Source organism: Pseudopodoces humilis, chromosome 7 (assembly GCF_049639895.1).
Source record: "Pseudopodoces humilis isolate 2021_Gansu_Grassland_sample_001 chromosome 7, ASM4963989v1, whole genome shotgun sequence".
Taxonomy (NCBI): Eukaryota; Metazoa; Chordata; class Aves; order Passeriformes; family Paridae; genus Pseudopodoces; species Pseudopodoces humilis.
The window spans coordinates 128,290-416,647 of record NC_142206.1 but is presented as its reverse complement, the minus strand read 5'-3'; the positions used below and the strand labels follow the sequence as shown (position 1 = coordinate 416,647).

The window sequence follows — 288,358 nt, the reverse complement described above, 5'->3', positions numbered from 1 at the left end:
CACGGAGGAAAGGATTTATTAGACTCACTCCTTGGGCCAGATTCCACTTTCCCTTTCTGCTGTAACAGATGTGGAATAAACTGAAAGGTGAAAAATACCAGAAAAACACCAGCTATTGTCTGTAAAGCTTTTGGCATGTTTGAGATTAGTGCTTGTCCCACTGGCTGTATATGAATTTTTAAGTGGTAATAACATGTGGTACAATACTCATTACTTAATCCTGAGCACCGTCTTTTATATTGGCTTGCCTGGAAAGTAGCACAAAATTATAATAAAAATTAATAAATTAAATTAAAATAAATGTTATGCTTTACACATTATTGCTAAGAAGAAATCTGGTAATATTCTGCCATTTGTAGATGGGGCAGAGTTAAATAAAGGCCAAAAGCAGTGCAATTAATTAACACTGCTAATGGAGGAGAATATGTAAGGTAATTCTCTTTGTAACTCCTCAGATCTTCGGGGGACTTATTCAGGAATAATTCATAACAGATTTAGCAGAACAGAGGTTTGTGGGCTATGGAAGGGTTTTTTGGGAATTGTGAGCTGTTACTTGACAGCAGCTCCAAGCCTTGCTGCCAGACCAACTTCTTTATAAACAGACATCATTTAAGGTCACAAGTGAGAGCTTTTCTATAAAACAATATACTAATATTTATTCAGAGTTCAGCAGGCCTGACAGGTGAAAGGTGCACACACTCCACTGCAGAGCTGAAGATGTAGGAGAGAGAAAATAAAGAACAGATTATGAACTGCGGTAAATTGGGAGATCTCGGAGAAGAAGCAGAGGGGTTTAGAATAAAAAAGGAAGGTAAGTTAGAAGTGGTGAAGGGGTTTGCAGATAAAAATGAAGCCAGGAGAAAGGCTGGGTGAAGACAGGAGCGCCTGCAGGAATCCCCAGGAACGGAAAGAGCGGACAATATACAGGAATATGGAGCTGGGAGTTTAGGGAGGTGCCGCTATTTAAAATGCAGCCACAGCTGGGAGAAGTGTTAATGTCCCCAAATCCATCCGGGCTGGGCAGGACCTCACAGCCCTGGAACAGCAGCCTAGGGTGCCCTGCGAGAGAGCTGAAAGGCAGAACTGGCTGGGGGTGTTCGCAGCAGAGGGAGCAGAGAGAAGGGTGTTTGTGTTTGTGTTTGTGTCCTGCCCTGGGGGGGAAGGCTGGGTGGGTCCCACCACAGCCAGCAGGCTCCTGAGGTGGCCAGGAGTCACTGGAGCTCCTGAGACACAAAGCAGGAGTGGGCTCTGAGAACTGCAGTGCAGGACAGAGCTGAGCTCCACCTGCAGGAAAAGCTTTTGGGATCAGGGGAGGAGAGAGGTGTGTAGGAGCCAGGTACACTGGTGGCCCTGCAGCAGCTTGCCTGGGGAGGGTTTGAGGGAAGCTTGCAGGAACTATCAGCTGAGAAACAGAAACCTTGACCGAGTTTGAAAAGCGAGCACTAACGCCTTTAATTGTGTTAAATTGTTTAATTGTGTAAAAACCCCCAAAGCAGCTGAAGGAGCTTCCAGTGCAGCAGCCCGGGGTAGGCAGACACCTCTCACTTCAGATTGCCTTCAGGGTTTTGAGAGCTGCAGCAGAGCTTTGGGTGCTGGCACAGCTCGGGCTCTAACAATCTTTGTGAGATGCCAGAGATGCAATCCCCTGGTGAAAAGTGAGGGGCTGTAAGAAGACTGCAGCACGATTGTGATTCCCCTGGAGTGAGGGACGTGCAGTGGTGGAAGGAATGGGTGGCATCAGCTCAGATTGCTCGAGGAAACCCCCGAGACCTTTTGCAATACAACAGCCTGAAATTGTCTCTTGGTGCTGACAGAGTTAAGAGTTACCAGCAGGGTCCTGACAAAAGGCATTTGATATTTGTATGGAATACAAAGTGGTGGGTTTTAGCTGTTCAGTGCTTCTGAAGACAGCTGCCATGTGTTTTCCACGTTAGCTCAGCTGGGACATGTGCTGCTCAATGGCATTGAATTACGTTCTGATTTATTCCTGGGCAGGTGAATACACCTTCAACCAAAACACAAAACAAAAAACTCATCTGCAGTTCTTTTCAATTTGTTTCAAAGACTTTGCATACTGCATTCTGCCTTCATGGCAAACCTTTGCAAATCTGGCTGTGCAACTCTAGCTGAGCAAGACAGTATTTGTTAAGCATTTGAAATGAGCAGGGAAGGGGCTTCGAAGGAAATGCCACGTGTGTTACAGAGTTTATGTTTCCAGCTGTGGAGACAGTAGCTTAACAAAGGCTGTGTGAGTATTTCTGGTTTGGTTCAGAGCAGCTGCAGATGGGACACCATCAAATATATTGTTTAAACAGGCTATAAAAACAGCCTGGCTCCATCCGAGCACAGTGACGATTGCAGCGAGCTCGCTGAAATGAGTTATTTTTGGCAGGGAAGAAAGAAGATAGGGCTGGGGATGTGCACTGAGAACCTAATTTTCTCTTTATTTAGGGAACAGGAAATGAGAAGCAAACGACAGCTGAGTAAAGCCAGCATAAAACAATGGGGATGTAACAAGATAAACTGAGCTCTGGAGGGGCTGAAAGCTGTGGCTGGCTGGCAGAGGAGACACGATGGGAGAGTCTGGGGTGATGAGGGTTGCACTGAGGTCTGAAAAAGGCAACCAGGGAGGAAGAAGGGGGGAGTGTTCTTTGACTCTTGTATTTCCTACATAACATTTTGTGCTTCCTGAGGTGCCTTTTTAGAGTATTTTTGCAGTTAACAGTTTTAGTCCTGTCACCTTGTGTTTGGAAGCCACGTGTGGAATCCTGATAGTAATGAAATGCCTCCTGTTAATTTGAAAAACGATGATAATAAAGTTTATAGATTTGCACTTTTCTCTGCTATTGAGTGTTTCAAACTGAGCCATCAGTAAGGATGACAGAGCTGGGGTTCTGTGCTCTGCCCAGTGTTTCCTGGCTACTTCACCAACCAGAGTTAGGAAATTAACCTTGAAGTGGAGCAAAAGGTTAGAGAGCACAGGACTTGAAACCAGATCTTGACAAATTCAAGGAAGGAGTTATATGACTCCCAAAGAGGTTCTTGAATATTTAAATGGATTAGGAAGTGCTGTTAAACTTTTGTTTGTAATCAGTTATCTTAAACTGAGATTGTCACTGATTACCTGAAGGATTGAATAATAATTTTTCCCCCCTGTCTTTCCACTATGGATTCCTTTGATTTTTTCCATCATTACATTTGTTGGGTTGGTTTGTTTGTTTCTTTGCTGGGAACTAAGGATGGGAGCCTGACCATGCCATGCTGTTCCTCCCATGGGAAATCTTAATGCTCCTGTTTGTGTTTCCCACCCATGCTTGGCAATGCCATCTGGAGTGCACTTGCCAACTTTGGGGGGAGTCAGGAATTCTCTCCCACCCTCTCATCCCTGTTTACACTGGCAGAGGCTGTTGGGATCTTTATTTTTCCGTGCTCTTCTGTTTTATGGAGTAAAGCTGACTTCCTGGGCTTAGTGCAGCTGCTCTCCTGTGGCTCCCTGGCAGTGTGAGGCTCCAGTGCTGCTAAATGTATTTGCTCTTTATTTCTGTGGGGTGTCTGAAGGGGTTCTCATGTTTTGTATTAAAGAGTTACCTTACAGGCTCGGAGGGTATTTCAGCTGCTGTGTGTGTATGAATGGGCAGAATGGGTGCTGGTCTCTATTTCAATTTAACAAATCAAGGTAGTCCCCTCCCATCATTTACACCCCTGTTCTGCAAGGAAATGTCTCTGCCACAGTCACACAAGCAGCAAAATCAATATTGTGCTTTAACCCTGAGTTAATTTTAAATCTTGCTTTGAAAACTTGATTATTTTAGACTATTTCTTTGCTATGCAACACTCTAGGCTGCACACCCTCAATCTGCATTGATTGCAGCAGGAATAAAATCAAACTCTTTAAGCTCCTATTTCTCAGTGAAGAACCTAGACTTTTCAGGGGGAAAAAAAAACCGATCTGTGATCTTAGAATCTTTGCCCACAAGGTGTTGAACAATTTACTAATTCTAACACTTTTATTTTTCAACAAAACAGAGCACTCCTACCCTTTCAATACCTTTCCATGTGACTTAGAAAGCAAAGATTGTTATGCAAATGTGAAGGCTTTGAGCTACTTGAGTATCAATTACTTTTGAAATCTGCTTCTATTGAGAAGTTTGAACATTAAGGACAGTGAACATTACATAATTGGTAAGAATGGCTCATTAGTTAAAACAGAGTTTGTGTGACTGTTGATGAGTGGCTTGAAGTCCTGTTAATTTGTTAATGGTCTGTGTCAGTACAGAGTTCATTTCTGAGGTGTGAGGTGGTATTTGAGTGCTGGATGGAGACTGCAGAGCACTGCAGGGCAGTACCAGCTCTGCCAGCATTGCTGCCTTCAAGCACTGTGTAATTTAGGTAGAGATGGGGGAAAGCAATGATTGTTTTGTGCTCTCCACTCAGCAGTTCTGTTTCTGTTTCTGTACTTTGCATTCTCTTTATAAAAGTCACAAATGGCATGGTGTGAGGAGCTGCCAGGTGAGCTGTGCCTGCCCTGGGAGCACAAGGCTGGGTTTGCTCACACCTGCCATGGAATCCTGCTGCTGCCCTGGCTCCCTGCAGCCTGGGGAGATCCTGAGCAGCAGCAGCAGCACAAGGGTCTCAGCTCCACAGCTTCAGGGAGGGCATGAAGCTCAGCTGACCCTGTGAGCTGCTGCTCAGGAAAATGGGGACCTTGGTGACAAAACCTATAAACGCTGATCTATGGTGAGCTGGGCACACGGGACAGAATGAGTGGGAAGAATCTGTGTTGCACATCAGGTATAACTGATTTCTCTGTAATTAAGAGTGATTGCTGCTGAAGGGGTGCCTGGAATGTGAGGACTAGCAAGCCCCTCTCCAAAGATCTGTCAGATGTGGGGGGAACCAAAACCGTGGCTGATGGCAGAGTGAGGAGAAAGCTGCTGTCACTGGTGAGCTGGGAAAGGCCCAGAGGGGCCATCTCCATGTGAAATATGTGTACAGGGTACTTCAGAGCATCAGTGCACTCACAGGAGAAAGCTGCTAATCACAAATCCATTAGGTGGGTCAGGTCCATGGGAGGGTCCATTCCAGTGGGGAATAAAGGAGCTGGGGATAGCCAGGAGCTGAAGAGCAGCCACAGGGGCAGAGCCCAGTTACACGAGAAGCAGTTGCATGAGCCAAAGCCTGCAGATTGGGATCAAATTCCTGGTGCCCAGGTGAGGGGTGTGGGAGTGCCCAGGTGAGGGAGTGCCCAGGTGAGGGGTGTGGGAGTGCCCAGGTGAGGGAGTGCCCAGGTGAGGGGTGTGGGAGCACACACAGCAGAGATCAGTGTGGGTACCTGCTGAGGGCTGGGAGGGTAAAGCAGCAGCACAGCCCACCTGTGAGACAGCACAGGGGGACAGAAGGTGCCTCCTCCAGTGCCATCACAAGACTTGGATTATAGGCAGGAAAGAAACAAATGCTTCTCAGCCATTCCCCTGGCAAAACAGAGAAGCTGTTTTGTTTGACCAACCTACCAAACCCCCATAGCTGAGAATGAATAGATTGTTACTCTGAACATGTTTGAACTGCATCACTGCAATTCATTTTGAAGGTGCAGCTTGCAGCAATCTCTCTATTGATGCAGAAAAGGATTCAATTCTTGAGGCTGTTTATTGCTTTTATCTGTGATGCTACATTAGAAAGAAATGGGATGGTGTAGAATGCTTTTGTAATAAATGACTGCATCAAAAGTATAAGGTAAAGCTGGGAGATAACATGAGGATTCAGAGCAGGAAGACTCAGAAAAATGCATAGCAGATGTGTAGTGCACACTGTGATGGAACACAGATGTTTTCCTTGCCTCCTGATTCAAACTAAATGAGCTAAAAGTGCTCCTGTGACTCAGGTGAGGATAAAGTGCTGGTGCTGTGCAGCTGTCCTTGCTGCAGGATGGCCTTTGACTCACACAGCTGCACTCAGGGCTGTGTGCCAGTGGGCAAAAACAGCTCCCAAAAGCAGGAGCCATAAACCCATAGGCACAAAAGTGCCAGTCCTGGGGCCACTGGAATGCTGAGGGTGTCCTGTGAGAGCCTCCCCTCCTGGGCAGGAGGGCAGCTGGAGACAAAGCCCCTTGTGGGGTGGGATGGGAGCCTGGAGGTGACGCTGCCGTGTGGAACGTGTCTGGATTTCTGCTCACGGGAGAACCAAGGCTGATGCTCTGTGTGTGCAGAACCCTGTGAGAGGAACAGACACCACTGCCCAGAAATACAAACCTTTAAGGGGTTGGGATGGGTGAAGGTGAAACAAATGTTACTGTACTTAACAAACTGCTCTTCCCCCTGCAAGTCAGTTGTGAGGCTTCTGTTGGCACTCCTGATGCCAGCATACAGATCACTCCTGATCTGTAGAGGGGCTGCACAAAGAGCTCCTCAGTGTTTGGTTAGGTTCAGAAATAAAAATTTAAAAATAGAGAAAAAAAATTAAAAACCCAAACCAACAAACGAAAAAACCCCAAATAACAAACAACCCACAAGACCAAATCCAAAACCAACTAAACAAAAACCCACCATCCCCCCAAAAAACCAAACAAAAACCCAACAACAAAATACAACAAAAACGACGGTGGGTTTGAGCATTTGCTGAAGTTAACACTCTTACAGAGGGAATTCCTGAGTTCAGAATTCCTGGCTTACACTTTGTTGGCAGCAGAATTCTGGGACTGAAGTCTCAGTCTCTGAATGGTTGGCTCCTGATAAAGCAGTTTGAGGTGATGTCTTCTGCTGAAATGAGCATCCTCTGGAAGGTGTGAAATGTACCAAACACAGGAAATGGAAAAGAGCCTCTGGCATTCCATGAGGCTTTTGAGTGCTCCTGACTGTTTGCCAAGGCTCATGCAAAGAAAATCCCAAGGGTTACTCCCTAATAGCTCATGGGCAGTGACCCACGAAAGAAAAACTTCTGCAACTTCACTTGCTTTGCTTTTGCAAAAGAATGTTTGGAGAAGAGCCTGCAAGAAACAGACCATGCACATCATATTTATATTTGCTGCCTCCTTGCTATCAGATAACTCTTATGTGGCAGAGACTCACCAGAGAGAGGAGCCAGGATTTGAGCTGGGGAGCATTAATCCACAAAGAGGCAATGAAAGGTGGAAAACAGGAGCTGTCCGTGCAAGGGAAGGAAATAAAATGGAAGCAATGAACTGGAGTTGGGCTGACAGACAAAACTCCAATCTGGAAAACAGCTGGGCACATCTCAGGTTCTGGGTTAAGGCTCAGACTTTAATCCCTGAGAGAAATCTGGAAGTCAGTGCTGAAGGCAGCTGTCCAGCCTGGGGATGCAGAGGGGCTGCAAATAACAGTGAATTTCAGAGACCTGTTCACTTGGGTTTCTCATGGGTGGATTTTCTGCTGTCCTTACAGATGCAGGAACATTTCATGCTCCTTGTGCTCCTGCCACAGGGTATTGTGTCCCTTGGACTGGGAGAAGCACTGAATTTAAGACAGATCCATGGAAGGATGTGCTGTGCTCCTGCTTCCTGCTCATTCCATGGCAATGTGGAAATATGAATTCAGACGTTTGTTGAACAGGTTGGAAATGAATTAACAACATCCTGCAGTAATTGGCTCTTTAGGGCTTGAAAGGGGGAAGAAAAGAGCAGCTTTTGGCTGGGTATGCTCTTGATATGGAGAAATAACAGCTCCTTGCTGTGTAGAGCTTTGGACACACTGCTCTTTAATTGTACATTCTACGTGACTGTAGGCAAGGAAGTCCTGAATTCAGCTTTTCATCTCTTCTCATAATACAGAATGGTGTTGGGTTTTTCCTTACCTTTCTTCCTAGGCAAAAGGGCACATTTCTTTCATAGTAAAATATTTAGGATATTGTGAATAACTTTTCAGCAATGCATAGATGTCTGCATTAAAATGGAACTATGTCAGTAATGAATGTTGACTTGGAATTACAGCCGGTATGGTAATGAAATAAAGCCCCATTAGATTTAAGTAATTTGCAAATTGAGGTTGTTGTCAGTTAATAATGATATCCCTGGCTGATGTGAGGACAGGGTCGTGCTCCTCAATCAAATAGGAAGCAGGACTTGTAAGCAGATGTAAACTAGTGTAAATGTTAAATTATGGATTAATTCCAGGCATACATTACAGTAAATCCCCACCAGCAGACAGATGTCAAGGCTGCCTAGAAAACTTGGCCCTGTGTGTTTTCAATGTGACCATTCTCCTGCTCTTGCTCTACTTCTAGGAAAGCTCTAAGTGATTATTTTTTGTGTGAATTCCAGCAGCACACCAGTTTATCACAGTGCTCGTGTTAGTCACATGTATTTGTAGTTAACCATGAGTTATTCAGGTGCTAAACAGGTTCATCAGCTTTGGGTCACTTCTGACAGCCTTAACTAGAGCCTTACAAAGGAGTAGGCATAACAAATCATGTTTGAGAGGAGATCCAGCCAGGGTGCCCCTGGAGCTTTTAGTCAATGTCTATTTTTGCCCAAAGGAGCGGCAGGAGAATCAAAGTGCATCTCACACCCCTGTGAGCCCCGAGGGCTCCTCTCCCTCTGGGTGACTCTGTGTGCTGCCCAGCCAAGGCCTTGCTGCCACCGGGGTCCTCTGACACAAGGCTTGACCAGGGAGCTGTGTGACCACACAGCATCTGTTTCTGCACCTCCCCTCATTAAAATCAGCTTTGTTTGGAAACACCGTGGGAAAGAGAGTCACCAAAAGGGAGCCTCCAGCAGAGAAACTCACTGCAGCCCTCTGCAAACCTGGAAGCTCAGAACAGGGGAAATCTCTGCAGCTGTGGCAAAGCAGGGCACCAAAGAACAGCAAAGTCACCCTGACTCGACAGTAATTTGCAAGTAGCTACAAATAAAACCTGAATTCTCTTATTGTGTCAGCTGGGCTCCAGTGAAGCATTTTATTTTCCAGGTAGAAATTTATCCTATAGAATCACTGATTAAACATACCAGTCAAATAGCTTCTCAAATGAGAAATACTCAACTCTTTATCTCTTCCAGGAGCTGTGACTTTTGAAAAGTTGTTTTTTTTTTGTTCTGTCTACAGTTTCCCGCAGGGATGGTTTGATATTAATGGTGAAAGGTTTGGCTGGGTGAGAGCACTGCAGGGCTGTCTGAGGGTACAGAATGGGTGACACAAAGGCTCCTGTGCTGTGCCAGTCCCTGGAGCTGCAGGGATTGCTGCCCTTGGCTTCTCACCTCGCTCTTTGGGGGCTCACTTAGGCCTCCAAGCAGGGTGGTTAAAACTAAAGAGTGGTTTAGTTCATTGCTAAAGCAGAGCAGCTCTTTCTGAGCAGCTTTCCAGCTGTGCCAATGTGCTGCAGCCCTTCTGTTCAGTCATGCCCTGGTGGGATTGCCCACGAGTTACTGCAATGTGGTTCATTACAATAGTCAAGGATGACTGCTGCTAACCATTTCCTTATGCTTCCTTTCACACAGTGTGAGAAAAACTTGCCAAAACTCTGTTTTAAATTGTTAATATGAGATTTGATGGCCAAGCAGTTCCTCCTTTTCTCTCACGCCTGAGCTTCCCAACCTGACAGCAAGACAGGTGGCCTAGAACTACTGTGATGAAGGAAGCTTGATCAGGATCAAGAGGTCAAAACCAGACAAATAACCAGGCTTCAAGGACATGCTGAAATGGGCAGCACAGTTTGCACTATCTGTTGGCAGTTATTTTAAGATGCATAAGGCACAGAGCCCACAATGTCCTAATTTTGCAGGGATAGGCTGCAAAGATCATGAATTCTGTGAAAGGGGTCAGACTCCAATTTACAGGTCTGATTCAAATCTTGCTGAGGTCAATGAAAACCTCTTCTATTCAGTTTTGTAGGGTCTGAATAATATCTTAAGGAAAAAAAAGTGTATTGAGAGAGTGCTAAGATTAAATGAGAGTAGTAAAAATTTTCCCAGGATAAATGCACTTTTCATCTACCTGAAATAGGGAATTCACTGAAATAGGGAATTCAATGAAAAGATCACTGAAATAGGGAAAAAACCTGTTTATAAGACTGATAGTTTCTCACAGTTGCATTTTAATTTATTTCCAAATACAGTGAGCCTAATGAACCAAGAGGGAGATTATTCATTGCCTGTTGTCACACAGGACATGGAAATGCACCTTTCCCTCAGGGATCCAAGTGAGCAGTGGGAAGGGCTCTCCTGCCAGAATTTGCAGTACAGAAATGACCAGCAGTACTGCTGGAATGATTTGGTCCATTGAACACACGGTGCTGGAGCTCTCCTCTGGCTACATCCCAGGATTGCATTTCCTGCTGAAGGAAATGAGAGCTGCTCCACGGGCACTTGGAGCCACATCACAGACCTTGGGCTGCTTTCCTCTGCTGCTGCTGCTCGGGACTGGGCTGTTTGTCAGGCAGAACCAGAGGTGAGCTGGCTGTCAGGAAAGGCCCTGTACCAGTCATTACTGCTGCTCTGCATCAGCTGCCTTACAGAAGAGAAGTGCCCCTTAAACCAAGCACTGAGATCCTTTTCAAAGAAGGAAAAATAGTTCAGTTTTGAGTTTGCTCTTTTGCAGCAAAATAGAAATTTCAGTGCTCCTACAATCTTAGGCCAGGCCAGGCTTTGGTGGGGATAATGGGACATAAGTGCCTTTTGTTTTGGTGGTAGGGAGAGTAAATTGTACGGCTGTCAAGCTGTGGCATGTCCCAAGTGCCGAGCGAAACCTTTGCTGGGGGTGATGAAATGAGAGGGACGGATGCTCATCCATCAAGGGAACCTGCTGCAATCCTGAAGCAGCTTTAAACAAGTACAGATGCTGAGGATATGTGTGGACATAACTGACAGAACAGCCCCCATTTCATTTTTTATGGAAACACCTTGGTGTGTGGGATGTTTGCAGCCGAAGGGAGCAGCTGCTCGCTCCCTCCAAAGGAGCAGCTTCATCCCTCCAAAGGAGCAGCTTCATCCCTCCAAAGGCCATGTTCTTCAAAAGCTCTGTGTTCTTTGTTGATGCTCAGATTCAAAGAATCTGGTTTATTTGAGGCTCTCCCTTTGTGTGTAAGAAGCCCAGCCTGTCCTGCAGAGGAAGATGGAACCCCTTGCAGCTCAGCGTTGCTGATGTCCCTGAGTTTACCACACGGGTACCAAGACCCTCTGAGCTGTGAGGATGTTCCCAGAGCTTTGTGCTTGTGGTTTGTATCACTGGAAGCTCTGGCAGGATAATACCTGCATTTTCTGGCTGCCTGGCCATTATTTTTATTACAGAAAAAGGGAGTGGGAGCTTTAATCACGGGAGTGTTGCTCCCCTTCCAGAGCACGGCAGGGCTGCAGAAGCCACAGCGATGCATTTGCAAATAGATAAGATTTAATAGAACCTGAGGAAGGCTGTGCACATTTTTGTGTGCTCAAATATACCTTAATGCACAATTTAAAGTATTTAAATTCACAAGTGGCAGCAGTAAATTTCATTCACCATTTGAAAGCAGGGGTCTCTTCACTCCAGCCTCCTAAGCACAGATGCAGTTTTAGGTAGAAGCTCAGTTTCACCTGGTAGGAATAAAAAGTAAATATCCTGTGCCTGGAGCCTGTCAGGTGAATGTCTGTTTCTGAGCATGGAGTATTTGGAAATTGTCCCTGGTTGCTGGCATTGTCACAGTGTCTTTGCTTGTTTGTGATCTGTATAATGAGAAAACAAACCAGAGATGGGGGTAAACAAGTGCAAGAGTATTGTTTGTCTCACACATTTTGCATCTACATTTCACATTTCTGTTTCTTGGGTGACGAGCTTTGCTCTCCGTTTTTCTTTCTTTTGGAGTAGAATATGTATTTGCAGAGGCTGAGGTTTTTTAAAGGCAGATCCATTGTAAGCACAGGAAATCCATAAAAATGTCTATAGAACAAAAATATATGGCTGGGGAAAATGTCTGGGATCCCTCTGAGATAAATGTTCAGGGATTTTCTATTTTACTGTCCTAGCAGGTTTTGCTAGTGTCACTTTAAGCCATATGATTATATCAATTTAGCTTGCTAAAATGGTAATAATATGTATAGACAGATACATAAATTCTAAAATCACCAAACAGTTTCTCCCAAGATTCAAAAGTGAGTCAAGAAGGCAATGACCTAAGACTCCCCTTTTTTTCCATAGCTTTCTTTTTCTGTTTTCCTGACATTTTTGTTTGAAATTTCACTAGAAGCAGCTCTCCCAGTTCTTGAAGAACTCCAATTTGTACTTCACAACATAGCTGGGTTATAGGGAAATGTGTTTTGTGCTTGCCATGCTCTTTGTCAGCACGTGCAGAGCCAGCTGGGGTCCCTGTCTGAATGGGAAAACAGGTCCCCAGCTCTGGGTCCTCTGCTGTGAGCACAGGCTGTGCTCCATGGGAGGGAGAGGGAGGAAAGTTTGCCTGGAACTCCCTTTGGTCAGACCCTGCCTGCTTGTGTTGCTCAGTCATGGCCAGGCTGGAGACACATTTCTGATTTCCACACTGCATCTCGTTTTTTAAACACAGGCAGTTCATATTTAACAGCTTTTCTTGTTCATTAACTCCTTCTGGAAACCCTTCCCCATACCAAAACAAACCAAATCCTGCTCCTGTCCTATTCTCCAGCTTCCCAGGATATCACTTTATTAAAATCCAGAAAATACACTTGGGAAAGGTTTGCCCTGATTCCTAGGGGCAAAGATCTATTTTGCAGGCTGATTGGCAGCTGCTCAGTAAGGACCTTTTCATCACCCCCAGAACATTGTTTGCTGTTTGCCCTTGGAGATGCTGCACCACTTGACTGAAATTCAAGTGCTGTACACACACAGGTTTCTCATCCTAGGACACACTGCTAATTCTTCTGGTCTTGGTACAGAAATGAGGAGGAAGCCTTTCAGCCTGATCCAACCTGACTTAGGTATAAAAATAAGTCTTTCACTAGTCACTGTCAAGAATTGTTTCAGTTTTCTTTGCCCTGCTGGTGGTGACCAAAATCTTTGTCAAGACTTGCCTTTCTTTTCCATTCTGGCTAAAGCTATATTTAAAAGCCATGTTTAATACACCAGCATGTTCTGTATTTATAGCTATTAACTATGGCACCATTCCAAGCTCTATTTTAAGATCACTTTTGTTCAGTGTTTGTGTGATGCTCTGATTCCCCTGTCCTCCCAGTGCAATGGGTGCTTCTGTTCCCCTGCTGTGTTGCAAGTCCTGTTTTAAGCTCCCTGGAAAAGCTCAGCAGATGTGTATTTATCATCTGGGTGATTATCTAACATTGTTGAATAATTGCATCTTTTAATGTTTAGGAGCTAAAGCTGCTCATCAGGCTTTTTGGTATTACCCTTCCTCTTGTTGCTCCTTTCAGAGGTGGAGCCTTGCTTCTCCAATTGTTTCCAGTGCTTTGGCATTTGGGTTCTTTTATTTTTCATCTCAGGTTTCCCAGGGGATAAAGATGGCACCTTTTTATCTGAAATACATTCCAGAAACTCACTGCTGAGGCTGGTGTGTATGTCTGTGCCTTAGCACAGGGACTATTTTTGAGCTAGAGGTTTCCAGATCAATTTACAGGGCAGACTCCAGATGGTCTGGAATCCTTCTTTAGCAATCTGCAGCTAATCAAACATTCAGCACAAATGGCTCTGTCTTTGAGGCTGAGCACAGTCTTTCAGAAAAGCAGCCTATTGATCTTTAGCTTTGCTTTCCATAATTTCTTTTGTTTCATTCCTTAGTGTTTTTCATTGCACTTATTTTGTTGTGTGGCGCCTTGTGGCTAACGTTTCGGTCAATAAAGGAAATTAATAAGGCCTTTGTGGGCCACAGCTTTTTGTTTTTCTGAGTCACTGTGAAGGGGAGAAAATCAGGTTGTGCTGTGGCCCACAAAGGAGAACAGCTTCCTTTGTCCTCAGGGGCTGATTTGAGGTAAAGGAGGAGAGAGCTGTGTTATAAATGAAATAAAGGAGGAGAGAGCTGTGTTATAAATGAAATAGAGGTAAAGGAGGAGAGAGCTGTGTTATAAATGAAATAAAGGAGGAGAGAGCTGTGTTATAAATGAAATAGAGGTAAAGGAGGAGAGAGCTGTGTTATAAATGAAATAAAGGAGGAGAGAGCTGTGTTATAAATGAAATAGAGGTAAAGGAGGAGAGAGCTGTGTTATAAATGAAATAAAGGAGGAGAGAGCTGTGCTATAAATGAAATAGAGGTAAAGGAGGAGAGAGCTGTGTTATAAATGAGATAAAGGAGGAGAGAGCTGTGTTATAAATGAAATAGAGGTAAAGGAGGAGAGAGCTGTGCTATAAATGAAATAAAGGAGGAGAGAGCTGTGTTATAGATGAAATAAAGCCCAGCCATATATTACAGCTGCATGCTGCCTTGGCCTGAGCAGGGTTATCTCAGAGTCAGAGCACTCAGCACAGCTCAGCTGGTGCACAGACTGCTCCTGGCTGCCTGGGACACACCCAGGGACAAACCCACCCAAAAGGAGCAGGATTGAGCTGGGGCTGCCCTGAGGATTCCCTGCCATTCTAATCTGGATTTGTTTATGAAATGGTGGCAGTTATTAAATGCTGAGCATGATTCCTCCCATTCTGGAACCATTGTTACAGGAATGTTTCTCACTGTTCTAGGACACTGCGAGGATATTTTTACAGAGCAAAACCAGGCAAATATCAGTTACATGTAACAGAAACTTTTTCTGATTCTTATATACCCAAAGATTATCATTATTGTAAATCCTTGAATAAAGTTTGGCTCAGATTAACTCTAGATTTGATTCATTAAAACAGGTTCAGGCTTCTTGGACAAAGTTAGGACCGTGCTCATTAAATATTTTGCTGACCAAAAGCCAGTGCATGTTATTGTTACATGCATATTTCCTCAGTATTCAAATAAACTGGATTTTAAAAATACATACAAATTATCTTTTAAAGGCCATAATATATGAAAAGATTTATCCCTTATGAATGTGAGAATTAAATTGTGGGGTTTTTTTGTTAGTTTAATAGAGCTTTGGTTCTAGAGGTCTATGGGTCACTCTGTGACACATGAAGTTATCTACCAACACAGGTTCTTCCAGGATCTGCTGCAAAAGGAATTAAGGGTAGTGGGAGGCCTCTGGCCCTGGGAGTTCAGAGGCTGCATCTGCTCTGCACCTCTTTCAGGTTTCAGTGTGACAGTGAATTTACTTAACTGGAAGAGAAGAGAAGCCTGGGAGTAACAGGAGGCAAATTCAGACAAATACAGAAATATGTAGTGCTCTGTTTTCAGTGTAAGAGAATGCAAGCTGGACTTCTTAAGGTTTCTGGACTTTTCAAGTTATGACATTGCAGTTGAGTTACTTTTCAATTAAAAATTTAATGTACTTAACATCTTAAAACTTATTGGATAAGATCTGAAAATTTATGACCTTAGCCTACAGCATATATTAGTCACTAGTCTCAGGAACAAATTCTGCTGTAAATAAAACATTACAGTGATATATTATGAAGGCAGAAAAACTTTTTGCTCTGGCACTGCACTGCTGAAACTTAAATAATCTTTCTTCTTTTTTTTAACTGAAATGGGTTTTCTCTCTGCTCAGGAAAGGTGTGAAGAACTTCCCATTGGATCACAGAGAACAGGCAGTGAAGGATTCTCTGGGGTATCAAGTGCTGGGAAAAACATTCTGTGTACAGGCAAGCAAGGGAGGCTTCTCAGTGAACCTGTGTGGGTGCCAGGAGCCAGTGCCCAGGATTTACTGCATCAAATCCATGGAAAACACAGAGGAACAGCAGCACAAGTGTAATTGTCCAACTGCTTTGTGTTTAGGAACCAGACAGGGGATTTGAGGGAAGGCAGAAGGGGGACATCTCTCTTCTGTAATCTATCTTCTTTCCATCATGTCTACACATGTTGAGAAGGACACAGCATTTTCTGGGATGGCAAAAAAAAAATCCCAGAAACTGAAGCATGTCTCCATCTCCAGGTCCCAGGAAGGCCAGAGATGAAGCTGGGAGAGCTAGAACAACAGCTTTTAAAATGAAATGGGGACAGATACACTTCTCAAACTGACTCAGAGAAGTCTGGTTCAATGTGCTGCATTGCTTTTCCAGCTCACACCTAAGTTATTGTTCATACTGACTGCAGGAGTCAATCAGCATCCTGGATGTCTATGTGCAGGTAATGACTAATTCCTGAATGCTTTTCTGTGTACACCTGCAGCTACACAATTGTGCTTTAGGTGTATGGTGAAAGCTCAACTCACAAATGGGATGAATCCAGGATTTATTTTTCACTTTTTAGAGGAAAGGAGAATTACAAGAGATGTGGACAGGTTAGTTAAGCAAACACCTTCAAAAGGAAAGCAGCAAAAAATCAAGTTCTTGCATTAGTGCTTAAATTAATTTTGCTTTCCAGAAGTCTGTAATTGCCCTGGACTTTAGTCAGGTGGTCCACTTCTGCCTTATGTTCACATTTCTTCTGTGTTTGTGTGCAAGGAAAAAGCCTTAGCATCAGATTTGCAATGTGGAATGCTAATGAGTCCCAGGAGGGAAAATATCACAATTTTGCATCATACTGGTCAACATGATGGGTCCCAGGAATGACTGGTAAAAACTGCAGGCTGGGACATTTGTTAGTAAAAGTCCCCTTCCTGTGGGTGCTGGAATATGGGTGGATGGGCTCCAGTAAACCTCAGTGAGCCTGGAAATCAGCAGCTCAGCGTGGTGTGATGTCCTGCAATGAATATCACCTCTCCTAAAGGTCACAACTGCCAGGAATCACTGGAGCACCCCGTATTCAGTTTCATTATTTCCATTGCCATTGAAAGGGGATACAAACCATGAAGAGTTTCCAAAATTAGACAGAGCATTGCAGCCCCTCCCAGGTGCTGGAGTCTCTCCTGTGAGTGTTTCCTCCGGGTGTTTCAGTTTGGTTAGCACACACACAGCCAGGGCCTGTGTCCCCTTCCTGAGGAGGTGTAGAAATGGAATTGGGCACAAAGGGTGCATTTCCAGCCTGGGCACCCCCTGCCCTGGGCCCTGGGGGAGCAGGGCTCTGCACAGCTCTGCCAGACCATCAGGGCTGAGCTGCCCTGGCTGAGCTCTGACTCCATCCCAGGCCTTGGAATCCCCTCACTCAGCAGAAAAAGGCTCAGCCACCAGAAAACTCCACTCTCACGAATGAAGCTGGGTTGCCACTGAAAATCCTCACTTCCTCCCTACTTCAGCAGCCTTCAGCTTTTAACATCCCTTCTGTAACTCCTGAAGGCCCACAAAGTTGTGTTCCTGGAGTAAATCCTCTGTGCCTGCTGTGGCACAGAGCACTCGGGAGAGCATCGCTGCTGTCACCCCTGTGTGACAGCAAACAACAAATGCATTGTTCTACTTGGTGTGTTCATTTCAATAATTACCCACTCAAGGCTCGGTGATCACGTAAAAAGCAAAATGAGCATCACCAGTGCTGTTTTGCAGTTAATATAACATGCTTCTACAGAAAGTTTCTAAAGAGTTTTTTTCCTTTGCACACCACCCACGGGATTTTGTGGTATATTCTGGTTTGATTGTGGGATTTTTGGAGTGTACTGGGCAAAACAAGATGTACACAAGGGTGTCCATAATCTCTCTGATCTGGGGAGGCATAAGCACCCTGTCACTGGTGCATGGAAACATATTGCTGTTGGGTACCTTTAGTTAACACTTGAATGATCACAGAATTGTTTCATAGAAAGGCTTGGGTTGGAAGGGACTTTAGAGGGCTCCAGTTCCAGCACACTGCCACCTTTCCAACCTGGACACTGCCAGGGCTGGGGCATCCACAGCTCCTCTGGACAGCCTGTGCCAGGGCCTCCCCACCCTCACAGGGACGAATTTCCTCCTAATATCCAGTGATTCCTGCTGTTCCCCAGGCATTGTTTGGCTTTTATGAGCCAAATAATTGAACATAAAACAGAGCTCAAGTTGCTGAACTTTGCTTGCCCTGGACCTGACTTCACTGATGATCTTTAGGCTGAATGTTTTCTGCTTCTGGGAAAGTTGAATAGTTCTGAGCTTGCCCAAGTGGCGCTCACTGGGACGACCCCGAGACTGTGTTGGATGAAATGAACACACCAAACAGCTTTAGCTGGTTCTTTTCCAGCTCTTGTGGACCCCAAACTTTCAACAGTGCCGAGGTGCATTGGTGGAGCACGCTGTTACACATGCCCCAGTCTGAAATAATTAATAAATGAATACATTAATCACCCTACATCCTTTTGTATGGTCTGAGGTGCACCCTAAGTCACAGCTTTTTCAAGAAGGTGTTCCAGCACACTACCCTAAAAATCTAAAACCCTGACCATGTAAATCCTCACAGCTCCAGCGTTTTTGGGGTGTTTGTTTGTTGATGGCTTTGTGGTGTTTTTTCTAAATCTGGGTTACCTTTCCCTACCCTCCAGTTTAGAGCATAAATCAGCCCCCAGTACTGGTGATAATCCTACAGTGAAAGGGGAGTTTTTGGAGGCAGCTCTAATCTTAAAATCTAAACAAAGTAGGAAAAAGTTGTAATGAAAAGAATTGCCCTTTAGCTGAGACCTTTTTACACTGAGCTTTAGCCTGGAGCACATTTTTATAGGCAAGTTATAAACCTGTAAAACAATGTTTCTTGTAAAGCAGAGCCAATGATCTATGATAGTTGGAAGCAGACTTTATGGCCTAAAACATCCTAGAAATTGTTTGAAATACTTAATGCAGCCTTCAAACACATAAATTCTGGAGCTGTGTGAAGTTCTGCTGGCTGTTTGATTCTCTGGGGGACATGTTTTGGGTGACTGATGGCTACTTGTTAAGGTCAGCACAAATTAATTCAGCTCATAAGAAACACATTTCTGGTGGAATCACCTTTAAAGAAGCATTGTTCTTTAAAACAAAAGGGTACTTTTAGTTAAAATACAAGCTAGTCACAAACCACTGTCTTACTATCACACGACAGAAATTTTTGACTTGGAGAGGTCCATGTCTGCCATGCAGCTCATATTCCTCCTTGTTCATCTGTCAGCTACATTTATTAGTGCTAATATAATCATATTTATTAATGCTAATGTAATCATATTTATTAAGGCTAATATAATCATATTATATTATCATATTTTATCATGATAATATTGATAATATTGATCTATTGATATGATAAAATATTTTATCATATTTTATCATTATCATATTATATATCATATCATATATATAATCATATATTTTTTCTTTAACCCTAATTAAAAAGTAGCTTCAAACAAGTTGAATGTGTAAACCAAGGATTCCTTCTACTTGAGATAAACAGCTTCTTCCCTGGGGCAGATCTCCCACCAAAATCAGCTGAGCTGAGCCGTGCCCAGCTCAAATCAGACTGAGCAGAGAGGGCAAAGCCACGTCCTGCCTGAGGAGCTGCTCTCCTGCTCCAAAATGACCTTCACTGCCAAAGACTGTGCAGCCAAAATCCTGTTTGGCTTTTAGCTGGGAGCAAAGAAGGGCCAGGGAACCTTTCCTCCTGCTTCCCAAGACAGGAACATCCAGGACATTCTTCTGCACTGAATTCCTTGGGGCTGTGAACGATGGGGACAGGAGGAGAAAGGTCAGGCACAGAGGGATGGGGCTCAGGGGGTGTCACTGTGTGTGACACACAGATTGGGGCTCAGGGGGTGTCACTGTGTGTGTGTGACACAGATTGGGGCTCAGGGGGTGTCACTGTGTGTGTGTGACACAGATTGGGGCTCAGGGGGTGTCACTGTGTGTGTGTGACACACAGATTGGGGCTCAGGGGGTGTCACTGTGTGTGTGTGTGACACAGATTGGGGCTCAGGGGGTGTCACTGTGTGTGTGTGACACACAGATTGGGGCTCAGGGGGTGTCACTGTGTGTGTGTGTGACACAGATTGGGGCTCAGGGGGTGTCACTGTGTGTGACACACAGATTGGGGCTCAGGGGGTGTCACTGTGTGTGACACACAGATTGGGGCTCAGGGGGTGTCACTGTGTGTGTGTGACACAGATTGGGGCTCAGGGGGTGTCACTGTGTGTGTGTGACACAGATTGGGGCTCAGGGAGTGTCACTGTGTGTGTGACACACAGATTGGGGCTCAGGGGGTGTCACTGTGTGTGTGACACACAGATTGGGGCTCAGGGGGTGTCACTGTGTGTGTGACACACAGATTGGGGCTCAGGGGGTGTCACTGTGTGTGTGTGACACACAGATTGGGGCTCAGGGGGTGTCACTGTGTGTGTGTGACACACAGATTGGGGCTCAGGGGGTGTCACTGTGTGTGTGTGACACACAGATTGGGGCTCAGGGAGTGTCACTGTGTGTGTGTGACACAGGGATGGGGCTCAGGGGGTGTCACTGTGTGTGTGTGACACAGGGATGGGGCTCAGGGGGTGTCAGTGTGTGTGTGACACACAGATTGGGGCTCAGGGGGTGTCACTGTGTGTGTGTGACACACAGATTGGGGCTCAGGGGGTGTCACTGTGTGTGTGACACACAGATTGGGGCTCAGGGGGTGTCACTGTGTGTGTGTGACACACAGATTGGGGCTCAGGGGGTGTCACTGTGTGTGTGTGACACACAGATTGGGGCTCAGGGGGTGTCACTGTGTGTGTGTGACACAGGGATGGGGCTCAGGGGGTGTCACTGTGTGTGTGACACACAGATTGGGGCTCAGGGGGTGTCAGTGTGTGTGTGACACACAGATTGGGGCTCAGGGGGTGTCACTGTGTGTGTGACACACAGATTGGGGCTCAGGGGGTGTCAGTGTGTGTGTGTGACACACAGATTGGGGCTCAGGGGGTGTCACTGTGTGTGTGTGACACAGGGATGGGGCTCAGGGGGTGTCACTGTGTGTGACACACAGATTGGGGCTCAGGGGGTGTCACTGTGTGTGTGTGACACAGGGATGGGGCTCAGGGGGTGTCACTGTGTGTGTGACACACAGATTGGTGCTCAGGGGGTGTCACTGTGTGTGTGACACACAGATTGGGGCTCAGGGGGTGTCAGTGTGTGTGTGTGACACACAGATTGGGGCTCAGGGGGTGTCACTGTGTGTGACACACAGATTGGGGCTCAGGGGGTGTCAGTGTGTGTGTGACACACAGATTGGGGCTCAGGGAGTGTCACTGTGTGTGTGTGACACAGATTGGGGCTCAGGGGGTGTCACTGTGTGTGTGTGACACACAGATTGGGGCTCAGGGGGTGTCACTGTGTGTGTGTGACACAGATTGGGGCTCAGGGGGTGTCACTGTGTGTGTGTGACACACAGATTGGGGCTCAGGGGGTGTCACTGTGTGTGACACACAGATTGGGGCTCAGGGGGTGTCAGTGTGTGTGTGTGACACACAGATTGGGGCTCAGGGAGTGTCACTGTGTGTGTGTGACACAGGGATGGGGCTCAGGGGGTGTCACTGTGTGTGTGACACACAGATTGGGGCTCAGGGGGTGTCACTGTGTGTGTGACACACAGATTGGGGCTCAGGGGGTGTCACTGTGTGTGTGTGACACACAGATTGGGGCTCAGGGGGTGTCAGTGTGTGTGTGACACACAGATTGGGGCTCAGGGGGTGTCACTGTGTGTGTGACACACAGATTGGGGCTCAGGGGGTGTCAGTGTGTGTGTGTGACACACAGATTGGGGCTCAGGGGGTGTCACTGTGTGTGTGTGACACACAGATTGGGGCTCAGGGGGTGTCACTGTGTGTGTGTGACACACAGATTGGGGCTCAGGGGGTGTCAGTGTGTGTGTGTGACACACAGATTGGGGCTCAGGGGGTGTCAGTGTGTGTGTGTGGCACACAGATTGGGGCTCAGGGGGTGTCACTGTGTGTGTGTGACACAGGGATGGGGCTCAGGGGGTGTCACTGTGTGTGTGTGGCACACAGGGATTCAGGCTCAGGTGTGACAGGTTAGGGAGGGATGCTGCCAGTTATTTTTAATAAAGCTTTTCTTCAGTGTTGGATTAGAGCTATGCAGCCATAAGTGAGGCTGCCACTGACAGGGCTTTGTTATTAAGGTGAGATTTCAGCGCCTTTCCCTACCCCAGGCTGCTGGCAGATTAAGCAAGCCATCTCTATTGCTGTTGGCACTGATGCAGTTTTGCTTCTTCCTCATATCTTCACTGTGCCTTGTCAGTAAAAACTGTGATAATTCCCTGCACAGACACCAGAGGCGGTTCAGGAGGCATCTGAGGATGCTGAGTCCCTTTTCCTGCTCTCAGGGACCAGGCAGTCCCTCACATGCTGCTCTGGTGCTGTGGGGGGCTCTCACAGGCTCTGCCTGGGCTCACACCACCGAAACTGCAGAGGATGTCAGGCAAAAATCCATCTTCCCATCTGTATTCTTTACACTCAACAGATCAGCCAAATGCACACCAGCCTGTGAATTTTGTTCTTAAAGTGATCTTTATTCCACTTTGTGATAAATGAAGAGAAGCCTAACTGGGGAGGATTTTGGAGCATTTTTTAAGAAGTTTCAGTGAGCAGTAGGGGGAAGATGAGATTTTGACAGAATCCATACCAAGGAACATTCTCTAGAAATTAAGCAGAAAGGAGTTTGATGAGAAGTCCCCAGCTCTGGCAGTATGAAAGGGACCTCAGGGAGAGGAAACAGCTCAAGATCCATCCTTGCCCATGGCTGTTTTTCAAAGACTTTAGAGGATAGCTCATGCAGTGGCTCATACCAGCCCTTATTCTAGCCCTGACATGAGGAACATACAGCAGTGCAGGAAGAATAAAAGTTAAGGGTGAGATGGGGTGGTGGCTGGAACACTCTGTTCCACAGCTGTTTCCCAGGGCCTGGAAAGCAAAATATGAGCTGGGGCTAAGGAAGCCTGTGCCAGGGTCTGGGGGGAAGCACGGCCCGAGGAGCACAAAGGGAGTTCCAGCATCTCTTGTCTCCTGCTTGGCACTGGGATACAGCCCATTTCCCACCCAGCTGTAACTGCAAACTGAGCTGCTGTCATTGACAGCTGAGAGCTAATTTAGCACATTTCTAGAGGCACAAAGGGTTTCCAAGATGGATAGCATGGATGGATAGAAATGCTGGTTTTGTGCAGGTTTAAAGGTTTCCAGTTTCCTCCGTGTCCCATCCTGCTGCAGTCCCTGCACTCTCCAGACAGAACCTGGGAGAATGGATCTGTCATAACGTGACGTGACAGGCCCTGGCATCTGTGTGTGAGCATTATTCCCCAGGAAAAGGAGAATGCCTTAAAGAAACCTCGCTCCTGGGGTGTGCCAGCCTCCCTGACAGCCTCCCTCTTGCTTCACAGAGAGGCCATTAGGGATGGTGATGGACCATGCTCCTCCATTTACCAGCATAACAGGAATTATTAGCTCTAATAAATATGTTATTATGTGGCCATTAGGTATCAGTTGTAAAACTGCCTAATGTCTGTATGATTACTTGTAAATTGATTTGGAAAGCAGCTAAATTGGTTATTTATTGCCCATGCTGAACAGCATTATTTATTAGCTTGGCTCCGTAAGTTTGATTTTTCAAGCTGAAATGAGACTTTGTGATGAGCTAGCCAGGGTGTGAGTCAATTCAGGAAAATTATATTTTTCTGAAAAAATGCTAAATTTAATGGCAAATATGACTCTAGAATTACCTGGGTTTCCCTTTCCTTTCAAGTTCATTAACTAATTACTTTTAAATGTGCTCCTGAGACGAAAGTCTGAGAAACTGGGGAATGTAATACAAGTAACATCGAGATGCTTATTCCAAGTGGCCCTGTGAGTCAGCAGCTCCCTGCCTGGCAGATCATTTGCTGTACCAACGCTTCAAAATTTGCTGCTACAATGCTTTAGAAGACTGAAGCAAGTAAATAAGTTTTATTTCATGGGATGTAGTCTTCTCACTGAAGTTGATCCTATTTATCTCCCCTGTGTAAAAACTAATTTTTGGCCAATTATTTTCTGACAAAGAAAGGCTGGGGCCACAGCCTGCTGATTGAATTCTGACAAAGAAAGGAAAGGCAAGAAAAAGCTGAGGCAAAGTCAGCAAGTGCCAGGGCACGGTGTTTGCTCCTCCAGTAATGATTAATGCATGTTAAAGGCTCAATCCAACAGACAGACATTGCCCATGGGTAAGTTCCTAGACCATCAGGAGAAAGAAGAAAGAAAGAAAGAAGCACTTTAGCAGTCCTGAAATACATTGGATTGCTTTGAAATCCAGAAAGCTGCTGAGTTCTGTGGGTGGAACAGGGACTTGGGAAGCTCTTGCGTTTGTCCGTTCAAACAGTGGAAAGAAATTCCTGTGAAGCAGATGGGTATTATGTGACTTGTGGAAATTCCTGTGAAGCAGATCAGTATTATCTGACTTGAGGAAATTCCTGTGAAGCAGATCAGTATTATGTGATTTGTGTTTCTGTGAGCACGGAGCTCAGACTTGTGATTAAATGTGGCCTAAAGCCAGGCTGGGGCTGCAGCGGCCACGGCCGAGCCACTGAAGGGCTCCAAGGGGCTCGGGAGATGCCGAAGCTCCGAAGGCCGAGCTGGACGAGGCACTGCGGGATTCCGAGGGGCTGCTGGATGGGCTGTGCTGGCAGGGGGAAGCCCCTGTGCCCTCACCACAAAGGGGAGAGGGTTTTTCCCCGGGGTTTTGTGTCCCTGCTCCTGCCGTGCAGCAGGGGACGGGGCCGAGGCCGCGCTGCAGCGAGCTCGTGGTGCTCCACCAGGACAATGGTGCTGTTAGCACACAGCAGCCAGGGGAAACAAGGAACAAAGCCAGGAGGCCATTATCCCCATGGGATTGGTGTCTCTGTTTCCCCCGGGCTGAGGGCAAGGTCACGGGTGTTCCTGACTCGTTCGCAAAGGCTCAGCTCCCTGGGAAGGCCTCGAGGCCTCCGGAGACATGGCTGAGCCTCCAAGGGCGTTCGGCCTTTTGCTGGCTGTGTTTGCCAGCATTTAGTGAAAGATGGAATAGAGCTCCGCTCCTCCAGTTGTGCCAGACTTAGAACAATTAGCTTTTTACACAACAGAATTAGTTACAACCACAAAAAAAGAAATCTTTATTTTTAACAGGCTTCGTGTTGAAATCCACCCCCTACCTTCTGGAACAAAAACCTACCGTTATTTGCAATAAAAAGCCCATATTTGTCTCAGCGTTGAGGCAAAGCTGGAGGAAAAAAACTGCATCAAAACCGTATTTTCAGGTAATTGGAACAGAATACTTGTCTAAGACTGAACTCTTCCCACCTCTCTTCAAAACTCTTGAATTATCCAGTTTTACCAGCCGCTCCAAGCAGAGTCTGAGATGTCAGGCCGTGGCTGAGGGCTGAGGCTGTTCCTGGGGAGGTTTGGGGTTCAGACTCGGGTTCTGGGGAGCAGAGCCGGGTTCTGATGGAGGTTCCCTCGGCTCAGCAGCTCCGGCCAGCAAACAGCCCCCAGAGCTGCAGACCAGGGAAGGAGGAACTGGAGACAGAAATGGCAGAATGTGCCAGAAACGCTGCTCTGCAAAGGGGGAGAACAGCAGGGGCTGTGACACTGATGCATTCAGATGGAGTGGGAGCAGCGCTTCAGGAATCTCTGGGGAATTATTGCCAGCACTTTATGTCTTGAACAGGCAATCACAGACATTAGAAACTTTCTTCATTCTGTAAACATAGAAGCACTAAGTGATTTGCAGAGAAGGTTGGTTTTGCTTTATGGCTGGAGGTTCAGTGTACTGTAGTGCTGTATTTTAGCTCCTTTGTGCTATCTTCTTTCTGTTTTAAATTGACCAAAGTGCAATAAAGCCCACGCGGCTGCTGCCTACAGATGAAAGCAAGGGCATCCAACATTAACGTTAATGGTGTAAGGCTTTGCCACCAGAATTCAAGGGCAGTCACCATAGCTGGAAATCAGAGTGCTCAGATTTTCTGTGGGCTCCTGACAGGAAAATGCAGCATATGCTGTATTTCACAAGTACTTACATTTTCAATTCTGCATCGCAGCTTGTTGCCTATTATTTCCTTGTGGTTCACTGTTCAGGCTTGAGGAACATTTTTCTCGATTTACAGCTCTATTAAACTGATAAATCAATCACTTGTGCGAGGGGAGGCAGTTTGCTGACATTTGCTTTGCCAACACACTGCCACCCACAACAGCATTCACAGGTCCTCAAGGATATGGTAACAGGGAGGAAGCTTTCCCTGTAACTTAATTTTTAAAGTATGAAATTTGATTCTGGTGCTCTGAGCAACTTCAATGAGAATATTTTTGAAGAGCTGTCACTCGCTAATCCAATATTCAACTTGTTTGTTATTTTTTTTTCTACGTTGCTGTATAACAAAATAGTTGCAGTATTGTTCAAGATGTAACAGACTATTTTTTTTTAAAAAGTGACCACTTTAAAACAGCTTTTAAAATTTTAGTTACCAAAAGGAAAAGAAACAGAAAACAAATATTCTGGGGAGCTACACAGAGTATTTTTACCAGTGTCTAAATTGTCTGACAGCCATACTCTGGGATGTGCTCGTCTTTCCTTGAGTGCATGCTTGCTTCTGAAACAAAAGTGTCAGGGCAATTCTTTCCAGAATTGTCTTGATACTTCTGTGTGTGGTGCAGAAGTTCCCTGTTGTGTGACCATTGGTTTAAGCAGTCACAGACCCTTTTTTTCCTCAAGCAGACAGAAGTGAGGTTACCTGAGCGCTGGAGTAGAGTTCACTGCACCACACAGGGGTTCCAGCCTTTAGTTAGGAGCTGCAGAACAGTGCCAGGGTCTGACAAACGGGGTGGGAAAGCAAAGCTCTTGTTGGAGCTTGGTTTCAAACAGGGGACAGCCCAGATACAGCAGAACAAAGACCTTTTCTTGTTGTCTTCAACTGGACAAACACAGCCAGACTCCTCCTGTTAACACAAGTGGTTCTGCACAGACAAGCAGAAAGAATCATACACACTGTGCTGTTTGTCTGAAGACTAGGAGTCTTCTTCGGCAATATAGATACATTTGGGGTTAAATTTTATTATTCTGAGCTAGTGGTTTTGTCAAAATCAGCTTATTAATACATATTGCCTCTTTGTTAGGATGATGAATTTATACAAGCTTTATTGAAGTTATTCTTCTTTTGTATGGCTGTAATTGATGGGAGAACTGGCTGAGTGTCTTGGAAAGAGGTAACGTGAAAAAAATGAAATGAAGAAGCATGTACTCTGTCAGCAGCATTCCTCATATAAATAAGTTTATGCTAATTTTATATTTCATCATTTATCATAATGCCAGGATGAATCCTTTTGTGCCTACATAGGATTTAAATAAAATTAGTGAGAACTTTTGTGTAACTTCTGCAGTAGCACTGAAGGGAACAAGTGAATAAAATGTGCATAATTATTTTCCTGGTTTTGCAGTGAGAGACTTAGTTGTTGGTCTTTCACTTGCATTTGCCATACAGTTCTCTTCCCTAGTATTTTCCTGTGCCATTCCTCTGGTGCTCAGCCTTAGAGAAATCTGCATCCCCAGGAGAGGGCTGTTTCCAGCAGTGCAGCTGGGATGTTGCAGAGGGCAGGCAGGAGCATCTCCTGGTGCCCAGGCACGCTGGGCTCCTTGTCCAGGCAGCCCTTCAGGACACTGGGATTGTGCCTGTTTGCTTCTTGCACCGTGAAAGCAGATTCTGATAAAAATGTAGCTGCTTCAAGATGCATTCTGTGTGTACACACTGATGAATGGGGAAGATGGAAAAGAAGAAAAGCACCTCGAGGAGGAAAATTCAGGTCTGGGTGCAATAAAGTGATGTTTTGTACTGCTATACTTGTTAGCAAGCCTTGCTTGGCTTTCAGATCCAGTTCAGCCTTGTCCTCATTTTTAGAGAAACTCTTTTGGGGATAGCAGTAAAATTCCCAGCACGTCTGAAAATCAGGAACATGAATTAAACTTTGTCTAAGTTCAGGTAGCTAGCTATGAACCACAGAGCAATGTGTGCCAGGGTGTTTGACAGCCCCACCAAGGACACAGCACTGGGCTCCAGGGCAGGACTGGAGACAGCAGCAAGCTGAGCAGGAGCTGGAGCACCCGAGGGAAGGATGATGCCACCCCCAGGGACCTGGAGCAGCTCCTCAGCACGGAAACACCGGCACACAGGAGGGCAACAGAAACCATCAGAGGTTGGAGCAGCTCTTCTGTGAGGAAAGGCTGAGAGGGTTGGGGTTGTTCATCTGGAGGAGGAGAAGGCTCTTGGGAGACCCCACTGCAGCCTCCAGTACTTACAGGGAGCTTGTAAGGACGATGGGGACAGGCTTTTACTCAGGGCCTGTAGCAACGGGACACGGGAAATGCCGTACAAGGAGCATGCTGAAACACTGCCACGGGTGGCACAGAGAGCTGGGGGATAACCAGCCCTGGAAACACTCCAGGCCAGCTTGGAAGGGGCTCTGAGCAGCCTGAGCTAACTGAGGATGGCCCTGCTCGTCACAGGGGTGTGGGCTAGATGAGCTGTAAAGGTCCCTTCAAAAAGTGTTCTGTGATTCAATGGTTATGAATTCTGAATGTGTCTCATTTCACTACATCAAAAATGCATCTTTAGAGGGAGTTGTTTTTAAACCCTCTTCTGTTCTGCCTCTTCACTCAGCAGCAGCTCTGTCTGTCCTAAGCTGACTCTCTGTACACTGTGAATTATATAATTGTTCCTTTTCACTGAATATCAAGCATAAGAAGCCCTATTCTACTATACTTCAAAAACCTGCCAGGTCCTCCTGTGCCTTTGCAACCATCACCAGTGAAACTGTCAGAAGACCATGGTGTGTGAAGAGCTGCATCTTTTCCATCAACTCTACTACAAAAACAAAATCTTTTACTTTCCTAGCATTACTGGAGATACCATTTCCACAGGTGAGAACATTGTCCAATCACAAGACCTCAATTTATATATTATTTGCTCTCATTAAATATTTAGGCCAAGATGTTCGACCTCTTTGTTGTGATTTCTCTGGGCTGAAAGAATTAACCTCAACTACTTCATCTCTGCTGTTTTCTTTGTGCTGGCCTCAGCTTATGTGCTATAAATGCTGTGCAGAGTAATGAAAAATTTGAAAAATCAGTTGAGATATTTGGATGTTCAATTGGCTTGTGCTCACCTCCCAGCTGTGGGAATGCTGTAGCCTACATGGAGGAGGTGATGGGACTCAGGCAAGGGGCAAGTGATGGGATCCTGCTGCTGGAAATTGTGTACTGTGGATAAAAAATTATAGTGTTAGTCTGGGTGAAGAAAGATGTTGTGAAGAAACACATGAAAAAGCTCAGGGTAGTGAATATCAGTGGTTCTTCGTGCCACTAGCACTTTCAGGTCAGACAGCATGCAAACCATGCCTGGATTTTGAGGGATATGCAAGAGCTCTAAATCTGGGCAGACAGACCTAATTTTGAGAGAGTGAGAGTCGCTTATTGAGGATAAAATAGATGTTGCAGAAGGACAGAAAACTGCACTGAAACATTCAGCTCATTAAAGTCCAAGACATTAATTGAATTCTTTGAATCAATATGTGCACATCCAAGGAAATCCTTCCTTTCTGATGTGTGGGTGTGATGCTAAAGTCAGAGCACACCAGCTGTGTGCAGGCTGCACAGAACTGAGGAAAGGCAGCCCCACCAAGCTCCTTTTTTATGAAATGTGTGGTGCTGGAAGGGAAGGGGCTGAGGCTGGGAGTGTTTCCACAGTCTGGGTCAGTGTGTCCCTGGTGCACAGCGAGCACAGGTTTCACAGCCAGCCCTGCTCGGTGTGCACTGCTGGCAGGCACAGCCTGGAAAAGGCCATTTTCCACAGACACAGTCCCACTGCAGCTCACACACGAATCCAAGCACACCTGATCCCTGAAACACCTCAGGCACCTCCCTGCAAAACCTCCTGAAATTGTCCTTGGCCTGTCAATGCAAACTGTGGCGTTAAGACAGAGGCTTGTTTCCGAAGTTCTAAATATCTTAGTTCTTATTGCTGTCATGGACTCTGAGGCACAATCCTGTGAGGAGTAATGTGCTTGTCACACCAGGCAGAGCAATCAGTGCTTTGTTTACCCTTTCCCCATTCTGAGTCTCAGTTTACAGCAGTGCCAGCTGCAGGTGTGATGGAGGCTTTATGACATTTCTCTGACATGAAGCTGAGACCATTAACTCTGACCTCCCTTTCACAACACTTTCTGCAGCTCTGCTGTGTTTTCATTGACTGTATCTGGCTGCTATGAAAATCCTTTTTATTTCTCAAACTCGATATGAACATACTCGAAACCACAAATGGTGCAGGTCTGGATCATGAATTTATTCATTGCTGTTGTTCCTCCAGCCCAGTTCAGGTGACTGAGCAGCTCTGGGAAGTGCCTGGGCATTTCAGAATGCTCTACTTTCTGTTCAGTAGGTGATGTTTGCCAGATACCTTTCACATCGTAAACATGCCACTCCACACGGGTTGGTGAGCAACTCCACAAAACAAAATAAAGATAGGCAAAATCGCTTGCTAGCCATAGGAGGGGTCATTCTTTCAAGAGGTACACAGATAGGATTTTTGTTTTAAAGTCAAAGTGCTGTAGACTGCATGCCATTACTGTTTGTGGCCTGCCTTTGTGTAGGTGCTATACCTTAACAGGTTAAGGTAGCAGAGGTCAACATTTGCCAGCCTTCCCTCTGCTGAGCATGCCTGTGAGCTCAGAATTTGGGCTCCAAATAAGAATGGGAGTGTACAGCAGGTTAAAATGGATCTGCTCTGCTCTTAACAGATCGTTTCTGGGATATGATGCTCTTCTTTTCCTTCCCCTTCAGGCCATTTCCTCAAGTCCTGTCCCTGGTGAAGAGGTCAGGGCCTGCCCCTCCTCTTCCCCTCATGAGGATATTGAAGAGCACCATGAGGTCTCCCCTCAGTCTTCTCTTCTCCAGGCTGAACAAAGCCAGAGACCTCAGCTTTTCCTCACAAGGCTTCCCCTCCAGACCCTTCTCCACCCCCGTGGCCTCCTTTGGACATTCTCTGATAGATTAAAGCCTTTTCTACACCGTGGCACCCAAAAGTGCCCTGGGAGTGGAGGTGAGGCCAGCCCAGTGCAGAGCAGAGCTGAGCTCCCCCTGCACACACACTCTGGGCTGTGTTTGGCACAAATGTGGGTTTTGCCTGGTTTTTATCTGAACTTTGCAAACAGGCACCGGTGGTTTAACACCTCGTATTCCCCAGCTTCTGGATCTGCCCCATTATCCTTTTCTCCCTCTCTGAATCATTATCTGTAACAGCTTGGCATGAATGAGGCTTCATGAAACTCATTACAATCCCCTTTCCCTACTGGAATTCCTCCTGGGCTTGATGGAAATAAATAAATAGGACTGCATGAGAGAAGCTTGTGCTACAGTGATGATGCTGTTATTGTCTGGATAAATATAATACTTGAGCTGCCTGCTAATAATCTGGCAGCTGCCTGTTAATAACCTTTCATAAAATAAAAACATTTCAGAGATTCTGTGCTCTGGTAGCAGTCTAATCTGTAAATAGAAGGGGGAGTTCTTAAGAAGATGATGATCAGTTGCTGTTCATGAACAGAAATTAACATAGCATTCAGATAGAAATTATTTCGTTTAGATGCTGGCATAAGAGATACATTAAGAAATGGGGAATATTTCTGAAGAGGGGAAGCAGGAAGGAAGGGTTAAAACCTTGGCTAGAAGAGAGCCAGGCTGATGGCCCTGGAAATATAAAAAGTGCTATAAAATGTGAGGAAGCTAACAGGTGTGGAGGAGCACAGAGGATGTCAGAGGGCTGTGATCTCCAAAATGCCCATGGATAACGTTCAGTGCATGCCCAGAAAGCTGCAAAGAAAGCACCACGAATGCAGTGAGGAGGGAAGGCAGATCAGGCTCCTTTCTGTGGCAGCTGACAGTGTCCAGTGTGGGGGAACAGCCCAAGGCAGAGCTGGAAGCGTGGAAAATGAAACGGGAGAAGCGGGGTGCTTGGCTTCATGTGATGGGAGAGGCACCTCAGAGGCCTTGCAGGAAAGGAGTAACTGGGGATGTTCCCAGGCTATCAGCTTTATACAGATTGACAGAGGAGGATGAGCAGTAGTTTTGGAGTCTAAAATACAGTGTAACCAAATGAAATTATTGTTGTTGGAAAAGAGAAACCAGTCTGAAATCCCTCTGGTTGGAAGCATCCCACTGTAATAATAAAAATGTAATGACTGTACAATTACCCCCATTCTCAGTCAGGATTCAGACAGAGGATAGAGTTTGGAGCACCTGCAGAGTCAGGGCAGGTATTAATAAGGGGATGTATCAGCTACCACCAGAATAAATGCCTCATCACCAATAACAGGACATAGAAATACAGTTTTTGGAGCTGCTCTCCTGAACTGCTGGTCTGCAATCCCAGAAAATCTCAGCCCTGGCTTTGGTCCTGAGTGGTGCACAGGGCCAGCTGGAGCAGCACGTGGGAGAGCTGATCTAGTAGCAATTGCAGGATGATCAGGCTTAACCCTGCAGCAGGAGAGACTAAACAAACAAATCCAGAACACAAGTGTTCAATTTAAAGCAAGGGAACTGCATACTAATATAGCAAGTGGTTAAAAGGAAGGAAAAAGGATTAAGGAAGGAGCAGACTAAGAAGGAAGGTAGCCAGGATCTTTTTGAGAAATCCTGTACTAGCATTCAAGACAAACTCTGTGCTGAAATTTGAAAAGAAATCAGAGCGGTCCAGCAAAAGCCCTATAGGACTAAATAGAAAATGAAGGTGATTTTCACATGGGAAGTGCTGGCATTTGTAACAGGAATTTTGTCCTTCAGAATAGAGCAGGAAACTCCATATGGCAGATCAAATGTAACCAGGACATTAGGAGGGTTAACAGAGAGTTTGAGGAGCAACTCACACAGGAAGGGGAAGAAAAATAATTTTAAAAGGTAAAAATTATTTCAGTATGACAAAAGCAGGAATATTCCTGTCCACAGAAATGGCTGCAGAAAGGATGCTGGAAACGATGGACCACGAGTCTGAGCGCCATCCTTCAAGAGATGACAAAGCTGCCAGTGAAGATTAAGATCACTGAACATGCAGATAAAGCGTTGGAGATGAGGATCTCCATCAGAACTGGAGAAACATGAGAAATCTGAGAAATCCGAGTTTGGCAGCCACCCTTTCAGTTTCCTGAGCTGGCCCAGGTGCCTGGGCTGCTGCAGCAGGGGCTCGCAGGGGTGCTGAGGAAGGGACGGCACACAGAGCCAGCAGAGGGGTCTCAGGGACTGTCCCCACACCGATGAAGGTGGCAGCAGACAGGACAGGCAGGGAGTGTGTGCAGCACAGGAGGGGACAGTTCCTCTGTCCTTCCCACACACAGCTCCCACCCAACCTCCCAGGACGTGAGCCCCTTCTCTCCACTGAACCCCAAATCTCTGTACTGCACACGTACGGGAAGCACAGAGCATGGGCAAAGGGCATGGGCAGCATGAAACAGAGATTGGAGCTGACTTCACATAAATGGACAGTAAGAGCTCTGTTCTGAGGGCTTGGCTGTTTCCTGCTTCGGACTCAGGAAGTTTCCCAAAACTGAGAGAGAAGCTCTTTAAGAGAGAACATTTTTACTTTTGCAGCTGTAGAGTCTGCAATGGTGACTAAATATACAATGAGGTCATAAGGTCTAAACAGAGCTCAGAACCTCAGTAAAGATGATAAATTTAAAGGGAGCATAATTGTGCAGTGTTTGAACAAACAAGCCAAATATTACACTGCAGTTATTAGGGAACCATCAAAGCTAGCAGCTCTGGTATTCCAAAATGTGCTCTTCCAACAGCACGGTTATTCCTCAGGGGAGGGCTGAGCACAGAATTCATTTGTGACTGTGACCACAAGCCTTCCAGGAAGCCTGGATGTTTTTCAATTGTCTGCATTATTGTTCTTATCTAAACGGATCTATTGATCATTAATGATCTCAAAATGCTTAAGGTGTGGCAGGTGACTGAGGAAAATCCAATAAGCTCTCCACCAGCTCAGAATACCAAGAAGTGAGAATATTCCTGTTGTGTCCTTCTGGCACGCTGTGAAACACTCCATGAATTAGTGAACAGGATCTCTGGATGCTCCAGGCTGACCCTCAGTTCTGAGAGTACACAGAGATCTACTGAGCACAGCCTTCTGTGCAAACAGAACCCACTTCCAAACAGCAGCTTATAAATTAAAAATAGATTTTTGAATACAGTGGAGTGTGCAACACCTACAAACATGCTGATTGTTATTTAGGGCTTACAAATATATTTAACATGGACACAACACACCCAACACAACATTATTGTTGTTATTATTATTATTATTATTATTATTATTATTATTATTATTATTATTATTATTATTATTATCCAACTCAAACATTTTTACCAAATGGGTGTGTACACTTTTGCCAGTGAAGACAGAGCCAAATGCCAGAGTTATTTTCCTCATCCAGGTAAAAATCCTGGGGTGTGACCCCTAGTAGGTGACAAGGATGAGAAGAACCTGATTTGATTTTTTTCACCACATGTCGCCAAAGATGGCCACTTTCTGTTGGCTTTCAGACATTTAAGTGTGTTTGTTTATTTAGAAGTAAGAAGTTCCTGGTTTCAGAAATCACATGAATAAAGGACCCCATAGATTTCCCAGTGAACCAGGCTGCTATTGTACCACTGGCTGTAATATCAAGAGGAGTTGCTGTCAAGGGTATCTAGTGCCATCACTCAAGGCCTGATTCACACAAAGAGCCTTAGCTGCTCTCTAGTGTCTACCCAGTAATTTTTAATGTGTTTGAGACCAATGAACAGCCTGGTTCTAGAGCTCTTTTGGCAAGAAGCACCTCTGTGGCATCACTTCCACCAGAAATGTTCGTGCACTAAAGCCATTTCAATTCAAGCACACAATTTTGAAACCCTCCTTAAAGAATGCTTTTTGTTTTCCTGGAAGATTTTTCTGTGTAGGCATCAGTGGCATCAACTCAGCCACAGAGTTTTAGGGATAAAGTACTCTGTAGATGTCACAGTCCTTGTCAGAAGCAGGCGTGGGGCAGAGCAGCCCAGCAGACATTGCCCAGCCTCCCTGGCACTGCAGGCAGTGCAGATGCCAGCTCTGATTGTCCCAGGAGCCAGGGGACAGAGCACAGAGCTGATCCCAGCTGCTCTCCCTGCAGCATCCTCTGCTGTGGCTGCATTGTCCCAGGAGCCAGGGGACAGAGCACAGAGCTGATCTGCGCTGCTCTCCCTGCAGCATCCTCTGCTGTGGCTGCATTGTCCCAGGAGCCAGGGGACAGAGCACAGAGCTGATCTGCGCTGCTCTCCCTGCAGCATCCTCTGCTGTGGCTGCATTGTCCCAGGAGCCAGGGGACAGAGCACAGAGCTGATCTGCGCTGCTCTCCCTGCAGCATCCTCTGCTGTGGCTGCAGGGCAGTGTTTGCAGGGTAACCCTGCCCCACTGCCCGGCCAGGCTGCCCTCCCTGCTGGGAAATGAGCTGCATGTGGAGGGCAGGCAGCAGGATTCACACACACACAGGATTCACAGCACCCGTGTCCAGCACTGCTCCTTGACAGCAGGAAGGGAACACTGAGTACAGGGCTGGCTTCTGCCCAGTGAACGCGTAAGAACAAAATCAAATCGCGGAGAGCAGGTCAATAAGAGAGAGATCAATCTGTCTTAAACCTGAATAAAGCATGGCTCACGTGGAAGAAATAGTACCTGTGCATGCAGCAAAGCTGTAGATCATAATGAACTTGTGCAGTTTCAATCCTGGTATCTCCTAATTCATTAATTCTTGGTTGTAGCTTTCATATCCTTGTAAATTGCTCTTACAAGTAATATATAAATGTACTTAAGAAATCTTAGCTTAATGGAACTATTCGTCATAGTAGTTTAGCCTTTTAAAAATTTTAAATAGTAATTTGCATGTTTTTCCTTATCCTCAGGTGCTTATATGTTTTTATAGTATATGAAATAGCAGATCAAATAAAGCTTGCAGTGCAGTTCTTGCATAGAGCTATGTTTGGCTTGGGTTACTTATTAATTTATCCAACATAAACAATGCTTTTCAGGATCATATGCCCCAAATAAACTTGCCAGATACCTTTTAGACATCAGATTAGAAAGAAGACCTCATCCTGTGACCACAAGTCAAGTGTGTTTTGTCAAGCTAACCTAATGTTAAGTATAGTATAGAATAAAGGAGTTTAAAAATCTGCCAGCAGTTTAAAAATGAAACAAACCAGAGAAAGGAACAGGTCATATGGCACAAGGAGCAAGAAATAAGGCTTGGTGCTAAGGGGGATATGGCAGAATTCCTGACTGGAGAGAGGAAACAGGTTGTGTGCTGTAATGTGGGGAGTGAACAGTGATGAGAGAGTGGAGGAGAAAGTGGGGGAAGAAGATCCTGATGGAACAGCACCGGGAAGCAGCACAGATCCCAGGCTCCCTGCCAGCCCCTGTGCCTGGTCAGTGATGGTGGTGCAAGCCATGCTTTTGATAATTGTCATTCCCTGTGTGTTCTGCTGCCTTTCTCATCTCAGGGGCTCCAGCTAAGCCAGGCCAGTGGCTCACCCTGCTGCGAGAACTCCTTTCCATGCTGCAAGAACCAGCTGGTGACTGGACCAGAATGTTCCCTCCACTGGTTGTTCTGGCTGGTGAATACTCCTTTCTTCAGCTGGCCAAGTTGGTGGGTGGCTGTGCTAACTACTTGGCATGCCACACAGGTCTGAAGAGATCGTTTGTTTTATTTTGGGCAATAATGAAACATTCTCTTTGATTAATGCAGATTACTAGTTAATTAATGCTCATCCATTGTTGTATTTTATTAAAAGTGTGTGATACATCAAGATTTCTGCTTCTTGGGAAAAAAACAACCAAATAACCTTTCTTTACTATTTCCTGATAAATTAATAATGAGCATTTTGCTACCTCTTTGATGTTGTTGGGATCACAGTCTATGTGTGGCTTTCATTGGGACCACTATGTTTCAGGTCAGTTCATATTGTTTTGTCTGATTCTTATACAACACAAATGTTTTCCCTTTTAGTCCTCCAGTAAGTTGTTATTTTCCTAGGCCATCATCTTTTTCCTGCTTGCATCAGGATAGAAATTCTGCATTTTAAGAAATCTACATCTTTCTGCAAGTCTGGCTCATTATAACCTTACAATGCATTATTAATTCAGTGCTTAGCAGATTAAGATAAATCACACACTGGATATTATGAGGAAGCTTTGGGATTCAAGGATGGAAGTTGAGGCTGGTACCTCCTCAGGAGGAGTTATGAGGCTGGAGGGGGTTTGACTACTGGAGATTTTCAAGGAACCTGCCCGGGGCCAGACACGTGAGGCTTTCGTTAATGACCGCTCTGAAATAATGAAGAGTTTGCTAATGAGACCCCGGTTGGAATACAGCTGGGAAACATTGTTACTGTGCAAGAGAGCTGCAGGATGATAAAGAGGAGCTGAATAACCTTGAGGACAGCAAGAGATAAAACAGAAGAAATTCAGCAGCGGAGGGAACAGGTTCATGCACTTTGAGGTTTTCAGGAGAGTTTTCTCCTGTGAGACTGCAGCTGCCACCCAAGCCAGCCACAGCCAGGAGCCACTGCAGCCTCAGTCACTGTCATGTGAAAAACTGCTCGGAGCTGCAACATCAGGGCACACTTAGCTAATCAAAGCTGATCAAAGCTTCACAAGTTATACATTCTCCTGGCTTTCCCACTGGCTTCTCCCTCCAGAAGCACAAGGGAGGTGGGCAGCACCAAAAAGACCCTGAGGAGCACAGGCTTGTTTCACTCTTAATTCACCTGTCCATCCAATTTGAAGGCAGATCCTGAGTCTGGATCTGGAGAGTGCATTAGCAAGCAGGATTAAGAATATTCAGTTTCAAGTTTTCTGCATTCTCCAGTTGAAATATTTACTATCCCAGTAATCTCCTGTAAGCTACCATTTACACTGACTGCATTGTGGTGAAACTTGACCAGATACAAAGCTCCTGCCAGCTCAGCTGACAGATGTTGATAGCAGAGCCAGAGCAGGGGTGGCAATGCCTTGCAGGCAGAGTGGCCCTGCCTCTTGGGCCAGCACTGGCCTCAAGGACGGGATGGAGCTGCCCCAAAACCCCTGCTCATCATTAATGTGTTGACAGTGCTGTGCTGCTTGTGTTCCTCTTGGATTTGGACCACAGCCTTTGCACACCAACATTAATTTAGAAGGAAAGCCTGATGAAAATGCCTTTGAGGTGTCACAGCATCAGCGGTAACTCACAATCACTGCCAACAATAAATACTCTATTGAACCACAAGGATGGGACCCTGGGAACAAAATGCTTCCCAAAAGCTGAGCACTCACTCTTTGGATGCTCTCTTAAATGTCTTCCAGCAGTGGTATCTCTCATTATTTGTCACAGTTGAAAGGCTGCTTCTGCTTCTCATTAAATGTTTCGCGCTGCACAACAGGTCCCAGGTTTGCTGTTGCTTGAATTTCCCTTGTGGATTGTTTTTCTTTTCAAAGACTTTCAAAGTAGTCCTTCTTTACTGATCTTTCACAATCACTAAAGCATTGGAAGAGCATACACACTGTGACAGAAAACAATAAAGTTCAGGCGATTCCCAGCTGAGGGTGATGTGGCACCATACATCCATCACATGGATTCAGGCATTAGAGAGAAAATGAAGCAGCTTGTTGAAGTTGTGGCACCGTGCCTGAGTGTTGGAAGGAAACACAACACTTTCCTTCATTAAATGAGGATTTAATGTCCAGGGTGCTCAAATGTTTCTCATTTTTTCTAAAGCAAACCCTCATTAGCATGTTTGTTTAAGCAGTACAAACTGTCCTGTCCTGGTGGCCACGAGGCTCTGGCTGCAGCTGCCAGCCCCTTCTCATGGGCTCTTGGACATATCTGCATGTGTCTACTTTGTTCTGCACTGAGAAAATATGATCATTAAAGGGTCAGATTGCTGACTGGTGAAAAGTGGAAATAGGCTCATAAAACCAGTAGTAGTAGGTGCAAAACCATGTCACTGTTCAAATTCTTCAATCTTTTTTAGTTCTTCTAATCTTTTTATTCCACAGAGCTTTATTTCTGCTTGCAGGACATTTTTATTCAAGGGTGGTAAGATTCCAGAAATCAGTGTTTGCAATGTAAATTGTGACCTGACTTTAATGTTAGCCTTGATCACCGCCTGCTGAAACAGCTGTGCCTTAAGAAATACTGACTATGATAAATCCACCACTACAGTAAAACATAAAAAATGAAAAAATACACATACAAATAATTATTTACAGAGTCTGGGATGGGACTAGAACAGCAGGAGACTGGAGGAGGAAAGGCTGAAAACTCTGCTGGGCCAGCTCCTGGGTGTCAGGAGCACATTGCTGTGTTATTGAGGCTCTGTGGTCCCCCCAGGACCATTTGTGGGGCACTCCCAGCTCTGGCCTCAGCAGCTGCCCATGGGAAAAAACAATCACCTTATTAAACAATTGATATTTGCTTTGCCTTCCCTTGCAGCTGGTTAAATGCAAGCTCAATTACAGCTAAGTGCCAACACCTGTGCCAGGGAGCGCCGGCAGCTGGGCCAAGGCTGGGCCCACCTGGGCAGAACCTTCTGGAAGGAGGGCTGGGCTCAGCTGCCCCTGGCTCCTGCTGCTGAAGGCAGGTGGCCTAGGAAGGTTGGCTGGTGGAGGTGCTGCTTGGAGGGATGCTCTGGGGTCAGGATGATGGAGGTGCTGCTTGGAGGGATGCTCTGAGGTCAGGATGATGGAGCCACGCTGGTTTCCCAGGGAGGTTGCAGGTAGGTGATGAGGATGAGCGATGTGGGCTGGGAGATCAGACCCTCCAGGGGAGCGATTTGCTTTTTAATTTTGTTCCTGTGTTTGTAGCCAGCCCTTTTCCATGGGTGAGGGGCCAGGGGCGAGGCTCTGTGCTCCTGCCTCTCACTCCCCTGGAGCTGTAAGTAGGCTGCTTTGGGAGGCATTGGCTGTGCCAGAGCTCCGTTTGCTCAGAGCCATGGAAAGCCCTGGCTCACAGCTTCAAAGCAAGGCTTTCCTGTGTTCTTTGTCCTTCCACAAGGACAAGGGAACAGCAGCGTGCCCAGGGTGGCTTCTGGAGTGTCCTGGATTTGTCTGGGGAAAGCATTTACTGGAGGACAAAAGAACATCTATCCTGTTAGCTTTTGATTCTTGGGTAGGCTTAGGAGAGAAGAAAGGTGTGGCAGGGGAGGTTCTTGCCCTCACTCCCAAAACTGGCTTTTTTCTCCCAGGAAAAGCGAAGAAACTGGGGGCACAGTGTCATTCAGTGGTTCAGCATTAGCAGGAAGCCTACAGGGAATTTGGCTTCATTCAGTCAGCCAAGGACACTAAACCCAAGGATTTCAGTCCTTTTCATTAATGTAGCTATGACCCAAAAGGCAAAATAATGTGTCTTAGTCTCTGTGGGAGTTTTCTCCCCGTGCAGGGGCCCACAGCAGAGCAGCAGCGAGGTTATGAGGTTACTGCATCTGAAGCACAACCAGCTCCAGGCTGAATGCTGGGGCTGAGGAGCTCTTTCAAGCCTGGCAGGAGTGACTGGTCTGAAGTGGGAATAGCTTAAAAATAAAATGGAAGTTCTCAGTTATGACTGCCAGAGGAACACCTAAAACAGCCCTCTGATGTGAGGAGAAGGTAGAAAACTGCAGCAGGCTAATAATGTCCAGTCAGTTTTTGAACACTATCTCAGTTCCTGTGTCTGAACCAAGTTTCCTGGATTTCTAGAGAATCTCATTTCAACTCTAAAGCCTTATTTTAAGAATTAACTTAACATTTCAAAACAAGCTGTTGAAATTTCAGTGGTGCTGCAATTTCCCATCTGCTATTTTTCTAATTCTAGCTTATGCTCAGATAAATTTGGCTCACTTTCACAAAAGTATGTTCTAGGACTTGCATGTTCTGGCACTGCATGATCCTCTTGGGTTTATTTGTGGATTGTGTGGGTACCTGGGGATGGGGTCTCGCAGCTGAAAAGGTTTCTGATGCCTGTTCTTTGCCTTCCCTTTTTTCAAATTTAAGGAATGGTTCTAAACTGCTCAGGTTTATTATTCTGAAAGAGAAGGGAGAGGAGGATCAGTCATTGTAGTCTCTGCTTGATTTGGTGTGTTTTTTGGTGATTTGACTTCCAGAAAGAGTGCTCTGCTGTTGCTAACACTTATTCTGCTCTAAATAAAAGATGTGCTGGGGGTTTGCTTTCCCTCTCTTTTTTCAGATGTTGTTGCTGTTGTGAAAGCTCCAGCTCCATAACTGATGGGCAGATTTCCAAACTGTGTGGGGGCTGAGCAAGGTTAACGTTCCAGAGGAATAACAATACAGAGCATGTCTTGATTCTGGTTAACCTAGCAGTTGTGGAGGGCTGGGCCTTCCCTACATTCCAGGCTACTGTAATAATTTCCTGTAATAATTTCCTGTGTTTCTGGGACATTGGCACATACCATTTTTTAAGTTTGTTTTCCACTTACTGTATCCAATTGTATATAGGCTTATGTTCTAATAGTGTCACTGCAGTTTCACACCAAGGACAGAGAGGTTTGGATCAGAATTCTTCCCTGGTGTGTTGTGGGCACTCCTTTGGCTTCGTGTTCCAGGTGATTCCTGTCCCTGACTTTTGGATCCCCTGCTCTCAGTGTAACTAAATTCTATCACAGTGCCACCTGCACTTTTCCAGAGACAGCTTCATGAAATTCTGCATGAAGGACAGGCTTTTTTTCTTTTATGGGCAGAACACCTAATCCTGTTTCCAGTCACACAGCTAATGTGCTTTGGGCTGCCTGGGAAGTGAATCACAGCCAGCAGAGAGCCAGGAAAGGAGCTCTAGCTCTGCTCTTGTACTGTTAAACACTAGGTGCATTATATGGGAATGCCACTGATAGCTTAAAAGCAATTTAAGAGTAAACTTTGTTGTACAACAAAGTAAAACAAACTTATTTTCTTCCTCCCCTTCACAAAACCAAAGCTGGCTATCTGGAGACTTCTGAAATGAGATGGTATTAGCAAGTTTCTTGAAGAAAAATTAAATGTGGGGTAACTAATAGAATTTATTGAAACTTGGGAAATTATATTGCCTGTTTCCAAGCACAGTAAGCTGTAATATTCCATAAGAGAGCACTAAAATCACTTGACTGTTACAGGCTGGTGTGATAGATGAACATGATGAGTGTGCTTCTTGTCTTGCTGCAAAGCCCTCGCTGACTCTGTACCTGCAAGCCCAGACCTTTCTGCACCCAGAGGTCAATATCAGCTCTACTTGTAGGGCAGCACCTGAGATCAGCTGTGATTTGCAGCCAGCCACGGATGGGGTGAGCTTGTTTTCCAGGTTCCAGAGCAGTCCTGTCAGCCCAGCTCCACGCAAGCTGAGCTTTTCACTGCTGTGCCTTTTGCTGCTGCTCAGCACAGCACGGTCCCACGCTCTCCTGTGCCCTGGCTCCCGTGCATGGTCAGCTCAGAGCTGAGCTGTGTGCCAGGAGCCCTCCTGAGCTCACTCCCCATCAGTCACACAGGTGCCAGCTCTGCAGAGAGCTGCACACACAGCCTGAAGCCAGCAGCTCCTGCACTCAGCCACACTGGCTGCCCTAGACCTTGTCCTCTCAACAAGGGATGTTCACATCATCTAAATGGAAGAGAGGTGACTGAGGTCAGTCAGAGATTGCTTCTGATTGTCCCCTAATAGAGTCAGAGGCATCAAATGGTGGGAGGCTGGGAGAAAGGAACAGAAGTAAGGAGGAAAACCACTCTGTGCATGTTCCTTGGCTCCTCTGTCAAGGTTTGGGGCACATCTGCCTTCCAGGGTGCTTTAACAATTCCCTGTATTTCTGGAGGTTCAGTCAGGGCTGTAGGACACCAGAGCACTGCCTTGGACTTGGGAACTCAGCTGACCTAAACCTCTGTTGGCTGGGAGAGTCTTTTGGAGAAAGAAAACCTTTGTGGTGTGCTCTGTACTTGTTCTGTCTGGGTTATTTGCTGCTGGCTGCTGCAGGGACGGGTATGGAGCCAAACAAGCTCAGCCCCAGTGTGTTAAACCCTCAGTGGGCTCAGGAAGGAGCCAGACCACCAGGAGCTGCTCCCCAGCCTCCTGCAGGGGTGATGCCAGGCTCCTTTTGTACCCTGCTGCAGTTATCAGCTGCTGGGCTCCAATCCTCCTCAGTGCTGGGTGTGCTTTATCCCGGGGCAGGTAACCCCAGGGCATCCCCAATAAAGCAGCTGCAGGTGCCACAGAGGCAGCAAACCTCGGCTGCCAGGAGGAAATGGATTCAGCATGTACCTTTCTCACCTCCAGCACTACATCCCTCGTTTTTCTGAGGTTCATATGGAACTCAGTGCCTGTGCTTTATATATGGATGTACAAACAGGCATGGATGTGACCCCTGTGGGGTCAGGGAAAACATCATTTTGAAATGTACGTCTCAGTAATTCTCAGTGCCCAAACAGAATGGAGGAAAACCTAAAAAAAATTAAGAGAAATGAGGACGGCAGCCTGCCAAATGCTGCTCAATTGTGCTCTTTGTCAGGGTGATTTCTTTAGATGTTGACCTGTCAGCAGCTATTTTGAAAGTAGCCAGGATTTTGGTTAGCAAATGCAAGGACACCTATTGCTGGCAGTCAGCAGAAGGTTTCAGTGTCAGGCTACTGAGGAGCAAAGATTTCAGTGCTATTTATATTCCTTTTCAACTATGAATATTCAAGCACTTTGCATCCTTTAACTCTCAGTATTGACAGATGTTAAATATGTTCAACTAGCAGTGAGGTCAAATCCCATATAATGAGCTGAGCTCATGAGGTCAGCCCTATCCCAGTTATTTGAGGAAATTTTACTGAAACACAGTCATGTTAGTTTAGTCCTCATCTTCTCCCATATTTATTAAAAAGACTACTACCTAGGCAGAGAAAAATCTCTACATGTGTTAGGCAAGGGAGAATGGTTATTAAAGAGTGGTTATTGTAGTGTTGTCTTGCACACCAGCATGGTCTGGATCAGTGTAGTTGTGTTTTGATTAATGGCCTTATCAAAACTGAGAAAAATTACAAAACTTACACAAAGGAATGCAATATCCGTTACCAGCACAGAACTTAATAACCAGGCAAAGCATGAAACTGTTTGATGTCATTAATAAAATCTATCATGGGATGCAGGAAAGTATTTGCAATTGCATCAGTCCTTGAGAAAAAGGCAGACAAGACAGCTGTGCTGATGGAAAAGATAACACATTAAAGAAAAATTAACATATCTTTGGGGATCTTTTTAGCAGGAGGTGAAGGGAAGCTTTTCTTCATTAAAGGAAACTGCAGAAAGCAGGGAGAACATCATGGATAGAAATCTTCATTATTAGAGCAAGCATTCTTAAAGTGGAGCCCCTCATGGGTGCCTGGGTGTTTCGTGCAACCAGAGCTGTCTCCTCAAGAGGAAGTTTCAGCTGCAGTTGTGTTTTACCTTTGTGCCAGCTAATGACTCCTGGAGAATGCACCCACTGTTCCTCCCATCTATTTCAGCTAATGGCAGCAATGAGAATGCAGTGAGTGTTAAGGTCCTTAGTTTTAGCTAAGTCATACCATAAAACTTCAGAACCTGGAGTTATTGTATTCTTTGCTTGCTTTAAATTTGCCTTATCTTTGCTTGTCTGGCTCTGCCTTTCCTTGAGCACTGAAAGCAGCAAGCCTTGTGGCCTGTTTGTTCTGTGTTAGTTTCATCCCCTTGAAAGATGGGGATGTTTTATTGTTGCACCCCCCTGTGAATAGGAGGCACTAGGGATCACCAGATCAAGTCTTGAGGCACAAGGTGCAAACACTGCACCTGGGAATGGCCCAAGAGCCTCTCTGGAATACTGAAACACAGCTGACTGTGTATCCTGCTCCTTTACAACTCGGAGCAGCAGCTGGGGGAGCTGGGCTGCTTTGGTCAGGAGGAAAGGAGGCTCAGGGGAGACCTTATCTCCCTCTGCAGGAGGATGGAGCCGGCTGGGTCGGTCTCTTCTCCCGGGTAACGAGTGATGGGATGAGAGGAAATGACCTCGAGTTGTGCCAGGGAAAGTTCAGGTTGGATATCAGGGAAAATGTCTTCAACAAAAGGGTTGTCAGGCATTGCAACAGGCTGCCCAGGGAAGTGGTGGAACCACCATCCCTGGAAGTTCTTAAAAACCATGGGAATGTGTACCTGGTGAACGTGGTGATGTGGATTAGCAGCTGGACCTGATCCAACCTGAACTGTTCTGTGATGCTACACAATCACTTGCCAAATAAACTGTGCCCAAACCTGAGGAGAAGCAATCCCATGCTGCCACTGGCATTTGGTCACTTGAAGTCAGGCCCAAAGCAGAGAGGCAGAGCTGAGAGAAGCAGGAAGATCTGCAATATGCAAGATATCTACAGATTTTTAACCACCTAACACCAAGCATGAACAAAATTCTGTGATTCCCTGTGAGAGGTTCCTGCTCTTGCCCAAGTTCTCTGTGAGCTGCTCCCCATCTGTGTTAGTTCTGCTGACAGTGATGGACAGGCAGTGGAGGAAGGCTCAGTCTCAGTTCTGGGTATTGATGAGATATTCTTGATTGTGCTCAGAGGAGGACCAAAGGCCAGACTCCAGGTATTTCTTCTGTCAGCAAACTGGAGATATTCTGTCCTTCCTAGCACTCTAAACTGCTGCTTAAACACCTAGATCTTATTAATGAGAAGATATTTTCATTGCTGTGGCTGAATGACTTAAAATAATTGAGAGCTCACTGGGCACGTGGCCAAAGCTCTGAGCTAGAAAAATCAAATAATTTATGGATTTTTCTCCTTTTTCAGGCTACTTGAACCACCCACTGGTGCAAGGCCTGGAGGTTACAGGTTGTCATAAAGTTGAATGTGAGATTATTTTAAAGAAGTCTCATTGAGTTAGCTTAGATTCACAGAAGACTGAGGTATATTCATTTACCCCAGCTAAGCTCATCTTTTTACAGCGCTTTCTCAGCTCACCTTTTTTATTCTGCTTTCAAATCTTTGTCCATCTGAACCATCCAGCTGCAGAGGACTTGCAAAAGAGCCACTCAATGAGTTGGATTTTGAACAAGAAGCCTCCAAACTTGGTAGGGGTCAAGGATGCTCTCTCAGGGTGTTGGCTACGTCTGCTCCTTGCTTCCTGAAACGTTTCTTCAGCTGCAGCCTGTTCTCTGGCTTCCAAGGTGCTTGCCAGAAGAAAACCTGCCAGGTTGTCCTAAGATGCTGAAGAATGCCTGTGCCAGGGTTTATTTCACTGTGTGCCTGAAGGAGGAAGATCTGTCTGATGGTGACTGTGGTCCTCAGGCACTGGAGCCTTGCACCTGCCTTGCTCCAGCGCTCTCTCAGCCAGGAGCTGGTTCTGCCTGGGGTGCTGGGGGATACCGAGGTCACCCCAACCCTTACACTGCTGCCATTGGTGCAAGGAGGAGCAGAGGGTGGGAGCTGTGTGCTGACCTGCAGAGGGAACTCGTGGATGTTCTCGCTCCATGCACTTGCTCTGCCATAAGTGTGGGTTCAGGGCTTTTTTTAGCACGGCACCGTTCTTGGGCATGTGCCTGTCAGCAGAATCCTAGTTTGTTCCCTTTCAATCCTCCTGATTATTTTTCAGGAGGTTATTAAAAAAAAATCTGAAAGGAAAACACACCTGCTAGGTGAAGACAGATTATTCAAGTGTCAGGAGAAAACCTCCTCCATATGCACTGTAATAAAAGCAAAGACTCTTAAAATAGAGTTCCGTGGCTTGCATAATAATTGGAACACAATTTTCTGTGGAGACAGCATCAGTGTAACTAAGGAAACTTTCCTGTCTGATGGTGGAGGACGAGGAAATGGTGTATCAAAGTGCTTCAATCACTGCTTTAAAACTATAATCTGTGTCAGTCAGATTGAGAACACATTATGTGTTCTTTCGCACCATCTGCCCAACAATCACTTGAACTTAGTCTGCAAGTGATGGAAAAGCAGCCCTCAGTAACTTGAGAATATGACATTTATCACATTTAATACCTACTGAAGAAAATGTCTGTTAATAAAAGGGTGCACAAAAATAATAATGGAGAATTTCTTTGGGTTTCTGTCTTCATTTTTGTATAAAAGTGGAGATGAAATGCTACCATCTTGCTTGTCAATGTGTAATTGTCTTTCAATGGTTGGCTGCTAAGTAGTAATTTTTTTCCATTTACTGGTTTCAAAGGCAAAATCTTTTGATAAGACTTTGCCAGGCTGGAGGAGATGAAACTGTTTCACTGTCTTTAATTGCAGATGTATCTTGGATGCATCCTGTGCTTTGTGAACCTCTCCTGTCCCATCACCTCTGCCCTCTCCTACCCCAGGGGCTTTTGTTGCAGTTCCCCACGTGAAGGAATTGTGTGCTGCCCCATGATGAGTGTGCACAGACCTTGGCCATTGCCACATCCTAATGCCAAACCCCAAATAATTCAGAGTGTGAGGGAGCAGCCTGTGGTGGTTTTCATCTGCCAGCTGTGGCTGCCTTGCCAGGAGTTCAGCTTGCCTGGAACCTTCCTTGTGAAGCTGTAGCACAACACAGAGATGGTTCTTGTGGCTGGAAGCCTTTGGGAAAGCAGGGACATGTCCTGGCTCGTGCCTTTCCAAAGGCTGTGTGGTGACATTGTGTGGTGACATCCTCTGTGTGACAAAAGGCAGATGTGTGCATTGCTCTGGACTCTGAATGCCAGTCAGGAATCAAGGGAGGCATTGACATTGGATATTTGTTAATGCCATCCTGTGCTTATCTGAGTGGTTGGTTGGTTTGGTTTTTGGGGTTTCTTTTTTCCCATTTTATTTCAGAGGATAAATTCCAAATATTTTCTGTAAGCTGGTTTTCCTTTGGAGGCTCAGAGGGGAAACTGAATCTTGGTGGCTGCTATCAGATCCCCTTACATGCATAAACACCAAATAACATTCTAGAGGGCAGAGAAGTTGTTCTGCTTTATCCCATTATTGTCTGCAAGGAAGATGTCTCAAAGACTTTTTGGATTAACAATTACAGAAGAGAAATTATTTTTTTCCCCCTAAAATCTTAATCTTAAAATCCTAACCAGTCAAATCCTGAGATTACTCTAATGAGGCTGTGGGCAGATGTTCCATGTGGTGATCAGTGCATTTATAAATCCCCCACCAAGACCAGCAGAGTGCAAGTCCCAGAAGCCTGTCCCTGAGCACACTGATGTTAACTGGAGCCACTGAGGTCTTCCCTCTGCACAATGGCATTTTGTCTTTGAGAAAAGTCTCTCTGCAATTTCTGCTTGTGTTACAGGTCATCTCCATATCACAGTGACTTCACAATACTGAAAAAAAAACCAGTATTTTTTTTTCTTGTCTTGTAAACCTGACATTCTTCTCTGCCTTTTTTGCCTGTGATGCCTGTCAAAAATGAACTGTAAAGGAAGGGATGGGGGGAGTATTAAATATTGAGAGAAATCTAACTTGAGTGAAATCTAATCTGAGTGACATGTTCATCTTCCTATTTCTTTTAAATAAGGAGGGTAAAGGCTCTCTTGCAAGTGAAGAGAAGTGAGTAAAGCTGTGCTGGTTTGTCAGCCAGGGTCAGTCCTTGCTGAGTGTCTGAAGCTGGTTCAGAAGAGCTGGATATTCTGGATCCTTTGGCCCTGTTTGGCAGCGTGGCTGCTCAAAGGACAGGTATTCTCTGGGGCAGACAAAGGTAAAAATGACTGAATTGTTGCCTGAATGTGTAGAATACCAAATTCAATAAGAGACAGGAGCAGCTCCTTTTCATTTTGCACCTTAAACTTCTGAAGTTCTGTAAGTTCTCATTTTTGCACTTGAGGGGGAGTAATAGCTGTGGAAGGTGTAAGCTCATGTCACAAAAGGAAGATGGAAATCGTGACTCTCTTACCTTTTTATGTACAATCTGTGACGTGAAAGGCTTGCTCTGAAACTATAATTGGTTCTTGGTGTTTCTGAGCAACAATATTTAACAATATTGCAGTTCTCCAACTAGCAGACAATCTTACTGGTCTGCAGTCAGAAAACTTTCTGGTTCCAGCTGTAGCTAGGAGAGAAAAGCAGCAGTGTTTCCATCCAGTGCTCGTGGATCTCATGTTTACACGTGGTTAGTGGAACCTGCCCCCTGGGAAAGATAAACCTTCACCTTTTTGCTCTGTTCATAACCCCTGAGGACAAACCTGTCCTCAGTAGTGCTTCTCCAGCTCAGTGACTGCACAACTCACTTCTTCATGCTTGAGTTTCTGTTTCTTTAACTGATGCAAGAAAATTTACTGTCCATTAAGTTTCTTTATGAATGAGCTCTGCTTCCTTCAAAGGAAAATGTATAAATATACACCCCCTAATTTACAGTTTTGCCAAATGTTTCGTGTTCCAGCCCAGCCAGCTTTGGGCAGTTAATGGAATTGTTGGTCTCTGATGCAGATTCTTTCCAAGAAAGCAGTCCAGTGAAATGCAAAGGCAAAGCCCAGCAGCACTGATGCATGAATTAGTGGTGTTAGGCCTCCTTTAGCCTCCATCTGTGCTCTCTCCCAGCTCTGCTAGATATTTATTTAGCAGGAAGGGGGAAAAACAAATAAATCAGCTTTTGGCAATGGCATCTAGCAAGGTTTCAGTCAGGGTTCTGGATTTCTGCTGCCAGTGACTGAGGTTACGATGTGACATCTGTGGCAAACTCAGTGCTTCTCCCACCTTAGGAATTAAAATAGAGAGATCATTGTGGTTGCAGGGTTTGAGAGGTTTTCCCTGGTTTTGTTATTATCTTCACTTGGCATAGTGTTTTATTACAGCTAGGTTTAATCTGATTTAGCTGCCTAATGAACTCGTTAAAACTTGTAAAACATTGCAGGAATTCTTAATGGTGATGGTGTGGAAAGTGGGCAATGGGAATGAGAGAAAGGAGAAATTTAAGGGGAAATTCCCCCTTTTGAAGGACAGCTAAAAACAGAATCTCTAAGCACAATTTATTTTTTATTTTTGGCAATTCTGAAACTTTAGAATTTTGGTGTCAGAACTCTCTTTTCTATAAAAATTACCTAACATTTAATAACACTACTGTAGCATATATTAATCTGGGCTATCATTTCTATAACAAGTAGAATACAAAGATTTATTTCTGCAGGAAATAGTCACATTTGTGGTCTCCTATATACATGAGACTATAAAGCCTTCTATGGAAGGTAACAGAAACCTTTGTTTTCATCTTCTATTTTCGTTAGAAATGTCACAGGTTGTACTTAATGTTAACATTAGAACTAAAAAAAGTAAAATCAAGAAGAAAAGGAAAATACAAGATGTGTTCAATTTGGCCATGTTCTCCAACAGGGTGAGAACTTTTTATCTGACCTGGTATGAAAGAGTCTCTCCTTCTGGTTCATGAAGATGGGTATGAATTATGTGATGTCTCATGTCTTGATTTAGGTATTTATTAAATCTGGCTTAAAGGTTGAAAGTAAATGTTTCAGTTCTTTTCTAAAAGCCTTCTTTTTTCTGAGCCACAGGAAAATGTGGGAGTTTTTCCCCTTTCTGACCATGTTGCTTAGTTTTATTTTTGAAAGCATGACAGATTTATTACGGCTTCAAAAAGTCTCGTTAATATCCTGCAGGGTTGTGAACAGACCCTTGGATTTTCTTTTTTCTAAATTAGTCCACAGATTCTTTTTTTTTACTGGAAGCAAGTAGGTTTTTTGACTTTTTGTTTCACTCTAAGAATGTCAAGAATTTAGAGGTAACACAGCATTAGAAGTGCCACATCATTAGAATGAATTCTAAGTTACAACAGTAATCAAATAATATGTTGGTTTTTTTCTTTAAATAAAAATGATTTTTTCCACAGGAAAAAAAGCCTTTCTGTGCAACAGCTTGGAGGGGAGGGGGAACATACTTAGTTTTTAGACAAAGGCTTTAAAGTCAGATTAGAGACTGATGCTTTTCATCTTTGTTGGAAGGAAAGAAATTAATATTTCTCAACAGGTTATTAGTTCTATTTGTGCTGCTGTTGCCCAAAGGTAATGGTTTTTAAGGAAATAATTACATTATTTTATTCACATTTGTGTCTCTACATTTTTTTAAAAAGCATGATTTGTATAAATAGGTATCTTCTTTATGGTAGACATGAATTAGTTTGAACATTTTCTGCTCCCTATTGTACAAATATTCCCTAGGCTTTGACCAGCAATTGATGTTTTGTCTCTGTGGCAGTGCTGGAGGTGAAATGTGGATCTGTGAGCCAGTGGAAGCTGTTTGCTGCACATACCCTCAGTGCAGAAAGAAAGAATCTTTCTTGCTGCTGGATTGGTGTGTGCTGCCTCATTTAAAGAGAGGAAAATAATGAAGAGTTGTAGATTGCAGAGCTGTTCCTGGGCTCTTTTACCAGACACAGTGAAGTGGAAAACGTGCTCTAATGAAGGAAGCTTTACTTTTACTCCTCCTTTTGTGTTTGTCACAGCCATTAATTTAGTTTGCTTTAAGAAAATAAGAAAAACAACAAATGCCCCCCCCTACCCCACCCCCCCAACCAGGGAAAGTTATTTCCTATAACTCTCAATAACAAAAAATAACAAAGAAGGAAAAAAAATGATAAAAATGAGTCCTGGAGGACTGGCTCACTTTTTGGAACAATTTTCTTAGGGGCTTGGTATTTATTTTGCCCTTGAAGGATTAAGGACATTGAACTTTTCTGTTCAGGCCTTGTAAAAAGGACCTTGCAATGGAATTTTCAAGACAGTACATGATACCAGTTTGACTTTTCTGAAATATAGAGAAGAAATCTAAGTTGCTGGGACAGTATGAGAATCATTGCCTGTTTCACAAGTTCTTCTGTTTGCCACAAACTGGCCACAAGACGTGTTCCCAAACAGATGTGCTATTTCAAATCACCAAACTCACCTTATTGCTGTGTGCTGAGTGCTTCCAATGCCATTTGATTATCAGGATGTGTCAGAGTGCACTTAGAAGCATGAAAGCTGCTACTGATAGAACAGTAAATGATGAGCTTGTTCAGAGCTGGGAGGGCAAACAGGAGCTCCTGGTTAATGAAAATCCCAGTGGAAATAACTCCCAAATTACACCTACCTGTTTTTCCTATAATCAAAACTTGCAGCTGGAGTTAGTATGGCTCTTAGAGCCAGCAGAGTGTTCTGCAGCCTGGCACCACGCAGTCCTGCAGATATTTCACAGAACTGTTATTTGACTGATGAGTCACCCTCAGAACACAGCACTGTAATGAAATAATGCTTGGCATGGGATAGATAGATCTAAGTTAAAACTGGTGGAAATTGCTTGAGCTGGGGGAAGAATTACATTGAAACGTGTTTGGGGATCTTTTCTTTCCCCCAGTCTTTTACAGCAAGAGGCAAAGTAAATGAATATTACCAGGAAACAAACATCAGGTTAGGTGTTGCTCTTTAATCCTACCAATGGTCCTTCCTTCCCCTTAGAGCAAGAACCAAAGCATGGAGTTGTATCTTGTGCCACAGGTGAATATTTAATACAAAATGTATATTTTTTATTGTGCCTTGCTTTTCCCTTTTGCTTACAGGCTGTTTTCCTATCTTTTCCCAAAAACCTCCACCTGCAATCTACCTTTTACTCTTCCAATTTCACTGCAAGAGGTTACAGTGTTGTTTTTATGGGTTGCTTACCAAGGGAGTATGTGAATCCTGGTTCTGCGTCATTGTTTCCTGAGAGACTTCTGCTGAGAAGTCCAGATGCAGGGGGAGGACCTGCTGAAAACTGACATCAGTTCTCAGAGTTAAATACTTTGTTTCTGAAATATTTGCAGCAGAACCTTTCTAATGCCCTGGTGAAAGGAAAAACAGGAGCTTGTTGAGGTGGGCCCTGCAGGGGAAAGCGTGAGGTTGCTGTAAATAACACAAACAAAAATAATGAGCCTTGGGCAGAATTTCTGTTGCTAAAATAACTGTATTATTTACAATCTACAGAGAAACAGTGTCTGCTGCGATTTCCACTCTTCACAGCCTATATTGCATGTTTTGATGAGCAGCTAGGTAGAAGCAGCCTGTGTGTGCTGGTCAGTGGGATGTGTTTAGCACGGCGCTGTCCGGAGGTGTCAGACTGCTGCAGGTGTTCCTCAGCTCCGCTGCTCTGCTGATGGCTGAAGATTTCAGCTCTTTAGTCCAAAAGCTTCTGGCAAGAGGCCAGTGGAATGTAATCCTATAGAGGAAATTCTCTAACAAAACCAAGGCCATAAAACCGGGTAGGTGAACATGTGCAGCTGAGATCTTTGAGGGAGGAAGAGGCGCGGTACAATTTAAACAGATTGCGCCTTGCCCTTAAACCCACGTGGTCCTGTGATGTTTTTGAACTGTGTAGGTTCAGAGGGGTAAATGAACTTCTGAATATCTTTTATTGATGACATTTCCATAGTAAAGCCGCCCTGCAATTGACTTTATAATTTAAACATGTGGTGTTTAGTATTTCAATAGCAGCAAGAATTCCAAAAGTTTTCTTGAGCTCACACATTCTGTTCCAGACTCCAGGACCCAGTCATGTTTTTAAGGAAGTTTTCTGTGGGACAGAAGAGTCTGTTCCAGCAATTATAAAGCAAATAGCATAAAGAACAGGAAGGTAAACTGGAACACCAACATAGGGAAATTCAGCTGCTTGTTTCTTTAGATGATCTTGAAGAATTGCTGCCTGGTGCTTATCGTTCTGTGAGTGAACATGCTGTGTGCTGAACCTGGAGAGGCAAATAGAAATTCATGCCCTTCCCCGTCTTGAGCTGTATAAAAGTAGGTAATTTTATAAAAAATAAGTATTTTTCTTCTTGTGCAGACTACTTGAGACCAAAAAAGGAATAAACAATTTGGTATTTTTCTGGCATCCAGTGTTGAAATTAGCAATGAACAAACCATTAGCAATAATGACCATGTGAGTCCCGTTTATTCTTGGACTTGGCCAGAAAAGACAATACAAGGAAGGGTGAAACCATTTCAGCACATGAAAAAAAAAAGTTCTCCCTTGCAGTCCTCCTGTCAAAGAAAGCCTTGGCATTTCTGTAATCCTGTCCTGTGATTGTCAGAGTGAAAGCTGTGGGTTAGTGAACCGCTGGGAGCCTGTTACAAAATGCATTTTGTAGCATTTCTTTGGCCTAGAGAAGGTGTGGATGGTGTGTGTTTGTGTGGTGCTGATAAAAATTCAGGCTGTAAATTAAGCTGTAAATAATGTTACAGCTGGAGGCCTGGACCTGGCTGTATGTGAATCTTCCAAATTATGTAACAGCATCTCCTTCTTTAATGCTTGATTGGTTCTGCTGAACACCATAAAGGCAGTGCAGCCCATGTTAAAAAATGGAAGGATTATGGGAGTTTGACAGCAGCAGAGTATGTGCATGTGACTCCCATGTGCACCACAGGGAATATTGTTCTTTAGTCAGGAAGGGGTTTGGTTGGAACTGTATGGGAGATTTTAAAAACTTCTAATATTTTAAATTTTTATTTTTTGGTGATTACAATACTTTTGTTAAAAATTAACTCAGTAAGTTGTTTGAAGCTTATGCTTGGAAATGTTCTCCTCAGAAATTCTAAAATCTGTAGTTCTACTGAACTCAAGGCATTCCTAGAAATTTGTGAATCCTGTATGGGGTGACCTCTACTTGCTGGTACCTTACTGGTTGTTGAAAAAACTCTTGGCTCTTGTCCAGGGTTTCCTCTGAGGGCTTCCTTTTCTATTCCTGTGATGACTTCTGTAAGCATTTCTCGTGACTTTCTGAACAAGAGGAAAGTTTTGGAAGCAGAAGTGATGTGTTGCTGCATGAGTGCTGGTGAGGAGCTCCACAGCCCAGCTGTCACTGCCACACGAGCTCAGCCTGTGCTCTGGCCATGGGCTGGGGACAGTTCCAGCCGCCACGCTGGCCCCAGGGGCTGTGGGGTCACAAAATCCCCTTCCACTGGCTTGGAAGAGCCCTCTGAGCTCAGAGTCCAGCCTGGGACCCATCCCCAGCACCTGGAGCAGAGCACTGAGCATCTCGCCCAGGCTTTCCTTGAACACCTCTCCCCCTGACACAGGTAGCTTGTTCCAGAACCCCATCACCCTTTCTGGGGAAAAGAATTCCTATTGTCCAACCAAAACCTGTCCTGGCACACCTTAAACCCCCTTAGTTGTGCATCTGCTCTCCCTTGTCCCTGCCCAGCTGGCAGAAGTCTGGCGCTGACGTGCTGGCAGCAGAACAGGCTGTGAGGCTGTGACCATGAGTGCTGCTCAGCTTCCAGGACACTTGGAGGGGCTCCTCTCCTGATTCTTTCTATCTGCCCACTAAAGAAGAAAGCAGCAGCTCAGGAAAGACCTGCTGGTTCATGTCACAGACAGCTGGCATGAGAGCAAAGGTGAAGAAATAGAGGGGGGAAAAGGCTGAGGCTGGAAAGTGGAGGATGATTTATTCTGGAAGAGCTTTTCAGGAAGCACAGCCCGCCCTTTGGAGAAGCTCTCGGAGCAGCACGTGCAAGGCACTTCTAGCATGGGGCTGCTGTGGCAGCAGGACAATCTCCAGGCCCCCTCCAGTCCGAGAGCCCTCAAAGCAGAGAGAATGGAACTCCACAGTAACAGGAATTGGGTCTGAACGCCACGATGTGACCCGGGCATAGAGAACAATTGCAGAGAGAGAATGAGCACAGGCAGTCAGCTGACACACTTCTGAAGAAATCTTTCAGGCAAGCAATGCACACTTAGACACAGCTCCACATTCTCTAGCCCCTTGAGAGAAATTATTGACACAGGGGTGCAACAAGCAGAGTACAAGAGATCCCAGTGATGCTGGGATCTGGAGCTGGGATGTGGAGAGCAGTAGCTTTGGGCCAGGATCTTGGGATGGTGCTCAGTGAAGTGTGGCCCTGTTGAGGCTGCCCAGCAGCAGCCAGAACACGGGGCTGTTCCCAACACCCATCCAGCAGCAGCCAGAACACGGGGCTGTTCCCAACACCCATCCAGCAGCCAGAGCACGGGGCTGTTCCCAACACCCATCCAGCAGCAGCCAGAACACGGGGCTGTTCCCAACACCCATCCAGCAGCCAGAACACGGGGCTGTTCCCAACACCCATCCAGCAGCCAGAACACGGGGCTGTTCCCAACACCCATCCAGCAGCAGCCAGAGCACGGGGCTGTTCCCAACACCCATCCAGCAGCAGCCAGAACATGGGGCTGGTCCCAACACCCAGCCAGCAGCCAGAACACGGGGCTGTCCCCAACACCTGTCCAGCAGCCAGAACACGGGGCTGTCCCCAACACCCACCCAGCAGCCAGAACACGGGGCTGTTCCCAACACCCATCCAGCAGCAGCCAGAACACGGGGCTGTTCCCAACACCCATCCAGCAGCCAGAACACGGGGCTGTTCCCAACACCCATCCAGCAGCAGCCAGAGCACGGGGCTGTTCCCAACACCCATCCAGCAGCAGCCAGAACACGGGGCTGTTCCCAACACCCATCCAGCAGCCAGAACACGGGGCTGTTCCCAACACCCATCCAGCAGCCAGAACACGGGGCTGTTCCCAACACCCATCCAGCAGCAGCCAGAACACGGGGCTGTTCCCAACACCCATCCAGCAGCAGCCAGAACACGGGGCTGTTCCCAACACCCATCCAGCAGCCAGAACACGGGGCTGTTCCCAACACCTGTCCAGCTGCCAGTGCAGGGCTGGGAACTTGGGGAGGGCTGGGGGCTTTACCTCAGCCAGACCCAGAAGGAGGGCTTAGACAAATCTGAACTGTCAGCTTTGCAAACCATTCCCTCTGCAGCTCATCACGGCAGCTCTGCAGCAGGGCACAGGTGTTTGGTGGAGCAGGGTGGTATAAATAAACCCTTCCCTTTCCTCTCAGACTGTGAGACCTGTTATAACACCAAGCTGGGCTGAAAGCTTTCTTGCTCTGGAGTCAGTTTTGTTTAAAAATGGCACAAGGGCTTTCTTTTGTGTTTCAGGTTGTGGTTTTTATGCAGTGAACAGATCAGAGAAAAGATAATTTCTTGAGGTCACCAAATCCTTTAAAAACCAAAGCAGAAGACCTTTCTATCTATCTAAGAAAGAGAATTTATTACTAATGTACTCCAGGTATTTTAAGATGAATTGTTTGTTTGCTCAAGCTGTGGCTGCAGTGTCTGATGAAAGAAGGTGTCACACAGAAAATTGTTCCAGCAAACTGTAGAAACTCATGCTTCAGCTAAATTACATATTTGGATGTAAATCTGACACAAAAGCATGAACGGAGGCATTTGTGCATTTACTCTAACCACTGGCTGAAGGACAGCTGGCCAGTCTCATCTTTAAAATTATTTGGATAATGTTGATTGGGAAATGGAAGAGTTAACCCAGTTGATTTCACCAGCACTGTCCTTCAGTGGTGTCTGTCCTACCTTACATTAAACCAGTAAAGCAGAATCATACGAGTTTTCATAATTTCTGGTGGAACAAGAAACGGAACCTACAGAAGTAATGAATTCTTTCTAATCATCAATTTGAATTAAAAAGGACAATTATTTTTATGTTCTGTTTTCTTTGATCTCTGTTCTAAGTTTAGTCACTTCTGAGGTTCTACCCTTCTAATCCTCAGCAGTGGTTTCATTAACTCTCTTTACTCTGGCATAATGCTCTTGAATGCTTCAGTGTCAATTCCAAGCCTTCAGAAAAGAAAGAATTTGGAAGAAGTAATCACCCCCTGTCCTGCAGGAATGGGAGGAAGAGGAGTAGTGCAGATTTTTAGGCTTCTTTTGAGGAATTTCTGTCTAGAAAACTAATTCTCTAATGAGCAATTTTAGGAAGTCACTTTCCACCGATTTATGGATTTTATTTTTGTTTTTGAGACATCAGAGAATGTGGATAATGATGACAGTTGATGCTGGACTTAATTGGTACTTGGGCTGCAAAGCCTTCCTTAGGAGTTTGTTCTCCATTATGCTTAAGGAGAAGCTCCATTCATGCATTAAAAACTGATTAAGACAGAAAGGACAAAGAATAGGAAGAAATCATCAGTTTCCAAAGAGAAGGCAGTCACGAGCAGGGGAGGTATTGCTGCACTGTTCAGCATACGTAGATGTGATCAGACAAGCATGTAAGCAGTGAGGGTACCACAGCCTCAGTAACTCCTAAAGCCAGCTGCAAAAGGTGGGAGAAGCCATGACCCTGAAGGACAAGCTGCTGAAACAGCAAAACTACAGAACTTAATTGCAGTGTGGAGTTCCTGTCGTGTGAGAAGGGGCTGCATGTGTGACACTCACATGGGCCAAGAGCCTTCTGAGGAGGGGCTCTGTGACAGACCTGCACAATACGTTTGTGTTTCTGTGGAGGATGAGAAAGCACTGGTTCAGAACCTGGAGAGTTTGTGACTGCTTGCACAGCTAGAAAAAGCAGTCACTTGCAACCACTGACACAGCCTTTAAGCCATTAAATTTGTTGAAGCTTTTCCAGGCAAAGCCTGGCAAGAGGGCTATTCTTGTCCCTCAATATTCAGAGCTAGACAGTACTTGGAAATAGGATATTTGGCTGCCTCAGTTCTTGTTTGATGTAGTACAATGATCTGTATTACTATAGTTAAAGATAGAAAGAAACAGCATTGTGGAATTGTTTGAGAAAGCCAAGATTTCTAGATGTCAGAAATGATTTTGCTTTTATTCTTTTTTTTTTTTATTATTATTATTTTGCACCTGAATATAAAAAGATTCAGAGATTGAGTGGGCTGCAGTCTCTGGGAATCTGTTTCAAATGTTTCCAAGGTTTAACACCCCAAAATGAAGAGACTTGAAGTTGCTTAGGGACAAGGTTGTCACTGGAGGTGCAGGGTGTAGACATATGACAGCTTTGAGGAGAACAGAACATAATGCTGCTCTGAGAAACTGTAGACATGCCACTCACAAAGGACCATATGCTGCATCTTTTTACTCCTGCTGGTGAATTGCTGGTCACACATGAGTCACTCAAGATGGATTAACTGAGAGTTTTGTGGCAAAAAAATGGTGCAGTGTAATGCTGCCAGAAAAAAAATAAATCATGCCAGCGCATAAAAGTAACAGGGATCAATTACAGTATGAAGTGATTTTTGATGGTTTTGATAGAAAAACATTTTGGAATGACAAATGGACAAGATAAGCCTGGCAAACACTGAGAATGGAAAATGCCATCTGGAAACAGAAGATACAGACATAAATTTTATAGCAGCTGTATCAGGGAGATGGGAAGGCCGTGAATCTGGTGATGGAGAAGACAACACGCACCCGTGTGCACCGAGCTCTTGGAGGTTGCTTTTTAACCTGTGTCTAGCAGATGTTTCCATGTTCTTTGTGGCTCTGCTCTGTCCCTTTGCATGAGATGTTTTCTACCTGTTTCAAGTGCAGTGAGAGCTCAGTCCAGAAGTCAGGATACAGTTCAGTTTTCCCCTTGAAACGGTGTCAGCACTCTGTTGTTTCTGTATCTTCTGTTATGTTAGATTTCTTCCCTTCAGTGCTCTGTGAATGGATTTGAAATGATGGAGCCCATGGCTTGGACAGGTGTGCTCTTGTCAGGGTGAAGGTGTGTCTGGACAGGCAGGTGGTGCCAACCCAGCTGGGGACAGTCCCCAGTGAGGTTCCCAGGGCTCTGTGTTGAGGCTGGTCCTGTTTAACATCTACTGATGGTCTGGGGACGGGCACTGAGGGATCCCTCAGTGGGGAGGACACTAAGCTGGGTGGGAACGTTGATCTGCTGGAGGGAGGAAGGCTCTGCAGAGGGATCGGGATGGGCTGGAGGGAGGAAGGCTCTGCAGAGGGATCGGGATGGGCTGGAGGGAGGAAGGCTCTGCAGAGGGATCTGGGCAGGCTGGAGGGAGGAAGGCTCTGCAGAGGGATCGGGATGGGCTGGAGGGAGGAAGGCTCTGCAGAGGGATCGGGATGGGCTGAGGCCGATGGTGTGAGGGTCAGCAAGGCCGGGTGCTGTGTCCTGCACTCGGGCCACAGGAGCCCCGTGCTGTGCTGGAGGCTGGGGGAGAGGGGCTGGAGTGGAAAAGGAGCTGGGGCTGGGGGCTGCCAGCAGCTGAAAGTGGCCAAGGAGGCCCATGGCAGCCTGGCCTGTGGCAGCAGCAGCAGGGACAGGGCAGGGACTGTCCCCTGTCCTGGGCACTGCCGAGGCCGCGCCTCGAGTGCCGCGTCCGGCTCTGGGCCCTCGGCTCAGGAGGCCATCGGGGGCTGGAGCGAGTCCAGGGAAGGGCAGCGGAGCTGGGAGGGGCTGGAGGGTGAAAGCCCCGTGAGGAGCAGCTGAGGGAGCTGGGGGTGTTGAGGCTGGAGAAAAGGAGGCTCAGGGGGGACCTTGTCACCCTCTAGAATGGGCTGACAGGAGCGGGGAGCCAGGTGGGGATCGGCCTCTCCTCCCAGACAGTGGCTCAGGATGACAGGACATGATTATCACATCTTTTGTTTGGAAAGGTGATAAAAAAACACAAAGGCATCTCTGCAGTTCCTGCATATGTCTTTTTATGGTTTGATAGAAGTTTAAGGTCAGTTTAAAATTAGTGCTAGTGATGGCTAGGGACAATGGACCCCAAAGATCACTTCCCTGGGGACTGAACACCTGAGCTTTACCTTCAAAACAGAGAAAGCTGTCTCTTTTGAGCAGCTAAAACCCCACTTTTAGATTTTGAACTGTTGGGAAGATCTCATCTGCAGAAGGGGTAATCTCTGCCTGAGATGTACAGGTCTTGATTTGTGTGTGCAGGCTCAGACATCGCAGCTTCCAAAAAGATTACCTTCTCAGAGTAATTCAGGCTTTCCTAAATTTATTTAGTCGTCTCTCTCCACAATGTAAAATGCTGTGTTGCTTAGTGAGTGCCTTTGCAATTTTTTTATCACCTTTCCAAACAAAAGATGGGATAATCATGGGTGAGAGAGAAGAAATAATAGAAGAGAATCTTCTCAGACTAGATAATAATGATTATATCTCCACAAACTAATAGGATTTCAGCTAAGAATCTGAATAGAATGTGATAAAAATAAAGGTTAAAAGTTAAGCTTTTCCACTGATTTCTAACGAGGTGTAAGAAACATGTTCTTATAAAATGGGGTAAGTATTTTTGGTTTTGATGTTTCAAGCACCATCTTACACATAAAAGGTTTTAACCTGTATCAAAATGCAGCAATAAAAATACAGTTCTTAAACATTTCCCTTCCATGAACTGCAATGATAAGTAAGAAATACTAACTGAATTACTTCCAGGTCACTTTACAGCTGCCACTTACCTTGCATTATTTACTAGGTTGTGAGGTTAATATTTCCCCAGCACCATTTGAAATGGTGCCCTATTACAGCTGGGGGAAATCCACATTAAAGCCTGGAATACATACGTGTTTTAAGAATGTGAAATAATTTGCGTAGCATGACATAGCACAGCAGTATCAGGACAAGGATAAAATCAAGACACACATTTTAATAACCTGCAGAGTAGATTGTACTGCCTCAAGCTTAAACACCTGAAGCAGAAAACACCACTTTGATTTAAGAGAAAATATTTCATAGACCTTGTGCTCCCCTATAATTTAAATGTTCAAAAATGAAACATTTAAGGGTTTAACCACCTAATTTTCTCCCTGACTATAGAAATACTGCCAGCATCACATTATTCTCCTGTTGTTCCTTTTCCTGTTTTTGTTCCCATTAAATTATTAAAGTGGACTGCTTATGTATTTATGTAATCCGTTGCACAAAGGGGTCTCATCTGGATTGCAATGCTAAACAATAAATCAAAATGACAAAACCAACCAATTTCTACATGGCATACACTTGGATACCTCCAACTTTGTATAAACCCATAAAAGAAGACTTTTAAAGAGACTTGTCTAGAATATTATTACCAGAGGCATGAAAGCAAGCACTTTTTTGTGTGTGTATCAAAGCATCTGGAGGTTTTGCTGTGAAGTCAATTTTAAGAGTAGCTTCAGTAAAATCAAGGCTCAAGTTTGGAGGCAGGAGTGCAGCTTTGGCAGAATGCGGTTATAAATGAAAATGTATTTTAAACATGATCAGAGAGCTGATGGGAACACAAGGCTAAAGAATTAATAGTTACTGTAGGTTAATTAATATTATAATTAATGTTATAAGCAACCTATTAAGGCTGTGAGACACATTATGTGTATTTTTCCAAATGCTTGTGTCACTTCTGGATGTGCTTACAGTCATTAGTAACAACTGCTGTTCATATTTGTTTATAAAAGCACTTTGTGCTCAGTATTTGATACATTTCTATGGAAATTATGACTGATTAATGCTTGTTATTCATCCCTTAGCTGGACTGATTTCAGATAAGTTGTGCTGTAAATTGAGAAGTCCCAGGCCAAGTCCTGGATTCTGCCTAAATTGCTGAAGAATTCGTATTTTGTGACTGCAGGCAGGGTTTAGAAAGATTAAAGGAAGTCTAGGTAAGTCTATTATTAAAGGCTCCAGCCACAGCATTTCCTGCTCTCGGTTTTACCAGAAGCAAAGCTGTAACACTGAAGTGTCACACAAAGATAGGAAATAGGGAAATAAATGATGGTGTAGACAAACATTCATTGCAGACCAAGTGGATTAACTGGCTTACAGGTGGAACTGTTCTAATGTATTCTGTCACTGTTCTGTCTTTTACAAAGCTTGACCTTGTTCACTGACAGCTCTGTCCAGCAAACTTCCCTGTATCATGGAAAATATTTAGTCTTAAAATGTAAATATTGTTTTCACATTCAAATGCCTTGTGTTATATGTTTTCATTTCCAAGGGAGTTCTCTTGGGCTCACCTCTTCTAGAGTTACCACAGGGGAAGTATTTTAAACTGGCCAAAATTTCAGTTAGTTTTCAGAGAGAAGACGGAGGGGGCAGTTTGTTTTTCCAGCTTTGCTGGCAGAGCTGACTGCAGCTTCTGTTGCTGCTGGTTTGTATGTGTCTGAGTACTTGTCATTTTTACTGTTTCTATGGAGCACCAGCCGATGGAAAGGAAGAAGTCATTCTGCCTTTTGGCAGGTCAGTTCCCTGCCTTCTCTCTTGAATACTGGGTCTTGCTCACAATTAATTTAAAAATAACAACCCCAAGACCTAGGACAAATCAGCTGCTTTTACTTCTCTTAAGCTGTTGCAGTGTACCCTGGAGCTGTTGAAGGGTTTGAACACTCACATATTTATGCTTCAGAGTAGTAAGTGCCGGTACCCTGCTGGGCTTTCTGCACGCTGGCAAACGCTGGTGGCACAGTCAGCTCCGGAGCGTGACTACAGAGTGCAGTCCATCCACAACGTTTGATGTTCTTGCTTTCATTGGATAAGTATTTAAAATAATTTTAGAATGTTAATTAACACGTGCCTCATTGTTTCTAATACTGGATATGCTGGTGACGTCTTTGTCTCGAGACTATCAAAAGAAAATGATCTCATATAGTACAAAAGTCCCTATTTAATAGGAATGGAAAAGATTCATCATGTGCCTTTCTCTCAAATCAGCGAGATTTCATATTGAGGGGAATTTGCCTTTTTAACGCGTTTTCAAAAGGAATGTAAAATGTGAGGTGAAGGGAGGAGAGCAGCACGGCTATGCCGAACTAATGGTGAGTTACCGATCCCTGACACCGAAACTAATTCGGGATGCTCCGGGACGGAACGTGTTCCTGCGGGGTGGGGGAGCGATGACCAGGTGGATCCGGGGCTCTCCGGGGTGGCTGCGAGCAGGCACCCGGTGCTGCCGGTCCCGGTGCTGCCGGTCCCGCCCGGGGCTCAGAGCCAAGCCGAGAGCTCCGGGCACACCTCGGGCACACGGGCAGAGCCTCCGCAGGCTGGGCTGCCTGGCAGCCGGCCACGGCCCCGGGCACCCACCGGGACACGCACGGAGGGAGGCGGGCAGGGAGGGAAACAGGCAGGGAGACAGACAGGCAGGGAAGCAGGGAGGCAGAGAGGGAAACAGGCAAGCAGGGAAGCAGGGAGGGAAGCAGGCAGGGAGTGAAGCAGGCAGGCAGGGAAGCAGGGAGGGAAGCAGGCAGGGAGGGAAGCAGGCAGGCAGGGAAGCAGGGAGGGAAGCAGGCAGGCAGGGAAGCAGGGAGGCAGAGAGGGAAGCAGGCAGAGAGGGAAACAGGCAAGCAGGGAAGCAGGGAGGGAAGCAGGCAGGGAGTGAAGCAGGCAGGCAGGGAAGCAGGCAGGGAAGCAGGCAGGCAGAGAGGGAGGGCGGCTGGGCTCGGAGCAGGTGTGTCCCGCCGCATCCCCGCCCCGCCTGCGCCGCTGCCATTGGAGCCGGGGCCCGTCAGTCCGGGCTGGCTCCGCTCCCCGGCGCTGCTCGGCCCGGGGCTCGGCCGCGATGGCCAGCGGCACTGGCAGTGGGAGCGGGGCCGGGGAGCGGGGATGGTGATGGTGATGATGGGGATGGTGATGATGGGGATGATGGCCATGGCCGGGCCGGGGGGAGGCTCCTGAGCCCCGCTGCCTGCTGGCCGCGCTGCTCCCCGTGCCCTCCCCGCCCCCGCCGCTCCCTCTCGGTAGGCGGCGAGTCCTTTTTATTCCCTGGACCGGAGAACTTTTTGCGTGGAAATTTCCTGACTTCGGAGCGCTCTCCGTGTCGGGGAAAGAGGGGAAAGGATTTCTTGTCGTCGCGGCTTATTTTTCTTTTCTGGATCGCAGGATTTTTGGAGCTATATGGAGGGATCGCAGGATGGTGTGCACCAGGAAAACCAAAACTTTAGTGTCCACTTGCGTGATTTTGAGTGGAATGACTAACATCGTCTGCCTGCTGTACGTGGGCTGGGTCACCAACTACATTGCCAGTGTTTATGTGAAAGTGCAGGAGCCGATCTCAGAAAAAAAGTTAGAGGAAGACAAAGGGGACACTTTAAGGATTATAGAAAGGCTGGACCATTTGGAAAATGTCATCAAGCAGCACATCCAAGGTACCACCTCGTCCCCGCTTGCTCGCCCTGCTCTCCCCTCTCCGCCCGCCGTGCTCGGCTCCATCCCCTCCGCCGAGTGTCGGCTGCGAGTGTCGCGTCTGTCGCGATCGGCAGAGCCACCGGCAGCCCGGGGGAGCCGGGCAGCCCTCCCGGAGCCCTCCCGGAGCCCTCCCGGAGCTGGAAGGAGCCCCAGCTCCCGCCTGCCTGTGCCTTCCCCGGGCAGGGTCCCGCTCCCCATCCTGCATCTTGCTGCTTTCGTCTTTTTTATTGTTATTTTCTTTCCTGTTTCTGTTTGTTGTTTTTTTTCAAAGCCGTCTGCTGCTAGTGGAATTCTTGTTGTCCCCCTTTAATCCCGGCTCCGCTAATCCGCGCTGAGTCTCTGCGTGCCTTGGGATGATGAAGGTTTTCCCCCGGTGCCGCTGGAGTGCCGGGAGTTGGAATCCCTCTGGGGTTGTAACTGGGGCACTCTCCCTTTGTGTGATGCCTTTTTATGGGTGCCCTGGGAGTGGTGAGGCACCGGGAGAGAATGTAGTTATTTCCTGTGAGTTTGAGATTTCACATGACTTTTGCTTTACCAGGGGATCTTTATGGTATTCCTTTATATTTTCATCATCTGCGTGGCGTCACAGCGTCACTCTCTCAGCCTGCCAAGTGAGTTGGATGGTAAAGGAGGCTTGGGGGTAGGTGAGAACCTGTACAAAATCTAGAGGAACCATCTTCCTCTATTTCTGCATAACCTCCACTGAATGGCCAAACCCCAGTTCTGGTCTCTGCTAAACCTGGAAAAGGAGAATACACCATGTGGTGAAGGATTCCTGTCAGCAGTGCAGCAAATCCCACTCACTTCCAGGCAGCTTTGACTGCTCTGGGAATACGAAGCAAATGGAGTGAGCGGGGTGGGAAATCCCTGGCCTTCCCCGCTTGTCAGTGTGCAGAACTTTGTGGTGCTGTTAAAGCCCAGCTGCTTTGCTTTGCCTTGTGCTAATAGCTCTCTAAACATGGCATGTCATCATTCATTTTGTGTCTGCACTCATTTCTCAGACAGTCTTGTCGTCTTGCTCAAAGGAGTAAAATGCTGCTGCTTACAATTTTTTCCCACCTTTCTTCCCTGGAGAGTGGGTCATAGCAGCTTCTTCAAGTTTTAAGTTTTATCATGCAGCCCTTAAGTTTTTCTTGATTCCCGAAATGGATTTTTAAAAGGAAATGTATTCTTGTCTGTGTGCCAGTGGAGTGCACTGTGGAAGCATACATGAAGGCAGGGATTTTCACTAAGTTAATTGACTTCCCTGATGAGGCTGGAGCATAACTCCTTCAGGTTTGTTGGTGTCAAACTCAAATAGTGTTTATTTTCAAGGAAACTAACAACTGTTTTCAAGGAAACAAAACTGTTTTCAAGGAAACTAACCATATTGGTGCCTTTGGTCACTAGTTCTTAGAGCAGCACAGAAAATGTGCACCTAAATCAGGGGACAGTGTAGCATGGGTTAGAACATAAGTTTTTGGGTTTTTTTTGGTGACTATCCATAAGCCATAGACTAGATTTTCTTTTCCTCAAATAATGCTTCTTTTAAAGTTGAAGAGGGTCTTTCAGAATTAACTAAGTGAACAGTTTGGTGATAAGTACTGAAATATTAGGGGGGTTAAAAAAAGCTTTACAAGCTTCTCCTGCCTTATTGAAACTACTTTGTGTTTAAGAGAAATAAATGAGTAAAATAAAAATCACAGGTCCTTAGCTCAAAGTGGGTTTTCCGTACTTTTATTTGCCAAATATTTATAACTGGGGTTCTCACAGGAACTCCTGTGGCAAATACTGCAGAATAGGGTGTTAATTTAATCAGATTTTGCTTAGAACTGCAAGATGCTGTGAATTCTGGCTCATGGTGCAAAACTCACTGAAGTTATTGAAGGAAATATCCCAAGCTTGGCTGGGTTTGATTTGAAGGTTAGCTTTAAGAAATTCTGTGTTTGAGAGTTGTTGCCAGAAATTGAGTAAACCAGCTGCTGCAATGGTTCTAGACATGGTTACAAGGCTTATCTGTAGTTTGCTACTAAACTTTTCCTTGGATCACTTCTTTTTTGTGTTGGAGAGAGGTCTCGGTAGCTCAGATGTTCTGCAGTGCTGAGCAGGCATGAAATTTGCACGGGTAATAGAAGTACATTCCATAGGATACCCTGCAAATGCCAGAGAGCTTTAGCTGCTGCATTTCACACACAGGGTTGTGCTAATATTTCATTTTAATTTGCTTTCTGATTGAATTGTTTGGTTAGATGCCATCTGGGAATTCCTTAAGCATATAAATTGCAATCTTGTAATATTTTATAAAGTGTCCTGGAAATGAGAAGAAATAAAATGTGCCTTCATACAAAGCCCTTTTTAAAGTATGTATTTTTAAAAATCTGTTTTCATGGCAAGAAAAGTGTCAGACTGAAAAGAGATTTCCAGGTAAGAGAGGTTCAGAGGGGATCAAGGCTGGTCCGTGTTGTGTTTGGGAAGAAGTGTATGGACAGGGAAATCCAGGCCACAGAGAGAATCTTGTGGAGCTAAAGCTCGATGCTGAAACTTGAGCTGGCTGAAACCTGGGAATCCCGAGTTCCTGGCTTGTGGCCAGACACCGCTCACAGGATGGTTTTGGCTGAGTGACTTTACCTTTTTGCAGGATTTTCTGTGGCAGTGTGGTGGGATTGTGGAGTGAATTACATCCAAAAGCTCCCCCCAGCCCAAATCCCAGCAGCAGGCACGTGCTCCGTGCTAGCAGGCAGCCCACCGAGAGAAACTCCTGGTTCCCACCTCTGCTGGAGTTTGCAGACAGGATGGTGTCTCCCTGGAGGTTAATTGTGTGTCTGTGTTTATGTGGATGACAGAAACTGAGGAGAGGACCAGATGGGTAGCTTGATGCTAAATGCAGCCCTTTCCACGCCTGGCAGAGGTGTGTGGCGCATGCCCTGTGTGGTAGCACTGAGCTTTATTCCCAGAAAGTGTGCTTTACAGGGCTGAGGTTAACAGGTGTTAAATGGGATAAAAAAGCCGTGTTCTGTTGAGTTCCCAAACACCAAACTGGCTCAAAAACCCCAAACACTCTCACATTATTAAAATCAATATGAGAGTGCTTCAGAGAGATCACAACATATCCTTCATCTTAATAATGCATCATGCATTGGCTCTGACACCAAAACCTTGAACTGAGTTGTATGTGCAGTTGGAAGATCAAGGGAATGGACAGGCTGCTCTTAGTCTGATCCTGAGTTTGTATCAGCAACAAAGTGAAAAACACCAGCCAAAAGGGAGAAATGTGTTTTCTGCAGCCTCACTTTAGGCCTTCATAGTTCATGGTTTAATTTTCCTTGCAAAGCTAAGCTGTGATTAAAGCCACATCACTCAAAACACTGCTGCACATCATCCTGTCTTACTCCACAATGTCATTTTCCAGCCTTCCTAGTTTGAACCAGATGATGTTTCTGTTGTGGAATTATCTCAAAAGATTATAGACAGTGAAGGATATGACATGAACTTGCTTCCTTGCCCCCACCCCATCCTTCCTCCCAGCCCCTTGGACCTAAACAGAATTACTGAGCAGTTAAGACAGGCTAGATCTGAATGGGAGTTGTAACACACAGTTCATTTCTGTGAATTAGCTGAATTTTTAGTTAAGGTTGATGGATGGTTACTGAGACATCTGTGTCCTGCTAGGACTTTGCTCCTCCATCCTGGCAAGCTGCTGCATCTGTTCCTGTCAGAGGAATATCAGGACTTGTGTGGACTTGGGGAGAATTGAAAGAGAAGAGTTGTTTACATTATCTTTCATTCTGCTGCTTAGAATGATTTGCTGTGTGGATTTGCTTGAGCTAATATTAGCTATCCCAGAGCTGGATATCTGATCACTCTCTGTGGTCAGCTGGGCGAGGGAGAGGTCCCCAGTGTGTGATTCCCTCAGTCCCTGTGTCAGGCTGAAATTATTTGCTCTCAGAAACTGTGTTTTGAGCTTGGGAGCACATTCTTAATTTTAGCCTGGGAAAGATTTGAGTAGGTAAATGTGTTTCTTACCTACCCTTTATTTCTTGATCCCACACACAGAGAGGAATGTTGTGTGTCTTTTGCAGCCTGGCTCACCAACCCTGGCTGGGTTCCATAAAGTCAGCTCACCAGGACTCACACTGCTGCTCCACCATGTCTCTTACTCCTGAGGTACTTCCCTTTTGGGAATAACCCATGGCCAAATCCCCCCAGCTTGTTTCCCTCAAGCCCAAAAGCAATTAGGCATGTTTCTTTACTCTGCTGAGCAAGGCTTGAGCAGCAGGCAGCAGCCCCAGAGCAGCCAGCTCTCGCTCCAGTGCAGAGGGCTCTGTGTTCCCTGTCTGTACCAGACCTGCTGTCCCAGGGCACCTGGCTGCAAGGGAAGCACTGCTTGCATATGTGAGACAGGCAGCATTAATCCCATTATTTGTCCTCTTCAGACTGTGACTTCTCAAGTCATTCTGGATGGCTGCAGATTAATTGGAATTTAACTTTCATGTTCTTCCATGCTTAGGGATGAGCACACTAAAGAAACCTTAATATAGTTACTTCAACTGGAGGACTTCATTTGCTGTAGATTTTCAAGCAGCACTGGAGGTGTAGGTATTTCAAGGACAATCTACTGAAGACTTAATGTTGTTGATTATGTTGACTACACCTTGATAGTATATTATTACTATTCTTAAAATTAACATTTTAGTGCTTTTAATATCTTTATCTCCCTTTTAATTATTTTGTTGCTGGTTCTTCCACTGAGGATTTATGTCACTGGGGTTAGGATGCAGTGGGCAAAACTGAGGAGTGGTAGCTTGGCCTTGTTAAGGTAACAGGGTTTCATTGCTGGATATTCAATGATTCCTTTCACGATTAAAGCTGTTTCCTTCAGAATGAGGTTTCTCTTTTTATTTTGTTGTCCATTCTCCTGATTCTCTCCTGATTGCCATCTAGATTTCTCTGCTTCTTCAGAGAATGGCATGGCAGATTTATTTGAGATTGTTTCTTTTGACAGAAACAAGAGAAGTTTTATTTGGCCACAGAGTGAGGGTGAATGATGGCTTTGTAGTTGGGAAGGGAATTGACCTGGATTCCTTTTCCTTCAATCATGACAATTTCTGTAGTTCACAGGAAAGAAGTCTTCAACAGAAGGTTAAGAAAATTAATCAGGAGCAGAGCTGTGACTTCCATGCCCTCCACAAATTCCCTCATTGCTAGGCTAGAGAAGTTTGCCTTTTTCTCTGAAAAAGTTCATTTTTGTTGACATTTGTTATCTCTGCATAGTGGCAGAGCCTCGGTGGAAGGAGGGGGTTTCAGTGCAGTGTTTGAGCAGGGTGCCCGGGCTGAGCAGGCGTGGGAGGAGCTGTTCTGCTCCAGGTTCCTCACTCAGTGCTCCACTGGTGCCACTGGTGCCACTGGTGTCACTGGTGTCACTGGTGCCACTGGTGTCACTGGGCTGTCACTGGTGTCACTGGTGTCACTGGGGTGTCACTGGGGTGTCACTGGTGCCACTGGGGTGTCACTGGTGTCACTGGGCTGTCACTGGTGTCACTGGGGTGTCACTGGTGTGTCACTGGTGTCACTGGTGTCTCTGGGGTGTCACTGGTGCCACTGGTGTCACTGGGCTGTCACTGGTGTCACTGGTGTCACTGGTGTCACTGGTGTGTCACTGGTGTGTCACTGGTGTGTCACTGGTGTCACTGGTGTCACTGGGGTGTCACTGGGGTGTCACTGGGCTGTCACTGGTGTCACTGGGCTGTCACTGGTGCCACTGGTGCCACTGGTGTCACTGGGCTGTCACTGGTGCCACTGGTGTCACTGGGGTGTCACTGGGGTGTCACTGGGGTGTCACTGGGCTGTCACTGGTGTCACTGGGTGTCACTGGTGTCACTGGGCTGTCACTGGGGTGTCACTGGTGTGTCACGGGTGTCACTGGTGTGTCACTGGTGTCACTGGTGTCACTGGTGCCACTGGGCTGTCACTGGTGTCACTGGTGTCACTGGTGTCACTGGTGCCACTGGGCTGTCACTGGTGTCACTGGTGTCACTGGTGTCACTGGTGTCACTGGTGTCACTGGGGTGTCACTGGTGTCACTGGTGTCACTGGTGTCACTGGTGTCACTGGGCTGTCACTGGTGTCACTGGTGTCACTGGTGTCACTGGTGTCACTGGGCTGTCACTGGTGTCACTGGTGTCACTGGTGTCACTGGTGTCACTGGGCTGTCACTGGTGTCACTGGTGTCACTGGTGTCACTGGGCTGTCACTGGTGTGTCACTGGTGTCACTGGTGTCACTGGTGTCACTGGTGTCACTGGTGTCACTGGGCTGTCACTGGTGTCACTGGGTGTCACTGGTGTCACTGGGGTGTCACTGGGGTGTCACTGGTGTCACTGGGCTGTCACTGGTGTCACTGGGCTGTCACTGGGGTGTCACTGGGCTGTCACTGGTGTCACTGGGCTGTCACTGGTGTCACTGGTGTCACTGGTGTGTCACTGGTGTGTCACTGGTGTCACTGGTGTCACTGGGTGTCACTGGTGTCACTGGGGTGTCACTGGTGTCACTGGGGTGTCACTGGTGTCACTGGGCTGTCACTGGTGTCACTGGTGCCACTGGTGTCACTGGGCTGTCACTGGTGCCACTGGTGTCACTGGGGTGTCACTGGGGTGTCACTGGGTTGTCACTGGTGTCACTGGTGTCACTGGTGTCACTGGGGTGTCACTGGTGCCACTGGTGTCACTGGGCTGTCACTGGTGCCACTGGTGTCACTGGGGTGTCACTGGGCTGTCACTGGTGTCACTGGTGTCACTGGTGTCACTGGGCTGTCACTGGTGCCACTGGTGTCACTGGGGTGTCACTGGGCTGTCACTGGTGTCACTGGGCTGTCACTGGTGTCACTGGTGCCACTGGGCTGTCACTGGTGTGTCACTGGTGTCACTGGTGTCACGGGGTGTCACTGGTGTCACTGGGGTGTCACTGGTGTCACTGGGCTGTCACTGGTGTCACTGGTGCCACTGGGCTGTCACTGGTGTCACTGGTGCCACTGGTGTCACTGGGCTGTCACTGGTGTCACTGGTGCCACTGGTGTCACTGGGGTGTCACTGGGGTGTCACTGGGTTGTCACTGGTGTCACTGGTGTCACTGGTGTCACTGGGGTGTCACTGGTGTCACTGGTGTGTCACTGGTGTCACTGGTGTCACTGGTGTCACTGGGGTGTCACTGGTGTGTCACTGGTGTCACTGGTGTCACTGGGGTGTCACTGGTGTCACTGGGGTGTCACTGGTGTCACTGGGGTGTCACTGGGGTGTCACTGGTGTCACTGGTGTCACTGGTGCCACTGGTGTCACTGGGCTGTCACTGGTGTCACTGGGCTGTCACTGGGCTGTCACCTTGGGGCTGCAGCTGTGCAGGGTTCCCAGCCGAGGTCCTTCCTGCCAGCCTTACACCACTTCAGTACTGACAAGTGATTTCTGTCTGTGTGACCAGAAGAGAGGTACATGAATCCATCTGAAGTGGAACACAGAGCCAGACTCACAGCCAGCTGCTGGGAATTGTGTGCAGTGTGGGAGATCAGCTTGTCCCCAACTCGCTCTCTCCTGGCATCCCCTAAGGCAGGTCTTGCCTCTCTCCACCCCAGAGCTCCCTGGGCTGTGATGAGCCACAGAAGCAGTTTACTTTAATTCTATATTCAACAGAAAGGTCTCCAGTGTCACACTGTGAGAGTGCCCAAGCTGTGGAGTGCTGGGGTGGGTGGATAGCATCCACCTGAATGTTAGGGACGTGGTGTGTAAAGAAAATCCGTGGTGATTTTAAAAAGCAGACATTGGGCTCAGCTCACAGATGAGATGGCTTAGCTGCCTCCTGAGGGTGATGGAGGATCCTGTTTGTCTTTGGAACAGCCCAGGAACTCGGTTATCAGCTATTAATGGATGGGATGGGGACACACAGGGACAGGAATCCTCTGTAGCTGGTTAATGGCTGTCCTCGTTTCTTACAGCCATGGGATTGTGGTGTCAGCCACACCTGGAGATGTGAGACTGGGCTCTGTGGTGTCTTGGGATTGTCCCTGAGTCCAGAGCAGTGAGGTGATTTACTGGCCCCAAATTAGCAAAATTAATGAAGTTTAATTTCTGTCTAATACAAAAGTGAAAGCTGCCTTCATATTGTGAAAACCAGCTTCATTCTTCTGAGGCAAAGCCCTTTTCGTTCATCTGCTGTGTTATTTCCCTTCTAATTGTCTCTGGAGGTTCCTTTCCATGCTGCCCTTGGCCTCTGCCCCCCTTGAGGAACCTCTGGGCTCCTTTTCTCACCCTGACCAGAGCTCAGGAGCTGTGCTGGCTCAGCGTGGGCAAACACTGCAGGGACACCTGCGAGGAGCTGAATCCTCCGTGCTGCTGCTGTCTGCTCCTGGATGTGTCCTGCAGCTGTGCAGTGCACGTGTTCTCTGTCAGCAGCACTGTATTCTGTGCTCTCCATGGCTTTTCTCTGCTCAGCTGCTGTTTTGTAGCTAAGGTGCTGTTTTTAACATGATGTCCTCAGTTTTCTGAGGGAAAGGCAGAGGTGTTCAGGAGCTGAAACCATGATGACATGAACTGTTCTTACAGTTCTCCAGCATCTCCTTTGCTTGGCTTTGAAAACTCACAAACGAGAATATTCTGATTTCTGGTTTAGAATATGGAGGTGGAAGGTCCAAGCTGCTACCTTGTAACGCTCTGCCTCTGAAATGCCAGCGTGCCTTCCCAAGTCTGTGAGGGATTCTTGCTGTAGTCGCTGCTTCAATTGTGTTTTAAACACAGGAGATTTTTAAAATGCATTATTTCTATGGCAACAAGGCCGTGGCAGCTGGCAGAACCCCAGTGTGCTGTGATCAGAGCCATGGATGTGCACTGGAAGCCCTGGTCCCTGTGGGTGAGGAGTGCAGGGCAGGGGGGAGAGAGCTGCAGTGGCCCCACCTTTGGGGGCTGTGGCTGCTGGCTTTGGCTGCTGGGGCTGCTCAGGAGGAGAATCGAGGTTCCCCTCAGCAATAACCCAGTGTGTGAGTGCTGCTGGGGCTGCTCAGGAGGAGAATCGAGGTTCCCCTCAGCAATAACCCAGTGTGTGAGTGCTGCTGGGGCTGCTCAGGAGGAGAATCGAGGTTCCTCTCAGGAATAACCCAGTGTGTGAGTGCTGCTGGAGCTGCTCAGGAGAATCGAGGTTCCCCTCAGGAATAACCCAGTGTGTGAGTGCTGCTGGAGCTGCTCAGGAGGAGAATCGAGGTTCCCCTCAGCAATAACCCAGTGTGTGAGTGCTGCTGGAGCTGCTCAGGAGGAGAATCGAGGTTCCCCTCAGCAATAACCCAGTGTGTGAGTGCTGCTGGAGCTGCTCAGGAGAATCGAGGTTCCCCTCAGGAATAACCCAGTGTGTGAGTGCTGCTGGGGCTGCTCAGGAGGAGAATCGAGGTTCCCCTCAGGAATAACCCAGTGTGTGAGTGCTGCTGGAGCTGCTCAGGAGGAGAATTGAGGTTCCTCTCCTCTCAGGAATAACCCAGGGAATGTGTGAGTGCTGCTGGAGCTGCTCAGGAGGAGAATCGAGGTTCCCCTCAGCAATAACCCAGTGTGTGAGTGCTGCTGGGGCTGCTCAGGAGGAGAATCGAGGTTCCCCTCAGCAATAACCCAGTGTGTGAGTGCTGCTGGGGCTGCTCAGGAGGAGAATCGAGGTTCCTCTCAGCAATAACCCAGTGTGTGAGTGCTGCTGGGGCTGCTCAGGAGGAGAATCGAGGTTCCCCTCAGCAATAACCCAGTGTGTGAGTGCTGCTGGGGCTGCTCAGGAGGAGAATCGAGGTTCCCCTCAGCAATAACCCAGTGTGTGAGTGCTGCTGGGGCTGCTCAGGAGGAAAATCGAGGTTCCTCTCAACAATAACCCAGTGTGTGAGTGCTGCTGGAGCTGCTCAGGAGGAAAATCGAGGTTCCTCTCAACAATAACCCAGGGACTGTGTGAGTCCTGCAGGGCCAGATGTTGAGGTGCAGCCACATCTGTTGATTTGAGGCTGACATGAGCCCTGAAGTGTGAGCTTAGCTAGCTCTCCCAACACTTTTAATTAGCACAATTAAATTAATTAATTTAATCTTAAATACCACACGACTGCCTCACTCTCTGCTGGTATGCTGGAAATTCAGGAGCCCCGTGACCTTGTGTTAGTAATGTCAGAAGAGGTGTGGAAATCCTGTTGTAGTTTTGGTTCTGACATTTCCTATCTCCTAAATCAAGCCCCATATTTTAAATGTGGATGTTTGAATTTTCCTTTTATTAGAGCTGTCACAGGTGATCTCTGAGAAAATAGGATTTCTATAAGCAGCTTTCCAAAGAGTGTAAGAAAAAGATAGTATTTCTGGGTTTTTTCCTTCATAGATAAATGATCATTCTAGTCTTCATTTTAGGGAGATAATACAGATTTTTAGACTGTGTTACTTGCTCATATGTAATGTGAATCCAGCTAAAGATCTCTTTCATGAATCATCCAACTAATGCAGAGAATTACCTGGCCCTGCTTTCATGGTGGATTCAAATTGCTTTGAAGCTTTTCTTTCTGCATCAAGTCATGACTTGCCAGAGGCTTTGCAAGAAGATTTGGCATGCTGGAGGTAACTTCTACCTTTGAAACTGTCAGATAAACTTTTCAAGCACTGCAGACTCGGTGAGTCTGTACTCATCCATTACAGGATTATCATTGCATTGAAATGATGGTTGGAGGAAACGTCTTCTGGGATTTCTCTGTGCACAGAATAAAAAGGGCTTGCAGAACTCAGCACAGAATCATTTTTAAAACAACTTAGTTCTGTGTATTTGTCTTTCTCTGAGGTATTTATAATGTTACCAGCTGTATATGGAATGATCATATCATGCCAGCCTTTCCCTCTTCTACTTGTGCTAACAGGAATATTTTTTTAAGTTGCTCAAGTGAGGGGTGTGGGAGTAGTATGCTGTAACTTCTGTGGAATTTCTGATTAGAAGATGTGTTCACATTTCACAGTTTGGAGGACAGGGAGGGTCAAGGAGGAGAAAAACAAAAGCTACAGGCTGCACAGGAGTACCTGAACGCTTTATCCTTTTTGAGTTGTTATGAAATTGCAGGTATTGAGTGGAAACTCAGGATTCTCCACTGGTTTTATTGAAACTGGTGCAAATGAGTTTCCATGGAGTGGAAGGAGGCGATGCACCGTTTTTGATTCTCTTCTGCTTTTTGCTTTCCTGTTGCTCTCAAAACCAATTTCACATCTAGCAGACTGCTACAAATATTTGATTGTTAATTAACCCCAAATCTAGCATTCAAAAATTGGAGATTTAAATCTATTTGGTTTAATTGATATGGATCTTATAGAACATGTGTAGCACCTTTAATGAAGTAAGAAATTTTTTTTTGCATGCAGCCAGACTATCATAAGCAAACTACTTGGCCTGGAACCAAAATTGTGATGCTGTTGGTTTCCAGTATTATAATTGTGTGTTGTTGTTTTGATCCTGTGTTTTCAGAGTTAGAACCCTGTGACTTTACAACGTGATGTCAGCCATAAAGGATTATGACATCATTAAACAGAGATGTAACAGAATGAGGTATTTCAAGCTTCTGTTCAGCTGATGTTTTCATGTGGCTGTAAAGCTGTACAAGTTTAAAATGAATGTAAAACTGTGAGACATAAACCAAACAAACCAGCAATAGGCAGGCCCAAACACAAGTTCCAAAGGGATGTGTAAACTTGTATGCAATGCCAAGAAGATTGGCAAATTTAGGCACTAAAAGCAGCAAGAGCAGAAAAAGCTGTAGCAAAATGCCAACAGAAGAATTATGTTTGGATAATCATCCCCACTCATTGTAACAGGAAAGCTTTTGGCATAGAAACATTTAAATCTCATTGGTTCATTGTTATACTTCCTATAAGTGCAGTTCTATCAACACACACAAGTTTTCAGCACAGCTTTGCCTTTCTTACATAAAAGGACGTGATATTTGTTAAAAGCACCTTCACTGCTGATTCTGCTTCTCTCATTTAAAACAGAATTCTGCATGCAAATGAATACAGAAACATTAATTATATCTAGAACATTTTCTGTATGATATCTCTCTCTAAAAACAGGGTTAAGCTAAGGATCCCTGTGTCTTGTCTGGAAGGCAGGAAGGGGCCTCAGCCTTCACTGGAAGGGTTTGGACATGGTACCAAAGGCAGAGCACGTGGAGCGTGTCTGCATCGCATCTCAGCATCATCTCCTGCAGCCTGCCAGGGCACAGGAGGGAAACACAGCCTGGAGAGGGCTGCAGCCAGCCTTGCAGCCTGCCAGTGCACAGGAGGGAAACACAGCCTGGAGAGGGCTGCAGCCAGCCTTGCAGCCTGCCAGGGCACAGGAGGGAAATGCCTGGAGAGGGCTGCAGCCAGCCTTGCTGCCAGTGCTCCCTGCCCAGCTGAGTGCTGGCTGGTGGCAGGGCTCATCCCTGCCCGTTCCTGGCTCTCTTTTCCTGGCTGGCTGCAGGTGGAACACGGAGCCCCAGTGGGGAGCCACAGCACTGATGTCCTGTTTGGAGGAGTAAGCAGAGGGAAAGCCTCTTGTGTGGGTATCCAGCCCTGGGTCCTTTTTTTCTTAATTAAGCTGCTCTTGGAGAAGTTCTGAACTTATGACAGGGTAAAATTCCTTGTTATGAGGAAACCTGGAGACTTGAAAACACGTAAAAGGAAATTCAGTGTTGTGATGTGGGAAACATTCCTCAGCTCCTTGCAGTAACAACATGTCAATATATTTTTGTTGGCTTGACAATATGAAGGAAATGCCTTTGATTTTGTAAAATTGCATGTAATTTCCCAACATTTCTTTTGATTCTATTGATTAAAGCTGTTCTGCCTGCCTAGAGACATTAAATAGCAAACCATCTGCTAAAAGTGGATTGGCAACATGCCTGAAAATTACCATTTAAAAAAAAAAAAGTTTAGCCTAAATATATTTCAAAGACTGTTTCTATTTGTGTTCTGAGATGAAGGGGAAGACAAAAGCTTCTGTTATGGTCTGGCAGAAGGTTGCCATACCTGGTGAAACAGCAGTTTTGTGTTCCCACTGTGGGGAGAGAGGTGTTTTCTGTGGCAGGACACTCGTGGTGTGTGTTCAGCACCTGGGTCCCTTTGGCAGGGACAGGGATGGGCAGCACCAGCCCAAAGCATCCCCTGGGTGTGCAGAGCTGCCCTGCCTGCAGTCACTTGTCCCAGGGGCCAAGGGTGGCTTACACAGGAATCCCTGAGCCCCAAGGGCTGCTGGAACAGTGAGCTGGTAAATACTAAACTGGGGTGACTGTGGAGAGTGGGGTTTTTGGGGTTTTTTTTTTGCTATGCTTAGTTCTACTCACCAGTGACTTTCTGCTTGCTGTTTTTCACAAAGACCTTTGTGTGAGCAAAGGCTGTCAGTGGCTGTCCTGAAGCTGGAGCAGAATGCTTCCAGGAACAAGAACTCTCAGAATGTTGAAGTGTTGGGTCAGCCACAGGGAATGTTTCTTGGCAGGTTAAGGCAAAAACCTTGTGCGTTTTTGTGTGGCTGTTTTTGCCAGGTAAGAATGCCATGTACCTTCCATAAGAAATGTGTTTCTCTGTCTTAGGGGAAGAAGGAACAGAGAGAAAGAGTTACTCAATGCTCTGTGTGTCAGCACAGATTCAGTGGAAGATAATTCTGGGTATTTGCTTCTTCAGCAACCGGATTATCATTTCTGACCGTCCAGTTAAAAATAACTTCTAAGTAGTAAAGTAACCTCTGAAGGCACTCCCACCCTCTCTGTTACTGAAATAAAGATGGGTTTTACAAGGGTTTTATTTGAAAGTGAGAGCAAGGAAGACTTGGGAGTGACTGTTCTGTCATAAGAATTTTTTCTCACCTTAAGATACTGATAGATACTAAATAAATAATGTTTTTAGGCTGCATTCTGCCCACAGAAGGAGTGGAGCAGAGAGCCCCTGGGCTGAGTTCTGGCAGTGTGGGAGGGAGCAGAGCAGGGGCTCGCTCTCTGTCCCCTCTGCTGGCCCACAGCCCTGCCCTGAGGTCCCACCAGGGATGGGGAGGGGGCTCCTGGGCAGCTCCTGTCTGCACAGCACATCACTGAGGTGCGAGGATGGGCAGGGGAGGCAGCAGCACAGCACTCAGCAGTGCAGAAGTGACATTAGGAGTGACATGACACAGAGTGCCCGAGTGCAGGCAGTGACACTCATCAGCCATGTGCTCCCTGTGCTGCTGGTTCAGGCTCGGGCTGGGCTGGCTCTCAGCTCTGTTCTGCCTGTTCCACACTGGGGACACAGCCTGGGGACACAGCCTGGGGACATGGGGACACAGCCTGGGGACACAGCCTGGGGACATGGGGACACAGCCTGGGGACACAGCCTGGGGACACAGCCAGGGTGCCAGCCCCAGACAGGGACAGCCAGGACAGCAAAGAAATGGTGCAGCAGCAATGTGGGATGGAGCAGGTTAGGTCTGCTACATTCTGCTAAGGAGAAAGCATCATTTTACTTTAAAAAAACAATTATCTCTTCTGCTCTCTGTTCAGTGTTTATGCTACACATTTATTAAGAGTGACTTTGGATTTGCCTTTGTGCTATTCGATGAGAACAGATGTTATTTTCTCCCAACTTCTTGACACCTGGAACTGTCAAAATTCCCCATGCTCATTCAATTATCATCCAACAAGAAGGATTTATTCAAGCAATTTGCCTAGAAGGGCCAATTCAAAACAAGGTACCCTTTTCACTGCTATTAAAATAAACTCAAGAAGTCCTGTTTATTTCACTGGAATGGATAGCTCTGTCTTTTAGATTAAAAAAAAAATAAAAAATGCAGTTTTATCATGTCACCTCAGCAGGAATAACACTGGGAGTAGAAGGCCCCAGCTGCAGGAATTTTCACATTTACATTTCCCATCTTTCAGTTCCAGTATTTTAAGGGGAAGTCTTGCACCCCCTTAAGTGGTCAAACATTACCCTAAGGGTACCCATTGTTATTGATAGCTGAGGCCTGAGCACGGTGTTTTGCCCCCTTGCTTTTCCCAGCCCTGAGCATGATGTGTTCTCAAGTCATCTCATGTCTAGCAGTGTTCTTGTTTTAGCTTGCCTTGGCAGCTCCAGAGCCAAAATGTGAACTAAAATGGATTGACTAGAGATTCAAAGGAGGTTGCAGTCAAGCAATTAGAATTTGGTTGAAAATTTAAATAGTTTAAACCACTGCAGCCATGCCATGTGGCAGAACATGCTCGAGGCCCAGTGAAGAGCATGATGACCTTTTCCTTTTTCCCCTTTACCACTTTTCCCCTTTTTATTTTTTCCCATTAGTTAACTTAATTAATATCTCGTGTTTCCTAGGAATGGTTCCTCCCCCCACCATTAATCTCATTATTTAAGCCTTGTGGAGCTGTGTTGTAGTAAGTCTGTTTTCAGCTGGTGGACTTTGGGAACTGGCAGATAAAAGCAGTGAGGAAAAGGTAAATTGGCCATGGCATGTCTGTTACAAACGTGCAGCAGTTCCCATGCTGCCTATCTCCTTGAAAGAGATTTTTGGTAACTAAGTGACTGCTAAAATGTCTTTGCTGAACTCTGTAAGCAGCCAAATTTCAGTGGGTACTTATAATCCAAAATAGCATAAGGGGGAATGAAATTTCATTTCTCTCTAGCAACTTGATCCACTTCACTAAAAAGCCCCAAGGGTAGGGTCAGTCTCCTTGTGTTCTTGTTGTAACTGGATTTCCAGGCAGGTGGAGCAGCCCCTTGTTCCTTCCTCAGGAATGCCATTCTCGGGATGCCTCAGCCTTGAGCTGAGAGTGGTGAGAAAGGCTCCAGGGGCTGAGTGCAAGCTGATTCCAGTTCAGTGTGGGCACCTTCTTGAATGACTTTGTTTGTTGATTCACACATTTTAAATTGGCTCTTGATTGCCCTGACACCTTCAGCCACTGCCTCTTACCTGGCACAGAAAGTGCAGTGGAATCATTAGTGTGAGTGAAATCTTTCAGATTAGAAATGATGACAAAACACCAGCTCTCAGAGGAGCAGAATTTCAGTGAAGTGGTTTTGAAAAACTTGGAAGCCCCATTTCTACAGGTCTCTCAGATATGTTTTGATTTTTTTTCCTGTAAATTACTTTGGAGCCTTCACTGCTTTATCTCCTTTAGTGTGTGTTACCTTTCCAAGAAAAAAAATTTAATTGCTCAAGGCATACCTCAGGATTTTCCCACAGGGAGCTGGGGGTAAAACACCAGCTAATGGAAATTCTGAGGCATTCACACAATACATTTTAGTTATTATGTAATTGGTTGAAATTATTACCAGTAATGTTGGCATTAAAAGGAGGAATCAGATACCTACTGGGTTATCTCATAACCTTTCTGTTTTTACTTCTGAATCTGAATTATTAAGAAAGCAATCTGTCTACCTTTCTAGTAGCTTTGGAACCTAGCCATCAAACTGATGGAATCTGAGGATTAATATCTTGGAAATAACTATATCCATGTATGTCTCCTCCAGCTAATGGAGGGAGACACTGCTGGTACTCTCTCGTGCCAGTTGAAAAACTGCATTTATTAACATTCAGTCAGACAGGGTGCCTGGGAAAGAACACTCACCTGCTCCCACTAATTCCCTGAACATTGCAAAATTTTCAAAAGCGCTTGCATTAACCCCAGAATTAAGTCCAAAGGAAAACTGGCATTATCTGCTCATGTGCTCAGTGACCTGGTTTATTTCATCATGTCCCAGGTCCCTCCTGTGCTTTTGGGAAGAGTTTCTGAGCAGAAATGGGACTGTTCATTGTGCTGAGCTGCCTGATGCTGGTCTGTGCTGTGGTGTTTCCATCAGCTGAACTGAGCTCTCACTGCACATGGACCAGAAACTGGGACACAGCAAAATCAGCAGCACGATCAGCAAATGAGACAGAAAGTGTACTTTGCTATTTCCAGATACTTGCAGAAGATCATCTGAGCTGGCTGTCCTCTTGCTCAGCTTGATGGGGTGACCTGGGCTTTCAGAGTAGGTGAAATCGTGAGTAGGAAATGGAGCAGCTGCTGGAATTCAGCATCTCTGGGAATGGGACAGTGAAACTTCTGGATGGGTGTTCACCACTCCAGTCTTCATTTCAGGAGCCAACTGTCCCATTTGCAAGGATCAGAGGATGGAAAAGTCAGTGAAGCCTGGATGGAACATTGCACACTTGCAGAGCTCGGGAGCCTCAGTCAGTGGGAAGGGCTGAGCTTTTACACGTTTGTACACGTTACACATTATTTATTACAAGGCTGGGAATCTCAAACCACACCATCCCAATGGGACAGAGCAAGTGTTCAGTGTCAGAATTCCTGGGGATCGTTTCTATCACTGTCTGAAGGCTGTTCCTGGTTGCTCAGCACGTGTGGCAATCTCCATTAGCAATTAGCATTTCACAGCTGTGGGTGGCATTTGGCATTCTTCAGAGCACTGATTTCATCACTGCAGTTAGCCAGCTGATTTTTACATGATCATTTGCCCTTCTGCAGGAACCTGAACTTGAAAACCAATTGTCAGTAAAGTTCTTTGCCACTGAGCAGCAGGAAGTAAGGATGTCAGCAAGACCTGCTGATGGCCAAGCTGTGGCTCAGAATTTTGGTGTACTATTCCCTGACATCTGTTTTCTAATCATTCTTAAATTAAAGTCAGCTTTCCAAGACATAAAATATTCTCAGTGTAGTGAGCACTGTCTTCACCCTGTATTGAGGTGCAGACAGGCCTCTGAGCCAGTGTGTAGGGAATTACAACATCTCTCTGGATTTGCAGTTCCCAGTTGGCAGAAAGCTCTCCCAGATTTCCATCTGGACCTCCACAGCCACTGGAGCAGGATCATTATTGCTAATGGGATGATGAGTTACAGGAAAGATGAGTGCTGGTGGAAACCTGCCTGTTGGAATGCTGGGATCCAGAGTAATTCTTTCACTGAATGGTCCTTTGGACCATCAGTATCCTCTGGACATCACTGCTGGCTGTTCTGCCAGCAGGTGGGGGTGATTTTTCTTCCATCCTGGCACAGGTGACAGGTTGAGCTTGCTGAGCTGATTAATATCCCTAAACAAAAGCTTCAGTGTTTACTGTTCTAGGAGGAGGCTTGTCAAATTCAATCAGTCATTTTATTTACATGGCAAATTGTTTTTGGGATGTATCATAATCAGCCTGGATATGAATATTTTTGTGCAGCAAAGCACAGAAGCTTGACACTGTTTGAGGCCTTCTGCAATAAACAGAATGGCTAAAAGAATGCTTGCAGCAGGAAAATAAATGTTGTTACATTTTTAATAAGTGCATTTTTTTTCCTGCCATAATGGAAATTCTTTTGCTGTTTTTGTTGGGAAAATTCTTTGTCAGAGGACACACTTATCTCCTCCTGTTGAGGCTCAGTTTGTATGCTGGCTGCTTTGGGAAAGTGCCAGCTGACCTTGTGACAGTTCTGTACACAGTGGCACTGGGGCCCTGGTGCTGTTTGTTTCTGTCACTGGTGTGGATGCATTTCCTTTTCTTGCTTTGCACTGCACAGGGAATACTCCCCTATATAAATACTCCCTTTTAAATTCATAAGGAAGAAATAAAGATGTGCAAGGAAGGCTCCTGTTTCTTTCTGGGAACAGGTTTTTATGGTGCAGATGTAGTTTCAAGCTCCCTTTTGCAATTGTGTGCTGTTTCAAGGTGGCAGAGCAGGCACACTTGCAGGGTTTCCATGTCCAGGAAAAAACCAGAAATGGTGAAGTTTGGCCTGGCAAGGGAAACTCTTGACAGTCCATCAGGTTTTGGTGCTGTCAGCTCTGCACTTTGTAGCACCTTGGCAAAACTTCAGCTTTTGTAGAGCTCTGGATTGTCCCGACAGTGGCTGAAACTTGTAAAAAAATCTCATTTCATTTGATGACTACAGCCTGCTTGCTGTGTAAAGCATATATTTTCTGTGGCTGTCTGTAATGTAATTTAGTGCTGTAGCAAATGTTTTATTCCTTGTTAGGGGAACTGCCCCAAATGAAGTCTGAAAATTTTCTGTGGAGGCAACAAAGCCATTAAGAAATGTAACAGTGCTGTGGCTGAACGAGGATTCCTGTCCATTGTGGTGAGCTGATACTTTCACAGTAAAACCCATTTCAATTCATGCTTTGTAAGAGCTGCCCAGCAGTTATTGACAGAAGGCAATTGGTTTTCTTTTAAAATTTCACTTTCATGAAATTCTTTACACACAGATTACAAAAAAACCCTCAAACAACAAAATGAAACCACAACCCTCACACCAAGGTAATCACATAAATCTTTCTGTGGAAGAACAATGAAGACAATTCTGCTAGGTAAGCAGGAGACGTGGTTACAACTCCTTTGTGAATTATTACAAGTTTTAAATACAACACTGTAAGGACCCGCAGTTTAAAAATTCTGGAGTTTAGCATTAATTTGATAGCGTAATGACAGATAAGAGGGATATAAATAGAAATTCTTATGTGTGAATACAAAACCTCTGAAACTCCACATCTGTCAGTTTCTTAAGGAATATCTGATTTTAATGTATGCTATTGATTGGTTTTTCAACCCAGAAGCTCTGTTCAATTATTAATACATCTCTCTCCAGGAATCTCCAGTTTCTAATGTGTGTTTAAAAGCAAAACCTCTTCCCTTCCTCCCTGAAAGCCCTGAAAGCCTGGCCCTTGTGCCTTTGCCTGCCGTTTACTCAGAGCTGCAGTGCAACCTCTGGAAGAGCTGGGTTGCCATTTACTCTGCTCATATCTTAATTTCATTAAGCCTGTGCTGATGGCCTCAGTGCTGGGATGTTTGGAGCTGTCGATTCCTGGGCTGCCTTTATTGCCTGCCTGAGGTACAAACAACGTCAGGGGGCAGCTCTGTGTCCTGCAGCTTTATTCACTCCACCAGTGCCTCTGCACAGGTCACAGAAAGCATCCCAAGGCACGTTGCCTGCCCCTGAGTTTCTCTGAGTTACAGCTCTCAGGAATTTTAATAAAGGGAGTTATAAAAGTTAGATATTTTCTTATAAAAAATAAAGTTACTGCAACAGGAGTTTAATTAATGGAAATGCACATTCTGGACATCCATCATTTCCTCTTCCACACACAGATTTTCCCATAATGACTCTTGAGAATAGAAGCATCCAAGATTTGCATGTTTGATTTTTCTGATCTTGGGAATATATGCTGCCTTAGATTAACCTCCCAATTGCCTTCTAAAGCTACTTAATTATTTTCCTTTCCTTGTCTTGGAGCTGGAAGTTCTCCAGACAAATCATTATCTTTTCTGAATTGCACAGAGCTTTACTCTTAATCCCAATGACTCCTGCAATCCTGCTGGCCTGGTCAGTAAAGCCACATTCAGCATGAGTGACACTGATAATCTGCTTCACCATGCATTCTGATAGGAATTAATTCCACCCTGACCCTGTTGTTTTTCCAGAACAATCTCTAGCCTGTCCCTTGACCAATTTTTGATAACTGTGGCTGGAGCAATTACTGCTGAGTTTTAGAGTACAGAAAAGCCCAAGTGGTTTATTCTGTATATTCCACCAGATTGTTATGAACATATAGTATTCTCTTTTTACAAGTTTTTTCTTGGTTTTTGCTTGTTTTTTTTTTGTTTGTTTGTTTCTTTTTGTTGTTGTTCTTTTGCTCAGTCATATAAGAGTAAGAAAATGTGTGTGCAGAACATTAAAATTTATTATGGCAGTCAAATTGATGAGTTCAGCTCATCCCTGTGTGCCAGTTAAGATGGAGAGGGCAAATGTTAGTTATTCACCTTGGGAAAAACGCCTTTATTCCCTTGCAAAGAAAAGTCCAAGGTAAACTTTGAAAAACATTTTCACAAAATAACCATCCTGAGAGAGAATTTCAGTGCAGCTTTTCTATATCTTTATTTACTTGTGCAGCTGAGAGGAAGAAGGGGGAACAAAACCCCCTCACAAATGTATTTGTAGAACAAAACAGAGAAAAACACATACTAGAGGCTTGCTTTCTTCCTAGTACATCTGCTGATTCAAGAGTTCTACTGTGATAACTTTTGGAATTTTGCCTGAGGTTTTTCAGTTGATCACAACTTAAGGGAAAAAATAAACCCACACCCATTCCACAGAGCTGGCCAAGAGTGTGCTCTCGCTGCCTTGACAAAGGGCAGGGTTTATTTTATTTTTATTTGAGGTGTGCTGGGGCTGGAGCTGAGCTGTGGATGGAATTCCTGCCTGGAGTGGGTGGCAGGGTCACGTTTGCAGCTGTGCTCTGGGTGTGATGTGCCTGGAACATTTCCCTTTATCACTGCTGGGGCTGAGGCTCTCCAGGATCTGCTCTGGCCGGCAAGTGTGGAATTAAAATCGTCAGGAGTTATTAATCTGAGTGATTCTGCCATCATACAGTTCTGTATCTTAGGCTGTTGTCCAGAAAGAGGGAGGACAAGGAAGTCCCAGTGTTGCAGAGGATCTCCTGTTCCCCTGCAGCCTCTTGCATTTGTTCCTGGAAGTTGCTGTGAGACTGAAACCTGCCAGGTTTTGTAATAATACTCCAGTGACAGTTCAGTGGGCTTGGGTCTCTGGCTAATTCCTGGTGCAGTCTGCTGAATGCTACCCTAAATGGTTGGATTTTGCGTGAAGCTGCAGAAGATGGGGAAAAGGTTGTGGGAAAAAAATCATTTATTGTTTTCAAATAAACACAAAAAGCAAAACCAAGAGCTTAATTTTTACAGGAAATGTGTTCTTAAACTAAACTGTTTCAAATTCATTCTGGCATCATTTTGATTGGCAGTTTGGATGACTTTGTGCCTCACTAACATTTGAATATTTTGCTTCATTTGCTATCTTGCATGATAATTTTAAAATTGCTCATTTTAAATTGGTGCTCTACAGGAACTCTTCTGAGGCAGCAACATTATTTCTTCTGCAGAAGGACAAAGAGCAGGAGCATGCACAACGTGGATCCTTTCAGTGCAGATGTTCCTAGGTCTGGTGTGAGCTCTGCTTCCCTTTCTCCCTGCTCAGAGATGCCCTTGTTCATAATGAAAAAGGACTCTGCACCTGATTTAATTGTTTTGCCCTAAACCTTGAGCAGCACTCTGGGTTTCACTTCCTTTCCCTGTGGTGACCACTGCAGAGGGTGGGAAGGGATTCAGCTGATGGAAAGTTTGTGTCAGCCCAGGCTGGAACATTTCTCATTTCTCCATGGAAGCCCCTGCTTCTCTCCACAAACAGCAGAGGGATTGAGGCTTGACAACCCACATGCTGCAAAAGGAGCTTAAACTGAGCCAGCCACGTGCAGACATCACCCTGTAAGTGCTTACAGTCAGATGAGATCAACCCCACTTTAGAGGTTTGTCAGTCTGAATCTCTTGAAATCAATAGAGTTAATTGAGTGAGTGAGGTTGGACAGTTTTAAGCTGTGTCTTTGAGCCAGCAAAAAAGCCCTTGTTTTTTCTTCTCTCCTAAACTAATATTTTGTTGTGTGTCATGTTAGGCATGGGCTCCTCTTACCAGGTGCTGTAGCCCTTTGAGGCTGCCTGTATCAACCATACCTGAGGTTAAAATACACTGTTAAACCTCTTGGGACTGCATTTATTTTATCTCAGTGTTTTAGCACGAGTATCATTGTCTGTTGTATTTGTGAGTACATACATAAATACACTGACATGCTTGCTGGCTCTTTGTTCTGGCTGCATCTGTAATAATCCCCTGTTTCACTGGTAGGTAAATCTTCATTGTCCTGAGCCTTTGCTCAGGATGCTCAGGCTCCTTTAAACAAAACACACTCAGGATGTATTGTGCACAGCTGCAGCAGTGCTGCAGAATCTCAGAAAATAATGGTTAAGGCAGGAGGCCAGTAAGCAAAGAAGGTATTTCTGTGCAGACAGGAGATATTAATTTATATATACGGACTCAGGAAATTATTTCTGCTGCCGGTTGGGAATTTTGAGCGACAAGCCATTATGAGTACTAAAAACCAATTTATAGCAGTGCTTCCTTTCTAGCTTTTCCTTTAGGCTGCTGCTTCCACTGGGGACTGGGAACATGAGGCTGGGTTCTTTTGTTTTGTGCAGATTTCAGTGCAGCATCACAGAGACAACACATGACATGTAAGGCACCACTTGTGACTTTGCTCCTCTTCATCCTCACCAGGGTCACCTGGGCAGAGGCTGCTGCAGGCTTGCAGTTGGGTTACCCTAAAAACAATCCCAGTGTTGTGAAGCAGCAGTCATGGACAGGAAGGATTTGTTGTGTTCTGTTCTTTACTGTGGAAGTTACAGGAACAGGAAGGGTTTTGCCTGTGGTGCAGCAGGACCTGCTGCACTCTGTGGCACTTCCCAAACCGAGGGGATAAATTCTCCTGGTGAGGAGGTTCCCTTCTCTGAGAGTGGGAAAAGGGAAAATGGAAAGCACAAGGGACTGAGCCCCTTGGCTCCAGTGGGCAGTGGATGTTGGCTGTTACTTGGGTGGCTGCCAGCCTCTGTTTATGTAAGGGGAAAAGGAAGCCACACGCTCTGAAAACAATTTAATTAGCCCTGTTTCTCCTGGGCTACTGATTGGGTGGCTTTCACAAACACTGAAGGATTTCTTCATTTCATTAAAAAGCAAAAGCAGGGAAAATAACAGAAATAGGAGCAAAAAGAATACTTTCAAACGTTGCCAGTTAGAAGGAATTTGTAATGTAAAGATTATGGGATGTTTTGATTTTTTAAAGGCTTTATCTAAAGTCCAAGGTTTGTAAAAAATATACTGAAGTATGAACTGTTTCACAGGTAACCTGAACCTCTCTTAAGGTTTTTTAATATTTTGTGTGTCATCTCTTACCCACTGGAGACCCAAGAGGGCATCTGTTCTTCAAGCCAGTGCCATAGGCCAGCGTTTTAATGTGTATGTTGGTTTTTAGGGAGGATAAACCCCCACAAAACAAAGATGAACCAGGAGCAGCTGTGCTAGGGTAGTTTAAAGTTCTTTAAATAGTCTCCATCTCTCTTGAGCTCAAGTGAAGGGTGAGTGTGAGTCTCCACAGCTGAGCAGATGCTGTGCTCAGTGTCTGCTCCCAGAGCTGTGCTGCTCTGTGCTGGACCCACAGTGCCAGCCCCTCCACAGCCTCCCTGGGCTGCTCTGCTGCCTGGGAACCCGGGAAAAGCTGGTGGGAATCCGGGAAAACCTGCTGGGAATGCAGGAAAACCTGCTGGGAACCCGGGAAAAGCTGCTGGGAATGCAGGAAAACCTGCTGGGAACCCGGGAAAACCTGCTGGGAACTCGGGAAAACCTGCTGGGAACTCGGGAAAACCTGCTGGGAACCTGGGAAAACCTGCTGGGAACTCGGGAAAACCTGCTGGGAACGCGGGAAAACCTGCTGGGAACCCGGGAAAACCTGCTGGGAACCCGGGAAAAGCTGCTGGGAACCCGGGAAAAGCTGCTGGGAACCCGGGAAAAGCTGCTGGGAACTCGGGAAAAGCTGCTGGGAACCCGGGAAAAGCTGCTGGGAACTCGGGAAAACCTGCTGGGAACGCAGGAAAACCTGCTGGGAACGCAGGAAAACCTGCTGGGAACCTGGGAAAACCTGCTGGGAACCTGGGAAAACCTGCTGGGAGCTCGGGAAAACCTGCTGGGAGCTCGGGAAAACCTGCTGGGAACCTGGGAAAAGCTGCTGGGAACTCGGGAAAAGCTGCTGGGAACCCGGGAAAAGCTGCTGGGAACCCGGGAAAACCTGCTGGGAACCCGGGAAAACCTGCTGGGAGCTCGGGAAAACCTGCTGGGAACTCGGGAAAACCTGCTGGGAACTCGGGAAAAGCTGCTGGGAGCTCGGGAAAACCTGCTGGGAACTCAGGAAAAGCTGCTGGGAACCCGGGAAAAGCTGCTGGGAACTCGGGAAAAGCTGCTGGGAATGCAGGAAAACCTGCTGGGAGCTCGGGAAAACCTGCTGGGAACTCGGGAAAACCTGCTGGGAGCTCAGGAAAACCTGCTGGGAACTGCAGTGCCAGGCTGGACAGCCTGGGCTTGGTGCAGTTCCGTGTGTTCTCCATCTGCAGACAGAACAACCTCCTGAGCTGGACTGGCTGATGAAGGAGAATATAAATAGCTTTAGAACAGCACCACGTTATGCTGGGTGGCACAACTTGTCACCTGCCTTGGCACCTTACAGCTTTTGATGTGCTTGTGACAGCAGAGAGCCTGAAGGTCGAGCAGGTCTCACCTCAGTGCTTTCTTATGAAATATTTACCTTTCATGTTTTTCTTATTTCCCTGAGGATGCCTTTTAAAGGTTTTTCTGTGTCAAATTAATTTTATTCCGTTTATTTATTTACTTCTAGAATGGCTCAGCATAAAAAGGGAAGATTCAAGGCAAACCAAAGACAAAGCAAGCAAGCAGCAGAGCCCTGCAGGTTGTGCACCTTGAAGTTAAATGGACACCTAATTTGAGGCATCAGGCAAATTAAAGCTGATTGGTTCCATCCACTTAAACGTGGTTGTGCACAAAGAGTTAAACAGTTGCTGCTCATTATATGTAAGATACTGATTAGGATGCTTAAACTGTGTGAGAAACAACATCTCATGAAGGAGTTTTTTCTGGTCATAGGATTTATTCATTTTTTAATAAGAAAATTTAATCCATAGACATCACAGAATGAATTAATTAAAATTAATTTTAGGGCTCTTCTGTGAGCTTTTTGTGTGTGGCCACAGAGCAGGTGATTGTCCAGTGGTTGCCATCAAAAGTTCAGTCTAAAATCTTGTGAGTTTGCAGCCTTTGACATTTTTTTCCATCAGTACAGAATTAGTTCAGTTCATGTTTTCCAAACTCTGAATACCATTGGAGCAGTCGTGGTGCTTAGGAGTGAATATTGTTTAATTCCACTTCTGATAAGGAGCATTTGTTGGATTTCTTGGTTTGGAGGGGCTGGAGGAGCAAAGGCTCTTTCTGAGCTCTGGGTGGAAGAAAGTGGCAGTAAAAGGTTTTTGTCCAGAAATGTATTCTGCCCTTTGCACGTGGCATTGAGGAGGAATAGCTGCTCTTCACCTGTGTGGCCATACATGACAGAATAAAATCATCCAAAAACGTGACAGGGACTCCTGAGAATGTTGGGATACAAGTGAACAGTTTGTGCTAAAAAGTTAATCTGCACAGTTGGGGCTTTTCTAGGAAAATCCTGTTGAATTGCCAAATTCTGGTAGGCATTTCAAGGCAACAGCTATTTCTGGTTTTTCTGAGGCTGGCAACTGCAGTTGGCTGGGACTTCCCAAGAGCTGCTTATCACAAAGTGTTTTTTACCTTCTGCCAGCCATAGAAGTTGTTATTGAAATGAAAGATGTTCCTGAGGTTGATGAGGAGGTTTTCAGGGCTCTGACTTTATTGAATTTCTCACCTCAGACAGGTGGGCTGACCTTGTCTCGTGGGGTTTGCTGCAGATTAATGTCTCTGCACTTTTCCTCCTCTTTTGTTCCTCGCCCTTCCGTGAGTCCTGCTGGCTGCCAGTGCCTGGAGATATTCATGGATGACAAGCCCTTGGAATTTTATCCCAGCAACACCTGAAAAGCAGCTACAAATTCTGAGTTTGCAACTGATGTTCAAATATAATGAATGCCCCATGGCCAAAGTAAAAGCAGAGCCAGCTCACAGCCCCTGCCCTTTCCAGACCCCTCACTTAATTAAACAAGGAACCTGCTTGTACCTGCAAGAAGCTGTGAGCTGAGAAAATCAGCTTTATTTTAATGCCACAGTTTTGGCAAACTGTACAATCAAATCCTTCCCATCTGCAGAATGGGCTTGGGAAGGATGTGGCTTCTCTAAGGAAATAATTCAAAGCCTGAGAGATGTGAGTATTTTTCTGGTATTGATTATTAATGAAGCCAAGGGGAAGAAAGGTATGACTGCTTATTTTCTTTAAAGGAAATTTGATTGCAAAACATCACCACTGTTCTTACTAACTGAATTGGCACTCCTCTTCTGGCAGCTGAGACTGCACAAAAATAAAACCTGGGTCCTAATCTTGCTTGCAATAAAACAAATGTCCCCAGTTAGTGTCTGCCAATATTTGGTATTGCTGGAGTGCAAATCAGTTCAGTCTCTACGTGCTGCAATATCCAGATTATATCCAGGGCTCCAGGCTCTTACTTTAATAAACTGCAGAGGCACTTTGCTTTGAACCCTGCATTCTCCTGGCTTTGTGCATGGTCTTCTTAGAGCCTGGTCTTGCAATTAAAGTATTGCTGTCAGATCCCCAAAGGCTGATCCTTTAATTTGTAGTTTTAAAGCAGGAAGTAAAAGGAAATTGCACATAAATATGAGTACCTTTCTGTATAACTGGGACATTGTACATCACTAAACCCAACAAATGCTTCCTGTCGTACAGACTACATGAATATTTTACTTATGAACATTCAAAACAGAATGATCTTGAATTTATTAAGCAGTGAACAATTAAAAGAAATAATTGCAGATTAAATGTAGGTGAAATGATTTGAATTGTAAAGTAGAAGAAAGAAATTGAAGGTACTGTAATGTTTGAGTTGAGGATCCCTTCCTCTCACATGCATACATGGAATTTGAGAGCATAAGTTCATGTTAAATCACATGTTAATTAAGGCTGACATTATACTTTCCTGTCTGGCATCTCTGAATGATTAACAGGGGGAAAAAGAGAATTGCACAGTAGCCCTTTGGTTTGGAATTCTCTAAGTTTAAATATCTATTTCTGAATATAGCACTGAATGTTCCTCTCAGTCTCCTTACAAATCCCTCTTACATCTGGGCACCAGCACATGAAATTGTATTTTATAGATATATATAGAACCCCATTCTACAGGGAATAGAGTGGAAGTCTCTTACATTTAAATGCTCAGCAAATAGATTTGTTTCAACTGGGAGCCGTGGAGTAAATTGGAGGGGTAAATAAAAAATTAATTATTTTTAATAATTAATAAATTATTAAAATAATTTTAATATTAAAATTAAATATTTTGATATTAAAATATTTAATTTTATCATTGTATTGTGCAACATCAGTCCCTGGACTCGTTGTAGGTTTCCCTGTGGGTGCTGAGCTGGTTCTTGCCCATGTGTTCAGGTGTACAGATAACATTTTCCACTGTGGTGGCATCAGGGGAACCTTTCTGGAAGCAGCCCAGCCTGGTGGGGAGATGGGGCTGGGATGTGAGAGCACCAAGGATGCTCCTCCTGCTCTGGGCAGCTGGGATTGAAACCTGCAGGACAAACCCACCCAGCCCAGCTCCCAGCCCTGCTGCATCCCCAGGAAACTGCGAAGGGGAGCATCCTCCTGATCCCCAGGGACACATCTGCAGTGGCACTTTGTGGAAAAGCTGCAGGGAACAGAAACACAACACATGGCTCTTACTGCATCTGCTCCCCAGAATTTTTATGTGAAATATTATTTGGTTCTAAAATTTCCCTTTCATTTGGCCAGAACATTGTTTTTTACAATAAGGACAGTTAAAGAATTGGGACTAGACAAACTTTTGTGCTGCAGTGCCAGGAGCTGCTGACAGCTGTAGTGTCAAACATTTCAGTCGTTCTTCATCCAAATTTATTAGGATTTTTTATTCAGTGAAAAAGACTATTTCAGCTTAACAGTCAGTCTGGGGTGAAAACAAATTATATTTGTGAGTATAAACAGTGCTTACAAAATAAACAATATATATATTATATATATATATATATATTATATATATAATATAGTTATTAGTACCAACTTCATTATATGAAAGAGAGCTTAGATGAGAAAGCTGCTCAGTATCTGAAAGAAATTTAACTTGCCAAACTCTTAGTTTTGGGATTTGGTTTCTTTTTGTCAGACACAAAAGACCTGCAGGTTTTGCCCCTGAAAGATGTGGAAAGTTTTATGACAAAAATCTTCTGTAGGAATTAGCACAGAACAAAAATTTAAAGCAGAGATGACTGGGTTAAAAGTGATGCCTTTGGCTGCTCTTGGTTTGCTGCAAAAGAGAGAGTGTTTTGGAGTTTGCCAGTGCTAGGAAGATGTATTTCATTTGTTTCCACCAGCCATCAGTTTCAAGACAGGAATGGATAAGGGACATGTTAATACAGTGTTATTTGTCAAAAATGGGTACTGTGCCATATTTTTATCAGGCCTGTCTTTGATTTTACTGAGATATCAGGCACACATCTCGAGGGAAAGTCATAAACTTGAGAGGACTTAGTGGTTCATTTCGTCTAATTGGAATTTGTTTAAGGCTCTTCATTTTTTCTGCTAGCTCTGGTAGGGATGAAGCATTTGGAGGGTATAATGCCTGTTATATCAGCAATCCTTAAAAATAAACACATTGGAGCTTTAAAAAGACAACTGCTCTTTGTAACTGCTGAATAGTCTCATGCTCAGATTCTTCTGCTGCATGATCACTGAACTCTGCTTAAATTACCTTTAAAAAGTTTCTAACTTACCTTGAATTTCAGTCATCAAGGATTTCTATCCAAGAATGAAAAGAATTCTGTGTAGTTCAACAAGTGCTGGATCAGACCTTAGACATGCCAGTTCTGCCACTGACTTCTGGCTTTGCTGGTTAATAGCAAGAAAAACTTTCAAGTACCTTGTAGGAAAGTGCTAATTGGTGGGGGAAAATGGTGTGGAACAATCCTGTTTTTCTAAATCACATCTGTAACACCAATATCAATATCCTCTGATACCTTTTCACGTGCAAATTTGAAGCTGGTGCTTGTCTGCAGTAATTTGGAAAAAAAAAAAAAAGGTCAGTATTTGACTTTTCCAAAGTCATCACCTCCTTCTCTTAATCTGTGTTGAAATTTGATGCAGTTGTTCTCTCAGTGCAGGTTTTAAATTTCTAATGAAGAAAGGTAGGTGGAAAAGGTGTTTAATGTAGTAGGCTCCATAGCAGCTATATCATCAGATACCTGAGTGGCTTTGGAAATGTCCCTAAGTTCCAGAAGTGTATGAATGGGGTGTTTTTCTTGGTTGTTTTTTTGCTTCCCATTGAAATCTTGGTATTTTTCCATTTATATAATCATTCCACACCACCAGTGAGAGTAAATTTAGGCTGGGAAGGAGTCATCAAAGCAAAATACCTTTCCCTAGCGGGTAAGACAGGATCCTTGAGAAGCATTTTGACCTCGTTCCTGTTGGGTAACTCCTAGAGAGCCTCTAACAGGTGTTAAACAAGCAGTGCCACAGGCTGGCAGGCTGGAGGGACAGCTCTGAGGATCCCTGTCATTCTGGGTGTCATTCTGAGCTCTCCTGGCACCTGTCAGCAGCTGGGCAGCTCTGTCAGGCTCAGGGCAGCTGGGAGCAGACAGGGCTGAGTTCAGCTGGGAGCAGACAGGGCTGAGTTCAGCTGGGAGCAGACAGGGCTGAGTTCAGGGGGCAGATCTGGGGGCAGCAGCTGAAGCAGGAATGGTCCCTGGTGTGGCTGTGCCTTCAGCAGGGACAGGGACAGGGACAGGAGATGTCCCCAGTGCTGGCTGCTGGCAGGGGAGGGTGCCAGGCTGCTGCCTCCCTCACAGTGTGAGTTTGGTTCTGTTCTGCACTGGAACTGCCCAGGTGAGCTCAGCTGGGTGATGCTGGGAGCCTGGAGCAGGTGGAGCTGTGCCCTGATTCTGTTGGTGTTGCTCTGTGCTTGGGGGAGCAGGAAGGAAAGGAGCAGGGTGTGCCTGGGCTCTGCAGGGTCAGGGGTGTGTTTGCTCCCACTGTCAGGATGCTTGGGTGACTCCTGGGTGTGCTGATCCTCAGGGCTCATCCCTGGAGCAGGAGGTGTCCTGAGGGAGCAGGAGATGTCCTGAGGGAGCAGGAGATGTCCTGGGGGAGCAGGAGGTGTCCTGGGGGAGCAGGAGGTGTCCTGGGGGTGCAGGGTGTGCCTGGGGGAGCAGGAGATGTCCTGGGGGAGCAGGAGATGTCCTGGGGGAGCAGGAGGTGTCCTGGGGGAGCAGGAGGTGTCCTGGGGGAGCAGGAGGTGTCCTGGGGGGAGCAGGGTGTGCCTGGGGGAGCAGGGTGTGCCTGGGGGTGCCTGTGGAAGTGCTGCACCTGGAATCTGGGGCTCTGCCCTCTGGGTTTGGAACATTTAATTTCTGCCCCCTGTGAGCCCTCCTGTGCTGTGGAACCCTGCCCAAGAGCGTTTGTTTTGCCATTGCTTTCTACATCTCCTGCATGGAGCTGGAGCACTCTCAGTCAAAGAAATGATTCAAGCCAGAGTGAATTCTCTGATTTTCCACTCTTTTGTGGAGAACCTAACCTTGAAATGCACATTTTGTGCTGAGCTGAGCAATTCTTTTTTGAGAACTTCATAGATTCCTACCAGACTGCAGAACTTCCCTGACTGATGAAATTCCATTTTTTCTGGGATGTAACTTATGTCCTCACCTCCTTCACTTTCCCAGTTGTCAATTTAGACTTGTATCTGTTTACACTAACTTACAAGAGGTTTTTGGGGAGTTTTTTTAAAATGAGGGGTTTAGCCTATTACCATCCTTTAAATGGAGGAAGCTTCTCAAACTAATGTCTGAGCAACCAATCTTCTGCTTGGGTGTGTGAGGCTGCTTCAATACTAAAAAAGGAAAACTATTTCCATAGCAACCTATTAGAAGCACAGAATGTTTTTGCTGTGCTGGGCTTTTGTAGTTGATGTTGTTACACCCTTACATTGGAGATTTTTGAGTGCTGTACCCGAGCCATAAAAAGTAGCCAGTAATAGCACAGCAACATTTGTTTTTCTATTTAAGACTTTGTTCTGCAGATATACTTTTATAAATAAATGTAAGCTGTTATTAATGAAATTCCCACAGGTTTCTAAAGCAGCTCTGTGTTTTGCCCACGTTATCCAGCATTTCTTTTGAGCCCTGATACAGCAGAACCAGCAAAGCTGCAGAGCAGAAGCTGAGCAAGCAGAAGTTAACACACGTACCTGAGGGGTGTGTCAGCAGCTGATGAGCTGCTCTCTGTCTCCCCAGAGAAGAACATTGGCATTTATTTTCACAAAGGGGTGAATGTGCACCCCTGTCCCTGTGCTGGAGCTCCTCAGGATAATGCAGTGAGCCCAGATATTCAGCTCCTTCTTTGTTTGGGTGAGGAAGCTGCTCGTTCCTCCCAGGGCAGCCCTGTCCAGGTCCTGTCATTGAGGGTGGGCAGGAACACAAGGAAGGCTCTGCACTTTCCCAGTCGTGCTTTTCCACATTGCCAGGTTAAATAAAGCCAGCAGCAAGATTGCACTTGGCTTCATGAGCAGTGCCAAAACACTGCTGCCTGTGAGCAGCTCCTTCTCTCCCCACTGTGCAGGTCAGGATTCCTGGTGCACCATCAGGAATTGCCTTTGCCACTGGGGGCTGAAGGCTGGCAGGGAGGGAGGGCTTCAGTCTTTCTTTTTGATTTCTGTTATTATCATTATCATCCATTTCTCTGTGTTTAAATGGCTGTGTCATAGGGGAACCCAAGGAAAGTATTTTGGGTTTTTCAAACATCTCTCCCAAGAAGTTCCATATCTGCTCTGCATTGTCTCTTGCTTGTTTTCACAGTAAGAAATCCTTTTTTCCTGTCTTGCACCTGTGTACAGGGTCCAGTGTCACTGCACTGACTGGATTTGCATCTCTGCATCCATGGGTTACTGTGGGCTTGGCAGAGTTAGGATGGTTTTTTACAATCTAAATGATATGAGGGAATAATGAAGAAACAGAGGAGGCAGTATGTAATTTAAAAGATGGACAGACAAAATGGCATTTATTTATTTGGCTTAAGGAAATTATTTCTTCCTACATTCATCTTACTTTGGTAATAATTTCTGGAATACTTGAATTTTGCCCCAGGACCTTGCAGTTGAGTTCTCTGCTGCCCTCTGACACTTTTACCACTGTAAAGCTTAAAGGGTTTGAGTAAATACTTAAGTAGGTAGTGAGTGGTCTCTCAGAAAAGAGTTGATTGATGAAGTGGGGCCTCATTTTACCTGTGGTGAAGGAGCTGATTAACAAAGAGGATTAGGGTGTAGGGAGTGGTGCCCTAATCCTGTCACTTCCATGTTAGGATTGTTAGAAGACTTGCTCATTTAGTTCAAAATTATTATTTTTTTTTTTAATTTGCTGTCACTGTTTATTTAATTAAAAATGCTAAGGAGAAGTTCAGAGCAGCTGGATTCACGGCATGGGAATGGGACTGGTCTGCACCAATTTACTCAGCGCTGCTGAAAGGTCATTAATTTGGGTTTTGCCCTTCTGTGTGGGTTCACAGGCTGGAATATTTTGAGATTGCTACAGGAAATCCATCCTTGTCACTGCTTGGCTTGGCTGTAGTGTCACAGCACGGGGATCCAGCAGTGGCAGGACATTTGTGGCTCAGTTTGGCGTAGGAAAGCCGTGCTGATGGTGGGGGCTGCTGATGGAGCAGTCACATCGTGCTGCCTGCTGCTCTTTGATCCTGGCACAGCTGACAAGATGCATGCATTAATCAAATGTAGGATGTGATTTGGAGATTTTTACTGAGTTTATGTGAAAGATTACTTGCAAACTGCAAGAGTTTGGCCATCTATAATTTGCTTTCCTGAGCCTTGCTGACAGTGAGCGTTCAGGCTGAGAGGGGGAACTCCTCACTTGGTCATTTGTGAACGTCCAGCTTAACTCAGCTGCTGCTGTTTGCTGTGGGATTGGTGTCCAGAGGCCTCTCTGAAGAGCTGGCAGGTGTTCATTCTGCAGTGCTGTTACCTCTGGCACTGCTGAGCCCCATTTCAAAGCAGCTGTGACACCAGAGGATAACATTCCTGAGAGGAAATTCCAGCAGCTGGATCCAAGGGCTGCTCTCCATCACAGGAAAGCTGACTCCATCACCCAGAGTTCAGGGATCATCTCCCACTCACTTGGAAGGCTTCTTCCACCAGAAATCCTAAAACTTCCATTAACACTGGGTGAGTTTAATTTCTCACCTGTTTAATCTGAAGATTTGTGGTTTTTCTTACCAACTCTGCTCTCGTGGTTACTTGCTCCTAACAGATTTCTTCTATTATCCTTTTTCCCACTGGAGTAGTTTGCTACCAGTGAGCTTCATTCTATACCTGGACTGTGTCTGTGTGGCTGAAAAGGTCATAGAGGAATATTGAAATTAAAATGGAGTCAAAGCTTTGTTCATTTTACTCCTGTTTTGAGCACATGCATTTTCCAAGGTGTTACTCTCCTTTTGTGCCACCTCTCAAGGCGGTGAAGATGTGTTAAAACTGAGTAGACAATGTGCAGACATAATGTCAAGAAATGGCACTGCTTTGTAGATGAAGCACCTGAACTCCATCCCATGGTGAAATGCACATTTAGTGTGGTTTGGTGTGAACAAAACCAGTTTTCATGGTTTGCAGTGCAGTTAGTGTAGCATTTCATTACAGTGACAAGGAACCTGCTGCTTTAACTCTTTCCTCTGAGTTAAATCCAGACTCTTCTAAGGCTCAGAGTAATGTGTACTTTTGCTTGTTTTATCTTTACTCTCAGGATTTGCCAGTACTCCCACAGCTGCCTTACATGTCACTCAGTTTTTCTCAGAGGTATCCAGGCATTTCCCATTTTCTTTCCTCTGAAGAATTTCAAAGGTCCAAAAACAGAAGCCCAAAGATTGGTTCACGAGATGGAGAAAGAGTGTTGAGGTTTGTGTCTGTGTTCTGCCACGGACTCTTAAAGTCTGCCATGGATTTTAAAGTCCTCGATCACTCTGCCTGAGAACCCTACCTGCACAATTTTGTCTTGTTTCATGAGAGAATGCTCAGTTCTTTTGTGATCTGCTGAGGGGACTCACTGGTGTGCCATTACTCTGGTTCTCAGTCCTGTGTTTTCGTGCTGCCACTCACACCCCTGGCTGTTAAATCTGCTAAAAGAGCAGGAAAGGTGCAATGACTGAACAGGATTTTGCTGCATGCTACAGCCAAACCTCTTTGTGGTCACCAGGAGCTGTGTTATGACCAGCACTGGAGACTGAGAGAGTTTATTTATAATTACAAAGTCTACTGTGTGAATATGGATTCCCCTACAATTAAAAAATCCACGTGTCTTTTACATGTTGAGAGAATCCTCCAGAGCCCCACGGTGAATGTTTGAATGCATTTTGTCAGGGAGTTCCTGCAGCACATCCCACCCCAAAGGAGAGGCCAGGCTGGTTTTCACAGCTCCTGTCAGCTCCTGGGATGCAGCAGATGTGAAACCCAGGGCAAACTGCTGTGGGCAGCTCCTGTCCTGTCCTGAGCTCTGTGCTGGCTCCTCAGCCCTGCCTCTGCCACAGGTGTGGGAAAACACAGCACCAGCAGCACTGGCAAGTGTCCAGAAATAGAGTGCTGTGTGTTTCAGATGAGCCAAGGGCTGGAGATATTTGAATGCTGATTCAGCCCCTGTAGTTGGAATTGATATAAATTGTATTTTCAGATATAATTTTTTTACTTTTGCTTTACAAAACTGTGCTCCAGATGTCTCTTCCATCAAGCAAATCCTGTGAGTCAGTTGTGTGTTTCCATAAAACAGTACAAGATCTCCTCTCCTACTCAAAACAGCTTTTGAACAACCTGTGTGAGAGAGAGCAGAACTGGGGATCTGAATATTTATATATATTGAGTGTCAGTTATTTGGCTTGATACTACATCTCAGCTAATTCTGAAGGGTCTATCCAAAGCTCTTGCCTGTTTTCTCGTGCGTGTAACTCGGGACAGGCAGGATCCAGCTTCTGGAATAAACAGCTCCTGGAACAAGTGGGAGATGGAGAACTTGGGATGTTGATTTTCGTCACACAAAGTCCAGTAGAGTTGAGTTGCTCCTTTTCCCAGTCAGTGGTGTGGGACAGCCTTTCTGTGGGGCTGTGGGTGTTGAGGAGGGTGAGCTGCCCAGCAGGCTGCAGTGTCGGGGTGCAGAGCTGTTCCTCGGGTGCTGCTGGCTTGGCTGTGCAAACCAACACAGGCTCGGGCTGTCGTGGGTTCCTCTGCTCCTCACGGGTTTTAATCAGTTGCTTGAAACGCTTCTGTGGGTTCAGGTGAATGGCCAGCTACTGTAGAATTGGATAGCAGCTTTAACTAAAAACTTCACAATGTTTCATAAGCTCTTCAGTCAACAGAGCAATTGCTGACATCTCCTGGGGAAGCAGCAGGGTTTTTTCTTTTCCCCACGGTGAGTTTGGGTGGGTTCACTTCCTCACCACCCGACCCCAAACTCCTCCCTGTTGTTTCTCTCCTTTGCCTGCCCAGTGGGCATCGTTTGTCTCGTCCCAGTTCTGACAGTAAACACAGCAGGAACGTTTGCAAAGAATAAACCTTTCCAGGTATTGCCAAAGCTGCTTGTGTGATTGTGTTAGCTGAGGCAGAGGGTGAGCTGGAATCCTTTCTGGACTGGGTTTATGTGCTAGATAAAGATATTTAATAAGAGGCAAAAAGAAAAAAAAAATAGTTTTACAAAGACAATCCTGACAAGCTGTGCTCTTCTGCATTTTATAGACTTCGACATGTGTAATTAAAATAAAACAAATTTAAATGATCAGGCCATTTTTTAGCTTCCAACACCTGTAAAGGAGCAGTAGTTAGGATGCTGGATTCTTCTAACTGTATTTATTTGGCAATATTACATGATGGGCTTTGAAGTTAGTGCAGAAAAGGAACTTTGTGCAAAACAGGTGATGTTTTTCTTGCCAGACTTTACTATTTAACTTCTTCCAGTTCTGGAACATGAAAATTTCATTGACCATTCAGCTTCTATATAAATTTTAGTGGACATCCAGTGGCATTAGGTTCTGGACAAAATTTCTGGTAAGCAATTAGTAAGATGGAAATCAGCTCATTTTTTCTCTCAAATAATATTTGACTCTTGGTTAAAGGTTGGAGAGCTCCACAGGCTGCATCTGAAGACTCGTAGTAAACTCCCTGCTGGATCATGTCTGGTGGATTTGCAGCTTCTGAGGAAAGAGGGGATTAATTGGAAATGTCAGGTTGGGTTTGCTGGAGTTGTGAGGGGTGGTGGGAAGGGTGTCAGAGCCTTTTTTTTCCTTCCACAGTTTCAGAGATGAGAGTCTCCCCAGATACAAGTGTAAATTTGGAGCTGTGTTCAAACTGTTCCTTGAGATTTCCATGCATAAAAGATTTTCCCAGCAGTAACTAAGAAGTCTTTGGAACTGGTGGGATTCTCATGAGGATTAAACTGGCCGTGCCAGGCAGCACCTCCTGTCAAGATGCTGCTCAGGGAGAAAATGGAATGGAAAACTCCACCTGGTTTAATCATGTGGTGACTGAATCTGTGCTTTGAGCTTTAGGCTGATGCTGTTTTGTGATAAATATTAGGAAAAATATTTGTAAATTCACACAGAAGGCTTAAAGAAGGGATGTGAGGTTTATTTTTTTAGTATTTTTTTTATTTATTTATGAGATGTTCTGATGAATTACTCTGTAAGATCCTTTTGACTTGCTGAGAAGCTGTCTCAGACCCTGAGCTGCCAAGGGAGGTGCTGTAAGGATGTTTCCCAAAGGTTTCCAGTGGGGCTGGATAAAACACAGCCTGTCTTGGGCAGTCAGTTCCTGTGTCCAGTGTCACTGGACACTGAGCAGAGTCTGAGCTCACACCTGCAGCTCTGCTCCAGAAGCCTGCCAGTCTCTGCTTATTGCTTTGACAGAGATTATCAATTTCCATATTCAACCTTTTCTCTGCAGTTTTTCACACTGCTGACCTCATGTGAGGGTGTGAAGAAATGTACAGGTTCTTCTTTTGAGACTTCTTGGGCTTTGGTACCTGTTACCTGCTGGGCTTCTGCCCAGAAAACAACTGTTTGTTGCACGACAATTTCACATCAATTTTCATCACGTTGCACACAGATTTTCTTTATGTTTAATATTTAATATATAATACACCTATATATTGTGCATCTCTAAATATTTTAGAGATGTTTTATAAATATTTTTAATACATATATTGCATTATTGTTGTAATATACAGATATTAGATTACATTCATATAAACATATAAGTTTTTTTCCAACAATATGCACATTTATTTTATGTATTTCCTTGCATTTCTTTTCATCTGTGAAGATGTATACATAATTTCTATGAATAATGACAACTTTCATGCATCTCTACTCTTGAGTTGTTCTGTAGAATATCCAGAAAAATCATCATCTATATGGAGTATTTCCCACTAGCAATTTACTCTGTAGTGTGCAGCCTGCTGGGACTTACTATGTAAATGCTCTATTTGTTGGCTCAACCCCATCTTTTTCTGAAAGAATGGCTTTTTTCATTGCTTTGGGAAAAAAAGCAACAGATCCCCCATTTGATCCTTCCCAAGGAACAGATCCCTCATTTGATCCTCCCCAGGAACAGATCCCTCATTTGATCCCTCCCCAGGAACAGATCCCTCATTTGATCCTCCCCAGGAACAGATCCCTCATTTGATCCTCCCCAGGAACAGATCCCTCATTTGATCCTTCCCAAGGAACAGATCCCTCATTTGATCCTTCCCCAGGAACAGATCCCTGCCCCATTTGATCCTTCCCCAGGAACAGATCCCCCATTTGATCCTCCCCAGGAACAGATCCCTCATTTGATCCTTCCCAAGGAACAGATCCCTCATTTGATCCTTCCCCAGGAACAGATCCCTCATTTGATCCTTCCCAAGGAACAGATCCCTCGTTTGATCCTCCCCAGGAACAGATCCCTCATTTGATCCTTCCCCAGGAACAGATCCCTGCCCCATTTGATCCTTCCCCAGGAACAGATCCCTGCCTCATTTGATCCTTCCCAAGGAACAGATCCCTGCCCCATTTGATCCTCCCCAGGAACAGATCCCTGCCCCATTTGATCCTCCCCAGGAACAGATCCCTCATTTGATCCTTCCCCAGGAACAGATCCCCCATTTGATCCTTCCCCAGGAACAGATCCCTCATTTGATCCTTCCCAAGGAACAGATCCCTCGTTTGATCCTTCCCAAGGAACAGATCCCTGCCTCATTTGATCCTTCCCCAGGAACAGATCCCCCATTTGATCCTTCCCAAGGAACAGATCCCTGCCCCATTTGATCCTCCCCAGGAACAGATCCCTCATTTGATCCTTCCCCAGGAACAGATCCCCCATTTGATCCTTCCCAAGGAACAGATCCCTCATTTGATCCTTCCCCAGGAACAGATCCCCCATTTGATCCTTCCCCAGGAACAGATCCCCCATTTGATCCTTCCCAAGGAACAGATCCCTGCCTCATTTGATCCTCCCCAGGAACAGATCCCTCATTTGATCCCTCCCCAAGGAACAGATCCCTCATTTGATCCTTCCCCAGGAACAGATCCCTCATTTGATCCTTCCCCAGGAACAGATCCCTCATTTGATCCTCCCCAGGAACAGATCCCTGCCCCAGGGGTGCTCTGGCTCAGTGTCAGTGGCTCCCCTGGGCTCTGCCTTTGTGAGAAGGGAAGGGTGAGGGAGGGAGGATGAAAGCTCCCTGCAGAGTTCATTTCTTCCTGCAGGGTTTGGTTTATTTCTTACTGCTTTTGGTCATGGCTGGCAGTAAATGGGGTGAGATGAGCAGTTTTCTTTTGGAAATCCTGATAACCTTCAAGTTGTCAGTGTTACCTGTAATCCACTCACCTTCTCCTGGTTTTTAGCCTCTTGTTGTCCTGCCCCTTCCCCTCAGGAATCCTGGGACTGCTTTTAAAGCCTTGTGTCTCATTTTCCTCATGTGGCTAACAAGTCTTCTCATTGTATCAGCCAGCTTTTCATAAATGAATATTGCTAAGTTTCACCACGTGGGTAATTCTTGCTTTCCAGCAGCAGACAACATCTCCTCTTACTTTTAAAATGCTTTTTTTTTTTAAGGTTTTATAAAATGACTGTATAGCAGAGGATGGACTTGAGATTTGAAGAGGAATAAGTTTTTCCTTCTGTGGTTTCCTGCACTTCAGGCAGGTGTGTGGAGGATATTCAGAACAGCAAGAGCAAGTTAAAAACTGGCAATAATGAACAGGCTGTGCAATATTCCCCTTTCTGCTCAATTACTTAAAAGTATGCTAAAAATTCCATGTATGACAGAAGAAGATGTACTCACTTTTATGCTGCTGGAAAGAAAAAGTTTTGTGTGGAACTGGAGTGGGAGTGAATTAAAACAAGAGCACATTGTGTTTGGGAGGCAAATCAGACCAGTTCTCTTTAGCCATGTTATTTTTCAGACCTTGTGTGCTGGAGGGTTGGAGAATGGTTTCTGAGGGGTCTGCTCCAAAGATTGCTTGTACACACATCTCAGAGTTAGAAAGACAAAGGGAATATGGAATTTTTTGTTGTTGTTGCACTGGGATTGAGAGCCTGATTCCCCTCTGCTGTGCAGCTCTGGTTTGGTTTTACCTGGAGAACAGGGTCAGTAACACCAGTTCTGGGAACATTGTGTGATGTTACATTAATGTAAAGCTGTTGGAATCTAATTCTGCTTGATGATATTTAATACCCAAGTGATAGAGCACAGATGAAACATGAGGAATAGGCCCAGAAACTGAATGAAAATTTGAAAATACTGGTAAGACAATCTCAGAAATCAGAGAGTTAAGAAATCTGAGAGTTACATGAGGGAGCAGTATTGAGTTGTCAGATTTAGCCAGTGGGACCTGATGTAGCATTGCAAAGACAGATGAGGTTAAAGGAGTCCTTAACTTTTGCCTAATTAGAAATTAGGCAAATTGGCAACATCTCTAACTTTCTAAGACTATGACCAAAGCAAGGACAGATGTGGCATCAACACATGTGGCATTATGTTGTCAAAATAACCAAATTTTAACGTTGTTACTGTGGGTCTTGGGTGTGCCATGCCCAAAACCAAGACATGCAGCAAGAAGATTTCCTTTCCTCAGCCCCTGCAAACAGAGTTTTCCTGTGATGTGCTCTAGGGGAGACTGCCACAGTGCTTCTACTGTAAATTGGCTTTTAACATTCTGATCAGAGACAGAACAATGTTGTTCCCTGGCTAATATTTGCACCTGTTTCTCAGGATAGAAAAATGCTAAGCCAGAGTGAGATCTGAGGGAGCACTAAACCTGGACTTTGCTGTGAGCAGTAAAGCAAACTGCAGAGTATTGAAGGTGGAAGTGTTTGTGAGCACAAAGCTACCAAAAGGAAAAGAATCCTCATTTGAAGCCAGGGGCAGCCAAGCTCCCCATGTGTTACAGTGATGCCCTGTTACCGTGCCACTCTCACTGCCTTCTGCACATTAACAGGGATAAAATGAATGAACAGTGGCTCAGGTCTGCAGTTTCCTTTACAGACAGAAACAGGAGAGCCCTTTTGATGGATCTGCTGCGTTCAGCTGGGCTGAAGCCAAAGCAGATCAGCAGGAGACACGGCAGAGAGAAGCAAACAGGAGGAAAATGGGAATGTTGCTGGAGATGAAGAGCATTCAGTTGAAAATAGGAGCTAAACTTGGACTTTATTGTGCAGCTGATATTTATTGTTATATATTGATATATATTATATATTACATATTATATATTATATATTGATATATATAAATAAAATAAAATAGAATAAGGGGAGCTGCAGAGCATGAACAAACTGCCTTTAGGGGAAGGTGAATTTGAGGAGGGTCTGGAAGATGAGTCATGTCAGAGGTAAAATGCCTCCTGCATCGCTGGTCCTTCTGGCAGAGCTGGTGCTGCTCCCAGAGGATCAGCATTGCTGGGTGCCCTTTCCCTCAGCTGCTCTCCTCTCTGCTCTCCTCTCTGCTCTCCTCTCTGCCCTCCTCTCTGCCCTCCTCTCTGCCCTCCTCTCTGCCCTCCTCTCTGCCCTCCTCTCTGCTCTCCTCTCTGCTCTCCTCTCTGCTCTCCTCTCTGCTCTCCTCTCTGCTCTCCTCTCTGCTCTCCTCTCTGCCCTCCTCTCTGCCCTCCTCTCTGCTCTCCTCTCTGCCCTCCTCTCTGCCCTCCTCTCTGCTCTCCTCTCTGCTCTCCTCTCTGCTCTCCTCTCTGCTCTCCTCTCTGCTCTCCTCTCTGCTCTCCTCTCTGCTCTCCTCTCTGCTCTCCTCTCTGCTCTCCTCTCTGCTCTCCTCTGCTCTCCTCTCTGCTCTCCTCTCTGCTCTCCTCTCTGCTCTCCTCTCTGCTCTCCTCTCTGCTCTCCTCTCTGCTCTCCTCTCTGCTCTCCTCTCTGCTCTCCTCTCTGCTCTCCTCTCTGCTCTCCTCTCTGCTCTCCTCTCTGCTCTCCTCTCTGCTCTCCTCTCTGCTCTCCTCTCTGCCCTCCTCTCTGCTCTCCTCTCTGCTCTCCTCTCTGCCCTCCCAGCTCTGTTTGGCAGGGCCAGGGGCTCACACCCAGTGCAGACCTGGGCCAGGTTCGTGCCCTGAGCCATCTGCACTGCAGCCAGCAGCCACAGAGTGCAGGTGGAACAGGCTGGTGGCTGGGCTGGAGGACACCAAAGGTGCAGCCAGAATTAGGGGCTGCTTTATTGATGGTGTGGCTGTTTGCATGACTCCTTTCTCCCATCCCTTCAGCCCCCAGAACACCATAACCTTCAGACAGTGACACACTGAGCAGATGAGGTTTATGTTGTGACCGAGTTTCATTAGATGTGAAAGTGAATTGGAATAAATGCTGTTTCCACCTGGGCTGCTCCTTTGGTGGTGTGGTGCTCTGGGCAGTGTCTCTCCAGCCTGCTTCCCTGTTACACCACCTTTTGTTACCCAGCAGGACGGGACCAAGTGAAAGATGTCCTGTCCTGAGCAGCAGCTGTGAACAGGAGCAGGGCAAGCATGTATGATAACATTTCCATTCCCTTCTGAAATTCAACCATTTTCACCCCTTGGATTTACTGAGTTAGGTGTGGTGTCAGTGTTTAATGCTGCCTGTGGTTTTCCATGCCCATTCCCTCCATTTCCCCTTCCATCAGCATGATCTCCTGCTCCTTCCCCTGCTGGACAAACACTTCCAAAGCTACAAGTTCCTTCTGCCAGGTGGGTGTTTTTGGAATCAGTGATGTATTGTGCAAATTTGATAGCCTGGCTAACACACAGTAAAAATGCACATCACTGATCTAATTCACAATAACTGGTGAAAGTAGCTAAGGTAGAAACAATTTTGTCTGGCCTTGTCTGGTCACTGTTCCATCCCTGTGTCACGTGTATCTGACCTGCACTGATCCCCATTTTGCTCAGAGACACTAATTTAAGTGAATTTCCTCACATTTATTTATATATAGCCTTTATTTATATAGCCAATGGTAGCACTGACAGCTAAAGGTGGCATACAAAAGAGGGTGACTCACTCGTTGGTGTGACATTTTGACAATGCTTTATTTTACATAAAAATGATATTCTTGTTTCAGTGGCTCCTGAATGCACACCAGGTACTCTGAATTTTGTTAGCCTGAGAGGAAAGGATGGCACAGTTCTTTCATTCCATGACTGTCACCTGCTATCCCAGGTGAGGTCAGTGAGATGCTGGAAACCTTCAGGCTCAGGTATTGAACAGCTTCAAACCTCTCCCAGAATGGGCTGGGTCACCCCTGGGAGCAGCTCTGCAGAAAGGAACTTGTTAGAGATGATTGAAATAAAGGTGTTGGAGTAATTAGCTCTGATCTAGGCCTGCCTTGATCTTGTAAAATATCTAATGATTTTCATTTTGAGATAGAGCTGAGCACTTTTGCTGACTTTAACTGTGTGAGCAGCTTATGAAATGAGGCTGCAATTGAAGAGCTTTTTGGGCAGGCCTAGAAGACAATGAATAAATAGCATTAATTCATTTACTGTGTAACTTCCACTCTCTGGTCTCACTAATTACCCTTGTGGTGGTACCCATGTGTGGTTTGCTTTGTGGCTTTCCCCTCATTTTAAAGAGGTTAAGAACAATTTTCCTGTTTGATGCTGGTTGCAGCAGCACTCACCTGTGTCTGCAGGGAGCTGTCCCAGCTTGGCCAGGCTGTGGCTGCTGGTGCTGGGCACCAGGACAAGGGCCAGGGGCAGAAAGGGACGCCTGGGAAGTGTCACCTGAGGGTGAGGAGGAACTTCCTCACTGCAGGGATCAACACTGGACCAGGCTGTGCAGGCTCCCTCACTGAGATGCTCCAGAACCTTCTGCACACAGAGCTGTGCCCTGTGCTCCCTTCCAGCCTGTCCCGTTCTGTGTTCCACCTGCCTCTTTAAAACTGGCTGCTTTTAATAATGCAGAGCAATTACGTGTTACTGAAGTCTTTCCTCAGTCTGGGAAGTCACAGGAAATAAGATCTGGTGTGATTTCAACATATGCCTTGCATTTTCTCTCTCTGTTCAGTTATCCTTTTTCCTGCAAGTCCTTGTCAGTGATCTGGCAGCAGTGTTACAAGTGCAAAAATCAGCCAAGAGCCACTAAGGAAAAGCAGCTTGTAACACGAAGTGCCTGCTCAAAATACGTATTTTTGTTATTTTTTAAACACATTCCACATTTTTGTTGCTTTCCTACATCTTTACTTCTTCCCCAAGTGTCAGTCAGTGTGAAAGCAGCACATTGCATTGCATGGAGTGCAAACAGGAGACACGTGGGCAGATCCCAGCAGGTGCTGGCAGCTCCATGGGGAGAGCCTGGGGACAGTGACCTCTGTGAAATGCTCAAGAGCTGCAGAAAATGAACTATTCCAGTGTTGTTATTCACAGCAGAGGCTCACAGACCAGATTGTTTCTGTGTCCTGCCCTTACACAGGTCCTACAAAATGTGTTTGAGAGGGGCTTCAGCATTTATTTATGGAGCCTCTCACAGTAAAACTTACTTTTAGCTTACAAAAGAGCAGAGTGCATTTTTCAACAATATCACGTCTCTGTTGTTAACTGTTTGTAGCCAGATCCAGATTAAAACAAGATTACACTAACCTCAAGGACCAGGAGAAATTTAGCAAAGTGTTGTGAGGAGGAGTGAACTTTCTGGAGCTTGAGTGTGCCCTTTTTCTGCTTATTCTGAAATCTCTACACTTCCAGCATGACTGTACAAACTGCATCCCTCACTAAGGATGGAGCTGAGTAACCTCAGGTGAGGTAATTAACAGCTAATTAGGGGCTGGGGAGCAGATTGCAGGCAGCTGTGTGGGGCTGGCTGCAGGGAGGGGCTCCAGGAGGGGAAGGGGAGCAGGGCAGGAGCTGTTCCAGCACCAGCACCAGCATCACAGCTCTCCAGGTGAGCCCCAGGGACCTGTCTGCTGGGACCTGTCTGCTGGGACCTGTCTGGTGGGATCTGGCTGATGGGACCTGTCTGATGGGACCTGTCTGATGGGACCTGGCTGATGGGATCTGTCTGCTGGGATCTGTCTGATGGGACCTGGCTGCTGGGATCTGGCTGATGGGATCTGGCTGATGGGATCTGGCTGATGGGACCTGGCTGATGGGAGCAGGGCAGGAGCTGTTCCTCCCCAGCTCAGCTCTCCAGGTGAGCCCCAGGTGAGCCCCAGGGAGCTGCCTTTGGGCTGCAGGGCAGCTGGGGCTGCTTTGCTGCTTTGCTGTGGCTGCAGGATGCAGCCCTGCCTGCAGAGACCTTTGGTGCCAAAGCTGCCCAGACCTAAAGCTCTGTAATGATATTTTGTGCTGGTCTGTGGTAAATGGTTTGAGTTCACAGTCAAATGATGGTGTAGCAGTGGTGTGGCAAGTTGGGCTACTTTTAATTTATTCTCTTTTCTAATTAATTATGAACAGTCTTGGATTTAGGTTGGGCTGAGCAGGTACAGGAGTTATCACTGTAACAGCAGGGCTGTCAAATTTAGTGTGCAAATCTAGACTGGCTCATTTAATTTTGAATCCTCAATTGCCCTTCTGTAAATGCTCTTAAAAATAGACAGTGATCAGATCTCACAGGTCAAACTATCTGCATTTATTTCACATAGCAGGTGTGCATTTATGAGAGGCTCTTTTATTTTCTGTGTATTACAGAATTAATTCATACAGGGGCTGCAGTGGAAGCTTTGGATTTAAGCTATTGTCAAATGGCCTTTTTAAATTGATAGAGATTCCTGTCACTGGTGGCTAGGCAACTCTCCTGTTTCCCTTCTCTATTTGCACTTCAATAAATCTTCCTTTCCTTCCTTTTATATGATTATTATTTATTAGATATTATTAATATATATGCATTTTATACTTTGTGGAGGGGAAGAAACAGACTTTGTGATTTTAGCATTTTGTTCTGTGTTCTCAGCAGGCTGTGGTCAGCTCAGTGCTGAGCTGTGGGGTCACAGCTGTGAAACCCCCTCTGGTTTCACAGAGGGACCTCTGGTGCTGCAGGAGTGGGAGGAACTTTGTGGAATTTTATGGTTTAAGGAGCTGCAGCAGAAACATGTATATCAGTATATGCTCATACATCTAGAGGTCCCTGATGCCAGGGAGAGGTTGTTCATGTGATGAGCATTGTGTCCATATTCTCAAGCAGCCTACAGGAGAGATGTCTGGAAAAGCTGGAATGGGGGAAAAAACAAAAGTCTAAAATTGTAATCATTATTCCTGTTAAAAAGATGCTATCAAAACACTTCTTTACAATTAGTTTCCCTTGCTGGCTCTTCACAGGAAAAAGAAAGATCTCAAGACTCCTATCCACTGACCCAAATCCCAGTGTAATTATTCCCATGTGAGAGCACGGGAAGGAATATGACTGCAGAGATAAAACCTAAAAGCAAAACCTGTCCCCGTGGTTTTGTTGAGAACTGAGGAGAGCGAGGGCAGTGAGTTGAACTAGAGAGGGTTTACACACAGTCCTAATCTGCTTTTTGATGTCTGCTGTACAACAGCCCTGGAGCTGGTTCATTTACAGCCACAGGTGATGAGCAGGCTGGAATTGTAGAGAGAGCTCCTGGAGCAGCCTGGGCTCCTGCCCACAGCCTGCACTAAAAATCTCCTTCCACTTTCTTCTTGTTGCTTGTGTCTTGAGCAGGGGACAGAGATGCCATTTCCCAGGGCTGTGTGCCAGCCCCCCTTGGCTGCAGCTGCTGCAGGGACTCTCGCTCTGCTTTAGATGCACAAATTGGCAGAAGCTTGTGGCTCTGCCCACGTTTGATCTTTCCCGAGGTTCCCCAGACACCTCCTGTAGAGCAGAGATGCTGCAGAGAGGGAGATGTTTATGGTGCACTTCCAGGAGGCTCATTAACTTCCCCAGCATGGCTGAACTTCAGGTAAAATAAACATTTAAAGGGCAGCCTAGCATTTTAAGGGACAGGTGGCAAGAATAATTTGTATCTGCGGTTATATTTATAAACATGGCATTTAGGAAACCTCAGATGCTGTACAAAAGCTTGTCACTACTTGGTTGCTTATTAAACAGGAGGAAAAATTGTTAGTGATGAAACCATGTGAAAATGAGATCGAGTGTCGTACCTAAGCAGCAGAAAAGGATTGTTTGTTTCCCAGGTCAGGTTAAAACCAGCAGTAACAGCAAATGAATGTTTTGGTTTTTTTACTCTCCTTCCGTAAGTTTAGACTTTAATTTTCTTACACCTAGAACGAGAAATGGAATTTGTAGGAAAAGATTTTGGTGGGTTTCACTGCCAGTGCTAACTGTGCAGGGGGAATACCCACATTGCTGCAAACTGAAGGGCAATCTAGTGATGCTGGGTTACTTCTGATTTTTGTTTAAGCTGGTTCTGCATCATGACATCTGCGACTTTAAAACAGGTACAGGCTCAGTACCTTTGCAGGCATTGCCAATTACTCCTTTTAGGAAGAGAAGTCAGCAGCTGTTAATGCTGATGTCCTTGATTAAAATTAACGAGTGGCTGTTGGCAAAGGCCAGCAGCCTGATTGGTTTTAGGTGGCTCTTGTTGAGCTGGTTCTGTTTCTGATTTGTTTCAGGTGGTTCTTGTTGAGCTGGTTCTGTTTCTGATTTGTTTCAGGTGGTTCTTGTTGAGCTGGTTCTGTTTCTGATTTGTTTCAGGTGGTTCTTGTTGAGAATTCTTTTTCCTGATTTGTTTCAGGTGGCTCTGTGGTTTTTTCTGATTTGTTTCAGGGGAGGTGGTTCTTTGTTTCTGGCTTGTGTGTTCCTCTCCCCAGTGTAAATGCTCAGTGATGAAGATGTAGCTTCCAGTTTTACTGAAGAAATATTGGTGAGCAGAGAATTCAGTTTGTTTTCTCTTTCCAGCCCTGGCATTGGCTTTGGAATGCTAGCAGGGAAAAACAAATCCAAGTCAGGCTTTTCATCTAATCTTGTTTTCTCCTAATCCATGCTGTCAGGCAGTGGCACATGAGCAGCCCCGTTCTTTCTATGCAAGGTATTGTTTGTGAAGCTTTTTTCTGCAGGGGAACCCATGAGATCAAGGCTGATTTTTGTCAAAGGTTTTTGTTTTCTGTGTTGCTGTCCCAGGTTACCAAAGGGCCTGGACACCACGACTAGCAATGTCAGAGATGTCTAAAGGTGTGAGATGTGTGTGACTTTAATGTCTTAAAGTCAGAGACTTGAAGGCTCTGTTGTAAATTAAAAAGCCAGACAGGTTTAAAGCTGCTCTTACTGTCCTTTGCCCGTGTTTAAATGAGTGAGAAGTAATTGGATGTTCATTAGATAGAAGGCCGAGCAAGATGCAAAGGTTTGAACCTCAGAGTGAGTAAATCCAGGTTGAAGACTGATTTGTAAAGATCAAAGGAGACGACAGAAGTGTTTTTAAATTCAAATTTAGTCCCTAATGCTTTTTGTTCTAAAGCAGAGGCTGTCATAGTTGAGTTTGATGCAGAAGTTGCAGAATTAACAGACCTGATCTGGGTTAAATTTTGGGAAGACCTGGGTTAGCTGTGAGTTGCTGGGGTAAAACTGGGTGAGGTTGGAGAGCTCCTGTGCAGGAGCTGCAGTGTCAGGAGCAGTGGGGCTTTCTGCCCTTTGCCTTCAAATACAAAGAACTCCTAAAAAATTCCTTTGGGTGTGAAATTGGAGTGTGATGTATAGCACATATAGGGGATTTGGGTCAGAGGAAGGTCATCAGTTACATTGTACCAAGTAAATTAGATGTTAGAATAATACCATAAATTAAAGTTACTGCTTTGTTGTCCTTCCATGAAGAAGCTGAATGAGTAAATTCACTTGTAGTGAAGTTAATGTCTGGCTAGCCATTAGAATGGCTCCAGTGCAATTACTTTTGTAGATCATAACAAGTGATACTGAAAAGTAAATACTTTATAAAAGCAAAAATCTTGAAGGAAATTACAGAAGGCATAATGGCTTTTTGAGAGGCATGCCTTTGCACCCATATATACGTTTTTTTAAAATCCAACAAAATTAAATTGGTCTGTTAGTTATTTCTGCAATGTTTTTTTGTCTGCTGCAATCCAGCAAATGATTAATGAGTGTTTGTCCAGTCAGAGCAGCAGGGGTTTGGATTGTTTGTTAGAGGAGAGGAGAGTGTCCTCAAAGACTTCTTTCTTCTCTTCTTTCTGTAACAAGAATTTTAGAAAGAAAAGGAAAAAAAGGTTAAACCCAAGTCATTCTGTGCTTGCAGTTGCTGTGGCTGAAGGGCCCCACTTGTGCCATTTTTGCTGTGGCTTTGTCCCCCTGTGGGCAGTGCCAGGGGGTTCAGAGGTGCTGGGAGCTGGCTGCAGGGAGCTGTGGCTGCCAAGGATGCTCCTCAGCTCGGTGCCTTTCCTCCCGTGTGCCCTCACTTTTCCTTTTTGCAGTATGATTTATGTCTCATTCTCCTCACCACCACCCTGTGCTTTCCCTTTGTCCTTCCGTGCTCTTCCCTGTGTCCTGGGCTCTCCCTGTGCTCTCCTTGCACACTGACTCTCCTTTGCTGAGCTGGAATTGTGTGTTTCTCCCTTTCTGGGGGGAGATTCTGCAGAGCTGGCATGGCAGTGCCAGGAGTGCCCAGAGGAGATTCTGCATGCCAGGAGTGTCCAGAGGAGATTCTGCATGCCAGGAGTGTCCAGAGGAGATTCTGCAGAGCTGGCATGGCAGTGCCAGGGGTGCCCAGAGGAGATTCTGCATGCCAGGAGTGTCCAGAGGAGATTCTGCAGAGCTGGCATGGCGGTGCCAGGGGTGTCCAGATGGGCACTGGAATGCTGGATGCCCAGATGGGCACTGGAATGCTGGATGCCCAGATGGGCACTGGAATGCTGGATGCCCAGATGGGCACTGGAATGCTGGATGCCCAGCATTCCCCAGCTGTGGATGCTAACCAGGAGTTAGCCTGGCACTGAAACCTCCTTTGATGCTGGATCCTGATTGCTGTGAGCATGCCAGATGTGTCTGGGTGCTGCTCCTGTCAGTCTGTCAGTCTGTCCAGGGCCAGAGCTGGACTCTTCACACAGCTCCTGTTTAACCTGCCCAAGAGGGGCAGTGGGGGAAGGCAAATCCCTCAGATGTGCTGAAGGGTCCCTGAGCACACGGACATGTGGCCCTCAGAGGACTTTTGGGATGTGGTTTTTGGGGTTTGATTATTCCTGACTGGAGAATGAGATACTCCAGGGGGATTGGATAATGTAGATGGCAACATACCATAAACTGTGCTCTGGAAAATGGCTGATGATGGAACCTAGGACCAAAAAGAGGTTTTACATTCTGATCTTTAGCCCAGTTTTGACTTTCTCGTGACCTGCATCTTACCTTGCTCTTTGCTCCTTAGCACATGCTTTATATTCCTTGTAACAGCAAATTCAGCTTGCTGTGGGGAGCCATGGATATTGCAATAACAAACAGGAGTGGGTAATAAACTGCAGAAATTAGTGTAGAGAATTGGCCTCACTCCACAAATCACCCACCTGGTTTTGTGCTGACGGCTGTAATATTTATGTGAAGGTGCTATATGTGTGTATAAGCATTTTTATCTGCATGCATCTCCCTATAATCCATTCTTCCATCCACATGGGAAAGAAGTCCTCAAACTTGGAGCTGAAACCCAAGGAAAGAGTTAGTGTTTTAATTAGTTTATTGGAGTGCAAGGATTGTTAACCACCTATCTGATGATTTTAAACTCTTAATTCTGAGGCATTTCCACTGTCTGTGAAGCTGGGAAGTTAAAGGTGGGGAGATGTGTGTAAATCCACTGTTGCAGTGATGTTGGCACAGCAGCTCCCCTGGCAGGGACAGGCACAGGCACAGCTGATGGTCACCAGCAGCTCAAATTTAGGATTTGTGTGCTCAAATCCTGAACAAAGTCCTTGTGTCTGGACCTGTTCTGCTTTCCAGGGTAGTAATTCAGTGGGGCTTCCTGCTTGGAAACAAAAGCAGTTTTCTTTCCACCTTGATGTAGTTCTTTTGGTTCAAGGTTGTATTTTTTAGCTTGCACCATGGTTCCTCTGAGCTGTGACCTCTGCCAGAGCTTTTATTTCTGGAATTTCAGCATTTCACTTCTGTGAGGCACATGGTATCACACTCAGGAAGAACACATGCACTGGAGTTCAGCCTGGGAGAAGGAGTGTTATTCTGGAGTTGAGAGGGTGGTTCATCTTCCAATGAGTAAATATATCAAGGTGAAATCTTTGTAAGCTCATGATGGACATGTTTTAGCATCCAGTATCCCCAAGGCATCCCAACAAGAATGCCTTCTTGAGATTTTGGCCGAGTAAGTGTTTGAAGTTATTTTTACTTGGGTGAAATTGTATTTTTTTCCTTGCCTGTGCCAATACAAAAGATGGAACAGTTCTATTTTCTTCGTGCACAAGTTATGTAGTTCTGTGATGTTCTTCATACTGAACAAACTGACAGTATTTCCTTGAATAACTGAATTATTTCCATGTAATGAGTTGGATGAATGAAAAGATTTAAAAAAAAACATCATAAAATGGGCAGTTTGTTTTCATCCCTTTGATAGGTCACAATATTATCCAAGGTCATTAACCATCACTGCAGCCAGTTTTCAGATGGCATTGAGTTGTGTGCAGACATCAAATCTGAAGTTCTAGTTTCTCTTACAGAGGACAACTTCTTTTCCATGCAAGAAATAGATTTTATGTAAACAAATAAAAATCTATATTCATAAAGCCTGTGAAGCACTTAATGTGGTATTTGCTGTCCTGTCAGGAGTCACACTTAAAACCACACTGCTAAAAACTACTAAAAACTGCACACACCTGAAAACTTAGGACAAACAAAGCAAGTGCTTATTTATTTGGTGTGCAGACAATACAGAGCCATGGTGCATGTTTTGGAAGAGAAGATGCATTTCTTAAGTGTTTTTAACTCCAACAAAATAGTGGAATAATTGATTTGTGCTGCAGACAGGGAATTCTGTGATGTGTTTGTGAATTTGAAGGCATTTGGGGATTGAAAACCCAGAGTAAGACTTGTTTAGGCAATAGAAGTAAATAGGGAGAGAGGCAGGACTGCCTCATTGCAATACATGGAATATTTCTATAGCTTTTTTGATTTGTGGGGATTTTTTTATTTTTGTTTTTCAGTAGAAGGTGCAGCAAACAACCTACAGGAGGCTCTTGCTTTCTGTCTTGTGCTTTGCTGGGCTGAGTTTTGGCTGGGTTAATGCAGTGTGTCCTGAGGCTGCGTGGCTGGATGAGGGACAGGGGCATGGCTGGAGCCCTGCCCCAAAGCTCTGCCCCAAACCCTGCCCTGCCCCAAACCCCTGCCCCAAACCCCTGCCCCAAACCCCTGCCCCAAAGCTCTGCCCCAAACCCTGCCCTGCCCCAAACCCTGCCCCCAGCCCTGCCATGCACTGCCTGGGGTCACTGGGAGCTGGGCACAGCTGGATCCCTGCCCCAAACCCTGCCCCAAACCATCTGGGGTCACTGGGAGCTGGGCACAGCTGGCTTTGGGGTCGTGGCTGATGCCTCACCCCTGTGATCTTTCCAAAGGAAAGCTGATCCCAGGTGGCCACCCAGGAGCCCTCTCCAAACCCCAGCAGCAGCTGAGAGCAGGGCTGGAGGTGCCTGTGGGATTCCAGCAGGCAGAAATGGCTGCAGGAGGTAGTTGTGGTGATAGATGGAGTTCTGCTCAGACTGTTCTATTGAAGGAGTGGAGATAATTAAGGTGTGGCTGTGTTTATGCACACAGGGCTGTTAGAAAGCAATGTTTTATTGAGTCTTCAAGGGCTGCAGCCTGCACTGCTGCTGTGAGCTGTTCTTCCCTTGCCCAAAGCCTGGTGGTCTCTGAGTAGTATCAGCTAAAATAGAATTGCTGTGCTGGGTGAGTTTTAGAATAGATTTCCATGGGAAATAGGAAGAAACAGAAATTGTGCTTGAAAAAGAAACCCTAAACTTGCTTAGTTGCATAAACACAAGGGACAAAGTGTTTTTCATGCAAAAAGCACCGTGGTATGTCAGCATGTTGGCACTGATGGTGAATGAGCTGTTTGAAATGTACATCCCAGAAACACGAAATATGCTGTGATATTTCAGTCTGGGAGCCTGTCTTAAATGGAGGAAAAAGGACACAAAACAAGACCATGTAGTTGGAATTTTGGACTTTATTGAGAAGTGAATAGAAAGTGATCATGAGCTCTATCTGTAGACAGCTGTTAAGCAAGTTTTTAAATATTTCCAAGAAAAACTGACTAGCAGAGCAGCCCACTGGAAATAAGAGTTGCAGTGCTAACCTTTACGCATGAATAAATGGATAGATATACTTTAATGGCATTTCTGAGGTTGATGTCATAATAGCTGCCTTCATTAATGATCTTTCAAAGCCGAGTGGAGGCGTTAGTGCAGAGATGGAATCATTCTCTAACAGCACAAAGGTGGCACACTGCTGGTGGGTTTGGAGGTGGTTCTGTAGAGACAGCACCAAACAGTGCCAGTTCTGGGATGTGCTTGTGAAAATGTTGTAGACTCAGATATTTCCACTGAGTTTGACTGCCCTCCATAAATGTCTTGTCAGAGTCAGCCTTGCTGGAAGCTGGGGCAGGAATGAATTGTGTAATGCTTGTTCCTGAGGATGGAAATAGAAACAGAGAAAGTGACCAGATCTCCCCTGAAAACCTTTAGTTTTCCAGGTGAAAGCTGTGAACCCTTTGAGTTTTGTTCCTGATACCATTCTCTGGTTTCCCCAGGAGGACTCAGAGGCTGAACACACATCCTGCTCTTTGCCCATGACAGCTGAAGCAAGCTCATAAACAGGGAGGGAAAGGCCTTTTCTCCTTGGATCTTGGCTCTTGTATTTAATTCTGATTTAGAGGATAGACAGAATATGTCCAACACACCATAATTGTGTGCACGTGAATTTAGGGAACAGGCTTCGTGGGAAATCAAATTAATTGCCCACTAGGTATTAACATGTATGATTTTGCAAAGTAATTTATCACTTCTCTATGAGATTTATCAATGGGATGTAACTCAAACTGCACATTCTCCAGGCTGTGGTTGAGAAATATTTAAAGAAGTTAAATTTGAAAGTATGATAATGTAGGTCAGTATTTAAACTATTTTTATTGTAATGACTAAAAGCAAAGTCATTGTTTTTAAAGCATATTTTGATTTTGTGAGAATAGGTACTCCAATACTTTTTGGTTTGGATGTTGTAGAAATATATTACTGTTTAATAGAAGTGCAAAACTGTTTGAATATTTATGTTATGAATCAAATCTCCTGTGTTAGGAGGGAGTGGAACCCGAGCCAATGTCCTGAGCAGCTTCAAGAGGGACATTAAGCTTTGTTGAGAGAAATGATGTTTGTAAACATTTCAGTTGTGAAATGCCCCAGGAGCAGTTGTCTGCGAGTTGTGTTGTTTTATTTCATGTAAAAACTGCCACTGGGATACAGCAGTGGCACATTTTGAATTCCAGAGCCTTTTCCTGTGTTTGGGCTGATACTGAGATGTTTGTGGGTTCCAGAGCAAGGAGATGCTGCAGCAGAGTTGGATTGCCACACCTGCTGTTGGAAGGGGGTTTTGGATTGATTTGTTTTTCTCTTCTGATGCAAAGTTATCCCAAGCTCTGTAATTTGTGCTGGTTCTCGTTCCTGGTGCCTCTCACCAACCCAGTCTTTGGGAAAGGATTCTGCCTGTCTGACACATTCAAGAATAAATAAAAATAAAAACATGTTTTACCTTTCCACTCCCTCCACTAGCTGTGTTTCACTGAGAGGGTAATGGATAAATTCAGGAGTAGCAGGAGTGAGAATTCTCTTGAAGGAAAGACAGAAGTTTTCACAGTAGCACATTCAGAGATGCAGTGTTTTTACAAGCTGTAAAATGAGTATGAACAAATACCTTGATATTTTTTTTCCTCTATCACAGCAATCCACATTGCCAGTAAGTACCAGGAAGGGAGAGCATTACCATGCTGAAGTTCACTCTGGGGATTTACTTATGCTTTAGTTATGGAGAGATTTTCAGTTTTAAAGTTGATTTTCAGTTCTTACTAGACGCATTTCTATAGATGGAATAATCCTTCTTTCATGAAATAGAATTATTAGAAAATGACTGTGTTAATAATGCAAATTTAAGAATCTTGACATGCAAATGTCCCTAATAAAAAGAAAAGCAAACTCTGTGCAGAGTGCTTAGTTTGCAAAGAATTCAGCATCAGGGTTTAGTATTGCTCTGGAGTGCACTTATCTGAAAGTAAAAGGTGTGAAAACAATCAAATACAAATAGGATGTTTTAGGGTTTTGGGAGGTTTCTTGTGAAGTCAGGCAACTTAAGAAAAGTGGAAATCTTTTAATTAATTTTTTGCAAAACCACTCATTAAATTTGGAAGTGCTTAACTAAACAAAACTTTAATTGAAAGTGTCAGAAGTGATCCGTGGCTGCATTACAATTCTCTTCTTCATGCATCATTTCCTTTGCCATTTAGTTGAATACCAAGTACTGCTCTGACCTATCAGTTCAGACACAAAATGATCACCCTGGTTCCTCTGGGCTCTGTAGCAAGAGTTAAAATAGGATTAGATTGAAAAAGATTTGAGCTCTACTTGGGTTCTTTCCTAGAGCAAGGTCAGTGTTCTGAGCAGGTGGCCACAGGACAGTTCCATGGATGCAAAAGGCTTTATTCCATGGGTGTTCCTTGTATCCTTGAGTCTGATTTATTATTAAAACATGCTTTTATGAAAGGTGAAAAGTATTTTAACACCTCTGACTACAGCTTTGTTAAATCGAAATATCTGGATTTAATGTCTGTAGTAAAAAGGATGATATCAAAGTCCTTAACTGGTATAGATAAATATAGTATTCCAATCAACTGGCATTGTTTTAAATTCATTTCGACCAGTGTATCTTACTACTGTCACACAGATTTTTGTGTACAGGATAAATATTTCTTAAAAAAAAAAGTAATTAATGGGGACATATTTTTAATGAATTTTTGGAGTGCACTGTTGATAATTCACTTTGTGAGTTTATGTAGCAAGAGTCAGCTACAAACTCACTCTGAGTGCATTTAAAACCTTGCACCACACAGGTATTTATCTGCTGCTCACTCAGAAAGGGTTCTCACCCTGCTGTGTGCAGAGTGAGGTTCTGCTCTGTGCCAGCCCAGGACCTGCTCTCGAGCAGGGCAGCAGCCACAGAGGAAAAGGGAAGGGTTTTACCCCAGGACCTGCTCTCGAGCAGGGCAGCAGCCACAGAGGAAAAGGGAAGGGTTTTACCCCAGATCTGCACTCACAGCAGGGCAGCAGCCACAGAGGAAAAGGGAAGGGTTTTACCCCAGATCTGCACTCACAGCAGGGCAGCAGCCACAGAGGAAGAGGGAAGGGTTTTACCCCAGGAACCCCTCGGGGATGGAGCCTGAGCTTCTGTCCCATGTGGAGAAATGGTACCCAGGGATGTAACAGCTGCTGAGTAATCCAGTTTATTGCACACATCCTTGATGCCAGACCTTGGTGCCTTCCTCTGAATCATGGCTGTACCTTAGAACTGTCTTGCAGCCCCTGTGGCAGCACCAGGCTGATTTTTAGCAGTTTGAGAAGGAATTCAAGTTCCTGTGTGCCTCAGCAGCACCCAGGCAAGCTTTACCCTGCATCACCTGAGCTCTGTAATGGGTGAGCTGGGTCTGAGAAGGTTCTTCCTTTGAGATATCAGCAGGCACAACAAGTCCTCCTCACCCAGGAGAGGAAGTTTTTCTGTTGTGTCCTCACCCTGCTCTGCTTAGCAAAAAGCACATTCAGATGTAAGGGTATTTTAAAGGGAAATCACCTGAGTCTTGGCCTCAGTCTTTCTTGGGGCAATGCAGGATTCATCTGTCCTTTGAAGCTGACAGTTCTGTCAGTTTACATCCTCTGTTTTAAAGTCCTTTTATGCTTTGAAAAGAAAAATTCATGATCATTCACAGAAAAAACCCCAAACCTTTCTGATTGTCTCTGCAGTGAGAGGTAAAGAATAAGTTTTGAAAAATGCAATAATGGGGAACGAGGCTAGCAGGGAAAGTTCCACTCTGCTATTTTGCTGGGAAGTGTGGAAATCAAAGTGAACCTGACCAGAAGATGAATGAATTTCAGCCCTTTTAACCTCACTGGTTCACCAGGTGTCTGTTCTCATCAATGAATGCAATCCTTCATTGTCCTCAGAAATGGTGCTGGGCCATGCAGAACTCTGCACTGTCAGCTGCACTGAGAAATGAATGCAAACCACAGCAAATACTAAATCCAGGCCTCTGCAAATTGTGACCCTTACAACTAATGTCATCTGGACTAAAAATAATCCCCGGCTGGAATATGGGATCCAAGGAACTCGGATCCTAGAGAAAACTGAGTACAGGAAAGCACTGTGGAGTTGGACTTCTTTCAGATGGAGGTTGGTGAGTGCAGAAAAAGAAATAAAATGCAAGCTGAGATGAGTAATTTCACATTCTGGCAGGAAGATGTGTGTAATAAAGTCCCTGGGCTATAACGAGTTTGGCATGTGGAGTCCCATGAATAAACTGGTAGTCATCTCTGTTTGCCTGAGAGAAAACAACCTTTCACGTATAAAGCAAGCCTAAACTGGGAAATGAAGCATGTTGCAGGACTATGAACTGGGCTGGTGGCTGTTTTGAATGGCACTTAGAGCTGTTTATTCCATCCAGCAGCACATTTGTGTGTGGCTGTCCCTCCTCGCAGCTTCTGGCTCCGTGTGTTTCCCAGCTCAGGGGGGCAAGGGAGGCATCGCTGCCACGGCACCTCTGGAAGGTGCTGCTGTTCATTCAGCTCCTGTTCACACAGCAGCTGAGAGCTGGTGGAAAACAAGGTCCACCTCACATCTGCACACCCTGAGGAGGCTGTTCTGAGCCCACCCTTGGAGGCACTGTGTGCAGCGAGGAACAGCGAGCGGCTGCTGGCCAGCACCCAAGCCCAGCACACCCACACAGATTTGGGATGCTGTGCCTGCCCTGGAAATGTCTGGCAGTGCTGCCAGTGGCACTCCTTGTGAGGACTGGGAGTGCTGAGCTCCCCTGCCCTGCCTCCCGTGGGAGCACTCACCTCAGCAGCCCCAGATGGCCGGGGCACTGGGATTACATTAATCTGTGCTCATCCCAAACACCACACATCACCCTGCAGATTACATCCTCGCTCCCTGAGTACAGCTGACCTCTTCTTCTGATGTTTTACCTCACCAAGAACATAAGGCACAACCAAGTGTTGCATTAATTACCCTCTTTAATACCTGTCATGCTTTCACCTTCTGGCAGAGGCTCCCCAGGACAGATCCAAAAGGATGTCTTGTGTGTAAATCTGGAAAGAGATCTGCTTGTTCTGCTTTGTTACTAAGGTTCCTATCAATAAATATCTCACTACTGTGAACAGTTAATCCTTTCCCTCTCACTGAAACTCAGAATAACAGAGTCCATTTAATTCAGTGTAGTAACTCATTTCTGCAGCATTCCACACCGACATCTCTCCCATTTCAGATACAGAGATGAAAGCACGTGTGTTTTTGTTTAGCCTCTTCCACTGCACAAAGCTAAGTTACTTTTCTGAATTAAGTTCTGCAAACAGCTGGGAGTGATGTGTTTAGTTTCTGCATGACCAGCATTGCACAGGGCCTTGTGTTTCTCTGGCCAGACCTTCCCTCAATGAAAATATTGTTCTGGGACTTCAGCTTTTGCATTTCTGATCCTTGCAGCCCAAAAAGCGTTGATCACCGAGCAGAAGCTGATCAAGTTTCTCTTCCCAGTTTTCTTCTTGCTCTCTTACATTTTAGAAATGCCTGCTCAGACATGTTTCACAGGATCAGAGTTTGCTGCATGGACCTTGTTAATCAGTTAATTCCATGATTACCTGTGTCAGAGGTTGTGTTGTGTAATGAGCAGTGATGTGTGATGAAGGCAGAGCTGCTCAGGGGAAGGTGTTCCTGCTCTGAGGAAGGAAAGGAAGTTTGGAAGTTTTCTCATGGAGTTCTGAGTTGCAGTTTTGAAGCTGAGATAAAGAAGGTTTCCAGTGGAGTGTCACACTGCCCCAAGTACTGATAGGTGTATTTCATGGGCAGGCACACTGCTCGGATCCTCTCACCTGGATTTAGATGTTGGGGACAATCCAGCTCTGTGGGAGTCACAGAGTCCACAGGGACCTCAGCAGATATCCCCAGCTCCTCACAAAAAACAAAAACAAGACTTTGTGTGTTTTATTTAAAATTAGGAAGACTCCTTGAAATGGATTACTGCAGTAATAAACAGAGGAAAATGTACACTTTTAAGCTTTTAAATTGCTAATATCAATTATCTGCTGAGGTTATGGGAAAAGAGAATGAAGGAATCATGTTTTTATTTTATTTTAGTTCCAGTGCTTTCCCTTCCTTTTCAGCTCATAGAAACTTTTCTTGTGCTTTTTAATATTTTATTTAGAAATATGTCAAAGAGAACTTAGGAGTTTAATTCATGTTGTCAGGAGTTTATTCCAGTATTGTCTCTTTCTCAAATGGTAGAGAAATTTTGCTTTTTGTTTGGACACTTGGGAAAGAGGAGAAAGAAAGAAAGAAAAAAGATTCAAAATGGGAAAAGGAAAAAACACTAATGAAATATAGGATTATGCAGAGAAACAAAAGCTATAGAAAATAAATTAATTTGTAAAAGTAGCTGTCTCTCCAGGTAAAAATTTATAAATACCTACTTTTTCACAGAAGCAGTGTTTTGAAAATCTGTTCTGCTTTTGTTGTTCCACAGATACTTTAGGGATGATCCATACAAATGTATCGGTACTGTTAATGCTGACTGAAAAGGAGATTATTTTGTTTTGTCTGAAAGGTTTTGAGAACACTTTTATTCTGATTTATTGAGATTACAGATGCCTTTGAAGCACAATAGTCAAGTTTTAGAAACACTGAATGCAGACACTTGATCCACTTGAGCGCTCGCTGTGTCTTTCTTTCTGCCACCTTTCAGCTGGGGTTGAGGTGCAGCTCGTTCCTGGCACAGATGGACAGGGAGGTTCCAGGAGCTCTCCCAGCTGCACTTGGACCCTGGCTCTGTGTGGGGATGTTCTCTCCCTGCAGGACACAACATCCCTGCCTTTGGTGTGTGAGCAGCACAGCTGGGATTTGCAGAGCAGCAGAGAGGGGCTGGCTCGTGGTCAGAGCTGGGGCTGAGATGTTGTGCTGCTGGTCAGAGGGCTCTGGAGCTGTGCTTGGTGTGCTCTGGGTGAATTCCTTTGGTGGTGAAGCTGCTGGCAGGACAGGAGCACGTGTGCTCAGAGAGCAGGAGGAGAGCTGTGGTGTTCAGCTGCAAAGGCACAGCCAGGCTGCCTGAAGGGAAATTAACTTCTCAAAGGGAAATAAAGCCTACATTGAAGAGAAATTAACTTCTCAAAGGGAAATAAAGCCTACATTGAAGAGAAATTAACTTCTCAAAGGGAAATAAAGCCTACATTGAATGGAATCTGTGCAGGGTGTGACTGTGGTGCCAGGTCCTGCCCTGAAGTGTCAGCAGGGTAATTCAGCTGGTAGTTCAGAGATGGTACCTGGTGGGTTTGACTTGCAGAGAGCTCTTCACATCTGCACTGCTCTCACCACCCAACACCTCCTGAGCAGTTTCCTGGTATGGTCAGTGGGATTTGGATCCAGTCATCCTCTGTGATTCAGGTGTTGGGATCAGGGGCTTTCTGAGCTCTCCAAACTCAGAGGGACAAAGGGCCAGGCTGTATCCAATGCAGAGTGTAAGCAGCTGTCCACAGAGATATGTCAGAGCTGTGTTACAGACTGTGGTGCTTTAGATTTGTAAAGGTGAATCACCCCAGGACACAGAAGCAGCTGTGCTGGCCCAGGTGAAGCTTTGTGCACCTTTCAGGGATGTCCTGAAGGACACAGTGCCTGCATCCTGTGCTGAGCTCGTGGTCTGATGGCAATGCCAGCTGGCAGCTGCTGGCCTCCCACCCTGCGGGAAGCTGAAAATTCACAGATTGCTTTTCCCTTGCTGCTCCTTGTGAGGGTTCCTGGTTTCATTTACTTAGGATGTGGTGTTAGGGCTCTGTCAGTAACGGAGAACTGTGTAACATCCAAATCTCAAAACCTTTTGCATAGCTTGCTCTATTTATTTCTTTAGCAGTTGGTTGCGTTTACGAGAAGCAAAAGTGTTTAGTTAATAAAAAGGATAATTTTCTTTGAGCTTCATTACCTGGAAAATTCTGTAAAATAGGTAAGTTGGACCTCTAAAATAACATCCATAGAAGTGGAGAGCCTTGCTGCTTCCCCTGGGTAATTGGGAAGGTGCTGCTGTTAACAGACTTCCTAAATTGATTTACGCTGCTCATGAGCACCCTGTAGCAGCGTTCTCAATGCTCTGGAAAGCAGATAATAATTTCTCAATTAAGTAATTCTATCAAGTCTTACCTGGAGGGATCAGGTTTTATGTGTTGCCCTAAACTTTACAGAAATTCTGCTTTGGGTCCTCAGAAAATTTGAGATTAGAAGGAAAGCAGGCTCTGAGCAAGAGTTTTGTGCAACTACTGTGATTTGCCTTTTTTAACTATCTCATAAAGTTAGATAGCCAGTTCCCTCTCCTCAAGCAATTATAACTTAATTTCTTGATATTAATTTTGATTCTTACTCAGAAGAGTTTTATCTCTTCATTACATACTCTAGCTGTAATTTGGCTTTTAAAGCATTGCTGATTAAAAAGAGATTTATTTCACTGAGCTAAACATTATTTTAAAATGGATATAGAGGCATCTGCTAACACACCTCCCTCTGAATATTGCTAATTGTATGAGCAGAGCTATCTAGAGGTCAATTTCGTCATTATCAGATGCTTTCATGGATTGTAAAGTTTTTAATTTAATGACTTCCAAAGAGTTTTTGCCATTTATCATTAAAAAGGGACTTGAGAATAGGTTGATTTTTCCAGAGGTAACCAATCAGTAGTGAAGGTGCTCACGTGGGATGAGACTTTGAATCTCTGATCTTTTTCAATTCTTTCAGCTGAAGGTTTAAATATCTTTTTGGCACTGTTGAAAATGAGAACTTGTGGAGCTCAGGATTCACCCTTGACAGAGTGACAGGACTGAATGTGTTTCTGCAAGAGATTTAGTTCTTTCCTGTGACTCATTGTTGTCTTACAATAATTTAAAATTTTCTGGTAGGCCAAAGTTAGGTGTGCAGTAGCAGCTGATTTATTTGTTAGACTGCTTCAAATATTGCATGAAAAAAGAAACTCTACAGATGTGCCTATCACTTCAGGAATATTAATATATAAATATTACATTTCTTTTTTATTTAAACTTTTTTTGTGTGTGGAGTGGATTAAGCAGTCTTTGTGCTTCATGTTCACATTTTGGACAGAATCAAATTAATCAGAGACTTGGCATTTAGGAAAGGAAAATGGAGGCACACAAGTGTAGCCTGAAGGTTTGTTTCAGTTATGTAGTCCTTGGGGAGGATGCTCAAATCAGGAAAACCAGCCCAAGCTGCACAGTTCATAACAATTTATAAAATCAAAAAATTGAGGAATGCTGCATTTCCCTGTGAAATCTGCCTCACAAAGCTGGGTGTGCAAGATGGAATTTAGCACTTGGCTGTGATCCTGTGGAGAGCATCAAAACTGAGATGAAATGAAATCTGAACTGCCAGGTATCTAGTTGAAATTCTAGACTTTTATGGGAAACATTTTGATTACTTGAATATACCCAGCACCTTATTCTTTTGATAAAATGTTGAATTTTAGCATTAAGAAACCCCCTTGCATAATAGCAAGATGAATCAGTAAAATAAGTTATTATCCATGAGGAGTGGCAATAAATCTATTTGTACTCTTCATCTCTATGGTTATCATGCTTCAAATAGAACTCTACCACAATGCCTTGTTGTATATGCTGGAAAGCAATTAATCCATGGAAGATTTGTTTTAACGAAGAATTGTTTTGTCTTGTTGAAAGATATATCTGCTGATTGTTTCTTTCAAGGGGAAAATGAAAAGTAATTAAAATGAACACTTTATTAATAGTGTGCCATCACAGTGGTTTGGCATCTTCTCTTGTGTTTTAGGGTCAGTTCTGTCTCTGAAAATGAAGCATTTTATTGTATCTTGAGCTCAGCTGGGTGATGGTGGGTGATTCTGGATGGATTATGCAGTGGCCACCTTGTTTTCCCCAAAGTATCTATCAGAAAGGAAAAAAGCAAGAGGCATGTAGTGCAGAACCCCCGAGAGAAGTCTGTGTCTGCTGAGTGAGCTGGTGGCCGTGACTCCCAGGAGGAGCAGCGAGAAGCAGAGCCGCGTTTCCAGGCTCAGAGCTCTGCTGGAAATGCTTCCACTGCTGAAGGCTTGGGTGGCTTCAGTGCTGCTCTCCACACCTCAGGCCAGGCACTGCTCGCTCCCATTGCTCATCCTGTTGTTTTGTTGGAGCTGTTTGAACGTGGGAATGACAGAATAGAAAAGGTTGGAGAAGATCCGAGAGCAGCGGGTCCAGCGTGGCAGAGCAGCTCCGTGCCCCAAACCGCATCGTCAGGGCCACGTCCGCTCATCCTCTGAGCACTTCCAGGGATGGGGACTGACTGCCCCACTTCCCTGGGGAGCTTGTTCCAGTGCTCAGCCACTCTTGCAGTGAAGTAGTTTTTCCTGATATCCAGCCTGACGCTCCTGATCCAGCCTGTGGCCCAGGTGAGACCATTTCCTCTTGTCGGCCCTGGCCGTGTCACACCACCTCTTGCGAGTGCTCTTTGAACCTGAAGGCTGTGGAGGATCTGCTACAAAGCTCCAATCCAGTGGGATACCCTTGGTTTATCTGCCAGGAAGGTGTATGAGTCACTAATGGAATGTCACCTCCTCAGAGGCTGTCTGTCCTGTCCGTCTGGAGCTGTTTGTCCTACCGCAGATGGCAAAGAGCCGGCTGGAAAGCGGCCGTGTTCTTGTCAGGTTTTGTGAGCACACAGGTATTGACTGGAATGAGCTGGGGACTGGCAGAGAGAAGAGAAAGATGATTGCAGTCTTGGTCTCGCCACAGAATGTCCTCTGTGCTTGTCCTGGGGTGGGGGATGTGGCTGAAGAGAGGGCTGGCACTGCTGCCCAGAGAATGAGGCACTCCTGGGGCACTCTGGGGTCTGGAGCATCTCTCTGGAGCACACCTGTCAGGGACAAAGGAGTAAATGAATAGTAAATGAATAGTAAATGAATAGTTAGAACAACAACATGTAATGTTGGCAGTATGCAAAGCTTGTTTGTTGCCTTCATGCTCTTGGTTCAGAAAATGAATTGCAGTCTCTGGAAGGAGGAAAGGGAGTGCTTCACATCCCAGTAATGGCACATTAATGCTGAGTACTGTGCTAAAAGCTAAAAGTGGCTTCTGGATGGAGTATAGTTAAATTTCATTCCTTTACAACCTAGAATAAAATTTGATATTAAAGTGCAAGCACACTGTATGCCAAAATGAAATACTGTAATTAAGTAATACAGCATTATCAGCTCTCAGCATTTTAAAGTCAAATACCTGAATCACAAAACTGACCAAGAAAGGTATAATTTTAAAAAATTGCATTTCAATATTTTTAACCTCCTTTTAGGACTCACAGATTTGTTCTACAGTCAGAGTGGTCAAAATTTTATTTTCTTAAGGAAAGCTGGAGATGTCTCTTTAAGTGTTTGTGGCTAAAAGAAACATTGGTAAGAAACAAAGCTGAACCCAACAGGCATGGGTTTTGCCAGGTACCCCACCCTGCATGTGAAGCACTCCATATGCTCCAGTTCCAGCTTGGAGAGGAAGCTAACCCCAAGGAATGCATCACCTGGCACATTGCACTCTTCAGTTCCTGCTGCCTGTGATGTGAAGGGGTCACATCATCTGTAGAATTACTGGGAACTGGCTGTTTCCTGCAGATGAGAACCCACAGGTGTGGGTTTCCAGCCTGTGTGAACAGAGGGTTACCTGTAGTGATGGTGTGGTTTGAGAGCCCTCCAAAGGGGTCACGTCCTTGTTTCAGGCATCTGTGCTCTTTGGCTTCTCTGGAAATCCGCTGTACATCAAATTACTTCTTTGTAATTAATTTTGGACACTTAGAAAAATAACAACAGTCAAAGGGAATTGCTTCTGGGGACTTAATTCTGTCAGCTGTTACCAATAACATAAATAGGAAAGTCTTCTGGAATCAGTTGTGTGCTCCCAGTTCAGGTGAGTCAACCAAATTCTCTCTTTTCTGTCATAGCATAGAATTCTCAGTGAATTCAAAGAGCTTTGCAGTAGAGCCCTGCTGCAAACCCCTGTGAAGTGCTCTGCTCGAGGGAGTTCTGCTGCCAGCTGAAAATCCTCTGAACAGTTCCCTGGGGTAAAAGGTTTCTGAGCTGGAGTGTAGGAGTCCTTTCTCTCAGAGGCCTCCTAGCTGTGGTGCACTGCTGCTCACTGGGTTGCTTCTGTGCAGGAATGTTTAACTGAGGTTCAATTTTAGCTGAGGATTTTAAAGTTTTGAGAGAGACAGTGTCAATCAGAAGCATCCCCAGACCCTTCCCCATCGAGTCTCGTGATGAGCCTGTGCCAGCAGGTGTAGCTGGGAGAGCTGTCACTACTCACTTTGCAGTGATTGTTCTTGGGGAGGTGACAAACTGCAGCCCAGTGCAGTGACACACTTTGATTTTGTGTGTTGAGAGAGAAAACAGCTGTGGAATTTTGTGAAAGACCGTTAGGAATTTTTTTTTTCTCCTGCCCTTTCTTCTTGCTTCATCTTGCCAGTGGGAAGGAGTAGAAGCAAGTGGCCTGCATGGTAATTGAGTGCCTGATCTGGAACTAAATCCTGCTCCCTGGAAAACCTCAAGGATGAAAGGAGAAGTCCAAGTTTACCTGTAAGGCAGGGCTCCACTGAAGGGCTGCAGATTTATTGAGTGTTAGATGTCAGTACCAATATAATAAAGATGGTGCACAGTCGGTGATGAGAACTTTTCTGAAGAGAAATCCTTTCCAATAGGTTTGTCAACCTGTCTGGAGTTGTGAGTTCTTACTAAAAACCAAAAAGACCGAACTAAAAAAAGACAGGTAGGGACAGAATGGAAGCACCTTCTGATCTGCTCAGCTTTCAGAGGCATTTCTGCAAGCTTAGGGCTAGATTTGTTATTTTGGAGCGTTGATCTGCTTTGATAATGAACTGCTTTGGGAAGGGGCATGTCTGAAATCTGTGGTGCTTCACCTCTTCTTGCCCAGAGGGTGAAGCACAGCTGGGGCAGAGGACAAGGCTGTGTGATGTGGTCCTTGCTGAGCAAAGCTCTCTTGTTTGGAGGGTGCTGGAAGCACTGTTCCTATGGGCTGAAGAAATCCCAGCAGAGAGTTCTGTGTGCTCTCCTGGGGACTGGGGAGGCTATTTTTGTGTTTGGGTACTGAGAAGTTTTCAGAGGTGTGTGTGTCATGGCCAGGAAGGTGTTTGGAGAGGGGAGGGTGGGGAGTGCAGAGCTGTGCCAGGAGTGGGGCTGGAATCCCTGTGCAGTGTGATGAGCTCCTCATGCTGTCTCTGACTGGATTTGCTGTGCTCCAGGACCAAGCTCAGCGTTTGCTGGCCAGGGCCAGGGGGTCTGGGGCAGGATGCAGCTGCCAGGTGCCGTGGCTGGGTCAATATTGCAGGAATCCATTTGTGGGGAGGCTCACAGGGCTGAGGCTGCTCATCACCATCTGTGGCTGTCAAGAAACAGCCAGAGTTTCTGTTCCTTGCAGGCAAGGAATCTGATTGAGGTTATTCTTCAGTGTGTAAAATCAAAAAACACTGTAAAATTTATAGCCTCCTCTACTCCCAGCCCACTTTCCATCCTGTAAACTCTCTGTGATGACGGTAATCTTTCTTGAGGGTTTTTTTATTATTATTCTTATTCCATTTGATCTTCTGAAAACTGCAGCTGACAATGCTTTAAACAAATCCAGCATTCACGAAAAATGTGTAAGTACACATTGTCTCAACTAAAAAACTGATTATTGAGTATGGTGGGTACTCCTGTTTTTTCCTTAAAGGTGTTAAATTTTGCTTTGACAGCCTTGCAGAGGTCCAGCAGGTTGAGATCTTTTGGGTAGCTACTGCTGCATTATGCTTGAGGCTCTTTCATTTCAGTTGCTGTATCTCATTTACTCTTTCAGCATTTGTTCTCTATTTCTGGTCCCAGGCTAGTGTTTCATCATAAATAATAGGGAAAAGAAAAAAATTAATTAAAAAATCCCTCTTCTAGACCATATTAAAGGCATTATTTATTTGAAGGTTTTAGATTTATTGCCTTAATGCCCATGCCACATGCTAATCATGAGCCAGTCCAGCAACAACTGCAGACTTCACTTTTTGGAAGACTTTATCTGCTGCTTGAGGCTGATGACACTTCTGTGTTTTATCACTTGGAGTGTGGGAGTCACATGCCAAACGTACCTGTAGTTCTAGACAGTAAACCTTGAACAGAATAAAGAGCTCTTTTTCTTTATCTGAGCACCCCATACATGATGCTTTAACCACCAAAGAACCACAAGTTCACTATTAGAGGCACAGAGAACTTTCTATTACAAATGAAGAATAAAGTGGTGTTTTATAGAGTGACGAGGTAAATAACTGTAAAGATGCAGATGTCTTGCTGAAGATGAAACTGGGCAAGAGGCTGAGGCAGGCTGCTGCTATTGCCTGACCTGGAAAATGGATGTTTTTGTTTTGCTGGGGGGTTCTGGTGGGGGCTGAGCGTTCCCAGCTCCCAGCAGGTTTCATCAGGAGCACAAGGGCAGCCCAGCTGTGCAGCAGGAGCAGGACTGCGCATCCAGAAGAGAAACTGAGAACATCTGTCCATGTGCTTGGGACTGTAACAGAGCACTGGGATCTGTTTTCCTTAGAGCTCTTGCCAAAATGCATTCCTGACCAAGTCACTGAACAGGGAGGATTTAATAATGCTGCAGCTAATGAGTGATTTCAGCTTCGTGTGTGGAAGTGGAAACGTTTGGGTGAAGCACTAAACCTGTATTATTATGGATGGATTATGGTTGAAGGGATTACAGACTGAATGCAGCCCAGCAAATCTGGCTTGCACAGGTGGCACTGGTGGCAATTAGTGATGTGCTCTGGAAACAAAACCTCTTGTGTCAGGGCCTCCTGCTGTGGGAGGATTACCCAGCTATCACACCACCTCACAGTCACTGTGGCTCTTTGGTTGACCTTCAGGATTCTGTGGAAGAGGTAATAGGTTATCTGTCTGCATGGGCTGCTTCTTCCACCCATCTGCCAAATTGATGTGATCAGCTTCACGAGCCAGGTGTGTCCCAGGGAAAATAACTTCATTCTTCTGTCACTTCTTCTCAGCTTGTCAGTCTTTTTTTAGTTGGATAGTACCTTCTTGAAGGCTTTTGTTTGCTAGCCAGAGTGATGGCTGTGCAAAAGTGTAAGCAGATAATAAAATATGGATTCATTTCCCATCTTCTGAATCAGTAAAAGGAGTAAATTTTAAATCTTTTTGCAAGTAAGCACAATCGATAGCTTGTCCCATAAAATGCAACCAAGTGCTCTCAACCACTGCTTTTTATTCAATACTGGGTCTTGTTCAGCATGTCCTGCAGAATTTGGCAGAGAATTTTAACTGTTCTCAGAATGGTCCCCTGGAAGCTGTGTCCATGTGTGGAAACAAAACGTTCTGGTAGGCTGGGCAGGGCTGGCACCCTGGCATCACAGTGGCACCCCTGTCCTCGTGGGACAAGGAATTCATCTCCTGGTGGAAGTGAAGGCACTCTTGTTCCTGGAAGGGAGGAGCTGCAGGTGGCAGGATTCTGCAGCAGAACTGAACCCCCCAGCAGAGCTGTTTCCTCTGGTGCTTCCTTTGGGGGATACAGCACTGCAGGGCACAGAGCCTGAAGGGAAAGAGGAGCCAGTGTGTCTCTGCCTTAATTCACACACTGAGCCTTGGCTTCTCTTTCACCTAAAATGATCTCTTTAAGCTGGATTAGTCCGAGAGTCCCTTTGTCCTGGGAACAAAGGATTTATCATCTTTCTGTATTGTTTTTGTGAAATCTCTGACTCTTCCCGGATAAATGACACCCGCTGTGTTTGTGAGCGATGCACAAAGCAAGTGCAGGTACCAGAATGAGATCCTGATCTCTTCAGGGGAGAGCAGGCATCGTTCCAGAATGAGATCCTGATCTCTTCAGGGGAGAGCAGGCATCGTTCCAAAGGAGACTGGAGACCTGACAGGAGAATCAAGGAACAGAAACACGAGAAATCCAGTCTAAATAGTGCTGTGTGCCCCAGAGAGAACTGCTGCAGAGCAGTGTTTGTGAAGAGCTTCAGGTGGAGGACAGGAGTTCAGATGGGAGGAGAAGGAAGTTCAAAAACAAACATTGTGACTGTAAAGCGTATCTGCAAACTGAGGAGTAGCTGGGGGATCAGTGGGATGAGGTTTCAGTAGCACATGTGGGAGAATAGACATATTCAGAGCTGGGGAGAAAAAGGGGGAGCTTTTTGCTGAAATGTCAGGACAACAACAACAGCTTTTCTGCTTTTGAAAACATATTTGTTTGAAGCTCTATAGGAAAGTAACAATATACCTTGTGTAGTGGGGCTTGGCTTACTTATTAACATGTCAAAGCTTTTAAACAGTATGGAACTTTTTTTTTAATGACAATCAAGTAAAATTTTCTAGTCAGAGTTTGGCTTGAGAAATATAAATTATTCTATTATAAATTAATATGTTAATATAATAATGTAAATTAATATTCTTTGGAAAGCCTGTTATTGAATTGCCTTCAGGATAGGTAATAAATACGGTAAAAGTTTTAACTGCACATCAAGAACATCACAGAGCTATAGAGAGACTTCTGTTGACAAAGACTTTTTAAAAGAAGCAGAGCATAGCTGCAATTGCAGTGTGTGTGCTAATTAGCAAGCTGATGTGTCAGCACCATCCCCAAGTTGCTCAGTACGGGGCACCATGGTTTCACAAGCTGCTTTATGGGCTCTTAAAAAGAATCATAAATGGAATAGTCCAACCCATGGAAAATGCTTTTAATACTTTTTTAATAGATCATTTAAATTTTTGCAAGGTAGAGGATGGATAACTGCACTTGGTGACTGCTGAAACCCAGCAGTGTTTCCCTTTGATTTCTGTGCACATCTGATGGTCCCACCTTGCAGATCCAGGCTCTGGTAGCCATTGACACAAACCCCATTGCCAGCAGTGTCAGCAGAGAGCATTCCTCATTGAGAGCTGTTTCTTGGGAGCCCTTGGCTCTCCAGGCAGGATTGCCCTCGTTAGGAAATGAGCTCCACAGTGCTGGGGGCTGTCAGCAATGCAAACAGCTCCCCTGACTTGAGGAGTTCTCAAGGCTAATCTAAATTTCCATTCAATAGTTTCTCATTGGCTTTTCATGAAGACTTCCAAATATTAATGGAATAGTTTGGTATTTAATTTCACAGAAAGAGTAATGATCTTTCTAAAAGTTTTTGAATTTTCATCCAAGTAATTAATCTCATCTATGCATAAGCTAAAAGCTTGCATGAATATATTTGCTTCAATGAATTTTAACTGATTAGAAAAATGTTTTCGTTGTAGAAATTGTGAGAATGTTCTACTGTATCTGTCCTTTACTATTCCAAATAACATTTTTAAATGTAGCTAGCAAAATTTTCTAAAGTATTAAAATACCATGATAGATTATGATATACCTAATCAGTAAAGCATAAATTGTGTTTGAATTGATATATAACAGACCTCCAATACATGTTCCCTTAAAAATGGAGATTCTTTTCATGTGGCCCTGGTGATTTTGGTTTTGTTGTGAAGATGAAGACTGGGGATCAGGTTCTTTGTGAAAACAGAAATTGCAGATCCTTTTGGAGTTTTTTATTAGCTACGGAATAATTTGCTTTCTTGATCTGAGGGAATAAATTATCAGTATGACTTTGTGTAAATAGGCATTAATCTTAATAACAATGTGGAGTGGCCTCCCTGACCTTGGAAAGAGCCCTGACTCTGCCTGGATTTATCATGGAGACTCAACAGCAATTACAAGGAAATTGCAAATGTCCTTGTGGGCTCTTCAGTCCTCCAGAGCTTGTTTCTCACAGTCTTATAGAATAAATATTTCAGCTTCTTACACTGACTTGTTTGGAAGCTACAATTGAGGAGGAAGAGGGGAAAAATGAGATGGGGAGGCAGAAAATGCAGCTTGGTTTCCTGGCTGAGGTATCCACATGTTTTCATGCTCAGTTAACTGTGGTTGTGCTCTTTACTCTAATGTAAAGACTGTTTTTATTTAATATTTAGAGTATGATCTGGGTAGCATCTGAGATAAAAGAAATACTAATAATTTTAGATGCACAGGCAGAGCTATTTCCCTTACAGGAGAAGGCATTCTTTTAAATATTTGAAAAGATGAGAAGAAAAAAGCCCCAACAACTTAACCTGTAAGGTTGTTTTTATATAATGAACATGGAAAATATTACTGAAAACTGCACAGAAGCCTATTTGTGTTGGTTGGAAACATCCTCCTGGAAATTGAGGGTGTTGCTTTTTACAGTGCAAGTCTTCTGCCCTGCTGTTTTAATTTTAATGAGACTTTCCCCCAGCCCCTCCCCAGGATCTGCTGGAGGTGGTTCAGATGGACGATGGGAAGAACAAGATCTTAGCAAGTGGAAGTTAACAGCTTCTGAAATATGATCATTAGCAGCTGTTTGAGATTCAGTGGCTGTAATATGTTAATGAACTATTAAATTATGCAGATAGGAATCACTGAAAGAGGAATGACATCAAATGGAATTATGTGACAAATATGACAAAATCCCATTCCTCACTCTCCTGTTCTTTTCTAATGGGAAATACTAAATTAAAGAATAGAATTTCATGTTTATACATTGAAGTTCTGTGAAGAAGCTTGCATAAATCCAGACTAATTAATTTTTTTTTGTCAAGTGTGGCTAAAAGGCAAACAGATGATGGTGTTAGGGGGCAGACCTTGGAAATCCAGTTAAGGGCTGGCAAGACTCGATTGTCCATCAGCCAGTCCCAAGTGAAACAAAGTTTTGGGTTATCCCTCCTGGGTTTGCAGCGCTATTTCCTTCTGCCAGCAGGTCTTGTTACCTCTTGGAAAGATACATTATAAGTTTGTAAGTCCTGTAGTTTAAATATACTTTATATAAAGCTGTTCATTTAACTGATACTTGTGAAAGAATAACTCAATTTCCTTACAAGTTAAAATAATGTTGGAATTACTGTTTCAATGTTCCTTTATGTTTTATCTTCTCCATTAAGGACTGTTGGCTTCAAAAGTGTGGTTTGGAAAGTAATATCTAAATTAAACATTAGCAAGGGCTGAGTTGGTCCCCAGCAGGAAGATCTGAGTAGTTGCTGCAGAAAACACAAGAAGGAGCAACAGTGTGGTGTGTCAAGTGTCCTTTCACTCCAAGAGAAAAGAGATTTACACTGGCTTTCCATAATTTACTGCTCCCACACAGCAGCTCTGCATTGCTGCTTGGAGGGAATGTAATGAAAGTGCTTCCTCTTCTTGCTCTTGCCTGGCCTCTGCTTCTACCATTCCCTCCCATGGCAAAAATACATTGTAAGAAATATATTAAGAGATATTGTAATACTCAGGGTTATGCTGAGATGAATGTTAATAATCAGGAATAGAAGTTTTAAAGAAATCTGAAGATTTATAGAACATGGCTTTTGTAAAGCATTGGAAGCTGTGGCATCAGTGTGTGAGAGCTGCCAGCAGAAAATACCTTTAAAAAGAAACTCCTATGAGTCTGTTGTTGAGTGTATTTAAATTAGGGGGCTTTTTCCCCCCAAAACATGGAAAAGGGGGCTGTTTTTTATGAGACAGGTTTGAGCTTTGGTCAAAAGTGTCTTTGCTCCAGATGCAGCAGTTGTTTGTGGTTGAAAAGCTGCCCGTGTTGTTTCCATCAGTAATATATAAAATCAGATGATGTCAGTGTTTCTGCTTTAGTGTCACAGTGCCGTGTGCTGGAGTTCTGCCTGCTGGTCTGACTGTGTAAGTAGCATCTCACTTAGGGATACCTGGTACATTTACTAATTTAATTTAAAAAAATAACATGAAGAATTTAATGGAAATCTCTAAAGCAGATTCCCAAATACAGTCTAAGAGAAAACTTAAAAACTTTTAGGTGTGAAAATTTGAAGACAGACACTTTCTGAGACTATAAACATGCCTTGGTGTTTTGTGGGCCAAGGATGTATCTTCTGACTCTTCCTCTACATGTAAATAGAGCATGTAAATTCCCTGGAGTTTCTTTAATTATCCCAAACACTTAAATTATACAAAAAAAAAAAAAAAAGGTGATAAAACAAGCATATGTTTCTATGCTGTGCAAGTGTTATGAGAATAAAACTTGAGTATCTTTTCAGGAATGCTTCAGAGAAGTTTTGAATGCTCTAGCACTGTAAGAATAAATCACAATGTTTAGGAGCTGGTGCTGTTTGGCCTCCCAGCTGTGGCAGTGTCACTTCCAGGGAGCAGATCTCTTAGACCACAGTATCTGCACAGATGGTTTGCTCACCTCTGAGCAAGAACAAACAAAAGAGAGGGGTAAAGCAGGCTGTGTAATTAAGCAAAGAAGTGCTCCTGTTGTTAGGACTGAAAGATACAGGTGAAAGAAGGGATTTTTGCCTGAACAAAATTACTTGTGTGCAGTAAATTCTACCCTGCTGTAGGACTGGGTCAGCTGGGAGTGGAAACCCTCTTGGTAACAATTGCTGCTCACAGAACCAAGCTTTTACCAGGCTGTAGAACAATGAATATCTGAGTCCACGTGACTGGTTGCAGGGAAAATGGTGCTACTGAAATATCCAATATTCCTCACAAGCCACACGCTAAAGAGGCTGGAAGAATCCAGTAAATCTCCTTACGCACAGAACAAATCCTCTGATACTAGTTAAGGAAATGGAATTGTAACATAAACATCTGCTCCCTGTAATGTGGGGAGTGTTGGAGCCTGGTGGCTTGGAGGCAGTGAAACCAACATTGTCAGGATTAGCTTCTTGTGGGACAGGGACAGGGAGCAATTGAAGACTGGCAGTGCTGCAGCCTGTGTGCTGATGCAGAGGAATTTGTGAAAGTGGCTGATCTTAATGTCTTTGCTAACGAGAAGAAAGAAGATTTTTATTGGTTTTGTAAGCGTTTCAGTGATGGCTGGTACTGAGCAGCTCTGAAGTGTAGCTTTGTTTTAATACTCCTGCAAGGCAGGGATGCTCTGCTATTCCTGTTTTACAGTGGCAAAATGAGATCCACGGGGAAAACATCCTGGCTTTTCTGCGAGAGCTCAGCTGTGCAGAGATAATCTAGGAATTATTCTAGGAAGAAAACTAAATCCTCTTTTTCCTTTACCACTGTTGAGGGGTGCTGTGAGCAGCGAGAGGAGAAAAGCAGTCTGAGTCTTAGTCTGAGTTCCCAGCTGAGCCATCATCCCCCACAGGAGGCCAAAGGATGTGCTGCTGCCTCAGGACACTTTGGTTTATGAGGATTGTGCACATTAGACTGGAGAGTATACAGGAAAATACCAATGGCAGCTCTTCCCTTGACTCTAGGTGATGCTGAGGACCTAAATAAGTGGAAATCTGGTGTCTGTGCTTCTCCTTCTTGGACTATTGGAGAACCTGGTGGTAAATGAGGCCAAAAAAGTGGTGATGGAAAAACAGACACCCCTTCCTTCACAGCTTGCTGGGTCTTCGGCAGGAAAGTGTGTGAGCAAAGAAGTGTTACCAGAGCAAATGTCTGAAGGGACAGAACCCTCTGTAACAACATTTATTGGAGAATTGCTCAATTCTCTGATTCTGATCAGCCTACTCTAATGTAAATCACATGGCACGAGCAAGATCTCTGTGGTATTTCCTTGCATGTTTATTTTAGACTCCTGCACTGGCAGAGAGATGCCAGTGACAGTCAGAAACCCTGCTCTGCTGAGCCTTGCAGCTGGCCACCCTTCCAGAACTAGCATGGAGCCAAACTAGTGTAGGAGTTCCCTTGGTGTCTGTTTCTTTCAGGAGTGTTTGGATAAGCACTGGCAAGCTTTCTGGCCTGGGTAGCCCACCCAAAATTTGCTATCTGGGAGCATTAAGCTCTTAAAATGCAGATTATCTGTTTTTCTGGTAAGTGAAGTTAACATGCAAGAGCAACGTGGGAGTTGAATCTGCAGCTCCTGTGCAGCTGCTGACCTCTTTCACACAGTGACCCCTGGCTAAACACGGCAGGAGATTGCATGGGTGCATTTTAGTCATGGGGACAGGGAGGCAGAGGCATTACAGAATCCCAGCCAAACCGTGGCTCTGCTCATGGAAGAAGCTGTGTCTCCTCAGCAGGGTTACCACATGCTCTTCACCAAGAAACACTATGGGGGGTTGGGAAATGTTCTCTGCCTAAGGTTTGGAGTTGTTTGTTAAGGCAGTGAGCTTTAGTTCCCCTGCTAGGGAAATCACCTCCTGCTTTCTCATTTGCTTCAATTCATCTCATAATTATTTCATTTTATTGGATGAAAATATTCCATATTCTGTTTTCCAGGTAAAACATTTAATTCTCTGACATTGCCTCGGGCTAGGATTTGTTTACAGAATTCCTGGAGCCTTTACTGCTGTTACCTTTACTTGACTGCCAAGTGTGTTTGGGTGTCAAATTATTAAAGGGCAGCTTTCTCCAGAGCGAAGATTAATTGGAAACAAACTACTAAGAAACTTCATTTGCTGTTAGAGAAAATTACTTGCACTTTGAATATAGAAAATCATTTGTTTTATTGATGAACAGTTATTCCAAAGGGACATCAGCTTCTCCCTAGTCTTCTGTTCAGAGCTGGCTGCTTCTAGAGCTTCTTCCTTCACTGCTACCATGCAGTTAATACCCTGACTTCTATGGTAAAGTGATTTTTTCATTCTTTTCTTATTCAAATAGAGTTTAATTAGCCCATCCCACCCCAGTGACTGATCAGTAATTAATTCTCAAGCCCTGTAGATTTCAAACACCTGCAGGGCAGGTGGAGCAAATGAAAAAAACACTGCTCATTTTGGACATAACTTTGGGATTAATGAAACCTGTGATCATGATTAGCAACTCCTAAAAGCATTATATAAATTCAAAACTGAATATCTCACAATTCTCAGCTGTTTTATCAGAATATATTCTTGTGGTGTCTATCCTAAATAGTCTCTAGTATGAGTAACATTAATAAATAATAAAGTCTCTAATTGTCTAATACTAAGACTGGTGAAAGTCTGTTTTAATTACTCGTTTTTTTAGGCATTTTGCTGACATTTGCTAACACTCTTGGATAATTCTGTTTCAGTTTGGAGCAGCTAGGATTAGCAAGCACATCTCTGGGATTATGTGTATATGAGATAACTCCTAAGTCCTCTCCTCTAATGCACACGAAATGCAGCTGTGGTGTCCTTCAGCAGCTTTTAAAAATAAAGCAACCTCTACTCCTGTCCATTTTAATATAGCTTAGGTGAGAATTTTACCTATAGTAGAATATTTTAAATGCTCTCCTGGATCTTTACGTGGCAGAGATGAGTAGGAACTGCTCTGTTCCCAGTCAGTCAGGCAGCTTTGGCAGTGCATCCCTGTTGGCACTGCAGCCAGTGATCAGCAGTGACTCGGTGAGCTCTGGCTTTCTGCAGGGACACTGCCCAGTGCTCCTTTCACCTGCTGGGCTGGGGAGGGCTGAAACCATTCTGAACAAAGAGGCTTGATTTTTATCTTAGACAAAGCAAGTTGATTTTCTCTTCAGGATGTGTGATATGCAGGGTTATTAAAAAAAATAAAAATTAGAAGATTTTTGCAGCATTCCAAAATATGTGTCATTAAATGATGGAGTTTTTCCCCTCATCCTTTTTGCTCTGTGGGTTTACCAGAAGCTCATCATCAGGTGTGGGGTGAGGACAGGAAGAAAAAAACTGTGTTTGATTTTTACCAAGGTATAATGTTGGTTTATGTTGCAGGAAAGGTAATAAATTAAAAACCATAGAAGGTGTCTCCTCTTCTTCTGTGTTGGTTTAGCACATTTTCAAGAGTTTGATTCGTGAATCTCAGACCTTTTCAGTAATGCTTCTCACACTAAAGTCACAGAGATCTGCAGGGAAATCTGTAGCCTTATGATGAGAAATTACTAACTAAATTGTATTTAGTATTTTATTTAGATACCCATTGTATCTTGCATAATAAATGGAATTTTCAATTATTTTCATTTAGTTTCCTATTTTGGCAGTAATTCCAGTTTTTCTTGGCTTCTTCATTTTTCCTCTTGCTTTTTATTTGTGTTTAAAACTCTCTAGCTATAAGTTTGTTTCATTCTCTAATCTAGCTGTGCTTTGGGTTTGAGGTATTTTTTTGGTCTCGTTCTGTTGGGGTTTTCTTGTTTCTTTGTTTTTATTAAAATTCTGGCAGGGCTATGATGACTTCAAAAAAAACAAAACTGACAAGAAAGCCCAAAAAAGAAAGCAAGAATAACCAGCCAGCCACATGTTCCCATTCTTCACACAACTGAAGCAGAGGAACAGTCAACTTAATGCAATTTCCAAAAGATTTTTTTTGCAAGTTAGTCTGCTTTTTAAAGTTTCAGAGGAAATGCAGAATGCTGTGAGTTTGAAGCCATTAAATTAAGACAATAGAGGAAAATTCTCGGGTAATAGACATTTCTCCAAGCTGTAGGATGGAGAGGGAGGTGAGAACAGTAACAAACGGAGGAATTTGGTGGGTGCAGCCCAGCAGTTCCCCTTTGCCTTCTGCCCATGCAGGCTGCTGCTCACCCACCATCTGCTGTCTCCTTTCACAATGTTTTTGACTTACTGACCAATTTCCAAAATTAAGCTGAAGTACCATCTCACATCATTTACCCAAATACCTGTGAAACCAGAGAACTTAATTTGATTGCATTTTCTTTCATTTTTCCTACTGTTTCAAGGAGAATTCCTGGCATTTTGATAGGGTCAGTGTATTATTGATGTTAACATTAGCACAAGTCATCTACTTGGTATCAAAGATGGGAGAGTGCTTTCCATTTGTCATTCATGTTTTTCTGCCCAGAGGAGAAGCTGTGTTATGCATCATTTTCTTTTTGTTTTCTAATTGAAGTGTGGTTTGCAAACCTTTAAAATGTACCTGCTCCCTGCCACTGCATCTGTCCAGTGCTTTGACAAGGACAAAGCTTTGACATGGCAAGGGTGGTGGCACCTGAGAGTGGAGGATGCTTTTACAGAGGAGCACGCTGGCTCTTCAGAGCAGCCCTGTTCTTCTTCATCATTCTCCAGGCTCCTTTCACAACTGAGACTCGTCTCTGTCTCTTGGGGTAGCTTAGGGAAATTCCTGGAAGTGGCTCCAGTGTGCAGTAGTGCCTGCAAGGTTTGGGCAGTGCTTTGGGAGCAGGAGCCGTGTCGAGCAGACAACCCTTGGCTAAGGGTCTGTTACTGCACTGCTGCTGAGAGCAGTGGCAGGGGCAGCTCCCAGGGTCATCCTGCAAGCACTGGGGAAACAGAAAGGGAGGTCTTGAGTGAGGGAACTGATGCTCTCTAAAACTTCTGTGTTCGCCAAGAAGTGGCCAAAAGAAAATTCCTCAGAGGACTGAAAGATCCAAATGGAAGTTGTTGAAGTAGAACAAATCTGAGGGAGCTCGGTAGAGCCTGGCAAGCAGAGAAAAATCTCATTTTGTGTGATTACAGAAATAGGAAGGCTGTTTTTGGTGCTTTGTGTTGGGTGACTGCAGAAGAGTGTCAGTTCTGTTTCCCTGTGTGAACTTTACTTTTGGTGTGCCTACTCAGCTCTGTGTGAAAGGAAAAGCTGTATGTATGTGACTAATTAGCTGTGGCACAGCCTGACAGTGCCTGGCAAAACACTTTCCAGCATGGTGAAGGGCCTTTCCAGGTGACACAGACTGGGGTTTATGATATAAAACACGTTTAAAGCTTTTAAAGCCTCTCAGCTGCAGAGATGCAAACTCCACTAATCCCAAAGTAAAATGTGGTCTGCTGTTCATTAAATGCAGATGAGTTTCTCTTTTTAGTAAGACCATTTGCAGATGCCTAAATTTAGGAACACGTGCAGTTACAATCAGTGGAATATTCTGAACCTTTCCATCTTCTTTCCTGCACTGGAACTCGCTGTGCTGGGTCTTTGAGAGCTCTCAGACTCCAAGCCCTAACCTGGAGCCTGGTTTATTCTGCTGCCTTTGCAAAGTGCTCTTTATATATAAATATCCTCTGTTTCCACTTGTTTCTTTCGTGGTGATAAGGAAGTGAGGAAAGTTGTCATTAGGAATTCAGCTTTGTACTTGAGTATCAAGTAGAAGCAATCTCAATTTTTGGCACAGCTCTGTTTCCTGGATGCAAACTGGTCTCTCATCTGTGAATTCCTGTTGTCTTCCACTCTTACCTGGAAAAAATACTCAGTGTAACCAAGGAACCTAATGAAAAGTAGTTGGTTTTGCAAACTTGGGGTTTAATTTGTACTTTCTTTTCATTTGTACAGGGCTCATTATCACAAAATTTCCTGGGCATTTTGAAAATGTTATCACAACTAATTAAAGGAATGGCAGTTTTGTGATGATAACATGTTGTCTTTTTCATCCAAGACAGGAAACATGTTAGGCCAGTGCAATAATTCTCACAAAATTGCACAGATGAGAGATTATGGGCTTATACTGGTTCAGCATTTTCCTTGACAATCTGATCTAATCAGCATTGTAGGGGAGTTTATTCCTCCTAACCAGAGGAGCAAGAACGAGGCTGTCACTCTGCTTGTCTGACAAATTAGGGAGGTAATTGTGCCCATCTCATTCTTCTCTTTCCATTATGAGTGCCACTGATGGTTCAGGGCTCTTGCACTGCAGTTTGTGATACTGAGATTTGTGTATCACAACTGAATAAATTCACCAAATCAATTTTCAGGCAGTTTTTGGCAGATTATTATTGTATCTTAAGACTGTCATTCCAAGAATTGTGGTATGTTTGCCTGCAGGTCAGGTTTAAGTTAATGCCTTAAGTACAGAATCATTTGAAATGAGAAAAATGACTTTGCCATTAAAAACATACTTCTTTTAATGAAACTGGCAATCCTTTAAGTTACAGTCAATAAATAATTATTCTGACCACCCTCAATCTTGGATGTCTGCAGTTAAGAAATTATGTGTTGCTTGAAGTGAATTGATGCTGTCTTTAATCTGGTTTCCAAGTGGAAGGAATGCAGAGAGGTATTGCTTAGGAGAAGCTGAAAATTGTGTTTTGAACAGTCTGAAGACTTGGAACTTGGTACTCCTCAGTCTTTAATATCCTCATAGTGTGTTTTTTGAAAACACGCCTCTTACACATTGGGGAAACCAAAATTGGTCCTTGACAAAATACTGATGTCAGTGGATACAATGAAAGGATTTAAAGTGCAGTATTGGTACCTTCCAGAGATTTCTGTCTCCATCTGAGGGGAAGTGGGTTGTGCTTGCAAATGTGTATTTCCTTAGGAAATCTCATTCTGGTAAATTAGAAGCTTTTGCCCTGTTTTCACATTGTAGTAACTTTGTGTTAACTTTTCCAGAATGATGCATGGACCTGTCTGGCCTGATTCATGTCCATAGCACAGTTATGGCTAAAGGGGAATTTAACAGGCTGGTAGTGAGAGCATTTCTAGCAGGAGCAGCAGTGGCCAGGATTTATAGTGTTTTCAGATCAGAATAGGCCAGGTGGAGTGCATACAGAAGAAATAGAGATTCCTTACCAAGACCTTGTGCCCATAAAAAATGTTGTTTATGTGCACCCACATCAGAGTTTAGCATTGACTCGGTAGCATAAAAAACATTTCATTTTTCTCCTGTGCGTTTTCTTACCCACAGGAAATAACCATTATCAAGGGATCTGCTGGTTAATTAGCAGTTGAGAGGTTTGGTACCTGCAGTTCTGAGAGCTCTTTAACTAAAGAAGTTCTTTAGAAGTCTCAAACCCCTCAGATTTCTCTTAAGACCCGAATTTTCCTGTTTCTTTCACTGCCCTCTAGCGCTGAGCCTGTTTTGAGTCATCTCCAGACATTTTCTTTGCTGTAAAGGAGCTTCTGTGCCACTTCTTAGGAGCTGTGGAGGTACCAAAATGTGCCAGGGCAGGAAGCAGTGAACGCCTGTCCTTGCTGGGGGCTGAGCAGCAGAACCAGACTGACTTTCCACCCTGATAGCACAGTAAGCATGGGGTTATTCACCAGAAAAAACTCCACACACAAACCCCCAAACAGAAACAAAATAGGTGTTAGTAGCATGCCAATGGCTTATACTATTGTGTATGTGTGCTGGAAAATGCAATAAAGGTAGCATTTAATTTAATAGCATATAAATTGTATTTTAAGTTCTAAAAAAAATTAAAGATTGAGAGAGTTTTTGGCATTTCCTTCTGCATGTGCTGTCATGCACAGTTTAGTCTTTAAGTTTTGTCTGATTGAATACTGTTGATAATGTTATCGTAACTTCTTGACAGCTGTTGAGGAGAGGATCACCTTTCTTTTGTTGGGGTATTTTTCCATTCCTCATCTCTCTGATCTGTCTGGTGTTTGCACCAACTGCAGGGTGTGCAAAGACTGGAGATGGAGCTGAATCCTCTCAGGGTGGGTGTGTGTTTTGCACGTAGTTCAGATCAGGTTTATTTTTTCTTAAGGTTAGGGCTCTGCTGCTCTGTCTGTGCAGAGCCTGACAGGCTCTGTCAGTCTCTCTGAGGAACCCTGGCACTTCAGTATGACTTACTAAGCTGTAAGTGAGCAGAATTTAACCCACTTAGGTACTGCATTCTTTCCTAGGAGCACTTCTGCTAAAGTAATTTCTTTGGGAACAAGACTAGAATGCCAAGAGGAATTAACTTGACTTGAATATTCAAAAGGGTGAAGTTGGCTTTTCAGCACAAAGCTATATTAATGTTGACACCTTGCCAGCAGTATTGTGATTTTTTGGGGAGGCAAGAGAATAAATAAAGTAACCTTTTTGAGGGAAGATTTGTTACTGAAACTTTCCATTTTTGTCTTGTGAGTATACTTTTCTCCATGGCTGATGCAGTGGTGCATCGTGGTGAGCTGCTGCTGCTGCTGCCTGGCGGTGTTTCACCACGCCATGCCAACAAGGATGTTTTCATTTAGAGGTTCACTCATCTGATACAGGATTTGTAGCAGGGTCCTTCACAGGAGCAGCCTTGCAAAGCAGGAATTGTCAAACTGCAATTTTTGAGAATGCTGATAAGGTGTTTTCATGAATTACAATAGATTTTAAAAGTGGAATTTTCCTCTGGATGTCTTGCTGTGTGACAAAGTCTAGGTGAAGTTTTCACACTGCTAGATACTGTACCATGGCTCTGTGACCCAGTGCCAGTCTGGGATTTTTACCTGTCACACCCAGTGGCTCTGGCCAGAGGGTAGAGAGGGGGCATGGATTGCTTGGGCAGATGAAGGGCACCTGGAGAGGAAAAGGATGGAAAGATCCTTCCTTCCACAGAAAGCTGAAAGGCTCTGCCTGCAGGAAATGGAATATAGATTTTTTGAGTGCTGGGAGCCAGAGTTTGAGGGAATTAGGCCTCATGAGTGAGCTGAGCTTTGTTTTGCCTTTAATGATAATTGCCTAGATGCACATGGTGAGTCTGCCTTGCACAGTGAGGCAAAGCACAGCTGTGGCATCACCTCTGCAATCCTGGCCTGTTCCTTCCTCTCTGGGCTGGCAAATCAAAGGTTCAGGCACTGGAGAACTGATCAAAGCCTTTCCCTCCTACTCTCTGGCATCATTTCCTACTCATTCTTCTTTTTGTGAGGCTGTTTCATTTAGTGCAGGTATTGATGCCTTCTGCATGTCCTGAGCTGACACAGGGGTGTTCTGCAGACAGGGTGTTTTTACTGTATCTACCTCCTTGTTACTGGCACCTAATGAAATCAGCAGATGAGGTTACACTGCAGGCTTGGTAAAGCACTTCTGTTTCCATGGAAGGCATTTGCACAATGGCAAAGCTTTGATGTGAAACGCTGCTGCTTTTGTGAATAGACCTGCAGTCAAATAGGGGTAGAAATGGATCAGAATGAAACTCAGGTACTTGAGAGAACAAACAGCACGTCTGGATCTGTCTCAGCAACTGTTTCTGCAACCCTTTTCTGACTTGATCCTTTCTCTTAATTGTGAACCTATTCATGGTAACTTTTCTTAGGAAGAATGTTGAAATCTGAATGGAGATGAAAAAATGAGTCTCTTTTAGTGAGCTTCAGGGGCTTTCATGGAGATTAAATGAAAGTTATTAATTAAATGATTGTGTTAATTGCTAATAAATTAAATATTTGTTTTCTTCAGAGGTCATAGAACAAAGCAGCAATCAGACAACAAAATGTCTACCCCTTATTATCTCAGTGGTGTCTTTTGATTTGGTGTCTCTGACTTATACAATAAGCAATAGGAAGAGCAAATTTCTGTCTTGGTGGCTGTCAGTGAGCTCAAGTGAAGCAATAGATTTATAAAAACATTAATTGCATAACTAGGAAATGTGAGTATGAGCTAAAGAGACAGAGATGATTTTGGAAAACAAACTGTGGGTTTTTTGGCTCAGGTGAGCAGTGTGTGGCCAGCTCCAGGCTGATGCCATGAGCGGCCCAGTCTTCAGCAAGGAGAGTTCTTTGGGCCAGATGTGCAGGCAGCTGACATCTGTGTAACAAATCTCTGCTGCTGACTGGTCGAACTGCAGGGTGTGAGTGTGCCAGGATTTGATGCAGGCTGGAGTGGGTGCAGCTCTGCACGGTGTGTAAAGCTAAAGCAGGGAGCCTCTCCTGAGAACGGCCGCGGTGACGTGCCACAGGCGTCCTTCCCACAGGAGAAATGGAACGGATCTTTCCTGTTTGGTACCGGCTGAGCAGATGAATGTGCCTCCCTCTGTATTGCTCCAGCAGTTCTGCTCCTGGATCTCCTCTGAGCCTCTGCTCCCCACCATCACTCTGCGACTGTGGGAGGGAGGCCTGGCTGTGAGACCTCGGGCTGTGACCCGTTTGCAGAGGCCAAGGCATCGAATGCACTTGTTGACTGGTCAAAAGGCAGCTGATGGTGTGTAATCATTATTTTTATTTCTTGTGAGAGGCTGGATAAAGAAAGTTGCTTTCCCCAAGGGTTTTTAGCCAAATAAAGGAAAGAAAGCTTTGTCATCAGAGATGTGTGCTGAATTCCATTGATTTGAATTGTAGTTGAAAGCTCCTGCTAATGTGTTTTTTTTTTCCTGTAGAGCAATGTATTGAAATAACATGTTTTCTTAGCGTACAAAAAAATTACTGCATTTGGTAAGTGGTTTGGTAAAGCTTGTAAACTAAATTCGCAGAGATCCATTACTGGAAAACCTTGAACTGATATACAACCTGGAAAACTGAGCACTTTTTCAATCAGAAAACAGCAAGAGATTCACAGATCATTTTAGGAACTACTCTCACCCACAAGATCATTAGATAAAATTCAGTACATACCCATGTGAGTCCGTGAAGGACAGTTGTTTCTGGGATGTCTCTTCATCCATGAAAAGACAAAGACATCTGTGACCTCCCATGCTGCTGTGATTTTTGAACTGGTATTCAAATGCTATTCTGCCTTTTTCGAGCTAGGACCCTCTAAAATGATCTGAGTTTATCCAACGTGCAGAGTTGCCAAGCTCCTCTCTCAGACATTTATCTGTGTGGTAGCAGGGCCTGTCAGAGTAGTTTCCTCCTTTGATGGAGGGTTTAGTTTGTCTTTCATCTTTGAAGAGTTGGAGCTGGTTCCCAAATTCAGGCTGGGAGACAGGACTTTGACAAGTAAAGCAACATTTCATATTTACAGAGGTTGGAACATAGTGTAGGAAGCAAGCACCATTAGTTTCCTGTCAGTGCTGTCAGGAGAAAAAAAGGAGAACATCTTGAACAAATCAAATAACCTAGTCTTCTCAATTTATGTTTTTGCATTTTGGGTTCTTTTTAGTAGGAGATCAAAGCATGCTTCCTGGCATTCTTTGGAAGTCAGGATTCTGATGGCATATTCTGCTAAATATATAACTATAATATATAAACTTGTCTTTTGGTGTTCCCATGAAGCTTAAGTCAGCTCTCAAGCCTGCAGGTGACTCTGGGTGCTGAGGAGGACTTTGGGGACAATTGATAGATTTTTCAAGATTCACTTTAATTCTCATAAGTCTCTCTGTTTGTAAGTACAGCCCTTTAGAAAGGAGAGTTCTTCATTTTGTTGGGTCACCGTTAGTGTGACTTTTGATAAATAATAAGAACTTCCAGAAAAAGAAGATACTATTTCTTTGTGTGGCTCTAGTTTATGTTGACAAATGGGAGTCAAGTAAGGCATTTGATCTTGCTTTACCCGTGTGCTGTGAAGTGTTTCCAGAAACGAGGGGTTCTCTTGGTTAGATTGTGTGTCAGCTGTGGTGTGTCTGTCACAGAGAGCTCACAAGTGATCTCAGACTTGCTGTGCAGCTAAACATTGAGAATGAATGCTGTGATTGATTTCACTCTACTGGAGCTCTTCTCAAATTGAATTCTGGGTATATCTTTCCCCCTCCTCTCTGTTTAGCATTGCAGCCAGAGATGTGGCCTTGTGAAATGAAAACCTTTCCTAATCACGCAAATACTACAAAGTGATGATCCCAGTAGCTTCATCACATGTACCTAAACATGGACTCAGAATTCAGATAGGTTGGATTGGTAAACTGGAGCATAAAGCATGATTGAACTTGGTTTGCTATTTAAACATGGATGCCTAGTACAGTGAATTTTCTCTGTGTTGAATATGTAGTTTTAAAGAACTTATTTTACACTTTATGGACATTGGCAGCCATTTTGTACACTATGTACAGATGATTTGTTTTTCTCTTTCAAAACTTCAGTCTTTTCCTAGCAAGATAATCCAGGCTGGAATGAAATATTTCATCTTAGTATATAAAAGCAAAATAATATTCATTTCTGATAAGGCTCCTTCTGAAATTTAATTAATTTAGATTTATCAGTCCTGGCCTTTAGTCAGGTTGCGATAGGAAAGAATTGTTTCTACATAACTTTATTTGACTATTAAATTTTGAGCCTTACATGCTAATAGTTACACGAGAGTACGTGAGGGCATGTCGTGGGAAAACTTCCAGGCAGCAAGTGGAGCTGAAGTTCTGCTTTTTAAAACAGCAGATCTTAATTGTTTCCTTTTGTCTTTGTCTCTCGTAGAAGCTCCACCAAAAGTGGAAGACAACCCCGCGGAAGCGTTCACGGACTCGTCGCTGTTTGCGCACTGGGGGCAGGAGCTGAGCCCCGAGCAGCGGCGGCTGGCGCTGAAGCAGTTCCAGTACTACGGCTACAACGCCTACCTGAGCGACAGGCTGCCGCTGGACAGGGCCCTGCCCGACCTGCGGCCCGGCGGGTGAGTGCTGGGGCAGCCTTGCTGGGGTGGCACTGGGGCCTTCAGCTGTGTGCCACTGTGGGTGTCACTGCAGCCTTCAGCTGTGTGCCACTGTGGGTGTCACTGCAGCCTTCAGCTGTGTGCCACCGTGGGTGTCACTGCGGCCTTCAGCTGTGTGCCACCGTGGGTGTCACTGCAGCCTTCAGCTGTGTGCCACCGTGGGTGTCACTGCGGCCTTCAGCTGTGTGCCACCGTGGGTGTCACTGCGGCCTTCAGCTGTGTGCCACCGTGGGTGTCACTGCGGCCTTCAGCACTGTGACAGTGTGGGTGTCACTGCGGCCTTCAGCACTGTGACAGTGTGGGTGTCACTGCATCCTTCAGCACTGTGACAGTGTGGGTGTCACTGCATCCTTCAGCTGTGTGCCACTGTGGGTGTCACTGCATCCTTCAGCACTGTGACAGTGTGGGTGTCACTGCATCCTTCAGCTGTGTGCCACTGTGGGTGTCACTGCGGCCTTCAGCTGTGTGCCACTGTGGGTGTCACTGCGGCCTTCAGCTGTGTGCCACTGTGGGTGTCACTGCGGCCTTCAGCTGTGTGCCACTGTGGGTGTCACTGCGGCCTTCAGCACTGTGACAGTGTGGGTGTCACTGCGGCCTTCAGCACTGTGACAGTGTGGGTGTCACTGCGGCCTTCAGCTGTGTGCCACTGTGGGTGTCACTGCGGCCTTCAGCACTGTGCCACTGTGGGTGTCACTGCGGCCTTCAGCACTGTGCCACTGTGGGTGTCACTGCGGCCTTCAGCACTGTGACAGTGTGGGTGTCACTGCGGCCTTCAGCACTGTGACAGTGTGGGTGTCACTGGAGCCTTCAGCACTGTGACAGTGTGGGTGTCACTGGAGCCTTCAGCACTGTGCCAGTGTGGGTGTCACTGCAGCCTTCAGCACTGTGACAGTGTGGGTGTCACTGCGGCCTTCAGCCCTGTGACAGTGTGGGTGTCACTGCGGCCTTCAGCACTGTGACAGTGTGGGTGTCACTGCATCCTTCAGCCCTGTGACAGTGTGGGTGTCACTGCGGCCTTCAGCACTGTGACAGTGTGGGTGTCACTGGAGCTTTCAGCCCTGTCCCATCTCGGTCACTCCATCCTTCAGCCCTGTCCCACCTGCAGGTTTCCCTCATAGGCAGGGTATGGGTAACCACCAGAACGAGTCATTTCTAGCAGGCAGATGAAGGCTGTAAGTTTCAGTTGTTCTCAAAAGTGCTGCTGTGCACAAAGTCAGTCCATTTACAGTCCCACAAAGTATTCATTAAAATTTCTTCAGCATCATTTGGAAACTTTATCTCAGCTACAATTTACATTAGACAGCTGGTGTGTTTTTTCTGCTAAAATGCTAATTTTCAGTTTCATCAGATAACCTGGCTAAAGAAGTGCTCTCGTTGAAAGCACAGAGCTGCCTGGTTAAGGTCAGTCAGCAGGTGAAGCTGCTGAGTTTTAGTGGTGAAAGGCACCTCTGAGCCAAGCTCTGGAAGCTCAGGGATCCTCCTTCCCTGGACAGCTCTGTGCTCGGAATCACGAGCTTCCAGGGTTATTCCAGAATTGGATGGGACCAAGGGAGGGATCAGCCTTCCCTTCAGTGCACCTGAGCCTGTCTGGGCAGGGCTGTTCACAGACAGGTAATGCTCACCTTCTGTGAGCCTTGGTGATACAGCTGGGCCAACAGCAGCTCTGGAGATGGAGAAATGGATGGAGGGAGAGCTGCTTTTTCTGCAGCTCATTAAAAAGAGAAATCATTAAAATAAATATGCTGGGTACTTAGTGAATCAAACGTGATCTTATTCATTTATTCTAACCAAATATTTTAATAACTAAAGCAGTAGTGCATTTTGCTGCACATTAAGTTGATGATAGCAAAAATATATCAGCACCATCCGAGGCAGCACTTTAGCAGTATCTATGTATTATTATATATTGCATTGTAGAAATATTTTTGTTGCAGATTTGCTGAAATACTGACTTTAAGGAAATCAAAGTCCATGCAATTGTATTTGTGCTTTGGTTAAATCAGTTTAGCAGCCCCTGTAGGGACAGTCTCTTTCTTGTTTTTTAATTGTAAACTAACCCAGAGGAAAAAGAAATCTTTTTAACTAGACATCAATGATAGAAATGTTTCTGTTCTTACAGCTCTTTTGAAATTACTGTTCTGAATGATTTAAATATAAATTTTTTATAACTATGTATTTTAAAAATTAAAAAGATGGAGAAAATGAATGTTACTGTAGCTGAAAATAAATGGAAGTTAGGATTTTAAAAGAAACTTCAGTTAGAAATTAATCATGATCCTAATTTCTGTGAAAGTTTTGATCCTTTGGTGACTGCCAGAAACACAACAGACATCACAGGATGTTTAGGGACACAGCCATCCACAATAATGGCTCAGTGCTGGCAGCCCAGGCAGGTTCCCCACGCCCCTTAGGCTGGGGAGCAGGCAGGGCTGTGACACTGGGTGACACTTCTGACCCTGGGGAAAGGAGCTGTGCTGGCAGGCAGTGTGCAAACTGTACCTACAGCACCCTGAGCAGTGCGCAGCTACAGCTGTTCTGCAAGTCCTGGTGTTGAAAAGAGAGCTCCTGCTCCTGACAGGGAAGTTCTCATTTGTGTGAGAGCACGTGCATGAATGCTGTGGGGGAAGAAAGTCTACCCTGTGAGAGTCTGTTTCCAGTCTAATAATCAGTTTTTGGGATTTCCAGCGCCTGGTTTTTAAGCCAAGTGCAGAAGTCACTCCCTGAGTCTGCATAGCTGCATTTCCATTCTCCTTGGGCAGCTGCTGGGCTCAAGCAGCACAGCGTGCTGGGAAGAGAGCACACAGCAAGTGACATGGAGACCAAGGCAGCCACCTTCACTGTACCTCAGTCACTTGTGGTATTTCTGTTCTGACTAGGGATGCACGAGAGCACAGATAGAGGAGCTGCCACAGTGGCTCTGGACAGTCAGCCAAGGTCTAACCAAGCTCATTAGCCTGGATTTAGCAGTGATGCTGCAAGAGTCAGCATGGCAGTGGGACCCCAGCAAAGGCTTGTGGCAGGTAGATAAAGGAGTGGAGCTCACATGGTTCTGGCTGGGCTCAGTGCTGGTCTGTCATCTGTATTCAGAACCTATCATATGGAGTACAGAAATTTGGGAAGACAGCAATATCTGCAACTGAGACCTAAGGAAATTCATACATTGTTAGCCCCAGTTGAGAGCAGGAGAATGAAGTGATCTGCCAGAATCATGATATTACCCCTTTTATATCATACTGGTGTGACTCAGCTTTGACCTTTCTGCCTGCAGTGCTCTGGGAATTCACATCAGCATATCTCAGTCTGTCTTTACAAGGTTCTGCAGAGAGAAAGGCCATTCCACATGTGTAGTAACACCAAATTAAAATGTGCAGCATTTTCTAGGCTTGAGGTCATCAACATTAAATGCCATGGCAAAAGCAGAGGGCAATTAGAGATTGCTGAGCCACAACACAGATGGAGGAGAGGGGAAAAATCCAGCCTTGCCCAGTCCTTCAGGCTGGGTGACATGAAGAGGCAGTAGAACACATTTAGCAGTAGGGGCAGTGCACTCTGCCCAAGCCTCTGAACTCTGGCCTCTCCAGAAAAGGATCATGACATTGGATGGAAACATCCAGCAGAGCACAGCTGGGTCAAGCTGTGGCAGGTTGTCACACCTTTCAGAAGGACCTGCTCATGCTTTAGGTACTGCAGAGTGGTTTCTGACCACTGTACAGCCATGAGCCTCCTGTTGCATTCTGAATTTGGTTCCTTTTCACTGTATTTGTGCTAGCACAGGCTGTCCCCAGCACAGTCCAAAACCATCTCTTATAGGTAAATAAGAGATTAACTGTCCTGGATACTTTAGCCTCCTGAAGGAATCATCACACCCTGAAGTGGGCTCAGTTTTTGCAATACTCAGTAGACAGTGCAGGCTTTATTGTACTTTATTGAGTACTGCCTCAGCCAGGGCCTGATTCTGATTCTGTGCTGCTGCAGCTGGGTGCTGTGCTGTTCCCCACCCTTCTGTGCATCTGTTAGCCCATAACCTATCTGCATCACTGACTGACAAATAGCTTCTGGCTCTAATGAACCTGGAAGCTCTGAGGAAGGCAGTGTTGCCCTTACTGTGTGCAGGAACAGAGGATAATAGTTCTGTGTTAGTTATAATTCTGTTGTGCTCATTACTTTTAGTAGGGCAGGCAGTACCCACAAAGCTTGTTATGAGTGAAATGTGGATGAAAGAAGCTCTTGCAGAAATTCATTATAGCAAGTTAGGTTGTTTAGGGGTCCTGAAGCTGTCTCCCAAACTCCTTTCAAGTGGTCAGATTCTACTTTGTTGGCTTGTGAATCTTTGTTGCCTGATCCATTGTGCTGGAGCACACATGGGAGAGGGAGGCAATATTCTCCTCTGATTATGTGAGGAGCCAGGGAGGCGACACAGGAAAGGTTCGCAGCAGGATCCCAGCACAGGAGCTGTTTCAAAGGGTTTAGCTCCTGCACAGACTGTCTGACACCAAGAAACCTGGCCAGTAAATGCAAAGCAACCTTTTCAGCCACTGTAACTGGCTGGGTGAAAGCAAAGACACAAAAAGCAGCAAAGGCAAGAAGGGTGAGAGGCAAAAGAAGCATTTAAAGCTCAGATATTTTAATTATTTTGAGATTTGTTTTAATTCTTTGGAGACCATTGCTATTGTCAGATACCATGGTATAATATGTGGCTTGCAGCAGGTTTGCCCTTTTCCTGGCTGAAAGTTTGTCATCTAGAAAAGTGCAGAGGAGAGGTCCTGCTTCCTGTGCAGAGAAGGGCTTTGGCTGTTTTGTAAGCACTTCTTTCAAACAATTCACCGCTCCCAAACTGATTATTTAGAGGCTCAGTTTGGCAAGGGACAATGGTAGAAGCCTTGAAGATATCCAAATTAGGTTTGTGGTAAAGTGGGCCCAGACAGAGCAGGCAAGAGGTCCCCTGCATGGAGGTAGGACTGCAAGGAAATAAAATCAAGCATTGGCTGGTTGAGGAGAGTGATGTGGTTTGGGACAAAAGTTGTTTATGCGTGTACATCTGTCCAAAATGTCCATCAGTCTTATGGTGGTAAACACAGTCCTGGATGCATCAGACTTACGTAATTATTTTCCTTTAATAAAACTGATATAGGTAAAATGTATAATTTCAAAGAGTGATGTTCAGGCTGGGTATTTGCATGTAATCTCTACTTCTCCCCAAAAGCCAGCTCCTCCATGCTTGCATTCTATAAACCTTTTCCCCCATGTGTCCCTGTGAAACAATTCTGTTCTGCTGGCTTTATGTTAGTGATGGACATGGCTCCTTGCTAATTTCTGACCAAGTTCTTTTGTTGCAGCTGGTAAAAGAGAACATTAATACTGCTTGTTGGTCTTGATGTTTCAAAGGCATCATTTAAAAAGAGCAAAAAAGCCTCTAATGTATTGTTTTGGACAGAAATCCTAAAATTCCTGAAGTATTCAGCATTCTTGTTGAATACCTCATGTTTAATGCTGTCATATTTCATGCTCTCTTTTACTTATCTCTCTTCCTCTCACTCTTCTGTTCCCTCACCTTTTCCTTGGAGTGGTTCCAGCAGCAGTGTGAACTGCCTGAGCAGCCACCCCTGGGATGCTGAGCTGAGCTCTGGTTTTCCTGTTGGGATGTACCTGCTCACACAGCTGCTCTGCAAGTGTTTCATATCCCTGGCACATCTGCCATATCACAAATATCACAAATACCACACTTACCACAAACCTGCTGCAGCCTCCAGGCTGCTCTAATAACCCAAGCTGATGATGATGGACATGTGCACAGGAAAAAAAAGAGATTTTTATACCCTGTCCAGTGCCAGCCTGCTCAGCATAGCCCAGTTAGCACTTAAAATACTGGTAATAGCAAAAAGAGAAATGAAGTATGATCACATCATTAAATTATAAACATAAACACAAAAATAGTTCTGCAGGAGTTCTTACTCAGTTCTTTCATAGAGTTTTAGTGCTACTTATTTTACTTATGTCAGAATGTTTTGGTTTTTGTTTTTTACTCCCATTTATTTTGAATTTCTGATTGCCGTTTTGGCTGTGGACAAAATGTTACCAGTTCTTGAAGAATGTAAAATTCTGTTTCTGTTTGTGCTTCTGAGAAATTCTTACCCTGTTGGAACTAAAACTTAATTCCCATGTATGTCCCCAAAACAACACTTGAACCCCAAATGTTTTTACTAACATCCTTATTGCATCCTGTGTAAAACAAAACAAACAAAAATCATGGAATATATGCTGTATTGTTCTTTTCTAAACAAAAACATGGGGCTTTTGCTATTTTTTGATATGATAGTCTTGGTGAAAGTTTTTCAAAGTTTGCAGAAAATAATTTCTGCTCATAATTTATGTACATATTTGTAGAAGGTCTGAGAGATAAGTTAACACAGGAAATCATTTTTTGTTTGCTGCTTTCATGCATAGTTATACTAAACTAATTTTTAAGTCTAATGACTGGCTAAATGGAATTATCACAGAGGATTATCATTAGAGGAACAGAGTTGTCTTTCTTGTGGACAAATATTTGAAAGAAGCCTCATAATGTATGCTGCCCTCCATTTCCCAGAGCTGTGCTTGAAATAGAAACCAGGAGTTTCTGTAAATTTCTGTAACCATGGCAACCTCTACTTTAGCGCTATTAGCCCGGTGTAATTGAGCGGAGCGGGGCGCTCGCCGCAGGCTCTGCCTTTGCTGGAGCGATGCTCAACAATGCCGGCTGGGAAATCGGGTGAAATTCCTGTGGATTGTTGGTTTGGGGCGAGAGGAGCAGGTCCGGGCTGGGATGGACCCTTGGCCATGGCCTTTGCATCTCGTGGTTGCCACACAACCACTCCCTTCTCTGAGCATTGTGGGGCTGGGATTCCCATCCCAGCGCTCCCTCTCCTCCTCCCCTCCAGCGTGCCTCGGACACTCACACCCTCTGGAGCCATTCCTTCTTCATTCCCATCACTCTGGAGTTACACACCCTTCTGGAGCCATTCCTTGTTCATTCCCATCACTCTGGAGTTTCATTCCTCACAACACTTGGTGTAAGGACAATGATAGACGTGCTTGTGAAAAGGCACAAGGGCTCTGCATTCTGTGCAGGATCAGGGGCTGATTCTGATTTGATTAAATAAGAAAAAAAAGTAGGTAATTTTCATTGTCATCAGCTGATGTGAAAAACAATGTAGTGAGGAAAAAGTGTTTTTAAAAACTACAGACACACTGAAAAACAAGTTAGTTTGAGCTGGAAATAAAGATAATGAGTCTGAATGGAAAAGAAAAGAAAACATGAACTCGGTTCAGGGATGTAACCTCATTGAAAATTAGTCTTCTTGAAAAGACTAAAGAAGTTGGACAATGCAGGAGTCTAATTCTATTCTCTCCTTTCATCTGTAGTTATCTTTAAAGGCATGGTGGTGCAAAAAGGGAATCAAGTTACATCCACAGGATTAAAAGCTGCTCTTGTCTGTACAAGTTGCCAGCAATGAAAAATTCTGTGCAGAGTGATAAAAATTGCAAATATGTGAGATGTAAATGAATGTGGGTGGGGAAACCAATACAAATAGTTTATTTTAAATGGATGGAAGACTCATCAGAAGCAGAACTTCTGTCTGAGCATTTCAGGTTATGCATGCAACTATGGCAGGGCAGCAGTGTATTGGGGGCTGTTTTGTCATCTGAAACCATTTTTGGAATAGTTTGGAATTTGTCACTAGTTCCTTGCAATGCCATATTTTATATTTCTCTCAAGCTCAGCTTAATTGACAGAGGAGAAAAAATCACCCATGTTTGAGGAAGCAACTTCTTTGAACTATTTTCAGTATATTTTTATTGCCATTCAAAGTATTTTCAAAAATCCCTTTAAGTTTTCCTTAATTTAATGGGTACCATATCTTACCAGATAGAGTTTCATTTTTTGCTAGAATTTCATTTTATCTTCTTTGCACATTGTTATGGCTGAAGATAACAAATATTACCATGCCTAAGGCTGTCAGCTGAAAGATAGATTGGCTGTAGATTTGTTTGCTGGACCATTTTATATCTCTTCATTTTGGCTGCAAGCACATCACTAAAATAGCAAGCATTGTAGCTTCTTTAAAGGGTAATACTGAAGATTATTTTAGTATGCTTAAACCTGTTGACTAGTTCATTGTCTATTTGAAGACAAATTTTCAAAACTTGGATGCATACACATCATTTGGCATGAACAGGTCTGTTCTTCAAGGACCTGGATCTGTAATGGTTCTTCAAGGACCTGGATCTGTAATGGTTCTTCAAGGACCTGGATCTGTAATGGTTTTAGCATCTTTTGGAATAAATGGAGTGCCAGTATTTCAGAATTCTAATGTGATTATAAGTACAGAGGCCTCCCAGTCACTCTGAGCCTGAAATACACACACTAGAAATCCTCTTGTCAGATGCCACTTAAACCTGATGGTCCCTAAAACTCACATTTGTCAAAGATTCCAGGTTTGACAGTGCTCAGCCCAAGTAAATCTATGCCTGCTTCAACTCCTCAGTCATGTGGGCTTTCAGAGATTGTTCAGCACCAGAGGTGATCTTTGTTTAAGGAGCAATTTCAGAGGTTAAAATACTCCAGGGTACAGGAGGCAGGTGTGGAAATGCTCTTTTCTCCTGAAGAAGCTGTGAAAGCAGAGTGTGTCTCTAGAGCTGGGACTGTTTCACCTAGGGAAGGGGAAGCTTAGAGGGGATGGCATCAAGGCAAATATCTGAGGGCAGAGCCAGGCTCTTCTCAGCACTGCCTGGTGGCAGGACCAGAGGCAGTGGGCACAAACTGAAGCACAGGTTGTAGAGTCCCCACCACTGGAGACATCCCAACCCTGTCTGGAGAGGGAAAATGCTGTTCCTGCACAGCTGGCTCTAGGGGACTCTGCTTGAGCAAGGGGCTGGACAGGATGACTTCCCAACGCCCATCCTCTAATTGTGTCCCAGGAAATTGCCCTGACACCTGACTTGCAGGCTCTGTGAAAATGCCTTTGTTTCTTCTGCCAAATTGTCACAAGTAAAATTGAAAAAATAAATATTAGCTTGCAAAAGAAAGAAAAAAAAAAAAGTGATTGCAAGAATTTTTGTGGCATTATAATCTAGAAAATTGGACATAGCCACAAAGAGTGGAGTTTAGGGTTTAAAATGCACGAACATCCAGTTGAAGACGTGCTGCAGATTCTTCCTCCAAAGAAACACGGGGTTAGAGAGCCTTGGTATCACTCCAGCTCAGTTTAATTGCTCCACAGAAAGTGGAACGACCCTGAGAAGGGGCACTGAAAATAATCACAGCAAGCTGGCTGGGAGTTGGCTCTCTGGGGAGATCAGGGAGGATGGAACTCAGCTCCCTCTGTCCTGGCTGAAGGTTTTAACTCCTGCACTGCTGGCTAAAAGAGAAAAACACTGCTGCCTTGCACTAATTGTCTTCTGGAGCAAAAGGCAGCTCCCCTTGCCTCTTATTGCAGTGCTTTATTTCGCACAAAATGTATGCTGAAAGCTCTCTTACCAATGAATAGAGGATTAACACTCCAGTAGAAATACAAAGGAGCATCACAAAGTCACCCCATGACATATGGGACACCAAGTTTTGGGTTGTTGCGTTGCAGAAGATCAAGCCACAAGTGGGAATCAGTAAATCCAAACACCATTTTAATTATTTCCCTCTGGTATTGATGCCATGGAAGAAAAAGCTGTGGAGCTCTGTGACAATGAGGTTTCATATTTGTTTCTAAAGGGAATATGAACCAGGTTATTAAAAAATATACTGTACACTTTTTAAGACTTGAACTGTACCTTGATTTTCCAGACTGTTTTCTGTTTTATATTTCCTTATAATTCTTCTGCATGGTGACAGAGAGAAAAGTACCTAAAATATAAAATTGCTTCTTTAATGTGATTTCCATCAATTTCAAACCAATGACTGAATTTAGAAAATTGGTTGACCAGCTGAATTTTGAGTATTATGCTGTGCTATCTCAGTTGGTTTGGGTGTTGTGTGTCCCATGCACTGACTGTTTTCAGAACCTGTAAAAGCACAGAAGTAAATTAATCACCTTGATTGAACTTAATTTTTGTACAATATCCAGCACATGAAGAGGAATGCTTTTGTGATACTTCTCTGTATTTATTTGCTACATAAATTAAAATACAAAATCCTAAAAGAATTTTTCTCCTTGAACTGAAGAAGAGATTTAGTTAAGGAGTCAGATTCAAGCATGATGTAAAAGTACTGAATCTGCCAATGCTTGCTGTGTGCAAAAGCTTGGCTGTTAGTTGTGCTTTCCACAGTTTCCAGGGGTTCCTGGCACCTGGAGAGGATAGCCACTCAGTGTTGTAGGAGGTAGAGAAAAGCATTAACATCCATCATTTCCATCTACAAAGTCTATCTAAAAATGCTGCCAGAGTCAGACTGTACCTAATTTCATCCGAGGAAATAGTTTCAGATCAGAGCAAAAGGTAGAATTAATTCTTGTTCAGAAACATTTCATTAAAATACTAAATGTTTCACAGAAAAATAGTTAAATCCATTTACTCAATTACATTGTGGCTTTATTTCAAAAGCAAATATTTTGCTGACAGTTTAAAAAGGTAAAGTGGTAAAAGACCTTCCTACTCATATAATTGAAAGATTTGAATCCTCTTTGGAAAGAAGGAGGTTAAAAAAAAACAACCAATAAAACACTAAGGAGCTTTAAAGTCGTGGGCAGTACTTCCATACTGCCATTTCCATCAGCATGTTGGAATGTGGCTGAAATACCTGTTTGTGAGAAAGGTTAGGAGAGTATTCCCCTTTCTGATTAACCCCCATGGCTGTGCTTACAGGTGAGTTCTCCACTGTTGTATGTGGTTTTTCTGGCTGCACCATCTGGCTTTGCTTTAGTAGCAGGACGTTCTCTGGAGCTGTAACTTCCAGTGTGTTCTTACAGCTGGGGGTGGATTTTGTTTGCATTGTGGCTGCCAACAATTTACATCTTTCCCTCAACCCTCCCTCCAGGTGCAGAAACCTGACGTTTCCCGAGAGCCTTCCCGAGGTGAGCATTGTGTTCATCTTCGTTAACGAGGCGCTCTCGGTGATCCTGCGCTCCATCCACTCTGCCATCAACCGCACTCCTGCCCACCTGCTCAAGGAGATCATCCTGGTGGATGACAACAGCAACAATGGTGAGAGATCCTGCTTCTTCCCCTCCCTGCCCAGGCTGCCTGTGAAACACAAACCTTGAATTCTGGCTCTTGCTCATCCCTTTGTCCTTTCAAATGTTGCCCGTGTGCTTTCTCCCTTCTCCATCCCACGCTCTGCTGGGCTGGCTGGAGCTCTGCACACGTGGGCATGTTTAAGAGTGTGTACAAAAGACAGGATGTTTGAGGTGTCTGGTGGGCAGAGCTTTGAATGGAACAATAATAGATTAGACCTAGTAAGTTTTAGTGCTTCAGAGTGTTTTCAAGCTCAGGTGCTTTCTTTCCATTGTATGGTTCCATGTGTGTACTCTCTGTTTTGTATAAAATGCCTTTCTGTGGTTCTTAGGCTTCTCCTTTAGATTTCCAGTTCTCCTCTCCTGATGAGCAGCCCTTACCTTGCTGCTTCTCTGCCGTGCTCATGTGTTGCTCTCCATGACCTGGAGGATTGCACTGCCCGTCCCTGATGGTTCAGTGCTTGTCAGGGTGTTTGTCAGAGGCCATGCTATGCACTCTTTACAAGTCTTATTTTCTAGCAACTTTAGTGATGAAATTTTAGTAAGCACAGAGTGCTGAACTTAAAGAAAAATTCTTTTTTCTGTGCTGGGGGGTTAGTTCTGAAGTGCTGAAATACAAGGAGAATCTGGATTGATCGTGTTGAAGGAAAAAGCTGAACAAAGGGCTTCTCTTATCCTTGCCATCACAACTGCTGCTGTCTGGCTGTATCCCTGTAGCTAAATCCTGTGACTTGCTGCTGATGTGTCTCGGATTTGTACAGACAAGAAACTTACTGGGAAGCAAGTAAATAAGTTCCCCACCCCGGGCTATGCACGTCATCATATCTTCTTCTGCAGACAATGAATGAATGAAGGAAAAGCCACAATCCTGGCTCTTTAAAGTACACACAAAACTCAACAAGTTGGTGTTAAGTTTTGTCCTCTCCCTTATGCAGCGCCTGGCAATTTGATAGGAAAGAGCACGACATTGAAATGCAGCTTTGACTGGTGGCCTTGGCTGCAACTGTGTGAATCCACTGCTGCACCTTTCAAATGGGAGCTCAAAGAACCTGGGTGGCTGCAGGGCCTGAGGTCTCTGGACACTGATAAACTGGCCACAAAACAGACATAAAAGGAGAGCAGCAGTCTGGTGGAAAAGCAGTGGCTTTGGAGTTGGAGTGTGCTGGTGCCTGGCTGTCAGGCAGTGGCTGCAGAGGGCTGGCTGCAGAGCAGAGTTACAGACAGCAGCAGCTCCTCAGAGCCTGTCTCACCACGACGAGCTCGCTCACCAGCACTTTGCACTGTGCTCTACACACTTGTCACAATTATTCCTTTTCATTATTTTCTACCTGAAATAGATCAGAAATCACAGGAACTGCTTTTTCTTTCAGGAAAACCTGTCCAGCCACATTTTTTGATAGTACCAGTACTGGTATTGTACTGTATAATATTTTTATTATTTTCAGGCTTGCCTTTCTTACCCTCCACTGCTTTAAATCCTTGGGTTCCTGGCCCCAAGCAGGGAGACAGAAATTGAGAGGAAGGTAACCTTTGGTTTGGCTGCCTTGGCTTGGTGTTACATGTCATTTTATACAAAATCACACTGTGCAGAGCTATAGTTAGCCTCACAGAAAAATTCAAGCCTCTACAGGATTTTATGCTACTCCTCTAACCCTTTCTCTGGCGTCTCTTCCCTGCAGAAGTAAATTAGATTTCAGCAGTCCTCTTTATCCCATAATGTATGCTGAAGACCTGGTAATAGGCATATATTTGGAGCAGATGGATGTTTGGAACGGGAGCGATTGCAAAGATGATTTATGGGCTTTCCTACTATTAGTTTAAATCTTGAAATATTTATTTTGAAACTTATTTTTCCTTTTACAATAGTCTGTTTTCCATTTTTTCTCCCTTTAGCACTGCTGAGATGAATCCCTTGTATTTAGTGTCATTCTGTGTTTTTGTTAGTAGCTCTGTAGCTCGCGAGTGTTGCTGCTTGTAAGGTAAGTGGGTTACTCTGGCTTTCCCTGTGATGTTTCCTGAGGGGCAGACACAGGGTTTGTGCTGGCAGTGGGCTCCAGCTCTGCTTCTCATGGGGATCTGTCACAATCCTCATTATCAGTGCTGTTCTTACTCTCAGCCTTTTGCCAGGGATGGCAGCTTCTCTTGACTTGATGCAAGATTTCCGTGTGTGGTGCCACAGCTGTGGGCTTCACAGGCAGGAAACATCCCGCTGTGGGGAGTGACTGAAGGAAAAAGGGAGACCAGAGATCTGTCAGAGCCCAGGCTCGTTTTAATGGGCCCCCAATTTCTGGAGATGTGCATTTTGGAAAAGGGCAGTGCAAGAATTAGATTTTTTTTTTTTTTTTTAACTTCCAGAAGGCTGATTTCAGAAACCATTAATTCAAGTGCATGGCCAGAGTCTGTACATTTGTCTTGAACAATATGTGCTACAGTATTTTATTTCTTGTACTTCAAGGTATGTCAAGCAAATTATGTTTCTCCCAATTATGTTTTGGGAGACCTCAGTTAATCTCTTTGTAAAATTTCCCTTTTTAAAAATAAATGTTTGGAGTTAGGAAACTGTGAAGATGCCAGTGTGTGCCACTTAAAATCAGGAAATAGATTTTGCAGGTCCTAAAATTATGATCCTTTATTTAATAAAGCTGTTTGCATGGCTTAATGTTGTATTTCACCATACCATCTTTTCTGGTAGAATTCTGATGAAGATTGCTCTGAATTGTTTCACATATGCAGATAGCTACATTAGTAGTAGAATTTAATTTAATTGAAGGATAAAAAAGGCACATTTCAGTGCCTACCTGTGTACTGTGTAACAAGAACAAAAGTTTTATTAAAACAAGCCAAATACCAGTGTTGTTTATTTGTGTCTCACTTGGGTCTTAGTCATGTTGGTGTCTAAGCAACTGCACAGATTTCAGATGTTTTACTGTATTTTTAAGTGTCACATCAGAATCTTTCCTTTCTCCTCAGTAGTGTTGTTTGCTTTGCAGAGACAATGTATGTATAAGTTTACAATTTGGCAATATAATTTTTTACTTATTTTTTCCTTCAAAAGCAGCAGAATTAGATTTTTATTTTCAGAGGAGAGGCCTAAAAAAAAATAAATTTAAGTGACCACACCCATGAGTGCTGCTGGTTAATGAAACATATTTAGAAGCATTGCCTGAGCTGGAGACTGCTGCCATTGTGGTTTATTTGCCCTGGTTTGAGGCCTCTGGGGACAAGGTGGTGACTGGTGCCACTGGAGCCCTGGCCTGGCTTTGGAGTCTTTTTGCTGGCATTGAGCACCATGGCATTACAAAGTACCCCTTGAAGGTATTTTCAGGTGATTTGATCTCTCTAAAAAAGCTCTTTGTGAGCCATGATGAGTTCAGCTTCACGGGGAGGCAGTGGGCATTTCTGTGTCCAGAGTATGCCTTGCAAAATGCAGCACTAGAGCAGTAATTATCCTGCCCTAGGACATTTTTATTTCACATTACAATTAGTAATTTTGCAGTAGAGGCTCAGATTTTGCAAGGTTCCTTCCTTTTCCTTGAAGCATTACTTATGAATGAAATATTCCTACATGTTCAGTGTAATGATTCTCATTTTGTCCTGAGATTGCCATGAATACAGCTATTGAACTGCAGTAATAGTGCTGGATGTCACAGGATGTGAATTCTACGTCTTGCAGTGTTGAGAATTAGCACAGACTGTGAAAAGTGGGTCAGGTGTGACTGTATCACCTGTGAGAGGTTGTCCTCAAAACAGTGACTGAAAAGAAACTTTTCAAAAAGCATCCAGAGCGTTTCACTAAAAAGCTGTATTTCTTTGGTAATTCTTAAGAGATATTTGGGAATAGAAGGTTGTCTGATTCTTTAAATTTTTTTTTCTTTACAACAGCAGTGATAAAGAAACCTCAAGACTACTGCTCAAATGCATGCTGGATTTCATAACACAGAATAGTTTGAAGATGGCTTGTAGATCATACAACTATGAAAAACCTATTGATAGCAATCTCCTAGGGAAAACCTTCGGTCTTGCTTTCTTTCTGTTTGGATTCTTGTTCTTCCCTTACCTGAGCGTCAGGAAAGTTCCAAGACAAACAGAAACATCTGAAAACAAGGAAATAGGCCAACTTTATCCAAAGCTCATTCATTTTTGGGCTGTGGTTTATACATTGGAAAGGCTTTACTTTATCTGCCTAGATTGATTCTCCGCATTGGTTAAAGGTCTTGATGCTGAAATGGTTCTTGCAGTCTTTACACAAGCAAACTCTCACAAGGGTTGACAAGGATTGACATCAAAAGAGGGCTGTGCAGTGCTGGTTTGAAATCAGATGCTAAAAAGCATATATTTATGTATAGAGCAGGAAATCTGTTCCCACTGTGGATTTGAGAACAACATTGGCTGTTGTTACAAACTCTGCGTTTTACTTTAGTAACGTTTAGTGCTGCAGCTTGAATTAATGAAGGCAGTTCTTGGAGCATGTGTCTGCTGCTGTGTGTTGTATGCTGCTGCTGGGGCTGCAGTGTGGTGTGCCATCTGCTGGGGGTGCATCTGAAAAGGTGCAAGAAAGAAATAACCAGAGGCAAACCCTCGTCCTCTGGCCATCTGTTCCAGCCACCAGCAGAAGTTAGAGCATAGTGTTCTTATTCAGAGACTGTCCTGGCCATGCAGATCAGAGCTCTGGTGGAAAAAAATAGGAACCACTAATGTAAACAGACTGTGAGATTTTTATGGGGACACTGAGTCCTGGAGATGATGTCCTAGCCTGGCTGCAGACTGTTGTCTCCTCTTACTTGTCAGTGCTTGTGACAATGAATTTGATTCCTGCTTTAAAGGGGAGAGGTTGTGGAGCAGGATATCAAAATGAAATGGGAGAGAAGAGAAGCACACTGCTGATGAATAAGGCCATTTGTCCCAATTCTTCCCCTTGGTTTGGTTGGTTGGTTGGGTTTTTTTGTGATTTATTTTATGTTTGTTGTTATTTGTTTGGGGGCTTTTTTGGCTGGTTGTTTGTTTGTTTGGGGGGTTTGGTTGGTTTTTTGGTGGTGGCAGTGGTGATTTTATTGGTTTGTTGTTTTGGGGTTGTGTTTTTTTAATCACTCTTCACACCTTTTTCTCCTTCTGTGTTCATTCCTTCTTTTCATCCAGGGGTGGTCTAGCTCCTTGGTCTTTATTGTCTCAGTCCACTTTTCTTGGGCTTCTTCTACCCTGGCAGTCTGTCCCCCCATTCCCTACAACTCATCCTTCTCCGTGAGCTTGTGTCCTTCAGCTGGGGTCTCCATTTGGCATGTTCTCAAATTCCAGGGTACCTGTGCCTCTTGTCATCTCCTCCATCCCACTGTCTGCTGCACTTTCTCACAAACTGCATTCCTCCGTTTTCCCCATCTCACCATGCAGCTTCCCCTTGCTTTTAGCTGCTGTCATTTAACTCCTGCCTGAATCATCCCTCCCTGCCTCCCTCCACCCCCCAGAAATAATCTGTTCCTTCCTTTTTTAGGCATATTTTTATCATTTCCCTCTTTCTTCCTTTTTCTCCCCATTGCTTCCTTTTTGTACATGTTTTTCCATTCTCTTCTGTTTTCCTTTAAGAATAATTATGGAGTATTCTTTTCATCCAGCTTTCCTAACTCTCCCCCATGCCTGAGCTCCGTAGTCCAGCACAAGACTGGAATTCCAGCACGTGAGGGGGCAGAGACAGCATCTGCTTTTCGTGTCCTTGTCACCATAGCTGTGTGAAAGCTGTTTGATAACCAGCATGGGGTTTATACTGGGAGCCATCACAGTCTCCTTTCTTTATCCCTCCAGTGGAAGATCCCTGGCCTTGCTTTTCTGGGCAATTAGGGGAGTTCAGTGCTGTGGGACCATTTGCCCCTCTGGAAGCTCTGTGTGCTCCAGAGGTGCTGGCAGTGACAAAGTGACCTTTCAGCAGAACACTTGTTTTACCCATCTGCAATAACCCATAGTTGAGTCTGTTGGTATGGCTGGAAAAGCAGCATTTCAGCGTGTGCCAGCTGATAGCAGCAGCTCTGGCCACATCAGGGGGCAGCTGTGCAGGCCAGAGCTTTTATTGCAGTCTCCTGACATCAGACTTTGACTCAAGCATTCAGATAATGCTGTGGATTGAATCTTCCCTTGCCAGCAGTGGCCAAAAGTTAATGTATGGTCATTTTATCTTCTGTTCCATCCATGGTAATTTAGCTCGTTCAGTCCCGATCCACAGATTGCAGTCTGATAAGTAAATAAATACCTTTTCTGTGTCAGACTGAGCACACCAAGTCTGAGGACTGGCCTTGCTTCGTGGTGCCTGTGTTTTACCTTGGATCCCAGCTCATCCTGCGCTTCCATCCACATCTGCTGTGTCCCCTGAACAACAAGAGGAGCAGTGCACAGTCAGGGTGTTCCTGTCCTTCATCCCCACTCTTGTCCTTCATCCCCACACCTGTCCTTCATCCCCATACCTGTCCTTCCTTCATCCCCACACCTGTCCTTCATCCCCATACCTGTCCTTCCTTCATCCCCATGCCTGTCCTTCATCCCCACACCTGTCCTTCCTTCATCCCAACACCTGTCCTTCATCCCCATACCTGTCCTTCATCCCCATACCTGTCCTTCCTTCATCCCCACGCCTGTCCTTCATCCCCATACCTGTCCTTCATCCCCACACCTGTCCTTCCTTCATCCCAACACCTGTCCTTCATCCCCATACCTGTCCTTCATCCCCATACCTGTCCTTCCTTCATCCCCACTCCTGTCCTTCATCCCCACTCCTGTCCTTCATCCCCACTCCTGTCCTTCATCCCCACGCCTGTCCTTCATCCCCACACCTGTCCTTCCTTCATCCCCACACCTGTCCTTCATCCCCATACCTGTCCTTCCTTCATCCCCACACCTGTCCTTCCTTCATCCCCACACCTGTCCTTCCTTCATCCCCACACCTGTCCTTCCTTCATCCCCACTCCTGTCCTTCATCCCCACTCCTGTCCTTCATCCCCACACCTGTCCTTCATCCCCACACCTGTCCTTCATCCCCACTCCTGTCCTTCATCCCCACTCCTGTCCTTCATCCCCACACCTGTCCTTCATCCCCACTCCTGTCCTTCATCCCCACGCCTGTCCTTCATCCCCACGCCTGTCCCTCATCCCCACACCTGTCCTTCCTTCATCCCCACACCTGTCCTTCATCCCCACGCCTGTCCTTCATCCCCACTCCTGTCCTTCCTTCATCCCCACGCCTGTCCCTCATCCCCACACCTGTCTTGCCCCCTGTCATGTGTGCCTGCATGGTCCTGCTCACAGCAAAGCCTCAATAAATTACAGTTCCAGTTTCAGTTTCTAGCTGATGATAAATAGCTGCACACTGGCACTTTGGGCTATTCTGGAAGAATGATTTGGGTCAGCCTATAGAAAATAGCATCACCTGTGTCAGGTGTGATTCGGAAGCCAGATGTGAGCACATTTAAAGGCTGCAGTCACGTTCACTGAGAACAGACTTGGTTTAAGCTCTTCTGGCAGTGATGAGGAATTCACTCTGTGTGCTTTGGAGGTGCTCTGAGCTGCTGCCATCCTGACTCTGAGGATGCCAGCACATAAGCACTGCCTTGGTGCACTTCTCAGCACCATCACTGTGATCTTAGCCTTAAAATTAATCTCTAGAGAGCTCTGAGAAATGGCTTGATTGGAAAACCTTTTTCTTTCCCCATTTTTTCCCCTCTCACATTTGTCAGATTATTTTGCCTTCAGAAATGCTTGAATGGTTCCTGCTGATAATGTTCTCAAGCACAGGTCACTGAGTTCAAGCAGCAGCCACAGGTGTGGATTTGGTGCAGTGACAAACACTGATGCAGAGCTCATGAGAAGTGCCAGTATCTGTTGATGTCAGGAAGATGCTGTGCTTTGATCAGATTGTTTCCTTTTGACGTCTTTTCCCATGAAGTCTGCCACAGAAATTGTATTTGAAATATTCTAGTAATGTAAGCTCTTGTGAGCCTGAATGACTTCTTAAAGGATTTCTTTCTCTTTCCTTATCAGAAGAATGGCACTTATAATTGAAAGAGTTTGACAGGGTGTGGGGAAATACTCTGTAGTGTCAGACAAAGGAGTCAAAGGATTTTGTCCTACAGAAAGTTAAAAAATGAAAATTGCCTTTCAAATGAACTTCATTAAAATTTACCTTTTCTCCTCAGCCCAAGCATACTTTCCTTAAAAAGAAAAATGAATAAAAAGATAACTTTCACAAAAATCAATGCTGAGTTTTTAACTTTAAGTAGTGGCAAAACTTCCTGCCAGAGCTGATAATTTCAAACACTTCAATTTCTTTGTGATAGAATCTCAAAATTCCTGATGTGCTGAAGGGTCCAAGACATGATAAGAGATTTGCCTAAAGAAGTTTTCAAGTATTTCACTAAATGATAAAAATCTGTTAGCAAAATATTTGAATCAATTCCAGATTAATCTTTGGTCGCCACACAAAGGCACATTTATAGGCATTGCTGGATATTTTACAGGCATTGTGGAACCTGCTGTAAGTCTAAAGTTCAAGTACAGAACATTTTAACAAAGAATATGTCAATTCTAAAAAAACTGAATCAGTTCATGTTGGCTTTTCTTTTGGCCTGCTTTTCTGTAGATATGCTTGGCATCAAGTTTTTGAAAGTGTTCCCAAAGTATATTCAATGGCCAAATTTTAAATGGCTCCATTTCACTTGTTCACTGCTGGCAGTTCCTGGGATGTTACTAAAATGGTGTTTCCTCCTTCCTTCCAGCCTGGAAAAGGAACCTGTTTAAAAGCAGAGTGCTTCAACCAGCAGCCTGGGAAAACTTTGGGGAAGCTCAGTTTAAAACTTCATGGAAAATGTGATGGAGGTGAATAAAAGCTAGAATTTTCATTTATGATGAAGCAATTAACAAGGGAATAGTGAGGACTTAGGGGTTGGGCTGTGGGATAGTGAGAATTCCCGCTTGTGTTTCCCACCTGGTTTCTGTGGGAAAACAAGGTTTTGTTTTCCCTGGGCCCCCATGGCCAGAGCTGCTGTTAACCCCACTTGGGGAGCTGATGTGGGGTCTGGGGGTGCTGGAGTCTGTAGGGATGGAGATACAGGTTATGTGCTGAGAACAGAAACACCCTGCACGTTCCTTTTGATTTTCACAAGGGTCTGGGAGTCTGCCAGCTTTGGGTAAGTTCTGCAGGCAGTTTCCTGCACGACCAGGGCAATCCTGCTCTCCTGGCAGTCCGAGAGGTGACAGCTTCTGACTGTCCTCCTGCGTGGAGCTGAGTTCTCCTACCACACCCCTATGGCATTTTGCAATGGAGTTTGTGAATAAAATGATGATTTTATTTTTATTTTTTCATATTAGTTTCCTTTCAAACAGAATCCAAGAGCAATGGTAGATGCTTTTTGGTACCGACTCAAAGGACAATTTGCCTTTCATTAAATTTAAAGGGCTTTGTCTGCACTGCAGTGTGAACTTTCCACTGGGTAATTCAGAATCAGGATGAATGCTAAATAACATGGCAGCATGAATCATTGTTGTTTTCTTTTGGCAGCAGAGAGAACCTTGATGGAATTGCTAAGTGCTCCCAGCTCTCTCCAGACAGCTCCGTGTCGGCTGCTGCATTGTTCCTCTGCTCCTCACTCACACACTCCTTTGGCCCAGTGCCTGTCTAATCATTGCTTAATCTTTCAAAAGCTGCCACCTTCTATTTGCACCAATCTTTTCAAGCAGTACAAATAACAGCAGATTTGCATACATTGAAATAGAAATAATTGGAAAAAATAAGGTGAAAAATAAATAAGAAATGAGATGTTAACAGCATTGATGTTTTATAGAGGTGGAAAAAAAAATCTGTGTAGCTAATCAAATTATGGTGAAGTTTAAGGAAGCCTAAAGATATTTCTGTGGCTGAACAGTCTGTCAGTCTTACAGGCTATGAAATAATTATTCCTCCCGACCTATTGCTCCTAATCTCAAGCTTTGCTCATGTACATGAAGTGGAAAGAGAACAACAAGGTCTTCTAAAATGAGAAACAAGTTGCAACTCATTTGCCAGCAAATAAACAAGTTGACAACTTCTCTGCCAGCAAATGAGCAATGATTTCTGTTTTTCATTACCATGAATGACTGCAGTGTCAGTACCTGAAAAATGTATTTACATTCCTGTGTCAAATAAGTGCCTGTGATTCCCTGCCTTGGAGTGTTATTATTGCTGCATGGGCAGCAAGTCTGAAACACCTCCCTGTGCTCTGCTTCTCATGTGAAATGTCCAGGATTACATTTCAGTGCTGGTTGTGCCCTTGAAACTTCTTTGTTGGTGGTTGATAGGCTTTGACAGGCAGTTTGGAACATGCAAGTGGAACTTGGTGGTGCTGGGTCTGCTTTTGGGTGTTCCTGTTTCCAGAGAACTGGTTTTGCTCTTTACCGATTTCCCCACACACAAATGGATAAAACTGCAGGAACACCGAGGCAAAAGTTGTGTGACTGTGTGTATGGTCAATATCTCACAGGCAAAGATAAAATGGTTCCACAATTAGTTTTAATTTTTATTAATGCTATTTGTGCTGCATGGTGTTCTGACAACCTCTGGAATGCCTTGTGTCCAAGAGGGAGAGCTGCTGGACTCTGAAGGTTCCTGCTCTTCTAGGAATAAATCTTATGTCACCTGAGCTTAGAGCATTAGTCCAGTGTGAAAAAAGAGACTTTAGGAAAGCTTTTCCACCAGAAAAATTCAGCTACAGCCAAGAAAAGAAAAAAAAAAAAAAAGGCAGGTTGGTTAAAAGAAAGGAAGATGTTTTTTTGACTGAGAAGCAAATACTTTACAGAATTCCCTTCTCCTGGGGAACCCAAAGACTGACTAAGGACAAGAGAAACAATCATGGTTATGGTTATGTTATGGTTATGTTATGGTTATATTGCCTTTTTCTTTTATTTTTCCCCCTTTGTCTAGGTCTGCACACTGCTAGAGCTATCTGAAGTAAGCAGTGTCTGACTTTGGAAATTTTCATTTAGTCTGTCTCCTTGCTTCAGCAATTATGGCTCCCAGAGGAGGAGAACATCACAAAATAATGAAGTTACAGGAAACCTCAGTGGCTTGTTAGAAGGAACATCGTCACACGTGGACACAGAATGATTACACAGATCACAGCAAGAGCAATTTCAGATGAAATAAGAGAATCTGTGCTTTAGTTTTACCCTACAGGCCTGAGAAGATCAGTTGTTACCCAGTGATACAGGAGTACTTTACAGGCTGCCTGATACCCAGGTGACCCTGAGCAGTATTTTATGTAACTACAACTAAACTTTAGCTGATGTGCTCTTCTCCTGAGATGTGAGCAAGTGTCTCCAGAGCTGCATGCCCCAGCAGGAAGAGCCTGACCCAGGGAACGTTGCTGGTTCATATCCTTGAAGACACACTGAGCCTGGAGCTGCTCTGTGCTTGTCTCTCAGATGGAAATCCAGCAGCAGGAGTACTCTGCACAGCTCCAGACACCATGTGGGCAGGAGCACTTCTGCAGGAGACACATCAGGAAATCCAGTTTAAAGCAGCCAAAATGGCTCTTTCACTGCATGCTGCAGAATGGGATTTTCTGTTGGTTTTGCAGATGTGCAGTCACAGTTCCTGAGGTGAGAAAGGTACAATAATTTTAGAGTTCAGGCTTCCATCACAGACAGCTCTTGGTGCTGGTGTGCTGCCATTCTCAAAATGGTGCTGAGATTAAACAAAGCATGATACTAAATCTAGAGAAGATGAGATACATGAAAGCTCTCAGTTGAAAATTATTTTTAAAAACTAAAGGGAAAAAAGGGGTTATTCAGCTACTTAAAAAGTTTAAGGGTTTATTTTACTTTTATTTTTTCTATAGCTCTTTTTATCTTCTGTCATACTCCATCTTTATCAGATGTCTACAGCTTTTAATTTATGGACTATCAGCACTTGAACGGTGCTGATTCCTAGGACTTAATTTTTCATTAATAGGCAGTGTTCTACAGTGTGACATAGGTTCTTTCTTGTGACATAGAAAAATATTATCCATAAAGTTGCATGATTAGTCCAGAGAGGATTACCACCAAAGGAAGGAAAGGCAGTCCTTCAGTGGTGTTAGGTGAGCTCACACAGCCCATCTCCTCAGATCAGAAATGGTTCTTCACTCCTGAGAGAGTCTTGTCTTCCCCAAGGATGTACCTGGAACCTCTGTGATCCTGTCAGCTCCCACCAGAGCCTGCAGCTCCTTGGAGCTCCCATCTGGGGCAAACGGAGTCTCCCAGGAAAAGGATTGCAAATCTGAGCCTGAGTCACCTGCAGAGCTCTGAAATTCATGCTGCACGCTCTGTGCACGTTAGCCATCTCCATATTTATGCTTTTTACCGCTCTTTCAATCACACACAAAAATTAGGAAGTCAAGGATCTTTTAAAGTACTAAAAAAGAAAAACCTTAGGGAAGGTGAATTAATAAAATGGTCTGTTAAACTAACCAGCATTTTATTGCACTAAACTTGAAATACTGAGAGAAATTACTTAGATACAGTAAAATGGAAAAAAAAATAAGGGGTCTAATCAGCTTTCCTTATAGTGGAAAGTACCCTAGAAAAATATGCCTGTTGCTTCAGAATATATCAAACTGAGTTTAGTCAACTGTGGGTTACTGCATAATTGCTCAATCAACTTCAGGTCAGCAAGAAAGACAGTGGAGGAATTTTTTAGTAGAACTATAAAAGAAAGATGCATGTTCAATAGTTTGCTTGACTTCCTGGGTTTGGATTATCAAAGTTATCAAAGTAACATGAAATAGAGCAGTGGGTGATTTACCTCTCTCAGGATCTTATGCATCAAGACTTGGCTCTGATATGTGACAAAACATATTTCAAAAATGGCATGAATTTTTATGGTGTTGCACAGTGTTGTGTGCACCCTGTGGTTTAGAGTTCATACAGAGTGTTTTCTAGAAAATGCTGAACTCTCTGGGTGGATTCTGCTCCACTGCTACTCTGGCTGTCTTTTCCCATCAGAGCAGTGGTGGGACAATTCATTTCATAAAGAACAATGCTCTCTTAGCTTGGACCAGATACACCCTGAGTTAGCAAATCTCTGTGATCCATCTGGAGATGGATTTTATTTCAGTTAAGTTTCCACACTCAGAAACTTTTAATCACAGCAGGTTCCTCTGGTTATCAGATCCAGGCTTTCTGCAGGCTTAACTTCCCCTACCTGCCCATCTCCAGTCGGACTAAGTGGATTTCTGATTCTGGTCATTTTTAAAGGTTCCTATCAGTGTGAAACTGCATTTCTGTCTGTGCCAGACATGCCCATTACAGTGGGAATTCCTGTGATTTATATAACTGTCTGTGGCAGGGGAAATGTGTTTTCTCTGCCTTTGTACTGTGTTTTTTAAATGTGATGCCACTTGCAGTTACCTGTGTAATCAGTCACTCGTTCTGTGCTTTCCTGGCTGAGAAAGACCTATAAAAGCACCAGTAAGTATGAAATAAATATGTTTCTATTTTTTAATGGGTCCTTTTAGAAATGGAAGGTCATTCTCTGGGAGTTTTGGATAATTTGATTAAAGATACTGTTGAAATTGAGGAGTAAACTGCCTGTATTATCCTATTTCCAGCAGAACCCAAGCTGACTAAGCCTCAGCCCAGGGGCTCAGTAGCATCCCAAAAGGGGCTGGACTAGTGACAGCTGAGAAATACACAAATTATACAGAATAAATGGCCAGATTTGAAGGGAGCACAGATCTCTGGCCTGGCACTGTAGGGACTGTACAGTAATCCTGGCAGTTCCACGTCTGTTTGGTGGGATGAGGCACTGCCAATGCCTGTCTGAAATTCTAGCGGATTTCTCTGTAAATATTCTGCAAGACATACTTTAAGACAACTCTGATTCCAACTGTTTCATCTCCCCCAGGAGCCAAAACTTTGTTTCTGTGAGTGGAGTGTGCAGAGGTGCCAGCAGAACGGGAGCAGGAGTGCTGGGGCTGGATGTGCTCGGAGTGGCTGAGCGTTCCCAGGACAGGCAGGAGTGGCAGCAGGTTGCTGCTGTGGCTGTGCAGGATGTTTCTGCCTTTCTCCATAGGAAATAAACACCTCTCCAACCTGTGCCAAGTCACAGCTCCACCAGGGAAGACTTGAGGAGTTACTCTGCTTGCTCAGGTCCATCCCTGGTGTCAGGTCCCAGGCTCCTCAGTGTGTTTACTCGGAATTTCTTTTAGCAGACTCTTGCCAAAATGTGCTGTTACTGGCACAGATGATAAAATGGGAGGGAACAAGTCTGCTCAAGAAAATCTCACTTAAAATTTGGTCCCCTTTTGCAAAGCATCTAACCCTTGTAGCTGTCCTGTTTTGTGCATTGTGGGCTGAACACCTCATGGAGCAGCCAGCTGTGTACATTGATTTATGTTCTTTTGTAAGCTCCCGCATGGAAACAGGGAGGTATTCCTGGTTTAGGTGCTGTGCAGCAATTGGATGCATAATGGATCCCATCCTCCTTGATGCCATTCCATTCAATGAAATTATTTGTGTCATATGAACTCATGAACAGTGATTCAGTCTCTTGGCTTCCATAAACAACAGAGTGATAATTCATCATAGATTTGATATATGCATGGTAAAAAAACTTTAAAATCCAGGGAACTGTATGTACTGTGACAACTGTCTGGAATATTTATTAGACAATTTACAAATTCCTGTCATCTTATTATTCCATTTAACATCGAGAATACTTTAACTAACCAAATTAATTTCTTTCTGAACGGAGTTTGGTGCAAATCACAAGATGGCTATAGACTTTTTGTCTGAGATGGTAGATGAGTTTCATTCTTAATCAGCTGATTTTAGTAAATTTTGATTTAATTATTTTTTTTTTTAAGTGCTGTACAATACTTTTCCTTGAATCAGTTATGTCCTTGGTGAGATCTGATATATTTGATGTTTTCCTGGTTTAGATTTTAAGACTTAAATTACTTACTTTTCCTTCTTTTATTGAAATTGATAGCTTTATATCCTAACACCTGCCCTGTATTTGTCCTGCAGTTCCATATTTGAAGTGTTTTTTTCCTCAAACTAGTTCTTTGCTCATTTTTTGATTGTGTTCAATTGATTTGGCAAAGCAAATTTGGATGGTTTTTGCGTGTTCTGTGTAAAAGCTGGTTTTTAAATGTTCCTGATGACTGTGGAGGGTTTAGAGCCAGCTCTGTGTCTTGCCAAATTGCTGAGGCTCTCACTGCCCCAGGCTGCTGGTGTGAGTGTCCAGCACTGCTGCTGGGAGGATTCTGTGGCAGCCTGGTGATGGGGATGGTGCTGTCATCACTTTCCCCATCCCAGGGCATCCCAGTGAGTGTCCAGCACTGCTGCTGGGAGGATTCTCTGGCAGCCTGGTGATGGGGATGGTGCTGTCAGGGGATGGTGCTGTCATCGCTTTCCCCATCCAGGGGCATCCCGAAATGCCAGCTCACGGCTGCTGCAATGAATTTGCCTTCAGAAATCTGTTCATATTTGTGAATCTTCAAAGGGGGTTGTTACTCCAGAGCAGCTCTTGGTCTCCAGTTTATGAGGAAAAGGTGTTCTTGTCAGCGGAGAGCTGCAGAAAGAGTTTTAGGTCTTTTATGACAGTTTTTGGTTCTATGGCTCTTGTAAGTGGTTAGCCTGAGGAAAGTTATTTTAATGGTTTCAAATGCAAATATCTAGACTTAATCACTGCAGATTTGGGGTTTGTGCTTTTTAACTGTGCCAGACAACAGACTTAGGTGTACTGTTAATGCGTCTGTCTTCACAGTGTGCTTCATTTGATCCGTCTCTGAAGAGCATGGGACAATATTTGCTGAGTAAACTTAAAAGGAAATGAGAGAACCTCTGTCAGGATTAATTGGAACAAGTGTCTCTCTGTGTTGGGCCTAGAAGAAGGATCAGATGATCTCTCAAGATCTGTTTTGTGCTGCAGTCTGATGGTATATTTGTCAAACTATTTTCAGTCTTTTACCTGAAGAGCACTTAGGTGAAGTTCATAAACATTCATTGGTTAGTCAGCATGTGGACTTTCAGGCAGGGATTTCATATTCAAAGAAACCTCTTATAGTTTCTGACAGCCATAAAATTACTTCAGAAGCCGTTGTTCCTGTTGAAGGGAAGGTGGCAGAGTTGCAGCCAGCAGTAGAAACAGTTCTCTCTGTATTTGGTAGGTTTATTTTCATTCTACTGTAAATAATTTCTGACCTCAACATTTTGGGAGGCCTGGACAAATAGGAAAAAATGAGATTCTTTGGAAGCCCTTAACAGTCCTGTGAATGTTCTTCTGCCAACAGGCAGAGCCAGAGATATCTTTAGTAACTCTCACGCTGTAATACTCAAAGTAGTCGGTCACCATTGACTGTGTCCACATGAAAAACTGTTTTTGAGATGTACTTTTAAACAGAGACTCCTGTAGATGGAAGAAAAACCATCAGGCTCTGCAATCTGTTTGCATTATGTATGGGGAATGCACATAAAAAGCATAAAAAGGCTCCCAGCTTGTTCTTTGCACAACAGCCTGTGGTGCGTAAGAGCACCAGATTCCTTCTCATTAATGATTCCTCATTCACCATCTGCAAACAAGGAATTGCAAGGCTCAGTTCTTCAGCAAACTGTTGCTGTTGGAAGTCCTGTGACAGAGCAGCTACAGCCTGATTGGAGTTCATTAGCTGCTGTTCCATAGATTTAAAGTGGAAGTGTTTTATAAGTTAGTCACTGACAGGCAGAGTTTCATTAACAGTGAAACACAGGGGACTCAGTCCCGTTATTTCACCACTGCTGAGCCCGTTGGTTCAGCTGGGTGCTGCAGTGTTGAGTCTCTGCAGGTCTGTGGAAATCAGAAAACTTCTGCTCAGTGACCCAAGCAAGGGCTGAGGAGTCAAGCTTCAGACATCTGTCTCAAAAACTCTTGACCTTCCAGTGGCAGAAACACGTGCTTAGTTTCTTGGCAGGATTTTATTTTATCTGTGAAATTGAAAAATGTTGTTATTAAAATCAGATTGTGTAAAATTATGACTGGAAGTTGCAAGCTCACAGAAGGGCCAAATCACTCACACCCCAGTTCCTGTATTGCTCTCAAACCAGCTACTCAGTGTTGTGATTTGTTCTGTGTCTGCCTGTTTATTTTCTCAGGAGATAGGTGTGCATCAGAAGAGATGAATGCATCCTTTCCTAGGCAGATGTGAGCTCTGTCACAGTCCCAGCGTGGCTGAGGTGAGGAGTGACCCCTGCAGACCTGCTCAAAGCTGGGTCAGCTACACCCACGGTCACACCCAGTTACGTCCCAAAATCCCCAACCCCAGTAATGTCTTTGTCACACTTCTTAAAAAGGTTTAAGGTGGCTGGAAATCTAAGCCAGAAATACAAGTTTAAAACTTAAAAAAATGTTGACTGCATTTTGGCATGTGAACATAATCACTGTTGATTTATGAGCCCAGCTGAGCCTCACTGACTGTTCTTGTTTAATTCAGATGCTGTATGGTTCTCACCAAAGCTGCTCTTGTCATCTTAATTCACAGAATTATTTCTGATGGCCAGATGCTAAGGAGTTGTAAAAGTGCCTTCTCTTCAACAATTAAAAGGATTGAGCTTCAGAGCAACCTCTCATGTGACTAAAAGACTGTGGTGATTAAAATGCCGATGCAAAGAGAATAGTTGGAACTATTTTAAGAATGCCTTAAAACTTTAAGAATGCCTTAAATGAGTCCCTAGGGGCTGAGCCAAGCTGCTCCCAGAGCTGGACACATCTGCAGAGTGACACATCTGCAGAGTGCTCCACGTGCTGGAGCTGCCCTGGCCCTGTCCTCACAGGCTGTCTTTACTTTGAGTGGTAAATCCCAGGCGGGTGTGCCTGGTAACACTGAGGCCGTGGGCATTTCAGGCTTTCAGACAGAGGTTTTCATGGTGCTGGGTCGTGCAGTAGTGAAACACAAAGTTTTTACAGAGAGGATGAAATGACTGGGTTTTAGTGAAGAGAATGACAGGATTCCAGTGAAACACCTTCAGGAGGTGCACCCTGCTTCTCCTGCTGCTTTTGTTCATTACAGTGCAGGTCAAACCAAGGGGATCAGTGGGTTCCAAAATCGAAGTAGCAGATGGGTGGAGAAAAATAAAGCAGTGTTTGATAAGGGTAGGCGTTATGTGTGACACAGCCAAGAGGAAATGGAGTTGTAGCTCGTCCAAATACTCATGAATTTTACATAGATTTGATCCCAGCTGGTTTCAGAGGGATTTGTGACTGCTAGGGCATATCAAATATCAGGTCCAATTAGCATTATTAGGGAAGGATAGTCTTGATGGGAGCAACAGGATGGGGGAGACGAATTCCTTAGGGAATGGTCACACGGAAACATTGGTGGCATGGTTTAGTACTGAAGGGACAATCAGCCCTTGGAGTTTTATCCAGGGATAACTCGTACCACACTCTCTAATTAATGTCTTTAGATTGACTCCCTCTGTTTACTAAGATACAACTGATACATTCTTTGTTTATCCACCTGAAGGGATTAAACAAGGCATGTACAAGACGAACAAATCTTTATTAGGATTTGATAGAAAAAGCCTTTTCTGAAGCACGATTGTGGCACAGCAATTTTAATTAGTTTTCACAAATGCTTCCAATTAACACATACAGTGTTTGCTTTTTAGCTACCAAGAAGATTCACTCACACAGCAAATAAAAAAAGGAATCTTGACATAAGCTTTCGTGTGCAGCTTAGCAAAAAGACTGAGAATAACTTCTTGTTAAGAGCTGGTAGTCTTTTTGGCTTTTCACAAAGTTACTTGCTTTTGCCATAGGTTTGAGCTTTTTGTTCTTCTGCATGGTAATAGAAAAAAGAAAATAAATATCTCTTGCCATGTTTTCGAAGAGATGTCAGGAAACCTTCTGGTTCTCCATGGTTCTATCACCCTGATTTGTCTGTGGTGAACGATAGGAACACTGACCAGTCTCCAGTTTGTAGTATTTGAGCTGTGACCACTTTTTGTTCGCCTCCTCGGGCATTTTGTCTTCTTTTGTTGATGGCATTTACTGGAGTTATTTATTTTCCTGATTTGAGTTCCCCAGTTGGAGCTGCAGCCTGTGGTTCAGGTTCTCCACTTTAGCTGCTGTTGCAGCTCAGGTGGCAAGCCCTGGCAGCTCCTTTGGCAGCAGCTGTGCAAGCAGCTCTGGTGAGGAGTCTGTGAAGCTCCCAGCTAGGGGCACTGTGCTGGGTGCATTGGCTGCATTTGATTTGTTGTTTATGTCAAACTCCTACGTGGAAAACGCTGCATTATCCTTGTGCTACTGCTATGAAACCAAAAAGTGAGCGCTTAACATAATTTATTAAAATAACATGAATTTCTTTTACTCTGTTTCCATAAGCAGAAGCTTGCTTTAAGCGTACTGGATCGTACATATGGAAGATGCAAGGAAGAAATTAATTACCCTTTGTTTAGGCCACTGAACTCTCTCAGAGTTTGCTATGTAGGGTACAAATTACAAGTTACACATTTTTAACTTGATATTGGGCAGGTTTAGAAAGCGGGGGTGATGTGAGACCCTTGGGGTTGGAAGAGCCACACGCCTCAGGAGGCTTCTAGCAATTTCTCTGTGGAATAAATGCTGCTCAGGATTTGTGAGGTTTGGATATTAACTACAACTCTGAGTTTAGTACCCATGGAAGCAACCTCCTCCTTGACATAAGAGTACAGCTGTGTAAACCCTGTGAGGTTAGCTGAGATAAATGCCATGTGGGAAAATGAGATCATTACCCGGCCCAAAGTTGTCCTCGATGCAACATATTGCAGTATGCAGACAAGGTGGAAATGCAATGCTTATAGATGGAGAGAATTTAATCATGCAATTTCATTACAAATTTAGCTGTTCAGGAAGCATTCTTTTGAAGATGCTAAAGGGTTTAAATCTGAGAAATCAGGCAGTAACTATTCTGAAAAATGTGGATATACTGCAAATCAAATTGCAAAACATTGCAAATAAAAATCCAGTCCAAGGAAATTAGCCATTATCTGTGCAGAATCATTATTCACAGTGAAAGGTCAAACAGAATACTGGAAGAATTGGATAGGAGGTAGTTTCAAGCCTTTGGATATCTCTAATAAATGGAGTCTGGTAGGTCTCCTGCAGAGCTACAGACTACAGCATGGCGGGCTAAATGAGATACAGGCAGTACTTAATGCTAACAGTCCTTCATAGAAAGGTGTCCTGGAAAAAACTTAAAATTCCCAAGTAATATTTTTGTGTAAATGTCAGTATTCAGAATTTTAATGTGTATAAAAATAATAATGTCAGTAAAAATTAAGCTGGTAGCTCTTATAGAAGTAATTTAAATTTTCTGCATTTATTGAGAAAATGAAGCTGTTTGAAAAATGTAGTGGGGAAGGGCCTGGATACAAGTGCCAATGTGTGCAGTTTTCCACATGAACAATCCTGAGTTTTCCTTAATGGGCAGTGACTGATGTTTCCCAGGAGTCTCTCTGCTTTGACCACAGGTGTGCAAGCCTTGCTTCAGAGGGTAAGTTTTGAAGTAAAAGGCTAAAATTAAATGCCAAAAAAAAAAAAAATATATATATAAAGGAAACAAACTGAAATATTAGCAGGAGGCACTGTCATTCATTAATATTCTCCTCAATTCTTGTTTTCCTAATACTTAATAATAATAAAAAAAAAGAAGCTTTAAAATGTTTCTTGTTAATTTTTAAAATTTTTTTTGTTAAACCTTTCCTCAGTGAGATCTCCCAGGAAGAGAGGCACTTCAGTGCCCAGGTGCTGTTTGTGATTCACTCCATTTTCTGTGACCTTCACAGGGCACCCAGAGAGAGGAGCCTGTGCCAGGCAGGCCAGGTCAGGAGCTGCTGGCTGCTTGTTCCTTTCTCAGGCAGCCCAGCAGAATGCCCTGCTTTCCCTGCCAGAACCATGGTCACAGCAGGAGCAGGAGCTGTCCCTCCTTCCCTGGAGTTCAGGATCTGCAGGAACCCGGAGCTCCAGCTGCTCCCTGCGCTGCAGATCCAGCCTGCTGGAGCTGGGGGGACTCTGCCTTCCTTCAGCACACTGAAAATGCACTTCTGCTGCTGATAATGTAAAAAAAATGGCTTTACTGCCAGTTGCTCCTAGGGAGCAGGAAAGGCAAGGCCGGAGTGTTCTCTTGTGTGTGCCTGACATTCTTCAGTTTTAAAACAAAACACTCCCAACTAAGCAGGATTTAATCAAATCTTTCTCAGGCTGCAGTAAGATGCTGACATCAGTGCTGTTCCCATGCTGTGAGTTGAAAAGGTTGAATTTTAGTTCCTGTTACTTCCTGGGTTATTTTTAATGCCTAGTTTTCCCAACCCCACAGAAATCATAAGGATTGCTGCTGCTGTCCCTCCCACGTTTCTGATGCAAAAAGGCAGGGCATAAACAGCAATTGTCACATAACAATTAACTCCCAAACGTGGCTTTAGAAATAATGGATTTATTGTGATTGGGTGCCTACAGATAAATTTTCTACAATAACTGATGAAAGGCTTGGAATAATTTGCTACATGGTGTTATTTTTAAGGATACAAATTCTGTGGTATTGTGCTCTTTTATGACTTGGAGTTCAGGATTTTTAGGAAGCAGTGGATGATGCAGCAGTGCAATAAGCAGTTTTCTTGGAGATCATATGTGTTGGATTTAGGGATTTTCCACAGCTACCAAATGGCACCATCCCAGCACTGTGTTACTCCTGAGGAGTAAGCAAATATGCTAGGAAAGAAGCAAGCCAGAATTTGTTGCTTTAATTTGAAAATGTTCATAGTTGATTCTTCCAAAAAAACAGTTTCTGTCTTTATAGATGGAAACAAACCCTGTGACTCTTATGATATTCAAACAAAATAATTCATAACCAAATGAGCAGCTGTAACTTCCAAGTTCTTCAGAATGCTGTGAACTGAAAGCCATGAGTTCCATAGCACAGCAGCTGCCTCCCAGGCTGTCCCAGACGAGCCTGGCAGTGTCCCTGAGCTGTTCCTCGGAGGGGGCAGTGGAAGTGCTCCCTGAAGGCAGCTCTTCAGCTGATGGGCCAGGTCCTGCTCCTTCCCTTTGTGCCAGGTGAGCAGGACTTGATGGCTCTGCAGGTAATAAATTGTGTTTGGCAGAATTTTTCAGGACTGCATGGTAAAATAAGAGGATGTGTGAGAGCTGGCTCTGAAGAGGTGTGACTTTAACTTGCACTTCCAGTGACACTGTGTGTGATGTTGCATTTGGGCTCTGGACACAGAACATTGCTTCCTGAGAAGTTCTCACTACTTCAGTGACTCCAGTGTTTCCCATGTGAAATATTTACCTGCAGGGGGTATTACCTGGTCAGCTCTGGCTCTATTGCCAGAGATGTTTTGGCTATTAGAATAACAACCACATTTGCTCATATTGGGATCATTTGATTTTATTTTTATTCTGAGAAACATTTTGTGTGACTGTAGCTCTGCTGATGCAAAAACAAGTCTTTTTGGGAACTAATCCCATCTGCTGAAAAGATCCCCCTGTGTTTCTCCCTGGTGGGTTGGGTGCTGTATTGCTACTGCTGTGTGAATTGCATTCTTCTGCAGGCAGCCTTTGAAAGGAGAAAATAATAACAGCTCACACACAACATGATCACAGGTAGCCAAGAAATCAACCTTTCTGGCCTGGAATATGGAAAGTATGGAGAGCAGTTTGCATTTGATGCGTAGGAATTGTCTGGTACTACAGTTCAGTCAAAATAAAAAGTTACCAATTGTATCTCTACATTTGGGCAAGGTTAAAGAAAAAGGCACTGTGAAATAATGTTATTGCTGTCCTGACCCTAGAGAATGCTTTCATAGTATCATCAGGTTTTGTGCATGTTGTTGGTTTGCTCCCAGGGAAGGGATTCTATGCAACGAATATGAATTATAATTTCTGGCATGCAAGGCTAAGTCCTGTTTATTCAAATCAAAACCTTTTAGTGCTCTGTGTCATTCTTTTAAATAATCATTTAACTGTTACTATGACCTCATTTTGTTTACTTGGACTTGTTTTGAGTAAAGGATTGGATTGCACAGGTCCCTTTCCCACGGGTATTTGGTGATTGCTTTCTGTTTCCTCTTCCTTTTAGAGTCCTGCTCTCAGAGACAGGTTTGATCCAGAGTGGAATATTAGCAGCTCTGTTTCTTCCAGTTCTAACTGAGTATTTGCATATTCCATTTTTAATGCAACTTATGTGACTAATTTCCTCAGAATCCACTCCAGAAATAAAGTAGTTACACTTGGATTAGTGTGTTTGAATTGGCAGGGTTTTTTTCCTTATGAATCTGTTATCACAACATGAAGTGCCATGCTGCTTCTTGGAGTCATGATTATTTATCAAGTTTACAGTAGAGTGAGCAGCTTGCTGCATCTTATTGTTATGAAAGTACAGAGGTTCCTAATGTGCTCTATAGATTGTATTTTTCTTGATTTATACAATCTGATCTGGCTCTGTTCAGGTTTAGTTTCTTTTCTGAATAGTGATTTTCCCCACACATCCAAGAAACAGATTAGAATTAAATGCTGTGTATTGGAAAAAAGCAAAAGTGCCATTTGGATTACTGGAAAGAGCCTGGACTGGAATGCATTTCTCGAGCATTTCTTTTAACATTTAAAGGTCATTTTACAGATTAATCCAGGAACACCAAGGAATGAAATGATGAACTCAGAATTTTGGCTGAGGTTATTATGTTATTATATTATATTACATTTTATTAATGTGTCAGCTCTAATGCATGCTCTTGGTGCTTGTTATGCCTCTCACTCTACAGCTTGTGACTAAAACTGTTGTACCCAAATGCACACAGAAGTGATTCTGGCCTCGGGTGTGCCAGTGTCTGATTTCAGCAGCAGTGCTGCTCCTGCTGCCATCACTGAACGCTGGAGTGGGACAGTGTTCCTCTGAGACTCATCCAGGCAATCTGTACCTCCCATGGAACCATCAAGTTTATACAGTTATTTAAACTCTGTATTTAAAGGCACTTTGAGAATGAAGAGCCTTTCTGGGGCTCCAGGTGCAGCCCTGAGGGGAGAGGTGGCAGCTGGGGCAGCACTTGGCACGTCCCTGCTCCGTGTTGAGCTGTGTTTGCAGGGTCCACACGTGCACACCTGACTGAGAAAAGAGAGTTTTGGCCTTTGTGTTAGTCCTGTCTTGCCTCTTAGAGAGCAGCAGTGTTCACCTGAGAGGAGACACAAGCACGATTCTCCCGTTGGTGGGGGGATGGACGGGCAGTGTTCAGCTCTTCTGGGGTAATGCATTCTGCTGACAATAGCAAGATCCCAAATATCAGCTGCCTCTTAATCCTGGCACAGGGATGTGGGAGAGCCCTTGGATCTGCTCTGGATCAGAGTTCTCATGGCTCAAAACACAGGATCACAGCCTTAGGGAAATTGTGTGATGATAATGTGCAGCCCTGGGATTTGGGAGATCCAGGTTCTATCCCTCCCCTTCTGCAACTTCTGGTGTCACCTTGGAGATTCATATGGCATCTCAATTTATGTCTCTGTCTTGGAAAGTGTTGGGAGACTGCTGCTAGAATGAGGGCTTGGTGATCCCTAAGATGGGATGCACCTCACAGGAATCGAGTGCTGTCTTCAAACAACGCTCAATAAATAATAGAAGAGAAATAAAAAGGACTTTACAGCCCTTGCAATAAAGACATCACCCCAGAAGATTAATAGTAACAAAAAATAACAGCTGTAATATTTATTTCTTCTGTATCCCCCTCTTCCATAACAGTGTTGACCTGTCAGAGTTTCCAAAAGATAATTTTCATAGTTCTTTCCATACTTCCAGGATTTATTAAGGCACAGCAATATTTCTGTGTAGGACTTAATGATCTGAAGTGTGGTATCCCATTTTCATGGCTGGGATTGGAAATTTACATCATTTAGAAAAAAACCAAAATGAACCTAAGTGAACGTGTCTGCCAGAGGGCTCAAGGAACTGGTGCTGGCACAGATTTCTTCTGCAAAGGCTGTTTGTTGTTGGAAGCTCTTTAATTGCTGGTTTGAAGTGGATTTATTTGCTGTGTGTTGTCCTTTTGCTGTTGGATTCTCAGGACCTTGCAGGAGGATTCAGTGCAATGCCCACCTGGGCTCCTGCCCTGCAGAGAGAAGATGTTTGTGAAGGAGCTGAGAATGCAGCCCCTGTTGAAAACTTCCCCCTCCTCTGTACAGATTCTCCTGGGCAATTAAAAGAATGTGTGTGTGTGTGTGTAAGAGGGGAAATGCATTTCCTTTCCCTGCCTTGACTGTGGGAGAAAGGTGCTGTTCATGTGCTAAAGAAACCCTTGGCCTGTAATCTAGGATGTGAGCTGATTGTTGTAGGCAATTTATCTTAATAGACCTGAGGAGCTCTGACAGCAGCTGGGACTTTGGCTTGCTGAATGCAGAGGTTGTGGCTGTGAAAGTTCATTACACTCTCTGTCTTTACATGTGGATAGCCTGAACTTCTGAGATTAGACTATGCATCTCTGTCAAGAGTGCAGGTTGGGTATGGGAGCCGAGGAGAAGGCTTGCACTGCCTTTTTGTTTCTGATGTCTGTCCAGATCAATGCCTTGCTGGTGATTTCCCCTGGGTGGTTTATCTATTACCTGATAACACAGGGTTATTAAATACGTGTGCACAGCAGGCCCTCCTTATCTGCTTGAGCATTGTTACCCTCTGCTGCAGACATTCTCTGTACACATGTGCATTACAAATGACATGCCTCTGTCTGGTTATAAATATTTTCCATTTGGAATTATCTGCTGCTGCTACAGAGATGAGAGGTGATCACTTGAGCATGAAAGATAAGGGACCAGAGGTAAGAAAAATAAAAATGATGAAGCACTGAGCTGCATACGAAGTAAGTGACACAATCCACATTTCCTATTAGATAAAGTGCGGCAAAACACAGGTTCTCTTCTAAGCCCAGCTGCTGCCATGAATTCAAGTTATTACATGAATTCAGGTTGGTTGCCTATAGAGGGACTTAGGGGGAAGAGAGGAGGGGTTTTGCAGCAAACCTGTTCTAACAGGCTTTCTTTATTTGCCAGAAAGTTAGCTCCATTAGTACACGTTAAAGCTGGAAAAGCAGCTCTTCCTGCTCCTAGGACTTAGAGCCAGCATTAATTGCGTAAAGAAGATGGAAAAATCTTGGTTTAAAATTAATTGGCTTGTGTGAATTCTGTCATTTTGCCAGTTCACTGGTGTTTCCCGTAGAAGTGAGATGTTCCTGATGAGACAGATGTTCCCAGTGTGGAGCATCAGTGTGGCAGCAGCCCCGGTGCTGGAATGACTTCTCGAGCTGTGCAGGTGTCGGTGCTGCCTTCCTGCAGGGCAGGCTCCTGTTCTGACCTGCTCAGGGAGCTCAGGAAGGCTCTGGGACCCTTGCCAGGAGCAGGCTGACCAGTGGGCTCTTGGCTCCAAGTGCAGGCATGAGCTCCTGCTGTATGCTTGCAGATGCTGTGATGGTTTGCCTTTAAAAGTGTCCTTTACCATCCAAGGAAATACCCAATGCTTTTCTTTACCTGGGGACCAGAGTGTGCCTTCAGGCAGCTCAGTGAACACCCAGAGGTAAAATAATGAATGGCAGGGTTTTACCCCTTTCAGATAACATGTCAATCCACCGTGTTTGGCACAAGGAGGCCAACTGTTAATTTAAACCCAGTTCTGTATTGAAAAGTAATTCTTCCCCTTCACAGTAAAAGAAGCCGTGTTTGTGCCAAGGGCCAAGGTAAAGAGGGACATGGTAATTCCCAGGCCTTTGGCATGGAGGGAAATACTTCCCTAAAGGAAAAGCAGAAGGTTTGGAGAGATGGCAGTAACATGCAGCATGCATTGCTGGGCCAAAGTCAGCAGGGACTCTTAGGCCTGAGAAAATGCAGAGTGTTATCATTGTTATTTTATTTATGTATTTGTTATTTTAGCCCTGTTGGCAAACTTAGAGCTGAGAAGAAGGTCAGTAAAACTCATGTCTCAGCCAGGCATGGTGTGGGGCTTCATAAATGTGGTCGTTCATTCAAGCACTCCGAGTGGGAGTATGTTAAAGTATGAAAGTCACTGGAAGGCAGCCTGAATTGGCTGTTCTTTAAGGTCCTTCTCCATGACTGTGAGGCAGTAATTTGCTATTTATGGCAGGCTGTTTGTGTCAATTACTTAGACATTTGAAGTCTGGGGGCAGAGCTGCAGTTGCTGTAGGATGCTGGGGTGAGGGGCTGAGGTGCCTGACAGCTCTGAGCCCGCTCACTTGTCAGGGCAGGGGGGACACAGGTTACAGGAGACAGCCCACCTCATGCTGCTGGATGGAAAGCACAATCTATAGGTGGTTTTCCTGTCGAGAAAATGGGGTGGCTGATGCCTTCTGACTCCTCATGCTCTTGCTCCATCCTGTCCAGCTTCTGCTGTTTCCTAAGAAGGCAAAGTTGTGTGAATCCTTTAGCAATGCTTTGTCTTACTGAGTAGGGGAACTTGACAAACAAAATCTTTGTCAATTTGTTAAAAATAAACAAACAACCTCTTAGAAGAGTTTGAACTTAATTATGTTAATATTAAACATAATTATGGCACGCTAATTATGTTTTCTACATTTGTGAGGAGAGTTGTGCTGTGCTCTCCAGACATCTGTACCATACAGAGACAGGTGGTCGAGTGCAACATTTCCAAGTGCCATTTTCCCACTCCATGTAGGGCTGCTCTTTCATTCCAATTGCAGAGCCTCATTCAGCTTGGTGAAATTGAGGCCTTATTTGAGAGATTCTGTGCTGAAAGGCAAATGCATCTATCTTTATAAGCCTGTTTGTTTCCATAATTAGACACTGAATCAACAGTGTATTGAAGATGACACATTTGCTTATTCCCCGTCTTCTCCCTGTGGTGGCATAAAGCCGTGAAGCACAATAATTAATGAAAAAGACTGTTTATTATTCAGGCAACATATCTTGAAATGGGAAAAAAAAAAAAGAACATGGGTTAAAATGATATTGCTGAAGAAAGACCATTGGTGCCATAGCAAAGCGAATGAATAAATCTGGGGGGAGAGTCCCATCATTCAGGCCAGTTGGGCTGGGTGCTCTAAAACTGTCAAATTCAACTCAGATTCCTCATGTAAAACCCAGCAAGACATGGAATGCATGGGGAAAAAACGGACTCAATTCTTTTGCTAGGACATCTTTAAAGCATTTTCCAAAATTGTGACTTTCTAAAATTCATTACCTTGTCTTCTCTGTTTCGTGGCTGAGTGAAAATGATCCATTTCTTCATAGCCTTGTATTTTCTTCTGGGAGGATCTGCCCAATAGGTCTTGTAAGACAAAGGGTGCACATGACGCTCTGCTCAGCACTCTGCCTTTGCAGAGCAGAGCTGATCTGCTTTAGGTAAGAAAGGCCAGAAAGAGCCTGACTGCAAAATACTGCTGTGTCTCCTGAGCACATGCTGCAGAGTAAGGCACTGCTTGTGGGCCAGTGTTGAGGATTCAGGAAAAAGCAGCAGCTTCCTCAGCCGCCTGAGGTGATCCTGGAGGCCAGGGAATGGTTCCTACAAGCTGACTGACCATGGGTAAACCTCCAAGGTTCCCCTGAGATGCTCCCAGGCCATTTGCACAGAGCTGCAGTGTAACCAGAAAATCAGAAGCGTGTGCTGCCTGGTAAATGTCACAGCCCTGATGTGCAGCTGAAGTCGTGCTGGTGGCAAGCCAAGGTTTGGGGTCTGGTCCATTTCCATCTCTTTCCATTCTACAGCAAGCTGTGAAATAGATTTTGTGTTTACTCCGGCTTCTAAAGTCAGCCCACATTAGGAAAAGTGTAAGGCAGGAGTAAGAATTGCCCACTTACTGAAAGGGAGTGACTGAGAGAACAATGACTGTCACTGCCTTTCCAGTCCTTGGTTAGAGTGACTCTGCTTTCCTTTCACATGCTTTATCCTCAGTGGTGATGCTGCATTGCTGTGGCAGATAAAGCTTCCTGGGATTGCAAACTGGGAGCAGCCACTTGCACCAAGAACAAAGCTTTGGTCTTCGTGTTTTGATACCCACCCTCAGCAGGGCTGCATTTTGGGAATACAGAAAGGGTTTGTGCTATTTTTAGGTGCATAGAATTACAGTAAAATAAATGTCTTCATTTCAATGTAACACGCTGTTAGCTAGTGGTTGGTTTGGTAGCTCTGTGCTCACTACAGATCTCTGTGTTAGAGGGTGAGCAGTAACAACATATGGTTTGGCACAGGCATGACTGCAATTAATGTGGGGTTTTTTTTTACTTCATAAAGGAGAAGTGTACTGATCAATAAGCAGCAAGTCTAAGACAGAATAGAAGAGTGCTCTGTGCTAAGTGGCTCACATTGTTTATTCCAGGTGATGCAGTCACAGACAAATTGAATAGATATTGGCAATGTAATGTCAAGAATTCTGGGAATATATCCAGTCAATTCCTAAAATATTGCTGCAGTTTACATGTTGTGATGGACATGATCAGCAGACTGTTTCTTTTTAATTCTCATTTTTATGAGAAGCTGTAAGTATCAGGACTTTTCTGTGGCCTTCTCTCATTTCATGCAGAGTGCATTGACTGGAAGGAAGGTGGCATGCAGAGTGCTGCAGGCCTGAGGAGCCAGCAGCATCACACCTGCTGATGTCTGAGAGGTTACAAACAGGCAAGAATTAAGGGAGCCTTGGTGCTTGGTGAGCTCTGTTCCTCTGGCAGCTCAAGAGAGACACACCCAGCTCCTTTCCAAGGGTGAACGTTTGGTGTGTGCTTGTTTTTATTTTCCTGTGCCATTAGCCATTCTGGCATGCCCATTGTCCAGATCTGTTTGAGGCGACCAGCTCCCAGAGCTGGAAGGCTGATGGCTTGAGAAGCCTCCTGGGCTCAGTGCAGGACTCCCAGAATTCACATGAGAACGTGCCTGAGGGTTGTCCAAAGACTCCCTGAACTCAGGCAGGTTCAGTGACCACTTCCCTGGGAACCTGTTCCTCGGCAGGAGTGAAGTGGCTTGTTCAGGTTTTCACAGAGAGGAGTGGTCAGCACTGAGCTGTGATGCAGATTGAGAATGCCCAGAAGAGCATTCAAGCCACAGGAGTGTAATTCTGCATCACAGCAAAGACATTCCTGGATTTGTGGAGAGGTTCAGGATAAAGGAAATTCATTGTCCCAGAGGGAATTCTGAGTGATACCATAACGTAATTAGAACACAGGAGTGCTAATGAAGAATAAAGTGGACAGTGCTTTCAGGTAATAATAATTGAGAACACAATATTTATACTCCACATACTGTATTTTCTCACGCAGTGGTCTTTAAATCAGAGATGTAATAGCTGTTGATCCAAGAATTGTTATTTTTTAATTAGGAATGATTCTTCTCCAGAGCTTTTACTGGTCCTTGCTCTAAGAGCAAAAGTTGAACTTTTTAGTAGAGACCAAAACCAGTTATCAAAGTTGGAAAGAAAAATGGAAAGAGGAAAAATAATGCATTTTATTCTTACTTCTCTTTTTTTCATTAAATATTGGTAGAGAAGATTAATGGAAAATACTTAGGCTTTTTTTTTTTTTCCTGGAAATATGAGACAGGTGCCTTGTTTATTGTTACAGTAATATAATATGCTCTTTTGTAGCTATGGCACTTCATTTTGTGGGGTGTCATTGTTAAACAGTGCCAGGATTCTGATGGCAGTCACGTAGGTTAATAGTTATGTATGATTTCTTTATTGCTCTATAATTCACGGTCCTTCTCCTTTTCGTTGGCCTCCTTTTAGACTGACTTGGAGAATTCTGAGTAGCTGTGAAGGCCCCTCCAGTTCTGCTGAAAGAGCAGATTTTTACCTCTGCTCAGGCTGAGGCTCTGTGCTAACACCTGGATCTTTCCCTTCCCCAGAGGAGCTGAAGGAGAGGCTGCAGCAGTACGTGGACGAGGTGAACGGTCACAAGCCGGGTTTCATCAAGGTTGTGCGGCACAGCAGGCAGGAGGGGCTGATCCGGGCCCGGGTCAGCGGCTGGAGAGCGGCCACAGCGCCCGTCGTCGCGCTCTTCGACGCCCACGTGGAGTTCAGCGTGGGATGGTACGTGCCTCCTTCCCTTCCCCTGGCCAGGCACCCTCCCAGGCGCTGCTCTCACATTGCTGACGGGCATTCCTCTTGCCTTGAGAGGGTGAGTTAGAATTCAGAGCTGTTTAATGAAGGTTCAGGCATGGGCACAAGCAGGGAAAACGTGTTTGTGCTGTGTGATGTGATCTAGATCCATTTTTATGGGTTGAGGTATCTGCTGATCTAATTATGGTGTATTTAAATCATACTGAAAAACTGCACACATTAAAAATCTCCTCCAATAATGGAGCCCTTCACCCACGAGGGGAATGTATCTTCTTTTCATTACAAATATTATGTTTCTTTTATGCTCTGCAGTGTTAACAGAGCTGTTATTTTGGCCACTCTGCAAAAGTAAACACAACTAAAATAATGTATTTGAACTTGTTCAGTCTGGATTTAATATCTCCCTTACTCCTTAAGTAAAAATGTTGGTAAAAAGGCAGGAGCTTCTGTCCCTAGGATAGATCTATTATTAACTCTGCTCCTGATGTCCTTGATAACGTTGAGAGCCTGAAGTCGTCGTTACTCAGTAGCGAGGGTAGAAATGCTCTGTGATATGCAGATACTCATTTCTTCCATCCTCCAGCTCAAATCAAGGTTAACAACAGGGCATCCTACAGAAAATGTTGCACTGTGTTATTCTGGGGCAAATCCTGCTCTGTCAAAACTCCATCTCAAAGCAGAGAGGGCTCTGAATGGGTCACAGCGTTAGACTTTGCTCTTTTTGAAAAATACAGCATAAGCTGCATTGTTTATTTGGTGGTGGACTACATAATCTTTAAAGGCTCCTTCCAAACCAAACTATTCTATGATCTCCACCAGTGCTATGCTCATATCGACGTAATCTTAACATTCTATTTCTTTTTTTATTATTATTTTTTTAGGGCTGAACCTGTGCTCAGCAGGATAAAAGAAAACAGAAGAAGAGTAATTTCTCCATCATTCGATAACATTAAGTACGATAATTTTGAAATCGAGGAGTATCCCCTCTCAGCACAGGGGTTTGACTGGGAGCTGTGGTGCCGCTATCTGAACCCTCCTAAGTCCTGGTGGAAACTGGAGAACACAACTGCTCCCATAAGGTAAGAGTGGCCTGGATGAGTCACTGCCACTGCTCCCCGAGGCATGGCAGGGGGCTCAGCTGTGCAATGGGTTGTACTGACTGCAAAGTTCAAATTCCTAAGTGTCCTTGAGCTGTCCTCTTCAGCTTTGTCCTTGCCACCTACACAGTCATCAAGAGAACTCTTGTTTTCAGTAGGTCTGTTTAAAAGGGTTTTAAAGGAAACTCTTGTTTTCAGTAGGTCTGTTTAAAAGGGTTTTAAAGGAAACTCTTGTTTTCAGTAGGTCTCTTTAAAAGGTTTCCTGCCGAGGTGGAATGGCAGGCAGGGCTGCTCAGCAGCACTGCTTTCTCCAAATGTCTTGCCTGCTAATTTAGTGTTTAAAGGCCAGGAATGGAGTTTTCTTTGCAGTTCCATTGTGTGCAGTTCCATTTTCTGTGCAGTTCCATGAGCTGATGTGACAGCTGTGTTCTCTGCAATGGGTGCACAGCTGTGCTGGGTCCTGGCAGCAGGTGCTTGGTCACTGATGGGCAGCAAAGGCTGCATCGTGTCCTTGCTTTGGGACAGTCTGGGTCTGTACGTTCCTACCCTGCCCAGAGTGTTGTTAGGCTGGAACAGAGCAGTACCTGTGTCTCAGGGAGGGGAGTTGTGGCCTCTGACCCCACTCAGCAGCTCTGCTGGGATTGCAGGCTCTTGTTGTAGGTACACATCCATCCCAAGGACTGGTACCTGTGCTCTGGCTCCCTGCAGAAAGAAAGTGTGGACACTGTTCCCACCACCTGAAAAGCTGAACCTCAAATAGCACTGGCAGCTGTTTTTCATCCAACAGCTCTGTCTTTACAGGCAGGCACTTTTCTCAGGTCCTGTCAGTCTAACGCTCTCTGAACTGCACTGACCCATGAGCAGGACCTGGAACTGGAAAGCAGAAGATAAAAATTTAACAGGTTTGCCACAGACAAATGTAAGAAGGGATAATTTCCATGTCATTAGAAACAGTTATTGGTGTTAATGAACTCTGTTAACGCTGTAAAAATGTTCCTGTGAAGACAGGTTGAGAGAGTTGGGCTTGTTCAGCCTGGAGAGGAAAAGGCTCCAGGGAGATTTCCAGCACCTTCCAGTGCCTGAATGGTGCTGGAACACCCTGAGGGGTGGTTCTGAGAAGGCTGGTAAGGGACAAAAGGATGTAGGACAAGAGGGAATGGCTTTGAACTGACAGAGGGCAGGGTTATGTTAGGTGTTAGGATGAAGTTCTGTCCTGGGAGGCACAGCAACAGGCTGCCCAGGGAAGCTGTGGATGCCCCATCCATGGAAGTGTTCAAGGCCAGGCTGGATGGGGCTCTGAGCATCCTGATCTATTTGAAGATACCTGCTCATGGCCAGGGCTTGGAATGAGATGATCTTTACACTCCCTTCCAGCCCAAGCCTATGATCCTGTGATTAATTATGTAGAATAATTATTACGATTTTTAAAATTGAAAGTATTGAAACGCAGAGTAATGAGCAAATGTACTTTTCCATTTAACCCCCAAACTCTGTTCTATATGAGGACAGGGGAGTGAGTGTCCTTTATAAATTTCAGGTTTGTTCCCTAGCCCTTTCCCTGGCACAGTTTTTTAATTCAGTGCAATATGCTGCCTGTGTGTGTTGGATAATTAAAACAAACACACCAACAAACAAAGCCATGTGTATTGGTGGATGGTTTCTATCATGCCTGCATTATGCTTTTAGAATTATAGCAAAGGGAAACAGGTGCTCTGAGAAATACTTCACCATGAAAGAAGCATAACTTTTGTACTGCTGTTAACTGCTATTTTCTTCATTAATAATAACATCAGAAACAGTCTTTCATTTTTATAAAGTAGGCACTATAGCACTTAGAGGCATTAATATATAGATTAATGTATAGATTTCTACGGAACTGTACAATTTGTGATTTAGACAGCCTATGATCTGTTGGAAAGCAGGTGTGTCCGCTAGCTGTACCTTGAGTGTTCTCAATAAAAGCAGTAAATTTTAAAATAAAAAAGTTCTTAATAAAAGCTGTACTGCTAATTAATATCCTGTCATTACCAGAGTGCCTGATACCAGCATAATAATCTGAAAAGACATTTTTGTTTCTTGCAATTGTGGATTATAAGGTAGGAGAAAAATGAAAAGGCCAAATGACTCTGTATCCTTCTCCACTGCATCTCATAAAGGTGAAATTGGACCCTCTGTTACTTGATTAAAATTGGTTCTGTATAGTAAAAATTGGTTGGTCCAGATGATGACTTGAATAGAGTTTACTGATCCAGTGAAGCTATGTGATGTGTTTAAATCTGGCTCAGGACAATGGACTAAGGTTGCACTATGCTGGTAAAGGCAGACTTTTCTTGATTCTGTATTAAAAAACCCTTATCCAGATGGTCCTACTCCAGAAATAATCTCTTTTTTTTATGGAAGCTCACAGACACAAGGTTAGCTCTAGCTAACCTGGCTTTTGGCTAAACACACAGGACTGTGCATCAGTGGGTAGCATTTGCAGCTGGCACAGACAAGAGACTTGAGGATTTAGCAAGGACAGAGGCTGCTTTGGCTGGAGCCTCAGAAACAAAACTGGGGCTCCTGGGTTTGCACTGTGAGCTCTGGAATCCTGACTGCTCTGCTGAATATTTATGTCCAATAATTTGACTCTAATTTCCTTCAATAGTGTTCATTTCAGTTAAGAATATTGGAATGCAAGGCTCAATAAAACTGTGAGAAATATGTTCTTAAGAATCTGTTTCGCTGCACCATTTTACCTGTGATAAATACAGTGATAAATGAGCCTGAGTAATAAAATTCTTCATCATTTATCTGCTAATTTTGGTTGCTGCTGGTTTATTCTTGCAGAAGTCCTGCACTGATTGGATGCTTCATAGTAGATAGAGAATACTTCCAGGAGATTGGATTGCTGGATGAAGGCATGGAAGTGTACGGAGGAGAGAATGTGGAGCTCGGAATCAGGGTAAGGAGAAGAATCAGCCAGTACTTGTGGCTTTAAAATATAATTTTAAATTATTTAAAATACAGCTTACTTCTTAAAGCAGTCCAAAACATGGGTGATGGCATGAAAAGGAGATCCACAGTTCTGCAGACATGTAGATTGGAGGAGAGTGGTGCGAAAAAAAGAGCAAAAACTCTCTTTACAGAGCTTAGTCTGGGACAAGGGTAAGTGTACAGAATTTCAGAGCTAGAATTTTACAGAGTTGATACCTAAAACTCCCTGCTCACCTGTGAACCCAGACTCAGTAAGGAGAATGGTTTCTCACAGGTATGATGGGAAAAAAAAAATTTAGATTACTTTATTTAAATTAGGAAAATCACTGTGGAGCGAAGTGGAATATAGAGGCATTTATGCTGCCCTCCAGAGGGAGGGGAATTAAGATATTCATAAAATGCATAAGTGTGTGTATTTTCTTTTTCCACTGTGCATTCTTCACCTGTTTACTATAATGCAGTGTTTTGTGTGATTTGTGTGCTTCTTTCTGTCTCTTCACAGCTAAATACCTTTCTGTTCCCTTTGAGAATCTCTCGGGATTTTGATAAGAGTGGAATTCTTAGGTAGATGATGGTAATGAAAACGGGTGTGGTGTGTTATAAAACTAAACTCTGAACCCCTCTGAACCTGTGAAATGTAAGGGGAAGGTAACTTTGTGTTTGGAACCTTTTAGTGCCAGAATAAAAGCATGCTGTTGTACAATAGCAAAAAATGAAGCTTGCTATAAGAATATAGAATTATCTCCTGAGACAGCAAGATATAACAGAAACCACTCATTTTTACTTCTGGTTTCTTGAAGTTCTTTTTCTTCCCCCTGTCAGATATAAGGAGTTATTTCAGCCTGAGTGAAGCACAGACCCCCTTTCAGCTGCACTGGAGCACTCTTTTAAGGAAAGGGAGAGAGAAATGCAAGACTGCTTCTCTTAAAAACACCATTCTTCTCACTGTGAGGGCCAGAGAGCTGCCTTCTGTTCCCAAAAACTTATTTTGCAGCTCAGTGCTGCCATGAGTTGAAAATTAATGTCACTTTGATTTTCTCTGCTCTTTTTCCAGCTGACAAAAACCTATTGTTTCCTCGTGAGCACGAGGAGTTTTCTCTGGGTGTGCATCATGAGATGTACCCTGTCCGGTCTGCAGTACAGACCTTGGAGGAGATGATTGTTGGTGTGCTGACAGTCAAGACCAGGGAGACACAATCTCTGCATAATTGAAATTTTGGAGTAGGCTGGATGGCTGGAATAAGGCCCGACACTGCTCTGATTTCCTTATGGCTTTTTGTGTCTCCAGGGAAGCAGTGCCTGACCTACATAAAATCCTTTTGTCTGTAACAGATTGTAGAGTGCAAGGTAGCACAGTGTATGCTGCCTTATCTGACTTTAATGGCTTGGATCTGTGGTCCTGGCTGGATGAAAACAAATTACAGAGCTGTAATAAACAGATTTTTTAGCAGTTTATTACCAGCTCTGCTCACAATCCTCAGAGTGTCCGAGACGAGAAGGATGGGACTGGGTGAGGGGAGAGCTCATTGTGGTGTTGGGCACCCTGAGGAGGGGAGGGCGAGGGGCAGGCACTGAGCTCTTCACTGCTGAGCAGTGACAGGACCCGAGGGATGGCCTGGAGCTGTGGCAGGGGAGGTTCAGCTTGGAGATCAGGAAAAGGTTCTACACCCAGGCTGGGCTGGCACTGGAACATCTCCAGATTACCTGTGTCACTGGGCACTGGAACATCTCCAGATTACCTGTGTCACTGGGCTGGCACTGGAACATCTCCAGATTACCTGTGTCACTGGGCTGGCACTGGAACATCTCCAGATTACCTGTGTCACTGGGCACTGGAACATCTCCAGATTACCTGTGTCACTGGGCACTGGAACATCTCCAGATTACCTGTGTCACTGGGCTGGCACTGGAACATCTCCAGATTACCTGTGTCACTGGGCTGGCACTGGAACATCTCCAGATTACCTGTGTCACTGGGCTGGCACTGGAACATCTCCAGATTACCTGTGTCACTGGGCACTGGAACATCTCCAGATTACCTGTGTCACTGGGCACTGGAACATCTCCAGATTACTTGTGTCGCTTTCAACTGCGGGGCCAATGATGAATCACTTAATCAAAACAGTCGTTTTTCTACAAAAACTACATTAGAACTACAATATTAGTGCAATAAATAATGTTTCCATTTAAAAATGCTGCTCTCCAGTCTGTGACTATGTATTACTCACTGTACCTCATCTCTTTTCTATTTTTTTAAGAAGTATCTAGATATTTCTAGTGTTCTGCTGCGTGACAAGCATTATCATCCAGGACAATGATCAGGCAGACCCTGTCTGTCCAAAATGGCCTGCTAGGGAAGTTTTATGTATAAACTTGTAAGAGCAAACACCTGGAGGAAGTGGGGAGTTTATTTTTGACTGCAGAAATAGCAGCAGTTGTTAGGATCATTTGAGCTACCTGTTTTATCTTAAACACAGGAAGCAGAACATGCTCCCATGTCCTTATATTGCTGATTCTGTTCCAGAGGATGTAAAACTACTGTGAGGAATCAGACCCTGACAAAATGGGTGACGAAATTTGTCACCTCATCACTTGCACAAATACCTAGTTATTAGTGTTACATGAGCACAAGAAAATCCCCAGCTGTTGGAAGCCGTATCTGAAGTATCCATTGTTGGTAAGCTGTAACAGGCCACAGAAAACAGGGCTTTGGAGGGTTATTCTCTTAATTCTGAAGAATTTATTTTCACTACTCCGCTCTGTTTGTCTCTGATTTGGAATACTGTTTTAACTTCTAAGATTTTTACCCTTGTCTGTGGCTATGTAACAGCATTTGTAAAATACTAAACATATATTATTGAATAAATATTAATAGAGATCCTTTGCCTTGAGCTAAGTGTTGACAGATGAGTTCAAAACACAAATGCATTTAGTTCTTAGAAGAAACACTTTATTTACTCCTCAAGCAAACATTTTCTTGCAATGCTGTTTATTTGCCCCATAAGAAAAAAAAAAGCAGGCAGATTGATGCAGGACTTGATAGAATCCTCTTTGAGCAGTTCCATCACTTTAATTGTGATTTGTCATTTGTGAAAGATTCATTTACTGTGAAGCAGCATCGTATTTGTAAATTCAGGTTAGGAAGAGAGGTGCTTCTTTTTGGTTTATGTTCAATCATTCCCAATTGAATGGACATAAGAGTGCTTTTAAATGACCAGATTGCATTTGGGGGGCAAATTGGAATCCCATTCTCATCCATGTGACCAAGCAGGAACTGTGTTGGCAGAAAAAGAATGTGAGTGTGAAGCTGGTGTTTCTCAGTGTCATTTGGGCTCAGCTTCTGGGTTGTGCCTGCACAAGCAGCTCCTGTGGCCATGGAAGACCTGCAGATCCTCTGCAGTCAGCTGGATGCAGTCAGATTCTGCTTTGGATGCTTCAAGTCTCGTTTACAATAGGCTTCTTTAAGGCCTCTTCCTACTGAAATTGGATTTTCTATCAAAAGCAACCAGTAGCAATCCTGTTGCCTTTTAAAGCAGCCTTGATAAAGCTTGATAAAGCTCCCAAATACCTGTTACACAAAGTTATTTGTGTCACTTTTAGGGATGCCTTAACAAATATTCAGTGATTTGCCTCAGGTCCCAGGCTAGGTCATCATTAGAATCAAGGGAACGTCTGTCACAAGGACTTTGTGCTTGCAGAGGAATTTGTGTACACGAGGATGTAATGGCCATGTTAAGTGGGTAAGAGGAAATTTTATTAGCAGGTAAAAGCTCCTTAAGGGAAAAGGGTTGGGTTTTGTTCCCACTAAGTGGTATATCAGGACTTTACATCAGCTAAGCCAGGAGGAAAATTGCATTTACGGTTAGTCTGAGAATGGTGCGCTCCTTTTGTACAGCATGTTGCTGTAGTGAAATTAATTGCTTCATTTCTTGCCAGTCTGGTGGCTTGTCTGCAGAGCTGTTGTGAAGCTGATGTTCTTTGTGTTGGTGGAGAGCTAGAGTGCAGTTAATGGAGATGGAGAGATGAGCTGTCTGGGCAGAGGACAGTCCCAGTGTTCTTTGGGGTATTTTCTGTACATTGGGGTCCCTGCATGGCAGGGCAAGCACATGTGAAATCTATCAATCCTCTCTCTGATCTGTCGTTTTTTTAAATTCCAGAACTTGCTCCCATTGTATTTGTTTGTTTTGGGATGGGTCTTATTTTGCTGTTTGGGATTTTTAATGTGTTTTTGGGTCTTACCTATCTTGTTTTTTCTTTAACCTCCCCCCACATCTTCTGGGGCCATGATTTTCCATTGCCTGTTAGTTGAGTCTCTCCCATTTGGTCATAGAAACTGGTGGCTGCTTACATGTTCCAGCCATTTCCAGTCCACCATGTCTGTGTATCCTGATTGTTTCTCACCTGAGATCTTTCTTATAATATTGCCCTTGGGACACAGTGTTCTTTTTGTTAGTCACAAGCAAGTGAAGGTATTTACACTTGCCCCCAAATCCCCATATTTATCTGGAAACATTTTACCCTTCTTCCTAGAAGTTTCCAGCAGTTTTACCTGTCAGTGTTCCTAACACAGGCCACAAATTACATGAGGCTGTGACTTTATTGCCTGTAAATAGATGTATGTTTTTATTAAGGAAAGTCTTTGCACAGTGGTCCTGGCCATGGCTGGGCTGGAGATGATTTTGTTCCTTGTAGCTGCTGCAGTGCTGTGGTTTGGGTTTAGGATGAGGACAATGTCAACAGCAGCAGTGTTCCAGCTCCAGTGTGGTTTCACAGCACAAGGCTGCACTGGCTGTGTTTTCTCCTTCTCCTTGCCACGCTCTCGTTCTTGCAGCAGCTCAGCAGTGCTTTGGCTCTGCCCCTCACCTGCTGCTGAACAGCTCTGCTTCAGCAAACTCCTGTCCTCTGTTTAATGCAGGGTTAAGTTTCACGTTAATCACTTTGTGATTTACTGTGCTGCCTCACAAACTGTTTTGTTGGGCAGATGGACAGGCTGGTGTGCCAAGAGATAGAAATGTCTGGGGGTGAGCAGAGAAGGTGAGAGGATTTTCACCAAGCTGCTGTTTTGTGGAGCTGTTTGCATGGGATGTGTCACCTGTGCCTGCTGTGCCTTTCTGTCCCTGCTGCTGGGCCCCCTGGCCTCCACTGAGCAATGTAGATCTTCCCTAAGTACACCTCGGGAAGATGAGCCAAGGTGTCCCCCATTCTTGCACTTGCAGTGTCATCACTTGTTGTAGTCCTAAAGCCATGTTTTCAGCTTGTTTTCAGTAAGAAGGCCAATATCCTTTGCCACTAGGGAATGATTTGCTGTACAGAAAACATCCTCAGTACGTGATCACGAGTGCTGCTCACCAGTACAAGGTTGGTGATGTGCAAAGGCAAAGGACTGAGAAGTCTGAAAATAGAAATATCTTTAGTTGTTACTCTGAGAAAACTTTTCATACTGCTTTTTCAGATAATGATTTCTCTTTAACTTTGCATTAAAGCTTTAAATAGAGAGAAGTTTATTTTGCTTTTATCCATTTTGTGAATTAAGAGGAGACTATTTCTAAACTAAAACCTGAAAGAAAAAAATAGTAAAAATTGACCAAATGTTACTTCTTACAAGATGTAGCCAATGCTTTTCATCGTCCACACTTTCAGCAAGACAAAAACAATTCCTTAGCAGTACAGGTATGGGATAAGCACTTGCCTGGCACCCTGTGTAACCAGCAGTGGCTTATCCAGTGCTGGGGCAGGTTTGGCTGCTGCAATATAAGAGACATTAAACTGTTTGAGAGCATCCAAAGAAGGGCAGTGAAGATGATGAAGGGTGTGGAGGGGAAGCCGTGTGAGGAGGGACTGGGGGCACTTGGTCTGCTCAGCCTGGAGGAGACTGAGGGGAGACCCCACTGAAGGTCCAACTTCTCGTGAGGGGAAGAGGAGGGGCAGGCACTGATCTCTGCTCTGTGATGACCAGCACCCAAGGGATGGCCTGAAGCTGACTCAGGGAGGTGTAGGTTGGATATCAGAAGAGGTTCCTCACCAGAGGGTGGCTGGGCACTGGGACAGGCTCCCCAGGGCAGGGGTCACTGCACTGACAGAGCTCAGGAGAGGTTTGGACAGTGCTCTCAGGCACAGGGTGTGATTTGTGCTGTCCTGTGCAGGGCCAGGAGCTGGGATTTGGTGATCCCTGGGGATCCCTCCCCACTGAGCACACTGTATCCTCTGAGATGAACAAGGCTGAGCAAGCCAAGTGTAGCTGTGGTAGGGGAGAGAAAGATAAAGCCATAAACAATGGCCAGCACATTGCTCCATGGATACTAAACCAGTGGTGATCCTGCTCTTCAGTCTCCTGCTTTTGTGCTTTTAAAGACAAAAAGGGATTTCTTTTAGTTCCTGTTGATAAGTTAAGCTTGGCAAAGCAGTGGTTGGTGTGTGGGTTATTCACTGTGCCTGGCAACGAGGAGGGCACGTTTGGAGGAGAAGTGACGGAGCCTCCAGTGACCTGTGATGAGTTATCTCCACGTGACCCAGGTCCAGAACAGCTCCTGCTCTCCAAAGCACCAGCACACCATGTGGACTTGAACAGTGCACTGTAAAACTTGCACAGCTCCTGAAGATACACACAAAATTAATCCCTGCAGAACAAAACAATTTAAAAAGTACATAATGAAGCAATTAGCTAAAAGAGGAAGAGAAGTAATGACAATTTAATTTGGGAAGAATCTTTACATGTATTAGGTTTTCGATGAGAGTGTTTTATGAAGCCACAATTAATGTAAAATGAGGCCTGTGAGGCAATTAATGATGACTTCAAAAGTTAGATTTAAGGGATAATTTACATTTTAAAAATGAAGAGCAGCTCTAGTTATGTTAAAGTCTTTTATTTTCCTTTTAAAAAGCCTTTTAGATTGTGGGGGTGTGTTTTTGTAGGTTACTTACAGTTTCACATTAAAATATCAGCTTGGTTATGAAAAAAGGCTGTTCTCACGTACAAATAAATAAGTTTACCTTAAAGTCTGACAGGATTGTGTGACAATCAGGAATATTTAGTGAAGGTTATCTGAATTCAGTGGTGATATGACCTAAATAAATATTAACATATTTCATCCAGTGGGTATCGTTCCTAGCTCTGCAGAGACCAAACAAACGTTCATGACAATCCAAAAACTTCCAGGGTGTGATTGAAAACCCACTGATAGCAACTAGAAATATGAACATTGATTTCAGTCACCTTTGTGTCTGACAACTCTGTTCTTTCTAGTCACCTGTCAAGATACCAAAATAAAAATGCAGATTCAAAATTATTGTGGTGTTGAATGAAAATAGCTTATTGATACTTGTCTGTAAAACATCAAGCTCATTACTGGTTATCAGTAAACAGTTAATGGTAATGACAAAGGCTGACAAGATTCACAAGAGATTTATACAAGAAATTGTTCCCAAAAATATATTTCAAAGATACTGGTAACTAATTAGTGTGTATCCACAGTCGTAATTAATTTACACTGACTATGTTTTTTTAACTTCAGGCCATCTTTAATGAGTACTTCTAATTTTGTAATTTGCAACCTTCACAGAAGCCAGAAATTACTTCGGCTTTTTGAGAAATCACTTAATTATTAAAAGGTTTTTGTTTGCAGTCCAAATGAAGTGATGGTATCAAACAAGGTCCCATCAGCTTTGGAGCAACTGCACGATCTGTGTAAATTTAATGAATGCAGTACACGCTAATAAACTGCTCAATGACTTGTAGGGTTTATTTTTTTATTGGATTAAGGGTCTATAACATAAAAAGAACACTCAGTGATTAAAGAGATAAAAAGAAGGTTCTAATGAAGAAGTGCTATATCATTTTATAATGAAGGATAAATTAAATATTCGAGAGAGGGATCGGCGTCGGAGTTGTGATTGTTTTGATTAAATATGCAAATTCAAATGTAAATGAAATTGGGGAGGATTTACTAAATAACGTAGTGAAAGAGATTTTCCAGATGTGAAAGGAATCTGCTTTAAAAGCCTTGTGGCCAGGTTGGTTTGGGTATTTGTGAGGAAGTGTGAGTGCCAGGCGGCTCTGGGAGCGCAGTGGGATCCCTGCTGGGAGGGAGGGAGGGGTGGCAGGGGTTCCAGGGCTTGGCAGATAGCTCTGAGAAGCTGCTTGGTGTGTTCCTGCTCCTGCAGCTGCCTCACCTGTGCCATCCCCCTGGCCTGCTCCACACTCAGCTCCTGTACCCCTGCAGTACCTGTACCTGTACCCCTCCTGCACCTGTACCTGTACCCCACCTGTACCTGTACCTGCACCTGTACCTGTACCTGTACCCCACCTGTACCTGTACCCCTCCTGTACCTGTACCTGTACCCCTCCTGTACCTGTACCTCTCCTGCACCTGTACCTGTACCTGTACCTGTACCCCTCCTGTACCTGTACCTGTACCTGTACCCATCCTGTACCTGTACCTGTACCCCTTCTGTACCTGTACCTGTACCTGTACCTGTACCCCTCCTGTACCTGTACCTGTACCCATCCTGTACCTGTACCTGTACCCCTCCTGCACCTGTACCTGTACCTGTACCTGTACCCATCCTGTACCTGTACCTGTACCCCTCCTGCACCTGTACCTGTACCTGTACCTGTACCTGTACCCCACCTGTACCTGTACCTGTACCCCTTCTGTACCTGTACCTGTACCTGTACCCATCCTGTACCTGTACCCCTCCTGCACCTGTACCTGCACCTGTACCTGTACCTGTACCTGTACCTGTACCCCTCCTGTACCTGTACCTGTACCTGTACCTGTACCTGTACCTGTACCTGTACCTGTACCCATCCTGTACCTGTACCTCTCCTGCACCTGTACCTGTACCTGCACCTGTACCTGTACCTGTACCCCTCCTGTACCTGTACCTGTACCTGTACCCCTCCTGTACCTGTACCTGTACCCCTCCTGTACCTGTACCCCTCCTATACCTGCACCCCTCCTGTACCCCTGCTGTACCTGTACCCCTCCTGTACCCCTGCTGTACCTGTTCCTCCAGGTACAGGCAGCTGAGCTGTGCCAGCACTGGGAGCCTGTTTTCTGTTTGCTCTGTGGTGCTGTTCAGCCTTGGGGAAGGTAAATTCTCACAGATTTAGGGCCACAATTGGCCTATATTGTTACTGTGCAAATAAACATTCAGTAATTAAGAGTGTGAAGAGACTTTGGACAGATTGTCCATCTAAGCCACAACAACTGAGGATTTAAAAGGAGGTTTCCCCTCCTTTCCCCCTCACCCCCTCAATAGATTCTCTTATTCATTTAATGTTCCTGTCATCTCTCCTTTGATTTGGGTTTAGGCCATGGGGTATTGCTGATTTTAGTCTTTCAGCTCTCTGAGTGTTCACCTTGGCACTGCTGCTGTCCCTTTGGACCTTGAATTTTCTTTCTGGAATTTTACTACGTTTGGGCAGTGATGAAGGAACAAGGAACCCTTTCAAAAAGAGGAATCCCTCTAAGCCCTTCTTGGGGCTGTACCAAATGTGTGAACCTCCTGAGGAAATTCAAGAATAAAGAGCCTTTTCTCAGGCTGTCTTGGAAGGGAGCTTTGAAAACACGCTCAAGTGGGCTCAGAGCTCTTTGGAAGGGAAACTCCAGTTGCTGTGTTCTTTTCCTGAAAGACTGTTTCTGCAAAGTAAACCAGCAGGACCAGAACCACAAGAAATTCCTCCAGAGCAAAGCAAACCTTTTGCCTTGTGGAGACTGCAGCAATCATGGAAAGTCCTCCCAAAGATACACAGAGCCTCACACTTGAAAGCTTTCTGAGGCAAAGTCTGAGACCTGCTGGTACAGTTTTGATTTTTAGTTTTGATTTTAAAATTGATGCTTTTACAGCATGGCACGTGAATTGCTGTTTATTGTGTCACAGTGATGAAAGCAGATGTTATTTTTACAGCTATATATGTATATTTTGAGATTTGACAGGAAATTGAGATTATTGCTGGTAATTTCCACTGCTCGCCTATCATAGGTAAATTATCTTCATGGACAGCAGGAAAAGGTGCTGAATTTCCTTTTAACCATGATTTAGGACATTAATCAAGTTTTTTCCTTGCAATTTGTATAAGCAGGTTAGTCATTAAGCATTACTGATTGCAACCACAGTATGCTCAGAGACAGAACGTTTTACTTCAAACTATTCCATGTGGTTGAAAAAAATCTTTGAAGCTCTTTTATCTTTAGACTTCTTGCTGAAGCTATGGGTGATAATTTGAAAAAGCTCCACTGATTTTTAACTTTTGTATGTATTTATAGCCTCCACATAAGATAGCAGTGCTGGAAGACTAGAAGGGTTCTATTCAGTGTGAATAAAACCTGAATAAAGATTGCTAATGATGGCAAAAAATAGCTGCAAAATCCACAGGGGAAATGTGGGAAGCTGCTAGGAACTAACCCCTCAGTTTCTATTCCTTCTTGCCTACAGGAATTTTATGAGATGAAGAGCAGGCCACTCTAAAAGGCTTCTCAACTTCCCTCTGAGTAGAGACTTTGAGAAAATATATTTCTTAGTATTAAAATATTAATTTAAAAAAACCCTAAAAATTGTATCTGACTGAAAGGTATTTGTTCAGAGTAATTAATTAGTCTTTCCTGTGCACTTCTTATGTGAGATTTATACCACCTCAAGGTTTGTCTCTTGAAAAACCATCCAGCTCTCCACAGCAGCTCCAACACAATGGTTCCAGCGCCAGGGATTAAAGCGCACGAGTGAGGGGGAGAGGTGGGAGTGGTCAGATTCAAGTGGACAGCTGGTCTAGAAGGGAAAGAGACTGCAAGAAATTCCATTATTTAAAATATAATCAGGGAAGAATTTTAAAAAAACCCAACAAACGGATGTTTTTGGTAGCAATTAATTATGTTTATTGTTTAATGTTCATACATACAGTTCAGTGTAGAGTTTGGTGTATGACTACCAAAGCCCTTCATTCCTCACTTGGGGATTTTGCATATTTTGGGGAGCTGGGAATCCAGACTTCCATGAGATTCCAGGAGAGCTTTGTGTCATTTGAAAGTCCCACTTCAGTGCCTGCTAATTACATTTCTGTTTGTTTTTTTGACAACTTAGCGCTCCCTAAATGCAATGGAACACTCAGATAAAAGAGATTCCTTGGCAGACTGCAGTGCCACTGGCAGTGAGCACTGGGAGAGAGAAGGGACACTGGCTTGTCCCAGATGTGACCAGCTGAGCATGTCAGGATTGTCATTTCTGCCTTTTTAAAGCATTGTCTCCAGTCAGCAGGGTTCCACAGCTGGCTCTGAGGTCATGCTCCCTCTTCAGTGCTGCTGCTCACTTCTGTGGAGTTTAGGAGATTTTTGCTTGGAAATAATATGGTTTTGAAATTGTTTAATGCAGCTTAGCAGTTTATATTGATAGCTAATGAATTGATAGAAATCAATTAGTCTCGAAAATAGAACAAAAGCTGATAGTGTCTGGGAGAAAGGAATGGCCACTGGAATTGATTAATTGGTGTTTATTCAGGCAGTGGGTAATTCTTACTTGCAAACTCTGTTGAAGATTTGGTCATCTCAAGTTGTTTTTGAAAACATCTCACTTCATTATAAAGTCAAATCAGTTTCCTGAAACTGTATCAATGCTAAAATTATAGATGACTCTCCTCTTCTGAATTTCAGTTCCTAGAAATTTGCTTGGAAATTCAGCTTATTGTAGAACTCTTTGGCTCAGCTTGATGTCAAGATGGCATTGAGACTTAGCTCTGATAAATCCCACAAAGTATTTGGTGTTCAGTTGCTGGCCTTGGCTCGAGGCCATCCCTGGTTGTGATGAGCAGAGGCTGGGCAGAGCACACAGTGCATCTGTGTTGTGAATTTCCTCTTTGCCCTGTCCTGGGCTAAGTTACAGCCATCTCTACATCTTCCTTGTCTTTTATGATACTAATTTAGGCAGTGTACAGTGAGTAACTCTGAAACAATTTATTGCTGGATGTCTGAGAAATAACTTGGACTGAAAGCAGGCGTTGTGTGAGCACAGCCTGGTGGTGCTTCACATTTAATCTTTATTAGGAGGTGTAGCCGGACCATTTATAATTAAATGTTTGATAAACTATTATTTTTGTTAGATTGTTAAACTGGATTGCCCACTTAATATGATATTTAGAAAGGCAGGACACAAATGTTGTTTCCAGATTGTTTATTCTTGTGCCAGATCAATTGTGTATTTATTTTTAAATATGTATGATCATCTCAGTTTTGCCCTGATTTTGATAATGGTTATGTTTATTTACTCTAATGGTTTCCCAAGTTCTGGACAGAGATGTGCTGCAGTCTTTTCAGCTCCCTTTTTGACTGTACAGCAGGTTCATGTGTCCGCTCCCTTTCCACAGAGCTCTGCAAACCAGGGCTCTGTCTCTTCTCCCAGCATATGCTGAATGCAATTAGGCACCAGTTCAGAAAAAGCTTTGTAAACATTCTGAATTCATGCCACATTTTCTGGTCTCAGGAGCTGCCAAATGCCTAAATGCTGTATTCAAGCCAGATGTCTAAATATATAAAATTAATGACTGAACAAAGTGCCTCCTTAGTAGAGCATATGCCTATAGGGTGGACAGATCTGAGGAGCCTGAGATGGGCTCCAGAGCAGGATGTTCTGCCAGCCCACACCCCTGGCCAGCAGGAGGGAGAGCAGAATATCATCCCCAGATGAGTGTGCAAGGAAGGAGCACCCTCACTGCCGTTTTCTGCTCTCTCAGTACGAGGTACCAAGTCTCTGCTGGCAGCAGCGTAAGGCAAACCCCGTCACTTCTCCCACTTCTCTGGGACACACCAGTGCTTGTTCAGCAGGATCAAACTGCCTGGGTACATCTGGCCTTTCACCTGAGCAGCGTCCACCAGCTCTTACAAATGGCCTGCCTTCATCTGGTTAGGTAGCTTACACAGTACAAGGTACACAGAAAAAGAGCTGCTGTGTAAAATAACTCAGATACTTCACTGACTCTTAGGTTTGCCAAATTGGTTTTCTCTTCTGTTGAAAGCAGAAAGAGTAAATCAGAAATGAAAGCAATAATTATGATTAATGTTGTGTACTTTAGCTCAGTTGTGGTAGTGGGTAAAACTGAAATCTGTTTGAGCAGGTAGAGTAACCTACATAAAAAATCTATTATAAGAGTAGTTTCTGATGAAATTGCTCACATATTTTCATTAGGCAGTCTTGGTCTTCATCGCTCCTTCTCGAAAGGAATAGACCCAGTCCTTTCTCAACCCTGTTTAAAGCAAAGAGTAAGATGCATTTCTATTCCTCTTCTTCACAGAACCTGAAACTTCAGCAATCTTACAAAGCTGGTTGCCTTTGTTTCCCTGTTAGGACAAGGTGCCTAACTTGAGCTTCTGTGTGGTGCATGTTTGGTCTGGTGTGGACTGCAAAGAACCTCAGAAAAATCATGCAAGGCTTGATTTTTTGAATGTCTTAGAAATAATCTTATTAGTAATCTTGAGCACAACTGAACTGATCCAGGCAGAGTGCAGTGAGGGGCCACTGGTAATGTAGAAACTCTGTAGTAAGATTTAGTAGCAATATTAGTTTATGATAAGGCAAGGTAATAACTCTCCACTCACAGCTTCTGTGTAGTGCAGCAAGTCCTGAGCGGTTTTTCTCCTTTGTAGCAATGAAATGGAACAATTCCAGTGTGTTAGGGAGCTGCCAGCAGCAGAATGTCCTTTTGTTTCTCCCTGGCAGGTGTGGCAGTGTGGGGGAAGCGTGGAGGTTCTGCCCTGCTCCAGGATTGCCCACATTGAACGAGCACACAAACCCTACACGGAGGATCTGACTGCCCACGTCCGCAGGAACGCGCTCAGGGTGGCCGAGGTCTGGATGGACGAGTTCAAGAGCCACGTCTACATGGCCTGGAACATCCCCCAGGAGGTGAGGCACAGGCACCTCTGCTTCCCAGCTTTGCCTGCACATCCTTCTGGTTTAGGTTCCCACCCTGAATTTTGATTTTTCTGGTAGGATTTTATGTGTATGTATGTATTTATCTCTCACATAAAGCACAAGGTGTTTGCCTATACATACACAATTGCATATAAACATATATGGGTAGTTGTGTCTTATTCTAGAATAATTTTCTTCTCTTTAGATTCCTTAAAAATTAATTTCTTGTCACGTTTATTCTCTTCACTGATGACTCTTCATGGATATTTTAAACCAGTAGCTGCAGAAATATGGGGGGAAAAGCCCCATCAAATCTACATTGCACATCTTAATTTGAATTTGAGTCTCCTATTTACCATCACAGAGAGCTTTAATTCCAGTAGATTTGTGAGGATTGATCTGCCAGGGGGTGTTGACACCTATTGATACAAGTGGGGTGTCTGATAAGTATTTCACATCAGAGAGGGTGGCTGGTGGGTGTCATGACATGTTGCAGAATCTTCCTGCAGCTCCCACTGCACTTCTTGTCCTGATTTCTTTTCTGTGGACGAGCACTGCTTGGCCCATTGTGTTGAAGATAATGTCAGAGTTCAGTTTGATTTTAGCTGCTCTGCGTTTCTGCAGTCAATGGTGTTTAATCTGTGAATAGCTATGAGCTACAGGGCTCAGAGCAAGGGGGCTGTGCTTAGAATCTGTGTGAGCAGATTGCTCCCACCTAGAATCATGGCCCTATTGAATCTGGAGTTTAACTCAGAGCACAGCTCTCACCATTACAGCAAAAGCAAACAGTCTAGATTTAAAGGGCAGATTAGTTCTTTAATAAAATCTCTGATTTGACAACAGTTCAGAGAAACTGGTTTTGCTGCAGTTTCGGGGTCAAGAAATGAAATGCTGTCCTTCTCCTTTAGTTTAATTATAAGAAAATGTTAAAAAAACCCAGCTAAATATATGAATGCTGATGTTGGTTCAGCTGCTCTCAATAGCTTCTTGCATCTCTTGTAATTAAAACCAGATAATTCTGGCAAAGTGGGGAAGTCACTGTCCTATTTTTAGGTTTCAGCATTAGCCTCATAATTTGCTTTGACCATGAAAAAAAATCCTCTATAACCTGATACATCTACTTTTCTGAAAGTCTCACATTCACAGAATCCAAGCTGCCCTCTGTGTGTCCCTGTTTGGAGTAGTTCCACAGCAGCCCACACAACAAAGATGGGGTTACTTCTTTTATGTCAAAGCAATTCCAAATGAATAATATTTGCAATTAGCTTGGTAGATTTAAAATTCAGTTTCTATTTACTATTGTTAATTATCCTCTTGAAGATTGGTTGGTCTTCATTGGTTGATCCAAGTTTTAGTTTTTTTGGCTTGCAAACATAACATTAACTTAGAAATCCCTTTTTACCAATGAGGATGTACAGTGCTATACACTGACTTGCATCATATTCATCCAGATGTGATGGTGGTGTTAATCTTGTGCAGATTTGAGATCTGAATGCAATTTGAGATCAAATTAATAAAGAATGCAAAAATAAATTGCAACTGGACAAGTACAGGAGTAATTCTTTATCTGGAAGCTAATGGATACTGGTAATAGGTAATAGAAATTTATTTGGTTACGCTGGTCAGGACTTCCCATGATATATGTTATTCCAAAATGTTAACCATGGGACATGTTTTTTTCCATGGAAGAACTCCCAGATCTCTGAGAAGTCAGATGTTTCCAAAGGTTTTGGTGTTTGGGAACTAATAATAAGAAGAAAAAGGAGTCAGATTCATTTTGCAGAGTGCTGTCTCTGCCCTCCTGGGATCTCTGTGGGCTTCTCTCTGAAGTACTGAGGGCTTTGCATGGAGACCTCTGCTGCCATGGTGACTTCTGCATCACCAGCACTTGGACAATAGATTCAGAAAAGCACTTGAAACTCACAGGAACGGTTCTGCAAGCCCCAGAATCAAGAGCTGTGCTCTCCATGTGTTGTGCCTGTGCTCCTGGTTTGGTTTTTGGTTTGGTTTTTCCCCATCATATTCTCAGCTTTGAGGAACACACTCTGGTTTTGGTGGTGGTGAAGACAGTGTGCTCCATGTGAGCTGTTTCTCTTCTCCAGCTGCATGGAAGGAAATGATTACTGAGGCTCCTGATGCTCTTTCTTACACCGTGAGCTGTGAGGGAACAGGCACTGGTGCCTTCAGGGCTGCACAAGAAAGGATTTGAGAGGCAGGGCACCAGTTTAGCCCTGGATCCCAGGAAGCCTTGTTAATGCTAGAAGTGGAATGTCTGTGTGCTGGCACCCTCCTTTTCCCCCACACAAGGGCCAGATACTCTGGCAGGTGCAGGAGGGGTGTTTGATTGATTGAGCACCCTACAGCCTCTTCATTTAGCCACTCGCTGCAAAACTCAGAAAAAAATGCCACTTAAGGAGTAGTTCCTCATGAAGTCTTACCAGTGATGTAGGGCTTGAGAAGGGGAGTCACCATTTCTGAAATCTTTATGTCTGATCTGTGTATGCCAGATCACTGTTTCCTACCCTTTTGTGTACTTTGCCAATGTGGAAGCCAATTTTACTTTAGTTAGAACATGCTTCCATAGTAAAATATGCTTGTTCCAGATTAACATTAATTCAGTGCTTTGGGATGCAGTGGTTGCTTCAGCAGCTCAGAAATGTAGATACTTACACTTTTTGTGTTGTGTAACAGAGAATTCAGTGCTTTCGATGTGTTTTTTTTTAAATCTCGTCTCATGGCTGACACAATCTTTGGGGTGTTTATGGCCCAGCAAAGGCTGTTGTTTAAGGAGATAGATTATAAGATTTCCCTGTGAAAATGTATTTATCCTGTGTTTTGCTCTGAGGCAGAAGTCATAGAGAAAAATGTCTCATTTTACTTCCTGTCAAGAGCAGCCACAGATCTGCACTTAGATCCCTCTCTAAAAATTTCTGCTGTGTGATTTTGTTGTGATAAATTATTGATTTTTATATACAGGGCCTTTATGAAAGTCATGCTTTGTGATCTGCTTTTATGAAAAATAAAAACTGGGTTAGCCAGAATTGTAAAGGAGAATAAAAATTACGGGAGAAATTATTCAGCAATTGCTTTTAACAAAAAGAACAACTTGTCTTTTACATAACAAAAGAACTTTAATAAGTGCTATTTCAGAGAGGTGAGCAGAGCTTCTGCTCTTTGCAGTAAAGCAGTAACCCAGACTTCAGGAATGGCCAGAAAGTGCCATACACTAATTATTAGAATACACTAATTATTAGAATACACTAATGATTAGGCCACAGAGGGACAGCAGCAATGCCCATGTTTCCAGGGCAACTTGCTACTTCCTGCCAATTCCTTTTGGATTTGGAAAATGCCAGGGAATTAGAGAGCAGCAGTTTGACTCTTGGGGATGGTGCTGTGCAGGGCCAGGAGCTGGGCTCCATCCTCCTGGGGTCCCTCTGCATGAGGGGGTCCTGGGTGTTCAGTTTACACAGATGTATCCCTGATGGCTTTTTCTGCCCTTTGTTCCATGTGCAGGACTCTGGGATCGATATTGGTGATATCTCAGAGAGGAAGGCCCTAAGGAAGAAGCTGCAGTGCAAGACCTTCAGGTGGTATCTTGTCAGTGTGTATCCAGAAATGAGAATGTACTCGGACACCGTGGCCTACGGGGTGGTAAGGATCTGGTTTACATTTCCCACTGTGCAAACATGGGGGAGAAAGCTGTAACAGTGGAAGGAACTCAGGAAGGCAATGCCTGACTCAAAGTAAATGAATCAAATCAGTTTGGAGTCGCTAGTTAAATAATGTGTTAGACTGGTTAGTTGACAGAGACAGCTGCTCTGCTGTCATTTGTGCTGAGGTATCCTCAACGTTACCTTCCTCCCTGATTTTGTGTTGTTTTTTCCTTCATGGCTTGATCCCACACAGAAATACTCAAGGTGTGATTTTGCAGACACATTGGGGCTGACAGGTTTGTGGCAGTAGGGGAACTCACAAAATAGACTCAGTATTTCAGCAGCAACCTTCTTAAGATTGTAGCCAGATCTTAATTTAGAATCATGGAGTCACTTAGGACAAAAAGACCTTTAATATCGTCAAATCCAACTGTTAAAGGCTGATGCTTTCTCTTACTAAACTTTTAGCCATTTAAGGTTCACCCTAGAGCAGGTATGACAGTCAAAGCCTACCATTCCAAGCTGACCAGCTCTCACATGGCTAACCTGTGCATAAAGCACCACTGGGGAGGTTCAAGAATAACCTTATAGAATAACAATAACAGAAAGTGCAGCTAAATCCTTGCATTTTGGGCTTCTCATTGGACAGGAGTGCCCTTGTCTGTGCTGCAATCACACTTGAGCTGCACGGTGCTGATTAAAGCAGAAGCAATTCTTGTCCCTCAGAACCTGGCAGGGCCCCAAACAGAGAGGGCATGGCATGGAAGATAAGCAGAGTAAAGTAACACAGGCCCATAATAAAGTGATAGTAGTCCTAGGATGTCCTTTTCACATTCTCTTCCACTCTCATTTTAAAAAAAAAATATTCCTGTGAATTAAATTTTTCTTTTTGTGTGACAATCCTAATTACGAAATGCAAGAGCAGATCACACAGGTGAAAGGTTTTTCTTCAGACATTCCTCCTCAGAAAGGAAACTGGGCTGTGCAGTTGGCCAGTCTGGCTCTGGAAGAGCCCCAAGGGTGCCAGAGAGCAGCTGCAGTGCTTTGGCAAGTGGAGGGATTGCACATCCTGCAAAGTTCCGTGGCCCCTGTGATGTAAAGGGAAAATAACCGTGCTGGCTTTTCATACAGTCACACAGGAAAAGCACTTCCAGCAAAGGTTTAGTCATTGCTGAATGCAGGAGATAATGGTTACCTTCCAAACCAGTTCAGAAAAATGCCCAAATGGCACCTGTGTGGCAGCAGCCTCTGGCACAGCCCGTGGCATTGCCCTCAGTGATGCTGTGATCCAGGCAAGGGTGGAGTTTCCTGAGGAGAAGGAGGCACAGCAGCTGACTGCTGCATGGTCCTGCTTGTAGCTGGCTCGGGATAAAAACCAGTCTTCTCAGGTAGAAGTGATAGAGTATGGATAAAGGAAGAGCTAAGGTACTCATCTCAGGATCAACTCCACATTGTGCAAGTCAAAATGAAAATCAGCAACAGTGATTTTATGCTCTGCTGAGAGATTTTCACCAACCAAAAAAAGAAGAGTTTTTTGCAGAAAAGCTGAACACAGTGGTCAGCCTGGAAAACAGAAGGCTTCAGGGAGAGCTTAGAGCAGTGTTCCAGAGCCTGAAGAGGGCTAAAGAGAGCTGGAGAGGGACTTTTCACAAGGACAGGATAGGACAAGAGGGAATGGCTTTAAACTAAACAAAGGCAGGGTTAAATTAGATATTTACTCAGAGAGATCATGGGCTCCTTGTCCTGGAGCTGTTCAAGAGCAGGCTGGATGGGTCCTTGAGTAACCTGGTCCAGTGGAAGGTGTCCTAGGAATGGCAGGGGGGTTGGGATGAGATCATCTTTAATGTGTCTCCCAAGCCAAGCCATTCCATGATCCTGTGATTTATCACTGCCCAGTAATGCACGTGGTTGTCACCAGCTGGGGCAGGTGTGAGGAGTGGCCCTGTTTGTACCATCACAAGGGAATTGTGGCCAGCAGTGACAGCAGATACACAGGGACTGTTTTGTGAAGCACACAGCTCACCATTTCATGATACACCCGCATATGACACAAGATTAAGTGCCCCTATCCTTTTAGTAAAAGAATCACTTGGGAGTCCAATCCTCTCTTGTGTCTGCTTTGCAGTTTGCTTGCACATCTTACAGCAGAGAAAGGTGATATTTCAAAACAAGTCAGCTGCTTTCTGATCCTCTAAATGCTTCCATTCATCAACTGGCTTCATTTTTCAGTAGAAAATAGAGATACTGCTACTATAGCATTTTCATCAATTTAAAAAATCCTGAGTAATTGAAAAAGCTGTCTGAATGGGGGTAAAGGTATATAGGCAGCTACAGAGACAGCCCACATATTTATTATCCTACATTTCCTGGTGTTCTGTGAGAGTTAGGGAAATAGCTGCATCATTCAGGTCTAGTTTATGCTGTGGGATACACCTGGGGTTGGGGTTGGTGGCAGAGTAAATATTTGGGAGGCAAATTTCTTTCTGAATTGTGCAGTACCCTCCTATTTAGAAGAAAGCAATGTCACTGGACCAAAAGCTGCTGTATTTGGTGAAACAATAATTATTTCTGGGGTTCAGCACAGGGATGGTCTGTTATATTTTGGGTTGGATTATTCATAAGATTAAGTCTTGGTAGGCTAAAATTGAGTTACTTGGGTTAATTGTTGGTTGCCACAAAACCACTAGATTTTGTAAAGCAATTGTTCCTGAGAATCAGGGCCTCAGATTTTGAAATAATAGCATTATTAGTTAACAGGTCAGTGGCTGCTCTGTTTCTGGTTTTTTGCTCCTTTATAATGGGGATTGTTGTGGAAGAGTTTATAATATTGGCACTAGGACAAGCATTAGGAGTTTGCAGAAGAGGTTTTGAAAACACAAAGGCAGTGATAGACCCAGGCATGAATTTATAAGGCTGATATTTATCATTGGTTTGGATAGAGAGGGGTGCTTAGACATCTGTTTGTGATTACAAACATGTCTGTGGTTACATTATAAGAAATAGAAAGCTTTGAGAGAGGATTTTATGTCATTCTCAAGACTTTATTTCTTGAGAGCAATGCCAGTATTGATACCTAATGCATATTTTCTCTTCAATGTTGGATACATCCTGTCCATTACTGGATCTGGAGTTAGGTTTGGAGAGATGAGTTGAGGGTTTTGATTTTATTCACTGCCAGGCTTCAGCCTCTGGCTTGTCCACTTTTCTTAGTGCTAGTGCAGTCCTAGGTTTCCTTTCTACAGATGTGAATCTGCTCCCAGAACTGTCCCCTGTGCAGGGCTGGCAGAGCTGCCCACTTAATCCCAGGAGGCTGCAAAGCACATCCCCACTCAGATCAGGATTCATGTGCTCTGAGCCAGTCCTTTACACACATCCATGGCTCACATCCTCGTCCTCATGCTCTGAGCAGCCCTCCCAGCTCCCTGTGCTCATTAATTAGCACTTCTCTTTCAAGGAAACTGCCTCAGCATTGCCCAGCTTTCTCCCAGGACAGAGAGCTGGGCTGTCTGTTCATTGCTGGGCGTGGGTTAGCCCAGAATAATCAGGGGATTATTATTGCTGCACAACAATTGCCCTGAAGTCTCCAGGTGTCAGCTGAAAGCAGTTTTTTGAATTATTTCCAGAAATCAGAAGACTCTCCTGAGTGATTCTTAAAAGCTGTTTAATACCTCATCTGTCTTGCTCAGCATGATACATTCAGGTTCTGTATATTATGTGTACCAGAGAATAAATATTTTTGAAACATACAGAAAAAAAAATACTCCTATCTCTGAAGGCTTTTTGAAATATACCCTGCCTGAAACTTGGTGCAACATTATTGAAATCAGTGGTGCTAGATTATCTGCAAGGAAGAATTCAGTCCAGATGCTTTCTCTTCAAGATCTTTACTGCAACATATTTTAATTTTGCATACTTCCTTCCTCAACTATATATGATTTATTTTTTCAAAGAAAAGAAAGTAATCACGCTATCTTTTTCTCATGTAAAACTTGCTTGATTTCTTTTTCTTTCTGTTTATTTTAGCTGCAGAATTCCCTGAAAAGTGATTTGTGCCTTGACCAAGGGCCAGACACAGAGAACATCCCAATCATGTATATCTGCCACGGAATGACACCACAGGTTAGTTTGTCTAATGATCTCTGATTTTGCTCTGCTGTTAGCAGATTGTGTGGGAGGAACCATCTTGTACCTGTCATTGTTTTCCTGCAACAATCCCTTGGTAAGATGTTCAGGAGCTCTTTTATACAGAGGCAACATTATTTCTGCTGTAAATTGAGAAGCACTGGTATAATAATGCTTTGACAAGGAAGCTGATTTATTCATTTTGAAAGAATTTAAGGAGTATGAGAGTCAGCACTGACCCAGATTTGCTGATAAAAGCTTTCATTTCTGATCCTTAACTGTGCATGTCATATGAAGGAAGCAATGCATTTTAAAACATTTTGCATAAGCACAAAGGAATACTCACAGTTTATTTATGCATTATCTGAAGCAATGTGGTTTTTTATTTTATATATTTGCTGCCTCATTTCCACAAATCTGAAATGTCCAGCCACCTTCTTCAGACCATACAGCTGTGCCAAACTCCAAACACTGTTCTTGTGAAAACCCCTCCTCTAAATGTCCTTTTGTTCTTTCTCTGCTGTTGTCCTGTTACTCTGGTATGTGCCAAAGACTCAAATTATCAAAACCTTTCCATTTTCCTGCATAACAGCTGCATTTACTAACTTGGCAGATGAGAGGGTTCTCAGCCAAGCATATGGGCTCAAGTGAAAGGGTTTCGAGGCAAACCTTGACAGGACAAACAATGTTGCATGGCCTAGAAGATGCTTGTCAAAGGCAGATGTGCAGATTATTAAGCCTTAAAAGTAACTTATGTAAAAATGACATAAAGGAAATGGATATACTTGTGGGAGTGACTGGAGAAACTGAAAAATCCCTCCAGTTTCAATTATTTTTCTACCTGAGTTTTATATTTTCTGTCTCATAACACTCCACCCCATGAAGTTATGGAATGTGGTTTTACCCAGGAATTCTCTTGACTTGGCTGTACAGCAAATGAATCCTCTCAGTATCTCAGAAATAAACCCAGAGCAGCAGGGTGATGTTCACCCCTGTGCCTGCCCCTCACAGTGAACTGGACACAAGAGCTTGGTGAGCTGCAGACACAATTCTCTGTTCTGCACTGGCTTCCTCTGCTGAGAGCCTTTAATGGTGATCACTGGTGGCATCGTGCTTGAGTAAATTGTGAGTGATGAAAGCTGGAATGTCTGGAAATCCATCAGACTCACTGCCTGCATGGGCTGTGCCTTGTGTGTCACACAATGATTGCCTGCAGGAGGTTTGCTGGCAGTCCCCAGTGTTTGCCCAGGCACCTGCAGCTCACCCCTGAGCCAGACCCTCATTCCTCATCCCCTGGGAGGGCTCTGGCACCCTCCTGGCACATCTTCTGTGAGAGCAGCACCCTGCAAGCATGCCTGCAAATTCCAACTGGAAACCCGAGTTCTAGCTGAGAGACAAACAGTAACAAAAGTCATTTCAGTCAGCACAGTTCTGTATTCACAGATAAAGAACTAGCTTTGAATGTCAGCCCGAGTTCTGTACAAATGAGATAGCAGCACACAAATGGCAGAGGGGAAGAGGCAAGGGAAACTCTTCTTGACAAGACTCTGCTCCTTCATAATTAAAATGTTGTGTCTCCTCCCCATTACTGTGTATTTAATTTTGTAACTAATGTTAAAAACAACATCCAAAAAGGCCAAATTTGGGTAAGATCCCAGTAATGACTGAGAACTTTTCCAAAAGAGAATTAGACTTTTTCTGTGTTAGGGATTATGGTATTAAGAGGGAAAGAAGTAACAAACATCACTCAGCATACTCCTCTGAGATTTGCAGTGTTGTGTCTCTTGCTTGAGCAGAGCTGCAGCCCAGCCATGTACTTTTTCTTTTGCATGTTGGAAATATTTGTATAAATATTCCTTTCAATCTTAGTGTTCTTACTAGTAGCCACAAAAGACATTGGTAAGATGTTAGTTTTATTCTAGCAGTGGTGAAATGCTATAGAAGGGAGATGTTTTTCCCACCTGGCAGCGCTTACCAAAGCAGATCAGTGCCCTGAGTGTTTGGGTGATGCTGTTCTTAGCTCACATGCAAAGATTTTCCTGTTGCAGCTATTCCATTTACAGTTTTATTGCTGCCACCCCTTGGCACACTTGCATCTAGATGTGCAGTAATACATCTTGACTGCCAGGAACCCTCTCTCATATGCAGTTAAGTTGCTATTATTAGTTACTACTATAGCCCCTCTTCTAAACTGGATATCTTCCTTTTCTTTCCCTACTAACAGCTTTTGGATGTTTTTGAATTTTCTTTTTGCACAAGAAGTGGCTTAGATAAGGTGTTTGACATCAAGGAATTGTCTCACAATCATTGGTACAGCTACTGTTTCCTTTTAAATGCTTTCTATCAGAAAGAAATCATCAAAGTCAATAGAAAGGGAACTGGATACCTGACATTAAAATTCCACGGTCTGTTTTTTTTTCAGACAGTGTCAAAAACATCATGTGTAGCTTCATAATTAAAAGCAGTAGCAAATGGGAAGGAAATATCCTAAAATATTGCAATGAAATGATCGGCAGTGTATTTTCCCATGGTGTTTCAGTGTAGTTTTAAACAGAATCAGGATTAGTGATGGTAGGACTTCTGTGATGAGATTGCCAAACCTTTCTGCAATCCACTCTGTGTCTGCTGTAACTGATGTTGGCATATTCAGAGTTAATTGCTGCAAGTATCTTGGAGTGCTTCATAACTGTGTTTCAGATAGAGAAACTGATTGTGTGGTTAAATACTAGGAGGGAATGGAAAATCAAACTATAATCTGTCCATTTCTGTAGTCCTCTGATACTACTAATGTGAAAGAATTCCTCACAGCAGGGTGTTTGGCTTGGCATGAAAAGACAGAAGGCACTTGAAAAACTAGAATCCATGATTAGGTGTGTTTCCTACCCTCCCTTCATCTGCAGAGTGTTCCTTCCAGGGCAGCTGTGCTTCATCCTGGTCCTGGGCACTCCAGGAGGCAGGGGCTGTTCACTGAGGAGAGCACCTCGAATGTTCAGCCAGTGGGAAAACAAAAAGGAGGATGATGCTGCAATGCACTCACAGGAATTTAAGGGAAGAATTGTTATTCCTTTACCTGTAGTAAGAGGGAATTCATTGCCAAATGCTGCCCAGATAATTAGGGTTTCTGTTGAGAGCATCCTTGTCTAAGTGGTGGCTGCCTGAGTAGCTCATCCTCCCCTGAATCTGTTGATGAAGGGTGTTTCTCCCTAAGCATCACATCTTCCCATTCCTGCCTTTGGACAGGCTCTGCCCAAGCCAGCCCTGTCATTTCTGCTCCACCCGTACAGCCACACACAGGGTGTTGGCAAAACTCATCTGCAGGAGCATCCCCATCACAGCAGAGCATCTGCTGCTGCTCCTCCAGGGTACCAGCAGCTGTTAGATGTGCACAGACCCAGTGTTGCAATCTTCTCCCAGGCCATCAGCGGGGTTTGGCACCTCTGCTGTGCTGCTGGCCACTGCCTGCAAGGGGCTTCCAGTGCCTGTGTTAGCCTGTCACATCAGGCCTCTCCTGCTGTGCAGCTGCTTAGCACAGCTGGACAAAACCCAGCTTCTGTGACTGTTGAAACAGCCAAAAAAGTAAATGCAGCATGGTAAAATAGTTAACTACAGGAGCTGAACCAGGCTCCTGCCACACTGCTTAGTGGTGGTAGAAATGGTGCTGCTTTAATCACATAAGATCAGTTCAGGTGCAGAACACAACAGCTCCCCATCAGAGTGGTGGCCTGGCAGTGAAAGGAGATAAATGTGAAGGCAAAACAATACCTATAACATAAAGTTCGTGTGAGGCTCTGGGGGTTTTGCTGGGGTTTCTTTAAGTGGTTCATGTAGAAAAGGATAAAGATACTGTTCTATTTCCTGAGCCTGTTAAGGTAAAGCAACAATTCCATCATACATTTAGGCCCTAGAAGATCTATTTCCTGCTGTGCCCCTGTTCAGCATGGAAAAGGTGATTGTTGCACTTGCAGCAAGTACATGCCCCAAGCCTGGCTGCATTCCCTTCCTGACTCTGGGCTCTGCCTGAGCCTGGATGTTTGTTGTTGTTGTTGAACACTGCTGTTTTACCAGGCCTGTAATCTTGAAGGCAGGCTGATGACAGCATGTCACTTGCATTAAAACTTCTCCTGAGCGACAGTTTAGAAGATTCTTTTATGAGAATGAAATACCACATTATTAGAGACTTTATTATATAATAAATAAGTAGCATCAATCAGTGAAGTGATATTTTAAGTGCAGATTTACCTTGAAAATTGCTCATGACTGAGGGGATAATGGGCAATTCTGTTCCCTTGTTCAATAGTTTCTGGCTCATATAGTTCTCAGTTTATAAGCAGTTAAACCCCAAAGCTCATCCAGTGATGTGGAAGTCAATAGAAACCAGTTAGATTTTGAGGAATTCAAGCTGAGGACCAGGGTCAGAAGACTAAATGGGGAGAATCACTAGAAAAGAAATCCAGGTGAGAAGGGACACCCATTTATATCATTTCATATTCTTGCAAGAGATTGCAGAAGTGACACCAGCCCTGCCTGGTGTGAATTATTGCATCTCTGTGGAAGGGAGTCCTGCCTGCACATGAAGCTCTGCCAGCTCACACTGTACAGAGCTCTGACCTGAAAGCATCATGTATTCTAAGCACAGTGTCTCAAGTACTGGGAGCAGTTGCCAAAACTCCCAGAAACTTCTAAACTTCTAAACCTCTTAGTATGGTTCACAAATGCTTCTTTTAAAGTGTTTATCATATATATTTTTATGAAAGCTTTCTTTTCTTTGATTAAATCTCTTAGCATGGTGATTGTTCATACACAGATATTTTTCATAGATTTCAGAAAATGTCTTCTGTTATTTAGAAGTTTGTTAAGTGTGTGTGTGTCAAACACATAAGCATTGCAGATTGAGACTCTGTGCAAGAACATAGTTTAACAGAAGGCCCCAGATGCAAGAGATGCTGCTTGTCAGGGAATAAGGAAGAAAACAACAAAACCTGCAGATGGATCAATGACTGGCCCTTCAGAGCTGAGAAATCAGTGCCCTGAAGATGAGGTGTCTACAATAAAAGCATTTCAGGCAGGCTTTTTTAGGCAGTAAAAGGGAGCACAGCAGCTGTTTAACAGCTCTCAGTTACATGAAAACTTGGGGCTGGTGTTCCTGTGTGCCTCGGGGACAAGTGTGGGACATGTCCAGCAGCAGTGTGCAGGACCTGAGCTGGGCAGTCAGTGCTGGAGGATGATCCTCTCCTGGCTGCAGACATGTCCAGCTGGGCAGTGGGTGCTGGAGGATGATCCTCTCCTGGCTGCAGACATGTCCAGCTGGGCAGTGGGTGCTGGAGGATGATCCTCTCCTGGCTGCAGACATGTCCAGCTGGGGCAGTGGGTGCTGGAGGATGATCCTCTCCTGGCTGCAGACATGTCCAGCTGGGGCAGTGGGTGCTGGAGGATGATCCTCTCCTGGCTGCAGACATGTCCAGCTGGGGCAGTCAGTGCTGGAGGATGATCCTCTCCTGGCTGCAGACATGTCCAGCTGGGCAGTGGGTGCTGGAGGATGATCCTCTCCTGGCTGCAGACATGTCCAGCTGGGCAGTGGGTGCTGGAGGATGATCCTCTCCTGGCTGCAGACATGTCCAGCTGGGCAGTGGGTGCTGGAGGATGATCCTCTCCTGGCTGCAGACACTCAGGGGCTGTGCAGGACCTGAGCTGTACAGAACACCCAGTGCCATCCTGCTGTGGGTTCTCTGCAGCGGGCAGAGCAGGGCTGCAGTGGCAGCCCGCTGACCTTGGCAGCCTTTTCCAGCCCAAATTATCTTTGCAGTGCAGGTGAAGATCAGTGGTGCTGAGTTTTGAGCTTGTGAGTGTGGATCTGAGGGATCTGCACGCTGCTGTCACTGCTGCCCTGCAGAGGCAGCCTGGCTGGGCTCTGCCTCCCATCCTCTCTGCTCCTCTTGCTGCAGGCTCCTGCTCGTCCTTTGCCTTTTCCATCAGCTCCTGTGGGGTGACCCAAGCACTGGGCCTAACTCCAACTTTTATGTACATGCTTGATTTCTGGGAGCAAGGATATTTTTCCACAATAAATAGCTTTCCCCCCACCCCCAATCTAAGTTGCCCAGCTCGGTAGATGCCCAAGTAATAGAAGATAATGTAGAGAGTCAGTGAAACTGCCTGGTTGTCAGCATTAATAAATTATATTTTTTATTTTAAACATATTCTGCAAATTGCTGTGGCAATTAATGTCTCATATAAAACATTCCTGCTGAGTAGTTTATTAAGGCTATTTATATTTCTGCTAATTTCTTTTGGCGCATAAATCCTAATTTTGATCATAGTAAAGTTAATGGGAATTGTGACCTTGTTTGCAAGGGAAGCAAGATCTGGTGTTAGTTTTTTGCAACCCTTTTCAGAGTCAAGTTTCTGTATGTATACCTGAGAAGAGGAATTGGAAGCTGCAGCCTCTAGAATATATGCCAGGTACATCAGGGAGCTGCAGAGATGTTCCAAAGGCTTCCAAAACCAAGCAGTCCTTCTTGGCCTAGCACAGGCAGTGCAGTGCTTTCCTCTTGGGGATGAGTTGTGGATGAAGACATTTCACATTGGATCATATTTGCATTTTCTCATCTTTTTCCTTAAGTTCAATTCTGGCTAAATTCTCATTATTTCCTTCAGCCCAGAGTTTCAGAGGGAGAATCTGTTAATCTGATTTCTGAGTTTGGAGCAGTTTTATGCTAAGCCACTTGCCATGAGTGAATTATTTCTGTACTTGCTGTGGCAGCATTAAGTTTGCAGTTGGACTCGATCTTAAAAGTCTTTTCCAACCTAAATAAGAGCGTTTTTCATTGCAGGTGAAGGTCTGTGGTGTTGAATTTTTAACTTGTTGAGTGTGGATCTGATGGGTCTGAGGGATTTACACACTCTGTTTTGCAACTGAATACAAGTCTGTGTAATAACAGGACAGAGACCAACCTGTCTCCTCATTTTATGACAGTATCAGACATAATGAATGTCATTCTCTGCTCAGAGGGTAAGAGACACTGGAACTCCAAAGAATCAGCACAAAAGGTCCTTCTCCAGGTTCCAGACCTGGGATGGGTCCTTTGTACATTTCACTTCACTGACTGAAAACAAGAGCAGAGGAAAAAAGCTGTAGAACTGCATTATTCTGGATCAGAGGGAATAACTTCTACATCCCTCAATTTGGAAATAATGGAATGGATATTTCTACTTATTTATTTTTGTGTTTGAAACCATGTAGTGTGAAAACATTGTGTGTGCCTGTGAGAATTGGGAGAAGTGATCACTTGGAATTGAAACTCCAACCATGGTGAAATGCGAGAGTTGAGAAATAATCTTCTTTTTCCTAAGAGTAACATTGATTTTCTTGTTTGGAAGCGTAAAGGATTTTTGTGGTCTTGGAGAAATGGTTTTGTTTTGAGGAAATTTTATCTTTGCTTCGATAGAATGGTCTAGAATGAAAAAAGAACAAAAACAACTTAAAAATGTCTTATATGGTTCTGAAGCATGAATAATGAAAAAGGAAAATACTAGTGTAAGCTGAAATTAGTGATCTGGCTGAAGCACCAATCTTGGCATCCAGGTTTCAGGGCCTGAGCTGAGGTTAAAATGCAAGAATTCAAAACACAGTTCAATTCTTTTAAGTGCTGTGAGGAAGAATATTAAGGACTTGAATTACTTCAAAACTTAGAGCCAAGAAGGCTCTAGGAAAGAAATTAGAAACGGCCAGGCATTTTTCTGATTGGGAAATGACTGCTCTTTTAAACAGGTAGATGCAGCAGGACAGTCAAAGATAACTTGGCCAGTGCCACAGAAGATGTGTTTGAAAAAGCAAATAAAACCCCTAACATTTCACAAAACGTAACAGGAATGAAAGCAGCTGTCTGTAATGTGCTGTATCTGTTCACTCATCCATTCTTCTAAATAAGAGGGAAATGCTCATCTCAGAGAATGGATAAGAGCTCTTTTATGGTACCAGAACTATTTAATATTTTGCAGTAGAGGTCCTGGTGCAATTTTCCATATCTTAGAAGATGTGCTGAAATGACAGAGAAGTGTAAGTTAACCTTTAATGGGGGGACAGATTGCAAATGCTGATCAGAAGCAATGTCAGAAAATGCTATCAAAGACATTCAGTTGCTCAGTTTTTGCCTAGCAAAGCAGGATTTCCATAGAGATAATAGAAACTTCAACTGGCAAAAAATCTGATGTGATTTACCTAGGCTTGATAAACTCAGCTTTCATCACATTGCTGCAGAGAAGAATAATGCATGGTGTCAGCAAAAAACAGTAGCAAGGGAGCTCGTGGAGTGCTCAGAGCAGCACCCTGAGGCCACAGAGATGCTCCTGTGGAGAGCCAGTGGGATTAATCAATTAGTCAATTAACACCTCTGCTTCCCTGTTGGACCACTCAGCTTAGACCTTTCTCACTGAGTGATTTCTTTGGGAGGGCTTTCATTTGTTGCTTTTAAGAAAAACTGGTCAGTTGATGATGCTGCACATCACAGACGGTTCCTCTCAGGTTTGGTTTCAATCATTTATGAAGGATTTTCACTTTGTGTTTTGTGTGCCCTGTTATCATTACCTTGCCTGCTTTCTGTATTGCTTTAGGTGTTGTGTTTGCCTCCCAGCCTTTGGGTTATTCTCTTCATCTTGAATTCTGCTGCCTTTCTGTATGACCAAATCCATCTTTATCATCTTTGCTGCTTATCTTGCCCACAGCTGATGTGTCTGCTCCTGATCTGGAAGGAGAGGAGCATGTATCTGCCGTCTTTGTAGTTTGACCAGAAACAATTTATTCAGCATTTTGTTTAATAGGTGAGGCTGGTACAGGAAGAAGGCAAGTAGAATATTAAACTAATTGATTTCCAGGCTATGTAGTGCCCCCTTTTGATTGTTTTTTTAAAATTTTATGAGATTCAAATAATTATTACTGAGCTTCTTATGGTCACTGTAAGAGCTTTCTTCTCTAGTGTACATTTTTAAGACAATTTGCCCAGAATGTCTGTAATATAAAAAAAATGCATTGAAAATGCAATTGAAACAAACTGTTGAGAGAAAGTGCAGTGCCTAAGAATTCAAAATTATCAGAGCATTTCAGGCTCTCATGTACTTTTTAAATTTAGAAGAGATTAGAGTTGTTATCCTGAATATTATACAACACTTCAGAGCCATTCCCATCTAGGAAATAAAAATGCACATACATTTTCAGGCTTTTTCTTTTTTTCCCTTGTGCTATGCTTTAAGAAGTGATTTTTTTGTAAGTTTTGGTCAGATTGATTTCAGCAGGTTAAAATATCAGAACATTTGAAAATGCAGAGGTGAAATATTGCTGTGCTTCTAGATGAGAAGCCTGGAGCAGGTTTTGGATTTGGATTCAGAGCTGTGGGCTGGTGCTGAAGGGCTTTGGAGCACTCAGGGTGGTTTGGGGGTGCTGCTTCTGTCTGCAGAGCTCAGTCACTGCCCTGGCAGCTCCCCCTCCCAGCTCTGCCCCCTTTGCAGACTTTCCTCAAACGAGATGGGGAATTGCCTTTGCTCATCTGAAAATGGTTTTATTGCACTCTCTTGGAGAACCAGAGCAGTGGTGTTGGGTACCTGCAGTCTAGTCTCAAAATCTATGGGAGCATTACACATTTTGTAAGTGCATTAATTTGAAATAGATCAGGCTGGGATATTATGTAGCTGCTACTGGAGTTATCCATATTTTAAAGGTGTCTCTTCTCATTGCAAATTGGCAGTTCAATCAGCAGTTTTTAAAACCAATTGTCTCTTACAATCTAAATTCAGCATAAAAGCAACAGTTATTGGAGCACATGTAGAGCACTTGGATGATGTAGTAATTGTGGGATGGCTGTCAATTTAAACATTCTTTTGATTGATGCTACGCTGTCTCTCGTTACTTCACCAGACACAGAAGTTCTGAAGGTCAGATTTTTGTTTCTCAAATTCTTAACAGTATGTTATTAACTATTAGAGAAGGTAGTTAATACACTAGATGGAAAATTCACTTTATAGTTACTTTAGTTTTATTGATAATTTTATTATGTCATTCCATTAATTGAAGTCATCCTCTGGCTCATTTAGAATTCATGGACCAAGTTCAGTCCCCATGAAAGCATATTTAACTCCCTCTGTAATTACATGAGCCCATATTACTTCCACAGCCTTCATTCAGATTCTGATCAGCAATTCAGCTTCAGCTTCCTTTCTCCCTGGTATTGTTCAGCACTTGCAGAGTGTGGTTATTTGCAGAAATGTTTATGGAATGATTACATCCACAGTGTGTTTCTGTGAACAGGGGATTTTTTTTTTGTCCTCCTCATTAACCATCATTTGTCCAATTGGGAAGCACAGAGAATGTCAGAAATTATTTGTTCACATAAAATGTTGATGGAATATTTATGAGTATCTCTGAAAAAAAACAAACCTGCATTGATTTGGAAGCCAAGGAGAGAGCTGTGTTTGTCAGATAATTTATTTGAAATCAGCAATCAAACTAGCTCTTAGCAAGAGTTGAGTTCAGTCTAAGTCTGGATATATTTACAAAGTGGATGTATTTTACCCAAAGAAAATAAGGGACACTAGAGATTTTAATCCAGGGTGGTTTCAATTGCCCATGGCTGGAAATTAAAGCCAGCTGGATGCCTGTTGGGAATAAGGTGCACATTCCAATCAGAGCAGGTCAGTGGCCATCACAGGAAGTAAATGTTGTCCAAGCTGACACAACTGGAAATTGTCATTTAATGCACTACAAATCATTGCACTTAGGGGTAGGCAGGTGGAAATGCAGAGCCTGTGGCATACAGGGGAGCAGAGTGAGAAACTGCTGCTCCTCTTTGGCTCCTGAATCTGCTGAGTGTCAGGAAAGTGGCAACCACAGCTAGGGCTTCTTGGAATTTCATTTCAGATGGGAGGGCTCAGAAACAACACCTAATGGTAACAGTGGATGGATAATGGTATGCCTTTAAAGAAATTGGGAGGAATTTAATGTGTTTTTGTATAGCTGTTAAATGTCTTGAATTGATTTTCCTTTGTTGTTGTTGTTGTTGTTTTTTGGTTTTTTTTGTTTTATTTCTCCTAAAGGGTGATTGCACAAATTATACAGTGATGAGTGCATTTAAGTCATTCTGATGTTACTGCAGAATGAATTTGGGGTGTTTTGGGATGAAGCTGCTCTGATTGTGGACGTTGGAGCTTTGCTGCTCTTGCTGTGTTAAAGACGTAGTGATTTGTTCAGCATGCATATTCCATTTCAGCAGTTAATTTTGGTGCTTTCAGGCTCTCAAATTAGCCTTAAAACTGTGAGATCTGCATTGACTGACTCACAAATGGCAGTTTGGGAGGTTAAAAATAGCAACACAACTCATGGATTTGCTAGTTTTGCTAAAGTAACATGAGGTTTAAATAAAAATTTTTAAAAAGGATAGAACTGAGGTTACTGCATTAAACCTGGAATTTTTTAGATGATGCTGCTTTGCCTTTGGGATGGAGATCTCTGACCAAAAGGGCAGGAACAAGACTCATTTTAGGAGAAGTAGATCATGGTAAATCAGGGCTGTAAATTTCATGTTGGCTTTGGGGTTTAATTTGATCTTCTATTTTATATTAACACAGAACCAAATCCTTAATTTTTTTACTTGTCTTTCAATGTGTTTACATGAGGAAATCTTGAGTTGTTCAAACAGAAATTATCAAATACCATTGCATTAGTGGGACACAGTGTGCTAAAAAGGTTTCCTTTGTTAAATTGTGCCTGCACAGTGTTTTCATTATATGGGGCATATTTTGGGTACTGCCTGACCCCAGGGTTGTGTGCTGTCAGTGCTGCTGGATCAAATTATGGCAGTGACTGACTAATCATAATTTAATTTATTTGTGTCCAATGCAGTCACAACACTAAGTCCTTTCATCTACTGGATTGATTTAAACATCACATCAATTCCAACTTCTTTCTTGTTAGCAGCTATGAATTTGAGGGGGTGTGAGCACTTCTGGAGCAGGTTGTGTTTTTCCCCAGATGGCATTTTTAAATTCAGTATGATAAGTAACAGGAGTAACTGGGAGTGTTTGCCTTGGGGTAGACTGAGGGTCTTGGGAGCTTCCTGAGCACTGGAGGCACATTTCAATATGAGCTGTCAGGTAGGTCTGTCATCGTGCCAGACGTGTGACACTCGTGGCTGGCACTCTGAGGTGCCTCATTCCCCACCTGCAGCAGGAGCCTGGATGATCACAGATTGACTCTGTGCTGCAGGGCTCCCATTCCTGGGCAGGCTCTACTTGCTGCACAGAAATTTGATGGAATTCTGTAATTTGATCAGTTTTCCCTGAGATAGCACTGCAGTTAAGGTTACTCAGAAGAAATTATGCTGCCTACAAATACTGTGTCAGGTTTGGTGTTTACTTCAGCTTCTTTGGCACTGTTTGGACTTCTAAACATCAATACTGATTCACTTTTTTGTTAATTAAACATTTACCTCTTGGGATTCTTCCTGTCCCTCCAACTTTGTTGCTCTCCAGCAGTTTTCAGCCTTGTTCTTACGGGAATCTGTTTCCCACAGTCACAGAATGTTTGAGGAGGGCTCTGGAGATCATCTAGTCCAGCCCCTGCTTGAGCTCGGTCAGCTGGAGCAAGGAAAAGATCTCACTGTATTTTATTTTCTTATTCTGTCATAAAAGCAGATGAAGCCCAGTTCATCTTGGGCAAGAGAAGAGCCCCCTGTGTGGGAAAATAAGTGGCATTGAAATAACTCCATCTCTTCCTGAATTTGCCAACTCCAAGACAAATATGTTTCCTGGACAGGGGTGAGGAAATGTTCCATGACCTCAGGCCCATCACTTCCCCAAAGGCTAAAAACTCCAACATTTGAGATAGATGTAAAAGAAACTCTAATATTTCTGACACCTCTTCTTTAAAGGAGCAAACCAAGCATTAAAGATCTAAGGTACCTTTAACCAGCTAGAGTAACCCATGGAAGTGTTTCATCTCCAGCAGGAAAGCGTGGCAGCTGTGAGTCAATAGTGTAAATAACAGCGGGGATGGAGCCCCAGCTGATCATGAAGGACAAACTCTGCGAGCTTCAGGATCACAGGACAGTGACTAAAGCTCTGATTTCAGCTAGGCTGGCCCAAGGATTTCAAGAAGTGCCTAATGAAATGGCTTTAGTTAAATAATAATTAAATCAGGCTTTAAATGCTTCAAACAAGCCAGAGAGATGCTTTGTGCAACAGGAGAGTAAAGCTGGTTCCCCTTGTGCCACAGAGAATGTGAAGTTAGTTTTATTTAGAGTGCTCAACACCATACCAGCACCAGCTACATCAGTGGGATTCAGGATGTAGCCTGTCACCTCAGCTTCCCATTCCTCTCCCAAATTGTTCCATGACTGTTGAAGGAACAAATTTTTCTGGCACCTCCTTTTAGGGCCAGTGCAATTCAAATTCAGTTGGTGAGGAAAGGGCTCTGTTGGCCTGAAGCACACAAAGAGATTTTGTGTTGAATGATCAGGATGTGGGTGGTGTGATTTTACCTGTTCCACTGTCTGTCTGCAGTGAATCTGGCAGGTGCAGGTCCCACAGTGAGTTGTTCTGGAGACTGACAAATTGCTGCCCCGAGATTCTGCTCAAGAGGCTGGCGGTGGTGGGCTTGGGAAGGCACGTGCTGAGGGAATAACCTGTGAGGGAATAACCTGTGAATGAATGACCTGTGAGGGAATGACCTGTGAGGGAATGACCTGTGAGGGAATGACCTGTGAGGGAATGACCTGTGAGGGAATGACCTGTGAAGGAATGACCTGTGAGGGAATGACCTGTGAAGGAATGACCTGTGAAGGAATGACCTGTGAAGGAATGACCTGTGAGGGAATGACCTGTGAGGGAATGACCTGTGAGGGAATAACCTGTGAGGGAATAACCTGTGAATGAATGACCTGTGAGGGAATAACCTGTGAGGGAATGACCTGTGAATGAATGACCTGTGAGGGAATAACCTGTGAGGGAATAACCTGTGAAGGAATAACCTGTGAGGGAATGACCTGTGAGGGAATGACCTGTGAAGGAATAACCTGTGAGGGAATGACCTGTGAGGGAATGACCTGTGAGGGAATGACCTGTGAGGGAATGACCTGTGAATGAATGACCTGTGAGGGAATAACCTGTGAGGGAATGACCTGTGAGGGAATGACCTGTGAATGAATGACCTGTGAGGGAATAACCTGTGAGGGAATAAGCTGTGAAGGAATAAGCTGTGAAGGAATAAGCTGTGAAGGAATAAGCTGTGAGGGAATGACCTGTGAAGGAATGACCTGTGAAGGAATGACCTGTGAGGGAATGACCTGTGAGGGAATGACCTGTGAGGGAATGACCTGTGAGGGAATGACCTGTGAGGGAATGACCTGTGAGGGAATAACTTGTAGCTGCCTGTAGCTGTGTCCTCCAGGTGTGTAGCAAGGGGAGATCCCTCCCTTGTGGACACGGGCCAGTGTCCCCTGGGAAGGAAGGGAGAATTCCATTCCACTAATTATCAATTAATTCCCAAACCACAATTTCTCCCATGCATGCCTCTGCCACCCCTGCCCTCCAAGGGAGCATCTAGCCCTAGAGAGCCTGTGTAGGGCCATGGATTTGTGCTTTAGGGACAATCTGCACAAAATAATATAAATCACTGGTTTATTGTAAAATAGACAATCGTAATAATCCTTACTAGTGTTTCTATTCATATGCAAATTAAGGAGCTAGCAGTAGTCATTGTTGTTCGTTTGGAACAATCAAAAGGATATTGTAAAATTAATTTACTTAAAAGAGTCCTGAAAGACCTATTATTTATATTGTGAATATTCAGTGACTTTTAATTATGAGTGACTGATGTGCCTAGTTTCTGTATTAATTCTAAACAGCAAGACAGCAGGCTTTTTCTTTAAATCTGTGTCCTGCAGATACTGTTATGGGATAATCTACTTCAGATATTAAAATAAAGCCTCCTAAGACAGGCAGAAAATGCAGGAAAAATCTGACATAATCTGTCTTTGGTGCTGAAGGCAGCTCAGAGTCACAGCCCGGTGGTACCTCGGCAGCCTGGAGCTTAGCAGAGCCCTTTTAGCTATTCAGTATTGTACTTGAAGGTCATTTAAACAGCCTGGGTTTAGAGCTGTTGGTTTGATTTTGCTACCTCATCCATCTGATAAGCTGCTACTCAGAAATCTGAGCCCCTTCTTGGTCCATGAAGGCCTGAGTTTGTATCGAGCCCTCACTGTTTGACTGAATAGCCTAGCAATGAAATGAAATGAAATGAATGAAAATCAGGGGGTGAGAGGAGGAGATCCCAAAGCATTTGCATGATTAAGCAGTGTGCCTTTGCCTATCACAGGTTGTGCAGTTTCATTTCTTGCCGGGGTTTACAGCTGGGTTTGTGCAAGGGGCACACGCAGAGCTGGCATGCTGTAGTTGAAGCAGAGGTGAAGCTCACTCAGCCAAGCCCAGTAAGGCTTCCTCACAGCCAGAGCACTTGAATTAATGTCTTTCTTGACATCAAAACAATTTTCTGCTTTTTGAACTGCCTTACTTGTTTATTTGATCCTAGTTCAGAAAATCTTTTGAGACTCAAACACTCCGGGTAAGAAACCTTGGTGTGCGGTTGTTTCTAATGGCATTCTTCTTTTCTCCCTTTCTGATAAAAAATGCCATTAGCACTAAAAGTGCACTCAGTGATAGAAATTAATTAGGTGATGCTTTCCTTTGCCCTTCTTTTGGGGTCAGAAGAGCAGAAGAGAAGAAGAATCTCTGGGATATGAGCACAGTATTCCAGCCTGAGACACATCTCAGTCTTACTTGCAGAGCTTTGTGAACTTTGCAATTTATTCATGAGCACAGGCAGGATTGAAGCTCCAGCTTCTGCATGAGGTCATAGTGAGCAGGATCTTCATTTAAATTCTAGGTGTGACTTCTTTCTCTGAGTGTCATTTGCTGTCACCCTGAAAACAGTGGAGCCACTTCTTCAAGACATTTGGTGGGCAGGGAAAGTGCCCATTCTATTAAGGCATATATATATATATATATATATATATATATTCCTCCACTTGCCTTGGAGAGCTTAAGAGTATTTCAGGGAAGAAATTTTCTTTTAGGATACAGTTGGGATGGATAAAACTTCATGAGCTCCTTTCAGTCTCTACAGAGAGAGACCAACAGGAAAGATTGAAACAAATCACTGGAAGTGATGGGCTTTATTACTTGAAATACATTATGTACAGCTAAGGCACAATATTTTTACTTTTTGTAGACTACTGTGATTAAGGATTTGCTTGGATTTTGATGCTTTCCATTTAAAATATGAGAAATCTTTTCTTCAGCTTAATGGGTTTAGTTTGGTTTAAGAGGCAAAACATTCCTGGTTGTGCCCAGGTGGGAACAGAGTAATTTTCCTTTGTGGTCCATGGGAGGGAGACTGCCCCAGGCTGCAGCTCCCTCCTCTGCCCACTGAGCAGCCACACCACAGCCACCCATCAGCACAAACCCAAAGGGAAATGCACATGGCCTTTGCTCTTTTATAACAAGAGAAAAGCTTAACTGTTGAGGACAGAGATAATAAAAAAAAAATGATAAATGTTTTTTTTGCTTTGGTTTGCAGTCATGTCTGCAACATCAGATTTCAATCAGTCTCATCCATTAATACTCTGCTGTGAGTACTGTGTGTGTGCTGGTAAGTCACATAAGTCATTTAAAGAAAAGGACATCACAGCACAGACATCAGATGTCTGAAATTTTATTCATATTATGACAAAGCAGGCAACTAAACCTGACAGAGATTTCATTTGTTATAGTTTATTAAAAATAATGTTACTGAGCATGAAAATAGGCTACATATAGTATTTGCCTTTCCTGTCAAAGTGGGCATGTATGACATGATAACCTGAGGCAAACAGTGTCAAGTTTGGCTCTGAAAAGTGACTAATTGTAACCTGGGAAAGGCTGCAGAGGTACCCAGTGAGCAGCTCGAGTGGGGGAGCTTGGTACCAGAGCAGCTGCTTGTCACTGAAACTGCAGCACTGAATGTTCTGGGCATGGAAATGCACAATGTACCTGCGAGTAATAATCCTTTAGGGTGGTGTTCCCTGATATCTCAGCTGTGAGACAACTCCCAAAGCCGTGGGAGAGATGAAACCATGAAGAGAATTGTCTGAGTGCTGTCTGTGCTGCTTTCTCTCACATTGCTGTGGGAACAAAGGGAAATTCTGTTTTGTTCTGGTGTTTTTGCAGAGGGTTCTGTCCCTCCCCAGGGTGTTGGAACACAGGCAGTGCTGCTCATCCCGTGGGTCTCCAGATGGGCTGTGCTCCCACCTAATTCACAACTTGCACAATATCCATAGCAAGGCTTTCAGAGTATAATTATTTCAGAGAGGTTGGGAAGTCAAGTGGGAGGTTACAACTGCTGATGGAAACTCTGCTAATAGGAGTAGGTGAAAACTTGGGAGCTTCCCTCTTGTCAGAGTGCTCTGGTACTCTGGGAAGTTCTAAGTTATTGTTTTTGGTTTAATTTGCATATTAATTTTGGCATTTCCATTGGAACTTTAGTCTCTAAGCAAGTTCTTTGGTTGCAGGTGGTTTGACATTTCAGTTTGTCCTCTCAAAGGTGCTTGCATGAAGGTCACTTCATCAGCTTAACTCTGGCTGATGAACTCGTGTGGGTGTATTGTTCTTGTGGGTTTTTCTGTGGGGAAAAATAAGTATATGTCCTTGCTAGTAGTTGAAAAAACCAGCTTAAGTTACAATGTGTTGCCTCACTTCCACAGAGAAGTTTTAATGTCCATATTTTGTCTTTAGCACAAGAAGTAAATACATTTTAGGTCAATTTTTTTCCTTTAATTTGCATGTGTTCGTGTCAGTGTGGTACCTTGGAAAACTGACATCAAATGCACATGTGATTCTAAGAATGGGTGAATGATTTGTGATTCCTTTTGGTGAAGCCAGGAGAAAGAGTAGGATTAGGGGTTAAGAAATACCTGTAGGGAACTGGGGATTCTTCCAGAGCTGTGCAGGAACTGCCTCACTTTGATCCTGTCACAAAATGATGAAAAATTACATCACTTGTGGAGCACAAGAGTTAAAGGAGCTCTGTATCCACAGCCATTGCTCACTGCCTTACACAATTAAACATGACAGGGCTGGGTTGCAAAGCAAAACCAAATGAATCCACAAACTGAAAACCTCAAACAAACAAACAAACAAAAACCTCAAAGCCCCTGAGATCAAGGTGTTTACTGTACAGCATTTTAAGAGAGTGTGGCACTTGGTTGTAATTTGCCTTAACTTATCCCTTGTAGAAAAAAAAAAAAAAAAGTCATCAAATTTAGTTTGGAGAACATAATAGTGTTAGAAATAACAATTTATTTTAGAAATCTCTCAGAAGGTTGTACCACTGGAAGAAGCACTTTGTGGGGAGTGGTAAGCTGCCTGATTCATCCCCAGCACTGCATCTTTTTTATTGTTTTGTTATTATTGCAGTTCCAGGCATTCCAATAATGACCAGATGTCTTTTATATCAAGGGCCTTACAACCTCAGGGCAAAACCTACGCCCTTGGCTTGAAGAGCTAAAGCCTACAAATAGAATTAGTATTTATTAAATATTAGGAGCAGGAGGTTCTGGGAGAGAGGAGAAGGGAATGCTAGGAGGTACTGACAGAGCATTCTTGAGCAATGCTTTGGAGTCATCAGTAAAATTAAAATTTCTGATATATTTTTTTCTTTTTGGACATTTGGGAAATTCTGTGGAACGGGCAGAGGAGAGTGAAGGCTGGCAATTAGGAGCTGGATGATAAGCTAGTGATACTTGCTTGGCTGATGAGTAACAAGAGAAGGGTTCCAAAGGGCTTTGAAAATGAAGACAAACAGTTTAAGCAGAGTGGAAAACAACAAGAGGAAGGATATTGCCATCCTGAAACCAAGTTTTCAGAAACATTCAGGAGGGACTTGAAGTGGGCATGAGTCTTGACATCAGTGAGGAAACCAGCAAGGTCAACTTTGGGTGGAAAAGCTGTATTTTATTGCAAGACAAATAGGCTGTATGGCAAGATTTGATGACTTGGGAAGAGGTTCAAGGTGAATGTGCCCATAGTATCTGGAGGTCTAGCTATGAAAAGGTAAAAAATCTGCTTTTAAAGTTACTGATGCAGAGCTTATACGCAGATGGCAGTACACTAGCTCAGATTTTAATTTGGCTACAAGTCAGCTCTGCTCTAAAGGATGGCCCTGTGCATCAGCATATGGAAAGAAAGGCTGTTTGTTTCCTGGTGAGTATGTGTGGAAGGAAAAGAGAACAGGGTAAGAAAGACATGGTGTTCTTTAGGAATCCACAAAGGAAACTGTGGAGGTGAGAGAGAGTTTGGTGGGAAAGGATGAAGGAAACTGCAGATAGGTCCAAGTCACAGGAGCCATAAGACAACGTGTTTTAATAAAAAACAGGACACAGATGCCAGAATGGTTCTGGATTTTTTTGATGCCTTTTCCTTAAAGTTTTTCTTGTGGGAGAGATGTAGAGATCTTGTGCAGAGAAAAGAGCAAAACCCAGAGAAGCATTAGGAAGCAAATCAAGTAAAATTTTAATTTATCCAGGTCCTGTTAATTCTGTACTTACCAGAATTAGGACAACTATGGCAGTAAATACTGAGAGCATATATAAAACCCATGATTGACAGTTTTATTCCATTTAAAAAGTGGAGCTTAAGTAATAGGATTTTTGTTTGCTTGTTTTAAATAAAACCAAAGCAGAATACCAAAGTAGGCAACACCAGAATTAGGTATTCCACTGCAATATGAGTTCATGAATTTAAATTAAAAAGAAAAGGTCTGGCATTTAGTACCTGTCTATTTTCTATTAAAGTGTTAACATTTTTGCACCTTTAAGCATGTATTTACAGCACCACACTGTATTATTGAAAGTTTCTGAGAACCTTGGTTTTATTATTATCAAATATTGTTGCTCAGAGTTGGGGTCTTAATTAGTGCACAGACATGAAGAGGAGCAGGCAGGGCAGATAATCAATGTGCTGGTGCCTTAATTCAGCAGATGCAAATCTGAACACTGAAGTGAAATAGTGAGTCTTTCTTACACACTTTAACACAATTAAAATCCAAGTTAAGGTGTTGCTACGCTTGGTATGCCAGAGCTGTTTGTCAGCTCTTCACTAAGGCAAGATTCATAGTTAATAGATCCTCAAAAGGGATAAATATCATCCTAATGGATTTAAAGTTGAATCATCTGGCTGAAAACCTGCCTGCAGAATGGCATGAATCTTCTGAGGGCTGACCTGTGGCTCAGGGGTAACTTTCCATAATCCTCAGCCCATGTTCTCATGTATTTCCTTCCTCAGCAGGGTTTTAGGGCAGCACAGGACACAGAGATGCTGCTGCCACAGCACAGCCTCCCTCCTCTGCCACTTCCCACATGAATAGTAAATGAGAAAACACTTGATTTTTATCTTAGTGATGTATGTGCTTGTATTGCTTAGAATGAACTTGGATTCTGCTGGGCATTTTCTTATCAGGGTTGGAAAGCTGTTTCAGATGTGTTTCTGTAACAAGAAATGCCAGGATAGGGATCAGGAACAATACAAACAGCCAAGTAAAGGCAATGGGAGCTAAATCTGGATTTACTGGAATCCACCAGGCTGCTCTTTAGCTGGAGTTACAGTCAAGTGTGAATCTGCTGTGAGACTTTGGACCTAGTATGTTAATATATTACTCCTGACAATAAATGACTTCATGGATTCATTTGGAGAAAAATACGGTTCAAAGATGGAATAAAGCAGTGGTGAATCAGGATTCTTATCCCTCACAGTTATTATGCCAAAGGCAGGGTAGCAAATAAATACTGCTGGTGCTGAGCATTAAGTTTGCTCATTATAAATGCAGAGTCCTGTTCCAGTCTCCAGCGTGATTTCATCTGGGAGCATTGCCATAAGGATTACAAATGGCTTTCAGCCTGAAAATTGGTATGTATTGCTCTAAACTTCCAGTGGGGAGTTAGCAATTTATCCTTCAGATAATCATCTTGTGTTAAGTTGAACATCTTAGTGTAACTTTTTGCTACATGATAAACTGGCTCCTATGAATAATTTACTGCAACTGGCAACCCACTTCAGCTCTGAAGTCTTTATAAAGTCTGATGGCTTTTCAAAGTTTAATAACAAACTTGGAGCCAAAAATCCCATTGCACTCGAAGTCAGTGGAATTTCAGTGTTAATTGCAGTGGGAATCACAATTTGACCTTTCAGGGCAAGCTGCTCAAGAACAGAAGCTCTACATGACATCACTGAGAGGCCAAAGCTGTGCATCCGTGTCCAAGTAAGCAGAGCTCATTTACCTTCCCCTGTACTCTGCAGCATCGTGGCAGGGCTGGGCAGATTTTATCTTGTCTAGGTATTTGAGATATTTTCACTGGGCAGGAAAATGTTGGTTGAATTGTCTGGGGTTTAGTTTGTTCCATGGCAGGTTTAGGGTGTGTTCTGCACTGCACCACTGCAACACACGAGATGTGAGCGTTGCACCAAAATTATCCTTCCAGCCCTAGGGGAAACCTGCCATGGCCATGGAGTTGGTGACTTTCAGAAAGAGCAGCAGCACCTTTCAATCTGCCAGGCCCTGGCTGAGTGGCTGATCTGAGACAGTGAGGTCTGTCCCAGCCTTTTGGTCTGGCTCTGTCTGGCCAGGCTGGGCTGGAGCTGAGATATGAGAGGGAATTCTGAGGGTCGTGTTTAGCATCATCCCCCATCTGTGTAAAACAGAAGCAAACAAAGCTTGTCAGAGGATCTTTAACATCAGCAAAGAAATATTCTGCATTCGTGTGCTGGGTTCCAATGCCCAGTCTCAGCTCTAACCCTCTGTAAATCACCAGCTCTTATTTCCAGTTTGGAGCACTCCTGCCCAGCTCCCTCCCTGTCCTGTCCCTCTCCCTGTCCCTCTCCCTGTCCCTCTCCCTGTCCCTCTCCCTGTCCCTCTCCCTGTCCCTCTCCCTGTCCCTGTCCTGTCCCTGTCCTGTCCCTGTCCCTCTCCCTGTCCCTCTCCCTGTCCCTGTCCTGTCCCTGTCCTCTCCCTGTCCCTGTCCCGTGTGTGAGCTGGGCAGGGCTTTGGGGAGCTCTGGCTGAGCAGAGGATGCACTCTGGCAGTGACAGAGCTCTGCCAGTGACATGTCAAGAGTACAGCTGAAAGCAGAATTTGTCTCAGAGGAGAGGGGTGGAATAGAAGGGCCAGAAGACCCTTTGTTCTGAATGTCATACCCGAGATTTAGGGGAGAGTGTGACTCCAAGCACAAACTCTCTGTTTTCTCTTCCCTGCTGATTTGCTGCAAGAGATTGCATCAGGAGAGAGGGAGAGTCCTGGCATTCCCCAAAAATGAGCAAGGGAATGGCTTGCTCCAATGACAAAGGGTGAAGCTGCATCTCCTTATTTCTGGAGTGGGTCTGAGTAGCAGTGCTGAGTACAGCTTTTGTTTTCATTGCAATATTGTACATTTTCTTGATAGTCAAGCAAATTTTTAGAAACTGTTAAGTTTAGAATATTAAATAGAAAAAAATAACATTGAGCAAACTAGTTCACCTGAAATGCAGGTGTGGAGAACATTCCAAACACCTCATTTTCTCTAATAGTTTCTAGTCATTATGATGATTTCCTGAGAATCCTATCCAGCTCTCAGCTACCACTCATTCATGTTCTCATCCTTTAGATATCTTTATCCAGGACAAGTAAATGGTTTTTATTAAGAAAAAGATTAATTGTTTGACAAAAATACCTTGACTAAACCTCACACTTTCACCTCCTATGAGGATTTGGGGAACCATTTTATTATTTTAATTATGTGATACCAATCTCGCTTTTCTTGTTTGGGTGTGAGTAGACAGAGAGATTATTGTGGAGAGCACAGAAATGAAGTGATGGCTTTAGATGGGACACTTGTAGTAAAATAAATTCAAGAAAGCTACAGAATAGTTGGTCCTTTAGCTGAAAGGTGCCAGTTTACAGACAGGAGGGTATTGGCAGGCCAAGTTTCTCAGCAGATATTAAAAAAGGGAGAGGTGCCAGCACCACGGGCTCAGGGCACACATTGGGATTTCATGGATCACAAATCCTGCCCAGGTTTTTTCTCACTGATGGTAGTGCTGAATCCTTGCAGATTCGCTTTTTGAGAAGCTAAGTGCCTTTTGTCCAACCTAACTGATTTCCTGAGCAGAAATTCTCCCTGCCAGGAGACACAGTTGTACATCAGTGCTGCTGTGGTGAAAAAAACAAGATGGTAAAATGCCGTGGGCTAGAGCAGAGTAATGAAATGTAGGGAGGTTTATTTTGTGACAGACGAAGGGAGCTGCTGTTACCTGGTGCTTGGGTACCAACATCCAAGCAGGGTTCTTTCTGTGGAAATCCAGAGCTCCTCCGGGAGAATGTGTGTGATGATGATGTGAGAATGTGTGCTTGCTTTGCTGAGGAGCTTGGAATGAACACTGGAGATACAGCGAGTGTCTTGACTTCAGTGGAACTAAATACATTTTTGTCTAAGCTCTAATCCCTTGAACAAGCACTGCTGTAACATTTGCTGTTGTGGCTGAAATGGAAAGTCCAGATTCTGAGTAAAATTTTCAGTTACCCCAACAACTTAGTAGTCCATGTTTAGTGTCCAGTCATTTGGACTTCCAAATGGGAAATACTGGAGAGGTTGTTGAACAAATCACTGCCCTGAATTACTGCAGAATTTCTGTCCTGTTGTGTTGGTTGATGGTGACATTTGCAATATTGTAGAAAAAATGTGCTGGTAAAATGCATTCTGCCCATATATTTTCAGGTGTTTTAAGCAAAAGTGCCTCAATTGTCCATTTTGTGAAGTGGACTGCAAAACAGCTCGTGTGCTTGTTGATGCTTGTTAAAAGCATCCTCCTCAAGGACTGCTGTGACCATTTATCTGTTCAACAGCTTGTTTAAATCACAAGTGCATGCTGTGTGTTTATAGGGAGACAGGGTGTTAAAGCATGAGCATGGTTTTAATCTGTAAGGCCATACTTTACCTGAAGGTCAGTTTAAAATATGTACAATAAAAAGGCATAGATGTGCATAGCCAACATGTGCATTTTGAGAGGGTAATTCAGTTATTGTAGCTCAGGTAATCTCCTACAGCCTGCTCCACAAAGCTAATTTGTGCTCCACCCTTCAACAAAAAAATCCCAAACTAGAAGCCACCAAAAAGAATTTTAAAAATCTCAAAAAGTATTTTGGAGAATGCAAGTAAGGAAATAGAAGCAGGAAGATCTGGTATGAAAGCAGTTAAAGTATTTTTAATATATGAAGTTATTTAAAGGGCAGCTTTACCATGGTTTCATATGTAGTGGCTTTAGGTTTCAGACTAGAACAGTAATCAGTAGTGTCAATTGTTAATTCTCTTTTACCACATGGATCTTCTCCCTTCATCCCAACAATTATTACTGTGTTCCTCCAGCGCAGGGACTGTTTCACTCTCAGGGTGGGGGACAGGAACCAGGGACTGTCAGTAGGTTTTAAGCAAAGTTTTCTGGCCAAGTGCAACACAGAGCAGTGCATCCCTGCTGGCTGACATGCTGCTCAAACTGAATTTTGAGAGGTTGTGTGCTTTTCATGTGATTCCTCCAGTAGGAAAACACAGCAGTCAAGCTGCAAGGTTGTGCAATGTTTTCAATTCTGAAGTGAAGTAAGGAATGGATTTATTGTATAAGAGACTAAAATGTTTGTAATGATATATAGAAGAGTTAAATATTGTCCACATTACTGGGTAAGCAAAGTGACATCTTGAAAGAGCCTTGCAGGCCAGGCTGCCCCCCTACCACCTCCTGGTTTAGTCTGAGCTTGGTTTTACATGCCAGTAAACCAGTAAGCTGGTTTTTCACCCAGTGAAAGGTGCCTTTCCCAACACTAGGTGAGAATTCAAGATTTCTCACCTCTTTTTCTAACTGGCCCACAATGAGAAATGAAGTGATATTAGCAGGTAGGCTCTCTTAATTAGCAAGCTGCTAATTAAATCTGTTGGGCATAATTGTATTTGATTGTTCTGCTTCTGTAGAGTTTTGCCAACAAGCAGAATTGAGTAGTTCCTCCAGCCAGAGCCATGGTTCTGCTTCTTCCCAGGCTGAACCACTGCTCCTCTGACAGCACAGAAATGATTGCTGGAGCTGCAGTGTGAGCTGGTTTGTCTGTACAGAGGATGAAATGACTGCTGGAGCTGCAGTGTGAGCTGGTTTGTCTGTCCAAGGATGAAATGATTGCTGGAGCTGCAGTGTGAGCTGGTTTGTCTGTACAGAGGATGAAATGATTGCTGGAGCTGCAGTGTGAGCTGGTTTGTCTGTACAGAGGATGAAATGATTGCTGGAGCTGCAGTGTGAGCTGGTTTGTCTGTCCAAGGATGAAATGATTGCTGGAGCTGCAGTGTGAGCTGGTTTGTCTGTACAGAGGATGAAATGATTGCTGGAGCTGCAGTGTGAGCTGGTTTGTCTGTACAGAGGATGAAATGATTGCTGGAGCTGCAGTGTGAGCTGGTTTGTCTGTACAGAGGATGAAATGACTGCTGGAGCTGCAGTGTGAGCTGGTTTGTCTGTCCAAGGATGAAATGATTGCTGGAGCTGCAGTGTGAGCTGGTTTGTCTGTACAGAGGATGAAATGATTGCTGGAGCTGCAGTGTGAGCTGGTTTGTCTGTCCAAGGATGAAATGATTGCTGGAGCTGCAGTGTGAGCTGGTTTGTCTGTACAGAGGATGAAATGATTGCTGGAGCTGCAGTGTGAGCTGGTTTGTCTGTCCAAGGATGAAATGATTGCTGGAGCTGCAGTGTGAGCTGGTTTGTCTGTCCAAGGATGAAATGATTGCTGGAGCTGCAGTGTGAGCTGGTTTGTGTGTACAGAGGATGAAATGATTGCTGGAGCTGCAGTGTGAGCTGGTTTGTCTGTCCAAGGATGAAATGATTGCTGGAGCTGCAGTGTGAGCTGGTTTGTCTGTACAGAGGATGAAATGATTGCTGGAGCTGCAGTGTGAGCTGGTTTGTCTGTCCAAGGATGAAATGATTGCTGGAGCTGCAGTGTGAGCTGGTTTGTCTGTCCAGAGGATGAAATGATTGCTGGAGCTGCAGTGTGAGCTGGTTTGTCTGTCCAAGGATGAAATGATTGCTGGAGCTGCAGTGTGAGCTGGTTTGTCTGTCCAAGGATGAAATGATTGCTGGAGCTGCAGTGTGAGCTGGTTTGTCTGTCCAAGGATGAAATGACTGCTGGAGCTGCAGTGTGAGCTGGTTTGTCTGTACAGAGGATGAAATGATTGCTGGAGCTGCAGTGTGAGCTGGTTTGTCTGTACAGAGGATGAAATGATTGCTGGAGCTGCAGTGTGAGCTGGTTTGTCTGTACAGAGGATGAAATGATTGCTGGAGCTGCAGTGTGAGCTGGTTTGTCTGTACAAGGATGAAATGATTGCTGGAGCTGCAGTGTGAGCTGGTTTGTCTGTACAAGGATGAAATGATTCCCTGCAGCCTTCAGGCCACGCTGCCCAAGGCTGAGGTGTCTGAGCTGATAAAAGCAGCTCAGTCCCCAGGGTTTGCAGGCTCGCTGCTTTCCTTGTGCAGAGCTGCAGATTTCACTTCTCAGAGTCAGAGCCAAGCCTGCTCATGGGTTTCCATGACTGATACTGTCATTAAGGAAAGAAATGCAACCCCCCTTTATTTTCTTGTGTTGTGTTTTCTGTGACAACGTGCTGAAATGAAATATCCTGCCTATTAGTTAAAAATTTCAATAACTGACATTTTCCCTTTATGTTTTCTAGTAGTAGTTTCAGGTAAGAGGTGAACAAGCTGCAACAAAATTTTATCTGCAGCGTGTCCTAACAATCCCCTTTTAAGATCATCTTGATCTTACAGCCTTTGCTCTGTCACTACCTCAGTCTCTCTCAAAAAAAACCCCAAAAAATATCTAAATAGATCATGGGCAGGTCTAAAATAGTTGCTCTTGGCCTGTCTAGGAAGTGCATTCTAAATGTTTATTGGTTTTTTGAGGCATCAGTTCTGTTTGCAGGAATGTTAATAACCAGAGCTGTGGATGCAGTGTGATCCTGTTGGTGTGCCCACAGTTCTTACACTTCAACCCTTCTTTCAGTCAGAACCATCCATTCTGGAAATGTGTCCTGCCACTCCTTTCACTGCCCTGCTCTCCTCCTGGAGGGCACGGCTGAACTCTTCAACTTTCCTGTGTTCAACCTCCTAAAACTTTCACTCCACTTCAGCCAGCTCAGGCTTGTCACCTTTCTGTGGGGTGAAATCAATGAAACTTCCTTAAGGGGGGAAAAACCTTGGATTATTCTAAACTATTAATGGTAATTAATTTTAACTCAGTTCTGTCAGGTTACATCTGCCCTGGCAGTGTTACAGGAAGGTAAAGACAGGGTCTTGCCCAAAACATCACCATTTGTTGTGTTTGTATTCAATCCCTGCATTGACTGTTTCCAGCACTCCATTTATTTATTGATTGATTGATATTTAGTTATTTATTATTTATTATTTATTTATTTCATGAAGCTCCTAAATCTTTTGGCAGACCTGGCTTGTTCTGCTTTTTCTGCTTTCTCTCCTCTTTTGCCAGTTTTCACAAATGAGAACGCTCACACATAAAACAATTTACAACATCATCAGTGAAAAAATACCAGGGAAGTCTGGGCACTGAAAAGATTCCCAAATGCACCCAGCATGATTTCCAGTTTCCCTTTGGTTACAGATGAATGGAATAGCTACAGTGAACAACAGGGGCATTCATTTGGTGCCTCTGCCACCACTGAGTTACCAAAGTCCTCACACCTACAGCCTGATGTTTCCATTTCGTCTTTCTCATGGCCCTTCCAAGAAAAGTCTGATTTTAGCAAAATAAATTCCATTTGTGATTAGCAAACAGGCAGTCCTGCCTCAGTTGTGTGTTACCATTTGGGCTTACCTGTAACCTGTCAATCTGAAGGAGGATTTATCCCCTCCATCCTTCCTCTTCCTTCTAGAGAAACCTCCCACGTATCCTTGCAGTCAGACAGAGAGAAGGAATTTGTGTAACACAATAAACTCATGTCTTTGGTCCCAGGTGAAATCCCTGAGGGCTCTTCTTTGCTGGAAATACAGAGCAGCCAGTGTCTGTCCCTTTTCCTCCTCGTGTCTGTGCATTGGCATTGACAGAAGAGAATGAGAACAAATTCCCTGAAGGGTGGCCCTGCTGTTCTCTCTCCTGCCCGTACCTGACACCGGTTGCTAATAACTATTTTTTGTATATAGTAGCTGCTTCAAGTGTGGGGTTTAGCATTTGTTTGTAGAAAACCTTCATTTATCTTTGTTCTGTAAGTGATTGAGATGCTCTGAACTGCTGTGCTGCTGTTCCCTTTTCTTACCTCTGCAGCGAGGCGTTATCCTCAGAGGAAATACTCTGATCAGAGCTGATCACCTATTCCAGCCAATCTTCCTCTTTGAAAAGCCTCACCATGACCACAGAAAACAGAGGAGCACATCATGAGCCAATAATCAGTTGTATTTGCATATTTCCCCTTAAATACTTAACCAGCATTTAAGCAATTAATTGTTAATTTAGACCAACTTTTAAAATGTTGTATTGCTTCCTGCATGAAAGGAAATCATTTAAAAGCCACTATGGGGTCAGCCTATTGCTCTTTAGCATTTTTATCTTTGCCATTAGCTTTGGGTGAAAGTTCTGTTTCTGTGTCGAGGCCACAAATGTTGTTTGTGCTTCCTGTTGCAGAATGTTTATTACACGAGCAGTCAGCAGCTGCACCTGGGTGTTCTGAGCCCCACCATCGACGACGATGACAACAGATGCCTGGTGGATGTCAACAGCAGGCCCAGGCTCATTGAATGCAATTATGCCAAAGCCAAGAGAATGAAGCTTTACTGGCAATTTACTCAGGTAATTCTTCCCCAGCAGCCATTTCAGAAAGTTTCAAAGCTCTGTTTCTGTGTCGAGGCGTGAGTAATCTGTTTACTGACAGAACAGAACCAGATTTATCCTGGCTCTCTTTGCACAGAGCCAAGAAGTGGGTGTTTAGGTTTGATCCCAAAATCAGCCACCTCACTTAGGGTACAAAACTTGTATTATATTTTCTGAGTTCACCATGAATAACTTGTTTCTAAGGCAGAGTGCTGTAAGGGAGGAAAAAGAAGGTTATTTCAGTGGAGTCAAATGCAAAGTAACCTATTTAGTAAGGAGGAACATAAATATTTTTGTTTGTTTTTTAGAAGTAGCAACTCCGAAATGGAGGTAGTGGATCATTGGTGATAGCAGCCTCATAATGAGTTCTGCAGTTTTTTCTTAAAAAAGCTCATGCTTTTACACACGAGTGTGAGAGAGGCAGAAAGAGGCTCAAGGAAAGGCTGAGAGGAGCTTTCACAGTGATGAGAATGCTGAACCCTAAGGCCAGGGCTGGTGTCCTCATTCCCAACTGATTTAGAAACATAAGGGAGAGTGAAGAAGCCACAGGAGTTGTGGGGCTGGAAAAGCTGTGCCATCCTGGAGATGGCTCTGGTTCAGCTGGGAGGAAAGGGCAAGGTGTGAGCAGGACACCCCAGTGTTTCCACACGGGGATACAGGTTACCCTGAGGACAAAACAGCTTCCAGTGGCTGGAAGTAAAGACAGTCAAACTCTGCTTTTCAAAGAAAGATGAGTTTTTCCCAAGGTAAGTTTAGCACCATGGAACTCTGCCACGTCAGGTACACTGGTGAATCAATGAAATGAAATTACTCTCTAAAACAAGTGCAGGATTGGTTTCTGGGGGAAGGGTCATGGCTGTGGGAGTTTGCCTGGTGTCACAGCTGCTCCTCTGCAGTTTGGAGTTAACAAATCCAGCTGGCTATTCCAGTCCACAGGCTGAGGCTCACCATTCAAAGCAAATTTTTTTTTCCCTTTTTTAATTTTTCTGTAACATCCCTGTGGGTTTGCAGGTATCTTTTCTGTCAACTCAATAATTTAACAGCCTTTATCCATATACTTTAGAACCTCATTAATACAATTAGTATCAATCTTGGTGCAGACAACATCTGGACATTAATCAGTAAAGCAAAATATTAGCTTGTTTTGTATTTATACTTGAAAGTAATTTAGGTCTTTAAAAGGTAATTCTCAAGCAACTGATCTTAAATCCCTAAAATGGCCCCTCAAGGGCAAAATTTTAATTGTATCTTCTCAGATTTTAACACTAGTCTTCTCATGAGGGGAGCCTCACTGTGTCCATCTCTGCACTTGATTTTTTATATCATTTTTAAAAAGTGTAATTAAGATTGAAGAGTATTTCAGTAATATTTTAGCATGGTCCACCTATCCAGTGATTGCACTGTACACCCCAGAGTTTTGGTGACAATTAATGGTTTCTGCTGCAGGATACTGCTGCTATTTCATGATACTGATTATATCAGATGGTATTTTTTGGGGGGTGGGGGGCAGCAGCAGCAGGCCTTGATAATTTAGCTATTAAATTATTTTAAAATGTGATTTAATGGTATTAGGTTTGTTGCAATTCCACATTCCAGCTACAATCCCTCAGTGAAGGTACAGTGCTAATAAATAAACTCAACTCGATGGCCTCTCTCTTCCTTCTGCAAAGGAACTTCTCCCCAAGAGAAGTTAAAGCTAATTAGTTGTTTCTTCATGATAAATTAAGACAAATGAAATAATTAGAAGTTTTCTGTTAAAAAAGGATTTTGCTAATACCTAATACTATTAAAGTGTCATTATTGCTCAACATTCTGCCTGGTGGCCAGCCCTGGGCAGGTTCTGTAAGCTGGGAGAAAGTTCACTGATGTCATCAAGGCTTGCCAGGATCAACTGATGATGAACTCCCTTTGAAGTGCTCCCATTCAGTCTGCTGAAAAGATGTGTTTGTGTAACTGTCTTGGGAGCTCTCTCTCTCTCAAAACTGTTTTTTATTACTTTTTTAAAGCTCTGGTATTTCTTTTCCATATGTGCAGTGAGCAGGACTTCTGTGAGTATCAGGAGTGTAAGCACTGATGCTTACATAGTTTGAAATTTGTGAACTATTAATAAAAATGTAGGTGCCTTTTGTAGCACTTTCCCCTGGCTGCAGCTGTGCCTCAACTTCCCTGGATTCTTCTTCATTCCATGAGAATGCCTGGTGGTATAGGTAAGGAAAAATACTGCAGTGCAAGTGGAGAATTGTCTCAGAAAGGGAACAGGAAACAGACTGACCACCCAAAGCAGGATAAAAAACCAAAGTAGATTTCCCTGATCAGCACAAAAATCTGTATTTTCTCTGCTTTACAGACACTTTAAATCAGTTTGAGAGAGGAAACACTATAATCTGAGAGGCCCCACAAGAGTCTGTGGTGGGGCATGGACAGCAGTCTGGTTGATAGAAAACTGTACAACTTTTTTTAAAAACAATATCCTTCAGATAACATTTTAGGAATGAGCATTTTAGGAAGGAGCTTCCCTTGTACTGTGTAATGATGAGTGAATTCCACATGACAAAAGTAGAAGATGGAGTTATCCTCAGGGGACTCCTTGCTCCTATAGATCTATTAAAGAATTATTTAATTAATCATTAAATCACATCTTTTAGATCAGCAGTGTGTGTTTACACATATACATATGCTTGTGCAAACCTGATTTCTTGTTTTATTTTAATTTACCTTTTACTTTGGTTTTAAAATTTTGAATTTCCTAGCTCTCTTCAGTTGCAGGCAGCTGGAGCCAGGCAGCCAGATGTCCACTGCTACCTTGTGGACAGAACTGTGGTTTGATGGGCAGGCACTGGGAGGGAGGCACCACTTCTTTGTGTCCTGTGTGTCCTCAGGTATATTTGTCCTGTACAGAAACCTGCACTGAGCATTCAAAGCTTGCAGAATGTGTTTGTATAATCAGGATCTCTCTGAGCACATTTCCATGCTCCACAGTTTTGTACAGCTGCCAAGTGCAATGAGACCCCATAAAATGTAGGCTTTGGTGGCATTCATGCTTCTAAAGCTTCTTCAAGTGTTTATAACAGTAATTATGTCAAATTATGTAAATTAGCCCAGCAAAGACTCCCATCAACTGGGTGGTGTTCAAGAATGTTATTGTTCAGGCTGTTTGTCAAGCAGCCTTCTCTTAGGGAAATGTTTGTTTTGGAAATACTCCTGTGCTGGAATGTGTTCTAGGTGTTTGACAGCTCAGCTAGTTCAGTCTGTCTCATCACATTCTCATTTCATCAGAACAAAGTTAGAGTTTGGAGCAAAAAACCAGGAAGTGATCAGAAACTAGACAGAGCAGAGGAGATAGAGGCAAGAACTACATGGTAGTAAAATGGTCAGAATTGCAGTACAATCCTGTGTGCAGCGTGGTCTCGAGGAAGCTGCTTGGGCATCACGCACACGAGGAAAGCCAAAGCTCAGGCTGAGCTGCTTTTGGTGAGGAGCAGGCACTGCTGGCAGCAGCTCCTGTGGCAGCGAGTGCTGGCCCAGAGCAGCAGCTCAGCAGCATTTACCCCTGTCCCTGAGCTCAGTGAGGCTGCTGGGGATGCTGTGATGGTGCTGCAGGCTCTGCTGGGTGGCAGGGAAGGGGCTGTGAGCTGTGGGAAAGGAAGGACAGAGCACCTGGACAGGTGAGGCCTCGGGACAGCTGTTGGCAGAAATGGCTTGTGGCCAGCCCAGTTCTCTGATGTGATCAGGTTTGTGGCTGTTCTGGAGAAGCAGTACAGCCTCAGTGCTGCAATCAGGTTTTCCAGAGGGCAAATCCCCCTCCCCCAGATTTGGGACATTTTGAGAAGCCTCTCAGTCCCCAGTTTCTCAGGTTTATTGCTGATGCAGGGTCTGTTGCCTGCCCTGCGAGTCTCTAAGTACCTCACCTGGCTGGCAGCAGATCAGTTCACTTAGGAAAGTTCACTTACCCCCTTAGGACTCCTCCAGAGGCATAGCAAAGGCAAAAGGAGGAGGTTTTTCTGTAATTACTCTTTATCTTGAACTATCTTCCTGTTTCTGTTTTGCTGGACAGGGATGTGACTATTCCATTCTAACCAGATGAGCCACATTCTCACTTTCTGCTGTTGCGAGAAATGCAACAGGGGAGAGCTCTCTGTAAAAAGATGCAAAAGAAAGGACACCAGGCTGAGCTAAAAACTTGGGATTAATCATCTACAGCTGTTTCTTACTTAGTTAATATAAGTAATTTGGCTTCCAGTGGTTGCCATAGAAAGGTAGGAAGAATCTGCAGCTGTAGGGATGGACACTCAGCACATCCTTCATGGGAGGGAGGAGATGTGCAGGGCCTGCTCTCAGCACTGTCCTGTTCCCATGTCTTCTGAAAACATTGCTTGTGCATGGTGTGGAGGACTGTGATTCTAGTCACTGCTGAAGGTTTCCACAGGATGGATTCCCATTCATGAGGGTTTGGAGAGAGTGGTTTGTGCTATGGCCAGAAAATGTAAATAAAATTGGTTGCTTGCAGCTGTAGTTTCAATATGTATTTCCTGAATATCATGGTAGGAATTGCTTGGGAAGGAAAAGGGAAGGCAGACAAACATATTAATTACTGAGTTGTTACAGGTGTTCCTCAGATAAATATGATGATTTAGATCTTATTTTGATATTAGGTAATAGATAAGGAGATCTTCTGTTTAGCTGTATAAAGAAAGAATAGACCTTAAAATTGCTGAATTTACACCTTGTTCCTCCTGCAGACTTTGGCCTTTCAGTGGCCCTTACCCACCTTTATCTAATGAAAAGAGAGGTTGTGACCCACCACCACGTCCCAGGGCAGCAGGGGAATGCAGCTGAGTGCCAGGATGAAACGGGGGGCTGGGAAGCAGGAGGAGAATCTCTGTACCAGGTTCAGATGCCCCTTGCTGGGCACACAGAGTGCAGAAGCAGAGCCCAGCACCATTATCCAGCTCCCTAACGCTAATGTCCCCTGCTGCTCTCACCCCACAGCCAGGACATCAGCCTGCAAGGGGGATTCATCTCAGCAGAGCTGAGTGTGTCTAACTCACCACATTCTCCATCCTGAGAGCCACAGGCTGGCAAAGCAGCATCAGTGATGTACCAGGAGTTTGGGTTTATGTGGCATTCCTAAGCACAAAGGGTGCAGATACTCTCTACGTGTCTCTGGAGCTGGAGACAAGCTGTACTGCTGTGGCACTGTCATTGTTTGCCTGGAGCTCAGGACAGAAAGGGATGGAGATCCTGTTCAAAGAGACACAGACTTTGATCCTGCAGGAGAAATATAAAGAGAAACAAAACCTAATTCCTCAATGAAATGAACCAATAGACCTGGTTAAGCCCTGTACTTTAGTGAGGCAATCTGATTGTTAAGTGAGCAGTGTTGCCAAGTGTGGGTTTGAACCTCAGACATGAAGGAGCACTTCCACAAACCCCAGGGGCTCAGTGCTGGTGTAGGGGTCCAGTACAGCAGCAGCATTTCTACATTTAGGTATTCTTTGCCCATTTTTTGTTCAAATATTACCCCAGCTTGCCTGTATTAGTATTTGAACTAAGTGGATAAGTGCACAAGGTGTTATAGCTGGAGGACAAGGATGCTGAATCATTGTTCTGCTCAGACATGAGAAAACAACAGTTCATGTTTCAATTTTCATTTTGTTTTAGTAAATTTGTCTCTAAGACATGTGTAATTTAATATTCTTGTCATATTTTAATATGACAATATTAATTTTTAAAAAGGTGTATTAAAATATGTTTTTTTTATTCACCAAGAACTGCATCTTACTATAAGCCTATAAACATTTTAGTACCATTTAAGCAGAATGGAATTGAGAAGTACAAAAATCTGCATACACGCTTTCTCCATTTTGAATACTTGACTGCAACTGAAGTATGAAAATGTATATGCAAAAAACATGCACAAAAAATATGGAATAGAAATATTACTACACAATATTGTGTTTTAACAACTGATGCTAGATTTGCTTGGCAATTATTGCTAATTGATGTTAAATTTACTTGTTAATTATTGCAGTAGCTAGTGGTAACCAAAATTTCATTCTATCAGTTTAGTTTTCTATTTGGAGTAATTTTCTAGTAGCAAGTTTTAATCTTTGCAAATTGGTGTAGAACTTGCCAGCTAGAAAGTTTGTGTGAAAAACAGCAGTAAAATGAGCTCTTAGTGGGTGCATTTCAAATCTTTTCTAGCATATCACATTATGCAGTATTTACTCTCCTGAGAACTACATTTAAGCTCCAAAGACACTTGTGCTGAATTAATTCAGAAGAAAGTTAACACATAGCCATGTTTTGCCTTCCTTTAGCCTGTTTGCATGCTTTATTTACAGAGAAATGTCTGGTTGGGGTTGCAGACGATTGTCCCTGATTTCAGCTGCCCAGCCAGGCTGATCCAGCAGTGCTGATCCAGCAGGGCCCTGTCACTGTCACTGTCACATCAGCTGTGCCAGAACATCCCAGCAGCCCCAGTGAGGAGCAGAACTCACCAAGGGAAGGGCCAGCTCCACATCTGAGCTCTGCTTTGGCTTCTCCTTTCCTTTCCTGCCCCAGCCCCTGTTGGGTTCTGTGTTCCCCACCTGTGGGACAGATGGAGGAGTCTTGCTGTTATTATTTCTAAATTCCCAGCTGAAAACAAAGCTCTGTCCCTATCAAGTCAGTAAAAGTTGCATCTTTAATCCCAATGGAGACAAAAGCAGTATGTATGTAAGCAAGATTTGGCTACCAAATAATCGCCTGTAGACTGAGATAAGGAGAAGAGAAAAATATTCCCTTGGAAGGCAAATAAATCAGGATGAAAAAATTGACAAGAAAAGTATTTGTTACTCAGTGAAATGATCAGGCCATCAAGCCTGGTGTCCTGAAGCCAAGAGTGGTGACACTCAGTATATCAGACCAAAAAAAATAGATTATTTTCATTACTGTCTGAGTAAACTGCACAAGGTTTGTGCTGCAGCAGAAAGGACATTCCTTTCCCAATATCAGTTCTAATCAGATTTGTGTGGGTAGTGAGGAAAAAGCCATTTTCAATAACTAGAACTATGATCAGAGTCCCAAAGAGCCCAGCCTAAATTCCCATGTTTGAATATGCAGATCAATTGAAATAGTGGTGCAAATTCATTTCCTAATTTTCTTCACTTGGCACTCAATTTATTTCTTAGGCTCTAGAGACAGGTTTAATCATAAGCATAATAATGATAATGCAAGTAGTTCAGTTTCTGGGTTAAAATGCATTAAGCCTCCTTCTTATGGAGCATTCAGATTAGGAAACTTAGATTAATTAAATACAACACACACACAAAAGAAATAAGATCGTCATTCAGTATTTTTGTTTTCCAAGGGAGGATTTTCTCACAAATAATCTCATCTAAACCCCATAACCCTTTGGAAATCTGTTAACATGCCTGCAAAAAACACAGAAAGCTTAGATTTCCTAATTGTGCCGAAAGGAGTTTCTCGTTTATCTGGCTGAAGAAGAGTAAGTGGCTATAACCTGTGCCAAGGCTGGTGAACTGCAGTGTGAAGTTCTTCACCTTAGAGCGATGTTTGCATCCACAGGGAGAGAAAGAGAGGAGGAACAAGGCAGGGAGGGGCTCCTGGGCACGAGCTACAGCTGCAAGATGAGCATTTCCTAAATGTCATGGTAGGAATTGTCCAGGTTTTGGACTGTCAGCAAGACATTGAGTGCTGGGATGTGTCCAGAGCTGGGCTGGAGCAGGAGGCTGAGGATGATGGGGGTGTTGAGCCTGGAGAAAAGGAGGCTCCTGGGGGCTCTCTGTGAAAGGAGGCTGTAGCCAGGGGATGTTGATCTCTTCTCCCAGTGACAGGATGAGGGAGTTGTGCCAGGGGAGGTTTAGATTGTGTATCAGGAAAAATTCCTTCACTGGAAGGTTGTCAAGCAGGGGAACAGGATGCCTGGGGAGGTGGTGGAGTCCCCATTCCTGGAGACATTTAAAAGACATAGAAGTGGCACTTAGGGACGTGGTTTGGTTTGGTTATGGAGCTGACAGTGCTGAATTAATGGTTGAACCCAATGATCTAAAAGGTCTTTTACCACCAAAACCCTTCCGTAATTGTGTACACCACAATGATATTACTTGAAACAGGAAGGCAAAACCTAGGGATACACAATTTGCTGCATCACAGATCACAAAATTAATTAACTAGATTAATTACTTGGTCCAGAAGGCTGCCCCAGGCAATGGTCAGTGCTTGCTGTTCCACAGAAATGTGCTCTGCTGTGAGCCAGCAGTTCACTGTGAGTCCAGGAGGAGGATTCCCTTCTTGACTCCTCATGTGCTCTCTTGGAGAAGATTGAGGCTTCATTCACCTCAATGATCATCTCAGCATGCCTAAAAAAAGTTACCATAAAATACTTTTATCATTAACAACTCTTAAAATTGACTCAGCCCATCAGAAACATCGAGTCAGTCAGTGAACATTGATGTCTGAGACAATGAATTCAGCAGGTTTCCAATACTCCCATAAATCACAAGAGTTATAGCAAATTTTTAATCTAACACTCCTTTTTTCCTTAGAAACTTTGTTTACCAGTTCCTCACTGCTATTCACAGGTGTTGGTGCTTTTGAACACTAAAGGCAGATCCCACTAATTTTCATTCCCCTACTAAGCAAAGTCCTGCTTTTATTTTATGTTACTATATTTTGTAATTCCCCAGCATCTCAGTGTTCCATCACACTTCAAGAATGTCTTTGTTGCCTTTCTCTGTCTTACACTTTAAACATCTTGAAGCAAGCCTAGTTCACAGCAGATGAATCAAGCCTGAGTTGTTTGCAGAAATCATTTATACGTAATGTCAGAATAAAAGAGGAAAAGTTGACTTTTCTGAGCTTTTCACAAGAAGCATTAAAATAAGCAAATAAAGCAAATATCTCCAGTACTCCTATCTTTTTCTTGGTTGTATCAAGATATTGTTTCACTAGACAGGCAGCTGTTGCATGGCACAATCAATGAGGATTGTAAAAAATCCTGGGTTTTACAAAATGACCCTGCAGAAAACACTGGACAGAGCATTAATTTTCTGTAGATCGTCTCCCACAAGACTCCAGAGGTGTTTAAAACACAGGATTTACCTGTAGCTGACTCTTCTGCTGGAGGGGCAGTGAATTGCAGGAGTTGCAGTTGTTGCTGTGAGCTGACAATCATTTACAAGCAGAGTTTGAGTTGCAGTTTGGAACTGAGCCCCAGCTGGTGGCTCCTGCACGGGCACTGTTCTGAGTGCTGCAGGCAGGGCAGGGCAAGGGAACACTCAGGTGTGAGCATCATCCCCTTCAGTGCTGAGGAAATAAAATCTGAACTCCCAGTCTGTGAATCATCCCACCAGCAAGAATCTCTTATTCCTTTAAGCTCCCAAAAAGGTGATTTATGACCTGTCCTGTTACTGCTTTCTCAGGACAGCTGTGCTCACAGAAACCAAGCACAGCTGCACAGCACCAAGCCAGTTTTTCCTTTTCCACAGAGGACTTGCTAGGTAAGCCTGGCTCTCAGAAGATCAACATACCACATCATCATCTGGATTTGTTATAAACCAGATAAATTTTAAAAATAAAAACCAAACCATGTGATCAGTGTAAATTCTGCATTTAGCCATAATTATCAGGGCTATTGGATTAAATATGGATAAAGGATTCCCTTTTCAATCTGCTTTCCACTCTGCCACAGCCACCCACCCACCCTGAGACAGTGTTCAATAATTAATTCCAAGAATCACATCATAAACCTACAATACTTGCTTTTGCAGATGTTTTTCTAACATGTCAGGAAGATTTCCTGGCCACTGTTTATACAGTAATAATTCATGTTTACTTCCTGAAAAATACCTTAGTCTGGCTAATGAATTCCACTCCAAAACTTCCATTTCCTTAATTTTATCCCAATTTTCTGTAGTAAACACAATTCCAGGTATCATATCCTAAAGATCTTCCTGGTATTTCAGTGAAGGCTTGAATGTAATTACTTTCAAGTTATCATTTTCTTAATCTTGCTATTAACAGGATTGCAACCTGCTATAAATCTGTGATAAATATTTTTATATATGTGGAGAAATGTTAGTGATAGGTATAAATCCACATGTTCCATTTCTGATTTTTTTGCTGTATCTCTATAATTTGTTTTACCTCTGTAATTTCTTTTCTATTCCAGTTACATTCTCTGTATGAAACTGCATATCCTTGTACCAGGTTTAATTGCTTTTATTTTAATACCTTAATTAACAGTATCATGTATTTCTGCATCCTGGAGAGAGCTGGCAAATGAGGCCATCCAGTCTAGAGTAAAGAGAACAGAAAATGCTTGCACAGACCTCCAGTTACTAAAGCCTGCTCTGGACTTACAGATGAGGCTGCTTCATTTGATTTGTCACAGCTCCAGTATTAAAAATTTGGTGCAGCATTATGAAAATCGAGCATTTATGATCATGTAAAACCTGAACACTCAGAGGAATGAGACAAAATAGTGATGTGGACATTAAAGTGGTGTAGCTCACTGTCAGAGGATGTTTCACAGTATTTACACACTGGGTACCAGCAAGTGGATGGTGGCTGGCTTGGAGGAGTTTGGGTGGCTACCTGACAGCAGAACTCGAGTGCAGGAGGAGGGAAGAAATTCCTTTTTCCTTAAGAAATGGTTTGGCTGATCCCTATTATAGCACCACTTAAGTTTACATTTTACATAGTAATTAGTTTTGTTTTGTATTGGAAAAACAAATTCACATTTTAAGTATGTCTTGTAAAAATCCTCATTTGTTTTTCTACCCTGTAAAGAAAGATCTAAATAGCTAAACAGATAACAGTATATTTTAAATATACAAACCTGCTGTATATATAATACTTCATATATATAAAAGCAATTAAATGCACCGTATTTTCACAGTACTCAGATATATTAGGAAGCATGTCCAAGTAAGAGCAGCTAACAATAAACTGCAGTGAGAAATACTTCAACTAAAATAGTTCAAATTTATTGATGAAAGATTTGAACAGCAAAAGTTATGTTATAGAGCCTGCTCTACTTAGCACACCTGTTAGACAAAGCTGGAAAATTCATCATACTCCTTTGGATTCAAGAGGGAGTTAATCACTTACCTTTATATTACAGATATCTATATCCTTTATACAGCTAAAAACAGAAAATTTAAACTGAATAATATTATCCAATATTTCTAAGAAGTGAGCAATACTGAAAATGCATTAATTACTGAACGGGATAAATGATTCCCTTCTTCCTGTGAACTTTTTCTTATTGCTTCAACATCCATACAGAAGAGAATCACACAGAGGAAAAAAATGCCTTGTATAATTTGTGTAAATTTTTTTAGGATTAAATTTGGCAGTCACTGAAAATTTACCCTGGGGAAATGCACGAGGAGATCTGGTGTTGTGTTTGGAGATTATCTCTGTCTCGTACACCTCACCAGAATTCTTTGATTCAAATGCACCAAAGCAACAGCAAAGATTGGAGTTTCTGCCTCAAAGGCAGAGCGAACATGTAAATATTTGAGGTCACTGATTGAGGTCCAAATAGAAAATTAATAAACTAGAGAATGCAGCAATCTATACAGAGGATGTGATAGGAGACTGGATATCCTTATTAACCTTTTGAGACCTTTTGCTGAAATAGCCATGTTTAGGCAAGCAAGAGCGAGCGTGTTTTTTCTCTGACATGAGCTGTAATGTGATGAGTGAACAGCAGGTTCAAACTGTGAGAGGAAAAGTGTTCACTTTGGAGTAACTCCTTAGGAACTGTTCCTCCTTAGCAACAGCCATCAGTGTGATTTTCAGTAATGCTGGCAGTCTCCAGCACTCCTTTAACACCCCTCGTCTCTACACGAGGTCAGGTCTTCTCAAGTGACCAGGTTTGGTAATTGTGCATCCACCACTCCCAGAAAACCAAAACAGATCCCATGGAACAGCTCAGCAAAAGCTGCTTGGCACAGCTTGGAGTGCAAGGCTTTGCAGGCACATCTGTGTTCTTGAGTGCCATGTTACCTATCAATTCTGCTTTGGTGAAAGGCTGGGAAGGAAACCTCTCACAGCCAGCAGAAGTGCAGGAAGTGCAATAACTGAAGGAAGTGAAAAGCCTTGCACCCTCTGTGTGCCAGGATGCTGATTTGAGACAGTGACAGCATTAAAAGTGCACTTACAAAGCACTCAATCAGTTTTCTGTGTGTCTGAGTACCAGCAGGAGCTGAGAACATCTGGGCTTCTCACAGGAATTGCTTCAATTTGCTTTGCAAAAACCATGTGGTTTTCACTCAAACCTCTCGGTGCTGACACGTTCAGTCTAATTGTTATAGACTAGTTGACCTGGATGCTTATTTATCCTCTTGAGACTTCTGCTGCCATTGAGCTGCCTCTCATCATCAGTGGTCTTAATCCTAATTCTGTTCAATTGCACAGAATTCCTCTTGAAACTTCTTTCAGCCTACAGAATTATGTTTAATGTCTCATGATTAAAGACATTACCCTAGGCTATCAGTTTTTGCCTTTAAATTGGAAAGTAGAGATCCTGCCTAGAATGGGGAAAGGAATGGGCAACTTTCCTAAAGTCTAGTAACACAAGAAAGCATTTTTCCAAGCATGCAGTAAACCCCATTATGAGAGTTTTATACAAGTTTGGATAACTGCCTACTTAAAAAAAAAAAAAAAAAAAAGGCAAAATATAATTAACTTAAAGGACACCTTTGCCTGCAGTTGGCTTTAGGGTTCCAGATGCTAATGATGATGACAGACTGCAGAAACCATTCAGAAACCATTCAGAAACCATTCAGAAACCATTCAGGAATGCTGTCATTTGGAGGCCAGGCCAGTTGGAGGAGCAAAATGCAGTGTTAGCTTTCGATGCCTCAGTCCTGCCTGCTCAGTTCTTTCTCTGCAGTTACTCAGTGTGTGAGTATTTATGTGTCAGTTTACTCCTCCACAGCTCAGCCCTGCAGGCTGTGTTAGCTCAGCCCAGAGCTGGCAGGACAGCAACACTGCCCCAGGCTTGGACTGGGCGGAGGGAGGGCTGGAAATAAACACAGTTAAGTAGAGAAATAACAGGAAATGTTGAGTAAATAGCATACAAACCTTCCTCCCTGTACTTCAGAGCAGTTCTTTCATTTCTGTGCCTGCTGAAAGCATCTGAAGCCGTGTACACTGCATCCTCTCTGAGGGCTGAAGCAGTGCCTCTGCACAAGCCTCACATCTCCTGCAACAGCTCAGCTCCCAGCAGGGCTGGAGCCTCCACCATTCCCTTTTGTGGTTAATAAAAGCACATCTTGCTAGAAGCATCTGCTCTCTACACACTCAATTCACACGTATCAGCCACTACTTAACTTTGGTGTCCCTTTTATATTCCACACAGCAGCTCCAATGCTCTCTGCAGGCTTTCAGTAGCCAATGCAGAGCATTTCCCACACATCAAAATCAGCTTCCTTGGCTTTTTATCTCCCATTGCACTTGTTTCTGTTAAATAGAAGCCAGATTTGGCATGAGGGCACATCAGAAAGAGGGAAGGAGTGTGAAGGAGCTCTTTCTGGTTGCTTGTTTTGTTTTTCCTTAGGAGTGGTTTACACTTTGTTTGTGTAGCTGCCTGTATTAAAGTGTTTCTCATGAATACATTTACTTGTAACACCCAGGTCTGCTCTACAACATTTAGAAAAAAGGAAAAATGCTGTCTCCACTGTGAACATCCTCCTTCCTTTACCCACAAATCCACAAGGCTTTTGGGCCCATTCAAGTGAAAGAAACCCTTGACCACTGAAACAAATGGGAATTCAGCAGAAAAAATTCCAGCTCCTCGTGGCAGTCTTTCAGTCTTGATGCTGTGCCTGACAGAGTTCCAAGTGCCATGCTTCACAAAAAAATGGAGAGGGAATTCTGTCCATCTCCTGATGCCAGTTAGAAGGGACAGGGGAAGCCTAAGAGTACCATGCAGAGTCATATCCCAAGTCCAGAAATCAGGCAAGTAATGGACCAGCCAGGCTAGTTTTCCAACAAGACAACGTGGGACAGCTTTCCCCAGCTTCCAGAATCAGCTTTCAGATCCTGAGCTGAGCTGAGAGTGTCTCAAGCACCAAAAGTCGGATGAGAGCCAATGAAGGAAAGACACAAAACTAATTTACATAACTAACAGCAACACAAGCACCTCCAGCATCTCTTGTGCTTGGAATTCCCACACAGAAAACACAAGGCAGTTAATCTCGATTTTGGATTTAGGCAGAAACACTTGTAAAGTGTAATTCCCATTTCAAGCCAAGAGAGCTGACCCTGGGTGCCCTGCAACACTGAGTCCCTGCAGTGAAAACCACACTCCACAGCTTCCATCAGGAATAGAAAGATCATGTTGTTCTAGAAGAAAACAAGATAACTGTTCCTCCACAATGAGAAAATATCCATTGCCTCTGAGTTTTAACATAACCTAGTTCAGAGCTCATTAAATTAACTTGGAGGGGAAAAAATAAATCAGCCTCACTACGATGATCTCTAGAAGGCCAAAGTAACTGAGAGAGTGGGGGAATGAGAATAGTGGGGGGTGGATGTAGGGTGAGTGTCCAGGATAAGAGAAAAAGTGGCATATAATAAAGCTGTGACAAAATTTTCATCCTAGCTTCTTCAAATTTCTTGTATGCCATGCAGTGTTACTGCCTCTGGATAATTTGGAGTTTATGCTCCCACCAGACAGCCAAATTTCACTCCTGTTATTAATACAAATGTCAATAACAGTTATACAGCAGTGGGAAAATACAGTTCACTCAGCATTTCATTATGGAGGTGTATTAAAATGCTTGTAAATGTCTGTCTACTAAAGCAACCAGTGGAAATTGTATCGAGGCTGCACATAGAACTACCAGGAGGATTTATGGGAGCCACATGTTTGGAATTGTTGTGGATTATTCTGGAAATGGTCCCTCTTACCCAAAGCTGTATTTTACATGTGGAGCTTTCAAACCTAGTTCTGTACTTCATTAGCCAGCCCCAAAATACCATTTTAGAAGGCACATCTTGGAGAAGGTTCTTGCTAATAAGCATTGCTGGAGGGAGAGGAGGGGAGCCTCAGACTCCTGTGCTGAGTGTGCTGCCCTGGTCAGGGAAGAGCCTGCTCTGAAACACAGCCTTTCTCTGGGGCTTTATGCCAATATCCCTGTGCTCATAGCAGAAGCCCCTCCCAGGTGGGACTTTATCCTGCAAGGCATGGCACACACTCCAGCAGAACCAGGGGGTGGTGGGTGTTCTGTGTGGAACTGGGTGGTTGGTTTGGGTTTTTTATAGCAACTGTTTTTCCCCATGGTACATTTAAGCAATTTAAATGCTTCTGCTCTTTCCATACTTCAGGTGTACTAATCTGCACCAGCTCCATTCTTCAGCTTGCAGATTAAACCAGTAATTCTCCACACAAGTCCAAGATACTTTAGAGAAAGCCACTTCCAGACTCTGCAATTCCTTCACTCTGTGTATCTCAGAAGAAACACTGATGTGTACAAGTTATCTGTTGCCTTCCTTAGACAGGAGAGAGGAGGAAAGAACCAACTAAAAACAGCTTTAAAGGGTGAAAAATGTAATTTACGTCACCTGTATGAGAATTGGATCGTAATTGAGGTCTGTAGTTATCTGTGTGATAGCAGTGATTTAAAGCTTGCTGCAATTCAGAAGTGAAATCAGGGCTTTAATAAGGCACCATTAAGCTGGGAATTGAACAGAGTCAGTTCTGAGGATTAGCAACAAAAGATCATAAAAGACATTTCAGTATTCAAGGAATAAACATTTTTTTTTGCATTTTATCATTTATACAGCATACCCTGGCTGTCTTTTGCTTTACTTTGGTGTTCAGAGGTGCATCAGAGCCACAGAATCAGGGAACTGAAGCAAACAGGAAGGCTTTGGCTCATGGTTAAAATGCATGGCTAGAAACAGCTCAGCTGCAGAAATCCCATTTACTGAAACCAGGCAATTGAGATTATTGCAAACTGCATCAGAGATGAAACCAGCCTGTGACAAAGGAACCTTCATCCCAAATCCAGCACTTACCTTGTCCCTAACTGGAAAGTCTTTCACAGTAGATGGACTGGAATGTTCTGTCGCTTCCATTACCCCAGGGCAGCGAGGCAACAAGATCAGTGGTTAACACAAACACTTCTTTTTCTTTGTTTTCCCCCAATCCTCACAGGGAGGCCCTATCCAGAACCGAAAATCCAAGCGCTGCCTGGAACTGCAGGAAAACAATGAAAACGAGTTTGGGTTTCAGCTGGTCCTTCAGAAGTGCTCTGGGCAGCGCTGGTCCATAACAAATGTCCTGAGAAGCTTAGCATCATAGCAGACTAAATTTTGTACCCCTTTCTTTTGCTACTGTGTAGCAAGTACTGGTTGTGCCTGCTGTGCTGTATTCCTCCCGCTCCCCAGCCCCCAGGTCCTTCTCTCCCCTTTTTTGTCTCGGATTTGATTTTGTGAGTGTGTGGAAACAGGGTTTGTGGGCTGGAAATGAGACGTTTTTATTTCACAATGATGTTTTCATGACATTTATAGAGATGCTGAATGACAGGTGACGGGTAGGCTATCCTGAAATATTTTACAACTGTAAATAGGAAGCAAATGGAGAATATTTATAACTCAAACTTTTATTGAATAAAAAAGTCCAAACACCATCACGGTCTCGCTGTCTCTGTGGAAATCCATTCGGAAGTTAAGTGCCGGTTTCACTGCTTTCATTAACCCAGGCCTGATCTCGGCCTGTTGCTGCAGAGCATCAGAATTCTCCAGACTTGGGATAAAAAGTTGCACCTGCACACCAGGAGCTGCAGCAAGGGAGGGTTTTCTCCATCCTCCCTCTCCAGAGATGTGTCCAGGCCACTGCAGCTGCTGGTGTGCGGATACAGGGGGAAGTGTGGTGTGTGGAGCTGTACAATAAGCCCCCAAGTATTTTTCCTCTCCAGTACCACCTAATAAAACCCCAGAGAGAACCCCAGGGCTCAAGGGAGGCAGGGAACAGAATTTGTTAAAAAGAAAGGGGGGAAAGCAACAAGAAAAGGAGCAGCTGCTGGAAGAAAACTAAAATATAAACCCTGACATTTTGCAGTGGGTTGTCCTCCATTTCAGTGACTGAACTTTCCTCCCAATTCTTCAGTGTTCTTACAACTCTGTTTTTTAAATGCACTTGTTCCCTGGGTACCACAGGCTTGGGTAAGAACAGCTCCAGCCAAGAGAAAAAGGTATAAAGGTATGAACTCACTCTGCCTTTCTCCCTGCCTCGAAGGAGGTGTGAATGCAATTCCATGTCATTTCATCTCTGCTAGGACTGGTGAGGAGAGAAAATGTGATGAGGTAAACCAGAACACTGGGATTACTAGAATCTATTTCCAGCTGCTTTTATTTGTATGTAAATCCCTTCTCTTTTATTATTCTATTTGTTCTTTTTATTCTGTTTGCTACCTTAAGCAAGAGTCCTAAGCTGGTTTGGAGCTGGTTATGTGCCAGACTGTGTTCTACAGGCTGCCTTCACATGCAGGATCAGCTCCCAGCATTGCTTCCTGGGGCTGTTCAATAAGCCTTGGGGCACATTTAATTCATTTAGGTGTTCTGGTTTCTGCTGTATACGTACATCTGCTTCTCAAAGAGGAAAACCCTGAGCCAGCAACAGGAGAAAAGTGATATGAGGGGGAGGTGGGCTGAACACCTGGCCTTTGACAGCCTTTGGAGGCCCCTCAGCCCTTTTTGAGAAAAAAAATCACATTAAAATTAGAATTAGAATGCAGAGTCATTTTGAACAGTCCTTAATCCAGCCATTCCAGATGAATGTTCAGACAGAAAAAGCACAGAACACATGGGGAGAAGCAGGAGACAAACTGAGCTTGCTGCCAGCAAAGACACCGAGGCTTTGGAGCGTGGAGATGCAGCCAGAAGGAAAAAACAAATGCTGTGGATCAAATCAGTTTCCTCTTGATTTCTCCAGCCTTGCTGCTGAGGGCCCTCACTTTCTGGTCTGGGGATGTTTTTATTTATCAGCACTAGAGGGAGATAACTGGCAAAGACTTGAAAAAAAGGTGCTGAGCCCAGAACTGCTCAGAACTGGTGTTTGATACCAAAATGAGTATCCTGTGTCTAGAATGTGCCCAGAGAAGACTGGAGTTACTCCTGATCACATTGCAGCAGCCTGCTGCTGCCCGCTGCCAAGTGGGAAAAAAAGCACCAATAAACCACACCCCACTGAAATGAACCCCCTGCAGTGCCAAAGCACAGAATCTCAGGATGGTTTGGGTTGGAAGAGGCCTTAAAGAGCTCTAGAACCACCCCCTGCCATCATCAGGGACACCTTCCACTCAGCCAGGTCTCTCAAGCCCCATTCCTTGAACTCTCCCAGGGATAAGACATCCACATCTCTGGTCAGCCTGTGCCTCAGCACCTTCACAGTGAGAAAATTCCTCCATCTACCCAACCTAAACATCCCCTCTTTCAGCCCAAACACTGCAGCCGTGTTCTGTGCTACCCAGCCCAGCTCCAGGGCTGCTGTTCCCTCACTCCCATGGGATCTGCACTCAGGAGCTCTTTTCTCCAACAGCCTCCCAGGGAATCAATCCCTCGGTGGTGACTGTGTTTCAGTTTGAGCACGCTGCAATTCTAGTAACTGCAGCAGAATTACCAGAACAAAAATTTGTGGTGGGAAACCCCAGAAATCTGGACTTGAAACATCATTTTATACTGCAGCAATTTGGCTATAGGTAAAAATGCATGTTTCAGAATATACTTTTCTCTTTGTTTTTTATGCTATAACATAATAAAAGGGAAAGGGGTTTAAATCTGTGGGTGAGCCAAAAAAAAGCCTACAGTAAAATTTATGAGTGTACATAAGAATTACATTATTGTGCTCTGAGACCTCAGGTGTCTGAACAGACTTTCTTTGACAAGCCTTTCAGAAAAACACAACAACACAAGCAGAACTGAAGGATGTGGCCACATTTCACTGGACACTCTCAGTCATGAATTGCCTCATCACCACTTTCTTTTTCAGCTGCACAAAAATTACACAGGTGTAGGAGCACTGCCTCACGCTGTAAAAGACAAATAATAAAAGTACCAGGTGGAAAATAAAACTCATCTTCACTTTCTGGAAAACTACAGAACCTTATTCAACCATCAGTTGCCTCAAAAGGTAAAAAATATTCCCTAACAATAGTTTTTTTTTGTATTTGAGGGGGGTTTTGATTGATTTAAAGAGGAAAAGCTAGCAAAGAATACCATTCCAGAAGTCAAATAACTCCTCATGTGAGTCTGGTCAGAGATGAAGATGGCCAGAAAGATCCAGTCACTCTTCCTCCTACTGCCTGACAGCTATTCCCACGTATTTTGATCAGTTTTCCTTGACAAATAACAACAGTACATCTACAGCTGATAAGGATATACTGGTGTATCCTTATCACATATCATGTGTTCACTTATGACAATTAAATGAAACCTAACATTTCAAGAAACCCTAAGCCTTCTTCCTACAGTGCTTGCTCCAATATTTATGGACAGTAAATGTCTTCCCAGGCATCCTTCTCTCGTACCAGGACATGGCCTGCAGTGGTTTCCCGAGGTTCCCCGTGTGAGTTCTCACCACATCAGCACCAAGGAGGAAAGACCTGGGGACAACGTGCAGGAAAGAGCAATTCCACATCCTTTGGGACAAGGAGTTAGGCTTTGCCTTGTGTCAGAGGTCCTGGACAGTCTTCAGAAGAGATCCAGGTTCTAGGAATTTATTCATTTATGTGTTTATATATTTACTTTTACAAGGCTACAGGTGTTCAGGGGCATGGATTACCAACACCATCCCTGTTCATTCCCAACTGGAGCTCTGACAGGAGAATTCGAGGTTATCTTTGCCTGCCTGATCTTTCCAGGCTTGCCAGCATCTGCTGGGAGTGGCTGCAGAGTGGGGTTTAGGATTGTCTTCCTTTGCTGAGGAAGAGGCAAGGATTTTTTGGTTTTGTCTTTCTGAAAGACCAAAATGTCATCCTCCAATATCATACCTCCTGTGTCTTTTGTAAACAGAAGTTAATCAGTCAAAACTAATCACTGAGCCTTTTTATGTATGCTAATCAAGAGGTAGTTGCAGAAATGGTAATTAAGCAAGAATCTGTCATATGTCATTTTATACTGGGTAGCACTGAACACTTAGCTGGAGATATAAAGAGAAACAGATTTTATAAGGTCATACTTAAATAGCTTGAACCACAGTTTTGCTTACAGACCTAAATTATGTGTACTAGTGAGTATATATATATCTTTACATCATCAAATATGTATCAATTTGCATACAGAACTCCAGCATGCCTGCACACAGACTATTTACTGGCAAGCCACAATGGAAGCAAAATCACATTCAAGTGCACTTTATGCAGCTACAGCCCTAAAGACATGCAGGTAAGAGTCCAAAATGTCAGGTTTGGGTCACAATTACATCACTGCTACACAGAACACCTTCATCACATCTGATTTTAACACTGACAAAAGAGCAGAACACACCATCCCATTTAATATTTGTTCAAGTGAACGTTAAAAGTTTTCCACAATAACTTCTCCAACCAGAACACAAAATAGCTGTGCTAACACAGGCTCAGGAGGCAATTAGATAGTCTGAGAGGATTTTTGTGATAAACCATCTGAAAACTTTCTCTACACTACACTACAAAAACATACTTTTCATGATAATATATTATTTCCAGTGAAGTAGTCTCATTTGAGGTGCATGTTTGATAAGAGAGCATTTTTCAATTACAAGAATATCATCTTATGATATGAAAACAACAAATATGTGTTAGGTGAAAAAGGGCAAAGGGGCATGAAATTTTCATTCAGCTTTTAAAAGGAAGGAAACTGAGTATTCTGAGTAAACTGGACCACATTTTAGAAGGTGGTGACTACTCAGACCTAAAAGTATTAAGAGTTAAGTTCAGCCTCTAAAGTCTGCTGACATTCTTGATCAGAAGTCTGCAGGGGTGGTAGGTTGTCTTTGGATTTTTTTTTTAATAAACAATAGCAGTCAAAAATTTCCTAATACTGACTCTTTTCTACCCCTAGACCAAAGCTCCTGTCAGCACACACAGAGAACGTGAGCCTCAGCTTGTCATTTGGGCTGATTTTCCCTTGCCTTCTCTCCTTGCTGAAACCACTTGTATTTCAGCATTTCCCCATCTGTAACACTCGCTCCAGAACTGGCTCACCAAAGCTAACCTCAGGAGGATCTGCCCATTTGCTGCAAACACAGATAGGAAATACTGATATTTAAGTGCCTGTGAGTGCCAGTTATTCTCGTAGCAGTTGTGAATATTTTGCTGCAGATGACAAGTGCACTCATTCCAATTCAAAATACACCACACCAAAGGCTACATTCTTATTTTCAGCATCTGTTAATAAGGGGTTTCTGTGCATCATATTTTTCTGATTTACCATTCTTTCTAGTTTTCTGTATTCTCCTAGACATTGTTCAGCTATATAACAAGTATCACTTGAGTTAGATGCTCTGGAAAGGATCACAATTAAAGAGGAGATTCTAAAAATATGTTCCAAACATGGCTACAGATACAGTGACTATCACAAAAAGGATCTTGCCTGCAAAATTGGATGCTGAGACCTTTCTAAACAGTAGAAGTACAACAGAAGCACTGCAAAGACAAGAATTGGAAGTTATTGTGTGAATGGCACTTTCCAAAACAGGTCTCGTGTTTAAGCATTTTTGCTGAGCATATCTCATCAGATCTGGCAGCCATTCAGAGAGAGCTTCTTTTACTGAGAGATGAAGAAAGATCATCACACTAGAGAAGTGAATAACCTTGATTTTTACTGTTCCTCACGTGCCCTTTTTATCTGGGTACACATTACATGAGAAAAATACCACCAAACCTATATCAACGATAACTTTAAGTTTGTGGCAGGTATCCCTTTTTTAATCTGCCTTAATTTCCTGTTCTTAGAAAACAGAGTCCAAAGGCCAGCTGAATTACTTGGAAGCCACACTGGCTGTGTGAGATACCTGATCCTCCTGCCTGCAGCTGAGTGCAGTGCCACCTCCATTTCTCTAACCTGTGTGAATTGTGCCTAGGCACTTCAATGTTGGATTTCTGTGTATTTAGCAAGCAAAGTTAAAGAAAAAGCCTCTCTTACACACATTTTTTTTCTAGCAGAGAGACAGATATATTCAAAGTTTCAGCTCAGACTTGAACCAGTTCATATTTAAACCATTTTATTGTTCCATAGCATGACTTCTGTGCTTGGACTCACAATCAATACTCCTGTTATGAGTGGCCAACTTAAATAATTCTTCTTGAAAGTAAAGCTTTCAGTATTAAATCCTTGACTGAATTTTCCTGGGAGAGATTGAATCACACAGAGCTTTCATCATCTGGAAAGATCTGAGAAGAATATTGTGTATCATACCCAAGCTCCCACAAGTCAGGCTTTACTGGTGGTGTTTCAGAGCCTGTCTGTTCACTCAGACCTCAGACTGTCTGCAGAAGTGGTCATTTACTCTATGGAAAAGCAGTTGTGGAAGATGAATATTACCCAAGTCAAATTAGCTTGAGGGCCAGCACCTTCTCTCCTCTCTCAGTTCCTGTGGGACCCTTGCAGTGAGGCTTTCCAGGAGAAATGTGGTTATAAAAACCTGTCCCTTGGTTGTTAACTCCACTGTGGATACTGATCCACGCTGCTCTTTTACCCCAGCACAATGCCTTGCACTGTTCAGGGCACAGTAGAATCAACAGATTATTAAAGATTACTACATGAGTCAGAGGTACAGGGAAATTGAGTTTTCCAGCAGATTTTGCTGTGCCCAGTGTTTTACCCAGAAATAGCACCTGTACTGCTCCTGTTTTTTAAAAACTGGGCAGAAATTCCTCTGGCATGAACGATGGTTTATACACCACCTTTCTGACCCCTCCTGGTGCTCCACTGTTAGAGCAAAAGCCACCACAAAAACAGTGTAAAGCAAAGTTGACAACTCCAAAAGGAAACAAAGAACTGGTACAAACACATTGAGGAAAAGGTGAGTTCAAGTGGAAGCTTGGCTTGAGGCCAGACAAACACACGAGTTTGCAGGCAAGCACCCAAATGCAGCTTTTATTTTCCAGCTGGAAGATGGGAAGGTGAGGGACAGCTCAGAGGTGATACAAACCTTGCTGCAGAGTATTCCATGTTACCCACTGAGCACAGGCAGCAGCTTCTGGGAGCCCCCTGCCAGGTGTTTGGGTTGGATCACCAGACACCCAGTAAATGGCACTGGATAAATGGATAAATGGATAAATCCCCTTCCCTGGGAGCAGCACACAGATTTGGGTACCGAGAGTGAGCTGGCTGTACCTGCAGCCAGGCCCTCTGGGTACCCAGAGCTTTGGAAGAGTGTCCTGCTGCTCTGCCTGCGTTTGTGGGCAGCCCTCTCCCCCCTAGGGAAGGGTGAGTTAACCTAAAGCACCTTGGCACAATCCTCATCCTACTCCTTGGCAAAGTCTCCCATTCCTTCAGTCACAGGCAGCTCAGCAGAAGAGATTTATGCCTCTCCCAAACAGCACAAAAGAAATAGCAACAAAGATGCTGCAACAGTTGCCATAACAACTGCTTTTAACTGGAAGAGGAGCAAGGAATACAATTCCTTTTCATCCACAAACTAACAATGTGTTCATTATTGCAAAGCAGACCTTTGTAAAGAGCTGAATTCTATTAAAGTTGTTACCCTATTTTAGATCTGTCTTTTATGCTTCAGAATAAGAACAATTCTAATTAATACCTTAGGTTCTGGTGTATCTTTCTCCAACTTCCTGCCCACATATAAAGCCCAAGGTTTTTTTTGACAAAATTACTGAAATAGAGATAACACCAGTTTAGATTTAGAAAACATCACCTGTGATTCACAGGCAGTTTGAGACCATGTTTGTCTTAAAGATAAGTTATAGTGATCAGTAACAGCACAAGGCAGCAGTGACCACAGAGATCAAAATATTTTCCTTTATCTCATTATTTACCAGTCTATAAAAAGGGGACAGGGGCTGAATTTCACATATGTTGCCATTTTGGAAGACTGCACTTTTCAGAGCTTCACGTGTTTCAGTCCTCTCTACTCAAACAGGGACAGCTACCACAGCACTGCTTTGGGCTGAAACATCTGCTGGGGACCAGGAAGGGAGAGCCACCCACAGCTGTGGCTGCAGACACTTGCACAGGGCCAGAGACAGAAGAGAAAAAGAGTTCTTGCCAAAGGGTGCAAGACACACAGGGGTGACAAATCTGTGCTTCAAAGTGCAGCACCTTGCATGTGATACCTGGAGTGACAGACTCAGATCAGAAAATAAATCCCAATTCCGAAGGTAGGAGGGATTCTCCAATTGCTCAGCCCCAGATCTTGCCTGCCAAAGCAGGGTGCTGAGGGTACAGAGAGCATCAGATAGGAAATCCACTGAAAAACTTCCAGTATATGGGAGTGTGTGGTGGAGAGAGGAACTGCACACACATGTCTGCAAAGTCTTGGAAGGATGTAACACATTTATTAGCTGGTCACAGAGAAATCAAGCTAGCACAGCATTCTGGTTATTTATTGTGTTGTTTAAAGTCCCAAATGCAATACCCTGTAATTATCTTGCAGATATTTTTAGTGCTCTCTCTGTTCATAGCATCTTAGGAAACAAGTCATTCCACGTCCCCTGGAAGCTGCAAGCACCAAAGCCACTGGCCATGCACAGTGGGGATCCAGCTGCTTTTTCCAGCTGTTCCTGGAAACAGCAAATGTCACAGATCTGCAAATATCCACTCTGACAGCTCGCTAATCTGGGGCCAGCCCTGCTCTCTCACTGCCACAGATGCTCTGATAACTTTGCACCAGTGCTGCCATTCCTCACACAATACAGCTCCGTTTTCATTTTGTAATCTTTCCTGCAAACTGGTAATTTGACACAGCCTATGCATTCAAGTATAACTTCCTCTAGGAGGAATTCCCCAACGATTCACCCCAAGGAATTGTTTTATGGGATATACCTTACCATGGTACGTATTGACGTGAAGCAGCTGCTGTGTCCAGGGAATCATTTACAAACATGTGAAGAGACAGCACAGGAGACCTTGTGAGCCAACATTTCCTACAAGCCCCAGCTGAGAAGGTCCCTGGGTTCCTCTGGGTTTCCCTGGGTTTGTTTCTCTGGGTTTCCCTGAGTTTCTCTGGGTTGGTTTCCCTGGGTTTCCCTGAGTTCCTCTGGGTTTGTTTCCCTGAGTTTCCCTGTGTTTATTTCCCTGTGTTTCCCTGGGTTTCCCTGAGTTTCCCTGGATTTCCCTGGGTTTATTTCCCTGGGTTTCCCTGGGTTTGTTTCCCTGGGTTTCCCTGAGTTTCCCTGGGTTTATTTCCCTGTGTTTCCCTAGGTTTATTTCCCTGTGTCTCCCTGGGTTTATTTCCCTGTGTTTCCCTGGGTTTATTTCTCTGTGTTTATTTCCCTGGGTTTATTTCCCTGGGTTTATTTCCCTGTGTCTCCCTGGGTTTATTTCCCTGGGTTTATTTCCCTGGGTTTATTTCCCTGGGTTTATTTCCCTGGGTCTCCCTGTGTTTATTTCCCTGTGTTTATTTCCCTGTGTTTATTTCCCTGTGTTTATCTCCCTGGGTTTATTTCCCTGTGTTTATTTCCCTGGGTTTATCTCCCTGGGTTTATTTCCCTGGGTTTATCTCCCTGGGTTTATCTCCCTGGGTTTATTTCCCTGTGTCTCCCTGTGTTTATTTCCCTGGGTTTATTTCCCTGGGTTTATTTCCCTGGGTTTATTTCCCTGGGTTTATTTCCCTGGGTTTATCTCCCTGGGTTTATTTCCCTGAGGTTTATTTCCCTGTGTTTATTTCCCTGGGTTTATCTCCCTGGGTTTATCTCCCTGGGTTTATCTCCCTGGGTTTATTTCCCTGGGTTTATTTCCCTGGGTTTATTTCCCTGGGTTTATTTCCCTGGGTTTATTTCCCTGGGTTTATCTCCCTGGGTTTATTTCCCTGGGTTTATTTCCCTGGGTTTATCTCCCTGGGTTTATTTCCCTGTATCTCCCTGGGTTTATCTCCCTGGGTTTATTTCCCTGGGTTTATCTCCCTGGGTTTATCTCCCTGGGTTTATCTCCCTGGGTTTATCTCCCTGGGTTTATCTCCCTGTGTTTATCTCCCTGTGTTTATCTCCCTGGGTTTATTTCCCTGGGTTTATTTCCCTGGGTTTATTTCCCTGGGTTTATCTCCCTGGGTTTATCTCCCTGGGTTTATCTCCCTGTGTCTCCCTGTGTTCAGGCTGCTGCCCGAGGTGTGTTCCCAGCCCAGCCCTGGAGCTGCTGCCCGTGTCAGCTCCAGCTCAGAGGCTCCAGGGAGCTCTGGCAGTGAGAGCCCCAAATTCCCTTTTTCCAAACACTGCCCTGCAGCCAGGCACCCTCCAGGCCACCCTGCCCATTTCCAGCTCCTTCATCACATTTTTACAAACAACACACAAATTGTTCTGAGTTTTCCTAAAGACAAACCGGGCAGGAGCCCAGCTTGGACAGGAGGATTCCAGCCCTAATGACATCACATAATCATGTCTCTAATGATGTTATGAAATTATAAGATGAATCAATTTGAACTTGGCAATCATTTACTTTTTCCAGAACTAATACCTTGTAATTTCTGATCATTTTGTCACAGCAGCAATTTCACCAAAATATTGGACTTAATTTCATACTATTATAATGAAGTATTTACATTTACCATAAAAATAAATTACCATTTACCAAATACAAAAAAGGGCACATGCCAATGTTTCAGCCTTGGCTCAAGAGACTAGATATAATTAGGCAGGGGAAATTAAGAAAAAAAAAAAAGAAAAATACCTTTCTAATCTTTCCTTTCCAAAATTAAGACTGTTCATAAAGCAGCAATATTATATGATATTATATAAAGTATTTCTGGAGAAACACTAAATAGGAATCACAGTTTAAAAATAAAGAAATATACATACATTACAGTATTAAACTCACTGTTTTGAATTCCTTCTCAGACCTTGACAGATGCTCAAGCCTGAGTGAAATATTTTCTCCTTGACTTTTCAGCCACTCTTTTCTACTGGCCAACATTCCTTTGCAGGCTTTCAGTGAAAACCTTCTGACACTTGCAGGTGTGGATATGTGGAAATTGTTAGTCTACAAGGAGTTTCACAGAAATTGTAATGAAAATCTCAGTAAAAGTTATGATAGTACACTAGGAAAGAAAAAATTGGACTATTTCACAGGACCTGAAGTGTTTAATCTCAGTGATTAGTGGATTAAACCCTGAATCCTGCCATGACCCAGGTTTTGCTTAGAACGTGCTCATCTTTGTAGAAAAAAAAGTCTCTGCTGCACCTGGCTCCTTTTTTAAGCTTCACCAAAAAGTTCTTAGGTCCAGAAGTATGGGATGTAATTCCTGAAGATGTGACTGGCTCTGTTCTCTGAACCCTCCTGTGAGTCCAGTCCCTTCCCAAAAGCAGCAGGATGAGGAGGTGTGCCTGATTTCCCTCTTGTCAGCAGTTAACACCACCCACACTGACGTGGAGTTTACATTAAATTAAATTACATTAAATAACCTTCCTTCCCCACCAATAATAAGCCCATTTTTTCCAACTTTCAGGGGAGTGACTTTCCTACACAATACCTTTCTCAAGTAGTCTGGTGAGGGTTTTCCCCTTTTCAGTGTTCTTTACCACAGCGTTTCTGTTATTGCAGTGGAACCATTCTTCATGAAGAAGAAATTGGAGCTGCTGCTGCCACCACCCCTGCCAGCCCCCAGGAGCTTGGTGCAGCTCTTCATCACAAGCCAAAGGTTTAGGGGAGCCACCTGAAGCACCAGCAGCTCCTTCCTGTTGTCCCCACACCAAAACTGCTGTCCATCAACATTACTGATCCCCTGCAAACAGCACAAGGTGTCACATGCCACAGGTGCTGGAGTGCTGAGCTGGGGACACTTCCCAGAGGGTCTTTTCACACAGGCCAGCTTTGTCCAGAGGAACAACAATCTGTGCTGAGGGAAATTCCCCTCTCAGTTCTGATCATCTGGACATCTTCTATGGCCCTTTGAAGAACTGACCTCACAGTTCTTGTCAATCATATTTAACCTCAGCCTTGACTGGAGTGGCTACCACGCTGTGCCCACAGTGCCTCCTAAGAGAGCATTTCATAAGCTCTTGTCCCCTCCCACTCCAGCAGATTTTGGCTTGGATTTCCATCTGAACATCTTGAAGCAAGAGTACTCAAATGTCTGACTTTGCAGTTTCTTTACCATACAGCAGGTAGTTGTAAAAAAGTCACACAAAAATAAATCTGTGAAGAATTTCACAGAATAAATCTGTATCACTTCTAAGGCAAGTGTGGATCATATCCTCAGCACACATCCAGCTCCCTGCCAAATAACTTAGGTATAGCACAGGATATAATAACTAATTAATAAAATCAATATTTGAAATAGAAAGCATCCTGCAGCCTTATCATGCGAGAAGAAGCACGGGCAGAAACGTCTTTAAAAATCATCATATGACCAACAACTTGAGCAAACTCACTAACAGGGCCCCCTTGCAGGAGGATTTCAGAGCTCTTTGCAGGTCAGATGCCCTTGAGGTTCATCATTATTGCCATTTGGAGCTGAGCAGCTCAGCACCAGCAGCAGCAAATCTGTGCCAGCAGCAGCAGCCCTTGAAACATTGTCAGAAATGGCTGCTGTGTCCAAAACCATCTGAGCATCTTCACCAGGAGTCCTCACCACCTACTTCTACCACTGCTTTAAAATCCTGCCTAAATAATTAATTAGTCTTTATTACACTCCCATCAAGTAGATAACTCATTTATTTCTATTGCACAAGTTACAATGAGGCATAAAGAAGTACTCTGTCCAGAAATCTATGAGCTAGTCCAGTATAAGAAATGGCTGGACAATGATTTTTGAAGTGTATGTTCATTTTAAATCACCATGAAGACCCTTCTCTACTATCTTAATACTCCCTCCAAACTTATAGGTGCTGAGTTTCAGCCAGAAGCAGTGAAACAGGATTTTCAGAAAAAAAAATAAAATAAGAAATCAAGATAGTCCATCTGACTACTAAAATACATGCACACTGTATTATGCAGCTAGAAACATTAATAAAGCCATACTTTGCTAGGGTAAGGGGCAGAGAAGTGCATCCAAATCCACTGCACCAGGAAAAAGTGCAACAGTACAGAATGATTTTATATTTCACTGTTAATGGGAATTAGAACCAGACAGGAGCATAGCACCACAGTTTGGCAAGTTCCTCCTTGAGAACACAGAAATATATACCCAAACAGTTTTTATTTTTGTTTTTTGGTGGAGACAGGGGTGTGGCAGGCCTGGGAGTAAGGCAACAAAAACAATAAGGAGACAGAGGTGCACACTTATATGTCTAGGGGGATTTTCTTTCATATTGCCTTTTCAGTTTTTCTCTCCTATAGCTAACACAACAAATAAAAGCTTTTAAATTCTATTAGCAGTGTGTGAAGGCTGGATTTGCAGTGCAGACAGCTCAAGTGCTGGGCACTGTGAGCCAGCCCTGCTCTGTCACACTGTGTGGAGCTGCCAGAGCAGCCCTGCTGGGAGAGTGGGATTGACGTGAGAAACACGTCAGGAGAGGTCTGGTACTTTCCAGAAGTGACAACAGCGTGCTATTCCTTGAATTTTGTCTTCTCAGGGCATTCAGTCTGAGAAGAAACACTTCCAATAAATACTCTTGTGATCCCACTCACAGAACACCCACTCTTGTACAAACACGTAAGGAGCATCATCCTTGCTCTGAGGAGCTCACAATTTGTGAGCACATCGAAGCAGAGGGGAGGAACAGCACAGGCACAAAGAGTGAGGGGCTCTGGCTGCTCCCAGGAGTTCTCTGCATGCAGGCAGGAAAACACACACACAAGCAAAAGCCATCCCTGCACTTACACTTCTAAATAACTTTTATCACCTGGGAAATGGAATAAAAACAGAAGAGTATATCCAGCCAAGCTGGTAACAAAAAAATGAACCTTTAGGGAGACATTTCAGGTTCAAAAAGAAAGCAAATTGTGACGGCAGCAGCCTGCCAAGAAAACAGCAGCGGTTCTGCTGGATGCAAGGAGGACTGGCAGAGATAAATCCGACCAGAGCAGCCTGACACAGTCCAGAGGCACTTGTGCATTAGCAAGTCTTTATCCAGAGAAAGCCAGGCTGGAATGCAGAGACACCAGCAGCACTAAACCAGGATGAGCAGTTCAGGTACTGCCATGATCCAAAGGAAATTATTTTTCTCAGAGCAGGCCTTTGGAAGAAAAGGTTATTTGTGTCTGCTGCAATGGGGTGACAGGCCAGAGGATGAAGTTAAAGCTTAGATTGAAGTTCTCTGGCTTCTCGGGGTACAGGAGAAAGACAGGAGAATAAAAAGCTGAAAAGCAGGGGGAGAAAATTCCTTAGCTCCAGACTGCTTTTGTTGTTGTTTATTAGAGGGTTTGTGGGGTTAGGCTTTTTTAAAGATGAAAAACTGACAAGGTGCCATTGGTTCTTAAAATAGAAGATTCCTTTTTCCCTACCTTCAAGTTACCTTATGTTTAAAAATTCCAAACTTGCCCCAAGACTACCTCAGTTCTGGGCTTCTGGCCCCAGTTCATGTGCTTGTGTTTGTACTGGGCTCGATAATCAGAGGAAAAGTAGAACAGCAGAGTGAAGAATGCTGGCCAGGAGTGCACAAAATTGATGGGAAAAATGGAAAGGAAATGGGAAGGAGCTGGAGGCGAGTAAAGGGAAGTCAAGCCTGGAGCAACTACAGGAACACATCAGCTGCTTGTCCCAAAGAACAGGTGAGGCACTGGGCACAGAAATCTGTGAGACAAGAGCAAGGCTGAGAGGGAGAGAATGGCTGTCCAAAGGAGACTATGGCTACAATGGCTAAAGGAAACACCTTAAACAAGATTTTAAATGTTCAAAGAAAAATAAATAACAAATAAATGTCATTCAAAATCTACTTTATACTGCTTTGTACAGTTCTAAGTGCTAAGAGAGAAATTTGTGCTTCCCAAACAAAATGAAATATCTAATTTTTTTTGTCTATACACAATTACTAACATGCAAAGATACACTAGGACTGAAGGGAAAAAAAAAACACCCCACACCATAAAAAATTAAATCAGGAGCATAACCACAGTGCCATGGTCCACTCATTCCTCATTCTCCCATATGCACATAAAAATATACAGTTGCAGATTCTTAAATCATACAATATCAATAGGAGTCCAATGAGAATTAGTACAAACACATTGATTTCTTTCTGATGGATTTTTTTCCCCTGGGGTGATACAATAAACAGTGACTGGGGTACATAATCTGAACTCTGTTATGGAAACTAGCTTCATGCAGCTTAATTCCCATAAGGAGAATGTTGAATCCCAGCACTAATAATTAGAAAATACAAAGCTAAAATGGGTTTCGATATTCTTTTTCATGTTTTCTGTTGTTGCCTGCCCCAGGAAGCCAGAGAAGCAGAGTTTACAAGTAGCACACATTCTCATTTGTTATGCTGCTCTGCACAGCCATGGGACTGCTACAAGACAGGAATTCCACATTCAAATTGTACTGTCAGTAAATGGCCTTTCGCTTTCTTTCAGAAAGGTTTGCCAAGCCCTCTGGGATCAGAAGTGGTTCCATCAGAAGATGGACAGGAGAGTATGGAAAAATAAACAGAAAATTCAGTCATCTTCCAGCCTGGTCTACCATAGAGAACATTTACAGACTTTTGCCAAAATTATTGTACTTCTTGTACCCCACCACAGCCCCTCCCAGCTGCACTGGAGGCACAGGGGCCATCTAATGTCAGGAACAGGAGCAAAACCGTGGCCACAGCTTCTCCCTAAGACTGTGTGACCTCAAACACGGTGCAAGGCTTACCTTGCCCCCAGCCCCACATCTTAAAAGAGAGATTTTAAAGATCTCTCTCATTGTTTTGAAAACTAATCCACTGCAATTCCCACAGGCTTGGTGGATGACTGATGATGATTTTAAAGCACCTCCAGGAGTTAAACTGGTGACTTTCAGAGCCAACTGGGAGTTTAACAACTGAACTCAGGAATAGTTTCTATTACTAGAACCTTGAATAGATCCACAATCCATGGCCAAGCTCTGCATATCAGTAGATACAAACTGCAGTTCTTGTGCTCTGTTCTGGCTTGTAACTGCAGAGGAACATAAATAAGGCAAGGACGGAAAAACTGACAGTGAATGTGCACTGCCTGATTTATTTGTTTTTATTCATTGTCATGGGAGGATGAAAACCTACTTGTGGAATGGTTTCTGTCTTCTGCTGTGTTTACCATCTCCCAGCTAGCGTGATCTTCCAGTTTCCACTGGTACTGGCTTTTTCAAAGTGTTATTTTTATGTGTAGAAATACACATTCCACTCTGAAAAATCTAAAGTCCTCAAAGAATCACCCTTATCAATCAGCACTTGTCACTGACTCAGTCCATTCCAACCTGACTTGGTCTGTCTGGATTCACCAGGAGCTTCTTGAAAAGAGATTATTTACTTTTGCTTCCCTCTTGAGGGAAATGAGGTCCTCATTCATAATTGGAGCTGCTGATCTTTGAACTGCAGCTTTTCACAGCTCCCTGGACTCAGAAGATAAACCAAATTCTTCTCCTGCCCCAGAAGAACTCGAGTTTTGTCACTCAGTGCAGTCCTGTGCAGGACAAGCATCAACAACACAACCTGTAAAGCATTACAAACCTCCAGGGGAACAGCATGTGTGAGCTACAGGTGTGAGGTGTGGGAACTGCCTTGTTTTAATCCAAGACTGTCCAAAACAATTCCCTGGAGCTCTCTAGCAGGGATCCAGGGGTGGTGCCAGGACAGAAGCTGCCCCAGCCAGCTCACTGTGTTTGTTGGCCCACTCTCCAGGATTGTCCCTCTAACACAGCGTGCCCAACAGCAATTCCAGCTCCAGAAAAACCAGGGTGGAAAAGCAACTTTCACCTCCCAACTTTTGTAAAGTGCATAATTTGGCATTAGACATTTCTTGTTTTACTTAGGAAAGGTAGTTGTAGGGATGAAGGGAGCCAGAACAGAATCAAAAGACAGAGAGTGAAACCATAACTCAGAATTTATTATTTAGGCAAACCCACACTTGAAAATGGAATACAGATTTTATTTGGATATTGTCTCCTGTCTATCTGCTAGAGAGGTGATACACCGAGCTCCCTGAGTGAAAGGGGCCAAAGACAAAGCTCTCTGATCTGCAGTGGATTGTACAGGCAAAGCAAGGGACCCTGGATGCCATAAAGCTTGCCTGTATCTGACAAATTGCAGATTTTTCCAAAATAAAATGCCAGATTGTGCATACAAACATCTTAAAAGCAAGCATTATCTATTCTTACATTAGAAGGAGCTTTATGTTTGCAATGAACCCATGAAACCACTGAAATATGTGGAAATTCTCTGCTTTAGGCAAATGGCACATTAATGAACTTTGTGTTTTACTTCAGCTCACTGAAATGGCCTGCCAAGGGCTGTAGCAAGGTATGTGCTGTGAGAATTTATTATATCCAGGGAAATCTGACACACTGCAGCCAAGAGGCATCTCTGGAATCTCAGACCAGGACAGAAGAGGAGCTGGGTGTATCTGACTGGTGTCTGCAGGATTATTCATCTGCACACACAAGCTCAGGATCAGCTTGGTCTTCGTGGCTCCCTGTTACCATCACCAGCTAGGGAGAAAAATCTTCAAAAGGATTTCATTACCTTTTCCCCCTAGATCCATCTTATTTACTCCCTCGTGAGAAAGCATCTTTCTTCACACAACTTATTTAAATGAGGGCTTGGAAGTGCTGTAGAGCCCCATCTGTGATTTCAGAGTTCACAAACAGCCATTTGAATATTCCAGAGCTGAGCAAATTGATGGGATGAAGGGTGAGTGCCATTTCTGGGCTTTCCACTGTAAGCAGCTCATAAAACACTTCTATTTGAAGTACAGAGCATCAAAGATACTTTCCCCATTTATTGCTGTGCACTTGGAGTATAATCCCCAACAGCACTTTTATCTGCTTTTTAAACACAAATACAGTGGCTGATTTTCTTTCTTTTTTCTCCTCTAAGTGAAGTTTCAGAAAGGAATGATTTGGGCCTGATAAATGCTTGATGAACTCGCCAGCATTAACAGTTCTTTGAAAGCTATTACTTTTATGGAGAGAAATAATCCAATTTCTTTTCCCTCTGAGATGCACTGAAGGCAATACACCCCTGTCACATGAAAGAGTGAACTTCCCAATTCCATTTCAGAAATAGCTTTCATGTTAATATGCACTATTTGGGTAATTTTACTAACAAGAAAAATCATAAAGAGTGGGAGAATACAAACCTAATCAACACAAATGCCTACTAAATGAATAGCAAACCTCATTAAAAACCAACAGCAATTTGGTTTGGAGAGAAAATATTCCTGGTTGCCTTGTGTTAGGAAAATGGTTGGGAACAGAACAAACTGCTGCAGATGAGCTGCTCGTTGTCACCAGATTTTTAAGTACAAACAGGTTTTTGTGCCTGAGCTGACAATCAGAATCAGCTGCTATTCTCACGAGTGTCACCAGAGAAAGGATCAGATTTCATTTGATCCTTGGACTGGAGGCTCAGAAAACACCTGGAAATTGGTCTTGAGGACCCAGCCTTGAATGATTAGTTAACCAGCAGAAGAGACACTCTATTCAGAATTAATACAAAACAATTAAGTATAAACACAATTTGGAATTAGTAAAAAAATTAAGTATTTTTCTAATCACTTCCTCTTCTTTCCATTGCAATAACCCATGGCAAAATGCACTAATATAATGTTTACATGGAAACTCACTAAGCAATTGCTGGAATGCTTTGATCTTAAAATTTCCAGATGTTTGTTTGAATGATTTACACACATAAACATCTCCTGCTAAATACAGACTTGTCCTCCACAATCTTGAATGAAAATCAGAGAGGAGAGACTGGTTGGTTAATGTGAAGCTTCCTCCAGGGTTTCCTCCAGCAGAAGTAACAGCCATTATTGATGAAGAATTGAAGGGTATCCCCACAGTCTGTACTGCACTGAGATTGTTCTCACAATACATGTATGACATATAAGATATATGTGACATAAACTTCTTTTCAGTCTTTTCAATTGGCTTCTGTTCCATCCAGACAACAGGAATGTGGTAGGGAAGGTTTTAAAGTAAACTCCAGCAATTTATTATTTACATGTCTAAGAGCTAATTCTCAAAAGCAGAGTTCTTCACTTTAGATTTACAGCACAGCTGTGAACCCAAGGATAAAATAAAAAGCACTCTCTCCCATTTTGGAGTCAAACACACTGTGCTGATACGGGACCTGCAAAGGGAATTGTCAAAGCTCCCTGGCCTTCATCCATGTGCTCTGGATATCTCAAATTTCCAGACCTACAAGTTGTTTCTCAAAAAAAAAAAAAGAGAGGAGATGAAGAAAAAAAACAAAACAACCCAATACTTTTCTACCATGCAAAATTTTATCCTTGTTTAGGATAATTGTGTTCTAAGTGACAAAGTAAGAGATGGAAGCGTTAAAAACCCCAAAAAACCTCCATGAAGAATTAATAATATAATATAAGCTTTGGCCTGACCCAATTTTGCCAGCCTTGTCACAGCTGAGCTGGAAAATCCTCTTACAAGCTCAGCTTGAGCAGAATTTATGTTGATTTCACATGTGTTTTACTTGAGGAGGCTGCATATTCCTCCTCTCCACAAGGCTGGAAATCAACTGCAATAACTTCCAGAGCAGTCACCAAGCTTGGAAGATTTCACTATAAGTGAAATTCACACTCACCTTAAAAAAAATTAAAAAATCTCCTTTGATAGTTGGACATTTAAAGTTCTAGCCATTGGTAGATGAGAGGCAATAGGTACTAAGCAATTTCAAAAACAGGCTTCTAATCTATCTTTCTCAAGTGAAGGGTAAATTGCCCTGATTTCTTGGCTCTCATCTCATGTCTGCTTTGTGGTTTGGATTTTTTTCTGAGTAAAGGGTACACTAGACCCAGTCTGGAGTTTTATTTCAAGCAAGGTTGTAAAGGAAGATGCAATGTTCCCCTGACTAAAAGAAGCCATAGACAAGAGTAAATGAACTTTAAGACATGCAAGTCCCTCACCAGGTGTGCTTGGGATAAGAGAAGAGATAATGAGAAGGTGAAAACACGAGAACAAAAATGAAAGGAAGAGTGGAATAAAGCAAACAAATTACAGTCCTTCCAGATGTACAAAAATCCATTTGTTCTACCACACACTAAGCTTGGTTCATTCAGGAGAACTGAACTGAAAGAACAGAGAACTGAAGCTTGACATTCCAACTAGAGAAGAGCATTTTCCACATCAGAAATAAACTTCTGGGCTGTGGTGGACAGAGAGAAAAGGGACACACACAGATAATTCAGCTCTTTGCTGGAGCTGCTTCCTGCAGCTGACAGAGGATCAGCCCAGCTCCTGCCCCTTTCCACAAACACAAACTCTGTACACCTGTGGGGGTGATTCGTGCCCCATGCCCTACTTTGGCATTTCCCATTCTCCCTGAGGACAAGTGTCAGTGTGAACATATTTCCCTTGCCACACAGCAGAGCTCTCCATCACGGGCTCTGCAGCTCACCTGTCATCATTCCACCATCATCACTACTGTTTGCACAATTCCCATATCTCTTCATCTAATGCCACAATTCTCTCTCCATCTGTCTATGAATCAGGTATTAAATTTACCTTTTAGTCTTTGGAAAAAAGGCTCACCTGTGAATCCCTTTGAAGCCTCAGCACACAAAAGCCCTGACTGTCACCCCAATGTTCTGTGCCCTTCATGCAGATGTGGGTCTGTCACCCACCAATTTCCTTTTCCACCTTCTTTTTAACGTGTCCAAAACTCTTCAGCTGGACTAATGACAGCTCAGATCAATGGAATCATCACAGGAATGTCACATCTGTCTTCTGCTGTGTTCTGTCACCTTCTTAGCTCCTCAGGCACCATAAATGTGGCACCAGTTGGCCACTGTCATCTATGACTGGGCTCACTAATTTCAAATACAGTGTAAAGAATTACTAATATAGTCAAAAGAATTATTCTGTACAGACATGCAGTAAAATCAAGTTATTTTTTTTCTCTTTAGTTTCCAGATAAAGAGTAGCAGGTATAGTGTAATAAACTAATTTGATAGGATTCATGAAAAACAACACTACCTCATATAGGGCACAAATAGATTTTTATGCATTCCCCTATAAATTCAATAAGAATATATCAAATAAGACAGCCTCAAATTCCATTTAGATTTTGCTAGAGGAATCTTTAAGAAGTGTTTTACAGCAGAGTACAGGCACTGCTGTTCCATAAACAGAACACAACAGCTCTCTTCATCCTTGAATTTTCTGGACTTTATTTCAGGGAATCTCTATCAAAAAACCAGCCAATTTAGTGCTTATTCCCAATCAATAAAAAGCTGTGAATTCATCAGCATGCACAGGTCTTACCTAAGCACTTACTCTTGTGCACCTCACTAAGAGTTACACGATGTGTTTAAGCCTGCATCCATGGGGGTCTAACAATCACCAAGCCTTAAAATCTTCAGTTAATAATCTTTTATGCACATAAAAATCAGAGCTGGCACTTCACTCATAGCTTAAGTAGAATCAAATGATGATTTAATTGAGTGGTTCCAGAACTTTTCAGAAAGTTTCAGTCATAATCCAATGAACTCCAGAATTGTAGGGGTTTAACCCTATGTGTCTGTTCTCGTGACAGATCATTGCACATGGGTGGCCATTTAGGAGAAAGACCCTTTTTTGTCTCTACACCTCAAGACAATATTTGGTTGTGGTGTGGCATGAGAGTTTCCAGAATATCTAAGTTAGTACAAAAAGTAAAAACCTCTTTCACTGGAAAAGTCTGTCTGCCAAAACTCCTGCTGTTCCTAGCAGAGCTAGGACATCATCCTGACACCCAGCACCCTGGCTTGGTTTAACACAGTGTGCAGGGCTGCAGTCATCCTTTGAGAGTAAACACCACTGGACAGAAAGGTGTTTTGTGCCCAAAAAGGCACTGAGCTCACCCAAAACCACAGCAAGCAAAAGCAAGCCATGGTGAGAAGAGATAAAGGATATGTTTTATCGTGAGATATCGTGAGATACGCTCCAGTCAGGGACCTGTGGCACTGCAGTTCTGGGTTTGTGCTGCCCTGGATCCATAGCAGAGGATAATGCCCTGATGGATATTCAGGGGAGAAAACACAGAAAGATGAGACCCAGCAACAAAGAGACAGACAGATGACACTGCCATCCCCAGCCAAAAGCCTTCTAAATTTAAAACGTTGTTTTTAAACATGATATGAAAAGCTATTCATTGGTATAACTTCTCTGGCTTCTGTATGTTCAGATGAGATTTCCCCAAGTATCTGCTATTTGTTATTTAATAATAAATTTTAAAAAATAACAAATAAGAAAATGAAAATTTGCTATTTCAAAGCTGAGACTAAAATAAAATCCTTCTTACCCCATGGAATTATGACATGTGAAACATCAGGGGACCCTAGTGAGTGGAAGGACCCCAGGGTTTCTGTTTGGCCTTCTCCATGCTTTAGCAGTAACTCCAAACATCCAAAGGCAGTGTGGGGTAGTTTGGGAAAGAAAGGGCAGAGATGTGGAAAGCAAGCAGAGCCAAAAGAACTCTCCAGAAAAATCTGAGGGAAACAGATAGACCTTAACTTTCATGCTACTGTGCAAATATATATGTGTATATATATAAATATATATATGTTTTCAGTGTGTAATTCTAAAAGAAATAGGGGAAGATACATGAAATACATTTAATCCTTAAGATTTGCTTATGTAAAGTGACAAGATGTCAAGGGTTTATTTACTGAAGTTTCTTTCACTGGAATTCTTAATGATTGTTTCTAAATCTTACATCTTGTGCTTTGTTTCTATTCATTCTTTAGTGTGACCTTCCTAAAATGACCAAGCTGATATTGTGATTAATGAGCCAATTATTTTCATCTGAGACATGGAACAAAACAAATAGCCTATTCCCCTCCAATTTACTTTCTTAATAAATAGTGCCCCCACCTCCTTTTTTAACTACTGAAAGTTTATGATGGATTTCCTATGCAACTTGTTCCCTAAATTAATAGGATCTGAACAGGGCAGGCTGGAAATGTAGGGGTTTAATTACCTTTGCTATTAAAGCAAGATGTAAATCCAACTTTACTGCTCTGAAGTGAGGAATGCTCAGAAGTGAGGCTGACAGGGGTGCAAAAAGGAAGAAAACATGAACTTGGAAACAGGCACCCTCCCTACAACACTGAGTGAAGGAATCAGCCTTCTTCCCTTCCCCTCGTGAGGCACATTTTCACCATTTATTCAAAAAAATGTCCTGAAGTATATAAGACACATACAGTTGCAACAAAAGAATATGAAATTTTTTTTTATAAATAAATTTTAAGCCGTGTGGGTGGACTGTACATTTGTAAAAGAAGGAACTAAGGGAAAGAAGAAAAAAGAAACCAACAACCCTGTGGGAAAAGCTTTCTCCACCCAAGGAACACTACAGTTAAACAAATAAATTCACTGGAAAGGCATGGAGGGAAATTCATTATATTATACTCAAGAGACAATTAAATAGCAATAATGGAAACTGCACAAGGACCGTGACTCCTGAACTCCAGGTCCTGAGGATCTCCTGCCTCCTTGAAGAGCTGCAAGGACCAGCTCCTGCTTCAGCTGTGGAGCCCTGGGCAACTGGGCACCTGCCAGTGGCTGCTGCAGGGGAGCCTCACTGCAGACAGCTGCAGACAGCTGCAGACAGCTGCAGACAGCTGCAGAGGAGCCTCACTGCAGACAGCTGCAGACAGCTGCAGACAGCTGCAGACAGCTGCAGACAGCTGCAGGGGAGCCTCACTGCAGACAGCTGCAGACAGCTGCAGACAGCTGCAGGGGAGCCTCACTGCAGACAGCTGCAGACACAGCTCCCAGCCCACCTGTGATAAAACACAATTCCATATGCAGAGTAAACACTCTGCTCTCCTTTAGCATTTCTCTTTCTTCAGGCTAGGAGTTTCATTTTCTTTTTGACAGCTTATGAAAGACAGGAGAGAGAGGCACCTTCACAGAAGTGGAGATAACAGTTTGCAACAGCCAGCACAAAAAACAGATTTATTTTACTCTGTGAGCT

At 43.8% G+C, this 288,358-nt stretch overlaps 1 protein-coding gene and 1 long non-coding RNA gene across 3 annotated transcripts; both read left to right on the top strand.

Moving 5' to 3' along the window:
• The first annotated feature begins 64,074 nt into the window (after positions 1 to 64,074).
• Positions 64,075 to 264,799, top strand: GALNT18 (polypeptide N-acetylgalactosaminyltransferase 18). 2 transcript variants are annotated; one of them, XM_005531558.3, is made up of 11 exons: positions 64,075 to 64,694; positions 150,961 to 151,153; positions 162,198 to 162,364; positions 193,239 to 193,422; positions 194,334 to 194,531; positions 197,379 to 197,493; positions 211,230 to 211,415; positions 214,941 to 215,078; positions 219,104 to 219,199; positions 247,962 to 248,126; positions 264,325 to 264,799. In XM_005531558.3, exons 1-11 carry the CDS (start codon positions 64,460 to 64,462, stop codon positions 264,469 to 264,471), a joined length of 1,824 nt encoding a protein of 607 aa, XP_005531615.1. In that variant the 5' UTR covers positions 64,075 to 64,459; the 3' UTR covers positions 264,472 to 264,799. The 2 variants fall into 2 exon arrangements, with proteins under 2 accessions (XP_005531615.1, XP_087913708.1); XM_088057582.1 differs by lacking the exon at positions 264,325 to 264,799 and adding an exon at positions 263,951 to 264,316.
• Positions 167,259 to 172,304, top strand: LOC148183940 (uncharacterized). The gene is made up of 3 exons (XR_015772900.1): positions 167,259 to 167,316; positions 171,144 to 171,243; positions 171,926 to 172,304. It is a non-coding gene; the product is annotated as an uncharacterized LOC148183940 (long non-coding RNA).
• Positions 264,800 to 288,358: the final 23,559 nt, after the last annotated feature.

Coding starts and splice junctions, on each gene's coding strand:
- GALNT18 (XM_005531558.3), top strand. CDS start 64,460: ATGGTGTGCACCAGGAAAACCAAAACTTTAGTGTCCACTTGCGTGATT. Junction 151,154..162,197: donor CCCGACCTGCGGCCCGGCGG/GTGAGTGCTGGG, acceptor CCCTCCCTCCAG/GTGCAGAAACCTGACGTTTC. Junction 193,423..194,333: donor GTGGAGTTCAGCGTGGGATG/GTACGTGCCTCC, acceptor TTATTTTTTTAG/GGCTGAACCTGTGCTCAGCA.